The following is a 228,969-nucleotide window of genomic DNA, read 5'->3' as shown; positions in this document are numbered from 1 at the left end:
AGGGAGACAAGAGACAGGAAAAAATGAAAATCATATCAGATGAGATGACTTGAAAAGAGGGGGAGGAGGAGGTAGTGGAGGCAGGAGTCCTGATGGAGCGGTGGAGGCCGTGTGCTGCTCTGCTCTGAAACCTCTGGTCCATGTGGACGCTCAAGGTGAACGCGTCACTGATCAAACAGGATGAAGGAGCGGGAGGCAAACACTGTCCTTGGAGCGGCTTCGGACGTTATCACGCCATTCAATGGTCATTATCAGTGGTTATCAGCCCATACGTATGGGCCGGTAGGTGCCCATCTACCTGCTGGCAGCGGTGAATAGGTGCGGTAGATCGTTGTCAATGATTCGTAAGGTTGATCACGGCTCGGATGATTTAACCAGCAGAGTCAGTAGGGGCGCTGTTGAGCGGTTGTTGTTCCGACGGGAGGATCGAAGTTTTTGATTTTGATTTATTAGCAAGCATAACTTAGCAAGTAGCTAGCGGTATTGTGTTAGCTAACTGTAACCTGAACCCCCCACCCGTTATCCAGCCCTAACCCTAACCACAATAACCTCTAAAGCTGCTTAACATAGCAACTTAGCTAGCTGTTAGCTGTTCGCGAGGAGGCAGAGCAGGCACCTACTGGCCCGTACGAATGTGCTGATAAGTTCTGATCAGCCCATTCGTAATGGCTGATAACATCCGAAGCGGGTGGTCCTTGAGGGTCTGGGGCCCAGGGTAGAAGTAGATGGGGTTGTGTTGGCAGGAGGCGCTGATCCTGAGCATGGGGCTCCTCCCTCCTCCCTCTGCTCTAAGGATTGGGTTTTCTCTCCAACTGCATTCAAGCTGTTTCTAACAGAGGAAAGCAGATTGAGGGTTTCAGCTTATCATCATTACTTCTCCCACTTCACTGACCTGAACCCTGCTTTCTCTTCTTTATGTTAAATTATAAACTTTCAAACTGTCCTCAGTTTTCTGGAAGCAGCTCAAGGACATTTGAAGTGTTGATTACCACATTTTTGTATCAGATTGTCTCCTCGTCCCCAGAGACAACTCCTCCTCACACAGAGGAAGGAGGAGGACAGACTGACGTGCTTTAATAAAACCACTCAGACACGCGATGAGAAGCGAGGAGCTCATCTCCCACAGACCAACAGGAGCAGAGGAGCAGCCGCCAGGAGCTCGTTAAGACGAGAAGCTGAAATCGTCCACTTTAAACCACTCGTTGGTTACTTGACAGAGGAACGAGCTCTGAAGTTTCTGCTCGGCCACAGCTGATGCTCTGAGTCCGGCTCTGAGCCGCATCCTTCCGTCAGCTGTTTGCTCACTCACACCTGTCAGACGTGACCTTTGCCCCGTGCTGCAGTCTCAAACACCCTGATGTGAGCTGGTTGAGTTTGTTCTAATGAAGAGCACTGTGCTGTTGTAAAGTGATGGGTGAATGGAGGTTGTCACGGCAACGGGTCCGTGTGGGAAACAGAGTTAGATCAAAGCTGTGAGTAGTAAGATGTTTAATGCAGCATTTTATCTTTTTATCTGAGTATCGTCGAACCGCAGCTCCAGTCCAAAAGAACCAGGTGAGCACTTTGGTTTCTGTAGAACCTGAGCTGCTCTGTTGAATCACAGGTAACAGAATCGGAGCGGTCCTGACCCGAGTCCACGCCAAACGACAGATGAGAGGATGATTTTTGGTCTGAATAAGTCCGCGTGCACCGTTTCGTCCTCCAGGCGACTGGTCTGGATCGTGTGAAGGTGTGAGTCAGCCTGTTGCTCCCTGAAATAGCTTTTCCATATCGGTGGCCATCACTCACACGAGCTGGTGACCGTCGCTGCCTCCTCCACGCTGCGTCTCCCAGCAGCCTTTCATTCTGGACCTTTTCACATTCCTGTCATTTTGTTGGAGGGTTAAAATTAGCTCCGCACCCAGCGGCTCTTCAGTGAAAACGTATTCTGTCGCTGCAGCGCAGAGACACAGCGTGTGCGGAGCGTTTGGAATGAAAACGTCACAGGAGCCTGATTTAGGGAGCCGCGTTTACCCTCCTACAGAACCTGCTGATGACCGACCGGACCATGTCCTGCTGAAGGAAAAGTAACAAGTCAAACACTGGTTCATCCAGAAGATTGAGGCCACGAGGGTTTTTATTTATTTGTCAAACTAAAATGTCAAGAACAAAGTGATGACAATAAGTTTGGCATTTCACAATTGAAGTCGCTTTTGAAAAAGAATCAAACCACATCTGACATTTCAGCTTCACGCGTTTGGTCTCTGTAGCTTTACATTTGGCGAGATGCGTCCTGCTGGCACCACCCAGGAGGACGTTCAGCCTAACGTCTGAGAGGAGCTCAGGATGAAGGGCTGAGGCACAGAGCCACACTGAGCCCCGCTGTCAACACACGTTTTATTGGGTATTTTGAGTGTAGAGTTTATAACTCAACAGAACAAAGTGTGATTTCTGTCTAAATTTAGCCTCAGACAAAATACTTACTTTGCAACCGAATAAGCAGCAGCTGCAGAGTGCCCAGGGTTCTGGGCTCAAACTGGCTCCGTCGGTCATGAATCAGGACCGAATAGCAGAGACACGATCGGTACTGACCGACGTGGAGCCTGTAGAAACCAGGTCCAAGGAGTCCAGTGTAGCGGCACCACAGCCCCTCACCAGCGTGTTTGATGCTGCCGTGGTTACAGGCCGAGGTCCCGCCAGCCGTCAAAGAGGCTTCAGTGACCTTCACCAGAACCAGAACTATACATGTGATGTCAAACAGCTGCTTCATTTAGTAAAACCAAACACAACCTGTTGGTTTGTAAATGCTGGTGGAGCGGTGACGTCATCCCAGCAACAGACAGACTCCTTTGGAAGCAAGAACCCAGCGAGGCTGGTGCTGAGGTAATGCAGACGTCGCCATGACAACTCATTCCTGCACAAAGTGACGTGTATCTGCATAAGGTGTTTGTTTGTTTGTACCATCTCCAGTTGTGGTGCCAGCAGCCAGGCATCAGCACTGACCGTAGCGTGAGCCAAAAGTCATTCATAAACACATACACCCACGTACATACCTATGATCAGACGCCAGAGTCACAAGCCACGAGTCACTGAATACTTCATTGCTCCGTACTGCTTTATCTAAAACACGTTTTACTATTTCTGTGGTCCTTGTGGGCCTGGACTCTTCCTGTTGGCTGTTATAAAATTGAGTGTTGTAATGTAATGATGTTCAGGTTGTATCATTCACCAAGCGCTCTGGATGCAGCAGCTCTATCAGCCCGTTACCGTGGCGACCTGAAGCCCTTGCGTGCACAGGGATCTGGGTCTAAATCAAGGAGCTGCAGTAAAGGATTCAGTGGGGTCACATGACAAACAGCTGACACCAGCTCTATCTGGAGTCCTGACCTTTCCTGAAGGTCACACTGCAAACACAGACAGACAGAACCAACCCAAGTTCGTCCGCATGGTGACACTGATCTCACCTGATGCTCAGCCCAGCGCTGCTCAGTCTTCATCATCATCCTCACCTTCGCCTTTCTAATCGGCTGCTGAACCAAATGTCAGAGTCGTTGCTGCGAAGGGAAGAGTTAATGACATTAACAAAGGAAGCACAACGAAGGTAAAACGACCAATTAGGAAATGTCAGCAGAAGGTTATTACATTCAGCCTCTGTTAGCGCAGCTCACTGTGCGCTTGTGACCACACAAGATGTGTGGAACCGGCTCGTTAATGTGTCTGCTGAGGGGCAGAGGCTGACGACATTATGACAGGATGAATGATCTGCTCCGGCATCGTGCTGCTGACGAACCTACAGAGCTGCAGCCCCAACACGCACGTGGAACGGCTCAATGAATCTCAACACCTGGCTCTTTACGGGGTCACGGCACCGAGCAGGTAAACACATCCATCAGTGTGTCATCACATCCTCACAGCACAGACTCCTTACAAGGCAGGAGTGAAGTGAAGAAGTGAGCGGTGGGACGTGTGAGTCTGAGCCTCCAACCAGGAAGCGGACGATGCGAAGCGAAGCAGTTGGTGCTGGGTTTGAGATGAAACACACCAACGAGACCCAGCTGATTCCAGAGGACCCACTGTGAGTTTCCGTCCAGTGCAGGAAGCGATTCCAGCTCGTTTCATGGTTCCATCACGATCACTGCTTGCATGTGAAATCTTCAGCTGATCCGCCATTGTCCAGTGTCCATCATGGTCCCGGTCTGAACATCAACGTTTCTCCTCACACAGATTGAATGTAACTTTTTCCTTGTTGCTGGGGATTCTGGGTCCTGTGTCTTCGGAACCTTCCAGTGAGTCCAGGCCCGCAGCAAAATGACACCTAATGAAAGCATCTGCGTCTGACAGAGACCCAGACTCTACGGTTGAGTCTGAAACGATCCTCCTCCACTTCCAGCCTGTCCTCATCGGTTCTGGCAGGTGAGTGACAGATATTCCAGGCAGCAACTGAACAGTTTGTCCTCAAACCAAACGTCAGTCAGCTGACGCATCCTGAGCTGAAAACAGTGGACCGGAGGAACCTTTATCTTAGCACAATCAGGTCCCTCCCAACATACTGTATGTTCACATAACGAAGCTTCAAGGAGATTTAGGCTAATAAAACCACTTTAGCAGATTATGCTGTTATTTTACACCTATGTCAAATGGTTTGACATTTGCTGAAACCTGGAGAACCACATTAGGATAGCAGCTGAGATCTCAGTTTATTAATTATTCAAGGAGCATAAATATTTTACAGAGCAAGATCATCAGATTGGTTATTTACAAGACAAGCCACGTCTTTGAAACTGTGGCAGGATGGCAGCAATGAAACCAAAGAAAGGACAAATTAGAGAGATGAAGATGAACTACTGCAGCCCACAAGGTTTTCACTCTGTGGGTCGGCCTGCAGTCAGAATGAACCTCCTGCTTCACCTTACAGGACTGAGCAGGACCATGTGATTGTCAGAGAAGAATGCTCTCACACGAGAGGTACTTAATGTGTGAAATTATTCTGTAGAAATGAGCCTGGTCAACATGAACGTGATCACAACAACAGTCTCAAGGACAAAGCCCAACTCTCCAGACACGTCCGACCGTAACCGTGATGCTGCAGCAATGAGCCACTGATCAACGCAGGTGGGGCCCAGTCGAGCACAGGGGAGCCAGGAGCAGGAAGCTGAGACGTGTCAAACATCAGCTTGTTCTCACGCGTTTCAGAACAAAATCATCATCTCAAACATCTGTGGTGCAGCATTAAAAGTGTTCTGTTCCCTGCTTGGCTCAGCCCAGCCCAACGCGATGAAACACTTCAACAAAGTGGTGGAGGATCAAAACGACTCTTTTCATTTATTGAGTTACATTTCTAATTGGAGACAAGACACTGAAGGTGCTCATGCAAAGCTGTGAGTGTATTTCTGAAGCTGTCCAGACGCCGTCCTGCAGCCTCCTCAACTGAAAACAGGAACCATTCACTCTGGAAGCCAACAGAACAAAGACTCGGCTCATCTGCGAACAGACTGTGTCACCTTGAGCCTTCCTCTCAGAGTCCAGGGTCAGTGGAGGAGGGGAGGGGGAGGCTGGAGGTGGAGGTTTGTGCGTATTGACTCAAGTGCAACATAAGTTAGAGGAAACATGGAGGGTTGAGACGGGAAGCCAGCTATGTGAAACCTGCTGCTGCCATCGTGCCACAGTGAGAGACGTGTCAGTGGCTGTGACGGCATCGCCATCTATATGGGCAGCTGGAAGGTGATGTCCACCTGAGCTTCCTTTGCCAGGGAGACGATTTCAGAAAGCTTCACAACCTGAGGACGAGAGACCATGAGTGTAAAACTTCAAATAATCACAGTAAAACATTGTGTGTGCGTTTACCATCTTTGCGGCTTCGTCCAGGTCGTCACAGGCCAGGATTTTCAGTGGACTGGCAGCAATCAGAGCTTTAGCATCGTCTACTCTCGTCCCTAAAAGAAAAAAACAGTGACACTTAAAATCTAGACGTTGTCCTACCGGAACCTTGACGAATCAATGAGGCCTCCGATGAACAAGATCAGGACCTCAGCCGACCCAGAGCAGCCCTGCTCCACGGGGACGACAGTGAGGAGTCCTCAGATCCTTCTTTATGTTTCGTTTCCATCTCTTAAGTTTGAACCATATTGGAAGGAAGCCGTCGGAGCATCTGTGCTCACACCACAGCTGGACACGTGAAGCAGCTCGAGACCTGTGAGTCTCAACTTCCAACTCCGTAGGTGAACCTGCAAAAGGAGCATGTCTGAAAAGCCAGGGTGCCACTGTCCCAGACGGCCCGTCCTCGGCCAGATCCCTCTGGATGCGTGCGTCTTCCCCATGCGCACGTGAGTGTAACACATACACATAATGTTCATTGCTTTTGAAATTAAGGATTCTTTCTAATGTAGAGAGAGCAGCACAACCTGAACACACCAAGACACCACAGTGGGAATGTGAAGAAGTTGGTGACAGGACACTGTCGCCCAGAGGAAAACAAGCTTCAGCTCTGTTTAGTATCCACATGTAGCTGAGAAACACAACTGTGTGCTTACAATTATCAGCACTTCAATGAAGAAAACAATCACTTGTCTTGAGTCTATCAGAATGGATCAGGACGGTTCTACACAGAGCTGGTGTTTTAATGAAGGTTGTACCTTGTAACCGTACTACGATGGGGATCTTGAGGTCCAGGTCTCTCACAGCCATGATGATGCCCTGTGCGATGACATCACACCTCATGATGCCTCCAAAGATGTTGACCAGGATGGCCTGAACCTGCAACAGCACCATGACGCATGATTCTCACTCACAGGAAATTCACAGTTCACACATTCAATCCAGAGTTTATTAAAAGTGTGTGACCTTGGGACAGAGAGTAGTCTATAGTTGTACAGTTACGCTAACTGTGCTAATAACAGAAGGTGCTTTAATCAGGTCCAGTTGTGATTTTACCTTCCGGTCTGAGGTAATGAGTTTGAAGGCCTCCGTCACCTGATGAGCTGTGGCTCCTCCGCCGACGTCCAGGAAGTTAGCTGGTGTGCCGCCGTGAAGCTTGATGATGTCCATGGTGGCCATGGCCAGACCTGCTCCATTCACTGCAACAACAAAGAGTCTCCTGTAAATGAAGAAGGACCTGATCTGCGCACACAAGTCTAAATCACCGACATTAGGTCGAAGCTACAAACAACCAACAGCTGAAGAACGCTCATCAAACACACATTCACTTCGGCATCAGTGTTGCTCTGCACTGACCCAGGCAGCCGATGGTTCCATCCAGCCCAATGTAGTTGAGGTCGGCTTTGGCAGCCTGCCGGTCTCTGGGGTCTTCCTGGCTCCAGTCCCGCATCTCAAACACCTTGTTCTGGCGATACGCTGCATTGGAGTCAAAGTTGATCTTGGCATCCATGCACATGACTGTAGACAACAGACGAGAGACTCATCAACACAAAGAAGCTTCTGCTCTGTGGGTAAAACTGAAGAAATAATGACGAGTTCTGGACTCTCTTTCTCCCTTGACATTTAGCCGTTCACCCCAGAGCTACAGATCATACATTACATACTCCTTGATCTACTTAATAATTATAATCCACACCCTGTGTGTGCGCATGAGGTGGGCAGCAGTTCATAACAGCTGTTACAGCCACAGTGACCTCCTTTGATTGAAAACCTTTAAACACCTTTAATTAACTTCAACATTCACACAGATACAAACAAAGGCTCCATGTTTTTTTTTGAGTTATTTATGGAGGATACCACTACATCGCGTCACCTCCTCTAAGACCATATCTGCATATCTGTCTGCAGCTCTTCTTGTGTACGTTGTGTTGCCAGTCAGTCTGTCACTAAAGACCAGGTTCCAGAACATAAATCCAGCAGCTGCAGGTAAAGAATGTGATATTCGTGCTTTGTTCAGTGACGTGTGTCCTCTCGCATGCTAACATGCTACTATTAAACAGATTTAATATTCATATCCTGTTTTTTTGCTATAAATCTTTGGAGGAAACAATGTTATAGCGTCTTAGTGAGGCTTTTGAGTACTATCAGGGTTTGCTCAGGTCATACTCCTGTTTGGTGTGAATCTGGGTCTCCACAAGCGTCAACAGGGTAAGGTAAGGTAAAACAGGATACAGGTTTGAATTGAGTGAGCTTGCTGGGACGGTGCCACGTGCACGCACCGATGCCAGAGGAGTCCTCCACCATAGGGTTGATCTCCACCATGGAGGCGTCGTACTTGATGAACAAATTGTACAGTTTGATCATGTTCTCTGCTGCCTCGTTCACCAGCGCCGGTGGGAAGCCCATCCTCTGAGCTACCTGCAGCAACACCAAAGAGTCAGTTAAACACCTGACACTGTAATGTGTGATCACATGACACTGAGCTGCTACTTAATGATGCCCGTATCCTCGAGCTGATGCGTCAGTCGCTGTTTTCTAAAATACAAAGTCAGTGAAGCCGACTGAAACATTCTTCAGGTTTAGAATCAGTCTTTCACTTTTCTTATTTCTTAACTATGCACTTGCACCAGTTGAACTTTTCAGTCCGTCAGTTTACCTTTAGCTTTGTGTTGTGCCATTCTATACTACAATCAATCAGTCTGTTCTAGACTGAGAGGTTGATGACAGACTCTGTAGAAATAAGAGTCAATAGCTGCACAGTTTAAGTTTAGCTCCAGTTGAGAAATTACAAAATGAGGGAGTTACTTTATAAACTTTAAAGGACTGATTGTGTTGAATTACAGCAGAAAAGGTTTAGTAAAGCTGCACAGCATTCAGATGCATTTGTTGATCTCACACCATCACTGTTGTCAGCAAAACAGGTTCATAGGTGCTGGTACCATGTCACCATGAGGTTTGAGCTGCCATCCATCCATCCATTTTCATCCGCTTATCTGGGGCCGGGTCGCGGGGGCAGCAGTCTAAGCAGAGAGTTCCAGACTTCCCTCTCCCCGGACACTTCCTCCAGCTCTTCCGGTGGGACCCCAAGACGTTCCCAGGCCAGCCGAGAGACATACAGTAGTCTCTCCAGCGAGTCCTAGGTCTTCCTCGGGGCCTCCTACCGGTGGGACATGCCCGGAACACCTCCCCAGGGAGGCGTCCAGGAGGCATCCGGACTAGATGCCTGAGCCACCTCAGCTGGCTCCTCTCGATGTGGAGGAGCAGCGACTCTACTCCGAGCTCCTCCCGGGTGACAGAGCTCCTCACCTTATCTCTAAAGGAGCGCCCAGCCACCCTGCGGAGGAAGCTCATTTCAGCCGCTTGTATCCGTGACCTTGCCCTTTCGGTCATGACCCAAAGCTCATGACCATAGGTGAGGGTAGGAACGTAGATTGACCGGTAAATTGAGAGCTTTGCCTTTCGGCTCAGCTCCCTCTTCACCACGACGGACCGATACACCGACCGCATTACTGCAGCCGCCGCACCGATCCGTCTGTCAAACTCACGCTCCTTCCTTCCCTCACTCGTGAACAAGACCCCAAGATACTTAAACTCCTCCACTTGAGGCAGGAACTCTTCTCCAACCTGGAGAGAGCAAACCACCTTTTTCCGGTCGAGAACCATGGCCTCAGATTTGGAGGAACTGATTCTCATCCCAGCCGCTCCACACTCAGCTGCAAACCGCACCAGCGCACGCTGGAGGTCCTGGCCTGATGAAGCCAACAGGACAACATCATCTGCAAAAAGCAGAGATGCTATCCTGTGGTCCCCAAACCAGACCCCCTCCGGCCCCTGGCTGCGCCTAGAAATTCTGTCCATAAAAATAATGAACAGAACCGGTGACAAAGGGCAGCCCTGCCGAAGTCCAACATGCACCGGGAACAGGTCTGATTTATTGCTGGCAATGCGAACCAAGCTCCTGCTCCGGTTGTACAGAGACCGAACAGCCCTTAGCAAAGGGCCCTGGACTCCATACTCCCGGAGCACCCCCCACAGGATGTCACGAGGGACGCGGTCGAATGCCTTCTCCAGATCCACAAAGCACATGTAGACTGGTTGGGCAAACTCCCACAAACCCTCAAGCACCCTGCTGAGGGTATAAAGCTGGTCCAGCGTTCCACGACCAGGCCGAAAACCACATTGTTCCTCCTGTATCCGAGGTTCGACTATCGGCCGAATTCTCCTCTCCAGTACAGGTTTGAGCTGCATACTGATCAAATGGTGATTCCAGTGGTTTAAAGCAGAGCGACATGGAGACCCTGCAATTAGTTCCTCTGCTCCTGTTAAGTAAATCAAGCCTCTGCTCTCACTATGAAGACCAACGTGCAATATCTAGGAGGAACAGTGGAATCAGGACATAGAGCACAAAACGAATATCTACAGCACATCTGTAGCACATGCTACATCCATGGGTTCTGTTTGTCAGTGAATAAAGAACAACACACTATCAGGCCGATCCCACACAGCACCACTTTACAACTTAGAGTACAGTAGCAACACACAAGCTTTGTGTGTGACGAGTGTTTGCGTCAGGCAAACATCAGTTTGGACAGTCCTTGCTATGCTTAGTGATGTGACAGAATAAATGAGACGCGTTTAATAAAAACATTCTATTTGAATGTTCACATAAACAGGAAATCGAGTGTTTGTCACATCAGTCACTGCCTCTGAGCAGAGCTGCATTTCTGACTGTAATGAATGATTTAGACTGCAATGTCAGGGACAGGACTATCGTTTACACAGCAGTTGCAGGCAGCAGGAGACACAGGCTGTTTTCTATGAAGCCTGATAGAAAGCACCAGGAGGGAGGAATGAAGGTTTGCTTACACCTCAGACTTTCCTTTAGAGAAATTCACATCATCGCTGCGGCCTTATGCTTTTGATTGGACCATCTCAGCCTTTTCTGTCCACTACTGACTGTACCTTGACAACCTGCTCCAGCTTAATGCCCTCCACTATGTCGATGGGCTCCTTCACAATAGCATCTGGGGTTTCTGCTGCCACATCTTCAATGTTCACACCCCCCTGTGAGCTGCCAATCAGCACCGGGCCCTGTGGATATACATCAAAATGAAGAACCATGTTGATCTTCACAAAAAGATGAGAAAATATAATAATAATAATAATATGTATAAAATGAGAGTTGACACCTTATATAAACCTGAAATAATGATTGCTTCATTGGATCTATAAAATGTCAACAGAAAATCTTTACCTCACAATTCAGAAAGAGGAAGTGCAGTGACATTTAGTACAAGGTGATCAGTTATTGTAACACGTTTTAACATTCTGTGGCCTAATGACAGGAACTAGACTCCAAAAGACCGTCTCTCTGCAAACGGACCTGCGATCAAACGTCTGAGCGTCCACTGCCCCCTAGAGACGTAACGTAGCGCAGTACAGGCCACTGCAACAGCAGGTCTTATATCTGTGGCTTTAGTCCAAATACGCTGCCCGGCAAAAAAAAGTCGTCACCTGCATTGATAATCTGGATCTGCTGTAGTGATCCAGTGTAGAGTTGTCACGATACAAACATTTTGGTACCGGTACCAACAAGCATCTTGAAACTTTTTGATACTTTTTCAGATTAAAAAGAGAACGCTAAAAATGTCATTACTGACTTATTTTAAATTTTTAGTACAGTAACATATGAAAATAAAACTCAAAATACTAGGATTTTCTTATTGCACAACAATTTTAGAACAGTCAGTGTGAATAGTCAAATGTTGTCTACATCCAGACATGGGTGCCTGTAACATGGCGACGCCAGGTATCCAGTTAAACGTCTCTGGAGAACTTCCCGGTGCGCTTCTTGTTTTTTTTCTACCGTCGCCATTTTGTGTTGAATGTATTCCATGGATTACAAGTATGAGCAATAGATCAACAAACTCGTACGGATAACACTGCTGTCTGATTGTTGAAACGGGTTACGCTGGGGACAGTTCGCTGCTTGCTGCTCAAATGCCGGACTGGATTACAGTGGTAGGCTCCCTGACTGACGCTGAATGGTACTGAACACTTTCATGCCCATTTGTTTTTAGGTACTGCCATGTAGCACTTTGCGCCCCTGGTTCGTCCACAAGTTGCAGTGGTGACCGTGGTAGCGGCCATTCTCCTCTTCCGTGCACAAACCCCTCCCCTCCAAGCCTTCCTCCCGCTCCATCCACTCCACGCTGCTCACTCGCTGTTTCCTCCGGCTTGATTGTTTTCTGACCAAACTCCGACTTGCTCCTCATCCTCTCAGCTGTAGTTACAACGCGGTGACGTCACATGGCAACGTCACCGCATTGTTGCGATCGCTGCTGGTGGAGCTGCAGGTATCTGTCCTATCCAAATGCAGAATAGTACCGTTTTCAATGCCTCAGTACCGCGGTACCAAATTAATACCGGTATACTGTGCAACCCTATGCTGCAGTTGATAAGGTCCAGGTTCAGCAATAGTATGTGCTCAAAGAATGAGTTCAGCTGACTACCTGGATATACTGAACGACCAGGTTATTCCATCAATGGATTTTTTCTTTACTGACGGGCATAAAGATGACAATACCAGGATTCATCAGGCTCAAAATGTGGTTCAGGGAGCATGAGACATCATTTTCACACACAGATTGGCCACCAGAGTCCAGACATTAATCCCATTGAGAATCTTTTTGATTTGCTAGAGAAGCCTTGCCACAGCAGTCAGACTCTACCATCATCAATGCGGATCTTGGTGAAAAATTGATGCACTAGATGGAAATAAAGCTTGTGACATTGCAGAAGCTTATTAAAAAAATGCCACAGCAAATGTGTGCCGTAATCCAAACTAAAAGCTGCCCAATAATATATGTGAGAGCTTTTTGCCAGGCAGTGTATATTAGACCAGAAATCTCTCAAAAGTACATCAAGTAAATACTCATCATTGTTACTTTGCCGATTTCTATATCAGCATAATGAGCCCTGCTGCATCTCACCTGGTAGGACCTCTCCATGGTGATGGCAAAGTAGTACTCCCTGCGTGGGTACCTGCGCTCACAGATAAACACCTGGTTGCAGATGCGACCCGCCTCCCCGGTCTGCTTGGTGTACAGCTTACGACCAATCATCTGTGAGGAAATGTCACGAGCCTCCTCAGGGCTGGAGGGAAGGAAAGGGTCTGGAGTCATTTTCACATCACACAGACTCTTATTGTTGGATCAGCAGATCGTGTACTTTGAAAAAAATTTATTATTTAGAACATAATCATCAGGGTGTTCATAAAGTCAAAAGGACCATACAACAGTAATTCATAATGACACGGTTTGATCAAACTGACACTAGAGCAGAGCAGCTGATATTTGTAGTGTAGAAGCCGCAGGTGAAACAGTGTTAGAGAAATAAGACTGACCTGTTTGTCTACAGTAGAGTGCTACAGAGTGGTGGAAGGTTTCAGGTTTCTACTCAAACACTCAATTTAATCTATAGAACTACATCAGTCTGACAGATTAAATGGTCAAAAGCAAAACATCATAGAGGTTGTAACAAACCTATCTACTCAACAGTGGTAGAACTGAACAGTCCGTCTCCTCCTAGCAACAAAAACCACCACCAGTTCATTTTAATTTGGTGCAGAGTATTTCATCTAATTTGAAAACAGAATCGTAATAGAGCATCATTAAACATGAGTGAATTTAGTGTCAGTCTGAGTAAAAACAAAGAGAAAACGACATCTACGCATGCTGTCCTGACGCCTGCTGTCAGTAACAGTACATGATCACTATATACAAACGTGAAGCAGCAGATTTACTGTTAGCACTTTCATTTAACCAACAGGTCAGACTGCTTTTTCCACAACCGACTGCAGCTCAGAGGATAATATTTTTATAATATTTAGTTATTTCATAAATTAATGTTCTGGCTGCTTATTCCTGCTACACTGGTGACGTTCACCAAGGAGGCAACTTAAAATGTCAGTCTAAGCCAAGAATGCACTGCTGACGCCAGCTCACATATTTGTTATTTAGGAGACACAAGTACTGACAAGAACCAGCAGACACAAAACCTCTGTAACCTGAAGTTACTCAGATGTAGAGCACTAGTAGTGGTACTGACACACTGACGCATTACATGGGCCCACTGAAGAGTACATACAACACATTACACAGAGCATTAGAGGCTGTGATGTAACCTGCCTACTTTACTCTGCTCGTCTCCTGCAGCTGGTTCAGCGTCACGTGTTGTAATCAGAACAGTCTGGATTATTGTTATTTTGGCAACACAAGAACTAATATAAACCTAGTTCCATGTAAACATGGCAGAGAGGCTGGTGCTGTGCAGGAGAACTCCACATGCTGCCCTGGTTGTGTTTACAGCATCTGACGTGCTATTATAGATAAAGCATTGGCACAGCATCGGAATATTCTCAAGTGCACCGCTGCTACCATGGTAACCACAGGCGTCAGCACATCAGCTAGTCTCCAGGATGAAAACGGTTCTTTTCTAGGATTTTTCTTGGACACTTACGAGTAGACGATCCTCACTCCGCCCTTCAGTCCACCCTCGAACGTCCCCTTTCCTCTGCCACCAGCCAGAACCTGAGCTTTCACCACCAGGTCCTTCGAACCTAAAGCACACAAACAAAGTTTACATTGTTGAGAGTTTAGTTTGAGCTTGGACCTCTTGGAAATTTGAAACTACGAAAATAAAATTTAATTCTTTATTTTTACACTGCATTAATGTACAAACTAGTTTAAACTCAACCAGTATCCTATCATTTTCACACCGGTCTAACAGAGGTGGGGTATGCAGCAGTTGATCCTTCCTGCACCTCACTCACTCATCTAAACTTGAGACAACATTGGTAAAATACCACTTTCACTGTGTTTTATAGGATCCAGTAGATCAGATAGAGAACTTGCTGCAGGACTGTGTTCAGCAGGTCCATCTGTGCAGATCCAATGTGGCCCAAAGTCTCAAGATTTAGAGGTAGAGGCAGATTAAGGTGGAAGTTCAAGAATGGTGCCACAGGTGGATTCATGGTACAACGTCTTTCTAGCCTGGAATCTGAGTGTTAGCTGATACCACTAAGGCAGAAAGAAGCTATAATTAGACCGTTTGAACTCAGCTACGGCTATTTTAATCCTACATAGACACATGAAGGTCATGAGATGTCAGTAAAGAGCTCTGTGTTTTTCACTGAGGACTAGAGCTCAGCGTCAGAACAACTAAGAACCTCGTTCAACACATTTCTGGACAATGTCAAATCAGCTGCCTTTACCTGAAATTCACAAGTTATTCACTCAGTTTATTCACATTTCTATAATAATATTTGTTTTTCATTAATGCAATAATCAGAAGGAGCAAGTGTCCAGTATAGTAAAAATAAACAACTGCTCGGCTGAAAAGGCAAGCATCAGTTAATTGGTAAGTCCAGGCATGAAAAGTCGGCATCATCAATTGATACAATTTATAGTGAAGACAGTTTCATCACATTTATCAGTCACAAACATAAAGACATGATATTTTAGTCTGGGCCAAAGTCCTCAGCCACAGACTCCAGTCGTTCGCGTCACTGAAATTGATTTAACCTGTTTATCACAACTTCTCAGAATCTAGGCCTCATATCATATCAGTACAAAAGCAAATACAAAACAGTATCGTAAACACGAATAATTAAATATGGATTATTGATTAAGGCTGCAAGTTTAAAGTGAACACACGACTCCCTTCTGACACTGGCACTGCCTGATTTTCCTCACTCCGTGTATCTTACCGATCTGCTTGGCCACAGCGTAGGCCTCTTCTGAAGAACTGGCCACCATGCCAGCGGGCACAGAGATGCCAGCCTCTTTCAGCAGACCGATGCTCATGTACTCATGCAGGGAGAGGTTCCTCTGCTGCTGCTGCAGGTGAGGGGGCTGAGCTTGGGACACATGACCTCCAAACAGCCCTGAAGGAGCCCCGAGGACCTGGAGGAATGAGGGCAGTGGAAACAGTAACATGCTTAACGTGTCCACTTCGAACTGGCTTATCGCATCCTAAAAAGACAGAGACAGACTAAATGTGCTGGATTTTAAATTTAAAAGTGTTAAAGTGTCTGCAGTCAAGAAAATAAGTTGATGAGCAGTGATGGAAACTTGACTCGGGATACGAAACAAAGTGTGAAGCTCAGGCTGAGTCAGTTTTGAGGTGGATCAGACCTCAACATGTTTGGTTTGCAACGTTAATTTATTAGGCACATGTGAAATCTAAAGGAAACTTTACATTCATGCTAGCGACAATGATCACCACCTTTTTAAAACAGAACTCTTTATCAAGCACATTTTGGAGCCTCTGGTTCAGACCAGGTCCGTCTGATCGCTGTCACGCTTTAGCGACTAGTAACCTGAACGTTTAGCTCTGCTGAACGAAGAGGCTGCAGCGACTGTGCTTCTCTTCCTGCTCCTTGACAGGTGCGACGGCGCTGAGCTGCAGTGGAGGTCATGGAGCTGCGGCTCCACCTCTACAGCCCACAAACAACACGCAACCACGGGCCACAGCGTAAGCGGCTAACGCGCTACCTAGCTCCGCGCGGTGTTAGCGTGTTAGCACTTTAGCAAAAACAACGGAAACTCAATGAATGTCAAATCCGACCCTGTCAATTTTGAGGGGACAACGTATCCGTCAACAACGATCCGAGACCGTCGCACACACCTGCCTGATGCAGAGCCCTACGCTTCGGCGTGGACACACACTAACCTTTGAAACAGAGCTGATGCTGTTTCTGCCCCCTGAGTTCCTCAGGCTAGCCGTCAAACGGCCGCAGATCAGGGACGTCGCCATGTCTCCCTGTTCAGCGTAGAAAGTGGCGCGCATGCGTTCTGAACCACAAATTCCACCATGTTGCCTTCAAACGGTGGAAAAGTACAGAATTAATCGTTTCCAAACAATTGTACGGGAGGCGGAGCGGTGCAAAGTAACTAAGTACATCTGTTATTTAATGTGTACATACTGATTACAAACAACGTGCCTCCAACGATAAAAATTAAGTTGCCATATATGAGGGCGCACACACACACACACACACACACACACACACACACACACACACACACACACACACACACACACACACACACACACAGAAAGAAACAAGAAAATAATGTATGTATTTTTTATTTTATTTGTGTGTGTGTGTGTGTGTGTTTTTATTACCATTACCATTACAGCAGTTCTATTTACCTACTAAATAGAACTACTAAGACTTTAAAAGCGGGTCTTAGGGGAAGCATTGTTCGGCGTCATTGGCACTCGGAATTTACATACTGATGGTGAACGCATCACTGTTACCAACAGAAAGTTAAACAATCTACGGTCATTTACCCAAACACACTGTTAAAAATCTCGGTTGTTATTATCGGTAGTAACCTTTCTGTACACTACATGTCTAAAATTAAGAGTGAAAAGCCTATTATCTAGTAAGTTAGCACACGAAGTGTTTGCCTTGGTTATGTGGGCTATAGCATATAGCATTAGACAGTCACAGGTTTACAGCAACAGGTCTGTTCAAAAAGCTGTTTATTTAAAAGGCTACATATGTACAGAAGTATTTGGACACGGGTATTATATTATGCATTAAATGTTTGTCCATAATGTTACAACCAGTAAAACAACCATGTGACAATAAAGTCACACAAATAATGTACCGTTTGAAACAGGTCCCCACAGAGCAAGAGATGCCACAATTGGTTTGTCTTCCAGAAATCTTTGACAGGCTGAAACAGGAGCAGATGAAATGCTCCCAGTCTCATGCCATGACTAGAGACAGCAGCTGGTTAGTTCAGCAAAGAGACTGGAGACAAGCAATACTCCATAACTTTAAATGAGAACTTCATTCGGTCTGTTAAGCTGCAAGTATTGGACAAAAACGGGGTAGAGCAACAATTCAACAATGACATAAGAAATAATTATCAAACTGGTGATAAAATCTACAGCAGTAGCTTAGACACAACAGTCCAGTTAATTATTAGAAAAGAACAACGCATATTTATTAATGTGAAACTGCTCCTGTAAAACCTGATACAGGCTCTCTGCCAAACATGACCCCCCATGAGACTCTGTACATTCAGTACAAACAGACCTACTGGGAGAATTCCAGCACATATTTTGTGCAACAGAAATATTGGTTCAATTATTAACTGCTTGTGTTTCTGTGAATTTAGGTTGAAATAATTGAGACACTTTTAACCAGTTCTCCACCAACTAACAAAACAATAATACTTACTTAAAACAGTCACAAATAATGAACTATGATGATGTTTCTCACAAAAAATAAATAAGGTCATGGTGCAGTTTACGAAGGAGGACAGCTTAGGCACCACAATGATGTTGCATTGATCACAAGTGGACCTGTTAATAATCTATTTCTTTCCACCTGCTTGTCTATTTAGTCTTATGTGAATTTTTAATGACAGATGAAGAAACCAGACCTTGTGCTTCTCAGTGGTAACCTCCAACTTTAACCCCTTAGTCTTTCAGTCAGAGTCACTACTGCTGCTGGAGGAATCTGTTGACATAGCCTCCACATCATCCTCGTTCTCCTTGTTGTGTCCAGGAGGCTCCAGGCCGAAGTCGTTGCTGTGGTGAGGAGGAAGCATCCCCACAGAGATGTCCGAGGATTGCCAGGGGTAGTGTGGTGTCAGGACATCTAAAGAGGCAGAAGACAGAGCTTTCATTTACACACATTCTCTGTTTTGCTCTTAACATTTGTGTAAATGACAATTTCAACAAGCAAAGCAGAACAAAAGCCTGAAATGCTGATTTGAGGGATTACAGATTATGGTTTTGATCAGATCAGAAGATGGTATTTTATATTGAACCATTAGGCTGACCCTTTTAACCAGTGCATTTCTTTTGTATTTGTCTTTTGAAGGAGATGATATTGCTATAAGCTTTTAAAGAGAAAAAAATGCTTCATACAGTAGTGCCACGTTCCTGGACCTGGAAGTAATTTCTTTCACAGATTAATTTTTTTTTTCAATATTGGGGTTGTACAGATGGAAGCCAACAATAAAAACAAATCTCAAATTGCAGTGTAAAGTTAGACAATTCTCTACGAATGAAAGTGTTATTAAATTATAATATGCAATAACATGGTTTGATTCAGAACTACGCACATGACAAAAAGTCTTTGATTTGCTGAATTCGGAAATAAACTCACCTGGTAACCTTCCGGCAGCCAGAGCGTCACCTGGCAAGTGTCCGTTCACGCCGTTTGTGGGCAGGTTGGCCATGTGACCCAGTGTCCCACTGCGCATTTCCAGATCAGTAGGATAGGGTCGGCGTGGATCACCTAACATACATCAGCAATTAGTGATATATGACAAGAGCAAAGCAGCAGGGATGACGTGATTCCTACCTGGTACCCAGTTGAGAGGTGCGCACACAGCATTACTGGCACTGATCCTGTGAGCATACTTGATGATTTCCTCTGATGAAATACTCCCTGCGCAAAGTAGTCAAACAACCCTGGTTCAATGCGCAAACCATCAAAGACAAAACCACAACAGTCTCAGGATCCATCAGGGGTGTCAGTTTACCTTTCCTGGCTTTGTCAATAGATTTAAGTTTCTCTTTCGCTTGGTAAACAGCAGTAGCCTTGAAAAAAAATGACAGAAGAGGACTGGTTTTATATGAGGGTAGAATCTGCACCTTTGTCATAAATGCTGAGCTCTCATTGTGTGGCATGTAAGAGAGTCACATCATTACATTTTGTTCCTGATAAACAGTATGTTAACTCGACTTCGTCTTTCTGTCTCTTTGTAGTCGTTTTGTGTCTTTATCATCTTTTACTGCCTTTGTAGGGTTTTATAGGGCTCTGTAATCTGTCAGCTGAGATACGCGTTGCCAAAACATTTGCCTTCTGAATTTAAATTCCAATATAGCATGATGATTATCAGCTCTATCAGCTTGCTTTAGGGTGGTTCCTGATTGCACCCAAAAAATGATCCTAAGTATGACCACTGCAAACAAATAAATACATAGCACCAGATGCATGACCACAGACCCTGACATAGACTACTCGACATCCAAGTCATGCACCAACCCACCAGGACGTGTTCTGCCTCTTTCAGCTGCTTCTGGAGTTGCTGGATGTCGCTGTCTCTCTTCTCCACCTCTTTCTCCAGGAGCTGCATCTCCTGGTGCACTTTCCCCTGCTGCCGAGCCACCTCCATCAGGTCCTGGAACTCCCTGTCTCTCTGCACAAGCAGCTCCAGGATCTGGGGACAAACGCAACAGAGCATGAGAAAACAACGCTCGTCGGTTTTGGTCCTCGTCTAATGTTGCTGAGTTACCTGAACGTCCTCTCCAGGCTGGGGCAGTTTTTGACTCCGGGACAGAGCCAACATCTCGATCAGCTCCCTGTACCAGAAACACGGGAAGGATGAATATGAAAACAAGAGGAAGAGTAGAACGTAGCTATGGCGGCGAATTTAACCACAACAAACATAGTTTTGACAATTTGTTATACAGAAAATACAAATTAAACCAAAAAGTCTAACTCTACCGGGATAAAACCTCCAAGTCATCCAAAACAGAAAAAAGCCGCTCTTTCGTTGATCTCTCTGCAACCGCCGCCATAGTTGTCTTCCTGTCATCTGCGCAAGACAGGAAACGACGTCACTTTCTTCTTTTGCATCTTGCTGTTTATGCACGATTGGTAAAGCACGATGGTGCATTGGCGCCACCTAAGTTGGAGTTCGCCTATTACATTGGCTTTTGCAGGTTTAACCTCCTTCATCCAATGTGTGTATAAATGTGTCTATGTGCAGTCTGTATTGCTCCACAGCAGAATCTTAGAACTTGATATAATTTTTAAAACGTGTCCGAAATTTGTAACCACTAAAACCATTGTGTGTTCAGTCAGGGTCAGATTCTGTGTCTGCATTTGTTTTTTACGTGGATTTAATATACTTTTATAATTTACTTTTTTCTATCTTATTTATATAATTTATCTTTGTATTCGTGTGTTTGTTTTCACGTCAAACGTGGATTTTATTGCGAAACAGAACCGGAAGTTTGGCTGTGGTCCAGCTTGCGCCGCTCTTGTCGCTGGGGCAGATCTCCGAAGAAGAGTGAAGAGTGGCTGTTTTACGTTGGATCAGTTTCACTGTGTTTTTGGTTGTTTTTTTCGCCCTTGTCGTCTTATATTTTCTGGTTAAGATTTTGCCAACTCTTGTTCCAGGATGGTAAAAGTGTCTTTTAACACCGCCCTGGCACAGAAAGATGTGAAAAAGGACGCAGAGACTCTTATTCCCGAGGAGGACAAAGTGAGTATAGTCTCGCTAACAGCTAGCAGCTAACAGCTAGCAGCTAGCGGCTAACGCAGTTTCCGGGCCACAACGCGCAGTTTGGAGACGCGCAGTTAGTGAATATCGTCGGGTGTTTTTGATCTTTAAGGCACTTTTAAAGTTCAATTTATCCTGTGTCTATATACACATAGGCTTTTACAGCTGTGTTGACGTTAATTTGATACTTTTGTGTGATTTGATGAGTGGATGGTTTAGTACTCAATAAATGGGTTCAAAATTATATGTCGAATTTTTACGCTTTCTTATTGTTACAGGTTTGTCATGGCTAAATATGTTTTCGTCACAGTAGGGTTTGTTTGGGGAACTTATGCGCTACCTTGTTTGTGATCAGCAGAGCACGACGCCATTGTGTGCAGAGGGCAGTTATCTACGTGAACCCGTTTAATGTGATGGACATTTGTTCCCTGCTGCTTATTTCACAGTTGAATCGTTACAAATCATGCTGTCAGCATGTTTTCACGGGAACATGAGATACCAGTTTTCCAGCTTTCATTCGCTTCTTAGTTCTGCTAGTCACAAGTACAGGAAAATAGCTTTAACAATATGTAACTTACAGGTAAACGTTAGTGTACATTTCTGAACTGTTTCTCCCCTTGGCAAATACCTGAAATTCCTATTCTTATTATTGACACTAGTGAGTTTCTCAGTCTGCCAGCTGTATTGCTTTTGTTATTTTTTTAAGCACAATGTAGAAAGATATGTTGAAACTCTGCATATTGCCATTAAAGCTTAGGGAAAGGGTTTATTGTTGTGTGTAATGGTAGGGGTCACTTTTAAGTGTGAGGGATGTTGCTCAGTGTTTGGTTGTGAAGGTTCTACTCTCAACTAAACTTACCACAGTAGCTGTACTGATGCAGATGCGTCAGCAGCTGGAGGTTGTGACTAGACGCTTGTCCAACCTCCATCTAATGTTAACCTGTGACTGTTTGATGTTTGTCTTTGTGGTGCAACATCTCACTCTTGTCTTCCTGTGTGGTTGCTGTGCAGCCTGCTGCCTCAGTCTTTGCTGATTTCCATCTCCGGCTGTGACTTTTGCTCTGGCTCTTCTCTTGTTAATGTTTTCCTCCTGGAGTCTGAAGTTGGCACGAACACTACATTTATTTGTGTTGTTTCCCTGCTGAATGGGCAGCACACAGCCAGAGATGTGTCATGTTGGCAATGTTTTGTGAGAGATAAGATTCTGCTGTTGCAAAGTTGTCTGCATGTTACACATAGTCAGAGTGACTTGTAGAAATGTCAGAATATTGTGAAAATGTTTAAAGTAACTGAATAGAATGAAGACAGAAGTTATCTGTGAATGGTTGGTCTTTTATCTTGATTTAATGCTCGTAAACAGCTCCAATGAAATAAAGATCAAATTAGTTAGTTTCCGTTTCTGTTTGGTTTGACTTCTTTTTTTTGACAAACAAACGTTATGCCATGTGTGTTTTTCCCTAATTTCTTCATGTTGAGCATTTGAAATATTAATATGACTAATTCATACATATTTATTTCTACAAAATGAGCATAATTGGAAGTTTTTCTTTACACGAGAGGCCTGACTGGGGTTGGGGTTGAACATTATGGCGATGACACCCTGGGTTTTGTCCTCCTCTGCTTTCCCTTTCACTTGCTGGAGGTTTTATGGAAATTCCAAGTTTGGGGTTAACAATTGTCTACTGTGCTTTTCTTCTAATCTCTTGTTGTTGTTGTTGTTGTTGTTGTCAGTTTGTCTGCGAAACTCTCATCTTACAGTATCTTGTCTACCCACAGTTATAGTCACAAATATCAGTAGGGGTGTATATGTAGGTTAATCAAAGCCAGTTTAATTTAAACATTCAGGTTTCAAAATCCGAACCTAATTATTGATCTAGTTGACCTATCTGTCAACTAAATTCAGATAAATGCACTTTATTTTCTTAAATAATGAATAATTTAAATAATTACTTGTAAACTTTTTGTTTGTCTAAAACAATGTTTGCATGGGTTTTTACAGCCAGATTTAATTTTATGTAATGTATAAAATGGCAAATCTTACAGTTAAAAAACAACTGAAATTACACAAAACAAATCTGTTGAAAGAACTGATTTTAAGTTGTTTACTTGTTGGAGGCCAGAAAATGAGTCTGAAATATAAATTAAGACGCAGATTCAGCTGATCTGTGTGAAAACAAGTAGCTCTTGCTGACCTTAGGTCAGTTACTACCTAGTTACGACCTCGGCTTCTTTGGCCCTGGAAGTAAGCAGTTTTCCCAGTCTTATTTCTTCTTGCTAGTGATAAAATCACCATTTTCAGACAGAGGAGTTAAATTCTTTGCAGGTGAATCTGGTTTTGGTTAATTTGTGGTAACGACCCGTTAGTATACCTACATTAGCAGATTACAGCTTTAACCTTCCCCTCAGCTGCTTACATGTCCCCTAGTTGTCTTCTGACCCCTCAGTCTGCTTGAAAAGGATTATGGTCTATAATCAGTTGGTGAGAGACTCTGTCCGGGAGCATTAGCTGCCTCCTGCGGGGCCAACCACTAAAACCCAACAAGAGGAAAGATTAACCGTCCAGTCAGATGCACACGGAGGAGAGGACGACATTCACACATAGCAAATGTGCAGAACCAGGTCCGCCTGATGTAGGAAGGCTAAGGTCTATTCCCGAAACTGTTACTTGTCACGCTGGCAACATCTATTAGTCATCTTGTGGATCAAATGTGTGTATAATTGCAGCGGGTTGTTTTATACTTTATGTTGGCAAAGTCAACGTCTTTGGGTTTCGTACCGGAGCGTGACACAGGTGGATTTGGCCTTTAAGGACATTTGAGAGATTACATTTTGCTCCAGTGGTTCGTTTGCGTGTTTGCAGGATGAAGTTTCAAGAGATCCCACCAGGTGAGTGAAACCTGGCCTGGACACCGATAGTCACCTGTCTCCACAGAAACAGAAACACAAGCTGCACTGGTCAGTGATGCTCAGGATACTGCAGGCTCATCTGTGAGACACATGCACTGGACAATTAGATTGTTTTCTGATCGCTTTAGATACTGAGAAAGGATCATCTGTGATCTACAGTCATTACAGTGATCAGCCTGAACCCCTGTTTGAACAGATATAATGACCCTGGCCCTGATGAGTAATGCTCCTTTAACCACACCGTTAAATGGTTTGTTTGTTGTGGCGGGTGCTTCATCCCAATCACTCAAAGATGCTTTTTGATCTGTGTTGTAGCTCGACTGGGTGATGTGAACACAGCCCAAATAAATCACCGGCCGTCGTCCCACAGAGCTAGGATTTCTACAGCGTAATGCTGCTGAGAAGCCGCTTACAAACAAGGCTGAGTGTTCCTGTCACAGTAAAGGTTAAACAGCTGTGGAGGAAAACAAGCTGTGAGTAGACAAAGGCATGAATGACAAGAGTTTCTGAGGATCACAAAACATTGCACACAGATGAGCTTTACCTTCAACTGGGCTCAGCTCAGTGTGGAGCTGATTCCAAATGCAATAATGAACTTCTCGACTAATCAGATACTCAGACGACCAACATCAGACTTAGCACGTCTGTGTTTTAGTTAATCCGTTTGAGGTAAAGACGTTAATTGGCCTCTGGAAAGTTGTGGATTTTCGACCTGCTGTGTCGTTGTTTGATGATGAATCAGGAACCTGTTGTTTGAGTTGTTCTACGTCTGTACATGTTGCTGACGTATTTGCTGAGGGTGAGAGTTATGAAAGCATCGTCTTCCTGCCTGCTGGAGCTCGCTGGTGAAGCTGGGGGAATCATCACATGATTTAAAGCATTGGACCAAAGTGGCTGCTGCAAAGCGGTTAAATTTATACAGGCTCGTTAAAGCAGAGGAGTGAAGTGAAGAAGTGATTTATCCAGAAAGAACTGTGATATAAAGTGAATAGAAACAACTACGAGCAGAAGGTCTTTGTTAAAGTCAGCAGTTTGTTATTCTCGCTTGCTGGGCTTCTTCTTTTAGTTCCTCTTCTCTTCTTTCTTTAGTTTTTCTGAGCCTCTCACCAGTTTCGCAACCAGAACTTCTTTCATTTCCTCTTCTCTTGATGTTCCCTTTATCTAAATGAGTTTGTTGTTAAACTACCACCAATTGTGGTCTGTTACAGCCTCAGCTGTAACAACTGAAAATCCAAATAAGAAACCTAATCTATTTTTTTTGTCAAAGTCTCTTTAGAGATTAGACAGTTAAATTCAGGATTCTGAAATGTGAAGCACTAAGTCATCTTCAGCAGCGTTCCCAGCTCTGCCTGCATCTCTGCAGAGGATGTGTGGTCAGCATTTAGTCGGATAATGAAAACAGTAACAGCTGATCGTGTCCAGCTGAGGTTCTCTGGCGTTCACATAAAGCAGAACACAGGAAATTCATGCTTTTGTGCAGCTGGTTTGTTAAAACTGTAAAGAAATTTCAAAAATAGTTTGAGTCAATCAGTGGTAGCCGGACATCACTCGGTCAGACAGCCAGAAGTCAATTCTTTGAAACAAAATGTGTGTTGAATGTAAACTGAAAAATGCTTTTGTCTTTGTGTAATTGAAATCCCAGGTTTTGTTTTCAGAGTTAAAACAAAGCTGGTAGTGAAGAAAACCAGCAGCAGAGCAGCAGTACTATTGATTCCTGACTGTTTACCTTCGCGCCTCCCTCGCACTGGGGGGAAAGCTGGAGACGTGTCAGGGCTCGTTCTGACAGAAGCTCCGTCTTCGTGCTCCTGGCCAGAGTCTACCACTCAATGCTTGTCTGACGATAAGCCCCAGTTTCTCCTGCGCTGATGAATATTTGCCCACAATCCTCCTTTAGTCTGTTGGCTTAGCTCAGTCACTGATTTCCCTCAGAGGTGGGTTGGTTACACCACAGTGATGTGACACTGGGAACGTTTCCTATAATCGTAAAGTACAGGTTTTTACAGCAGCAGCAAATCAGCACAAGGTCCTGTAATATGCAGAACCTGAGGGAAGTCAACAAGTCTAGTCAAACAATGGAAAACAAGCTTTGCCTTTATTGTTTAATTAACTAATACACCACCGAGCTCGGAACAAGCACAACCATCATCACCTAGAGGTCATTTTTAACTCACTGGGTTTTTTTTTTTTAAAGACACAATCGTGTAGATTCAGGTTTGATGCTCCTCTTTCTGTGTGCAGGATGCAGAGGCGGCTCTGCCAGTCCGTCACCAGTCCTGTAACTGGTGCTGGTACCTGTGCCCCGCCCTCATGCTGGCTGCACTGGTGGTTGCAGGAGCCTACGTGTACCACTATCACATCCAGGAGGTGAGCAGCCATCATGACTGGGACTCTGAGGTAAAATGAAGATTTAATCAGCAACGATGTCAGCGAACTGGTCCTTGTTTTATTGCGTCATTAGGTTGATCCAATAGTCTGGTAACATGTTTGGAATATAAATCGCCTCCAAAATCAAAAATGCATTAAATCCCAACAGGAGAACCTGAAGTGACACGACCTGACAGGTCGGAGCAGGTAAGGTGCTGTGAGCCGTCTGTCGCGTCGGCTCCGCCCACTGTACCTGTGCAGGTTGAGTAAACAGATTTCCTTTGATAAAGGCAGCAGCTGATCTGTGGCTCAGAGTGGGCGTTTGTTTTTCAACCGTGTTTGAAAGCTGTGACATCTCAGCTGTCCGAGTCTGTTTTACCTGTAAAAAAACAAAGCTTGACGTAGAGTTGACGAGGCTCTGAACCACGGCTCCTGGAAACCAGTTTAAAAGGTGAACTCCAAAGGTTTGTGCAGCTTTAGGAGCCAGTGTAGATAAAACCCTGCAGTTTTCTCACCCCTGAGGTGCATTTATTGTTCAGCCAAACGCAGTTTAGGATGCTTTAGTGGTTTGTAACCATCATGTGTCCTGTAGACACACTGTCTAACTGACTGAGGGAATGGGTCCAGGAGTTGAATCAGTTAACAAACCTTTGGACTTAAAGCAAAATCAGATCCTAGTTTTCAGGCTAAAGGGCTTAGTTCCCTGAAAATTCAGCCCTTAAACAATAACAAACAACCAGAGTTACGTATCTGAACGTTTCAACGGCCCATTAATAAAGCTGACCTTTGTTGGTTATGTTTTATTGTTTTGTGTTAATTTGTGTTAACTGTATTTGCAGATGCTGTCCTCTGTCTTTGCTCATGTCTGTTGTTTTGTCCTGCAGGAGGGTCAGGTGTTCACGTGTGGGGTCGGGTACCTTGAGGAGAACTACATGATCCCAGAGGAAGAGGAGGTGCAAGAATATTATACATTTTATTTTATATATAGAAGTTGGTACTCCGTAGACTCACTTATGATTATTCAACTGAGTCAGCATTTAAAGGCGCAGACAGTTTGTTTTGCATCTTTGAATATGGTCTGTATCATATTAGACTATACATAAATAACAGGAGACGAGGAGTCGTGTGGTTTAAAGTGACGTACTTGGAGTACAGGTGGCTCATATTGTAATAATTAGAAACTTCAGTAATGGCATTTGTATACTTAGCACCACTGGCCTGACCATTTGACTCCTCAGACCTAGTGACCGGTTGATTAACTGGCTTTATTGGTTTGTAGGTGGAAGTTGAGCTGCCAAACCAGTTCCACCTGCGTCAGCTCGAAGAGACGATCCGGGTGCTGGAGACCGATCAGGTGGAGCTCATCAACGTCCCTGTGCCAGAGTTTGACGGCGGAGACCCCGCAGACATCGTCCATGACTTCCAGCGGGTGAGATGCCGCTTATAAGTTCATTTGAGTGTAGTTGTAGTGTTGATCAGTAGAAGAAGACCTAGAAAACATCACACGGCTTATGTTTAGACTGTTCTGCATTAATTAATGCTGTAGAGAGAAAAATCAAAAATAAGTGCAAACTTTAAACCTTTTTCTGAGTTTCTAAAGGATATTTTCTTGTTTCAGAGGTTGACCGCCTACCTGGATCTGAGTCTGAACAAGTGCTACGTCATCCCGCTCAACACCTCCATCGTCATGCCCCCTAGAGACCTTCTGGACCTGCTTGTCAATGTTAAGGTAACAGACTTCAGACTTCCTGTGATCAGCTTCACTGATCCAGAGAACCAGAGAACCTCAGTGATGTGCCCAAACCCAATTCATCGTTGACTGTCGCTGTTAGTTGAGTTTTATAATGATTTAGTTTTCTGGTTTAGGCCGGCACCTACCTGCCTCAGTCCTACCTGATCCATGAGGAGATGATAGTCACAGAGCGTCTTCAGCACGTAGAACAGCTTGGATACTTCATCTACAACCTCTGCCAAGGCAAAGACACCTACAAGCTGCAGCGCAGGGACAGAATCCTGGGTGAGGAAGCGCTGTCACGCTGTGTGATACTACCAAGCTTACTAATCCTAGCTCGGTTCTCATGCCTTGTACTTTCTTACAGGTATGCAGAAGCGTGAAGCTCAGAACTGCTTCAAGATTCGCCACTATGAGAAGTTTGTGGTGGAGACTAAGATCTGTGAGCCTTAGGACACCCGTGGCCACACACCTGCTCTTAAAGCCACTGGTGTGCAGTGAGGTTGTGTTTCTCTTCCTCACCTGTCTTCTCTTTCCACTGTCCTGCACTTCAGATAGATTGAGTGGGTGAGGGGAGCGAAATGTGAAGAGGATTGTTTGATTAAAAGGGGAGAGTTTTGTATTTTTTCACTTGCACGGTGGGGTTTTCTGGTATCTTTAATTACTGAAAATTGCTACGAGTCAGCTGAGCTTCAAAAAATAAATTATTTTAATCAAAATAACCAATAGCACAGACGTTTATTATAACGTAGATTAATATCAAGCCTTTTTCTGTCAGACTAAACATGTTGAAGGCAGCTTTTGTTCCACTCGTCCTGGTTCAAAAATCAGGGAAGCTTGGCTTTGGGGTGTGTTATGTCTGTCTATGCTGTAGCTGATCTTACACTTTCTCAACTGGAAAATGATTTTACAATAAAAGTGTGGATGTGTGTTTCTGTGGTTTAGCTTTAAAAACAAGTTTATACAGTACAGTTACAGGAAAACATTTTTTTTGAATGTGTAATTTTTTGGATAACTCTTTTTAACTAATTTGTGTATATAATCTCTAGAAACAGACCAACACAATAAATGACAAACCACAATTGGAGTAATGTCGCCTGATTTCATTTATTACCAAATCCAATGTGAGTACAGTGTGAGCTCAGTGTCAAACAAAGAACTGAGCTTTCTGGCAACTTCAATCCAAATACTGAGACATTATAACCTGGCAAATGTTGAATTAATGGCAAAGGGGTTAGCGCCTAATAAATAAATAAATAAATAATATAGGAATTTTTATATGAAAGACCATATGGAGAGCAGCTTCAGTAGCAGACTGATCCACCCTCGCTGTGTGAAGGAGAGATATCGTAGATCCTTCCTACCTGCTGCTGTCAGACTGTACAATCAGAACTGTTGACCACATCCCACCACAGTCACTCACCCACTGCATCAGTGGTTTATATAGCAACCTGCTCTGCACAATATTTGTGTAAATCTGTGAACAATCATTTATTTACTCCATATTTACACAATGTGTGAACAAATAACATAATTTTCTCCACAACATTTGTGCAAACCGGGACAAGACTTATATCCATTACTGTGCAATAACCCTGCAATGACCTCATACTCACTCCACCTGTACTGTACTGCTTTGTACTGTGCCAACACAAACAAATTTCCCCACTGCGGGACTATTAAAGGTTTTTCTTATCTTATCTCTTACCTATATAGATGACGTATGTTTTATCTAAAAGACAGTTGAAATTAAAAACGAAATCCAGACCTTAGTCTTTAAAAATGTTTAAGTCTTGGCTGTTAACTATTCATGGAGTCTGGATGTCTTCCAGATGCAGTGACTCGACTCGAGTCACCTTCAGACTTCAACATGTTACAGTTATTCTTCTTTATTCTAAATTCTGTCAAACCTGCATTGATAAACCCAATGTACACGTTTATATTTTGGACTGTGGATGGGTCCCTTTACTGAAGTGGAGTACACACATAGCTCCATAGAAGCGACATTGGATCAGCTGTCACAGCTGAGCCTGCTTTCATGTCATTCGATCACAGTGGAAATTTGTTCTTCATTAAAGGCTCTAATCAGAGGGAGCCACACAGGGGCATCATGGGAAACGGGCCAGGTGGAGGGTCACCCTGAGAAGGCTGCTTAGAACTGTTACACTCATAAATGTGTATATGTTAGATTCAATGGAAAGTGGAAAGCTCTGAAAGTATGTATCGTCTCGACGAAACAACAAAAGCGGCACAACTACAGCTCCCAGCATTCCATGCGGCTTCCTCTGCAGTTCGCTGCAGTTCAGTGTTCAGGCACTTTAGTGTCACCCTTTGCTCGTTAGTGTCGCTTTGTTTTACTATGTGCCTTTAACGCTTAAGAAGAAGATAACGCTGTGAAAGGTGAGTGAGGAGTCCTCTGGTTATTAAACGCACTAATGCTTTTTGTTAGACCCTAAAGGCAGAGCTAGTCGACTGTGTGTCCGTCTCCATGGTAACGGCAAAAATGGATTAAACTAAAAACAGTAAATTAACCTAAACTTGGGGATTAATAACCTCAAACATATATACCGGCTTTGATTGGAGTTGAAGAGGTTGATGCCGGTGAAGACTTAATAGTTCACGCTGCATTTGTGTAATGACATTAAAGCGGAATCTGATGAAATCTAATCTACTTTATGGTGCTTTATTGACTGCTAACAGCTAACTAAGCTACGTGGGCAGGTTAGCTAGCTAGCTGCGTTGCACCGGTCCACAGAAAAATACAATTTTATTATTTATATTATATTATAAATGACAATTATATTTAATTGTTCGTTTTTCTGTGAGCTGTCACTGCTTCTTTTTTATTATTTGTTTTGACAATATTAATTATGTTGTTAATAGTGGGGCTGCTGGTATTTTACTCCATTACTTTATATAATATACACATACAAATGATATTTAGTAGAAATTCTAGTAAATACTAGTTTTATTGTTTTGATAGTATTCTACTGTAGAATACTATTGAAACAAGAACAAAAAAACAGCTAGAATAAGTGTTACATGCACGTTTCTAGTAGCTCAGACGATGAGCAGACTGACTGGCAGCCCTTCCAGGTGTTATGAACAGCTATGAGGTTGTCCGTCAGATCGGAGAGGGTGCGTTTGGCAAAGCCTTCCTGGTCAGAGAAAGAGACGGCCATGGACACAGAGAGTGTGTGGTCAAAGAGATCAACCTGACAAAGGTACAGTAAAGAGCCGATCTCCAACGTGGTGTAGTCGTCACCCAGCTGCTCTACGCTATGGTTCATTAAGAGAGTTGAATGTGTTCACTGCACAGATGTCAGCAAAAGAAAAGGAAGCATCTAAAAAAGAGGTGACGCTGCTGTCGAAGATGAAACACCCGAATATCGTCACCTTTATCACGTCGTTCCAAGGTGCGCGTGCATGTTTGTGGATGGATATTAGCAAAGTTTAGTGGTCACAGATGTGTGTTTGTACAGAGAAGAGCAGCCTCTACATAGTCATGGAGTACTGTAATGGAGGAGATCTGCTGAAGAAGATCAACACGCAGAGAGGAGTCCACTTCTCTGAGGAGCAGGTGCATGCATGCACGCACACACACACACACGCACGCACGCACGCACGCACGCACGCACGCACGCACGCACGCACGCACGCACGCACACGCACGCACGCACGCACGCACGCACGCACGCACGCACGCACGCACACACGCACACACACACACACACACGCACGCACACACGCACACACACACACAGACACACACACATACACACACACACACACACACACACACACACACACACATGCACACACACACACACACACACACACACACACACACACACACACACACACACACACACACACACACACACACACTACACAGGAGGAGAATAACTGGGATACATGTTTCTCAGATCATTAGCTGGTTTGTGCAGATCTGCCTTGGCCTGAAACACATCCATGACAGGAAGATCCTCCACAGAGACATTAAATGTCAGGTATGTGTCCTGCACCACTGGAGCTTCATTAGTTTCTTAAATCTCTGGACCCTCTAATGTCTGGTTCCTTCTGATTGCACCCATCTTCAGCTAAAGTATTCACGTATAATAAAGGCTCCCTGAATTTTAGCAGAATATTTTATTGAAACAGTTCCAGTTAAGTGTCCACCTTTCCCCATTTTAAGGTATGTTCATAACTAAAGATAGAAACAGAAGTTAGTCAATGAATTGATGGTTTCATATAATTTGAGCCTGTAACCCTCAGACCGTACATCCCAACCTGAGCCACACTGCTCGAATGACATTCATCAAAATAAATAGAAAATGACATGATGGACATTTATATCCTATTAACATAAAGAAACATAAAACACACCTGACACTTATTTACTGTACGCATTCACATGTAGCATTGTGTAGTGCAACAAATACTTACAACTTAACCTCTGTTCACCGCCAGCATATCTGGTTACACACACAGACACTGTTTTTCTCTTGAATTGTAGACCTGCTCTCATCCCTGCTCTTCCCTGTGATCTAGAACATCTTCCTGACCAGCAGAGGGATGAAAGCAAAGCTTGGGGACTTTGGAATCGCAAGAATGTTGAATAAGTAAGGCGGTGTCATCCTTAGACACACAGTACTCGTAAACACATGGACGGCCTCCAGACAGTCATTGTCACTGCCCATATTGTCGACTAGGACAAGTAAACACATGTGCTTGTGAAAATAATTGGAGGTTCACTGAATAGGAACATGGTTGCTGACAGGCCTGGGATGGATCATGATAATGCTTGCAACACTGGGAGGTCTTAACATATAAACCTGGCCATGTTCTTAGCAGAGGCACTGAGTGTTTTTTAACTGTGCAGCACCATGGAGCTGGCCAGGACGTGTGTTGGGACGCCGTACTACCTCTCCCCAGAGATCTGTGAAAGCCGTCCATACAACAACAAGACGTATGTAAGGTCCCTGGTTCACATAGTCACACTTCTGGACAGAACACCCAGAGAAGAGCTTCTACACTACTCTGAGAAAACTGACACTGCTATAGCTGGAATTACACTCTCCAACCTTGAAATGCAATCTCTTTGCCCTGCACAGCAATGTTCCAGCCATCCAGGCTGGTGCCTGGGTGTGATTAGAAAACTTGCTGTAGTCAAAGCATCTCCGTCAGTTTATTTCACCCACATGTAAACATCTCAGAATGTGCACAGATCCCTGCTCTGTTCCTGCTCTGCTTTTGTTTTATACAGTGGAGCTACTTCCTCTGTCACACACACTCATAGTAAAGCTCCTAATTTCATGACCTTGTCTACACAATGTTCACAGCCTGAGTCCTTCTTTCAATCTAAGCCTGGTTCTGAAGTCTCACAGAGCCACCAGTCAGTCCTCAGCCACCAAATGTTTACATCTTGTGTTTCTAAGTGGAGCTCATGTTGAGCACTGGCAAATATGTCAGATTACACAACAACTATTGTTTATTGGTGACACAGTACAGTCCCGACCTGGAGGGATGTGATGTGATGTAATCCATTGCTCATGCAGATGTCTGTGTGTTCATGCTCTGCAGGGATATCTGGTCTCTGGGCTGTGTCCTGTATGAACTCTGCACGCTCAGACATCCAGTAAGCTGCACGACACACAGCTGCTAACACACTCCCACTAATGTTCACAGTTTAGGTTGTTGGATATTAATCAACATCTCCCTTTTGTCACCATCTAATATAGAAACCAGTGATATATATGGCAACAAAAACTACACACATTCATTCAATACTTTGCATCATTATTCACTAAAAGCCACAGGTTGATAGGAGACATATCAATAATGCCAGCACACTAGCTTGCAGTTCGCTGCAGCAGAGACCATTAGGACACTTCTGCCTTCTGCATGTGTGTGTTCACCTGCAGTTTGAGGGCAGCAATCTGCGGCAGCTGGTCATGAAAATCTGCAGGGGGCGCTACAGCCCAGTACCAAACCTCTACTCCCATGAACTCCGCCTGCTGCTCTCACACCTATTTAAGGTGAGACACGTTAAACTTGAGTTCACCCTAAAGTTGTGTAACTTGTGTAAGTAATGTCTTGTTCATATAATTCCTCTCGTGCTGGAGGAGCTCATACAGATATCAGATGCAGTACTGTATGTTTATAGAGTGAAATAATATTTAAATGTGTCAGATCAGAGTTGAACCTGTGTCCTGAGGATCCTGTTTTCCATCAGTGAAATGTTTTACATAAGTTTGCACATAAACATTTCCAGGTCAACCCTCGTGACCGTCCCTCCATCACGTCTGTCCTCAGACGTCCCTTCCTGGAAAAGTACGTCTGTAAACACCTAGAGCCACAGGTACCGGGCCAGTGACACCTAGTACTATCACCACTGTGCATCCCAGCCCCACCCTCTGTGGCCTGTACTAAATGAATGTCCGTGTGTGTATGTGTGTGCAGGTGATGCAGGAAGAGCTCAGTCCCATGGTGCTGCACCACAACAGGGCAGCACCACAGGCCACTAAAAGCAGAGCAGGAGCAAACACATCAGGTAGCAGTTGGTAACAGTTGTTCATGTGGCCTCTTTTCTCCCCATTTGGTTGCATTAGTTCCAAATGGATCCAGATCATGTTTTTGTGTTGTTTGTCGTGGGCTAAGCTTGTTGTGTGGCATGTGATGAAGCCTTTAGACTGATAAAGCTACTTACTGAGGTGCTGACAGACGTGGCTTTGAAATGAGCTGATGTACAGGTTTGTTGTACAGACAGGCTGTACTTACAACAGGCACATGTTATTTCTACTGTGGCGCCCCCTAGTTATTGTCTTTCTAGTCATGTTCAGCTGGAAGAGAAGAAGCTTTGTTACCAACTGACACACAAACACAAACCAGATTGAAAGTACCTGTATCAGTTTGTCCTAACAGATGTTCCTGTTTCTGTAGCTCCAGAGAAGGCACAGAAGTCCAGAGGATCAGTGAGGCCCGTGGCTGCTGTGAGGAGGCAGCCGGTCCCCAGCCCCGCTCTCTGCAAAGTAACAGTAAGCCAATAACAGGAGGCTGTCAGGGTTCTGTCAGTCATTCTGTCAGCGGTGAACTGTAAACTCTCGTGCATCTACAGGAACAACATGTAAGTCATGGTTTAGCAGAACTGCTTTGTTTCTCCTTACTGATTACAGCGTCTTTATCGAGGAGCACGACAACCAGCTGCACCTCCAGAAGCTGTAGCTCAGCAGAACCAACGGTGAGTAAAGAGTCTGCTCATATTCACATCACTCCCACATGATGTACATGTGATATGTGATGTGTGTATAACCATGTGTGTTTTTAGGTTTAATGTGCAGCAGCACGTCGGCCACTACCAGCACTATCACGCCCAGCTGGATGCCTTTGACGGAAGGAACAAGAGGGTTGTCCTTCCTCCTCCTCCTCCTCCCCCAGGGAGAGAGGAGCCATGTGATGACTGCCCTGCTCCTCCTGCAGAGCCATACCAGCTGTAAGTGAACGTTTGCCTTCCAAGACCTGTCTCATTATAGATTATGCTGCCGTTTGATTAATTATTTTTATTAGATATTTTAGATTGTGTCCATAATCAGAAGCAGGGTTATGGTCATGGTGAGTTGGTGTTATTTCAAGCACCAACCTTCAACTTTACATGGCAATATCATAAATACGACATATAAATATGTCAGGATCAGGTCAGAAAACACCTGACCTAGTCAAACTGAGTTACAAGCTTTGTGTCTGTGTGTGACAGTGTGGCAGCAGCTCGTAATGAGTACCTGCAGAGGAGACATGAGGCCAACCAATACAAGCTGAGAGCAGAGAAACAGCTGGTAGGAGCAAGCTGATGGAGGCTGGACCACCACTCTCAAATTCTTCTCCTTCATTCTTCTCTCAGTGGTTGTTGAAGAAAATCCAATTGAGTCTCTGGATTTGAATAGAGTCATGTTTGATGCCAGTTTAGCAACAGGAAGATGATTCAAACCTAAAACCCTCAGTGGTGCCCTATAGAACCGCAACAGGAAGGATGACATTCAGATGAAAAGACGGTGCCTACGTTTGGTAAACCTCTGTAAAAGCCATGTTCAACTGTACAGAATCTGACCATGACCTGTGGTCACAGGTCACAGATACCTGTGGCATCTGAACCTGGTTCACAGCCTGGTCAGGAGGTCTCCTCCCACCGCTCAAACATGTACAAAACATGTAAACATGGAGTCTAATAAAAAGTCCAATAGTTTCATCTAGACATCAGAGGAAACAGAAGGGTAACAGTAATTCTGCCTAATGTCTTTGTAATTATACAACTTAAATGTTTTATCTCCGGATAAAACCGGAGATATTATTGCCCTAGCCCTAACACAGACTCCCTGACCTTTGACCCCCAGGGTCTACGTCCATGCACAGCTGAGCGCTACAGGAGACCCAAAGGTGAGGAGCAGGAAGTGAGACAACCTGAGCACCAGCCCACTCCCCAGGACAGGAGGCAGAGGGGGCAGCAGGTTGGACATGCAGGAGGCCCAAGTGGGCTCACTGAACACTAGGCAGTGACAAATTGAGACATTTCTTCACTTTGTTACACAGCTGTATGAACATAACCTTCAAGCCGCTGCTTCCTGTGTGTTTAGGACTACCTGCATCAACTGGACCTCATCAGACAACAGTATCACCAGGAGATGAGACAGATCAGGCTGAATGCTCAGACTGAGGTGCTCCCACAAACTGTGATGATAGAAACTTTAGAATGAAACCTATAATGTACAAAAGTACTTTACTGCACATGTTATGTTTAGACTCAGCCACAAGAGAAATGTGAAGCAGAGCCTGAACCTTGTGCAGGTGGTACAGAGCAGCAGGAGGTTCCACCTAAACAGGTAAATGCAAACAAACCTAACTTCTGTCATATTACTCTGCACGTTTCTCATCATCACTCAGCATTACCATGATTTAGTTTCTACTCCACTCCAATTTCTGCTACCACAATATTTCCACATTTACATGTTTCTTTGTTCAGGGTGTTGAAGCAGCTCTGAGGCAGATCAGAGAGGACAACAGAGACCAGAGAAGGGTGCTGGAGAGAAAACACAAAGACAAGGTGACATCAGACACAAGAAACGCTCCACTCACTCACTGAAAACCTCCATATTCATCCTTTTGACTTTTTTTACCTCTTTTACAAGCAAAGTCATTGATTTAAGCAGAGCTCTGACTGGGACTCATGGTGTCCCCCTAAATTTATTTGTTTTTTAATCAGCCTCTTTGTCTCTAATCAGGTGTGAGGCCTCACCTTGCTCCTACCTTCATGTTTTTGTATTTACAGTATCAAAATGAGTATTTCATGATTGTTTGTATTTCCCACAGAAGGGAATCATGTTTGAAATCCTGTTAGATGACAAAGGTATGAAAGATGATGCAAAGAAAGAGGCGAAGCAGGAATCAGAGGAGGACAATGTAAGAAATAAAAAACAGTCAATGCCTCCTTTTCCTCATTCTCTCCCTAACTGTGTCCCCAATTCTCCCAACAGGACATGGACCCTCTGAACCAGACTCTGAGTCTCCAGGAGGGGGAGCAGTTGAAGCTCAGGGACTGGTCAGCGGTGAGGAAGGAGTGGACCCAGAGGACTCCTCAGACTGTGCTGAACGCTCTGGCCAACATGAACGTCAACTCCATATACAACACAGTGATGGAGGCTGAAACAGGTGCAGCAGAAAGTTCCGATGGGTATTTATGGCTTTGAACAAGTCGCCCATTAAAATGAAACTGGACCCAATTCTGTTGTGGTTTCCCCCCAGGTGACGAGGAGGCTGGTCGCAGAAAGTGGCTCCACCGCCGCCCCGACACGCTGCTGAACGCTCTAGCTCAGGCTCAACTCACTTCAACTCTGGACTCGGCAGCTTTGGGTCAGTGACGAACGCTGTGGTCTCTGCCAGCTGCAGAAAGAAGCAGCCAACGTTTGTTTGAGTCACTGACGCGCGTTCACTCTCTGTTGCAGAGCCAGAGGATGAAGCAGAGGAGGAAGACTCTGATGTGGAGACAGACCACAGATCAGAAGATGAAGACACGTAAGTTGATAATGTGTCTTTTACCTTTTGATGACTGTGGTTTGGTTGGACTACGGACCTCCGCGTTGGTGGTATGTTCAATGTCACTTAACTGTAGTTTCTGATAGTAGCAATGACATATTATGATCATATTGAAGTTCCTGTATATAGTGTATGGATGGTGAGAAGCAAACCAAAGATAACAAAGCTTCTCAGTCACAACCTTTGTGGTCATGTGGCTCCTGGGCCACTCGGCTTTTCTGATCAGGACTCGGCAGCGTCCTGGTTATGAGCTGCACATGTAAAACCACATCCTGGTTTCTGCAGCAACACCAGCATCGTGCTCTCTCTGACTCATAAATGCTCATTTTAATTCTGTATAGCTACATTTTTTTTTACTCATCAGGAACTTCGCGGAGTCAGAGGATGAGCTGAGAGAAGCGGTGGCAGACTCCATGAAAAACTTATTTGTGATGGAGGACAGCAGCTCAGATGAAGCAGAAAACACAGGTGACGGTTTGGTGAGTGCTGCAGACGCTCCACAGGTGGAGGATTCAGGCACAGGTGATGCAGGATCCACGGGGGTCAATTCCCATGAGGCTGAAGAGCGTGACTGTCCGAACGACTTGCAGACAGCATCGCACAACCCGTCGGCTCTCAAACAATAAAGTCTTATTCTGAGGCAGAGCTGAACTATCTGACTCTTCCTTCACATCGGTTTCTAAGAGGCATTTTTAAATATAAAAATCATGTTTTTCAACATGTTATAAATGAGCTATGAGCTCCACATTTGGCCCTCAAGGATTCTGGGAGCAGGATCTGCAGTATCAACCAGACAACGACAGAAAGTGTCCGATAATATTTTTAGTTCACCCAATAACACTGGCACGTTTAAATTAAAATTAATTAAATTAAAACCCCCTTAATTTACATATTATGATACTCTCTTGCCTGGACCACATCACAAACAGGAATGAGAATTGGCCAAAAACTGAAAGCATCATTTAACTCACCCCGACACATTCACAGCCCTTCACGTAAACTCAGGAACCAACACAAACTATGATCACATCAATGGAAGGACATATTAACTGCCTTCATCTGCGTTAGTGGTGCTAAGACAGGAAATGTCCTGTGTTGTTGACATCTTTAGGCCGTGCATGTTGTCCAGGAACCTGTCCTGACAATGTTCTCTTAAAGCAAAGCCCCTGGAAAGCTTCTAACATAACTCCTGGTTCCTGCTGCAGACTCATCGCTCCAGTTTAATCATCAGCGGCTCCATGGCTGCGAGGAAACACGCTTCAAACTCTTGATCAGAGAACCGCTCTACTGAGCGCCGTGCATTTCGCCGGATCTCCAGTCTGGCTGATGGAGACAGTGCCAGAATGTTTTCCATGGCAGCAGCGTAGCCGTCCTCGCTGTCGGCCAGGAAACCTGTCTGCCCACCGTCATACGGCACCACGATGTCCAGCTTCGGACCGCCGGACTTGTGGGCGAGAACAATGGTGCCTGCAGCCATACACTCGACCACACCTGGAACAGAGGGAAGACGGATGAGTTGGACACTGCAAAGGATTTTTATATACACATTTCCTTTAAGAATTACAGGTACAGTATATATTGTTTAGAACTTGGATTATATTTAATCTTAATAATCTTGTTTAACCCTTTTGTCCAGTGTTCACATCCTGTGACTGGACAGTGTATAATCCACGTGTTGTGCTCACCGATGCCAAAGTGTTCGTTCCACATGGTGTGAAGGCCTATGGTTGCGTTCACCAGCTCCCTCTTCAGCTCCTCAAAGGGGACGTTGATTTTGAAGTCGACTAAGTCCGACACGCCCTGGTCCTGACAAAGCCCCTGCAGCATCAGCACCCTCTCCTCATCCTCCCGGTTCCGGCATCCACCTATCAGCACGAGCCGCAGGGACTCCCTTCCCCCTGGCCCTTCTCCTTTCCTGTGCAGCAGGGTGCTGAAAGCCCGAATCTGGAGCGGGTGGTCCTTCTCAGGTCTGAACTGACCCACCGACACAATGGAGTGACACTTCCTGTCTCCTTTGTCCTCTTCACTCCCCAGCTCATGCCCTAGCTCCTCCCAGCCCTCGCCTTCATCCTCTTCCTCCTCCTCCTCCAGAGGGATGTCCAGGAACGCCCTGACGTCACAGGGCGGGTAGACGATGCTGGTGCGGCTTGGAGAGCGCCACAAAGCCAGGATGTGTCCCAGCGTCCAGGTGGAGTTCACCATGATGACATCGCTGCAAGAGCCGGCCAGGCCATACAGCAGAGCGAAGCAGCAGTAGTACACCACCTTCACTGCACTCAGCACCGGGTTTCTGGAGATGAAGTTAGCGTTGTTGAACCTGGAGGACAGAGCAGAGGACAGCTTCTTCCTATTATACTGAAGCCTCATCAGCATCCTTAGAGCCACACACGTTCCTGCCAGGTACCAGGTTATACTAGGAACCATCTGTATCCTGTTCAGCGTGGACACTAGTGTAAAACCAGCCTGACGCCAGTGCTTCACCCATGCGTGTTACCTGGGGTTCCTCTCTCTGACCACCGACAGCATGTCAGTGCTGACGGTGGGATAATGGACATAGCTCGCCACCTGGCATCCTCCCAGGTAGCGGAAGATGGGCAGAGTGAAGGCGTAGCCCATGGAGTCCACGTACAGGTCAGGAACGAAGGCCGTCAGGGCCTCCCAGCCTAAGACACAGACAGAGGTAGTCGCATCAGTCAGTGCAGCCTTTCTGCAGCTTCCTCCGTCTCTGGCATCCGTTACCGAGGAACATGGAGCCGGCGCTCTGGCCCAGCAGGGTGAAGTGAGGGTAGGAGGAGGCCTCCACAAGAACACGACGTCGCAGGAAGATGAAGGCGACCGGTCGAGGCAGGGTGATGTTGAATCGCTGCCGGGCTCCTTCCAGGATCTCCTCAGCGCTCACTCCCTGATCCCCCGTGTAAACCACAAAGGACACGTCTGGACGTCTAGGTGAGGAGGAAACAATAACACAGGTCAGATCAGCAACGCTTTACACATCAGAGCCTCAAGGATCACCGTGAGTTTCAGGATGAAGCGCTACTACTGGAGTAGCTTCCGGTTCCGCAGACTAAGTCGGGTACCGGTGCATGAGAGCCCGCAGGGAGCACCACAGGACCCGCTCTCCGCCTCCTCCGGCGTTGCAGTACGGGTGGAAGAAAGCCACGGCCGGACCTCCGTCCTGAGCTCGGCGGGCCCTACGGCGGCCCTGCAGCCACACGCGGAGCCCCAGCAGGAGCAGCAGGAGGAGCAGGGTCAGCAGGAGGCTGAGGTAGGCGCAGGGCGCGACCAGGGACCACAGCAGCCTGGGGACGGGAGACAGCGTTAGCTAGTCAGGCTAAAGCTAGCGACGCGGGACCAGAGGGAGAGAGGACGCGCTGTGAGGAGCCGTTACCTCATCAGATCACACAAACACGGAGACAAGTGCTGCTGGCGCTCGTGTCCTGCCATTTTGACAACTGCGTCATTGACGGAAGTCGAGGTCAGGTGACCCCCAGGCCGTGCCGTGATTGGCTGGATTATTGTTTATGTTTACGTCACGCGAGCTTTTCTTTTTGTATTAGTAAAGTTAAGGTATATTGGTGCGCTCTTGCTCCTTTGTGTGTTTGCGGTAAATGTTCTGTGCGTTTAGTAGAGACATTGCGGTAGGTTCTCTTGAAATGCACCTGTATTGTGTAGGTGCTGTTTATATGACTTGCTTGTGCGTCGACGGAGCAGGATTCTTCTTTTACATAAATAAGCGGCCAAGTTCGTGACCAAAGACTTTACCAATACGTTTATTCTTTTCACAAAGACCTCGCAGGAGTTGCTGCGCTCAACAATATCAGAAATCCAGAGTTAACGAAGTAAAAGTACACGAGTTAAATGTGCTTCAAAGTGTCAAGATAAGACAACAGGAAACTCCAGATATTACAATATTTATCTTAAAACCACAAATGCAACTCTGGGCATGTATCTGTCAAAGTACACTCAAGTTTTATTTATTTTTTTATATATTAATATCTGACTGGATAAGATACATAAAAACCAAGAACATAAGTACAGTATAAAAGGGCAGTGCACAGAACGGAGCCACAATGAAAGAGAAACCATCATCTGAGACGCGGTGGAGGATAGAGAGGTTGCAGAGTGGACACACTGGTTCCGTGGCTGCTGCTCACTGGGAACCATCAGCAGAAGAGCTGTTGCCTGTGAGCTGGACTCAGGTTGTAGTCAAAAATCAGTCGGATTACTCAGATGAACGTCTCACTGTGGAGGTTATTCACTTTTCAGTTTCATTTGGACTGTGTAAGTTCACGTGGTCAGAGTGAAGCTGCCTGGTTCCAGGTCCTCAGGTCCTCAGGGTCACATGCGAAGCAGTCCGGACCGGGTCCAATAGGTGCGATGGCCCCATGGCTCTGCTTGGAGGGATGAACACCCCTGATGTGAAACCCTGCTCCTCAGCGGTGCCTGTGGAGGCCGTCTCCTCCTGTTCACTCCCATTTGTCCCTGTTTGAAGTGATGCTGAACAGAAGACACAAGCGCAGCTGTCTGACAGGACGACAAAGTGATGGTAAACTCCCACTCACTCAGTTGCATGTGCTGGTACCTTCTCACTGCTGCGTGTCTTTTCTATGTAAAAATCTGCTTTTACACTGAACCCTAAACATTTACTGATGCTGTGTAACATCACAGCTGCTCCAGTTTAGGGCCACCACTGTTCACTCCCTTTGCGTCGACGTCCTTTGCTTTGGATCCGTACGCGTGTCTGGTTCACAGCTGTACCAGAACGTCTGTCTCCAGAGTCTCAACCCCAGCACTTCATCCTGCTGAAGGTCAGTACCAGGAGACCCCAGGTGTACTTTGGTCGAGTCCAGTGTGTTTCTCCTTTGACTTGTAGCATCTAATGCTGTGAAGCTATTGGTTTTCATCAGCACTGTGCTGAACAACGATAGATGACGTCTAGAACCTGTGAAACATGAGCGCATAAAGTGTGCGGTTCAGAGCCCAATTGTCATCCTTCTACCTCTACGTAAAACATGAGACGTGTCTGTGTGTGGGTGACGTTTCCATCTGCCCATCATGTGGCTTCACCTTGACTTGCCGCCAGCTCTCATTGCCTTATAAAGACAAAACTTTCATTCCTATTTCTGAAGTGTGTGTCACTTCCTTCTTCCTAGATTTGAATATGTGCGTTGCGTTGTGGCCCTGCGCTCAGTGTGACGCCCGTCGAGCTGTGAGCAGCAGCATAGAGACGACGATACTCCTCCAGGCCCAGACTTCACCTCACCTCAGGTAAAGAGCCACGAGTCCAGTTGTGCTGAGAACACAGCAGGTGTCTGCGAAGGCATCACTGTGGGAAGAAACACTGCAGAGACTGATTTGATTCATTCTTGTTTAGTTGACAACAAACTGAGAAAGGGTTGGAAACAGTCCGTAATTGTGTGGTTGCATATGTTACAGCACAAGCGATAGTACATCAAGTTAGATCGCTTGGTCTTCACCGTTGGTAGATTTGTCCAGAAACCTGCCTCGCTCACATCCTTCACTGCTGCATGTTGAAACGGGCAGTTTAAACCTGAGTGAGGCCTGCAAGGGAGGAGGAAGAAGAAGCTAAACCACTGCAGCGAGCTGAAAAGGAAGTTTGTGGTTAGCTTTACTTCAACTGCAAAAAATCCCTCTAAGGCGAGCGAGAGAAGCGCGAGGCCAGGACGGGTGTGAGCACACAGGGCCTCAGGCTCCGAGACGATGGCCGAAAGGTGAACGCTGAGCAGCAAGTAACGCACCAGGACATGACTGTGGTCACACCTTTGGGTACGACGAGAAAGTCGAATTTTACGATTCCAGATGAACAATACAAAAGAAGCTAATTGTGCCAGATTGAAGAATGACTAGTGAAGTTCGGGTCAGAACTTCTCCGTTCCCAGTGTCTGTGGTTCTGATGGTCACACAAGCCAACAACACGTTCAACCCTATGGTTTAACGAGGCCAGACTTTGACTGAGGGGCTGTGTTTGACCGGCCCACGCCAGGCAGCAACATTTACCCAGTGGTGAAGTGTCTGAGTCACTGAGTCGTTTGGACTAAACCAGAAGTGAGCTGAAGGTCGCTGACGGTTTCGCTTCTGCTTCTGTTGGAGCCGAGCTGCTGAAGCTATTTCACACTTGAGCCACATCTTGGTTGTGAGCTGCAAAGACGCGTGCGTCTTGAAAGAAGGTTTAGGAAACGATGATCCAGCTGAAACTGGATCTATACTCTAAACACACGGCTAGGACTAGGACTGGATATTATATTAGCAGATAGCTCAGTTCTTTATTTGAATCAACCTTCACACTCTGAACTAAATCTGTTTATGTAAGTGAAATCTAACGGAACAGATGTGACCATTTTCAGCTGCTGCTGCTGCTGCTGCTGCTGCTGATGGGGGTCGGGTGCGAGTCACTGGGGAACCAGCACACTGGACAGACAGGTTCTATAGTTTCAATTAATGCGGACATCAAGTCTGAAGCCAGTAGATCCAGTTTATTGGTCCACTTCCTTCTCTGCTACATCACCTTCCTGTTCACACCTCGCAACTAACAAGCGGGCGGGTCTGAAGTAGAAGCTGCTTAAAAGGATAGGATGAAAGCAGAAGCTCTGCTTCGACTCAGCTCGGCTCTGGCAGAGGATCCAAACACTGCAGCGTTACACACAGCTTTACGGAGGAGAGCCTGGAACTATGACATTACATCTGGTACAGTTCATGTGTTTGTGGCATGTTGGCGTTCATTTCCCTGAAATGTGGAATCTCTGCATAATCACAAATCCGTTATTCTGATGAGCCTGATGTCGCTCGTCTGCAGTTTAGTTGTGTTTTGGAACCAGGAGGCTGTGTGGATACGTCTGCTGTGTCGTAGTGGTAATTAGTGACCTGCATAACTGGTCACTTTATTCATTGTTGCACTTTATTAATCTGTACAACTGAGAATCACATTGGTGATAAGACGATGTCTGAGTCCTCACTCATCCATCATACTGTCGACTGTTGACAGGGCTTTATGTTCTCACCACCAGGCAGCCACAGTTTGAAGGCCTGGTGCAGACAAAGCTGTTGTCTGGTACCAGACGTTCAGTCCAGTCCAGTTCAGTAACGAACAAAGCAGCACTTTAAGATGGTGTCCTGAATCTTAAAAAACCTTTAAGGCGTTGTGTTTCTTTTTGTCAGTTTCAGGTCATGGCTGCCACTGCTTCCATCTCCACGGAGGAACTGGAGGAGCTTAGAGAAGCTTTTAACAAGATTGGTAAGAAACCAACAGTTACTGACTGGTGGTTTGAAGGTGTAGAACATGGTCAAAGTGAACCAGCTTCAGCGTCGTGTATAAAACCCGGAGACGATTATTGTGTCTCTGGTCTTTTACAGATGTGGACAACAATGGATTCATCAGCAAAGAGGAACTCAACGAGCTCTTCCGAGCCGCAAACCTGGCTCTGCCCGGGTACAAGATCCGAGAGATGGTCCAGGAGTTCACCAGGAGCAGCGACCAGCTCACCTTCGACGAGTTTACTCAGGTCAGTTCAAAGGTCACGTTGCTCCAGCCAACGGGCCGGTCAGACCTTATTCTTTGTCGCTGCTTGACCTTCAGATCGCTCACAGCCTGAAGAGCACAGAGGTTGCCAAGACTTTCAGAAAGGCCATCAACAAGAAGGAGGGAATCTGTAGCGTGGCAGGAACCTCGGAGCAGTCGGGGACCCAGCACTCGTACGCAGGTGAGACGACGTGTTGAGATCACATCAGTCCACACGTAGTAAATGTTCAACAAACCAGTGTGCAGCTTTTGGAAAATACTCTCTGAACATCATATTGTGTGTTTTGTTGTTGACTAAAACCCTGTCTTGTGTGTCCAGAGGAGGAGAAGGTGGCCTTCGTCAACTGGATCAACAAGGCTCTGGAGAAGGACGCAGACTGTAAACACCTGCTGCCCATGGATCCCGACACGGACGCCCTGTTCTCCGCTATGGGAGATGGAATCATTCTGTGGTGAGTGTGGATGTAAGAGCAGCAGAACGTGTGTCGCCAACATGTTCTGAGCATCCTGATGTTTGTGCCATTAGCAAGATGATCAACCTGTCTGTGCCCGACACCATCGATGAGAGAACCATCAACAAGAAGAAGCTCACACCCTTCACCATCCAGGTGGGACCGTGGCTTCTGCTTCAGTCGACCCAGCTTCCTGCAGCTTCCATTGTCTTTACACCCTGTATTGTGCCACTGGTCTTAACAGGAGAACCTGAACCTGTCTTTGAACTCGGCCTCGGCCATCGGCTGCCACGTTGTGAACATCGGCGCCGAGGACCTGAAGGAGGGCCGGCAGCACTTGGTCCTGGGTTTGCTGTGGCAGGTCATCAAGATTGGACTGTTTGCCGACATCGAGCTCAGCAGGAACGAAGGTTTGTCAGTTTAAAAGAGCAGCGAGTCACACGTTCAGATGGGTTCAGTACTGGGTCTGTACGTCCAGCTGCTGGTCACCATCAGTGCTTCACTGTGTGCAGCTCTGATCGCTCTGCTGCGCGACGGCGAGAGTCTAGAGGACCTGATGAAACTCTCCCCTGAGGAGCTGCTGCTGCGTTGGGCCAACTATCACCTGGAGCAGGCTGGATGTAGCAGGATCAACAACTTCAGCTCCGACATCAAGGTAGCGCCACCTTTTTCTACAGCTGAGGACCGAAGCATAACTACCATGTAGTAGGCGCTAACCTGGCTCTGCCCTAAACGACGCTTGCTGCTTCGTAGGACTCGAAGGCCTACTACAACCTCCTGGAGCAGGTTGCACCCAAAGGCGAGGAGGAGGGAATCCCCCCGATTGCAATCGACATGTCTGGGATTAGGGTAAGAGACTCCAAAGGCCTCTGCGTTCGTTCCATGGTTGGTTGCAGGTTCCTACATCCCGCATCTCCTCGCTCTCTGCAGGAGAAGGACGACCTGAAGCGAGCCGAGTGCATGCTGGAGCAGGCCGAGCGGCTCGGCTGCCGGCAGTTCGTCATGCCAGCAGACGTCGTCCGGGGAAATCCCAAACTCAACTTGGCTTTTGTAGCCAATCTCTTTAACAAGTATCCGGCTCTGAAGAAACCAGAGAACCAGGACATCGACTGGAGCTCTATCGAAGGTGGCTTTTAAAGACAGTGGACAATGTTTGTGCTGTTCAGTGGCAACTGAATTCACTTGAAGAACTGATGCTTCCTTCAGGTGAAACCAGGGAGGAGCGCACCTTCAGGAACTGGATGAACTCGTTGGGGGTCAACCCTCGTGTCAACCACCTCTACGGGTAGGACACAATGTCTTTTGGCCTTAGCTCCCAGATAAAGCCCTTACAATACAAGGCCCATTACCAGAGCAACAGAAGCCAGACCTGATTTGAAACCTTGCGTTGCAGAGACCTTGATGACGCCATCGTGATCTTTCAGTTGTACGAGAAGATCAAAGTACCTGTGGACTGGGATCGAGTCAACAAGCCTCCCTACCCGAAACTGGGCAGCAACATGAAGAAGGTACAACCTTCAAATGTGAAAACTGAGTCTGGATTTAAACGAAAGTCATTTATTCATTTGTGTTTCAGCTGGAGAACTGTAACTATGCAGTGGAGCTGGGAAAGAAGCAGGCCAAGTTCTCTCTGGTCGGCATTGCGGGTCAGGACCTGAACGAAGGGAACAGAACCCTCACCCTCGCTCTGCTCTGGCAGCTCATGCGGAGGTGACAAAGCTGCTTCGGGTTTCCTGCTCTAGTATTCATGCATTGAACTCTGACACCGGACGGCGACACGATGATGGCGAGAGCTGCACATGCAGCATCTCACATGTCTGGTCTTTGTCTTTGCATCACCAGTTGCTGACTTGAATAATACTTTATTTGCTAGCAGTAAAATCAGCGATATAGAACTAAGCCTGCAGCAGAAAGCAGCTAAGGTATTAAGGTGACACTGAACCATGCACTGAATTTGTATCTGTCCTCTCAGATACACCCTGAACATCCTTGAGGAATTGGGCGATGGGCAGAAAGTGACTGACGACACCATCGTGGCCTGGGTCAACAACTTGCTCACACAGGCCGGAAAACCCACCATCTCCAGCTTCAAGGTACTGGAATTCCGGTGAAAGAAGCAGTGAGGTTGGTCTGAGGTTAATTAAACCCCTGTTCTCTTGTACATTTAGGACAGCTCCATTAGCAGCAGCATGCCAGTTCTAGACCTGATCGATGCCATTCAGCCCGGATCCATCAGATATGACCTGCTAAAGACAGAGGACCTGACTGAGGAGGAAAAACTCAACAACGCAAAGTATGTACGGTTACAGTAGTGCAGTAATAAAAAAAATAAATAAAAATGTTCAAGCTCCCAAAACCGTAAACAAGAATCGAGAAGCACCAGGTGCTGCTCTGCCGTCCCACCACATGCTTCACGTTGTGTCTGACATTAGTTAGTTGAAAGTTCTATAATAAGAAGGACTTAAAACTCAGGTTTACAGTTTGTCAGACATGAATGATGATCTGAACCACAGTCCAGGAGCCTTATCTGTAGCGTGGGCACCTGAACCACTGTTTAAAAATGTCTGCTGTCATGATTTCAGAGTTTAAGTTTGAAGTCTTTGACCAAAGACATGTTTGCTCACGGTCACGTTTCCAGATACGCCATCTCCATGGCGAGAAAGATTGGCGCCAGAGTTTACGCGCTGCCCGAGGACCTGGTGGAGGTCAAACCCAAGATGGTGATGACGGTGTTCGCCTGCCTCATGGCGCGCGGCATGAAGAGAGCATGAAGAGCCCAGCGTGCCGGATGGAGCCGCAATCTGTGAACAGACTGAAATCCAAGGCAGACATTAGCTACAACCTGGATTTTGATTTTACAGATGTTGTTCATCCACAGCCACAGAACAAAACTGAAACTGGTTAAAGTTACATTTTCATTCTGTTTGGCACAATAAAACTTTTTTTTCAATAAATAAGCCACTCAACTTTTTTCTCTTTAGACTATCATAATAAAAGGGACCAGTAAAATGAAGATGATGATTAGTTAGTTTTAGCGCTGAGTTGCCTGTGACCAATGTTTCAGAGCTCTTGATGCCGATGTTATTTGGGTTGCTGCACAGTTAACTTTGCTGCAGGTTGTTTGGGCCACTGGACAGTAAACAGTTCTGACTCCTCTTTAGTGCACTACTGTTGTTTTTCAATTTCATCCCTTTTATGTTGTAGCTTTACAACAGAGCAACAAATAAACTGATTTGTATTAAAACCATTATTGGATTGTGTGAACTCTGTTTAGGATTCGAACACTTTTGTGATCCAGTGTTTCTACCAGAAAGCAAAGAATGTCATCAAATCAAGCCTAAAACTCATAATGCATCATAATGCAAACGACTTCAGATTGTCAGATTAAATATCTAGAATCATTAAAACTCTGAAGTGAATCATCAGGTAATGAAGGTTTTGAGTCTCACTCACCACAGCTGTTGCTGAGAACACCCAGCTGAGCTCAGCGCTGGGTGAAGGAGTTGTTCCGGATCTCCAGCATTTGCTGTTAAAATCAGGACAGAAACACTGACCCAATAAAATAACAACAGCACAACACAAGCTGAAAAGCAGTCCACGTGTTTAATTAGGGAAAAACCTGCAGGAGAGAACATGAGAGGCTGAATTGGGTCCAGTCAGTGACCTGTCAGCTCATTAATTCTCAACTAAGCAACTGTGTCCACGTACACGTAGAGTCCGGTTTCAAACAAAGACAAAAGTCACTGGACTGAAGCAGTCCTCATTTCTAGAGGTGGGTGTCTGAGAGCTGAGGCCACAGTTTCATTTGGCAGGTTTGGCCTCAGCTGGGTTTTCTCCAGTGTCCAGGGTCTTGAGGAGGCGGAAAAGACCAGCAGCTTCGCGGATGCGACTGAACTCGATGCAGAAAGCCTGGACCTCAATGAAGAGGTCCTGAACATTGATGATCTTGTTTCGGATCAGCGACTGGAGAAAGACGCAGACAAGACGAACCAGACGATTCTAGAAGAAATTGAGCAGAAAGCACATTCATTGTCAGCAAACAATGACCAGTCACATGTTTGTGTCCATCATTACGGTGAAAAACTGTACCTGCATGTATTTGTCTTTGATTTGCTCACAGGTGGAGATGCAATTGGAGATATAGAGATGGATGAACTCAGGGGGGAGGTCAACAGCTGTGGTCAACCTGAGGACCAGTACAAGAATCTAAAATCTGGCTGTAAAAACCTCAAAGTGCAACTGATCAAGTAGTTCTTTAACTCACTGGTTTGAGTCTGGTTTAAAATAATGATTTCATTGTGTGTCATTGTGTACAGAGAACTAACCTGTTGACCACCTCCATTGAGTGCAGCGACATGTCCATGTTAACCAGCACAGAGAAATACTCTGTGATCTGGCTGCTCTGCATCAGCTTCAGCAGCATCTCGATAGCCACCAGTGGGTTGTTCTCCACTAGGTCGGGCAGCTTCGCTGGGGACAGACCAATGTGATAAACCAGCTTTGGGTCTTTCTCCAGCTCGGCCAGCAGCTGCAGAAAGAGAAAGCGAGAGAGGAAGGGGGAGCTTAGCAACAACATCCACCCATCGTTTACAAGTCTGCCCCACAAACCAGGTTAGTTATGTAGAAAAAAAAACTGTAGCATTGCTGCAATGGCTGAATTAAAGGCCTGAATTCACCCACCTGTGACTGCTGCTGAGCTGACAGCGGACTCTTGAACGCCTTGGACATGATGCGTTTGATTTCCATGCCAGTGCTGTTCTTCACACACATGGAGCGGTCCCACTGAATGCTGTGATCCGGCTCGGTTGGGTTCAGCCATGCCAGCTCGTCCTCGCACACATGGAGAGGTGGCGAAGGCCGAATAAACTCGGGACGAAAGTGGCCTGAGGAAAAAAAACGTGACCGGCAGCTGTAATATGTGACCTCACAGTCAGGATGCGAACGGCTATTGCCCACTAATGTTTGCTTTACTATAGTAACATCACAAGCATTGACTAAATAATATTAAACACAGGTGTGTAGATGTTTTCAAGCTTATGCTCAGTCTACGCATTTAAAACCTGAAAACAGCTGTGTTTTACATGGAGGAAGTGACAGACGATAAGCAACAAAGGCCCCGCGATGGGAACCAGCTTGTGTTGAAAGATATCAGACACTCACTCACACAGTTTTACTCAACTTTTACTAATTTAACTGATTTGAGGCACCATAGTCGCTGCTCTCAGTGATCTAAAAGCATTGATTATGTAAAATTCTACAGACCACTAAGACACTGCACACTCATCGCTGTTATTACAATAACCATATTACCACCAATGTAGAAAAATCTCTCATTATCTACAGTGTGTAGTAATTATGATGTGCACCACCTCTTTGTGCAATACACCATGCATAAATGCTGTAAATATTCTGTTTTTGTATTTTTTTTAGTTTTACTCGAGTGCCTTGTGTTTTTGTTGTTTTGCTTGCACAATTTAATACTGTTTTTGTTCGTATCTTGTTTCTGCCTGTTGCTTTTGTTCAACGTTATACCACTGCTGCCAACGAAGGAATGTCTCCATCGTGGGATTAATAAACATACTCTCTAGTGGAGGCCGAGGTCCTGTCACCAGGGACTCTATGATCTGATTGGCCACTGAGCTGTCGAAGCCAGAGTTGGATGAATCCGGGTCTGGATCATTAAGGATGCTGGGGAAGCTGGCCTTGCTCTGAGTGGGCAGCTCCGACTGACGCTCTGAAATAGTAACGGAAAAATGAACCAAGACTGAGGAATCTACTGATACTCAAGAACACAACAACTGGTCTGATGATGATGATCCTCCACAACGAGGTGGATGTGACACACTGGGCCAGTGTTTACGGACCTGCTAAGGCCAGCTGCAGCCCGCTGATGTCTACAGACTGGGGCATGTTGCCGACGTCCATGCAAGACACCTGTCTGGGTGTCTTCTTGAACAAATCTCTGGGTGGCGCCAACATCAACTGAGACAGGAAGAACTTCTCTGGCTGGGTGATGGGAGGCAGGAAGCCTGGACAGATCAGAGACATGTAGGTGAGAGAAGTCCTTGTTTTTACTCGGACCCGGTTTCCATCCGAGTGACTTTCTTCAGAGACATTGTGCAGAAAGTGTTTCTACCACAGGCACCAAGTATGACATTTTTGGGTCATTGTTCTACTTTTCCCTAAAGTTCCTATAGTATCCAGAACATCAGAAATCAAACATCCACAACATAACTTCAAGATCTTTCTAGGTTCAATTGTAAAACTTGGTTCATGTTTTAAATAAACTCATTAGAAACAGACTAAAGCTTCATACAAAGCACTGGTACAGTACAGTCCAACAGTAACAAAGTGAATCAATCATACCGGACAGAACCTTCTCCTGCTCCTCGCCGGCAGGTGAAGGGTTCAGCAGGTGGGCGAACACGGCAGCGAACGGGTTGGCGGCCAGCGGCTCGGTTCGGTACATCTCCCACAGCAAGTACAAGGCGGTGAGGCGCTGCGGGGAGCTGGGCAGTAGGTCCGGCTGCTGAAGCAGCATAACCAGCACCGAACCCACCCTGAAGTGCTCCGCTTTGCCGAAGTAGTGATGGAAGTGGGTGGACAGTGTCTCGAAGGACAGGTTGGTGCAGGCGTCCTCCGTGAATATGTTCAGCAGGTTGGTCAGTTCCTTCGGAGCCAGAGTCATGTTGGTTCCGGTCTGTACGGATCAACGTTCTTATAAAACGGTGGCTCCACTTAATGCAGCGAATAAATCATGACTGCTGCAACGGACGCACAGTTCCACTGAAGAAGCGTCAGTTAGCTCACAGTTAGCTTAGCAGCGCTAACTGACAAAAACCAGCAGACATTACTAAAACGCCAAAAAGAGATCAACAGTGATCGCGAACCAGCGACATAATCTTTTTACAATGCCAACGTACATCAAAAATCTAAATATTGTAGTTTGTTTAAGCGAATGTTAAACACACGTCTAGCTCGTTAGGTGTTCATGTCGGATTTGAACCTTTAGTTGCACTGCATCATGGGTAATGCAGTCCCGCTATTTCAGACGAAAACAGAAGTCTGGGCTAATTCTTTAAACCATTTTAGTCAAATATTTACACGTATTTAGGTCAGAGACCACCAAAATAACAATTCTAACTGCAAAATATGAGAAATACTAATAACTATAAATAATAATAATAAACTATAAATAAATAATAACTTCGCCTGCCCGAATACTTTACCCACAACCCCTTGCTGTATGAGTGTTTTTTAAGCAACCTTTATTGAAAATAGAATCATACACGTACAAGTACAAAGAATTAAAAATGGACACAAATAAAAGATATTTAAACTGCAGAAAACACGTTTAAAAGTTTAAAGGTTACGTTTAATTACGCTTAACCTCCATTCTTAGCTCAAGTGTTATTTATAATTACAAAGTAATTTTAAAAGTTAAAGTTAAAAAAAATAATTATTTTTGCTATAAAGGCACAAGAAAAGAATAGGAAAACATAAGAGGGGCGATGTTAAGAAGGTGATGAGTGATCTTACTACTGGAAACGTTCACAACATGAATCTAAATAAAATATCTATTTATTCAAATCTAGTCTTTGTAGCATGGCCATGTGGCCTTATAGTTCAGTAGGTAGAGCATCCCCTCAGGGAATGGGTCAACATGCAGAAATTAATGGGGAGGTTAACCTCCCAATGTGGGATCAATAAAGTTCACTTATATTATAAACAGTTAGGGGTAGATAGATGAAATCATCCAATACACTGATTGCAGTTGAGATGTTCTGTTAATTGTGATACATTGTCTTTTTAGGATAAACAGTTGAATTACTTCATTCTCTGACAGCTGTAGGGGTGTTGTAGAAGCAGATACCCCAGCTGGTACAGTAAAACCGTTCTAAAAACAACACAGTATCACAGACATATTGTTAAAACATTTATTTATAATAGTCATTGTAACCTCACTGTTTTATTACTAAAGAGCTTTGTGCTTTGGAAAACAGAAAACTTCTCTGGACATCACGTTCTACCAGGAAGATGCTACAGGCCAACGTATTGGCTCGGTGAACAGACAAACCTGAAATTGTTGCCCGCAGGTGTGATCAATTGTCTGATGTCTCTATCCAGGTGAACCGTGACTCTTGTGCAAGCAAAGCTGCGATAGGCTTCACTTCCCCCATGACCCTTATGAAGAACAGGGGTTAGAATAGTAAACAGATAGAATGGAAAGTTGAAGTAACAATTACTGTTATTGTGTTTTTTTGGTGGAGCCTGTGCCACCCTGCTCACTAATACCACTTCTACACATCAACAGATGAGATAAGAAACCACCTAAGGCCGTTTCTTGATGTAGTGTGTGCAGAGAGCACGATGGAGCAGGTTCCTGGCAAAATCAGCCTCAGAGAAACAGTCTGTCCACACTGTTTAAAGGGATATTGCAGGCAAAGCAAAATCTAGAGAAGGTCAAACTGTTTAGGAGCCAGAACAGGTGCCGACCAGTTGACGTCCTCTGGTTTCTGAAGATCAAATGCCTCTGAAATAACTGCACAACAACAGGAACACTGTTCTCAGGTCCACAGTCACTTTAGTCCACAAAGGAGAGTTTGGTGCACACACACACAAAGAAACCAAATAAAACACACTGTAAACTTCAACAGTGGCACCAAGTGTTTGATGAGGGTTTGGTGCTAAAGATAAAGCATAAATATCACCTATATATAAATAAGTATAAATTAACCTCAAACTGTTTGAAGGGACAACCTGAAAGACTTTGCGTCAGTGAACTTCAGTTCGTTTATTTTGTGACGTTAAACATCTCAGTGTTTTTGTTTAGTTTCAGGACTGTGTCCTTATATTTGGCTCAGTCACTCAGAATATTCTTATATTAGGGATGGGGTTCTCAGGCTGCTGCACACACCACACTCATTCCTCCAGCACAGAATGATCCCTGTTAAATGAGATGTCGCCAACAACCCGAGCCAACAAAGACCCTTTAGAGTAAAGAGGGACATGGCTCAGAACATCACATCACATTTATGTTAGTATGTATATAAACAAACAAAAAACTAAAATGGACCAGAGTCCATTTTCTCTTCATGTTCAGATTCAAGACAGCACAGCTGTCCTCAGTCGGCGTAGTGCATTATAGACTCCACGTAGTTCCCAGGGAAGAGGCCGGTGGTGGCGTTCATCACGCCTTCAAACCAACCATCCTCGTTCTTCTTGATCACGTAGATGATGGCTCCTTCCTGAAACGACAGCTCGTCCTCTTTGTCGGCAGTGTAGTCGTAGATGGCCACCACTGGAGGGCGATACACACCACAACATTATTGCTGAGTAGCAGCAGAGGGTCATGATGGTCATGAACTACTTTGCATTGTGATGTTGTGTGTGTGACGGGGGCTGCTGTTATCCTGGAACCTACCTTTCTCCAAGTAGGTTCTGGGGGCCCAGGGTGGGTCCTCCTCAGCATACGGGTCACTGTACTCCACCACTGCCGAGTCCTCTTCATGTCCGTCCTCCTGTGGCTGAGGTGTGGGGAGGAGCTCCTCGGGTGCCGACTGGCTCTCAGCAGCTGGGTGAGGAGGAGAAATGGCGTCTGAGACTGCAGGAGGAGCAGAAAAGGGATGAGCAAGTCCATTTCATATTCATTTGACCATATGCAGCCAAGCATCAAGAACATGGTTGGACTCACTGGACTCCTGAACACGAGCAACAAAACCCATCAGAGGAAGCTGAGGAGAGAATTGGAGGAGGGAGGAGGGCGGGGGAGAGGCTGCAAACACACAAATCAGGCTAATTATCAACTGATTAGCTTCATTACATTTTACTGTTATAAGAGCAGTAGGTCCACCTTCACTACACATACCTGGGCTCTGGGTGTAGTAGGGACCGCCATTGACCTGGGTTGGGGCGGTGATGGGCTGATCAGTGACAGAGGGAGGGCGGCGGTAAGGCAGGGACCCCCCTACCTGAGGCGTCTGCTGTCGAGGCTGAGGCCGGTTCATACTGTAGAACTGAGGGACGATGGGACCTGATGCAGCAGAGGAAGGAAACAAACTTGAGGTGATGACTGGAAGACAAGGATCCTTCATTGTCTTCCAAGAGGTTTTTCCCTAACGCCTGCAGCCAGTGACCATACAATAAATGTAACACTTCTGTGTGATTAATTCCAGTCACAGCAAATGATGATGATTTGCAGCCGAAACTCACAAACAGACTATAAACATGAAGCAAAACCAAAGGCTGTCAGTATCATGGTTGGTAGTCCACCCAGACACGTGGACCGACACCTCTGGGTTTATCATACGTTTAATGATGATGTGTATGTGTAACCAGGTTTCTGCAACATCACATCCTATAGGTGAAAGAAGATGGTGGAGAAGAAGCATATGCCTGACGTGGTGCAAAGTGAATCTGAAAGTCCTGAATGTCTGAATAAAGACTCAGGAAGATTCAATCACACCTGCATTAAATCTAATGCATGATGACAAACACAGAAGAGGTCAACAACGGAGACTCTTCAGCAGCTGAAGAGAGAAAAAAAGGAAGGAGGAGTACAGACAGGAAGGTTGAAGGAACTCACCTTCAGCAGGAGATGAGGAGGAGGACAGGGGAGGAGGAGGGAGGACCAGCTGGACTTCGGGGGTGGGGTTACCAGATGGGGAGGTGCTGGGAGGCGTGTTAGGTTGGGGTGGTGAGGTGCTGTGTTGTATAGGGGAGTTTGGGGGCAAAGGAGCATTGGGCTGTGTTAGGGTTGTTGTGGAGGAGGAGGAAGAGGAGAAGGAGGAAGGGGTCGGGGAAGGGGAGGAGTTAGGAGCAGTGGAGGAAGAGCTAGCTGGTTCAGCAGTTGGGGAAACTTCAGGAAGGAAGAACAAGGAGTTAAGGTCAAAGCAAAGAGCGACCACATCCTCCAGTGCAGGGGTGCTCAGTCCTGGTCCTCGAGAGCTACCGTCCTGCTGGTTTTCCAAGTCTTCCGGCTGATTACGTAGATCAGGTGTGTCAGTAAGCTGCTGACTGGGTAAACACACCTGGTCAAGGTAATCAGTATTAGCTGTGGCGAGAGAGTTGGACACTAGCAGGACGGTAGCTCTCGAGGACCAGGATTGAGCACCCCTGCTCCAGTGTTTATCAGTGTGTTACAGCCTCTACCCGCAGAGAGAAAGACGGGGCCGATTGTCCTCCTTCTGCTCCTCACCTGGAGCCTCATGTACAAAGGGTAGAAACGTGTGCAGATCTCCGGTAGCTCGCTGGCTGACATGAATACTTTTCTACAGCTATTGATCCATTGGTGACACTAAGAGGTGAAACTGGTAAACTGTTAATCACGTAAAAACAATCATTAGTCACAACAGAGAAAAACGATAAACAATTAATATACAGCCATGTGTTTGCAATTAGATCATGTGATATAAAAATATGAACAGAACGGTGCAAACATATATTCTACAGCTCTGTTAGAGGATCTAATAGAGCAGGGGTGCTCAACCCTGGTCCTGGAGAGCCCCAGTCCTGCTGGTTCTCCAACTCTCCCTGCTGATCACCTTGATCAGGTGTGTCAGTTACCTGCTGATTGACTGAACACACCTGGTCGAGGTGATCAGTATGAGCTGGGACAGGGAGCGTTGGGAAACCAGCAGGACTGTGGTCCTGGAGGACCAGGGCATCCCTGTAATAGAGGATCTACAGTGAGAAAAATAAGTATTTGAAAACCGTGCTATTTTGTAAGTTCTCCCCCTTAGAAATCATGGAGGGGTCTGAAATTTTCATTGTATGCATGTTCACTGTGAGAGACATAATTCGAAAAGAGAAATCTGGAAATCACAATGTATGATTTTTTAACTATTTATTTGTATGATACAGCTGCAAATAAGTATTTGAACACCCGTCTATCAGCTAGAACCCAAGACCTGTTAGTCCGCCTTTAAAAAGTCTATCTCCACTCTATTTATTGTCCTAAATTAGATGCACCTGTTTGAGGTTGTTAGCTGCATAAAGACACCTGCCCACCCCATACAATCAGTAAGACTCCGACTACTAACATGGTCAAGACCAAAGAGCTGTCGAAAGACACCCGAGACAAAAGTGTACACCTCCACAGAACTACACGGGAGAAAAGAGCTGGGTCCACTGTTTCCAAGGTTACTGTTGGTAATACACTAAGACGTCATGGTTAAAAATCATGCATGGCACGGAAGGTTAAACCAGAGCATGTCAAGGCAGTCTTAAGTTTCCCAATGACCATTTGGATGATCCAGAGGAGACATGGGAGAAAGTCATGAGGTCAGATGAGACCTCATGACAAAACAGAACCATCGTCAATGCTCTAACATTTACGATGGGTCGAGACTGGGCCTTCCAACATGACAATGGCCCAAAGCCATGCATTGTTCAGTGACAGCACATAAACCTGACTGATCTGGAGAAGATCTGTGTGGAGGAGTGGGCCAAAATCCCTGTTGCAGTGTGCGCAAACCCGGTGAAAAACTATAGTAAATGAACGCTGTAATTGCAAACAAAGGCTACCAAATAATAACATTGATTTCTTCAGGTGTTAAATATTTATTTGCAGCTGTATCATACAAATAAATAGTTTAAAAAAATAATACATTGTGATTTCTGGGTTTCTCTCACAGTGAACAGACCCCTCCATAATTTTTAAGTGGGAGAACTTGCCAAATTACCAAATAGCATGGGGTTCAAATTTTCCTTACTGTTTTAAAATCTGCCCATTCTTGGATTGCTGCGCAGCGAGAAGCCGCGCGGATAACGACATCCAGCTGCTCACCTCATTAGGGTTCTAGCCACGCAGACCAGTCGGTATAGGCCATTGAACCCTGATCATCATTAAAACAGTGTTGCTGACTGTAGCTGCATTTGTGCATCACAGATCATTTGTACGTTGATGAAATAGAAATGTTTCCTGTTCAATCACGTTTCATCCTGTGACAGTGCTTTGATAGTGATGTGTCGATGAGTCTGTTTACATCAGGTAAACTGGCTCTCTATGCAAACTGTGCTTTAATGTTGCCCTGATCAATCATTGTATGGAAACTTGATGCGTCCCACACAGAACCCTGTAGTCAGCAGCTGGATGTGTGTTGGTTTCTCGTGCTCAAAGATCAGACACTTCCAACCGCACAGAAACCGGACTGTGGATGTCCTCTCATCTAATTGCTGTGGCTGTATATTAATTGTTAATTGTATATTAATTTCTCTCCATTGTGACTAACGACCATTTTCACGTGATTAACAGTTTCCCAGTTTCACCCCTTCGTGTCGCTAATTGACCAAACGCTGTAGAAAAGTACTTACGCTAGCCAGCGAGCTACTGTAGATCACATTTCTACGCCATGTAGTTATTGATACATCTGAATGTCGGCATAGATTTGTGTTTACACCAAGTTTTGTGCATAGGTACTCTTTGTACACGAGGGCCCAGAACACGTGGGCAGAGCATGGACACAAAGTGACTCTAGTACAATATGTATGAAGTGAATGACGGCAGACTTCTTGTGTTGGACAGTGTGTTACCTGGGAAGGTAGATGGTGGGGAGGGCGTCGGCACGGCGATGGGAACGCCCACACAGCTGCTGCCGCTGTTCTCCCTGCTGCTGCTGCGACTGCTGCTGCTAGGATGACTGCCTCCACTGCTGCCACTAAACACACACACATCATACAGGTAACCATGGAAACACAGGAATTCTGTCTCTGCTTAGATCCAGCAGCTTCGAGAACTAAAAAATTAATCAGAATGAGAAGAGTCTGGTAACAGAACTGCCACAAGGAGAAAAGGTGAGTTTTAAGCTTTGATTTAAAAACAGCCAGTGAACCTCAGAGGAAACATGGGACAGCAGCAGAAAGCGAAGCAGAAGCATGCAGCCTCCTCTCCTGGTGCCACGGTACGAGTCAAACCCACAGCTCACCCTGAGCTTGGAACCATTTGCCTTCACACAACTTTGTGCTAAGACCTGAAGTTCGGGTCTGAAATATTTACTTATGTTCAGTAATTTAATAAAATGTGGTGACATCAGCCAGAGGAGGATAGGAAACATCTAAAGCAAAACAGATTACAACAAGTCACTGAGTGACGTCTGGGAACATGCAGCTACTTTCCTAACCATGAGTATCACACTGACTCAAATAGAAGAAATTCTGTAGGCCCAGACCTGACCCAAAGACGTGCTGAGTCACACAAACGTGTTTTAGTAAAAACAGTCAAAGCAGCGTTAGCAGCCGTGCAGTCCAGATGTGGCAGCCATATCCGACCCGGCTACCTGTATGTTCTGGGCCGATGGTTGAGAGTGGCCGTGCGCACTGGACTTGAAAGTTGTGCACCAGTCATACTGTTTCTGGTGGGGCTGGAGACGTAATCGTTGGGCACCACAGGGGGGCGCACCGGCTCCAGCGTCCTGTAGGGGGAGCTCTTCCTGCACATGCAGAAAGACAATTAACAGAAGCAAGTCCTGTTTGTTGTCCTGGACCTTCAGAACCAGCAAACCCAAGGGTCTGCAGCAGAACAGTTCATTGTTTCACTATCTGCTGGCTTCACGTATTTCTGTCTTTTTTATGCTCATCTGGTGTCTGACCTACAATTGTTACACGCCAAGTTTGACCCTAGGCAATGTGTGAATGCTGTGCTTTTAAAGGTCAGGCCAGTCATACAGAATGGAGAAAAAGCCCTCCAGCTTTAGAATAATCAAAGACAATGAATACAAACAAGATGAAGCTTTTCACTAAAACCAACAGAACCACAGTCAGAAGTAGAAAACGAACACAACAGGAGGCAGAGTGTCTGTGTTCCTGAGAGGACGCTTGGTTCGATGCCAGCTCTCTGCTGTGCGTTTGTGCCTTGTTCCATTTGGAAGCGTTTTGGTTGTGTGACGACAGATGGATGGCGGCACTAAGCAAACAGCTCCTCCTTTCATCCTTCACCATCATCTTCAATTCTATATCAACGCAAACCTTCAGTACCTGATCAACAGGTTACATGAACCAGCAGTGACTCACCAGCTGGAAAGACCTCGTATGACATCATTGTAAAACTGAAACACACAGACGTTTTGGAAAATGTGCTTCTTATTTTGCTAAGATTGCACAGCTGAACATCCGCCTCACAGAGGACGTGTTTGATTTGTTCCGCCTCCAAGCTCTGTGCTCTTTGGTTGGAGCTACTCTCAACTTAGAACACACCAATAACAAGACACGAGGCAGCACAGCACATGACCTGTGTGCTGTGCTGTTTAGGACGATTCTAAGGATCACAAAGACCAGCTTTATCAATAAGAATAGGAATACGAATTGGCCCCACAGCAGGAAAATTGCACCTCACAACAGCAACAGTACAGAAAACAGAGAGAAACCATATCTACCAAACAAACACACATCCATAAACAGAGCAAATGCAGTGAACAGTTCTGACTGTAGAGTCTTAAAGCAGCAGGTAGGAAAGCTCTGCAATATCTCTCCTTCACACAGCGAGGGTGCATCAGTCTGCTACTGAAGCTGCTACAGAGCACAGTGAGTCCTCCAGTGGGTCAGAGTCCTGGTCCATGATGGATGTCAGTTTAGCCAGGACTTCTTGATGACCCTGTCCAGTCTCTTCCTGTCCCTCACTGTGATGCTGCTGCTCCAGCAGACCACACGTACAGGATGGCTGATGCCACCGCAGAGTCATAGTCTCCTTTCCCTGCATTGATCAGAAGGTTGTTCCGCTGACACCAGTCCACAGTGTCCTGAGTAAGTCCTCTGTAATCTGCATCTTCGTCATCGGTGATCAGTCCGACGATCGCAGAGTCATCAGAGAATTTCTGCAGAACCCAGCTGTCCGTGTTGTGTCTGAAGTCTGACGTGTAGAGGGTGAAGAGGAAGGGGGCCAGTACAGTCCCCTGTGGGGCCCCAACACTGCAGGTCAGGGTATCAGACACACAGTCCCTGGCTCTCACAAACTGAGGCCTGTTTGTGAGGTAGTCCATGATCCACTCCCTCAGATGGAAGTCCACACCAGCCTCCTCCAGTTTATGTTTAAGAAGCACCGGCTGGATGGTGTTAAAAGCACTGGAGAAATCAGAGAACATGGTCCTCACAAAGCTGCCAGGCTTCTCCAGGTGAGAAAGAGCTTGATGTAGCAGGAAGATAACGGCGTCGTCTACTCCTATGCCGTGAAGGACTGAGGGGTAGTCCAGTGTTCTGAGGCACTGGTGGTGTGGGGGGTTGGTCCAGGTGCCAGATAGTTTGAAAGCAGCTGCTGGGTGGGGTTTTATGTCCTCCCCATGTCCACACAGTGGTGTTAAAACAGTCTCTGAAAGCCTCCTTGCTCTCAGCTGTCCACCTCTTCACTTTACAGGCCAGCTGCCTGTGTACTACAGGTTTATACACATGCAGGAGATGCAGATGCATGTTATGGTCAGCTGTGCCCATGGGTGGGAGGGAGGATGCACTGTAGGCCTCTTTAGTGTTGGAGTAGAATAATTCCAGTATTTTATTGTTTCTGCTGAGGCAGGTCACATAGTGGGTGGTTGAAGTCCCCAGAAATCAGGAAGAGGGCCTGTGGATGCTGTGTTTGCAGCCTGCTGGTGAGTGAGAGCAGGGTCTCAAAAGCTGAGTCGGCGTTAGCGGAGGGTGGGACGTACACAATATAACGTGTAAACTCCCATGACAGGTAGAATGGCCTCATGCCCACCCCTAACAGCTCAATGTTTCTGTTACACAGCTTCATTTTAAGGATGTTGCAATGTCCTGGTTTGCTCCATCTCATTTTCACAAACACAGGAAGACCCCCCTCCCTTCCTCTTACCTCTGTTTCTGCTCTGTCCACTCACAGTAAATGAAAATTGTCAGTTGCAACAGTGTAAACCAGGACAGAGCAAGTAGTAGAGATGGGGAGTTCGATTCTTTTAACAAACTCTGATCTATAACTCTCAGCGAAGTGAACAAATCATTTCGAGTCATTACCTGTAGTTTACGGTTTTCTGGTCACGGTTCTCAAACACTATATACTGAAGACAACATGGTTTGCTTCAGCGGACAAATTATAATCACAAAATACTACAAGCAATTCAAACCATGTTAAAACCTAGCAAATACGCACCATGGTGTGTGTGTGTGTGTGTATATATATATATATATATATAGAGAGAGAGAGAGAGAGAGAGAGAGAGAGACAAAAAAGAAATGAGCGTCTTAAATGTAAAGTAGTTTATAACTGAACTTAAAGTTATTTATGTCTAAGCAAGAAGTAGAAAATTACAGCTGTTATGAATACAATGCCCTTTAGTCAAACATTCAGTCAACATCCACATGGATATTTTATTTGTTTTAATTATACTGTATTCTATGTATTACTGTATTGTAATGTTTAGCTCTAAATTTACTGGCATTTTTTGACAACTGACAAAGACCAAAAGCTTCCTCAGTCTGAGGGAAGTTCCATATTATCCTCCAGTTTGGCTTCACTACACACTTGCAAAGAACTGGCTCGTTACACAAACAAGCCATCAGAGTGGTGCCGAGCGAGGAGGCCCACCAGGGTTTTTACTCCCACTATTTTCTTGTCCCAAAGAAAGGGGGCACGTCATTGCGGCCCATTCTGGATCTTCGTGTGTTAAACAAACACTTACAAAAGTAAACGTTCAGAATGTTAACAAACAAAGTGCTGTGTCAAGCGATTCGCCCTACAGATTTGTTCGTTACGATCGATCTGTCAGACGCTTATTTTCACACCGCCACACAGGAAATATCTCAGGTTTGCGTATCGAGGCACTGCCTACGAGTATCAAACCATCCCGTTCGGCCTCTCGCTAGCCCTGAGTGTGTTCAGCAAATGTGTGGAGGCGGCATTAGCGCCGCTAAGAAACGTCGGGGTGAGGATTTTCTCATACGTCGACGATTATTTAATATGCTCCCACTCGCGAGAGCAAGCAATATGAGATTCCACCATGGTGCTATCTCATCTTTGCAATCTTGGTTTCAAGATAAACCAGGAGAAGAGCCGTCTTGTGCCGGCCCAACGCACAGAATATTTAGGGCTCAGCATAAACTCTCTGATTTACCGTGTTTCGCTAACCGAGGAAAGGATCGTTTCATTTATACAATGCCTCTCCCATTTTCAACTTGGCGGGGCGGTATTGTTCAGACTGTGCTTCGCCTTCTCACCAGGTCCATCCCACTTCGGAGGGACCTGCTGTCCAGGCCGGAGGGGAGATCTTCCACCCCCATCCAGACAGGGTGGCTCTCTGGGCTTGGCACGTGAGAGGTGGAATTTAGACGCAGCAGGTTTGCCACCTGGAGTTATTGATACTATTCAAAATGCAAGAGCTGCCTCCACCCGGCTTCCCTATGGTGGTAAATGGCGTATTTTTAAGGAATGGTGTGGCTTGAAGCACACTATTCTTTCTTAGTGCTCAGTCGCAGATATCCTGTGTTTCCTTCAGGATTTGTTGGAAAAAGGAAGGGCTTTTTCTACCATTAAGGTCTATCTGGCTGCAATATCAGCCTGTCATGTGGGATTTGGTGACAAATCGGCTGGTCAACATTCTTTTATTTGTCAGTTAATGAGGGGTGCGCGTCGCAAGTTCCCAGTCTCAAGGCCACTGGTTCCTATATGGGATCTGACAATTGTCTTAGACGCTCTTTCCCACCGTCCTTTTGAACCTATTGAAACAGTGAGTTTTAAGTTTCTCTCTCTTAAAACTGCGCTGCTCTTGGCACTAACCACAGCAAAGCGTGTTAGTGATTTGCAGGCATTTTCTATTAGCCCGTCCTGCCTACAGTGGAGTCCACGACATCTGTGCTACAGCAAGCTGGGCCACACCACATACGTTTGTGCGGTTTTACAGGCTGGATGTGGCTAGACCCTCACTCGCTCATGCAGTTTTGCGAGCTGAAGGATCAGACCGAGCAGGCCAAGATGATTTTTAGTTCATTTGTGGCTTCGGGAGATTTTGTGCAATACGGGAGTGGGCTATATCTCCCATAGTGAAACACAGAGCGAAGTTAGAAAAAGAACGTTGGGTTTTTTAACGTAAACCCTGGTTCTTTGATAACAGAGTGAGGTGTTTCTCAACACTCCCCTCCTTGCATGAGCACAGAAAGAAATCTACCTAAAATGATTTAGGAGGGGCGGTCGACCCTGTCATAAGGGGTGGAGGGAGCCCGAGCACGGCTCGACCTGTCTGTCTCTGACAGACGTTGTGTCATTGGAGCTTCCCTGGTTGGTCACGCAGAGGCGATTCCCATAGTGAAACACCTCACTCTGTTATCAAAGAACCAGGGTTTACGTTAAGTAACCCAACGTTTTAACAAAGCAGGAGAGAAGAAGGGGCCAGAATAACTTTCAAAATGTATTAAAATAAAAGTTTGTTTATTCACGGAGCCTCCTTGATGTATAATGTTAACGCTGCCGACACTCACAGCACATGCACATGTGCTGCTAGACAGCCAGGAAACACAATAAAAAATGTCCACACACAGTTTGGTTCTTGCATTATATTACAAGTTGTAGAACATGGGCTGCTACCGTTTCTCCTTCTCACTGCTGAAGCTAGCTGACAAATGGAGAAAATACGTGCAAGATGCGCTATTTGACGAGAGCGATAAGAGCGCTCACTCCAAGTACTTCCAAGATCCAAGTATGGAGCTCGCACTGACAGGTTTACGGAATCTAACTTTTAACATTTTTCCTCCTCAAGTCAATAGCAAAGGTTTTTTATTTTTATTGAAAATGGAATTTATGTAGTTTTGGCTGAATACTGATACGATATTGTATAACCAACTGCACCAACCAGGCAATGTTGAAAGTTATATAGTGGTGAGTACATTTAAATAATCTTTGGCTCCAACCACAAATATTCTTCACAGGGCCCATAAATGCCAGCGACGCCCCTGCCTTCAGGTCCAGAGTCTCTGAATGTAGTTTTTCTCCCACAGCAAAGGAATATGAGTAAATGTGAGTGAAGGGACACAGACAAGACAACAGTTTGAGTGTAACATACCCTAGGATGCCCTTTCCTGCCCTTGGGGGACTGGGAGGTTTCTGTGTGGGGGGGCTGGACCGGGACAGACACCCACCCAGCTTCATGTTCTGCTGACCGTTCACCTGTGGAGCCACACACACACACACAATTAGGAGGCTAAGGACCTCAACACAAAAGACCACCAGAACCTGGGCCCCACAGAGTCCAGGTCAGACAGATTCTGAGATCTCATGACGAAATAGTGAAACCGTTTGTTAATCAGAGGACACATTTATAAGCCTGTGTCTTACTCTGTTACAGATCAGAGTGTAGGTGTGCTGCACGCCCTTACCTTAAACCTCAATAACCACTTTACACGTCAAACAAGACGAAGAAAGAGAGAAGAACACAAAGGTTGTCTGAAGGTTAGTTTCAGAATAAAAGCATCAGACACTACATATGCAATGAAGAGGAGCTGAGCTCCAGACTCAGTCAATGCTGCTTGAAATTATCAAGAAGTACTTCAACAAAATTACATCTTATCCTGATTAATATATACTAGTGAAAAAAGCAGTGAGTAGACACAAAACATGCAGAACAGATCACATTGCTTAACGCTGGGTAGTTCTAACCCTTATCATGCTAATTTATCATGACTTCCACCTTAACTCCGTGTCCGATGTCATCCAGCACACTGTAGTCAATGGGCTTCCTGATGAAGCGCACCGGTCGCTCTGGATTAGCTGGAGCAACAATTTTATGTGAGTGGGACGTGTTTTTGTTGGTGGTCAAGATGCCGATCTCCCGTCTGGCCACCTTCTCTTTGTGAATGTCAACAGTCTAGAGAAAGAAAACAAGAAAAGCCTGTATAAAACAAACATTTAGAAATAGAAGTTCAGGGCCTGAACAGAGTGTAGGCCAGCTGTGGTGGGAGGCATTCAGGGCCTGAACAGAGTGTAGGCCAGTTGTGGCAGGAGGCGTTCAGGGCCTGAAAAGAGTGTAGGCCAGCTGTGGTGGGAGGCATTCAGGGCCTGAACAGAGTGTAGGCCAGTTGTGGCAGGAGGCGTTCAGGGCCTGAAAAGAGTGTAGGCCAGCTGTGGTGGGAGGCATTCAGGGCCTGAACAGAGTGTAGGCCAGTTGTGGCAGGAGGCGTTCAGGGCCTGAAAAGAGTGTAGGCCAGCTGTGGTGGGAGGCGTTCAGGGCCAGTGCGAGGCATTCAGGGCCTGAACAGAGTGTAGGCCAGCTGTGGTGAGAGGCGTTCAGGGCCAGTACAGAATGTAGGCCAGTTGTGGTGGGAGGCGTTCAGGGCCTGAACAGAGTGTAGGCCAGCTGTGGTGAGAGGCGTTCAGGGCCAGTACAGAATGTAGGCCAGTTGTGGTGGGAGGCGTTCAGGGCCTGAACAGAGTGTAGGCCAGTTGTGGCGGGAGGCGTTCAGGGCCTGAAAAGAGTGTAGGCCAGTTGTGGCGGGACGCGTTCAGGGCCTGAAAGGAGTGTAGGCCAGCTGTGGTGGGAGGCGTTCAGGGCCAGTGCGAGGCATTCAGGGCCTGAACAGAGTGTAGGCCAGCTGTGGTGAGAGGCGTTCAGGGCCTGAAAAGAGTGTAGGCCAGCTGTGGTGAGAGGCGTTCAGGGCCTGAAAAGAGTGTAGGCCAGCTGTGGTGAGAGGCGTTAAGGGCCTGAACAGAGTGTAGGACAGTTGTGGCGGGAGGCGTTCAGGGCCAGTGCGAGGCATTCAGGGCCTGAACAGAGTGTAGGCCAGCTGTGGTGAGAGGCGTTCAGGGCCAGTACAGAATGTAGGCCAGTTGTGGTGGGAGGCGTTCAGGGCCTGAACAGAGTGTAGGCCAGCTGTGGTGAGAGGCGTTCAGGGCCAGTACAGAGTGTAGGCCAGTTGTGGTGGGAAGCGTTCAGGGCCAGTGCGAGGCATTCAGGGCCTGAACAGAGTGTAGGCCAGCTGTGGTGAGAGGCGTTCAGGGCCAGTACAGAGTGTAGGCCAGTTGTGGCGGGAGGCGTTTAGGGCCTGAACAGAGTGTAGGCCAGCTGTGGTGAGAGGCGTTCAGGGCCAGTACAGAGTGTAGGCCAGCTGTGGTGAGAGGCGTTCAGGGCCAGTACAGAGTGTAGGCCAGTTGTGGCGGGAGGCGTTTAGGGCCTGAACAGAGTGTAGGCCAGCTGTGGTGAGAGGCGTTCAGGGCCAGTACAGAGTGTAGGCCAGTTGTGGCGGGAGGCGTTCAGGGCCTGAACAGAGTGTAGGCCAGTTGTGGTGGGAGGCGTTCAGGGCCTGAACAGAGTGTAGGCCAGTTGTGGTGGGAGGCGTTCAGGGCCTGAACAGAGTGTAGGCCAGTTGTGGTGGGAGGCGTTCAGGGCCTGAACAGAGTGTAGGCCAGTTGTGGTGGGAAGCGTTCAGGGCCAGTGCGAGGCATTCAGGGCCTGAACAGAGTGTAGGCCAGCTGTGGTGAGAGGCGTTCAGGGCCAGTACAGAGTGTAGGCCAGTTGTGGCGGGAGGCGTTCAGGGCCTGAACAGAGTGTAGGCCAGTTGTGGTGGGAGGCGTTCAGGGCCTGAACAGAGTGTAGGCCAGTTGTGGTGGGAGGCGTTCAGGGCCTGAACAGAGTGTAGGCCAGTTGTGGTGGGAGGCGTTCAGGGCCTGAACAGAGTGTAGGCCAGTTGTGGTGGGAGGCGTTCAGGGCCTGAACAGAGTGTAGGCCAGTTGTGGCAGGAGGCGTTCAGGGCCTGAAAAGAGTGTAGGCCAGCTGTGGTGAGAGGCGTTCAGGGCCAGTACAGAATGTAGGCCAGTTGTGGTGGGAGGCGTTCAGGGCCTGAACAGAGTGTAGGCCAGCTGTGGTGAGAGGCGTTCAGGGCCAGTACAGAGTGTAGGCCAGTTGTGGCGGGAGGCGTTCAGGGCCTGAAAAGAGTGTAGGCCAGTTGTGGCGGGACGCGTTCAGGGCCTGAAAGGAGTGTAGGCCAGCTGTGGTGAGAGGCGTTCAGGGCCTGAAAAGAGTGTAGGCCAGCTGTGGTGGGAGGCGTTCAGGGCCAGTGCGAGGCATTCAGGGCCTGAACAGAGTGTAGGCCAGCTGTGGTGAGAGGCGTTCAGGGCCTGAAAAGAGTGTAGGCCAGCTGTGGTGAGAGGCGTTCAGGGCCTGAACAGAGTGTAGGCCAGCTGTGGTGAGAGGCGTTCAGGGCCTGAAAAGAGTGTAGGCCAGTTGTGGCGGGAGGCGTTCAGGGCCTGAAAAGAGTGTAGGCCAGCTGTGGTGGGAGGCGTTCAGGGCCAGTGCGAGGCATTCAGGGCCTGAACAGAGTGTAGGCCAGCTGTGGTGAGAGGCGTTCAGGGCCAGTACAGAGTGTAGGCCAGCTGTGGTGAGAGGCGTTCAGGGCCAGTACAGAGTGTAGGCCAGTTGTGGCGGGAGGCGTTCAGGGCCTGAACAGAGTGTAGGCCAGTTGTGGTGGGAAGCGTTCAGGGCCAGTGCGAGGCATTCAGGGTCTGAACAGAGTGTAGGCCAGCTGTGGTGAGAGGCGTTCAGGGCCTGAAAAGAGTGTAGGCCAGTTGTGGCGGGAGGCGTTCAGGGCCAGTGCGAGGCATTCAGGGCTTGAACAGAGTGTAGGCCAGCTGTGGTGAGAGGCGTTCAGGGCCTGAAAAGAGTGTAGGCAGCTGTGGTGAGAGGCGTTAAGGGCCTGAACAGAGTGTAGGCCAGCTGTGGTGAGAGGCGTTCAGGGCCAGTACAGAATGTAGGCCAGTTGTGGTGGGAGGCGTTCAGGGCCTGAACAGAGTGTAGGCCAGCTGTGGTGAGAGGCGTTCAGGGCCAGTACAGAGTGTAGGCCAGCTGTGGTGAGAGGCGTTCAGGGCCAGTACAGAGTGTAGGCCAGTTGTGGCGGGAGGCGTTCAGGGCCTGAACAGAGTGTAGGCCAGCTGTGGTGAGAGGCGTTCAGGGCCTGAAAAGAGTGTAGGACAGTTGTGGCGGGAGGCGTTCAGGGCCAGTGCGAGGCATTCAGGGCCTGAACAGAGTGTAGGCCAGCTGTGGTGAGAGGCGTTCAGGGCCTGAAAAGAGTGTAGGCCAGCTGTGGTGAGAGGCGTTAAGGGCCTGAACAGAGTGTAGGCCAGCTGTGGCGGGAGGCGTTCAGGGCCTGAACAGAGTGTAGGCCAGCTGTGGTGGGAGGCGTTCAGGGCCAGTACAGAGTGTTGGCCAGTTGTGGTGGGAGGCGTTCAGGGCCAGTGCGAGGCATTCAGGGCCTGAACAGAGTGTAGGCCAGTTGTGGCGGGAGGCGTTCAGGGCCTGAACAGAGTGTAGGCCAGCTGTGGTGAGAGGCGTTCAGGGCCAGTACAGAGTGTAGGCCAGTTGTGGCGGGAGGCGTTCAGGGCCTGAACAGAGTGTAGGCCAGTTGTGGTGGGAAGCGTTCAGGGCCAGTGCGAGGCATTCAGGGCCTGAACAGAGTGTAGGCCAGCTGTGGTGAGAGGCGTTCAGGGCCAGTACAGAGTGTAGGCCAGTTGTGGCGGGAGGCGTTTAGGGCCTGAACAGAGTGTAGGCCAGCTGTGGTGAGAGGCGTTCAGGGCCAGTACAGAGTGTAGGCCAGCTGTGGTGAGAGGCGTTCAGGGCCAGTACAGAGTGTAGGCCAGTTGTGGCGGGAGGCGTTTAGGGCCTGAACAGAGTGTAGGCCAGCTGTGGTGAGAGGCGTTCAGGGCCAGTACAGAGTGTAGGCCAGTTGTGGCGGGAGGCGTTCAGGGCCTGAACAGAGTGTAGGCCAGTTGTGGTGGGAGGCGTTCAGGGCCTGAACAGAGTGTAGGCCAGTTGTGGTGGGAGGCGTTCAGGGCCTGAACAGAGTGTAGGCCAGTTGTGTTTTCAGACACATTCTGAGTCCCTGTGGAAAAGCAGCAGCCTTTTCAACAGCATGCAGAACCACCTCTTCCTGCTTCAGTCTTATTTTAAGTATAGCCTGTTTGGGTACTACCTGCTCTGATCCTCAGATCAAGCTGCATGTTTAAAACACAACTCTGACCCAGAGATGTAAGCAGGTGTGTTTTAAACCCCCTTCTAACTTTCCACACACTACACGCTGTGAGTGGATTGCAACAGAACCCTCGGTGCTGCCGGAGCCGTCTCCTGGACAGAAAGCAGTGACTGTGACGCACAGTCACAGGCCTGTTCTGACCACACAGAGCGTGGCGGCGAGTTTCAGATTCCACTGATTATTTCTCTCTGTGCCGTGGGCTTCAACTCTCCCTGAATAGAAAGCCCTGTGTTCTGGCGAGTCCCCTCTGAATATGAATGTGCTGCAGTGAGATGTGTGGGCACTCGGTGTTGCGTAAGCCGACTCGGGGGTCACACCTACAGCTGTCTTGTTCTGACTCCTGTGGTGCAGAATGCAGGTCGGCGCATGCATGATCTACAGACAGGCCCGGCCCAGCGTTTGACAGACTGACCCCTGACCCCGTCTCTCAGCATCCTCCAATATGTAACCCTGTAAGTTTGGAGTGAAGCGGTTCGGGTGGTCAGACATATCTTTACTGACTGAGGTCTCCTGACTTTGAGCCAACTAGAACCGAACCATTAGCTTGGTACAAACAGCTTTGTCTCATCTAACTGCTGCATTCACAGCTCCTTGTTGATCTATAGACAATATTCTGTTGACTTATTGCGCTCGCCACTGGGAACCAGTCTGATCTGATGGCCACAGGAGCACCCACCTGTGAGATGTGGTTGACGGAGCTCTCCATGCGGCGCAGCTGCGATGCCTGGATGTCCAGCATCTGCAGCACATTGTTGGCCAGTGTGTTGATGAGGTAGGCGACGCTGGCCAGCGATTGGGTGGTGTAGCTCTTAGTCTCCTCCAGCGCTCGTTCCTTGTCTGCAGACTATAGAACAGAGGAGAAAGTCAGGACAGGGAGTCAGGACAGAGGACAGGTCAGGACGGAGTCAGGACAGATAACTGGTCAGGACGGAGGACGAGTCAGGACGGAGGACGAGTCAGGGCGGAGTCAGGACAGAAGATGAGTCAGAACAAAGGACGAGTCAGGGCGGAGTCAGGACAGAAGATGGGTCAGAACAAAGGATGAGTCAGGGTGGAGTCAGGACGGAGGATGTGTCAGGACGGAGTCAGGACAGAGGACGAGTCAGGGCGGAGTCAGGACAGAAGGCGGAGTCAGGACAGAGGACGAGTCAGGGCGGAGTCAGGACAGAAGGCGGAGTCAGGACAGAAGGCGGAGTCAGAACAGAGGACGTGTCAGGACGGAGGACGTGTCAGGATAGAGTCAGGACAGAGGACGAGTCAGGGCGGAGTCAGGACAGAAGGCGGAGTCAGGACAGAGGACGAGTCAGGGCAGAGTCAGGACAGAAGGCGGAGTCAGGACAGAAGGCGGAGTCAGAACAGAGGACGTGTCAGGACGGAGGACGTGTCAGGATAGAGTCAGGACAGAAGACGAGTCAGGGCGGAGTCAGGACAGAAGGCGGAGTCAGGACAGAGGACGAGTCAGGGCGGAGTCAGGACAGAAGGCGGAGTCAGGACAGAGGACGTGTCAGGACGGAGGACGTGTCAGGATAGAGTCAGGACAGAGGACGAGTCAGGACAGAGGATGGGTAAGGACGGAGGATGAGTCAGGGCAGAGTCAGGACAGAAGGCGGAGTCAGGACAGAAGGCGGAGTCAGGACAGAAGGCGGAGTCAGGACAGAGGACGTGTCAGGACAGAGGATGGGTAAGGACGGAGGATGAGTCAGGATGGATCTTGATTATAAAAAGGAGCCACTGATGTCATGTGACACGGCTGCATATGTCACAGTTCATCCGCTCCTGTACTGGAGCATGTTGCAGCTTCGCTCCTGCAGCAGCGTGTTGAAGCAGGATGTAGGTCAGTGCAAACGCATTCGAGCCTGAGGCTGACGAGAACCTGACTGACACCCACAGCAGACGGGCCGCCGAGCATCTCTAAACCAGACCAGAGTCACCGCTACCACAGGTTCTCTCTTTACTGGGTCCAAATGGGAACCAGTTGCATCTTCAGGTAATGTTTAACATGTGGAACAAACAATCACTAAAGCAGGTCATAAATTAAAGGCTTCGCTGCAGCTCATCTCCATCTGACGGTTGGAACTGTTCACGGCTCTCCGTCTTGTCCTTCTCCCTCTGGGTTCGTCACACCACCCCCCAGCGTCTCCTCTTCCTCTGTGGGTTCGTCACACCACCCCCCAGCGTCTCCTCTTCCTCTGTGAGAAGGAAGCATCTCCTCTTCCTCTGTGGGTTCGTCACACCACCCACCCAGCGCCTCCTCTTCCTCTGTGAGGAGGAAGCGTCTCCTCTTCCTCTGTGGGTTCGTCACACCGCCCACCCAGCATCTCCTCTTCCTCGCTCAGCCATCTGATGTCCTGCTGGCGGTGACCTAGTTGGAGAGACAGCGTTCTGGCCTGAGGACAGAGCAGCTCACGCACACAGGCTCGTTCACGTGGATCAGATCGTAACTATGTGGAATCAGAAGCACGCTCTGATTCCTCTGGCCTCAGATTAGTCTCATTTCTTATTTTTCTGTCATCTAATGAAAATATTAAAACAAGATGACAGCATCAACATGGAAACAACTGAGGGAAAGAACACGGAGAAAATCAGCAAATCCTACAAGAGGAACGTCCACTGTGTAAAATGCAACAGCTCAAAAATCCATCATGCCTCAAATGAATTGTATTATTCGGACTAGAGTATGGAAAACCTAAACGAATGCAGCTAGAACAAATACAAAAGAAGAAAGCGGAGGCATTAAATCACGGGCTGAGGGAAGTGGTTCTGCTGAGGCCCACTCAGAACATTGGGTTGCAGGTTGCTGATCCACAGGAGCTGTTCCTGGCACCGGCGCTGGGACTCCTTCCAACAGAAGCCCAGTCACCATGGTTTCCAAACCTGGACCCGGTCCCCGTCCTGCCTCCCGCGGCGGTACCATGTGTTCCCACTGAGCACGGCTGGTTAAGTGCTACCAGCTGTGACGGAGCCACGGGCAACGAACAGGGTCTGCATCAGTCCTTCTTTCGGGCCGTGGGTGCCGTTATATCGGACGCGCCGCGCTCCTCCTCCCAGAGCATAAACTAGTTTCACCGGCCACGTTGAAACGCAGGCTCCTCTTTTGACCTTTAGCCACAGTCCCAGATGACGTCATCACACCTGGTTATTTCCAGACGTCTCCAGACGTCTAAGGTGGTGATGGGAAATCAACACATTTTCTGTTCTGAAGACAAACGGCGGAGGACGTCAGGTTTTGGTTGATTAAAAACAAAAACACCAGTTTTACAAAGCATCAGAAGAATGTGGGCTCTGACGGCTTCTTACAAGCTTGGAGTCAGGTTGTTTGTGTGAAATACGGAACAGAACCATGACGGAAAGGAGCCCGTGGAGCATCTAGAACGTGACACACACGCGTCTCCAGGCCATCGGGATCCTGGAGAGAAGCCTGGATCACCTGGACGACCCACCTGAGCGCTCCAGAACCAGGCCACGAGCAGGTCAACCAACCACCAGGCTTCTCTTCAGCTGACGAGGCCAAAGGTGATCCAGTTGGTTCTGTCGCTGGTGCAACCTGCACTGCTGTTACGGACTCAACTGCTCCAGTGAAGAGAAATGAGATGTAAGATTCATGTTCCCGCACGAGGACACGGTGGTAGTGAAGCTGAAGCCCCGTTAAAGTAAATGTAGGTGACTTTGTCTGTTTAACCCAGACTTAACAACCTGGGTTGAGACCACTGCAGAAGTCTTATCAGGATCCGGATTCCACGAACCAGGACTGACTGAGTGAACAGCCTCCAGTGTCAGACTCCCGTCAACGCGTTAAGCTTTTATGAATCCCTGTTTATCTGCAAATTTTACTGAACACGAAGATGTTATGAACATTGTTGCTGTAAACACGACTCGTGCTTTAATTCGGTGTGGATTTAACGAGGCAATAACTAACGTGAGCCAGTAAAATGCCATTTCAGACCAACTAAGTTAATGTGACGGCGCAGATTCAGTCAGTCACAAAAGTTACATTCCTATAAGAACAAACGTGTTGGTGTGAATATCAGAACGCCGAATTCACATGGAGCTTTTTACCTCATCAACCACAAAACCGGGTCGGAGTTCAACCGGAACTCAGCCTGAGTTCAGCGGTCACACTAAATCCGCCGGTCCCGTAACGAAGCCTGGTCCGTGGCAGCATCACCGCCCACTCCGCTAACACCCCGTGTCCCTCCGCTGTCGTACCGGCAGCGGGTACCGGTACCAGCGCCTACCTGAACATAGTTGCTCTCGCAGTACTCAGCCACCCGGTCCAGGTTGGTGAAGCTGTCCAGCAGCGCTTTTCGTCCGGCAGGAATCTCCTCGTCCAGCAGCATCTGCAACTCCGCCATCTTTCCCGCGGCGGCGCAGCGTTCAGGGGCCGTTGGATAACGCGCTACTGTCACATCCGACACACGAACCCGCCACAAAGCAGCTTCACAACAGTTTAGTAAAGTGAGAAATGTGCGCCACCTCTGTTCATTAACAGCTCAACGCTCTGCGTCATCTAGCGGACTGGTTTCATTAGGTTTATTCTCATTCCTCATCTTTACTTTTACCCAACTGCATTTATGTGTCAGACATACTGTAGGTACTGGTGGCTACTACGCATGTGCGAGACAACTCCAGCTCCTTCTGCCTTCTCGCATGGTCCAGTTAGGTGAACTGGACCTTGTGATGGTTCTGGACCGGCTCCTTGTGAGTCATGACGGAAGGTTTCGGCTGACCTGTTAACTTTAATGTTTATTATATCCTAAAGCTGGACCACGAGTTCTGATTCTTACTAGTTTTACCCGAGCCCACAGGCTTATCACACTAATACAATCATTAGGTACCAGTACCAGGGTTTTACAGGACATGATGATGAGTAACTACTGTTTAACGTCAGAAGCTGCTGGTTTGTTAGAGCAGCAGCGGCCCCTGGTGGCTGATCACTGTAATAAAACCCCAAACCTGCTACAGAACATACAGGTTTATTTATAAAACACGACTCAGAATAATGTGAAGAATAATAGTAAAAATAACATTAAATGCTACATATTAAAAGAAAAACCCATAAATCAACAGACACATGAAGACAAGCAGACAGGCTGAAGATTTTATGCTGGCATTTCTAGGCTCTCGTCTCCTCTCGGGTATCCTTCTACTTCCATCGTCATCAAAAACTCTGCAAAGAAAAATAAGCACACATTAGTTACCAGTTTATTAGGAACACAACAGCTCAGTCTGGGTCACTCATCAGTGAGCCTTCAGCAGAGTCAGGACTGTAGGTGTTACTAATAAACTGACGACTGGGTGCAAAACCTGACGTAGCCTTAAAACTGAAGCACTTTGACAGCATCTGGTGGCAGCAGACGGAAACACATTACTCTTCCTCATGAGCTTAATAATTCACATTATCTCCAAAAACCTTCTGTGTAGTCAATGTCCGGCCTTGTTGATACAATGGCCCAGGCCAGACCGACCAACAGCGCCACCACCAGGTTCACCACAATCCACGGTTGCAGGATCTGCTGCTCTGAGCCTGGAGGCCTGTATGCGGAGAAGGTGAAGACGGGGGTGGTTCTAGGTGAAACCCATAAAACACAGTAGAAGCAAGCAGAGTAGAGGCTCTCACCACAGGGTGCTGTTGGCTGTAGGGTAGAGGTTGATGCGATCGCTCGTCATTTGCTGACTCAGAGACAGAATCAAGGCTGTGAAATACACTGAGTCGCAAAAAGAAAAGGTGTCATAGCTCATCGTGATCACTATCACCATCATCATCATCTCCTGCCTTCGTCTCATCCCACTTACAAAAGGAGGCAAGAGCCGCGGGGTCCAGCGTGAGGAAGCCTCTCAGCGCCATGGAGGCTTTGGCTAGATTCACTCTGCAGGAAGCCGCATAAAAAGCAACAGGCTGCTTATTTACAGTATGGTTGTGTGTTGGTGCTTATTTGTCCGACATCAGTGCAAGCACAGCGCTCAGAGCAGACCTGTCAAATGCAGACACGGTGCTGACGGCCAGCAGCAGGTAGAGCAGGGACTGGGCCGGGTAGGCCAGTGGGTGGTACTGCTGCAGCAGGTTGGCCAGCGTGGTCATCTGTTCCCCCGCCAGCACGTACACGACGATGGTGTTCCACACGGCGTATCCAGCCAGGAACCCGTGGCAGAACAGGCCCATCACCCTGCAGAGGACACACAGATGAAGAGCGGCTCCAGCACGAAGCGCCAGCATAGCGAGGCCAAGTGAGACGCGTGTAGACCTGAAGCTGCTGTGGACCCTCATAGCTACGTCTCTGGTGGTCCAGAGCTGCCTGGGGTCCACGTAGTCGTCCATCAGCTCTGAGGGCCGGAGGAGCTCTGCCTGGAAACGCCCTGCAAGCACACACTGACCTCTTACTGTCTGTTGGGTGTGGAGGGCGTGTGTTCGCTCTTGTTCTGGTTGGTTTCGTGGTTCTGGTGGTTTTCTACAGAACTCTTTCTTGTAAGAAAAGAGTGAGCCGATGCAGTGAAACCTGGTTCAAACTCACTGTTCCGCTCCACAAAGACTTTCCCGGCCGTCTGGCTGTGTCCGTGGGGTGCGGAGAACAGGGAATGCTGGGGGATTGGCGACTGGGTGTCTGTGATGATGTCGTCATCTTCAGCTCCCAAGTCATTGCTGCACTGCTCCATCACCTTTGCTTTCCTGCCCGTGGATGTGAGAGACAGGTTTCAACCTGCAGAGACACTCGTGGTCCCCAGAGGGTGACTCCTCGAACCCTTGGCTCCGCTCACCTTTTCCTTTTGGTCCTTCTCGTAACAGCAACAGGTGTCTCATCGCCATCGTCTGCTGTTTCCGCCAGGTTACCGTTGGGCAGGTCGTCCTGCTCGGCTTCATGGTCTGAAGAAGCAGCGTAAACAAATCATCATCTCAGAACCGGACACCCGCTGGCTCTCGGTCAGACCGACTGGACACGTTTGGACGAGGAGCCGCCCAACTACTGGAGGATATTTTAGCTACCGACGGCCGACGCCTTTTTCTTCTTCCTCTTCTTCTGTGGTGCTGCTTCCTGAGGTTCTGGGGTTAAGGGGTCTCTGCTGTTAGAGCGGCTCCTACTGACGTGCTCCAACTCCACCTCCAACACCCCTGTAGGAGACACACAGCAGCAGAACCTAGTAGAACCCAGTGGAACCTAGCAGAACCCAGTGGAACCTAGCAGAACCCAGCACAATTGCGGCGGAGTGGCACTGCAGCCTCATTCGCCGGCTCTCACCTCCGCCCTGCTCCTCTCCATTGTTGACCTCCTTCTTCGGCTTCTTCTTCTTGCTCTTGACGGTCGGCATGGCGCCTCTGAGAGAATCAACAGGTCATTGTTTAGGGCCCAACACACCACAAATTAGGTCGTGGGTTTAGATGTAATGAGGATCTGGAGCTGCCTGTAGGGGATAAGTGGATCAACTTGTGTTGCGACAGGTGGCGGAAGGACCTGACTTTTACAAGCTTCCCTTCTGTTTTTAATCTTAAATTCATCTGAATGGTCCATCTGTTGATCTGTGAAGATGACTGATCAGTTCCCATTGCTGGTTCTGGGGCCCTTCACAGGTCCAGGAGCTCCAGGTCTGAAGACAGCGACCAATAACCAGCAGATTGATGATGCTACGAAGGCACAACTGCTGCCCTACTCTACTAACTGATGATGTGGTTCTAAAGGAGCCGGTGTCAGGATGAAGGAAGACTTATCAGAGGCAATGCTACGCCACCGCCACTATATTAATACAGGCTAAGCTGCCACAAACCCAAGCATCCAGTTCCCGACTCACAGGGCAAATCCTCCGTGGCTGCTTTGTGTAGGTAGAGGTAGCTTGTGGGTCTGTGCTCACCTGCTCACGGCACCTGTCTGCTGCAGCGATGAGGCGTCGACACTGCTTCACACTCTGTCAGCGCCGTCGCAGCTCAGGGTTCAGCAGCAGATGGTGTGAGTCGTGCTCCGTGGTTGGTCCCTCAGCTGTGATGTCAGAGGGCCGGGCTCCAGATTAAGAGGCCACATCCACTCAGCTCGTATGAGAAGCAGTTATGGGAATGCCTGCAGTGTGTGGTCCATGTTAGACTTCACGATCACAGGTCAAGAAATGCTCAGAAAAGAGGTCAACAGCTGCTCTCATTATACACAGCGTGTCTGACCTACAAAAACGTTTTTAACATGTGAGTGAGTGAGCGAGCGAGCGAGTGAGTGAGTGAGCGAGTGAGCGAGCGAGTGAGGACGATGACACTGAGACACTAATCCTCCGGTTAAATCTGCTGAGCTACATCTGCTCTGCGCCAGATTAACCTGACAAACACAGGGACGATGGGAGGGGTGATTTACAGTGACACTTGGAATGAGGAAGAAACTGCTAGACATGCTCAATTTTTGTGGTTGTTGTTTAATTAGCACACATGAGATTCAACAGTCCATGACATCATATTTGACATCATCTTCTCTGACTATGACGACATCATTCTCTAACTATGATGACATCATTTTCTGACTATGATGACATCATTCTCTGACTATGACGACATCATTCTCTGACTATGATGACATCATTTTCTGACTATGATGACATCATTCTCCGACTATGACGACATCATTCTTTGACTATGACGACATCATTCTCTGACTATGATGACACAGTCTCAGGTTGGCTCCCTGCTCTCTGTCTGTCCGTGCCTGTGTGAAATCCTTCTCTGTGGTTCTACTCCTCTGTTCGGCTCCAACTAATGGGGATCCACTGCGGCTCGTCCTGGGCCTGCTGGATGATGGAGCACAGCTGAATGCAGGAGTCCTGCACGTCGTCATTCACCAGCACGCTGTCAAAGAACTGCTTGTACTTGGCCTCAATGAGCCGAGACGCCTCCTCCAGCTCTGTGAAGTCGTCCTCCTGCAGAAGGAGAAACATTTGGCTGCTGAGCGGCTCCTTCTGAGTGATTCGAGTCAGACTGGGCTCATGCTTCAGATGTGCCTCTTACTGTGAAAGCTCTGTTGATGGAGTAGTTGGTGATAACTCGGGAGTCTCTGCGGGTCTGTCTGAGGCTGTCTGCACTCGGGGCTTTGATGAAAACCACGTAGGGCTTCAGCTTCTTCGTCCGCAGTGCTGGGACGCTCTGACAAAGAAACGTGACAGGTGAGTAGAGGGCGCCACGACTGGATCAGTCAAGGCTCCTGGAGCAACTCACATGTGCTTCTACGTCCACAACACACACTCGCCCTTGTTTGATCACGTCATGGATGGCGTCGGTGCTGGTTCCGTACAGGTGGCCCCTGTACTCCCCATACTCCACAAACCTGGACTCACATACGAGACGTCAGCAGAGCCTCAGCATCAAGTAAATACAGACGAGCAGGAGACAAAACCAACTTTTACTACTAGTAAACAGTAGAGGTCTAGTACACACAGCTGCTCCCACCCAGCGCCACCTGTGGTTGCAGGCCATGTACTCAAACAGCTCCTTGGTGATGAAGTGGTACTCTCTCCCCGTGTGCTCCTCGGCTCTGGCCGGACGCGTGGTGTCTGTGGGAGCAGGGCGACAGCTCATCAGTGCTGATCCAACCTAACAAAGGCATTTGTGGCACATCTCCACATCAGTGTTTGTGATTATGATACTGGTGAAGAGTTGTGTGTGGAGGAGACATACGGGGCACGGGTCCCTGGAAGGTGGACGGGTTCAGTTTGATGAGTCTCTTCCTTAACTCATTCACCCCAACGCCCGAAGCCCCTGAAAAAGCACAACCACATGTAAAAACGTCATGTGATGCAGCAACAAAGGGAACCACAGCCAAGCGGAAGCGCAGTTAACTCAGCTCAATGAAATATCCCCAAGGATATAAGTCTGTTGGAGGAATCAGACACCGGCAGAGATCACATTCTTAAATACCTTTTGATGACTCAGCTACTTCATTCCGTGAATTGAGACTAAATCAAGCCAGAACGGAGACTATTTTAACGGACTGATCATGTTCTCTCTGACCCACGAGGATGATGAGGCGGTGGTTCTCCTCTGGTGGACGCTGGTACAGAAGCACCTCCTCGTAGGGGGAGGACAGGGTGGCGTTGGGTGAGCAGGAAGTGCAGGACTGCCGCCTCCTCCCGTAGGACGACCTCCTCCACAGACGGAAACTTCGGCGGAAACCAGCTGGCAGACGGCACAGAGACAGTTTTACTCCCAGAAGAATGTGAACTCAGGCGGCTGAATACGGGCCGGTCAGAGCGCCTCACCCAGGTAGATGCCGTCAGTCACGTCAGACTCTGCCTGGTCTGAAGAAGGAAACAATGAACAATGAACACTCAGAACAGACTTTAGTTCTACTATGGAAGATATGAAGCAGATGAATATTCACCAGTCACACGACTAGCTTTGGAAAGCAAACAACAAAAGGTGAGCAGCTGTAAAGTGTGAAGGTTTGACCAATGACCAGAGAAGCAGAGTCGCACAGAACCCGGTGACAGAACCGGAGCCAGTCCAATGCCACAGGTGCCCGTGAGGCAGGCGGCAGTGGGAGGGGAGGAGGCAGGCGACACCTGGTGGCTGCAGGGGGAATGACAGAAACACCTCACCACAGTCGTCAGAACTGACTTACCTACCAAAATTTATCTCCTCCAGATCTGTGAGGGAGAAAAACAACCGTCACTTCCTGTGCACTGCTGGATGATGGGTGTGTAAGCTGATCATCTTGTGTTGTACCTTTCCCAGTGCATTTGTCTTGCATCTGCGGGAGATCATCGTCTGGACAGAAAAGTAAATTTGATGACAGAAAACAGAAAACAGGAGCACTGATCAGAGACCAGCCACAAAAGGCTGACACTGGTGTGTGTTGGGCTCACCGTGATCAGCTGGGGTCACTGAGGTCAGCGGGTTCAGAGAGAGAGCAAGCAGTTAGACTCACACCCAGCTGCACGGCTACAGTCGGCTCAGCCTTGTCCTTATAGGACAGGCCTGAGCCTCTGCCCCCCCCCCACACACACACACACAGAATAAGGCTGGAAATGAATGCTTCAGGCGCAGATATGCAGGACCAATCAAACAAAGCATGACTCGTAATAAAGCTGAATGCTCACAGGGTCGGATGCACGTGTGAATGTGGAGAGGCTGACACCACCACTGCTCCCGCTGTTTGCTGCAGAGAGATGGAGAGACGAGGCTTAAAAGCCTGAACCTGATTGTCGTTGTGTCCTAGTGAGAAGCTAACGGCACCTCTTCAACATGCTGGCAGAGGGAATGACAGCTGCGCAGGACGTGGTGCAGGGCAGCTTCCTGGCCTGCCACCACTGTCCGTCCGACTGGTCCACCACCTCCAGCAGGTCTCCTCTGCTGAAGGCCATGCCAGCGTCAGGACAGGGGATGGTCGGGTCCTTCTGGGGGCAGTAGTCCACCATGGCCCTCATGTATACCTGAAGGACATGAAGGCCATGGCGTTAGAAAAGGGTAGGAGGAGAGAAGAGGGGGAGGTTTTGGGTGCGTCCTACCGGTTTCTGGCTGCTGGGGATCTGGGCTGAATTTGGGATGACTTTAAACAAGATGGTTCCCTGAGAATTGATCTGACAGGAAGACAAACATTCCACACACAGTTGAGACCACTGTGACAACACAAAGTGAATCATTACATCCTGGCTTGTTTTCTTCAGGTGACCCACCAAGATCTGGATGACCTGCTCTGGCTCCAGACCCCCCACAGGGCTGCCGTTCACTTCCACCAACATGTCACCAGGATGGAGTAGCCCTGCGACATGGAAACGGCCCTTAAACCGGAACCTCCACATTTCACCACGCCTCATTTACAGTCACACACACTCACCACTGCGATCGGCCAGGCCTCCATGAATCACCCTGGCAACGTAGATCTCTCCTGTCTCCTCATTTCTCCTTATGGTGGCGCCCTGACACACAGCAGGAGGAGCACATATCAAACACACACCGAACATGAGCGAATGAGTAGCTGTGCAACAAGAAGCAGAAATACTAAAAGAAAGACGACGTTAAACAGATCAGATCAGATCAGATCAGATCAGATCAGATCAGATCAGATCAGATCGGATCAGATCAGATCAGATCTCTGTACCTGTAATATCTGGCTTTCCCTCCATGCAGTAAACCATCCAGGCACGTTAAGCATACTAAGGTAACAATGAGCTGGTCAGAATAAGTTAAATGTGGGTGTAACGTTCCATCAGTGTGGTTCTATGGGGTAAGAAGGTTCAAGCTGGAGGTATTTCATTGTCATTTTCACTGTCAGACACAGAAGCAGCTTCCTACTTGTTTTATTTGCTCCTTCTGCTTGTCAAGCAGCCTGCTCTGTTACAGTCTTGATGGTCCTCTGGAGGAGTGTTATGACATCCAGCCTTCTGGATAAACCCAAACGTTACCATGGTTCTCTGAGGGCCACCACTCCTTCGCTTTGGACTCCTTGAGGGTGCAAAGCCGCCCGCACAGGAGCTGACAGATGTGGATGAAGATGAGGAGGAGCAGGAGTTGGAGGAGGAGGCCGGCAGGTGGTAGGGGTAAGGCGCTGGAGCTCTGTGGGCCTTGGCAGAGACGGAGTAGGCGCCTGCGGCAGGAGCAGGGGGCTGGTTGAGCCTGGGTGGCAGCGACGACTCGGGATGTTGGTTGGCTACAATGAGGCCTTGGAGCTTGTCGACCACCTCAGCTAGCAGGCTGAGCGCCTGGGCGTTCTCCTCCATGCTGTCTGTGATCATCTCCGTTGCTGCCACCATCTTCTGGCCCAGATGGTGAACATCATGAGCGTGAGTTTCAATACTGCTGGTCGCTGCATGGACAGTGGACCTGAGCTCCTCCATGCTGCGCTGTCTGCTGAGGTCTGGATGCTGGCAATGCTGATTCAGGCTTCTACTGTGACGAGGAGCAGTGGAGCAGTGAGTAGACATAGAGTAGCTCCAAGAATCCTTGTGGAGCCTGGTAGAAGTTCTGGTTTGACTCCCATGATCTCTGCCAGGGGATGGGATGGTGCTCACCCCCTGCTCACGAGTGGAGCGCTGAGAGGAAGGACTAGAAGGTGCTGTTTGGGCCTCATAAGGACTCATTCCAGGACCAGCGGGGGTTCTGCCAGGTGTGGGAATGTTCCTTGAGTGCCCACCGGCACTCCCCTTTTTGTACAGGAGAGGAGAGTTAGGCAGACTGAGGCTGTAAGCTGGGACGGGTGGTGGAGGGTAGTCATAGTCGTCACTGTTGCCTCCAAAACAAGCCCTGTCAGGTTTGAGCCTCTCTGAACCTCCATGAAGGAAGAATGAAAAACAGAAAAAAAGACAGTTGGCTAAATGACAACCAACACAGGGACTGAAAGAGGGAACAGTGGAGGAATAAGGTTTGATGAAGATGAAAGAGCCACAAGTGATGATGGAAAAAAGGAAAAGCAGTTACAGAAATGATTGAAACTAAACGCTGTTCCTCCAGCGTGATGACGAGACAGGATGAGATCAGACCCCTGGTGATGGACTCCATGGACTGATAGCTCTCCTTACCACCGCAGGTAGCTGGACTGAAGACAGATGGAGCTGAACGATTGAGGCCTTGCTTCTGAAGCTCTGAGGACTGAGGAAACAAGCAGCAGCTTCCTGTTTGCTCATAGCAGGAGAGGGAGGGATCTTTGCCTTTAGTCAGCTCCTCGCCCGACCGCGCCCTCCTCGCAGGGACAATGCGATCCAGCTTGAGCTGGCGCAGGCTACTCCAATGATTACGAATCATCCCTACCCTTCCTCTGCACTCGCCTCCGTTCTTAGGAAAGATAACATAAATGACTTTATAACAACTAACTAATAACTATAACCACCCTTACACCTGCCTGATTGCTCCTTGAGGAAACCAAACAACTCCCAAAATATACAGGTGAGCTAACAAAGCTAACAGAAATCCTCATCTCACCAGCGGCTGGTTGTTCTTCACCAGACAGACGATCCTTATGGCCTCCTCATCCTCGGGTAACGCATCAGGCAGGGGTGGTAGAACAGGTCCATAGTCCGACCGTGCAATGCTGTCGTGAGACGACAGGAGGGCCTGAGAGAGAGGAAGAGGCATTAGACCCCAGGGGGTGGGGGGTGGAGGTTTGGGATGTGAACCCAAAGGAAGCCACAGACCTGGATGTGAGGTGAACTGAGGAGGTTGTAGAGCTCTCTGGCCTCAGCTGACGGGCGGTGGGGCTTCTGTAACTGAGACATGATCTGATGGACAACAGAGACACAGAACACGCAGTCACACACCTGAGACCCCACCCGGGTCCGCTTCTTTGGACTCAGACTGCATGTGAGTGGATGTGAAGGGGAACCTCCAGTGAGAGTCCTGAGGCATAAGGCAGTAGAGGGCCGGGCATCAATCTCTGAAACTCCATCAGACGCTCGTAAATCTGGGAAGAGAAAACAGGCTTGATGCGTCAACCTTGGGTCTGTCTGAGTTCCCAGCCCTCGAACCGGGTTGTACCTTCAGTAGGGCACGCAGCCACGGTGCACTCAGAAGCTCCTGCAGAATCTGAGCGCCGGTGACGTTTCTGTCAACGGCTTGGCCCACGTCCTGCACCACACTGGACAGAACCTCGTTGACAACTGAACACAGAGAGGAACCAAGACGTGCTGCTTAGTTATTCGGGCTTCTACGGGATTAACATGACGGAGGAGCCGAGGCCTCGGAGACACAAATAACGTGTGAAGTAGGTTTTAGCTACGATTAATTCAAATGGAACTTCAGGTCAGTGTTCATGGTTAAGACACATTGATGGAGGTTGGTTACGTAAGATTAAAAGAAGCTGAAGTGTGTGTGTGTCTCACCGTCCTCCATAGCTTGTTTCATGGAGATCACCCAGACTGACCAAAGAGGAAACAGGCTTATTCCCCTAAAACATAAATACAAATTAAGACCCAGACAAATCGAGGAACGGCAGCTGTCCGGGGAACCCGTCTCACACCTGGCCCGGGTTCTTCCTGTTATGGCAGCAGGTCAGTGAGCGCGAGCTAATTAAAGGTTCTTCAGCTTCTTATCCTGACTCAGCTTCCTCCTCCACTCACTGACCTCAGAGCTGTTACCAATCAGTCAGAAAGAAGCTGTGAACAGGCTGAGACGGTTTCTGTGGAACAACCTAAGTGAGAATAAATACTGTCAGCTCACTGAGACTCAGGACGTCCATGAACAGCCACAACATTAACTCTAACTTGTGGACGAGGGTCGGACTGATCTGACTGTTCTGACTTGTCGTCCCTGCATGAAGTTATCTTTGGTTTAGGACTAAATACAGACATTACACTTAGCTGTACACAAAACAATACACCACCTCATCATATCACGGTCATTGTCACATAAAGCTGCATCCTATCAGCCTGAACTCACCGTCTTTGTTGTCTTCCTCTGCTGCAGTTACGTTGAAGAGTGAGTCAGTGTGATTTTACTACCAAACCAAACACTAATCCTGGACCTAATCCTCCCCCCCCCCCCCCCCCCCCCCCTCTCTCTCTCTCTCTCTTTCTCCCCCCCTCTCTCTTTCTCTCTCTTCTAAAATATTTTCTTTCCTTCCTGTCACTCACTCCATCAGTTCCTCCTTATTCTTGTGTTTTTACCCTTGAACTCTTTTGTTCTGGATTCTGTCATGTTTTTGTGCTGGCTCTAAGTCCTTCAGCAGATCACAAAGCCTCTTAACTCTTTACTGCTTTTAGCCACACAAACACTGTGCTCTGATGCCATAAATCCCTCCAAACATCTGGATCTTCAAGATGTCTGCTGTGATTTCATCAGAGGCCAAAGGTCACAAGTGCCTTCCTCAGAGATTACCACTAATCCTTCACAGAGACAGATGTAAGAAAACAAGGCGGTCAGCAGAGCCATGATAAATAAAAATATGAAAATATATAAATATTAATTGAGTAATTATGCTGTTTAGTAATAGTATTTTCCGTATAAATGCAAATGATTCACATTGCACATGGATGTATGTACATTGTCATTGTTTTCTTATTTTTGTTGTGAACTCTCTGTTTGACATCATTTAAATTTACAACATTAAACTGATGATGAAATCTGAGTTTAGTGTCGATCAGTCATCATGTAGTTATGAAACAGGTGAGCCTGTGGAGGCTCATTTTCATCATTATGATTCTATATGTATTTTTGTTGCAGTAAAAGTTGCGCCACATGTTTAATTGCTCTCCAGGGAGAAGCACTTAATGACCTGTTGACCACTCCAGCATCATTACTGACATAATATCTCAGCTCCTCATTAGTAAAGCTCCACCACACACTGGCTCCTGAGGCCCCTCTGTTGTGAACGGCTGCGCTCAGGCCTGTCTCATGAGGCCTGGCCTGTTGTTCTCTGCTGCTCACCTGGGACGTGGCAGTAGTGGACACTAATGAGACAGGTTACAGTGACCTTACATCAGCCTCAAGGAGCCGTGTCAAAACAAACCTCATGCCAATGAGACCTAAGAGAGCCAAAGAGAACAAATTAGATGTTGAATAAACGTTTGTCAATCAGAGCAAACTGTATGACAGAAACAGACTCATGGATCCCTGGAGACCAAATAAAAGCATCCACAATGTAAAGCTAAAGAAAAATTAAGCCGAGTTACTGATTCAATCAGGGCACAAAGGTCACAAAGGTCGTCCAGCATCAGAGCAGCATCTAATGGATTCAGGCCTGTTCAGATGTTTGCTGTGGCTAATGTTACAGGATTGTGATGAGTGGTTTGTGATGATGTGGCTGCAGGTGGGCGGCACGGTTGTGCGGTGGGTAGCACTGTCGCCTCACAGCTAGACGGTCCTGGGTTTGATTCCTGGCGGGCCGGGTGCCTTTCTGTGTGGAGTTTGCATGTTCGTGTGGGTTCTCTCCGTGTTCTCCGGCTTCCTCGGTCCAAAAAAATGGTTGATTGGTCACTGGTATGAGTGTGGGTGTGAATGGTTGTTTGTATATGTGTGGCCCTGTGATGGACTGGCGCCCAAAGTCAGCCCCCTGAAACCCCACGTATCGGATTAAGCGGAAGAGAAGATGGATGGTTGCAGGTGCCTCTCGGAGCCAGGAAGGAGATCTCATTCTCCTTCCTGTTCTACTGTTCTGTGACTCTGTCATGTCACAGTTTGCTTCCATGTTCCTCTGGTCCCTCCACTCGTCACATTGCCAATCAGTCAATGTAAAGTAAATGTGCACTTTCATTTAGTGACACATAACCCACAGGCTGAGACCAGCTTTACAAGAGGTTGCAATGAACGGTTATCCTATTTTTATCCAATAGAATCACTGATATTTAATATGAATATTATATTTATCATAACTGATATAGACAAACAGTTAACAAGGTTATGTTATTATAATATTTCATTTTCAAAGTTTTATATTTCGGCTGCAGATTTACAAGCTTTTGTGTGAGGAGGCATTAAAAGAGTAAATCCAGAGCAGTTACACTCAATGTTGCCAAATGGGAAATAAAGAAATATCATAGTTTGACCAAAACTAATGCATGGACTAAAACAACTTTAGACATAACTACATTTCAAATCACAACTATTCTATATGCATGTAACCTAAAAAACAACACAGAGGTTCCGCCATTTGAATAAAGCAATTCATTTATTCATATTTGGAGGTAGAAACCTCACGTTTTGTGTTTGTTTCATTTAGTGTGGTTTTTAACACTGTAATGTTTGACACCACTTAACACCACAGCAGTGGCAAAAGGCTTTAGTCTCATTCAACACGGTGAGCCCTGAAACCTAGCATCCAACTGCCAGACAATAAAGCTGCTTTGTTCACTCACCAGCGGCGTCTTTTCTTTTAGTAGTTTGCTTTGATTCTGAACTCATGTTGCTTATTAACATTTTTTTTGCAATGATGGATTGTACCTTTGCAAGAAAACACAAGCAGCTGATTGAACAGGTCTATCAGAGAGGAGAAGGCAAAACTATTGTATATTGGGTCTAAGGTATCATATTGGGCCCAAAACTGTGGTATAGATAGTTACATCTGGCAACACTAGTCACACTGAATTGATTTGGCAGTTGTCACAGTGAGAAAAGTTCAACATCACTGGTGAACTAAGAGTTTGTGAAAATGTGTATTACAAACACAAACCTGCATGGACCTGGATGACCTAATGTAACTCCACATTAAACAACAGCTTCCGGAGGGGTTTAGAAATCTCCTTCATTTTCAGTCCGTAGATGATTGGGTTAAAGAGCGGGTAGTACACCATGAATTGTAAAGTCAATAATACATCAGTAAGTTTTGGGACGTCTACATTCAGCCGAACCTCAAGCGCGTCGTATAATCCTAAACATATTGTGCTGAACAGAACCAGCAGTTGAGGTAAGCAGGTGTAAGCAGCCTTGGTCCTGACTTCTTTACTGCTTCTGTGGCATATGAGGAGGATCCTGGTGTAGGAGAAAAAGGTGAAAAATGTAGGGATGAATGTAGATTTTACCAATATGGCCAAACCAAAATGACTTATTGGTAGCGAGTTCTCGCACTGAAGCTTGTAGAAGGAATTATTACAAAAGAGTCCTTTCAAAGTAAAGGTACAGGGTTTTAAGGTGGAATTAAAGGCCATAGACACTGCAAGCTCACACGAAGGCACCAGCCAGGCCAAGACCAGAAACACAGTCACTGTGGTTTTTCTCATAACGGTCGGATACTGCAGAGGTTTACAAATGGACACGTATCTGTCGTAGGCCATAACTGTCAGCAACAGGATCTCTGCAACTATCAGTGTGTAATATATAAATGCTTGAAAAAAACAGAGTGAAAATGAAATGAGCTGCTTTTCAGACAAAAGGTCCACCAGCAGTTTGGGGTAAAGGTTAGAGCTGTAAAGAACCGAGTTGATCAGTAGAGCTGCGATAAAGATGTACATGGGCTCATGGAGGCTTTGGTGAGTCACTATGAGACACACAATGGTGGAGTTAAAGCCGATGATCAGAACATACACTGTGAACATCACCACAAAACAAAGATACCTGTACTCATGCAGCACTACAAAGCCACCAAGAGTCAGATATGTTACATTGGACTTATCCTCCATCAAAGCTGTGACAAGTAGTAAATAGGAGCCCAGTGAGGTGCCGCAGGCAGTACAGTGGTTTTATCAAAGTTCCCTATTCTCCATGGATCTCATTAAACTTCACAATGACCTGTCATCAACCCTGTGCATCCTCCATGGATCTCATTAAACTTTTAAAAATTCAGGAAACTTCAGAGGTCATATCTTTGCTCTGGGGTCATAGAACAAACAAAAGCTGACTGGACAATGATTGAGGCTGCGTTGCAGAATGAGGGCCTAGAGGTGGAAGCCAACTGTGTCCTCACCCACTGGCCCCAGTAGAGAGGATCACCACACAGTTTTAACTACACTACACTACACAATAGACATCTAGGGCCAGGAGGCAATTAGGGGCGGCAATAGTGCAGTATGTAAGAAGGTCGTCCAACGTTGCAGATTGGTGGTTCCAGCCCTCGCCGTAGTCGATATGTCGAAGCATCCTTGAGCAAGACACTGAACCCCACATTGCCCCTGATCTTTCAAGCGAGTGCAAGTGCATGGCAGTCGCTGGCATCAGTGTGAGAATGTGAGTTTAAATAGTGAATCAAAATAGGTGAATCTAGTCGCTGCCAGCAGTCTCCTCCCAGAGAACCATTGAGGCGGGTGCCACAATGGTCGATGAAGAAGGCAGTGATAGAAACTGTGGAGCTTGAACCGTGGAAGTGCGAATGGGTGAATGTAGTGTAAAGCGCTTTGGATCCTGGAAGGGTGGGCTCTACCCCACTTTTAATGCATTCCAGTTCTACACACTCACATTCAAGCTAGGCTGCATGGCCCTGGGTGCCTGTCCTGCTGCCCCCTGCCTCTTTCTCGTTGGAGGTGCCGTGGGTCCCTCATGGATGGGTCCCCCACAGGCAGTGAGTCAGAGACCTACCTAAGAATAAGTAAATACTCTGGGTGTGAACATGTATGTGAGAATGCATGGGTTCACGTAAGATTAAGTAGATATTTGTGGAAGTGTATGTGGTAGTGTGTTTATGTGCGTTTGTGTGTCAATGGGGTCTGTGCTTGACTTGGGGTGCATGGTTCTGCTGCCTAGTTGGTCTCCTCTGTCGTCTCCACCAATTGCCAGCTTCCTGTTGGTGGCCCAACATGGTGCCAGGGGTTATGGTCAGACCACTAGGTTGGCCTTCACTTTGACTTTGTGGGGGTGGCTGTCAGGGTTCCTGGGCTGACTCTGTCAGCTGTTCTCTCTCTTGATACTACTACAACACATATGGGTTCTGTCCCACCGCCTTCCACAGTTCAAGCTTTACAGTTTCTATCACTGCCTGCTTCATCAACCATTGTGGCACCAGGTCTGTCTCAATGGTTCTCTGGGAGGAGACAGTGGGCAGCGACTAGATGGTGATGGAGGATGGTCACCTTTCCATTTTCCATTCAGCCTGTTCCTGGCAATCATGCTGCGACCACACCTCTCGGTCCAGCTCCAGCTTAATGTCCAGTTTCAGTTCCATAATGGTTCCTGTCACTGGTTGGAGGGAGGACCTCTTCTGTACCTGTCCCTCAGTGGTTCTGCCTCTGATGATGTCGGCCACCACGGTCCCTCGTGGTCCTCAGGTCCACAGAGGAACTGCTGCTACTTACAGCTGCTACTTACAATTATCACTATTAATAATGTTTCATAATTATTTTGTACAAATGTAAATGTATTATTTTAGTGTATGCACATGCCTTAATATCATTCATATTATTGTTATTAGTTTTAATTAGTATTTCATGTTTATTATCAGCTGCTGGTTATGCTATCTCTCCTAAACCATTAATCAAGAGGCGTATTTACAGTATTACTCATATACACCTCTTGAAAATGCTAAACTGTCCATCTCAATATGACATTCAGCCCATTACAATACAATGCTTCTTAAACTAGACAAAAACACGTGAGGACACTGACTTTAAATATGAATTTATTGGGAATGTTCTGATAAAGATGCTGAAGCTAAGCTGGGGGTCAAACACTACTCTACACGGTTTCAGCGTCATATCAACCAGCCATTGAAAGAAAATCTTTGACCCCACTCATTAACCTCTTTAGGTGCTTGGAGATTTCCTTCATCTTTAGTCCATATATAATTGGGTTAAAGAGAGGATGATACAAAATCATTTGCAAAGTCATTATGAAACGAATGACTTTAGTGAAGTCCAAGTCTAGACGCACGATGATGATGTCATAGGTTAAGAAACAGGAGTAGTTGATGAGAACCAGCAGGTGAGGCAAGCAGGTGTGGGTAGCCTTCGTCCGGACTGTCCTGCTGCTGCTGCTGTTGTAGGAAATGAGGAGGATCCTACTGTAGGTGAAGAGGATAAAGAGGAAAGGGAACAATGACATGTTCACCAACATGAAGATGCCGTAAACGGCCAGAGTCAGCGAGCGCACGCACTGCACTGTGTAGATGGAGTTGTTACAGAAAATGCCTTTCAGAGTGAAGCTACACGGCTTCATGTTAGCGTAGAGCACAGCCGACACTGCCAGCTCACACACGGGCAGCAGCCAGCACACAGCCAGCAGCAGCAGGACCGTGGGCCTCCTCATGATGCTCGGGTACTCCAGCGGTTTGCATATGGACACGTACCGGTCGTAGGCCATGGCTGCCAGCAGCAGGAACTCTGAGCTGGCCAGACTGTAACAAACAAAAGACTGGAAGAGACACAGCTTATAGGTTACAGTGGCTTCGGCAGATAAAGAGTCAGTCAGCAGCTTGGGGTAGATGTTGGTGCTGTAGAGCAGAGAGTTGATTAATAGAGCGGCAATGAAGACGTACATGGGCTCATGGAGGCTTTTGTGGATCCAGATGAGACACACGATGGTTGAGTTACACACAATTATTAGAACATACACTGTGAACATGATCAGAAAATAAACATATCTGAACTTATGCAGCTCCACAAACCCATCAAGAGTCAGATAAGTAACATTCAACCTGTCATCCATCAAGCTGCTGACAATGAAGTTGGACTCAGTTTAGTGAAAGCATCCTTTTCACAGGACAGGGGGACATCTTTTATCAGGCAGCTCACCCTCCATGGATCTCATTAATTTCCCCCGCATGTAAACAAGTCAGAAAACCCAGGAGTCTGCAGCTACAGTGGTGTCCGGACAGAGGTCACACTCATTAAAATCTCTAAACACACCTTCTTTCTGTGGCCGTAGTTCGTGCTCAGGAAACTGTAATTAATAAAGTAATGAAGCCTTGAAGGAGAAAAGAATGTAGCTTAAAGCAGGATGCGGGGACAGTTGTAGATGACTGACGTGATGCTAAGGCTAAGCTAACACTGGTGAGGTCACAGTCAGGTTGCAACAGCATTACCTGGAGTAAATGCACAGCATTTGCTGCATCTACGGGAGAAAGAGAGATGTTGGAGAAAATATATTTTCATCTATTATTCATCTCATTTATTATATTCATCTAATCGTTTATATGTATCATTTACCTTTTCACATTTTCCATTTATGGTTTGCATTTGCTGTGCCTTATAACCACATTGACAGGTGCACAGACCTCTAACCACAGGTTTCCAAGTATTGTCATGTACGAAGAACAATTTTGTCACATTTGCCATTTGCTCTGTGCTCCTACTCAGGCGTAGGTGTTCAAAACCACAAGAGGTTTTGGAGGAGTATTGCTATGCCTAATGTGTGTGTTTCCGCATGTTAACAAGTTCACCAATGATGTGATGATGAAGGCATGTACAAGGCGTGTAAAATGCTGTGCTTTGGGGAAGCTCGTTGGAGTTGGTGGTCTCTGAGTGAAGCGCTTACAACGCTAAGATCTTGACCCTTGGCCAAGTAAAAACTGGTTAGCTCTCAGTTGTGCTATATTGTTCTCGTCTCTGTGTGTATCAGTGCTGTTGTGGTATTTTCAGACCCAACAAGAAGTAATAATAGAAATAGGTTTTCTCATTGTTAAAACATATTTTATTTATGAGCCTGTAAGAACCGACATGTAACGTCATCTTTCATCCTCCATGACATCACTTCCACCACGTCTGCACTGCTGGTCACAGTTAAACACAGACTGATACTTGTGTGACTTCCTAATGTTAAAGAACATTTTCAGGTGTTTCTTGATTTCCCTTATTCGTCAGTGCATAAATGAAGCGGTTGAACAGAGCATGATATGCAATCATCTGTAGTGTCATTACTGAACAGACATTTTAGGAATATCGACATGACAACATCATACGGTATGCGACAAAGCAGGACAAGCTGATGAGTGTGAGCCGGTGAGGCAGACAGGTGTGGGCTGCCTTCCAGCACACTGCTCTGCGGCCCCTGTAGGACACGACGCGATAAGGATCCTGAAGTAGGTGGAGAGGAAAAAGAGCAGAGGTAGCAAGACACCTTTCACCAGGATGAACACACTCTACAGCGACACAGCTGAGGAGCGCACACACTGCAGAGTGTAAAGGGTGTAAAGTGTTGCAGAAAATCCTTTTTAAGATAAAGCTACAGAGCCGCAAATTAGCATAATTTAACGCCCACACGCTGAGCTCACAAACAGGTGCCAGCCAAGCCAACACCAGAGCTAACGCCATGGTGGACAGCAGCAGGAACTCTGAGTCCACCGTGGTGTAATAGTGGAAGGGCTGGAGGAGACACAGTGGGTACATGATAAGCTGCTCCAGCAGCAGCTTCAGGTAGGTGCAGCAGAGCTGCGATGAAGACGTACATGGGCAGCTGAAAATTCTCATGAAGCTTATGAGCAGCACAATTGTAGAATTACAACCAAGGATCAGCAAATACACTGTGATGAGCTCAGGCTACAGGCTGCCCTGACATAAGACTCCACCCACCAGTACAGACAAGGCCGTGCAATGATGACAACATATCCCTGACCTACCACGTCAAACATTAAAGACAACTTGCTTCTTTGCTGAAGTCTGTGTGTAAAGGGAAACTACAGCATTGCTTCCATTGTTTCCAGTGGCTGCCACTGATTGGTGGATGGCCCCGGCTGAGGGGCCCACGTCTGGGCACAGAGTGGCAAGTACCAGTGACAGAACGCGCCTCTGACATCTCTGCCTTCGTGACTCCTGATTGGTTCTTGGAATACACAGTCATGGCATCCTGCAACTTTTCAGCACTTGGTAGACATAGTGCTAGCCGATGTCCCAAACTGCATTGCATATTTAGACAACCTTGTGATTTACACCGCCATCATCACCTGGACAGGTAACAACTAGTGTTCTCTAAGATAGCTGGCGCTAACTAACTAAAACTAGCCAGATGCGAGTTTGGTAAGGCAACCGTTACCTACGTAGGGTAGACAGTAGGACAGTGAATGGCAAAGCTAGTCAACAGGAAGATCACAGTCATTCTGCAAAAACGTTTCCCTCGTGGTACAGCCGCTGACCTCATTACCTAGTCCCACGGTGGAATTTAGCTGAGCCCCAGATTATGAACCCTCGGCGTAAAAGCTGTGCTTTGCCATGCTCCATGCTCCTGATTTGGCACACCCTCTTGAACTAGAAATAGATGCAAGGGCTGTAGGGGCTGGTGCAGTACTCCTACAGGAGGATGTTCAAGGTGTCAATCACCCTGTTGTTTACTTCTTCCGAAAGCTTAATAGATACCAGTCAAATTGTTCTGCTATTAAAAAAGGAAGCTCTGGCCCTATTGTTAGCCTTGTAACACATTTTCTTCATGCATGTACAATCACAGCCAGCGTCTCATGAGGTGGGCCGTGTTGGTGCAAGATTTTCGACTGGACATTCGCCATAAGAAAGGTACTGTACTGGGAATGTAAGAGCTGATGCCTTGTCCAGAGTGGTTTGCTTTTAGGGGGAGGGATCTTATACGATTAGGTTTGTGTTAGTCTGTGCGCGTGTGTGTGTGTGTGTGTCCTTGCGGGGCCTTATGGTCACTTGGCCTTTGGCTGGGCCCCACAACTTTAAAAGCCTTTTGGAGGGTTAAGATGTGATTTTAGGGCTGAGTTTAGAATTGAGGTTTGTTTAGGATTAGAGCAAAGGTTAGACGTCTGCCTTTATTTGTGATGGTTAGGGTAAGGGTAAGGGGCTAGGGAAGGCATTATGTCAATGGTGGGGCACCACTTTTATAGCACCGCAAGGCTGTGTGTGTGTGTCCTTGTTTTTTCAGTGGTTGGTGAATGTTTACTGGTATACTGGGGCTGTGCCAAAGCCCGACTCTGATTAGTGGCTGGTAGAAATGCGGCATGGGAAGACCCCGCCTTCATCACCCATTTGGATGTTCCTCCACACGTCCACCAATTGTCATGTGACTGGCAGCGAGGGAGCTGTGAAAGGCCCTGCTCCGTGGCCAGTCGTGTGGCTGCCTCAGTAGTGAGCAGTTCACTTTTCTGCACTGATGCTGTATGCCCAGTTTGTGATTGAGCTACCTAAGGGAGGAACCTGGAGGTGCACAGACACCAACATTTGCTCACAGACATCCATACACCCTCTCTAACATATTCACCCTTGCTACACAAGGCCAGCGGGGGTGCTAGTGGTGCATTTATGTTTGGGCAGCCAGTGGAGTTGGAGCAGGTTTTATGTTGTGTTATTTTTCCATGTTAGATCAGATAGTGGTAGATTACAGCTGTGAAATTCAATCTTGTTTATTTGTTGATTTCTAATAGCATCCCCCTTCCTGAGTTCCCTTCCTTATTATTTTGTTATAAGTTCGGACGTACAATAAACTGATTTCCATTCGTGTCCCCCACATGACGAGCAGAGGGTGTAACAAGCATAAAAAGAAAAAGTTCCATGTGCCTTTGTGTGTGTAGACAAGCAAACGATGAACCTTGCTAATGTCTGTAATAATCAGCTTTATGTAGTTATGCTGCACAGTTGAAGCTTTGATGCTGCTTGTAGCTGCTATAGGTAAAGAGGAAGGAAACAGAACCACAGGGGAGACGGAACCTAATAGTTAGACCACCCAAAAAAACACACAGACCGTTTGGCTGAAATTGTTTAATGAAGCATCTGAGTTCAACAGAGCGTTAGCAGTTTCCGTGCCAGACGGTTCCAGCTGGTCTATGGACCTAAAAGGTTTGAGTCTTGAACAAAAGCAGAATGATCTGAACTGGCAGGTAGATTATTAAAACAGCTGTTTGGATTCTGTGGTCGTGTGTTCTACTCCTTAATGAGGGGCATGTGAATGTTCCTCTCTGTAATGGTTTCAGGCCGTTACTTTACATTCCTGAAATGTTTTAACTGATACAATATTTTTCTGAGGTGCTTAAAAATTTCTTTCATCTTTAGTCCGTATATCATTGGATTAAACAGAGGATGATACAATATTACTTGTAATGTCATTATCAAACGAGCACTTTTTGGAAAGTTAGTTTCTAGTTTCACAATTATAATGTCATAAACAAAAAAGCAGGAGAAACTGATGAGAACCAACAGGTGAGGTAAGCAGGTGTGGGCAGCTCTTCTCCTCACGTCTGCACCGCTGCGGTAGCAGACCATCACAATCCTGCTGTAGCTGAACAGGATGAAGAGCACGGGGAGCAGCGACAGGTTGAGCAGCATGAACACACCATACACCGTCAGCGCTGCTGAGCTCGCACACTGAATTCTGTAGATTGAGTTATTACAGAAGATCCCATTCAGGCTGCAGCTGCAGAGCTTGATGTTAGCGTTCAGTGCAACTGAGACGGCGACTTCACAGGCAGGCAGAGTCCAGGCTGCAGCCACACACACGTTCACTGTGGCCTTCCTCATAATGCTGGGGTACAGCAGAGGTTTGCAGATGGACACGTACCTGTCGTAGGCCATGGCCGCCAGCAGCAGGAACTCTGCTGTGGCCAGAGTGTAATAAACAAAAGCCTGCACCAAACACAGTTGAAAAGAAATTACCTGCTTTTCAGACAGTAAGTCCAGCAGCAGCTTGGGGTAGATGTTGGTGCTGTAGAGCAGAGAGTTAAATAACAGAGCAGCGATGAAGACGTACATGGGCTCATGGAGGCTCCTGTGAACCCAGATCAGACACACAATGGTCGCGTTACAGCAGATGATTAGAACATAAACACCGAACATGATGATGAAGTACAGATGTCTGTATGCGTTCAACTCCACAAACCCGTCCAGACAGACATACGTTACATTTGACTTTGCATCCATTACGACTGCAGATGCAAACAGCTCGGCTGCACAGGCTTTTATCTGGCTCCCTGATGCTCTGCGGACCTCATTACACTAAGGCCCAGCAGCACATCAACAAGATCCAACTCTGGAGACGTCACTTTTCTGATGCTCCATCAAAAAACATCAACAAAATTTATTACAGGTGTGTGTGGGCAAACACAAGCAACACAGCTGACAGAGAAGGTCTGAATCTAGAGCTGCAGCAACTTTGTCAACATAAAACTTACACGTCAGTACAATCATACAGCAGAAAGGTCTGTTTTACATGTGCAGTCTCACATCAGCCCTATACACAAAGACGAGACTGAATCAACAGAACAAGCCACTGAATTGGTGTCACAGAAGAATCCTTTGGATTGAGACTGAGATAGATGGATGAAGTTAGAGGTCAGTCAGAAAACAGTCGTTTGATGGAAAACATTTACACCCTAGTTTTTTATGAAGAGGATGTCTGGATGGATGGACGAAGGGATGGGTGGATAAATAGGTGGATTGATGATAGACAGGTGGAAGGATGGATAATGGATAGAAGGATATTAAGACCTTCTCACTAGGACTTACCAAGTTTTCCTGCGTGTTTGACTAGCTACTGTGCTGCCAGGTGAGAAGGACTTTATTAATCTGAATAAATCTAGTTGTTGCAACACTTGCAGCAGGAAACAAACATGTGTCCACAAGGAGTCAAATGGGTCCAGCAGAGCTCAGAGAGTTGTTTACTACTCATGGCTGAAATCAGGTCCCAGAGGTCAGAGAATCACATAAAGCTCCAGAGTGTGATGAAATCGTCGTCTGGTTTGAGGAGGCTGAAATCAGTTCAGTACAGGTGCAGTTTGTCAGTGATTCTTGGTTTCTTTATGTCTGTAAATGACACATCAACGTATATTACCCTCGACGGGTACGTGGAGTTGTCTAAGTACAGGTGTCTCTACTTCCTGCTGCTGTTCACTGCCTATGTTCTGATTCTGTGCAGTAACTCCACCATCGTGTGTCTCATAGTGATTCACAGGAGCCTCCATGAGCCCATGTACGTGTTCATTGCCGCTCTGTTGACCAACTCTCTTCTTTTCAGCTCCGCTCTTTATCCAAAGCTGCTGCTGGACGTTTTATCAGAGACACCGGTGGTGTCGTACCCAGTCTGCCTCTTCCAGTGGTTCATGTACTACACGTTGGGTGGCTCAGAGTTCCTGCTGCTGGCGGCCATGGCCTACGACAGATACGTGTCCATCTGTCGACCTCTGTTGTATCCCAGCATCATGAGGAAGGCCAACGTCTGTGTCTGCCTGCTTCTGGCCTGGCTGCTGCCTGTTTGTCAGTTTACTGTGTCCACTGTGCTAAACGCAAACGCTAAACTGTGTAACATGACTTTCAGCGGCATCATTTGTAACAGTAACGTCTTCAAGCTTCACTGTTTCCCTTCCAGAGCGCTCAACATTTATGGCATATGTCGTTTGGTAAATCTGGTGTTTCTTCCATTGCTTTTCATCTTGTTCACCTACGTCAGGATTCTGATCATTTCCTACCGCAGTGGCAGAGACGTGAGGAGGAAAGCTGCTAACACCTGCTTACCTCACCTGCTGGTTCTCATCAGCTTCTCCTGTTTGGCTGCTTATGATGTGCTTCTGGCTCAGATAGAATCCGATTTTCCAAAAACCGTGCGTTTTATAATGTCTTTGCAAGTCATTTTATATCATCCTCTGTTCAATCCCATTATATACGGCATGAAAATGAAGGAAATATATAAGCACATCACAAAACTGTTCTGTCCCATCTTCAAATGAGGTTCATTGAGCACATGAAGGCTACTACTATGTTAACCATAGGTATGACACATATTTGGTTCCAGTTAACCACAGTAAATAGGAACCCCGGTACCAGTACAGAACAGACCTCGAAGTTGATGTATGTGGAATCACAGCTGTGAATTGAGACTCAATAAAGCATTAACTGGCTTCTGTCAGGTGAATTTTCCTTCTACGTTATGCCTGCCTTTTGTGTGTGTTCACAGCTGCCGCCGGTTGTTGAGCTCAGCGTCCTGGACGTCAAACTGGACTCAGACACAAATAAAAACTCATTATGCTTCATTTTGAGAAGGAGGAATAAAGACACCGAAAATTGCTGTGAATAATTTATTATCACATAAATATAGAAAATTAAGTAGTAGGAGAATTTAAAATTTTCCTACTCACCTACAAAGTAGTAAAGAGAACCAAGCAGAACCCAACAGAACACAGCAGCAAAGCTGAACCGGTCACATGAACCTGGAGCCCGTCCGACGATTGCACGATAGGGCAGTAACTGCAGAGACCTCCCGGCAGGCATTTCAACGTTGAGACAACGTTGAGGCAACATTATAATTATGGCTGAATAACCATTGGATTATATTTAGATTTTGAAAGGTGAATCAATGTTGATGGGGCAACGTTATTTCAATTTTGCATTATGCTCAATCATCAACGTTACATTTATGCTGATTTATGGTCGTTCATTAACGTTACATGTACGTTAATTTATGGTTGTTTTTCAACGTTGCGTCAACGTTGATTTATGTTTTTTTATCAACCTCAACATGGCTGTGTACCAAACTGTAAGTGAGCAGACTCAGACCCAGAGACTAGTGGCAAGAGGACAGGAGCTGCCAGGAGTCCGGGTCAGGTGTAGGAGCCAATGGAGAGGGGGGAGATGTCGTCAGGGCTTTAATCCGTAAACGGCTGCAGGTGGATGTAAACGAGGAATGAGATGGAATTAGTAACTGAGTAATCATCAAATTAAAGCCTATAGTGTTGATACTGACTGGACAGGAAGCATGATGATGTGGACGCTCTAGTGTCCACATGCCGCCTGGTTGCTGCTTATTTTCTTTTGTCATCCACCAAAATCCACCAATGTCCACCGTCAAACTACAACATATACGTACAGTATACACAGCATTTATTATGAAAAAAAACAAGTACATAAATTAATGACAGGAACGACAGGAAACAAATGTATAATAATCATACCTTAATGGCTGCACACACATAAGCGAAAATGGAAACGTCAAATACATCAAATCATACAATGTGTAACTTTAGCATCTTGTCTTAGACATTTCTTTCACATGCTTAACTTTGTGTACCTATAAAATATGCTCAGACAGAACACATTAAATTTTGTTCCAGACCAGCATTGAACATTAAATAAATACAGACACAATAAATATGCAAATAAAAAATGTAAAGATAACATTTAAGTCAGCTAAATACAGCATCATCAATATGCAACTCACACTGTCATTGACATTGAAACTGATAATAAGGAAACATGAATCAAACTAACTTACCAAACTCATACCGCATGTAAAACAAGTTACCTCTATTACAAACAAGAACTAAACCTGAAAATCACATGATACCACTAATGAACAAACAGAGCAAACACTGGATGAAACAGCGTCATCTGTCTGCTGGAAGACAAAGTAGAACAGAAACACTTAAAAGTTCAATCTTTGTTCCACCGCCACCTGACAACTCTGTGTACAGTATACTGTATGTGTTCATTGTCTTCCATATATTTAATAATGTAGTATCATACAGTAAGTTGTGATGACAGCATCTAAGGACAAAAATCAAAACACATGTTTAGATAATTTTCATAAACTCATACTTTATTATGCATATTTAAACATTTAAAAAATGTAATAAAATTTCGTTCAAGTTCAAAAATGATAATTTAAATAGGTATTTACATGTACAGTAAATAAAGTCTCATTAATAGCATATGTTAAAGACAATCTGTCATTTTAACGTTAATATTTTTTTAACTTCATGTAAGGGCTTTTTTTTTGCCTTTTTACAACCTTTAGGTATTTTGTCAACCTTTTTACAACCGTCAGCATCAAACGTTGTTTCAATGTTCCTCAATGCCACAGAAACAACTGACATTATTTCAACCCTATGTCAACATTGATTTATCAGCATTTTGTCAACCTTTTTACAACAGTTCGCATTAAATGTTGTTTAAATGTTACATCAATGTTACAAACATAACTGACAGTATTTTAACCAAAGTCAATGTTGATTTATCAGTATTTGTCACCCTTTTTACAACCGTTAGAATTAACGCTGTTTCAATGTTACATCAACGTCACATTAATGACTGACATTGTTTGAACCATATTTTAACGTTGAAGGTCAGTTGTGTGCCCGCTGGGTAGCATCTGTGTTTTACAAAGCACTCGACTGGACCTAATGATAGACTTTAGAACAGAACAGTTTGATGACGTGTTTATATATTTCCTTCATTTTCACTCCATATATGATAGGATTAAACAGAGGATGATATAAAATGACCTGTAATGACATTATTAAAAGCATAGTGTTTGAAAAATCAGTTTTGATCTGAGCCAGAAGCACATCATAGATACCCAAACAGGAGAAGCTGATGAGAACCAGCAGGTGAGGTAAGCAGGTGTTAGCAGCTTTCCTCCTCACGTCTCTGCCGCTGCGATAAGAAATGATCAGAATCCTGATGTAGGTGAACAAGATGAAGAGCAACGGGAGCAGCAAGATGTTCACCAGAACCAGAAGCCCATAGGTATTTAGCTGAACCACTGAACTGCAGACAAGTTTAAGGATGATGCTATTACATATAATTCCTTTTAAAGTAAAGTTACACAGTTTCTCATTTGAAATCCTTGCAATCGGCACTGAGACGTAGCAGAAAGGGAGTATCCAGGCCAGAAGCAGGCAGACACAGACGTTGGCCTTCCTCATGATGCTGGGATACAACAGAGGTCGACAGATGGACACGTATCTGTCGTAGGCCATGGCCGCCAGCAGCAGGAACTCTGAGCCACCCAACGTGTAGTACATGAACCACTGGAAGAGGCAGACTGGGTACGACACCACCGGTGTCTCTGATAAAACGTCCAGCAGCAGCTTTGGATAAAGAGCAGAGCTGAAAAGAAGAGAGTTGGTCAACAGAGCGGCAATGAACACGTACATGGGTTCATGGAGGCTCCTGTGAAGCACTATGAGACACACGATGGTGGAGTTACTGCACAGAATCAGAACATAGGCAGTGAACAGCAGCAGGAAGTAGAGACACCTGTACTTAGACAACTCCACGTACCCGTCGCGGGTGATATACGTTACATTTACCAACTTATTACCCATTAAGACACAGATACGAGTCAGTGCTAAGATGTGGCTGTGCAGATAGATGGTGGCTGAACTCAGCTACTGACTGGCTGGTGCTTTAAGTTGCTCCGTGATGCTCTGCGGATCTCATTAATGCTAATCAAATGTTGCGGCCCAATCATTTTCTTTGACGTTCAGCATTGGTAAACTATGTTCTACAACCTTAGGCTGACGGAAAGTTAGACAGTTTCTGAGAGTGGAATGTGAAACAGAGTGGACTGAGCAGACTAGGGTCAGGACCACGCTCAATGTTATTTTGTTACTATAAACCTAATAGGTGACATGGTTAGTTAAAGGTTAGCATATGTAGCAGTATAGGCAGGGGTTAGGCAATTGGCAGTCAGTCGAGCGGCTTCAGACGTTATCACGCTATTCAATGATTCATCATCAGTGGATATCAGTCCATACATATGGGCCGCTAGGTACCTACTTTACCTACTGGCAGTTGTGAGTAGGAGCAGTAGGTCGTCATCATCTATTCGTAAGGTTACGTTTAAACCAACTAAGTCAGTATGGGCGCTGTCGAGTGGTTGTTGTTCAGTGGTTGTTGTGGGAGAATCAACTGTTTTTTTATTATATTAGCGAGCATAACTTAACAACGAACCTACTGTAACCTGAACGTTACAAATTAGCTAGCTGCTACAGTATCTGTTAGTTAGAGTAGGTACCTACTAGCCCATACGTATGGGATGATAACTACTAATAATGGCCATTGAATGGCGTGATAACATCCGAAGCGGGTGGTCAGTCTCCAGCAGTGGTCCAAACACCAGAACAGAGGGAGCAAGCAAGATCAAAACAAAATCAAGGTTCAGTTCACAGGCGAGACTTACGAGGTATGAATGCTATTGGTCAGTATCAGATCTTATGATCATGTAACAATGAAATTGGTCTTTAAAGTGGGCTCTCATTCAAAGCGCCTGGGGAATACAAACAGGAACTAGACTGGAAATAACAAAATTAAAAAGAAAACCAGAACAAGGTAGGTAACAGCACAGAAAAAATGGTGGTCAGAGGCAGGTTAAAGTCAACTTACTCAGCCAGACAGATATTGCAGGAACAAGGTGACAAGATCAGGGCGGGGAAGAAGGCTAACAGGAGGAAATTGAAACATAGACTTCAGAACATAGACAGAACTACCAGAAGGCAAGATAACAGATGTGGAGAATAGCTACAAATACCTTGGAATCACGCACGAAAATAGTGAACACGAAGAGGCCGCAAGGAAAACAGCAACCACTAAGTACCTCCAAAGGGTAAGACAAGTCCTGAGAAGACAGCTGAATGGGAAGAACGAGGTCCGGGCGATCAACACCTATGCCCTCCCGGTCATAGTAAGCTGGTAAGAGAAGATGGAGGCCACTGACATCAAGACAAGGAAGTTCCTTACAATGCATGGAGGGTTTCACCCCAAATCCTACCAAGTTTCAAAGTGTCAAACTCTTGAAATAATGTGTGACTTGACTTTCAGCAGTAAAAGTATCATCTTCATCCTCAAAGGAAAAGAAATCATGCTATGGCTGAGCCTCGGCAAAGGTGGCACATTGGTGTTAATGTTGTAAATGTTGTAATGTTGTAAAGTGTAAAGTTTTCGGTACTCCCCCAGCAGACTTGCCTTGGCCTTTTCCTTCCTGTCCTGTGTCCGAAGCCAACGTAGTTTGAACTTGGGTAGGGTCACAGCAGCCTGTTTATTAAATAAATTACCAAACTGAGTTTGGTCTCCGGCTGTGCATCTGTGTCCTGCATCATGTCAGCGTCCTGACGGTCTGTGACATGTTTTTTCTTCTGAAGTACTGTAGGAGGATGTTATAATATACTGTAAATGGTATTCTGTTGTAACCACCGATGGGCAGTAGTTGTCAGACTTGGGGCAGGCGTCGGACCCACATGCACAGCACAGAGGCAAGGTGATGATTAATACAGGTTTTATTTCGTAATGCAGAGTCAGACGGTCCAGGTCATACACAAGGCTTGGTAACGAGGTACAGAATGGAGCAGGCAGTCTCGAGTCCAGCAAGCAGGCAAGGTTCGGTACACAGAGTATCTCGGTGACGGTACAGGCAAGGGCTAAGTAAACTCACGGTCAGTTGTTCAGGCAAAGTTCTTCTCCAGGCAGCGGTAGCAAACAAGGTTCAGGCAGGATGCGGTAGTCAAGGGACGTCAAGGTCAAAACACGAGAGACAAGAAGCTAAGAGCTGGATAGAAGAAGAAGCCTTCCACAGCGCCCACGGAAGCCCCCCCCCCCCCCCCCCCAAACCAGGGCGGGCGGAGGGTGGTCTCAGGAGGAGGGACCGAACCCCTACCCCTCAAGGCAAACGAGCAGGGCGGGTGGAGGGAGGACCGGAGGAGGGTCAAAGCAAGAGTCCACAAGACAGAAACCAAGTCCACGACCAGAAAAAACACAGAGTCCAGGAATTCCCTCACTGAGGGTGGAGACGGGGCGAGATCCTACTCAGCCGCCGCTGAGGCAGGGTGGCACCTTTAGTGCCCTTGAGCTGGGCCAACGTCCACGGGGACCACCCCGAATGGCGATGTCCTCCAGGCGGACGCTGATCCAGGAGGCTGAGGAGTCGAGGCGGACGTCGCCGCAAGAGGCAGCGCCATCCAAACAGCTGGATGCGCCGAGGGCGAGGCCACCAGTCCGGCAGCAGAGACAGAGACAAGGCAGGAACCAATGCAGATGCGGCCGGGCCGCCAGGAACCAAAGCAGATGCGGCCGGAGCCGAGCCGCCAGGAACCGATGCAGGTGCGGCCGGAGCCGAGCCGCCAGGAACCGCAGCGGGAGCTGCGACAGGAACAGCCTCCCCCTGGAGGTCAGCAGGAAGATTAGAGAAGGTTTTGACCTACATAATAATGAACATTTCACTAATCTACAATTCTGATTGCAGTACCTTTTGTTTTGATGAGGTGATGGTGAGGACAGCCACAGCTTCCATCTGGTAGAGGACTGCTTCCGCTCAGTCTTTCAAATAGTGATGAGAACAAGGATCACCACATCTCCCTGTTTACCCTACTTTCATGCATTTCGTCTGCAAGGCCCTGCAAAAGCTTCTGTCCTCAAACCCCCAGACTTCTTAATTCTTAATTAACTCAGTAACCTATACATTGCACATTGGAGTGTGAAGGTTGTGTGAAGGTTTGTTCTAGCTTTGGAGTAGTGGTGTATTTTTTTGGTTTACAATAAAGTTGGCTTTAACTATTATGTATTTCACTAAACTCTGTTTCTGAAGGTAAAACACTTTTATTTAGGAAATCATAGTATTGAAATTACATGTCTTTCTCTTTCTAATATGGTAAGCTATAAAGTTGAAGCGGCCATAAATAAAAAGCATATAAATTATATATAAATAAAATAAAAACATTCTAAATGAGTGTTGCACTCACAAAAAACACATTTTTACTCAAATGGTAAAGGAGTTATTCCACAGGTGGTCTACATCCATCATACAATGAGTGTTTTAGTGTTTTATCCATCAAGAAACTCTGCCTTCGTCAACAATCCAAGCATGAAGATATGGCAACTCAGATTCTTCACCCCAGGAATCCTCAGCACCAGCTCACTAGCCTCTGTAGACTAGATACCTGTAACAACTTCAGATACAGAGACATATTACTCAGATCCTCTACTCAGATTTATCAAGAATGACAAAAAACGTAATTAAAAGCAGTAAAAATACGTTAGGTCAATATATAATTTGAACCAATGCTTTTTGTTCCCAGGAAGGTCATGCAGTGATTGCTCTAAATATTAATGCACATTTTTTAAATAAAATTGTCAGAGCAGCAGCACAAGTAAGACAAAAACAGTGAAATGTGTAAATGTAAAATGTATTTATATTATTTCAGCTATGCTCTCAAACTTTTATTATAAGCTAAAGTAGTGTTCTCTATTAACCAGAGTTTTCCAGGTAAGTCGTGTTGTGAATATTGAAGCTGCACACGCCATTTAGCATTCGCATTAGCAACCGCCAGTCGCTTTGCAAATTACATAAATCAATTAAATTAAAGTAAATGCGACATTACGCATGAGACACATCTTGCATCAGCCGAAATGTGGTGACTTCAACAGCCTCCTCTTCAGCTTCAGGGTCAGATTCGGGATCGTAGACGTATGGTTCTACTACGCTACGAATCAGCTGGTTAATGTTGTGCAGTCCTGTAGTGGGTCTTCTTCTGTGGAGGATTGCGGTGGATTGCATTCTCAATGTCGCACTACTGCCACCTATTGTATCCTAACCGTGCGGTGGCTCGTATCCATGGAGCCAATTTAAAAAAAACAACAACAACAACAAAAAAGGTATGCGCTTCCGCACAGAGGTGTGGCGAGCAGCTTCGCTTGCGACACGCCCAGAAAACACAGCGTTTGCTGATGGGGAGTGAAAACCACACATTGACAGGGGCAGTGTGAACGATCTAAAGGGTTTTATGGGATGAAAATTTACAGAGACCTTACTGAGACATTAAAGTCTAATATTTTTTAGAATGAAAAGTATGATATGACTCCTTTAATGGTTCCAAATTAAAACTGGCACTCTGAGTGGAAACAGGATACTTAGTTTTCTGTTTATCCCTCTTTATTGCTATGAGGTACTTGGGGTCATATTGGGACACAAGTACTCTGACCAATAGGGCTTAGACCTATGGCAGTTAGCTGCAAAGCTAGCTAATCTAGCGGGACTGTCTGCCCCCAGGTCGTCAGAGTATAAACAATATTATGCCATATACAGAACCTGCCGTGGCACATTAAGGCTTTTAATGGCATATCTACATGTGCTGGTTATATAAATATAATTATAATTTCCATCGTTGTTATGGTTATAAGTCAGGCATCTCTAGGGTCAGCTAAGGGGTCAAAGACAACGGTTGCCATAAGGATGTAATGTTATGAGTTTGACTGACCGTTGGATCTGCGTTCATGACGAAAGTAGGTGGACGATCCGATAGTCAACATTTGTCATTTGGATTGGTTTGCATACATTTACTGCAATGGTTACATTTGTTGTTTACACGATTTATATGTACACATACGTAACAATTTGACACGTTAGCTGGTAGTTGGTTAGGCTAAGCTATTACTACTGTATTTATCATTGTACTGTTTTTCACAGAATACAAGACCAAACAAACAAAATAAAGGTCCTTCCCTCTTTAATGGGAGTGGGAGTGGTGCACTGGTAGCTTTGGGAGTTTGTGCAGGTGCCAGGTCCTGTTGCAGATTGAAAGCTGCATCTCCTTAAAGCTTGTCAGCAGCAGGATGCACTTTGTCCTGGTGTATGGCTGCTTTGACCTTTGACCTCAGAAAACACAGTGGACCAACACCAACAGATGACATGGCACTCGGAACCATCGCTGACTGTGGAAACTTTACACTAGACATCAAGCTACGTGGATTCTGTGCCTCTCCACTCTTCCTCCAGACTCTGGAAGCCTGAGAACATAACTCTGGAGCATTCAGCAGCAGTCCAAGTCCTTTTTATCTGGTGAGACGCTTCTGACACTGTTTTTTCAGAGTGGCTTGACACAAGGAATGCAACAGCTGAAATGCATGTCTTCATACATCTGTGGTTCATACATAGTGGTTCTTGAAGCACTGGCTCCAGCTGCAGTCCACTCTTGGTGAATCTCCCCCAACATTTTTAAATGGCTTTTGTTTCACAGTCCTCTCCAGGGTTTACTGAAGATGCTGAATTTAGGGTTTATTACAGTAGTTGTCAGTTGTAATCATCACAATTAAAACACACAAGTAAACATTTGAATAGCAGTCTGTGTTAGGAATGATTATAATATACAAATTTCACTTTCTGAATGGAATCAGTGAAATAAATGAACTTTTTTATGAGTCAGGATACAGATGGAGGTCGGTACACGTAGGCAGATTGGTACAACAGCAACAGAGCTCCTGTTCCGTTAGTTTCATTACCTATTTTTGCCTATTCCCTGTCGGTACCTCTGCTTGTGTTTTTGGATCTTCTGTTTTGACCATTGCCCGCCTGACCCTAGAGATGGTGAAATCAAACCTCATTAATTACTGAGCAACTATGACACAGTTGGGTTGAAATCGACCCATTGCTTGACACCAGGACATCTGCTGGTTGTGTGTGAGAACTGCATCAGAGCAAACTGACCATTAAACCCTCGCATTGTTCAGGATCACAGTCCAGGTTTTATTCTCAAATAAAAATGATTTGATCAAAGGTGTGTAATTGTGTTTTTCTGTGGATAATAATAATATATCAGTAGCCTTGATATGGCAAACATGTTTGATAGTCAGATGTTATTAGAGCTGCATTTGGTGCTTCTACAAGTTTGTTAATTATTACATTAAGGAGATGTTTGTCATAGTTAAGTTAAATCAAAGATTTTTATTTAAAATCCACAGAACATGACTTTAATCTCGCTACCTCTCCAGCTTTGGAGAAGAGCCGTTTGCACGGCACTGATGTCTGACTAATAAATATATTTTTATTGGAATTGTGACTTGTGTAGAGAATGTAGTTGTAGTCTTTAATTACATACTTTTGGACTTGTCATGAATACATTACAGACATCTGTAATGTGAAACCTGTTATAACTTATAGATCATCTATCATCTTATAGGTCATCTCCGGTCCCCTTGTCTTTTTATAAAACTTTGACATATTAAAAGAACCACTCTGTTCAAACTGCAGATAAGCCGCTCCACAGTCACACCACGTATCGACGCCTCTTGCTCTCATTGGTCACGTGATTTGGAACACGCTGGAGAGTCTGACAGTAATGAGGTCCATTTCATTCAGTTTACAGTTAGGAATACTGAGGTTATGTTATCACTGCTGAGACACCAGCATTTATAATCATAAATGAGCTCATGAGCTTGAAATGAGTTTCAGCAGCAAAAGCATCATCATTAAGTTAAACCTAATAGGACCACAGTCACATACCTTCATATAAACAACCAGCACATGTCAGTGTTTGGCAGCACAGATAAGCTTCCGGAGCCGTGTCGATATCTCCTTCATTTTGACCCCGTATACGACAGGATTAAACAAAGGATGATACAGGACTATTTGTAAGGTCATTATAAAACGTGCAGGTGCTGGTAAATGTGATTCCACCCGAGCTGCAATGATATCATAGATACTGAGACAGAAGAAGCTGCTCAGGACCAGCAGGTGAGGTAAACAGGTGTCTGCAGCTTTTCTCTTGATGTCCCTGCTGCTGCCAAAGACCACCAGAAGAATCCTGGTGTAGCTGAAGACGATGAAGAGCACAGGCAGAATGATGATGTCCACTAAAGCCACTACACCAAACACAGCAATGGCTCTGGACTCCACACACTGAAGCCCATATATGACGTTATTACAGAATATTCCTGTTACACTGTAGCTACACAGGGGACTGTTTGAGCTGAGGATCGCTGGCACTGCGACATGAGACGCAGCCACAAACCAGGTTGAGACCAGTAACACACTCACCCTGCTTCTCCTCATGATGCTGGGATACAGCAGAGGCCGACAGATGGACACGTATCTGTCGTAGGCCATGGCCGCCAGCAGCAGGAACTCTGAGCCACCCAGAGAATAAAATAGGAAAAACTGGAGCAGACAGGCCTGGTGAGAGATGACCTGTGTGTCTGACAGAAAGTCCAGCAGCAGCTTTGGGTAGATGTTGGTGCTGAAAAGAACAGAGTTGAGTAACAGAGCAGCGATGAACACGTACATGGGCTCATGGAGGCTCCTGTGAACCCAAATAATACAAACAATGGTGATATTGAAGCAGATGATTAGGAAATAAACTGTAACCATGATGACAAAATAAAAATATCTGTACATGTGCACATTGACAAAGCCATGAAACGTGATTTCTGTTGCGTTGTCATCCATCGCTGTGTCCTCAGTGATGGTTTGTGAAGCTAAGATTCCTCCCAGAGCTGACTTTATAAACCATCTGCAGAATGAAGAAACCGTTTGAGGGTGTGGGAGGTTCACCACTCATTGACTTCTCCTTCCAAGTTGGATTTGTTGGATTTTCAAAACACGTGAGTTACAAGTTTCTGATGATGTCAGTATGAGCTTCTAGTCATCCATGGGGACTGGGATCACCGGCGCCTGCATTTGGATGCTTCAGTTCAGGCAGTTTAATCGGTATAGGATCATTTCAGCTGGAGCTTGGTTTACCTGAGCTCAGGATCAGCTCCTTAGATCAGTACCTGCAAACCAAAGATGGAAACCAACGAGGAATCTCCACACATTCATCAGCTGACGCTTTGTGTTCAGCATGGTAAAACCCAGACAGAGACAGAACCGAACTCCCACAGTCATTACAGTGCATGTGTACAGGGGAGGGGAGAAGCCAAATACCAGGGAAAACAGTGGAACCGGTGCATTAAAAGGTGCTTCTAATATGAATGAGGAGGTTGAAGACCAGATCCAGCAGAACCACAAGTGCTTCTTTAGGTTCATGTAGCTGTGAGACATTAACAAATATCCATCTTAAAACCATGGGCCTCCTCCAATTAAAACAATCCAATGAACTAGGTTCTCTAGTCATCGTCACCTTCAAACCATCCGCACACTATTGGAAGAAGAAATTATTAGTAAGTGTGATGATGAATAATCAAAATGTGTCAGGTTTTGGCAGAGATCGGACCCACATGCACAGCACGAGACGTCAGACAGATGGTAGAATTTTAAGGGTTTAATACAGTTCTCTTCACAACAGTTGGTCCAGGTCATACACAATGATTCTCAGGTTTCAGTACAGAGGGAGCAGGCTGAATCAGGTCCAAGGGCAGGCAAGGGTTCGACAACAGGATTGGCAAGGTTACAGTACCGGTAAGGAGCAGGCTATCTCGAGGTCAGGCGGTCAGGTCGGTATTACAAGTTCTTTTCCAGGCGACAGTACCATTCAGGAGCAGACAGGAATCGGGAGTCAGGAACACGAAGCAGGATCAAGAAACAAACGGGCAGGACGATGAAACGCTGAAAAGTAATGACTGGCATACAACGATCTGGCAACGGGCTATAGGAACTGGAGGTGGTTAAGTATGCAGGTGAGTGATTACTGATTCTAGGCAGGTGTGAGTAATGAGAACCGGAAGTAAGACTGGAGCTAATGAGATGCGACAGGAAACCGGAACTGCTATGCAATAAAACAGGATGTGACTTCAAGAACATGACAAAATGTTCACTCAGCTACTAATCTTCTTCAGGTGTTTAGTGGTTGGTACAGTATACAGTATGAGGATTGAACATAAAATGTAGAGGCAGGTAAATCTGACCCCAGGTCAGCTATAGTGACATTGAACGCACACAGACAGGAGAAGCTGAGCAGAACCACCAGGTGAGAGCAGCTTTCGTCCTGACGCGTGTACCCCTGGAGATACAATATGACCAGGATCAGCCTTATTCAGCGTCTTCATGAGTATATTCACAGTAACGTTGCCATTAGATTACTGAGCGTGTGGTTGTAGGAAGATCACGCAGGACCACCAGGTTCTACTGTGGCTGACTCAAAACGTCTTCCCATGCAACTGTAATGTGACCTGCAACGACTCTGGACCTTTGGATCACTATGAGGCTCTGACCACAAAGCATCATGTCTGTGCCTCTGGAGGCTGATGCTGAAATCAGTTGCTCATGGAGGAAGGCTGATGATGTCCGGGAAGCTGAGGCAGGCACATAAAAACGTGCAACAGCCTCAAAACCTTCTCTGTGCAGCACCTGCTGATGAACATGTAGGTTAATGGTCACTTAGTGAGAGTAAGAGAATCTAAGGCAGGAACAAGAAGCTTCCAGCTTTTTCCTCAGTAAGTAATGGAGGAGGAACCCAATAGAACATACATCATTCTCAGTGCACACGCGGATCTTCACAAGTACAGATTCTGTTTCAGACTGGTTCTCACAGTGTATGTCCTGATTCTGTGCAGTAACTGTACTGTAGTTTACCTGATCTGGAAACAGCCAGACCTCCATGAGCCCATGTACGTGTTCATCGCTGCTCTGTTACTCAACTCTGTTCTTCTCAGCACCAACATCTACCCAAAGCTGCTGCTGGACTTTCTGTCAGACACACAGGTCATCTCTCACCAGGCCTGTCTGCTCCAGTTTCTGCTGTTTTATTCATTTGGCTATTCAGAGTTCCTGCTGCTGGCGGCCATGGCCTACGACAGATACGTGTCCATCTGTCGGCCTCTGCTGTATCCCAGCATCATGAGGAGAAGCACTGTCTCTGCCCTGCTGCTGGCAGCTTGGTTGGCTCCTGCTGCTCAGTTTGTGGGATTGACAGTAATGATTTCTAATCAAAAGCTCAGCAGTTTCACTCTGAGGCTCATCATTTGTAACGACTCCATCTATAAACTGTTGTCCGTGCGATTTCATTCTTGTTGTGTGTGTGTGTGTCGTGTGTTCACTTTGCTCAGTAATGCAGTTCTCACTATGATCTTCATTGTGTTCACCTACACCAGGATCCTTCTCATTTGTTACAGCAGCAGTGCAGACGTGAGGAGGAAAGCTGCTCACACCTGTATACCTCACCTGCTGGTTCTCAGCAACTTTTTGTTTTTGGGAACATTTGATGTTATTACAGCTAGACTGGATGCAGATTTTCTAACTGCACATTTAATAATGATTTTAGACCTATTTAACCCTCTGTTTAATCCAATTATTTATGGACTAAAAATGACAGAAATTCATAAATACATCAAGAAGTCCATACGATAAAATGGACTAATGTCATGAACATTATACAGTATATTTGTAAATATATGTGACAAAATGTATCTGCCTGCCTGGCTAATAGTAATTTTGTACTTTGTATATTTTTTAAACCTAAACAAATAAGAAAAAACATTTAAATTTATTAGCTTATTGTAAAACAAACATTGGTTGTCAAAGAACAAATCATAAGGAAATTTAGTACATATGGTCCAAACCGAGTCCAACTGCAAAAGCAGACAGAATTTTATTATAGAAACAATCACAGCAAAAAGGCTGAAAATATAAATGTGCAGAAATTAAAAACTAAGCAAAGATCAAAGCAGCAGGAGAAGGAAAGCATTAACAATCTGCACACAGCAGGAAGCTCACAATGATTTAAACCCACTGACTGAACTAAACTGAATCCAAGACACCGAAGCTCGAGGCCACATACAAGTCTGTGCCTCAGTGGCTGGAGGACTGAATACAACAGTCTTTGTGTTGCTGCTTGTGTATTCAGGCTCGACACTGATCTCCGTCGCCTTGCAAAACTTGTGCATTTAGCCAAACCTTACATAAAGTCAGAGTCGCTGCCCATTTAACAAATTTGCATTTGGATTTTTCTTGATTAGACATGTTATTTACTGCACGGTGATAACGAGACATGTCAGCAGACGAGGATGTTCAAAGCAGGTTCAACCAGCAAAGGTTGAGGTTGGACACAGCTGCTCTTTAACACATCCATCTTCCAAGCCGCTAATTTCCATATGTGAGGTCACGGGGGGCTGGAGCCTAACCCAGCTGGCTATTGGCGAGAGGCAGGGTACACCTTGGATGGGTCCATCGCAGGACAACACAGAGACAGACTCACTCACACACTATGGGCAATGGAGAGAGGCCAATTAACCTAACCAGTCTTTGGACTGTGGGAGGAAGCCGGAGAACCCGGAGAGAACGTGCAAACTCCACACAGAAAGGCACCAGGGCCTCCTCCGGGAATCGAAACCAGAACCTTCTTGCTGTAAGGCGACGGTGCTACCGCACCACTGTACTGCCCTCATCAACACATCAGTACTTTAAATAAAAGCCACATTGACTCTGATGCTGTACAGGAGACAAACCACAGGGAACATGCAGTTTAAATGCAAACTATAGAAAGAGGCTTGATGCCCATGAGGCTAACGCTTACACTACTTATCTCCTTGACACCCGTAGCTGAGTCATCCAGCTGCCCTTGGCAAAATAATATATACTCAAAGTTTATTTGACAAAGTATGCTGAAGTATATTTAAAAAATAATGTATTTTAAACATTGAAACATTGTTGGAATTTATTTTGCTGATCTGCTGAAACATCGTTAGCTGTCCTATGGCTTTGAAGTTTTCTCCCTTCTGCTCCGCAAGAAATAGGGACTACCAGTGTGTAGCATCCAGTGCTTGCTTTGAGCAGAAAATATTTCTCCACGTAATGTGTGGCTATGCACCTGTGTAGTGGAATATATATCATGAGCTGAATTCTTGTCTTTTTTTCAGTGAGAGGAAGTTGCCTTTGCAGTAAACTGCTCACTCCTTGCAGGTAAAACCCTGAAGAAGGTCTCACCTGATTGTGTCTCTTTTATTTAAGATTTACAAAGGGAATCTGAGCAGTCTGAGCAGAGAGTTTCAGACTTCCTTCTCCCTGGAAACTTCCTTCAGTTCTTCCGCAGAAGCTCATTTCAGCTGCTTGTATCCGTGACCTTGCTCTTTCATGACTCATCAAATAAATTGAGAGCTTTGCCTTTCGGCTCAGCTCCCTTTTCACCACGAGGGACCGATACACCGACCGCATTACTGCTGCCGCCGCACCGATCCGTCTGTCAATCTCATGTTCCTTTCTTCCCTCACTCGTGAACAAGACCCCAAGATACTTGAACTCCTCCACTTGGGGCAGGAACTCTCCTCCAACCTGGAGAGAGCAAACCACCTTTTTCCGGTCGAGAACCATGGCCTCAGATTAGGAGGAACTGATTCTTATCCCAGCCCCTCCACACTCAGCTGCAAACCGCACCAGCGCACGCTGGAGGTCCTGGCCCGATGAAGCCAACAGAACGACATCATCTGCAAAAAGCAGAGATGCTATCCTGTGGTCCCCAAACCAGACCCCCTTCGGCCCCTGGCTGCGCCTAGAAATTCTGTCCATTAAATAATGAACAGAACCGGTGACAAAGGGCAGCCCTGCCAAAGACCAACATGCACCGGGAACAGGTCTGACTTACTGCTGGCAATGCAAACCAAGCTCCTGCTCCGGTTGTACAGAGACCGAACCGCCCTTAGCAAAGAACCTTGGACTCCATACTCCCAAGGCACCCCCACAAGATGTCACGAGGGACACAGTCGAATGCCTTCTCCAGGTCCACAAAACACATGTAGACTGGTTGGGCAAACTCCCACAAACCCTCAAGCACCTTGTTGAGGGTATAAATCTGGTCCAGCGTTCCACAACCAGGCCGAACCAGGAGGGAGGGCAGGAGGAACCACATTGTTCCTCCTGCATCCGAGGTTCGACTATCGGTCAAATTCTCCTCTCCAGTACCCTGGCATAGACTTTCCCGGGGAGGCTGAGAAGGGTGATCCCCTATAGTTGGAACACACTCTCCTGTCACCCTTTTTGTGAATAGGGACAACCACCCCGGTTGTCCAGTCCAGAGGAACTGTCCCCTTCATCCACGCGATGTTGCAGAGGCGTGTCACCCAAGACAGCCCCTCAACATCCAGAGAATTGAGGTACTCAGGATGTATCTCATCCACCCCCGCTGCCCTGCCACCGAGGAGCTTACAAACTACCTTGGTGACCTCAGCCTGGGTGATGGGCAAGTCCACCTCTGAGTCCCCTGCCTTTGCTTCCTCAGCAGAAGGCATGTTGAGGTTGAGGAGATCCTCAAAGTAGCCTCCTCCACTGAAAACAGAGTTGCTAAAGGACTGCTTTCCCCTCCTGAGGCATCGAACGGTTTGCCAGAATCTCTTTGAGGCTGAGCGGTAATCCTCCTCCATGGCCTCCCCAAACTCCTCCCAGGCCAGAGTTTTTGAGGTATGCCAATGCCCCCATGCTTCCAATGCTCCCTCCAGAGACCCCAAGAAAGCCGGGTACTCCACACTACCGTTTGGCCCGTAAGCACAAATGACAGACAGTGACCTATCCAGCTTATTTACAGTTAGGTTTAGAAAGCCTGTTTGTCAGCTCAAGTTTTGAGTGTCCCACTACAAGATTAGTAAAGCTGTAGCTTAACATTGTTCACCCAAAGGGTGAGGCAGACGTTGGTGCATGAGCGTACTGGCTCAGCATAGCATTTATGTTGTGTTGTACCTAATCAATTTGTAGTTGTGACATCAGGTGTTTCTTGCAAATATTAGAGAACTGTGCTACTGTACTAGTTGTTTTGGCATTAGTTTTGATGTTGGGTTTCGCAGCATCCATAGTTCCCACATTCTCTGCATGTAGCCCCACTCACTAGGGTTACTGCTGTAGTAGCATTTCAATAGTTCCCTGTTCTCATCTTTTGTCTATGATTTCTTATTCTTGTTCCAGTACTCCATCTGACATGGACCTTGTTGACCCAGGCGACGTCCGGTGTGACTTGAGGTAGGATAGCATTAAGGAAGATGGCATTAAGCATTACCTTGCCCAGACTGGATTTTCGCTCACTCCAACCGCGATTCTAGCGAGGTTAGTGACAGTAACACTCGCACTGTACTATCCTGTATCCTCCCAGCAACCCAGATGAACAAGCTACTAATGGATGGAGAACACCCTAAATAGTTAACCGAAGGCTAAACAGTCCTGATCCTGAAGGATCCCCAGAAGGGAACAGTCCCACCCAACTACAGCCCAATAACCTGTCACAATGGCACAATGGTGGAAGGACCCAAATGCACAGCGAGGCTTGAGTAAATGAGTGTTTTAATAAGAACGTAGTCAGGCAGGCAATGGTCATACACAGGTGGGCAAAAACAAGATCCGACAAGGAGTAGGCAAAGACGTGGTCAAAAAACAGGCAGAGGTCAAACACACTAGACTGGACTATCAGAGACTGGGCAAGAACCAAAATGGTATTACCAAACTGGATCATGCACGGTGTCACAATCTGGGTATTTGCTTCTCGTTGTGTTTCTTGTTTCTGGCATTTACTTTGAAGGACTCTGTTTTCACTCAGCATGTTTTAGTTTCCTGTTTTGTTTTGGTAGTACTTCCGGTTTCTGTTTTCATCTGGTTAGCTCCCGTTTCACGTCCCGGTCTCATTACACACACCTGTCTGTCATTAGTAATCACCTGTGTATTTAAACCACCACCAGTCACCATAGTCTTTGCCAGATGACTTCACCTTCCAGCATTGTCTCGTTCAGCTTACTCCGTTGCCGACCTGTTTCCGTGTTCCTGACTACCGCTTATCGCCTGATCCTGACTGTTACCGTATGTTTTAGATCCTGTTACCGAACCTTGCCTGTTTACTGGAAGTGACTAAGCCTTATCCCTCTGTGCCTCAATCTTAGTGCCTACAAGTGTGTTACCTGGACTGTCTGGAACCACGTTTTTGTATTAAAGCCCTTTAATTATACCATCTGTCTGCTGCATTTGCACTGCGCATTTGGGTCCTCTCTCTGCCGTTCCGTGACACACGGGAACTGGAGACTCGACGACGCTGGAATGCTGGTCATGGAATGAACGCAGACAATCTGGCAAGGTGCTGGGGTGAGAGGTGGTGCTTAAGTACTGAACTACTGATTACTGATAATGTGTAGGTGGGGTTAACAAGGGTGGGAAGTAAAGATGCTCTGACTGAATATGGGAGTTAAACAGGAAGTGGTGACAAAATAAACCCGGAAATGACTAAGACAGTGAAGTAGTTGACTGAGGTCGTGACATAACCCGAGACTATAAGACCAGACATACCAACCTAAGCACTGCCTGGATTGACTAAAAGAAAGCCTAAGCCTACACATGGATCATGGAATGCTTGAAACTATACTAGATCAACAGGACTCTAAGAACCTTCATCCAGAACTCAATGGGAAAGTGGAAAACATCCCTAGAAGCCAACTTCAAGCCGACTGCCCAAGTCAACATCAAGCATATACCAAGGAGATGCTCTGTCCCCACTGCTGTTTTGCATAGGCTTAAACCATCTCAGCCAGATCATCACCAAGACTGGTTACAGGTATGAACTACTACTTAACACAACCATCAGCCACCTTCTCTATATGAATGACATCAAGCTGTATGCCAACAGTGAGCGAGATATCGACTCGCTGAGACATAGCAGCAGGATATACAGCCAAGACATCGGAATGTTATTTGGACATTCGGACAAGTGTGGTCGAATGGTAGCAGGGGGAAGAAAGGTAGTCAGAACCGAGGAGACAGAACTACTGTAATGGAAAAATTGTACTTTAATGCTTTTGTGTTCATTTCTGACTCTGTATAGTGACCATGCATTCTGTACTTGTTGATTAGACCCAGAACTGAACATTCTCAGACAGACAATCTATCTCCCTCTCAAGGTGACCGATTGTTCATGGCCTGAGTCTGCCTTTTAACCCTGGGCTCTGGCTCCTTTTTGTCTGATGCCTCACCAGACCCAAGGCTGTAGCCTTGTTTATTCCCTGTGTAATATGAACATCTTCACCCACAGTGTGATAAGGAGATTCCACCAGGTCCAGGGAAAAAGGTTAAAAGGAAGAAGCAACTTGAGGATCGTGGGCTCTTTGCATTATACCTCCGTGGTGTGTGCACTGATCTCCCCAGCTGGTTTTTGGTTTGTTGATGTGCACGATCAACATCCATGCTTTTTATTTGCTTTCCCCATTATTTTTATTTTATCCTTTCTTTATTATTTCAATAAATCGCACAAAAGGACAACTCTCTCATCTGCTTCTTTATGGAAAAATTTCCACCACAGAAATTGGCGTCTACGAACAGGATCCCGCTGCAGGTCGTCTGGACGGTGTGATCAGGGACGGCGGTCCTGAGGACTAGGGTCGCTCAGCCTCCAAACCTCTACAGCTGTTCTGAGTGGGAGGACTGCTCACCCGTCTGGATCGCCTCTGACGAGATCCAACGAACTCAAAATCCAATGAACACAAAATCCAACCTCTACTCGGCCCGGTGAGAGAGATTCCGTTTTGTTGCGACTTGTTGAAGAAAAAAAAAAAAAAAGAAACGGGTTTGAAATTGGTTTCAGTTATTCGGGGTTTACTTGGCTCTGATCATTTGGCTTAGGGAAAGTAAGGCAAATACAGTAACAATTGATTCTAAAACATCCCCAACTAGACTAAAACAAACAACGACAAAAGAAAAATATAACTAGGACTAGAGATAATAATATTTCTAAAACGATTATTTGGCTGAAAACATCCAAAAATAATATATATTTTTTTTAATTTTAAATTTAATATTCGGGTAAAATTAATTAGGTCAAAGTCTGCCCTGGTGGCCGAGACGGTGGTTGCTAAGGGTTGGCTCGTGGGACCGAGCTTGTTTTGTCTGTACTGAGGATACAGACCAGTGTGCAGATCTGAGCGCAGTCCAAAGGGAGTGGACAAGAAATAAAAGACGGCTTCTGTAAGACGGAGCGCGTTTGCAGGGGGAAGTGTTTTTGAGATACGAGGGACCCGGGTCTTAGAGGGGCCTGACGGTGAGGGAGCACTTCCGAGAACCCTGTCGCTGATCTGAACGGTTCCCTTTCTACGGAGACGTCCGTGGAAGAGAAATTTCGAAAAAAGGTTCCGGCCGGAACACATAAAAATCTAAGGCAGGAAACCGCCGGGACTCTGAAAGATGGATTCGGGGCGATCTAAGTCTCCACCACCAGACTGCAGCATTACAAAATTAATGAGACGTAAATATGGTGATGAGTGCGTGTCATGTCTTCACGACTGGACAAAACATTATGGGTTTCAAGAAGGTGGATCACTCAGTGTGAAGGACATACGCGCTTTAAAAGAAAAATTAGAAGAGGAGAAACAGCTCCGTAAAAGTAGAACGATCAAAGTTAAAACCTTAGAAGAAATTGAATTAAACAACAGATGCCTTGAGATTTGGGTTAAAGAATCAGAACGCAGGGAAAGACTGAAATGCCAAAAAGAGTTAGGAGGGAGAAAGGACGAGAGTGGTGACGTAGCTGGCAGAAAAGATAACAACTCTGTGGAAGCTCGCACACCGCCACTATACACACATACACACACACAACATGATGAGAAACAGAGCGCTCCCACTGTTTCTGCTTTGTATCCTTTTGCAGAGCTGAGCGCGATCAAGGTGAATCCCGACCTGGACTCCTTCTACGTAAGCAGGAGGGCCGGGCAGGGTGGACAGCAGGACCAACAGCCTGACCAACAACAACAGCCTGATCCACAGCAACAGCCTGCCCCATATCAGCCTGCCCCACTGCAGCAGCCTGGCCCACACCAACAGCCTGGCCAACCTCTGTCATCAGGAGCTGCAACATCGGCTGCAGAGCAGTCAGAGCATGTGGAGGACAGTGTAAATGCCACACCAACTCCTGGAATGGATGTAGAGACGTTCTGGGCTAATTCACCTGTCGGCTTCATTCCTACATCATCCACTGCCACAAGCTGTGCTCATGCACCAACTGCCACTACGAGTGCTGCCTCTGCAACTACCAGCGTTCGTACCCTAAGGAGCAACACACTAGTAGCTCCAGAAATCAGCTTGCCCATGGTGGAAGTGGCCGGCCCTGAAGGAAGCATGTTAGTGCACAGACCATGGACTAGCGCTGACATAGCTGACTTTGCTCAAAATCTCCCAGACATCACTGTATCGGGAAAGACATTCGGTGCCAACCTTCTGGCTTTCTGCCAGGAGTACAGACCCACTGGAGCTGAGATCCGTCGCATCCTGGCCAAACGTCTTGCACCTTGTGAATAATAAAAGCTGGCTTGACAATTGCCTGATGTGACACTTGCTCTCAAACACAAAGACTGGACAAACAACTTAAATGATGGATTCGTTACCGCAGTGAGGACGCTTGTTGCCCACCTCGAAACTGCGTTCCCTGATAAAGTCTGTATGATTAAAGTCACCACATGCAAACAACAACCAGAGGAATCAGTTGATGACTTTGTTCACCGCCTCACCAACGCATACAACACACATGATGGAGTTCATCCTCCCCCTGAAGGAGTGAGAGGACTCGTTTGTTCAACATACGAGAGTCACCTGTGTGAACTGGTGATGAAAGGCTTACTCCCTGAAGTTTTTGACGCCGTGAAGCAGTCATACATCGAATGGAAAGAAGAAGCGCGTCTGTCTGACCTCACAAGACACGCACGCCATGCTTATGACACTCTCCAGCAGAAGAAGATGGCAAAGAAGGAAAAACAACAGAGCGAATTGTATCTGCCATCCTTGGAGATGTTCTCTGCGATGCATAACAACAACAGAGGAGCGGGCAGGTTTCGCGGGCGAGGACGAGGAAGAGACTTCAGACGGAATTGGCCCAACAGAGACACAGGAGGCGCATCTGGAGATCCAGGAAACGCTTGCCACATCTGCGGCGAGATGGGACACTGGAAGAAGCACTGCCCCTGGCTACGTCAGGTTCCACCCTCCCGGGCACTCTCGTCAGACTGACTAGAGGAGGAGCCCAGCGAAGGTTTCCGTTCACATGATGACGTAGACGGTACCGCACAGACAAACACACACTCGCTCACACTTGATACATGCTCAATAGATTCAAATTCATGCTTGCCTGCTTGCAATGAAGAATCGCTTTCTGCTCAAAATATCCCACAGAGTGATTTTGAAAAGAATAACAAACAGCTAAATGACAACTGCTGCATGACTTTACAGTCAAATGGTTTCAAACAATTTCCCGAGTTTGCTCTGACGGTTCAAGGTGAACGTATGATGTTTTTAGTAGACTCAGGAGCAACAAATTCGGTAATAAAATCTTCCATGTTTTCCAATCCACCTAAAATGAGTGGACGATTTGTGCACACTATAGGTTCGTCTGGCCAGACAATAAAAGAAAAACTTACTGTTCCTCTGTCTTGCACAACATCAGACGGCAAGACACTCAAACATTCATTTTTGCTTTCAAACTTATGCCCAGTTAATCTATTAGGAAGAGATCTCATGTGTAGTTTAGGTATTTCACTGATTTCCACTCCGGAGGGAGTGCAGGTCACAACCACGGACAATGTGAATAATTATTCCTTTGTTTGTGTTAATTTCAGCTCAGAGCCGCTGCTCTACTCTTATCAGTGGCTGCTGAAGGGAGAGGCTGTAACTGAGGCCCTCATACAGGCTGCTCGACAGCTTGTTTCCTCGCAGAATACGACCTTTAGAGACGCATCTGAACTGTCTTGTACAGCACATGTGTCCACTGGTCCTGATGAGGAGTTTGAAAAATCATGGTTACGCACACATGCGGACAAACTGACCTCAACCTCTCTTTTTTGGGATGAACATAGGTCTGCGCTTGCGATTTCTCTCACTAACGAACAAGAGAGATTTGTTGATGCTTATTCTACAGATCCACATGTCCTTCTGTCAAAACATGACGGAGACAGATGGCAGGACTTGGGTCCTTTCGTGGACAGATGTCAACGGGAAGGAGACTGGCAAACGACTTCCGACCCGAATGTGATTTATTCACCTACTTTGCATGCTTACAAAAAACTTTTTCAGTCTAACTTTCATGCGCAGCGTACAGTGCACTTGGTACCTCAACATTCCACACACACTCCACACCACGTGTTTTTGTCAGAGGACGCTCTGACGCAGTATCCAGCCTTACAGGAAGTTCCAACTTCCCTGTGGGCCACACACAAATATGATGTAGGTTTGATCAAAGGATGTGACCCAGTGGTCATCACGCCAAAATCTGACTACAGACCATGCAAACAGCAATACCCTTTAAAGAGAGAAGCAATTGAAGGAATAACACCGGTGTTTAACTCTCTGTTGAAAGCAGGAGTCATCGTCCCATGTGACAACTCTCCAGTGAGGACTCCACTCTTCCCAGTTAAGAAAATCAGAGACAAAGGACAGCCAACAGAATGGAGGTTTGTCCAGGATCTGCAAGCAGTAAATGCGGCGGTCCAACCACGCGCACCTACGGTACCGAACCCCTACACCATTCTTTCTCAGGTTCCGCCCAAGGCTAAATTTTTTTCAGTAATTGATTTGGCCAATGCTTTTTTCAGCGTGCCCGTCCACAAAGACAGTCAATTCTGGTTTGCTTTTGAATTCAACGGAAAGTCATACACCTTTACCAGACTGTGCCAGGGGTATTCAGAAAGCCCTACCATCTACAATATGGCACTAAAAGACAGCCTGGATGATCTTGTCTTGTCCCCAGGCACCGCCCTGCTGCAGTACGTTGACGACTTAATGATCTGCACTGAGGATCAGGAAACTTGCAAAGCAGATACGATCAAGCTGCTGCGAGCGGGGTGGACGAGTGCTATACCCTTTATGGGCCCCATAATAGAGGTTAACAAGAATTTGGCCTGGATCAACTACCTTTATTGCAATCAACAGCGTTTCATCAACAAAACTGCGGGCGGTATGAGAGGCATGTCTGGGCAGCTGGCTCCCACGTCTCAGATGACTTGGCAGAATAGAATGGCCCTGGACATGTTGCTAGCGGAGAAAGGAGGTGTCTGCGGAGAAAGGAGGTATGTTTGGAGAAGCGTGCTGTACTTTTATCCCCAACAACACTGATTCTAATGGTACTGTGACAAAGGCTATCGAGGGCCTTGAGAGTCTTAGAGACGAATGGGCTAGAAACTCCGGCGTAGATCCGTCCCCTTGGCGCTGGCTAGACCAAACTTTTGGAAAATGGAAATCAGTTTTTATGTCGGCAATAGTCTCGCTTATCATCTTCATGGCCGTGATCATGTTGCTTGGTTGTTGTGTTATTCCTCTAATTAGGGGTCTCATCATGTGCGCGATATCAGCGGTGCTTTCGTACCAAATGACACAATGCACTACATTCAGGTATCCAGATACCGATTCACTCATTGGTTCTGATGCTGACTCTGTAGAGGATGATGTTGACGTTGATAACGAGTACCACAAAGATGACTCAGATGATGATGGTAGTGACACGGAGACTGACGCCACAATAGTTTAAATCCACATATAACCCTCTTCCTATTTTTGCTTGACTGAACGTGATCTGATTGATTATAGGCTTATGTCCCTGTCTTTCCAAAGCTCATACACAAGGGTTATTCTAGTATAACTACCCACAAAAACAGCTCACAATCTTTTATCCCTACGCCATTTACATCTTTATAAGCAATATATTTAACGAATCATTTTTAAAGAATGCTTTATTACTACAAAATGAATGCCACGATTGACAATTTTTATTCTTTTAATGTTTGATTAATGTGTAATCAAAAGGGGGGAAATGTAATGGAAAAATTGTACTTTAATGCTTTTGTGTTCATTTCTGACTCTGTATAGTGACCATGCATTCTGTACTTGTTGATTAGACCCAGAACTGAACATTCTCAGACAGACAATCTATCTCCCTCTCCAGGTGACCGATTGTTCATGGCCTTAGTCTGCCTTTTAACCCTGGGCTCTGGCTCCTTTCTGTCTGATGCCTCACCAGACCCAAGGCTGTAGCCTTGTTTATTCCCTGTGTAATATGAACATCTTCACCCACAGTGTGATAAGCAGATTCCACCAGGTCCAGGGAAAAAGGTTAAAAGGCAGAAGCAACTTGAGGATCGTGGGCTCTTTGCATTATACCTCCGTGGTGTGTGCACTGATCTCCCCAGCTGGTTTTTGGTTTGTTGATGTGCACGGTCAACATCCATGCTTTTTATTTGCTTTCCCCATTATTTTTATTTTATCCTTTCTTTATTATTTCAGTAAATCGCACAAAAGGACAACTCTCTCATCTGCTTCTTTATGGAAAAATTTCCACCACAACTACCAAAAAGGAAAGCAGATGTGGAGGATAGCTACACATACCTTGGAATCCCACAGGCGAACGGTAACCACAAAGAGGCTCCAAGGACCACTAAGTACCTCCAAAGGGTAAGGCAAGTTCTGAGAAGTCAGCTGAATGATAAGAACAAAGTCCGGGTAATCCACACGTACGCCCTCCTGGTCATCAGATATCCGGCCGGCATAATAAGATGGCCAAAGGAGGAGATGGAAGCCACTGACCTCAAGACAATTGATCTTGCTGGAATGTGTTGGTGAAGGAACTAGTGTGGGGCAAGTCCATTTAAAACCTTAAAAACAAAGATCAACAGCTTAAAATCAATTCTAAAATTAATTGGAAACCAGTACAGAGGGGCGAGAACTGGTGTTATATGGTTAAACCTTCTAATATTCAAGCATTTTGAACCATCTGAAGACGACCAAGACATGTCTCATTAACTTCAGCATGCAGGGGCTTACAGTAGTAATGTGTGGAACTAATAAAAGAATGAATTAGGATTTTGGGCTGCACAGTGGTTCAGTGGGTAGCACTGTCTCTTCACAGCAAGAGTGTGGGTTGTTATGCCCGTGTTCGTGTGGGTTCTCACTGGGGTTCACTGGCTTCCTCCCAGAGTCTACAGACATGCTATTAGGTTAATTGGTTACTCTACATTGCCTGTAGGTGTCAGTGTGTGCGCAAATGGTTGTTCGTCTCTTTGTGTGGCCCTGGGATGGACTGGCGACCTGTCCAGGGTGTACCCTGCCTCTAGTCGGGATAGGCTCCAGCCCCCTCCATGACTCCCCCATGGGAATAAGCAGTAGCAGATGGATGGATGGAATTAGAATTTTAAAATCATTAAAAGAAAGGAATGACTTGACCTTGCTTAAAATCTCACCACTCGTTACTCCCGAGTCATGTAAAATATTAGTTCAATTTGAAAGAATCATTCACGAACATCACTATCAGTGAACTGGAACTGAATAGAAAAAGGTGTTTTACGTGGACATTATCAATTTAAATCTCCTCCAAATGGCAGAGTTCATAGTACCAAGTCATTTATGGCAAAGCTGTATCCGAATCAGCTGAATCACCATAGTACTTTGAGTCTGAAGGATCACTTAAATGCGTTTACTATGCGTTATTCCATGATAGCATTCCTGCCTTATACTGTACATTCTGTTAACTCATAACTCATTCACCTAACATATTCAGACATTTCTCTATACTTGTCATTTTAAGTCAAGTATTAGACGAAAAACATTTACTTACTATACTTGTAAAAAGAAACCAAGTATACTTGATCACTTAAATATACTTTGGTTTGGTAAATCTTAGTATATATGTGCATAAAAGTGAACTTAAACTTTTTCCTTTTTAGTTTACTGAGAACAATGGGAGTAAGCAGCATCAAAACATCGGAAGAGGAATCTAAAACTTAAATAGCATCTATCTAGCATCAGTACTCTCATTGTATAAATGATTTACTTATACCTAAATATCAGTTCACTGTGACTCGATACAACAGCTTCTCCAGCTGTTTAGAGATTTCTTTCATCTTCAGTCCATAAATGATTGGATTCAACAGAGGATTATATAGAATAACTTGTAAACTCATGACCAAATGTGCAGCTTTAGGTAAATCTGCCCCCAGTCGAGCTATAGTAACATCAAAGACAGACAGACAGGAGAAGCTGAGCAGAACCAGCAGATGGGGAAAACAGGTGTGAGCAGCTTTCCTCCTGATGTTTCTACCGCTGTTGTACAATATCATCAGGATCCTGCTGTAGGTGAAGACGATGAAGAGCAGAGGGAGAAGAGCCGTGAGCGTCAGACCGAGCAACCCATAAACAGACCGAACTGTGGAGCTCACACAGTCAAGACTGTAGATGGAGTTGTTACAATAAACCGCATCTAAAGAGAAACGACACAGCTGGATGTCAGCGCTCAGCGACACAGGGACTGCCACGCTGCAGACGGGCAGCAGCCAAGCCAACACCAGCAGAATGCTGACGGTCGACTTCCTCATGATGGTCGGATACAGCAGAGGCCGACAGATGGACACATACCGGTCGTAGGACATGGCCGCCAGCAGCAGAAACTCTGAGCCGGCTGAGGCATAATATACATGAAACTGAAAGAGACAGAGCGAATAAGAGATGACCTGTGTGTCTGACAGAAAGTCCAGCAGCAGCTTTGGGTAGATGTTGGTACTGAAAACAAGCGAGTTGAGCAGCAGAGCAGCGATGAAGACGTACATGGGCTCATGGAGACTTTTATGAACACAGATCAGACACACGATGGAGACGTTGAAGCAGATGATGAGGACATACGCTGTGAACATGACCAGGAAATAAAGATATCTGAACGTGTGCAGCTCCAGGTGTCCACCCAGAGTTATGTACGTGGTGTTATGTTCATCTTCCATTGCAGTTGTTGATTATTGTTCAGTGGTACAACAAACAACAAAGCGTTTATAATAAGAAGAACATCCAAGCAGCTGTAACCCACAGACACAACCATCAACTTTCCATCTCTGTGGAGCTCTTTAAAGTGTCCGCCGGAGACTGTCCTCAAACGCTACACGTCCAAAATTCCATCTGACTTCTGAGCTGAGACTTACAACGTTCACATGGTGATAAGGTGTGAGGTTTTAGAAATGGGTCAGCGTCTTTCACACAACCACACAGAGAACATTCGTTGTGAACCAGCGAAGAAAAGCCTGTGCTAGTGGTGGAGAGGCGAGGAGAAAAAACAGCAGGGGCTTCACAACCGTGTGACTCACAACGAGTGACAAGCTGCTTTATGACTTTGACAGACGTGACTTTTCTCCAACAGCCCAGTTGGATCCAGGCCTCCAGAGTTTAGTTAGGCAGCTCTTCCCTCGTTAGCCTTAATAAGGCCCATGGAGGCTGCCCACCTTGTAAATACGCGTCAGTTCAACGGTTCTCCTCGCAGAGGTGGACACAAACATGCTCCTGAACCTCAGAGCCACATTGATGGAAATGAAATTGAATCACATCCTTCTCACATTTGTCTGGTTTATGTCCATTACTCAGCGGGTAACACTATTAATGGAGGGAGAACTAAACGTTTCTTATTTCATTCTTGACAGACACGTGGAGCATCACAGGTTCAGGTACCTCTACTTCACGGTGGTTCTCACAGTGTACGTCCTGATTCTGTGCAGTAACTGTACTGTAGTTTACCTGATCTGCAAACAGCCAGACCTCCATGAGCCCATGTGCGTGTTCATCGCTGCTCTGTTACTCAACTCTGTTGTTTTCAGCACCAACATCTACCCAAAGCTGTTGCTGGACTTTCTGTCAGACACACAGGTCATCTCTCACAAGGCCTGTCTGCTCCGGTTTTTCCTTTTTTACACTTCCGGTAACTCAGAGTTCCTGCTGCTGGCGGCCATGGCCTATGACAGATACGTGTCCATCTGTCGGCCGCTGCACTACCCCAGCATCATGAGGAGAAGCACTGTTAGCGTGTTGGTGGCTTCAACCTGGTTCGTACCTGCCTGTCAGGTTGTGGCAACAACAGCAACGATTTCCAGTCAGAGCTTGTGCAGCTTCAGGCTCAGAGGAATCTTCTGTAACAGCTCGGTTTACTCACTTCTCTGTGTGACATCACGAGTATCTGTTTTTGGTGTGTTCACTTTGTTGAACTCTGTTGTTCTCTCTGTGATCTTCATCGTGTTCACCTACACTAGGATCCTTCTCATTTGTTATTGCAGCAGTGCAGATGTGAGAAGGAAAGCTGCTCACACCTGTTTACCTCACCTGCTGGTTCTCATCAACCTCTTTTTTTTGGTAACATATGACGTTGTCACAGTTCGAGTGAATCCAGACCTTCCTAAAACAGCTTTTTTAATCATGACTCTGGAATTGGTTTCGTATAATCCTCTTTCTAATCCACTTATCTACGGATTAAAAATGAAAGAGATTCAAAAAAACCTGAAGAAGTTATTCTGTGCACATGAAAACAGCTGATGAATGTGTTATAATGCAGAGATGTGGGTATTTCTAAGTGAATCAGCAACGACATGTGACTGACATGGTTTAAACTAGTTCAGTCTTGTGATGGACACAAAGCTAGGTTACAAGGTGTCATGTTGCTCTAATTTCAACCGACACATAAAGTAGATAAAATACACACATTCACTGTGTGTTAGAAAGCTGACGTCATGATAGCATCTTTTAGGGGTCTGTCTATTGTGTTTACAGTAATAAGTAATAAATTGTGCTTTTGTTTTCACTATGAGTGTCATAATAAACAAACCCTTCATTACAGCAGCTCTCTGTCTCTACACTTAAAAAATTAAGGCCTTAAACTTGGACTTTATGTAATTTACTTACTTAAATAAATCTAAATGTTCGATGTAAATTTATCACATAAATACCAGGTAAGAAGTGACATTCAACAAGAAGTCTTTCAGTCAGCTTGGGTTTATGCCTTCAAATTACATAATTTAAGAATACAATCAGTATAACACAGAGTATGTGTGTGGGTTTGAGTGTAGCACTACATGGGGCGAGCATGGGCATACTTGAGCGAGAGAATGGGTAAGTGTGAAAGAAGGGTGAGGATGGCTCTGGCTGTGCTGTGTGTGGCGCCTGGGCAGTAGTACTGCGGTCCCTGGGTCTCGGCTGTCCCTTCCTGGCTGGGGGCTGTGGGAGGCGGTGGGATGGGTAGCAGAGCCAGTCGGGAACCTGGCTCTGCGGACCCTGGTGCTCTGCTTCCCAACTACATTTCTCCACATTCATCCACTTAGGTCTGCAAGGGGCGTCCTGCTGATGGAGGGACCGGGGCTACCGGGAAGTGGTTCCGTCCCTTCCAAGTGGGATGCTCTGCAGTTTTAATTGCATTAGTCATACACACTTGTCCAGGAATCTGGGGGCTCCTTCCGGATGGCTCTGTCTGCTGGACCCCTCGGAGAATTGACAATCTCCCAAAGTTCCTCATACTTAGCCACATACACATACATTTAGGGCCGGGGGTGGGCTCCTTCACTGGGGCCTGGGGCTGAGGCCAGTTGTGGCCTCGCCCACTGGCCCTGGTGGAGAGATCTCCACCCAGTTTTAACTGCGAAAAGACATTTAGGGTGAGGGGGGGCACTGTCCGGGGGACACACCGTCAGTCAGCGGTTGTGCCCCTGGAGGTGTCACCCACCTTCAGTGCACTTTAGTTCCACACACTCACATCCAAGCTGGGTTGCAGGGTTCTGGGGTACCTTTTCTGCTGCCCTCTGCCTCCCCCGGGTTGGGGGGTTTGGGCGGGGCTCGAGAGGAGCTGCGGTCCCTGCCTGGGGCCACATGGACGGCAGGCCGGAGACCTACCTGTCACGGAACGGCAGATGAACGGACCCACATGCACAGCGACGAGACGTGAGGCGAGGCGATGCGATAAAGTGGTATTTAATTCCAGAACTCAGGTCACAACGGTCCGGGATCATACACAGGTGACAGTAGGTAATCCAGACAGACGTGGCAGGCAGGGATAAGGCAGGCTCAGAGTCAACGAACAAACAGGATACACGGGTTACAGCGGGGCTAGGTCAGCGAACGGGACTATGACAGGAGCACACAAAACACGGCCGGACAGGATCAACAAACTGGAACAACGGTAACACACAAACAACGATCTGGCAAATGATGACTGTGACAGGTGGTGCTTAAATGTCCGGGGAGTGATGATGAATGAACAACAGGTGCGTGAACTGAAAACCGGAAGTAAGGTTAGCGTGAGTGTGATGGACTGGTAAACCGGAAACTATCAAACTAAAACAGGAAGCGGAAACTGGAACCCAAAACATGATGATGAGACAGAACAACAAGGTGCCTTCAAGATAAAACTAAAAACAGAGCCGGAACCTGACACTACCCTCCCCACGAATGTGATCGAGCGAATGGTGTGGGAGCGAGAATGTATCTGGGAATGCATTGGTTCACGTATGATTGACTAGTTTGTTGTGAAAGAGTTTATGGTGTGTGTGTGTGTTGATGTGATGATGTGTGTTGCACATGTGGGTGGGTGTATGCGTCTGTGTTTGTGTGAGTTGGTATGCGTGTGGTGCGGTTGGAGTGTGAGGGGTCCGGTTTTCCGCCCGGGGTACGATGATCGTCTGCCTGGGTGGTCTCTTTCCTGCTGACCCCCACCAATTGCTGGCCTTGTGCTGTAGGCCGGTGTGGTGCCAGGTGATGAGGTCGGGCAGATGGGGTAGGCCCCGCTCCGCTCATGTGGGGGTGGTGGACTGGGGGCAGGTCCCACTCTGGGCGCGGGGGCATCTTCTGGTGGGCTCCTCTTTCAGGCCGACCCTCCCGCTGGGGGGAGTGTTTGCCCCTGGTTCTCATGGGGCGGACAGCGTTGACCCACGGTGGCCCACTCTGACCTGGGGTGCTGTCTCGGTGGCTGCTGCAGCTCTGCCGGGGGGGCTCTGTGTGGGCGGCTTGGGTCGCAACACCTGCCCTCCTGGAACTGAAGGTGTGTGGGCTCCCTGGCTGCTAGGATTCCTTCCTCTGCTTGTTGGATGGGCATAGTGGCCGAGCCCCTCCATCACCCTGGCTTTCACAAGTGGCATTGTTCATGCACCAACGTCTGCCTCACCTTTTGGGTGAATAATGTTAAGCTACAGCCTTACTAACCTTGTAGTGGGACACTTTCCAAATCCAACTGTAAGTATTACTGATACTTATCACTACCAATATCAATAATGTGTAAATATGGAATTTGTGGTGTTGTATGTCATGACTTGACATGAAGTAGTATGGGATATGTATAACAATGCACATATGTATGTATATGATATGTATATGTTTGTATGAGTATGTGCACATACCTTAACACTATTATTGTATAGAGCCAGGACCTGACAGTACCCCTCCCCCAAGGGCGGATTCCAGACGACCAAAAAAGAAAAGGAAAAACGAGCAGGGCGGGCGGAGGGAGGACCGGCGGAGGGCAAGAACCAAAAACAACCCGCATGGAACACCAACAGGGCGGGCGGAGGGCGGACTGGGGGAGGGCAAAACGGGAACCCCCATCAAAACAAAACTCACGCCCGAACTCGACAGACCAGAGGATCTACCAGAAAAACAAAACAAGAACGGGTCTCATAATCAGTAAACCAACATGAATGTCCACAAGACAGAAACAGGTCCACGACCAGAAAAAACACAGAGTCCAGGATTCCCTCACGGCGGTTGGAGACGCGGTGAGATCCTGCCCAGCCGCCGCTGAGGCAGGGGGGCACACCCAGTGCCCTTGGGCTGGGCCAGTGGCCACGGGAACCCCCCCGAACGGCGATGTCCTCCAGGCGGACGCTGATCCTGGAGACTGAGGGGTCGAGGCGGACGTCGCTGCAGGAGGCAGCGCCATCCAGGCAGCAGGAGGCGCCGAGGCGCCCCCTCCTGGAGGTCGGCAGGAACTACGACGGGCGCGACCCCCTCCTGGAGGTCGGCAGGAACTACGACGGGCGCGACCCCCTCCTGGAGGTCGGCAGGAACTACGACGGGCGCGACCCCCTCCTGGAGGTCGGCAGGAACTACGACGGGCGCGACCCCCTCCTGGAGGTCGGCAGGAACTACGACGGGCGCGACCCCCTCCTGGAGGTTGGCAGGAACTACGACGGGCGCGACCTCCTCCTGGAGGTGCGCAGGGACCGCAGCGACAAATCCAGCTGGCGCGACCTCCTCCTCCTGGAGGTCGGCGGGAATTGCCACTCCGAGACTGACAGGAACAGGGGCTAGAACGACCTCTACGTGGCCGACAGGAACGGGGGCTAGAACGACCTCTACGTGGCCGACAGGAATAGGGACTGGAACGGCAGCTACAGGACCGACAGAAACAGGGACTGGAACGGCAGCTACAGGGCCGACAGAAACAGGGACTGGAACGGCAGCTACAGGGCCGACAGAAACAGGGACTGGAACGGCAGCTACAGGGCCGACAGAAACAGGGACTGGAACGGCAGCTACAGGGCCGACAGAAACAGGGACTGGAACGGCAGCTACAGGGCCAACAGAAACAGGGACTGGAACGGCAGCTACAGGGCCGACAGAAACAGGGACTGGAACGGCAGCTACAGGGCCGACAGAAACAGGGACTGGAACGGCAGCTACAGGGCCGACAGAAACAGGGACTGGAACGGCAGCTACAGGGCCGACAGAAACAGGGGCTGGAACGGCCGCTGCTTGACCGACAGAAACAGGGGCTGGAACGGCCAGTGTTGACCGACAGAAACAGGGGCTGGAACGGCCGCTGCTTGACCGACAGGAACTACGGGACCGACAGGAACAGGAACTGGAACGGCCGCTGCTTGACTGACAGGAACTACGGGACCGACAGGAACAGGAAGTGGAACGGCCGCTGCTTGACCGACAGGAACTACGGGACCGACAGGAACAGGAACAGGAGCTGGAACGGCCGCAACATGGCCGACCGGGACAGGAACGGCCGCAACTTGGCCGGCCGGGACAGGAACGGCCGCAACATGGCCGGCCGGGACAGGAACGGCCTCAACATGGCCGACAGGAACGGCCTCAACATGGCCGACAGGAACGGCCTCAACATGGCCGACCGGGACAGGAACGGCCTCAACATGGCCGACAGGAACAGGAGCGACCTCAACATGGCCGACAGGAACAGGAGCGACCTCAACATGGCCGAGAGGGACAGGAACGACCTCAACCTGGCCGACAGGGACAGGAACGGCCTCAACCTGGCCGACAGGGACAGGAACGGCCTCAACCTGGCCGACAGGAACAGGAACGACCTCAACATGGCCTACAGGAACAGGAACGACCTCAACATGGCCGACAGGAACAGGAACGACCTCAACATGGCCGACAGGGACAGGAACGGCCTCAACCTGGCCGACAGGGACAGGAACGGCCTCAACCTGGCCGACAGGGACAGGAACGGCCTCAACCTGGCCGACAGGGACAGGAACGGCCTCAACCTGGCCGACAGGGACAGGAACGGCCTCTACTTGGCCGACAGGAACAGGAACGGCCTCTACTTGGCCGACAGGAACAGGAACGGCCTCAACATGGCCGACAAGGACAGGAGCGGCGTCCTTACTAGAGCCGGCGCGCTGCTCTCAGGCTCCCCACAGGAGCCGGCGGCGCTGCTCTCAGGCTTCCCACAGGAGCCGGCGGCGCTGCTCTCAGGCTCCTCACTAGAGCCGGCGGCGCTGCTCCCAGGCTCCTCACTAGAGCCGGCGGCGCTGCTCCCAGGCTCCTCACTAGAGCCGGCAGCGACTGAGACGGCGTCTACTCTGGAGCCGGCTTGGCTGCTTGCAACCGCCGAGCTCGACGGAGCAGACGTCGGGCCTGATCGGGTGTGCATAGCACCTGTTCGACAGGTGGTGTCCTCTGGCTGGGACAAGACCTGCGCGTGACTGGACTGAACTGGGACAGGAGCGTGACTGGACTGGACTGGGACAGGAGCGTGACTGGACTGTACTGGGACAGGACTCGACTGAACTGGGGCGTGGACGTGACTCGACTGGGCTGGAACGTGGACTGGGTTCGACGGGACGGGAACCTGGACTAGACTCGACGGGACGGGAACCTGGACTGGGCTCGACGGGACGGGAACCTGGACTGGGCTTGAATGGGCTGGAACCTGGACTGGGCTCGACTGGACTGGAACCTGGACTGGGCTCGACTGGACTGGAACCTGGACTGGGCTCGAATGGGCTGGAACCTGGACTGGGCTCGAATGGGCTGGAACCTGGACTGGGTTCGACCGGACTGGGACGGGACTCGACTGGACGGGAACCTGGACTGGGCTCGACCGGACTGGGACGGGGCTCGACTGGACTGGGACGGGGCTCGACTGGACTGGGACGGGGCTCGACTGGACTGGGACGGGGCTCGACTGGACTGGGACGGGGCTCGACTGGACTCTGGATGTAACGAGACTGAGCTGGAGACTGGACGGAACACGGCTGAGCTGGAGACTGGACGGAACACGGCTGAGCTGGAGACTGAACGGAACACGGCTGAGCTGGAGACTGAACGGAACACGGCTGAGCTGGAGACTGAACGGAACACGGCTGAGCTGGAGACTGAACGGAACCGCATGAGTGCAGGGAGTCCTCCCAGTGGAGCAAACATGGAGCTGGGCAGGTGGGTGCAGGCACGACGGTCCGACGGGGCTGGGGGGAGGAAACCGAAACCATCGACGGTGCGACCGAGGCTGGCGTGGTGCGGAGCGCGCTGTCCAACTCGCCGAGTCGCGCGCGCAATCGCTCGTAGAGGCGACGGACACTGGGGCGCTCTAGCACGCTATCCTCGTCCTCCAAGGTCCACATTGCCACCTCCATGGCGCATCGCTGGGTTTTCGGATGGGACGCCCTTCGGTAATCCTCCGCGAGGATCGAAAAATAATCGCGTAGGTCGCTGGGTAGCTTGACGTATGTAAACTCCATTCTTCCCGTGGTTGACTGAAACTCGCAGCCAAAAAGCAATAAACAAAAACAGTCACTGACCTAGACGGAGGCTGAATGCTGGCTGGGTCTAAGTCTGGCCAGATCGTTCTGTCAGGGACGCTCGGATGAGGACCCAAATGCACAGCGTAACACAGGTTGACAGTGATCAAAGGGTGGTTTATTCCGGGTTGGGCAGAGACAGCGTCAGGGACAGGCAAGGTTCATACACGAAAGCCAGGTATACAGTACCAAGTCGTCAGGCGGAGAATCGTGGTCAGGCAGGCAAACAAGGTCGGTAACGTGCAGAGCAGAAAACAGGGTACACAAAACACGGCCGGACAGGATCAACGAACTGGGAACGACGGTAACACTCAAACAACGATCTGGCAGTTTGCTAGAGTGAGAGGTGGTGCTTAAATATACTGAGCTGATTACTGATCGCGTGCAGGTGTGGGTAATGACCGAGTGAAGCAGGGACAGCTGTGACAAGACGTAAACCGGGAGTGAAGCTAGAACAGAAACAGAAACCAGGGGACTACCAAAATAAAACAGGATGATATGGCCAATGAGCAAAGTCCTTTTCAAAATAAAACTGAGCACAGAGCCAGGACCTGACAATTATTGGTATTAGTATTAATCTGCAAGGTAAACCACAGTACAAAAGTTGCTTAGTTATGAATGTGTTAGCTCCGATTGTTTACTTAACAAATTTGCTTGGTTTCAGCAGCTGGTTGCACCCCTTACGCCCCCAATATATATTCTATATATACTCCTCTTGTTAAAGCAAAGCTGTCCATCACAATATGGCATTCAGCGCAAGATATGCTGCTTGCTAAACTGCTGGACAGAACAAAAAAAAAAAAAAGAATACAATCAGTATTATACACTATTATTCTTTTGATGTTGTGACATTCAGCCTCTGCGCTGCTAGAGGCGCTCCTGGGACTTTTGGTGTGGGTCTGTGTTTGAGTTTTCATTTCCTGTGTAATTAGTTGACCCACCTGTTTTGGTTGTATTTAGGGGGATGTCTTTTGTTTCACACACTTGCTGATGTGTACGCGGTTGTAGCTGGATGCTACACCAAGTTACGTTTAAAGAGAGGAGAGTAAGGAGTGGAGTTTCTGTGTTTTGATTTGATGTCCTGTCACCACGTAAGGTTTGAGTGTCTTGTGTTTTATGTTTCATGTTTAGGATTTTCCCCATGTTACGGAGCATGTTTTCTTTAGCCTGTTAGACAGGGCTGTGTTTTTGATTTTAGTTGTCCTGTGTTATTTATTGTGTTATATGTGTAGGTTTCTGCCGGTAGTGTACGTAGCATTAGTATTGATTCTGAGTCTAGGTTGTTAAATGTTTACCTGCATTGCAGTGACTTTTAGTTTTTCCCTTTTGTGTTGAACTGAGTCCTGCTGTGCAGAGAGTTTATGTTGTATTGAAATAAACCCTTTTATGTTAACTGTGAAGACACTGTGTTGGGTCGTGCATTTGGGGTCTCCCCCCTCTCCTGTGTTCCCTGCGACCTGGTCTGCCGGTTGCGGCCAGGTGTCTGTTGAGGGATTACACAGAGAGCTATGTGCTGGAAGCACGTCGGCTGTGGTGCCTGAAGCCTCCGCTCAGTGTGAGCGCATTCTCCTCCCGGCTCTGTGAGAGCCGTAGTTCTCCCCGCTTGGAGTGGGTGCAGTCATTGCTCCTCTCCACCGCATCCCCTCTCCTGCCCCAGGGTTCGGAACCGACGGGGCGAGTTCGTAACAGATGTTGTATTCTCGTTTGGCCTTCACCTTACTGAACATACTCGGTGAGCTACTCTGAAGTGACTTACTCAAGGACCTAGTGGGATCTACTGGGCTTGAAACATCAACCTTCTGCTTCCCAACCCAATGCTATACCCACTGCGCCACCAAAAGATGCCTTCTACCTCATTAGAATTTTAAAAATTTATATTTAACTTTTTACATACAGTATATAAGTAATTATAACTGTTATTGATGAACCCTGACATATGATATAAAAATAATATAAAATTATACAATTTGTGCTTTATTGCCTTTTTGGTACAAACCCCTTCAGGAGTTCTATAGGGACTGCTCTGGTGGCTCAGTCAGTTACAGCATTACCTGTGAAGTTCCAACACAGCTGATCCTCCTGATTCACGTCTTACGTTAGTAGATATTATCTTGTAGATATTTTACATAACCATCAACTGATGAAATAGTTAACATGCAATTAAATTACATAAAGTTTAGGTTGTAGGTATGATTACTGTTAAAGTTATCTGATGTTTTTGCATACACTATATGTTTGAGCACATTATCTTTATGTTTATTAAAAAAACTAACATTTAAAATCTTTTTCTTTTTCATGTCACTGTAATACTTAAAAATTATAAATATGTTTTATTAGGGGGAAGAATCTTTTTTTTTACACTGTGTGTGAGTTCATGTCCAGGAAAGAAAAAGAGGGTCACAGGAAGCAGCTGGGTTGTGCAGCCTGGAGGAGAAAAGCAGCAGCTTCACTTGAATGTCAGATCAAACGTACACTAGCAGTTGGATCTGAACCAGCAGTGTCTGATGGACAGAACAGTGTGTCTGACTCCTACAGTAGCTTTCAGGCAGCAAAACCTGGTTAACCATTACATTGTGTCACTACTGAGACGGGTTTCACTGCCCAAACCTCAGGAGCCATCATGGCTCGTCAGAGGACACTCTGATGTATGTTTAGGCCTCATGCATAAAGGCTGTTGGACCCAGTGTGTGATAAAAACAGGCGAATGACAGGCGATACAAGACACGATGCAGGGTTCAACAATACCAGTGCTAACTGAATCAGATCCAACTTTATTAGTTGATTCCTACAAGGTAGGAATTCAATTAAGAATAATAAATACAGAATACAAGAACTGAAAACCCTTGAAAGCTGTGGATCGTCACACTAGTAGCTAAAGGAAATACAAAAGGTTCTCAGTGACAGGATGAAAGTATGCCAACATTGTAAAGATTAATTACAGCTTCATTGTGTGTCTGCAATGTTACGTTGAAACAACAACTTCTTCAGGTGCTTAGAAATCTCCTTCATTTTAAGTCCGTAGATAACAGGATTAAACAGAGGATTGTACACAACAAACTGCAGCGTCATGATTAAACGTGGAATATGTGGAATATCAGCTTCCAGTCGAACTGTAATGACATCAAATGTTATGAGAAAAAAGTAGTTGCTGAGAACCAGCAGGTGAGGTAAACAGGTGTGAGCAGCTTTCCTCCTCACGTCTGCACTGCTGCGGTAACAAATGAGAAGGATCCTGGTGTAGGTGAACACGATGAAGATCACAGGACACAAACTGAGATTGATCAAGACAAACACGCCGTAAAAGGAAACAGCAGCTGAAGTCTCACAGAACAGTTTGTACATGGAGTTGTTACAGAAGATGACTTTCAGAGAGAATCTGCAGAGCTTCTGATTGACCCTCATAGCTGCTAATCCAGCAAATTGACAGGCAGGAAGGAGCCACGATAAAGCTAGGAGGATGCCCACCACATTCCTTCTCATGATGGACTGGTAATGCAAGGGCCGACAGATGGACACGTATCTGTCGTAGGCCATGGCCGCCAGCAGCAGGAACTCTGAGTCCACCAGCGAATATAGAGTAACAAACTGAAAGAGGCAGGCTGAGAATGAAATGATCTGTGTGTCTGACAGAAAGTCCAGCAGCAGCTTTGGGTAGATGTTGGTGCTGAGAAGAACAGAGTTGAGTAACAGAGCAGCGATGAACACGTACATGGGCTCATGGAGGTCTGGCTGTTTCCAGATGAGGTAAACTACAGTACAATTACTGCAGAGAATCAGGACATACACAATCAGAACAAGAACAAAGTAAAGGTACCTGAACTCATGAACCCCCACATGTCCATCCAGAGCTAAATACGTCACATTCAGTCCCTGCTCCATGAAATGTTGACTAATAAACCCTAGAAGGAAGACATAGGAAAGATTCACCTGCTCAATGTTTTTATAGGAAGATTCCTCCTCTACGGATCTCATTAACAGCATCATTAAACTCTGGAGGCCTGGCTGTTTGGGACAGTTTAACCTCAAACTCATCTTCATCAGACCACTGGTGAACTCATTGGAGTTGAGATGTGAGATAAAACACAGATTACAAAGATACAACCACTAAGACAAAAACAAGCAGGACCAGAATGTAACTGAGAGCATTAGGCAAATGCAGAGATGCAGGACCGTCTGGTCCACAAGTTTAAGGTTTAAGCTCAGTAGGACAGGATTCGTTCACGGCTCACTCGACTGAGCGTCCTTCCTCAGGTATTTGTTTGTCACATGACAGCCAGGCCACTCAGGCTCTGTGGCGGGCAGCAAGCTCCAGTTGGAAGTTTGGCTCAGCCACGGGGCTGTGTGGACTGATAAACAAGGAAATGAATGATGTCTGACTTCTGACGTTCATTTATTTGTTACCTGAAACCTGACATACATTATTTATTTGTCAGGTTTTCGTTCTCAGTTTATTTTGAAAGGACTTTTCTGTTTTACCTTGTCAGGTTTTGGTTCCAGTTTCCGGTTTTATTTTGTAAGCACTTCCGTCTCTGGTCACACCGCAGCAGTTCCCGCTTTACTCCCGGTCCTCATTACACACACCTGTTTTAAATCAGTAATCAACCTCTTGTATTTAACCACCACCTGTTTCCTTAGTTCTCTGGCAGATCGTTGTACTCCTAACGTCACCTTCCAGCATTCTACTGATAGTTTACTTCGTCTTTGACTCCTGATTCTCGTCTGATCCTGATCTGGTATTGTACACTGTGAACTCTGTTACCGACCTGTGCCTGTCCTCTGGAAGTGTCCTAGCCTGCTCCTTTTGTGCCTATGCCTTCACGTTTTCATTTGCATGACCCGGACTGTTTTGAGACTACGATTTCCGCATTAAAACCCTTTTACTCAATCCCTCTGTCTGCTGCGTCTGCACTGAGCATTTGGGTCCTCTCTCTGCCGTTCCGTGACATTATTAATGGAGTCATAGTTAGGGGCGGCACGGTGCAGTCAGTAGCACTCCTGCCTCACAGCGAGAAGGTCCTGGATTTGATTCCTGGGTGCCGTTTGGTGTGGAGTTTGCATGTTCTCCAAAAACATGACTTAGGTTTATTAGTCATGCTAGATTGACTGTGTGCGTTGCCCTGCGATGGGCTGGCAACCTGTCCAGGTACCCTGCTGCAACCCTGCATGGGACTAAGTGTAGAAAATGAATAGAATTAAATCAAATGTGACCTTTGATTCTTGTAGATGTGTGTGTGTATATAATGGAAAGTGTCTTTGTAAATCAATACTTTTGAACATTATATCAACATGTTGATTTTGTGGTTTGTTCACCTCCAGTCGAACTGAAATATTATTGTGTGAGATCATTGAGAACTCTTGTGAACTGTGAGAACCTGTGAGAAGTAGAGGTACTGGAAGCTCCATGTAACCATCCAGAATTTCTGGTCCATTCCAGAGAAATGATGACATGAAACAAAAAATCAGAACACAGGTTCTTTGCTTGATTCTCTTTATCGTCCACAGATTCCACACCTCAACACAAACCTGGTGAAATGCTTTTATTGCACCATTTCAGAAACATAGTTGGAGTTTAATAACCAACAATCTCTAGAAAAGCATGTTTATTATCAGAAAATGCAAGTTGGCTACAAAAAAGATGAACACAATGCAGGGTTGACACTGCAACATGAAGTAATCGACACACCATCTACTGGCTCGAATGCTTAGAGAACAGTGAATGAGGAAAGTGTTAGGGCGGCAGCTAATGAAAGCTGATGAAAGACGTCTTGTGCTCACAGCCCTGAGCATTTTGTTAAAATCCAATTAGAATCCAAAGAAATGTGGACATTACTGCTTAGGTTATGTCTTACCTGGTTCTAGCAGCAAACAGCTTCTTCAGGTGTTTTGAGATTTCCTTCATCTTTAGTCCGTACATTATTGGATTAAACAGAGGGTTATATAAAATTAACTGTAATGTCAGAATTAAACGAGCCATTTTTGGAATATTAGCTTCCAGTCGAACTGTAATGACATCAAACGTTACCAAGAAAAACATGTTGCCTAAGACCAGCAGGTGAGGTAAACAGGTGTGAGCAGCTTTTCTCCTGACCTCTCCACAGCTGTGGTAACAAATGAGAAGGATCCTAGCGTAGGTGAACAGGATGAAGAGCACAGGACAAGCTACCATGTTTAGCAATATGAAGATACCATAAAAAGAAACTGCTGCTGAAGTCTCACAGAACAGTTTGTAGATGGAGTTGTTACAGAAAATCACCTGCAGAGTGAAGCCACAGAGCCTCTGCTTGGCTCTGACTGCTGCCATGGCCACAAATTCAGCCGCCGGCAGGAGCCAAGCTAGAGTCAAGAAGATACTGATTGTCCTTCTGGTCATAATAGACTGATAGTGCAGAGGTTTGCAGATGGACACGTATCTGTCGTAGGCCATGGCCGCCAGCAGCAGGAACTCTGAGTCGATCAACGAATATAAAGCTGCAAACTGAAAGAGGCAGGCTGAGAATGAAATGACCTGTGTGTCTGACAGAAAGTCCAGAAGCAGCTTTGGGTAGATGTTGGTGCTGAGAAGAACAGAGTTGAGTAACAGAGCAGCGATGAACACGTACATGGGCTCATGGAGGGTTGGCTGTTTCCAGATCAGGTAAACTACAGTACAGTTACTGCACAAAATCAGGACGTACACTGTGAGAACCACCGTAAAGTAGAGGTACCTGAACCTGTGAAGCTCCATGTGTCCGTCAAGAGTTAAATATGTCACATTAAATTCCTGGTCCATTGAGAAATTATGAAGTGAAACATCAGACAGGAGAATATGAATAACAGCTGAGAGACAGAGTTTTGGTTTATAAACTGTAGTGAATCTTCTCCTGTGTTGGTTTATCTTGATCATAACATCACATTCCTGTTACTTGACCCTGAAACCTAAAAGTGTCCATCAAAGAAAGTCACTGAGAAGCATTTGCATAGTCACGGTGCTTTTATGACACTGCTCCCCTCTCTGTGGATCCCATTAGAGCTGGACCAGCATTAGACTCAGGAGGCATTCAGGCTGATCGCTCCGTCTCTTCCTGGTTGTTTGCCATAGTTTTCCTGTCTAATAAATGATGCAATGCATTTTGTATATGTTCATGTGTATTCCAACATGAGCAGAAGGTCAGCTGGTGAATCTAAAGAACTCATGATTGTGATTAGTTAAGAAAAATCAGTTACATCAAGTGAAACCAGAGACCAGGTGTTCCAGCTGCTCCAACACAGGTTTGACAAGACAAGTTTTATTATCCCACAGTGGGGAAATGTAATTACCAAAGCAGCCACAAAGAAACAGCGAGATACAGAAACAGTTGGAAACAGAAAATGGGCTTTTGTGTTCTGTGTTGACAGCTACAGTTTCCCACAGTTGATATAAACTGTTGTATGGCGCCAAAGGTTAACAGACCATTGGGCACATAGTTTCTTATATGACACATCGTCTCTGGGTGAATGTCTGTAGATATGAAATCTGGTTCTCTATTCTTTCAGGAGTCAATTTTAGCACAATTCACTTAGCGCTGACATAGAACATACCTCAAACCTGTGCAAAAAATACATGTGAAACCAGGCCAGACCAGGTTTAACGAAGGCATTTACATGTAGGTCACTGGTGGTGGGGATGTAATGAATTCCACAGAGGAGATAGATAAATCAGATAAATCAATTCGACAGAGTCCTTCAATTCCCAGCATTTCCATCAGTTACAGTAGTTTCCTCTCAGTGAGCGCATTCCTGGTCTATGACTGTTACAAAACTGGTGTACTAACTAAACTATTGCTGCTTCTCTGAGCATGGCTTCTGCAGCAACCTAAACAGCGTCTTGCCTTACAAAATAACAAAATCCCCCTACTGAGAAAATTCTAGGTAGAGTGTCAGAATCCGCCACACATGATGCTGCCATTCGGACCGAGGCAGAGCCAGGAGAGCAGGTGTATAATATTAAAGTTACTTTAATTAACCAAAAACACTTCTAAATAAACATGTAAACTAAATGAACAGGAGGCACAAAAGGACTGGTAAACATAACCAAACAAAGCTAACACATGGAGCTCAGGTAAAGCTAACATCGTGGCTAAGGCATGGCATGAACGAACGTGGATACGCCGAAGGCAAGAGGTGCCACTGCACGTCTTGCATGCAGCGCAACGCATGACTAACGTGGGCAACCTGGGCATGAACAAACTGAGAGCTAGCAACATGGCATGAACAAAAGAAGCTACTGCAAAGTATGAACCACGTCTGTGGTTCATACTTTGCAGTAGCCTTGCACATCTTATATGCCGAGTGACGCGTGACTAACCAGCGACAGTATACTGTACATCAATAGTCCCTGACCTGACATGAGCAGCATGGAGGGATGAAGTGACAATGACCCAGCGCCGAGTGAAGGGCTGCGGAAGTCTTTGAAGGGAGGCAGAGGGGAAGCACAGGTGTGGTGGATTGGACTGATTGCCAGGAGTTCACGGAGGGAAGGAGAGGGAGTGGGCATGGTCCAAAGCAGAGGCGTGGCATGGTGAGGGAAACAGAATGGCTCTTGAAGCCAGCCCAGGAACATGACATAGAGGCACCTACTCAGGTAGGTGATGTTGTATGAACTGAGTGATTCTCTTTCTAAGAGATTGGATCATAAACTATCTGCAGTTGAAGACAGCGTTACAACCTGTCAGCATCTAAGTTGCGTTTTCTGAAGCTGGAAGGTTGAGAGTGCAGACAGCCAGCGGTAAACTGTTGCATCTAAGCAGGCTGTAGTCAGAAGGTATGTTATTGGGTTACTACGGTAAACGGCCCTCCATATAGGTAGCCGCAAAGCTTTTCTGTTACAGCCCACTTAAGAGCCAGAAACTCAATGTGCGAGCTGGATAGTAAGCTTTGCTTTTTGAAAGTCCTCAACTGGCAAATGCAATTACTCTAATCTGCCCCTGATGGAGTGCTGCTCCTAGTCCGGTGGTATTGCATCTATATGCAGTATATATGCATCAAAAGGTTTTTTTGACTAAAAATACTGGCAACTATCCTTTTTGAATCTAGTACTTTTCCTTAATGGTGCCTATCATGGTGCCAGCAATGGGATCATTTAATGGTTTCACAATTTTTTGAGAAATCCTGAATAAACCTCCGGTAGTAGCCGGCAAATCCCAAGATAGAATGCAGTTCCTTGAGATTTGTGGGACTTAGCCAGGTTTTTATAGCTCTGAATTTTACTGGGTCTGTTTCAACCCCATTATGGGATACAATATGACCCAAGTATCTCACTGATGTCTGAAAAAAAACTTACATTTCTTAGGAGAGTTTCAACCCATGTTCCTCTAGATGGCTGAGCATATGAAGTAGACAACTCTCATGCTCCTCCAGAGTTTCTGAAAAAAACAATGAGATCATCCAGAAACACAAGGAAGCATTTCTCACATACTGAGGCATCCTATTAAACTCCTAGAATCCAAGAGGGCAAACAAATCCACTCTGATTGTCCCATTAGGACTGCTTCTCTTTTAGCATCTATTAGTGATGGTTTAGAATAATTTGAACATGCTGAAACGATATAACCATCCTCACCCCACTGGAAACAGTACCATGGTTTCGGCCTGCCACTAGGCTTTTGGTTTACTACAGGGGAACGCACAGCACTGCCTTTGCCTTTGACTTGTCTCTATCCGGGACTGCTGGTGTCTGGTGGTTTTAGATTCATGAGCTGGTCCTGGACTTCAGTGATAACTCAGGTCATCTTGGGTAGATGCTCTTGGCGCCAGCCATTGCACACTTAAATGTGTTGGTTGGCTTTTCAACTCTGAAACTTGCTCCCTCATCTCAGAAATGTCACTCCTCCAAAAAGGGTCATACTCAGCAGAACTTGTGAACATGTGAACTTATTTTTCTTGTGCCCTCCCGCCATTAGGTGGGGCTGTCAAGCCCTGAATTCAGTTTGAACTTACTCGTCCTTGCATTAATCTCCTGTAGCCTACTTAGAGTAGTGATTATGTGTTGCTTAGTCCTGTTTGTTAATTTGTATAGTGGTTAGCTTTCTCTCCTGTCTGGCAGTGGCCTTTGTTCTTATTTTATGTTTGATAGCTTTTTCCCCTGCTTAGCAGTGATTTTTCATTTGCCTAGACAGTCAGAACTTTTGAGCGGCAAATAATCACTGTCTCGCTTTCATCTGGTTTCCTGGCTCTCTGCTTTTGGGTCCAATCCTTGATTTTAGCCTGTTGCAAGTTACAACAATTTTCTGTTTTGCTGCACTAAGATGTTTCTTCATTCTGATTTGTTTTGCAGCATTCTTGTCTTCCTCTACTCGTAATGGCAGTAACAAGTTTGGAAAAGAACGGGGCCAGCTGGAGGTCTGCAATAAGCACATTGTCCCAACACCCACAACAAAACTAATGTAGAAGGTGTCTGTCTGTATCACTGTCTCTTTTGTGCTTTGGTTAGAGCGGCTTGTAACCTGTGCAGGTAATGGGATGCCATGATCATCAGGCTGGTGAATCAAGGCTATCTAGGGGTGTGCGCAATCATGCACTCTCGGCAATTACAATATACATCTCTACACCTTGATAAGTGTGAAGAGAACCTTAACGATGTCGGCCAGAAATACACACTAAACTGTAAATACCGTGCTTCTGGGCTTTTGACTCTGCCTAAAATAGTGGAATATTTATTCCATGTTTTATGACAAAAATCGAAAGAAGTTATGCTGTTCTGGAGTATACATGATTGAGTAATGAATGTTTCAATTTTTCCAACAGAAATGCTGCAACTTCCAAAATCACACAACAGGCCGAGGTCGATACACGGGAAGGCAATCAGCGTAGGTACAGAGGGATAAGCAAAACGGCGGTTAGACAGGCTGGGTCAAAACAGGTTACTCACGGCGGCATTACAGGTAGGACAAGGCAAGCGGATAAACAAGGACAGTCGACAGTCGTATAAACAGGCTGACTTCATGAATAACAAATGCTGGAAAGAGGAGAAACACTCGCAACAATCTGGCAAGGGAGTGAGGCGAGTCCCAGAGCCTATATTCCATAGTTGATTGCTAATAGGAGTCAGCTGCCAGGTCATGTGAGCGAGAGGGACACTGGAACCAAAACAGTGAGGTAGATGACCAGAACGGTCCACAAAAAAACAGGAAGCACAAAAGCCCCAGGAGCCGTAACAGTGGGTCTGTACATTTTCTTAAGACACGACTGCTATTAAAAGACACAAAAAAAGGGAGGGAGGAGAATGAAAACATGTTTTGCTGCTTTAGCGCAGATCTATCTTAAGCTAGGCAGAGCAATTATGACTTTATTATAACTGAACAGAAAACTAAAAAAAATAAAAAAATCAAACTCATGCAACCAAAACTAGAATCACTCATTTTAACCACTGGACCATTGGTCAGCTCTGCTGAAAATCCATACATACAAACACAAAACTACTTTCATGGGTGCACCATTCTGTCAATCACATACAAGGATTGATATTAGGGGGCCAGCAAGTGTGGTGGTACAGGTACACAGACAGGGAGCCGGATTTTAAGTGTATTGTGAAAAAGTTAAAGACCTAAAGGTTTGACCTTGTCACTGCTTTGTCCATCTTCCCAAAACTGCTGCTGGACTTCCTGTTAGACAGAAAGGTCGGACGGAAAAAACAAACTCAATGAACCAAATAATGAACAAACAAAGCAAATTAGGAAGAACTAGCAAAACCGTGATTAACCGGCAACAGTACCCATCGATAGTCTATGTCTGTAGTGGCGCGCAATGGAGGCAGTGGAGCCCATACCTTGGCTTGAACAACATGGAGTGGTGACAATGACCCAGTACAGAATGAAGGGCTGGGGAGGTATATGAAGGGAGCAGAGGGCAGGCACAGGTGTGGTGAATTGGACTGATTGCCAGGAGTTCACTGAGGGAAGGAGTGGGAGTGGGCATGGTCAAAAGCAGAGGCGTGGCCTGGTAAGAGAAACAGAATGACTGGTGGAGCCAGGCCAGGATCATAACAGATACACAAAAAACAAAAATATCTAATAACAGTTGGAAATATAGCCTATAATCCAACCATCCTGTGTCCAGTCCCTGGTCCAACCATCCTGTGTCCAGTCTCTGGTCCAACCATCCTTTGTCCAGTCTCTGGTCCACCCATCCTGCCAGTGTCCAATCCCTGGTCCAACCATCCTGCCTGTGTCCAGTCTCTGGTCCAACCATCCTGTGTCTAGTCCCCCTGATCCAACCATCTTGCCTGTGTCCAGTCTCTGGTCCAACCATCCTGCCTGTGTCCAGTCTCTGGTCCAACCATCCTGCCTGTGTGCAGTCTCTGGTCCAACCATCCTGCCTGTGTGCAGTCTCTGGTCCAACCATCCTGTGTCCAGTCCCTGGTCCAACCATCCTGCCTGTGTCCAGTCCCTGGTCCAACCATCCTGTGTCCAGTCCCTGGTCCAACCGTCCTGCCTGTGTCCACTCTCTGGTCCAACCATCCTGCCTGTGTCCACTCTCTGGTCCAACCATCCTGCCTCTGTCCAGTCCCTGGTCCAACCATCCTGTCTGTGTACAGTCCCTGGACACAGACAAGGACATTCTGCTGGAGGTTTCTTCCTCGTTAGAGAGGGAGTTTTTCCTCACCACTGTTGCTGTCAAATGCTTGCTGTATGTGGGATTTGTTGGGTTTAGTAGTGTAAGGTCTTAAACCTTACCTTGTAAAGTGCCTTGAGATAACTTTTTTGTGATTTTGCACCATATAAATAAAATTGAATTGAGTTAAATTGAATGAGCTTTAAAGTAGGAGCTTGTGGTATATCACAGTGTCACATACGTAGTACATTAACATAATGGATAAAGCAGGTCACAAACTCGAATAAACATCCAAAGATTAAGGTCTCTAGAGTTCCATTAGGTTAATGAGATCCATGGAGTCTCCAGCATTTTGAAAAAGGAATCAGGGAAAAGGCTGAGACTGTTTCTGGATTACAGATGAATCAGGTGGTTCATAAAGGAGAAAAGAAAATGTTGATTATGAAGGAAATAGTTTCAGTATGTTTCTTTTAACATGATAAGAACATCTACAGTATATGTTTAAATAACCTTAGTCACAATGGAGGAAAACTTGAATGTAACATATTTAACTCTAGATGGTCATGTGGAAGTTTCTAAGTACAGGTACCTCTACTTCATGACTTTCTTGTTGGTGTACGTCCTGATTCTGTGCAGTAACTGTACTGTAGTTTACCTGATCTGGAAAAAAACAGACCTCCATGAGCCCATGTACGTCTTCATAGCTGCTCTGTTACTCAACTCTGTTCTTCTCAGTACCAACATCTACCCAAAGCTGCTGCTGGACTTTCTGTCAGACACACAGGTCATCTCTCATCAGGCCTGTCTGCTCCAGTATTCTCTGATCTACTTGTTGGGTAGCTCAGAGTTCCTGCTGCTGGCGGCCATGGCCTACGACAGATATGTGTCCATCTGCAAACCTCTGCACTATCAGTCCATCATGAGGAGGACGACCGTCTGTGTGTTTCTGGCTGCAGCTTGGCTCTTGCCTGCCTGTCAACAGGCTGGATTATCCATTCTAAGCGCTCAGCAGAAGCTGTGCAGCTTCACTCTGAAATTCATTTTCTGTAATAACTCAATCTACAAACTGTTCTGTGTAACATCTAGAGCCATAACTGTGTTTGGTGTGTTCATAATGTCAAACACAGTTGTTGGCCCTGTGATCTTCATCGTGTTCACCTACACCAGGATCCTTCTCATTTGTTACCACAGCAGTGCAGACGTGAGGAGGAAAGCTGCTCACACCTGTTTACCTCACCTGCTGGTTCTCAGCAACTACTTCTGCCTGTTCATGTATGAAGTTATCACGGTTCGTCTGGATTACGATTTTCCAAAAGCTGCTCGTTTAATCATGAGTTTACAGGTGGTTCTGTATAATCCTCTGTTCAATCCATTTATCTACGGACTGAAAATGAAGGAGATTCGCAAACATCTGAAGATGTTCTTATGTCTAGATGTAACAAAGCATAGTTAAAACAGTTATTTGTGTCTGAGGGAGACATAATTTTATTTGTTGTTTTATCTAGGGTGTGTAACTGTTATTAGGCTAGCTTTGTTCATAAGTGCCAACATACAGTTCTTAGATTCAAAGTGACTGATTATTATTAATATAATAATAGATTTTGCTTTTAACACAGTTTTCATTCGCAGAATTTCAGAGTGCTATCAATTTAAAACAAAGACAAAAAGGAATAAAACAATCATTTAAAATAAAAAAAATGACTAACAGCAATTAGCAATTATATATTTTCCTGAATAAAAAAGTCTGGACAGAAACTGTGGTGCATTTGAACAGGTCACCCATGGTACAGGTGACTGGGACTTTGAGGAACATGCTTGCTGGTAAACTAAGCGGACAGTTGAAAAGTTGTAGACTGATCATCTCTTGAATATATGATGCCAGATTTCTGGGTTCACAGCAGGATTTTGTATAAAATCTGGGATGAGACAGGAAACCACTGCAATAATTGGAGGATGGGAATGATATGTTCAAATTTTCTATTGTAATGTATTGTAATGTTCTTACAAAAGGTCCATTACAGTAGTCCAGCCTTGAGGAGATAAAGGCATGGACAAGTTTCTCTGCATCTAGGAGGGTTAGGATGGAGTGAAGTTTTGGAGATATTTCACAGATGGTAGAATGATGACTTACTGAGGAGGAGTGTGATGGCCAGAAGTAAACTGGGATATGGGAGAGGATCTGATGGGTGGAGTGTCTTAGCTGAAGAAAGTTGTTGTTCATTCATGCCTTTATCTCCACAAGGCATGCAATGTGTGACATTCAGTCTTCACGCCACTAGGGGCACTCCTGGGTGTTTTGCGTGGGTCACGTCAGAGTTCATTTCCTGTGTGCAGTAATTAGTTGATCCACCTGTTAGTTTAGTATTTAAGTTATGCCTTTTTGTTCACCCAGTGTTGGTGTGTACGCGGTTGTAGCTTGGAAGCTACGCCAAGTTACTTTAGTCAAAGAGTGGAGTTAATTTGATATCTGATGTTCTGTCTTCTGTGAAGGTTTGTGAGTGTCTTGTGTTTTTATGTTTCAGGTTTAGGTGGTTCTGTCTGTACAGAGCGTATTTAGTTTAGCCAGTCAGGAGACAGCGCTGTGTGGGTTAATCATGAAGTCGTCCAGTCTGATTGTCTTGTGTTAGTGTATGTTGCCTGTAGTGAACGAAGCGTGTTAGACTGTAGTGGTTAGTTATTGTTTCCTGCGTCAGCAGTGATTTTTAGTTCAGTTAGGTTCTGAGTTTTTGTCCTGCTACGCAGTGAATTTATATTTAATCCTTACTCGTTATTCTATTATTCCTTTCGAGACAGTGAGGTCCTTTTTGTGTTTAATAAATATCTGTTAATCTCAGTTACTGATGTTGGGTCGTGCAATTGGGGTCTTTCCCTCTTCCCTTTCTCCTGTGACATGGTCAGCGGATGTGGCCAGGTGAGTGTTAAGGTTCAGCATAGAACTGTAGGTTTTACAGTAGGTAGCGCGACCTGATCACAGCTGTGTGCAAGGTTGCATGTAGGCTGTAGCGCCGCAGGTCTAAGCTCTGTCACAAGTGTCCTCCAAGCTCCGTGAGAGCTGTAGCTCCCCGCTCTGAGCGGCCATTAATTCCGCCCTCCATGCCACTGCATCTCCTCTCCTGTCCCCAGTTCCCTGTTAAGCCCCGCCGGTTTTGAACCGACGGAGGGAGTTTGTCGTAGGGTCCTCTCAAGCCCTGACGATTCGGCCAACATCCTTCTGTCCGCCACCTCCATGGACTCCAGTGTGCAGCTCAGGACAGAGACGGCTTTCTGAACCAGCTTGTTGAGTCTCTTCCTGTCTCTGCCTGTACTGCCATGCACACAACTCCATACAGGAGCACTGAAGCCACCACAGTGTCCTGTGCAGTCCTTAGCAGCTGTCTGAACACACCAAAGGATCTTAGTCTCCTCAGCAGGTGAAGGCCACTCTGGCCCTTCTCATACAGAGCGTCCATGTTGTTAGACAAGTCCAGTTTATTGTTTAGGTGAACAACCAGGTATTTAAATGTCTCCACATATGCGTGTAGTGTGGTTGGTTTGTTGGGGGTCTCGTTTTCTGCCCGGGGTACGTGGATCCACTGCCTGGGTGGTCTCTTTTCTGCCGGTCCCCACCAATTGAGCCCTTGTGCTGCGGGCCTGATGTGGTAGGCCCCGCTCTGCTTTTGTGGGGGTGGCGGTATTGAGCCCCTGGGCGCAGGGGCATCTCGTGGTGGGCTCCCTGGGCTCGGGCTCCACTCTCTCAGGCTGACCACCTCTCACCGGGGTGTTTGCCCCTGGTTCTCATGGGGCGGACAGCGTTTCAAACCCTCTATTTTTAAACAGTCTCATAAGCAACGTAAACGTTGGGGGTTCAATAGCATTGCTAACTCAATTTTGGGATTTACTGGATGAAAGTTTAGGGATGGGTGGTGCTGAGAGAGCTGCCCCTCTAATGGAAAAGACCTACAGTACGTCATCCAGCACTGCCAGCTTAATAGTGTGCCAATAGTGTTGACCAATGTTTCCATACTCTCATTTGCGAGAGGCATTGGACAACAAATACATGACAATTCTGAAGTTCTTCCAAGCAACCAAACCAAGCCATCCAGGGGTGAAAGATTTCCTGACTACCTTTGAGCCAGAGGCCAAAGACAAGGTTGCATGCATTCTTTTGCTTGTGATGGGATACTTCAAACAGCCCAAGGATGCCATGGTGATTGTTGCTGATGTAAGTACTGTATATTCATGCTCACAGACCAAGAACTGTGAGTGACTCTGTGTGTGTGTGTGTACTACTATGTGTGCGTCCTAATCTAAGTAGAATGTGCAAGGAAAACACTGCAACAAGTAATACTGGAGATACAGTGTGTAATAGTTGAGTCTTCTTTTGCAGACGTGTGCCACAACTACAGATGTTGAATGGACAGTGAGGTTACCAAAAACGCCAAGCTTGGTTGTCCAAGGTAATGTTTCATGTTCTCATTTTTATGTTATACTGCATGTAGGTTGCATGAGAGTTCTAAATCTTATGCAGGCAACTACATAATATGTATAAGAAAACTGGCCTTCCCCCCTTAGGTGAGGTGTGAGGAAAGGCAAATTTGGTGGAGTGTGACTGTGTGGTGAAAGAGGGTTAAGGTGAAGCACAGCAAAAGAATGGGAAGTATAGGGAAATAAAAAATTAGGTGTCTCTTTACAAAGTTAACTATAATAACACTAACAACAGATAAAATATCCACCTTACCAGAATAGCAAAACTTTGTTTAGTTTCTCACTTTCTACAGTTATTTATACATTATTTAAAAAACAAAACAATCTAAATCAGCAAAAGAGAAATAAGATAAGATAATCAGCTACCTTGGAAACTGACAAACAGTTTTCAAACAGCACTTGAGTTTCTCATTTGATGTTTGTCCTGTAAACTGTAAAACATTACTACACATGTCTTAATGTATGCCACAATGCGGGTTTTTCTCATTTGTTTAAGGTGACATATATTTGAGCCAAAAGCATGTATGCTGTCTGTTGAGGGGCAGGTGGTCATGGCTCCCATGACCAGTGGCTTAGCAATGCTCTTTGCCAGCAACTACAATTTCAACATGCAATATGCTGATGATGCTTCCTGTACCCTGGAATTAATCCAAAAGGTCCATCCATCCATTTTCCATACCGTTTAATCCCAAATGCAGGGTCGTGGGGGTGCTGGAGCCCATCCCAGCTGTCTGTGGGCGAGAGGCGGGGTACACCCTGGACAGGTCGCCAGCCCATCGCAGGGCAACACAGAGACCAACAACCATTCACACAGCACTCACAGCTACGGGCAATGGACTTAGTCAATCAACCTAATGCATGTCTTTCGACTGTGGGAGGAAGCTGGGGAACCCAGAGAGAACCCACGTGAACATGCAAACTTTACACAGAAAGGCACGCAGGGCCGCCAGCGGGAATCGAACCCAGGACTGTGAGGCAACCATGCCGCCCCGTGCCGCCCTTCATCCAAAGGTCACGTTTATTAAAAAATAAAAAATAAGCTCATCTTCATATTTTTAGTTTCTAACCATAACACTTTTGTTTTTGATCTTGTTTTTACAGGTGCTTCTTGGGCATAAATCCTGAGAAAGGATCAAAATCGAAGAGGCAGCAGGAACCCGTTAATCAAAAAGTCTGCACTTTCATTCGAAAAATAATTGACTTTGAATGGCGGTCATAGACACCTGTTCATTAGGTCACCAGGTTAAGTGTTGCAAAAAGTTGTGCCATAAAATACAAATCTGAAAGTCACAGAAATTGTGTTTTTTTTTCTTTATATTACCATACAGTATATCATGTCACATATATCATTAGTAATTAAAATTTTATTGTGGTTAATTTTGTTTTAGATTTGTAATGCCTTGTTAGAGCCTAAGCTAAATCAAATTTGAAATATTGCTGTAAGTTTACAGTTAATTACTGGCTACTAGTTGCATTACATTTATATTATTGCATACTGTAACCTCACAGTCATAAAACAATTACTGTAAATTCACAATTTAATATATTATTTGTACTACAATATGCTGTAACGTCACAGCAATCTCACAAAACCTTTACTGTAATATTACAGTTAAATATAAACATTTTACAAAAGCATACTGTCACAGTAAAATTATGTCCATTTACTGTAAAATCACAGTAAAATACTCTTAACTCACAGTAATTTAGTGTCCTGTCTTACTGTGAAGTCACAGTAAATAACTGTAAATTTGCAAGCAGTAAAATACTGTTAAAGTCATGCAATTAGTAGCCAGTAATTTACTGTAAATTTACACCAAAATATTTAACAGTGTGAATAGTCCAGGGTGTATCAACAGGAAGTGGTGAGATGATAGTGGAATGTCCAAATGTCAGCACGATTGCGTGTGCACTCGCTCTCGGCGGCTAATCAGCTGATGCGGCAAATCCAGGTTGTGTGCATGTGTATGTGTGCGTACAGTCCAGAGCCGCTGCTCTGTCAGTGGGGGACAAACCGGCGGTTTGTCACACAACTAAAACACTGGCCGTGAATATCGTTACAGGTGGATGCGTAGTTTGTGGACGTCATGGCTGCAGGAGGGAAGGATCTTCCGACTTGCGCAGAGAAGCTGTTAATCAGCAAGAGGGTGATGTAACTCCTCAGCCTGAAAGAGTGGTGCAGAAGCGTATTCTTTCTGAAACTGTCTCTGGTCCAAGTTCACACCACAACAGTCCATCGTTAAGGAGACCAGATGGTAATGCTACTGCTAATACGGGTGTTCTGTAACAACTTACAACCATGTTAATTGGTGACCAGCTTCAGAATGCCGCACTGGTTGCTCCTGTTTGTAGTAGGAAGCTGTCCTTGCCGATGCCTTGACAATGTTTTATTATCTTGACTATGCATGATCTACACAAATCGAGTAAAAAACAAAGACAAAAGTCTGCTCCTAAATTGCTGCAATCTGCTTTCAATAAGGTGCTAATGTCAAAGCTCTGTTTTGTCTTCGGAGCCTGGATTAAGCTGAACAAGAATCATTTTAAAAGTATTCTCAAAAACTTTCAATTGTGTTCCGTTCATTTTAGATATATATACAACCATTTCCTGGTTTTTGTGTCTGTGAGCATTAACTATTTAGTGGCAAAGACAGGATGAGAATTTAAATATCGAAGCGCAGCAACGAGGACACAGGTTACACAGAAAAGGCGCATCGTAAACAATCTGTCTGTGACAGCACCAGAGCCATTGAATGTGAAAGCCCCGTTTATAACAGACATTTTTGTCCATACGATAACAAACAATACGGTAAATCATTTGCATAAAAACACTGCAGGCGACCGCCTAGTTCACCTATGCCCAGAGCATAGCTGATAACACACGATATATTAGATGTGGTTTCAATTGAATGTGTTTGGCTAATGAAACAATGTCAGCCAGTATATTGTCCAGTCAAGAAAATCACAGCTTTACTGAAGGTCTGATGTTTTTTTATTCCTTCATTGTCCTCAAACCAACGTTAGACCTAGATGGATAAACTAACACAGACTGCACAACCTAATAAAAACACATTGGACCGTATATGCGCTGTATCAAGTAGTTAGAATAATACATTAACACAGTTAACCAGGTAATTAAGCAGAACATACTGTAGCTCTACGATGTCTATAACCTATGGGGTGCTGAATGTAAAAGGAGCACCTATAACTAGTTTTCTCACATTTAACTAAATGACACAACATGTTTTCTCACATTTATTTAAATGTGCATAAATGTAAATTTTAAATATAAATTTAAATGTAAATGTTAAATGATAAATGTAAATGTAAACGTTAAATGTAAGTGTTAAATGATCGCCGGGTGTAAAACTGAATATTTAAGTAGACTCCACCCCTATGGTCCTAGATCAGTGACACAGACTCAAACACGTCAAACAGTACGCATAGCTCTGCCCACACCTGACTCTGGATCGGTGGACGACAATACTTGCAAGAAACCTGAAGTCGAAGCCATCATGGCCGCCAGCTCCGACTCCCTCCCGTTAGTGGAGATTGAATCCTGCTGTAACGGCAGGTGTGCGGGCTGAGGCTCCGCTTCAAACTGCTTTTCTGTCGTAAACACCATTAATGAGGAGTTAAGTAGGTTTAAATAAAATATTTCTGTGGCGCTGGTGGAGAATTAGAATTACCCGGACCACCAGGAGCTCTAGGAGCAGTCCCTTAGCTGGTGTCCCCAAAGCCCGTAACCTCTTCCTGGAGGTCGTCGGAAACCGAAGCTGAAACTGTAACGACCTCCTCCTGGAAGCCAGTGGAAACCGAAGCTGAAACTGGAATGACCTCCTCCTAGAGGCCGACAGGAACCGGAGATGGAACAACCTCCTCCTGAAGGCCGACAGGAACCGGAGCGGGAACGACCTCCTCCTGGAGGTCGGCGGGAATCGAAGCTGAAACTGGAACGACCTCCTCCTGGAGGCCGACAGGAACCAGAGCGGGAACGACCTCCTCCTGGAGGTCGGCGGGACCCGCGGCAGAAGCGACCCCCTCCTGGAGGTCGTCAAGAACAGGAACGGCGTCCTTAGTGGAGCCGGCGGGAACTAGAACGGCGTCCTCAGTGGAGCCGACAGGAACTAGAATGACCTCTTCAGTGCCGACGGGAACTGGAACGACCTCTTCAGGGCCGACGGGAACTGGAACGACCTCTTCAGGGCCGACGGGAAATGGAGCGGCGTCCTCACTGGAGCCGACGGGAACGGGAGCGGCATCCTCACTGTAGCCGACGGGAACGGGAGCGGCCTCCTTACTGGAGCCGACGGGAACGGGAGCGGCCTACTCTCTGGAGCCGACAGTGCTGCTCGCGGCCGTCTGGCTCAGGTGGGGAACCGGGTCTGACCGGGCAAGAACTGACGTGACTGATCTGAAACCTGAACGCGACTCGACTGGGCTGTTTCCTTCTACCTCCTCTGTCCAATAACCTCCCATCATTGTCCCATGTTTAACTAACCTTGTCTCTTTCTCTCCAGTAGTTGTGCTTCTTCCCCCCCCCCCCCCAAACTCTCTCTCCCTCTCTGTCCTCACCTACAGGTATCATAGGACTCAAAGTTTGGTGTCTGTGATGGGCAGCTGCGGATCCAACCATCCTGCCTGTATCCAGTCCCTGGTCCAACCATCCTGCCTGTGCTCTGTTGTTGCTTGTTGTTGCTTGTTGTTGTTGTTGTTGCTGTGATTTTCTTTCTCTCCGCCCACATCCAGTCTGGTTCTGCTGGAGGTTTCTTCCTCGTTAGAGAGGGAGTTTTTCCACTCCACTGTTGCTGTCAAATTAAATGCTTGCTGTATGTGGGATTTGTTGGGTTTAGTTGTGTGAGGTTTTAAACCTTACTTTGTAAAGTGCCTTGAAATAACTTTGTTGTGATTTGGCGCTATATAAATAAAATTGAATTGAATTGAAACCCCTCACAGGTGTCTAGGAAAACGAATCAATGTGCAGAAATCAGCCAATGGGCGTGCAGGTCCCACTCACCAACACTGCTTGACAGACAAAGTCATTCTGGTGTAACACGGCATTATGAAATAAATACGGCACTGGGGAAAAGCGCATTGTGCAATAAAAGCTGACTTTGAAAAAAAGACATTTTAAAAATAAAAACTTCTGGTTTTAAATAAAAGCAGATGTAATATTTTCTATTATTATGACAATAATCATTATGACATATATTTTTCATAATAATCAGCAGATTCCTCCTTGAACCGCCGCCTTATCATGGTGGAGGACTCTGTGTGCCCGAATGACCCTGGCTTTTTCGCCAGGTCACCCTTGTAAATGAGATATTGGTTGCAACAGGTCATTAAACTAATGTTAAACAAAGAAAAAGAACAAGTTTACCACATGATGCAGATCAAACAGCTTAGTGATGTGACATCCACAGACTGACACAGTGTTGCTGTGGTCAGGTCTCCAGAGCTTCCAAAGGTCATTCGCAGGCGTTTAATGAGCTCCATGGAGGGTGATGCAGTCTGATAAAAGGCAGCTGTTCACTTGCTCAAGCTTCCGAAGATCTCAGGTGGAGAAGCCACAATCATGCAAGAGTCTTTAAAGTGAAACGTTCGCTTGGTTTAAGTATTTTCTGTCTGTTTTAATAGTTGCTAAGATTTGACCTTCTGAATGGACGAAGAGCTGAATGTAACATATTTAACTCTAGATGGTCATGTGGAAGTTTCTAAGTACAGGTACCTCTACTTCATGACTTTCTTGTTGGTGTACGTCCTGATTCTGTGCAGTAACTGTACTGTAGTTTACCTGATCTGGAAAAAAACAGACCTCCATGAGCCCATGTACGTCTTCATAGCTGCTCTGTTACTCAACTCTGTTCTTCTCAGTACCAACATCTACCCAAAGCTGCTGCTGGACTTTCTGTCAGACACACAGGTCATCTCTCATCAGGCCTGTCTGCTCCAGTATTCTCTGATCTACTTGTTGGGTAGCTCAGAGTTCTTGCTGCTGGCGACCATGGCCTACGACAGATACGTGTCCATCTGCAAACCTCTGCACTATCAGTCCATCATGAGGAGGACGACCGTCTGTGTGTTTCTGGCTGCAGCTTGGCTCTTGCCTGCCTGTCAACAGGCTGGATTATCCACTCTAAGCGCTCAGCAGAAGCTGTGCAGCTTCACTCTGAAATTCATTTTCTGTAATAACTCAATCTACCAACTGTTCTGTGTAACATCTAGAGCCATAACTGTTGTCGGTTTGTTTATTCTGTTAAATGTTGTCATTGTCCCTGTGATCTTCATCGTGTTCACCTACACCAGGATCCTTCTCATTTGTTACCGCAGCAGTGCAGACGTGAGGAGGAAAGCTGCTCACACCTGTTTACCTCACCTGCTGGTTCTCAGCAACTACTTCTGCCTGTTTATGTATGAAGTCATCACAGTTCGTCTGAATTACGAGTTTCCAAAAACTGCTCGTTTGATCATGAGTTTACAATTGGTTCTGTATAATCCTCTGTTCAATCCATTTATCTACGGACTGAAAATGAAAAAGATTCACAAACATCTGAAGAGACTGTTCTGCCAAGATAAAGTGACCCGATGTTAGTGAAATAAACATTGTCCTGTAACTCAGACATATCTTTGTATTTTATCTATCCAGCCATCCATTTTCTACCGTTTATTCTCATTGGGGGCCGTGGCAGTGCTGGATCCCATTCAAGCTAACTGAGGGCGAGAGGCAGGGCAGATGAGAATCTAGCGTCAAAGAAGTGTTTGGATTCTTCCTAACATGTGTAACATCATTATTTCCAGGTGAACTGAGAGTTTCTAATGGCTACACAGGTAGTGTGTGAGGCTGCTGTGGTAGTGGTAGCAGGAGGGTTAATTAGATCCATGGAGGCTGCATCAGTCCAATATAAACCAGAGGGGCTGGCAAATTGGCCTCTTTGTCTGGATGCATGTGCATTTTAAAAGAAAAGTAAATAGGAGGAAGAACAAAGAAGAACAAACAACTGTAGAGAAACTGCTGCTGCAACAGTCAGCATGAAATCATCGGTTCCTGTGATATTTTCTAAGTAACTGGTGACGATCATCATGGCGGAAGAGCTGAATGTGACATATATAACTCTAGGTGGACACATAGAACTTCAGAAGTACAGCTACCTTTACTTTGTGACTTTCTTGTTGGTGTACATCCTGATTCTGTGCAGTAACTGTACTGTAGTTTACCTGATCTGGAAACAGCCAGACCTCCATGAGCCCATGTACGTGTTCATCGCTGCTCTGTTACTCAACTCTGTTCTTTTCAGCACCAACATCTACCCAAAGCTGCTGCTGGACTTTCTGTCAGACACACAGGTCATCTCTCACCAGGCCTGTCTGCTCCAGTTTCTGCTGTTTTATTCATTTGGCTATTCAGAGTTCTTGCTGCTGGCGGCCATGGCCTACGACAGATACGTGTCTATCTGCAAACCTCTGCACTATCAGTCCATCATGAGGAGGACGACCGTCTGTGTGTTTCTGGCTGCAGCTTGGCTCCTGCCTTTGTGTCAGATCGTGGCTTTAATTATCATGATATCTAATCAAAACCTCTGCAGCTTCACTCTGAAGCAAACTTTTTGCAACAACACAATTTACAAACTTTTCTGTGCAGCTTCAAGAACAATATCAGTTTATGGTGCGTTAATTTTACTAGACTCTGTTGGTTTTTCTGTGATCTTCATCGTGTTCACCTACACCAGGATCCTTCTCATTTGTTACCGCAGCAGTGCAGACGTGAGGAGGAAAGCTGCTCACACCTGTTTACCTCACCTGCTGGTTCTCAGCAACTACTTCTGCCTGTTCATGTATGAAGTCATTGCAGTTCGTCTGAATTACGAGTTTCCAAAAATTACTCGTTTAATCATGAGTTTACAGTTGGTTCTGTATAATCCTCTGTTCAATCCATTTATCTACGGACTGAAAATGAAGGAGATTCACAAACATCTGAAGAGACTGTTTTGTTGAATGTGTAATGTTAAGGGTACAGATGTGAGATTTGTAGAATGATTGTTTAAAGGTTTTTGCATTATGACTCAGGATGCAAATAGGTGAAACTTTATCAAAGGCTTACAAGTCTGTGAGCTACTTAAATTATATGTTTCAACCTGGAGGTTCTTTTAATTAATAAAGAACACAGGAGGATTTTACAGAAGATGAGTAACGAGGTCAATGACAACTCAAGCAGCAATAAATGCTCCTGACAAGGTTTAAGTCATTGCCCGGATTTATTCTTGTGCTTTACAACCCTACTGAATCCACCAGCGGCAATGTTTAAAGGCCACATGCACCTTCCTTGGTGCTTCCCGCTGACAACGTCTACAAGGAGACAGACGCCCAGTGTTGCTGCAGAATCTCTCAAGATGTCACCAATACCAAAGACACGGGCAGAAATCACAGTCTGCGCCCATCACTGAACCACAGTCTGCGCCCGTCACTGAACCACAGTCTGTCCCAGGGCTCATGCCTCAGTCCGCCACAAACGCTGTTTCCCTATCCCGGTGGTCCTCGGCTGCACAGGTTCCCAAGCCACACCTGAACACCGCGGCTCTTGTCACCTGGCAGGCTCCAGTGCACCAATCGTGCCCAGTTGAAGCCCCTGTGCAGTCATCTTGCTCCAGTCCTGCTACAGTTCAACCTCCACAGTCGGCTCAAGCACCAGTCTGGCATCCACATCTGTTTCCAGATTTCTAGCCCTGTTGCAGTAGTCAGTTGCCCGGTCACACCAAATTTCAGCCCTGTCGTGTGCAACTCCTGTTCAGGCTTTAGCCCAGTCTGCACGTTTTGCTCAAGCTCCAGCTCCGCCACAGTAGAAGCCAAGGAGGCCGTTGTTGTCCATGTTGGCCCAGAAGAGGTTTCTGGTGGTTCGGCGTTGACCACGTCTGCCTCAGTTCCTGGTGGTTTGGCGCTTACCATGTCTGTCCTGGCTCCGGATAACCCTGCGAAGACCATGTCCGCTCATGCTCCACGTCTGGGTTAGTCTCTGGTTCTGGCTCCGGCGTCTCATTTGTCTTCATCCCCGGCTTGTCTCTTTGGCTCTGGTGTCTTGTCTGGTTCCCGTTCTTCATCACCTCTCGTCTCTGGCTCTGGTTCCGGCTCCACGTCTGTCCTCGTCTCTGGCTCGTCAGCTGTGGGACGGCGCTGACCCCCCAGTGCTCACCGTATGGCCCAGCGGCTGCTGAGCTGAGACTCTCCTCGCCACCACTCCTGAGTGGGTGGTTTGGACTGTGTGTTGCTCATGTTTGGACCTTGTTTGGGACTCTCTCTATGGATTTGGTTATGGACTTACCTCAGGAACTTGTAGTTAGGTTCATGTCTTGCCTTGTTTTTTTTTGTTTTTTTTGAGCCCTCCTCCTGTCCTCCCTTCGCCCACCCTGTTTCTGTCTGTTCTGTCACAGTCTGGACTTTTGTGTGCCATTTTTGACATTTCCTCTTTTGTTTCTGCTGTTTTTGTGGAATTACTCCCCATTAAACTGACATTCAAGCTAGTTTTGTCTCCGACTGTGCATGTGGGTCCTGCACCACGCTCGCTTCCTGACATACTCAAATATTTATCTGTACAGATAACACAGCTGATAGATTCCTACATGCATTCTGGTCATGTTCACCTGTTCAGAAATTTTGGCAAAGAGTATGTGAACCCTTGTCAACCCGGTTAAGGTGTCCAATCCCAGGGGCCCCTGCACTTTGTCTTCTAGCAGATCTAAGTGGGCTTGACCTAGAGACAAACTCATCACACACACTTTATTCTGCCCTCTGTGTCGCAAAGAAAGTCATCCTTATGAACTGGAAAACTAAAAAAAATTAAGAATTATTCAGTACCTGAACAGCTTGTTATATTACACCACCTTAGACACATTATCTGCTTCGTCAAATCAATAACCAAAACTATACTCTGATCGATTCCATTTCCAGGTAGGGATGTGTGGAGCTCGGAAGCTGCGTCATGTCTGGCACAGTGGTGGGGGGGGTGACTGGTGGTTGGGAGTGCCTGCCTACGTAAGGAACCAGGACAACGGGGCTGGTGGATTCTGGGCTGGCCGCATGGGTCCCCTGCAGTGGGGGTGTGGGGGCTGCTGAGACCAGCGGTCCTGTGCCGGAGTAGGGCCATTTTGAGGGTTGGCGTGTGTCTGTCTCAGGGAGCGGAGGCGGGCCTCCCTGCCGGTGTGCGGGGGCGGACCTGGGGGTGGAGACCTGGGTGACCTGTGTCTCCCCTGGGGCGCTGCCCCTGCTCAGGTGGGACGCTGCCTGCCCTAGCGGTCCGACGCCCTCTGGTAACTGCTCGGGCCTGTTGCGATGGGGGTTGGCGGACTACTTGGACTGCGACCTTCATTGGGCCCTGGGCGGAGGTTGGCCATCAATGCACAACCGCAGAGTATGTGTGTAGGTTTGAGTGTAGCACTACATGGGGCGAGCATGGGCATACTTGAGCGAGAGAATGGGTAAGTGTGAAAGAAGAGTGAGGATGGCTCTGGCTGTGCTGCATGTGGTTCCTGGGCAGTAGTACTGCGGTCTGTCTCTTCCTGGCTAGAGGTTGTGGGGGGCGGTGGGATGGGTAGCAGAGCTAGTCGGGAACCTTGGACAGAGCGGACAGAGCCTTCACATTGATGGCTCTGTCTGCTGGACCCCTCGGAGGAACTGTCAATCTCCCTAAGTTCCTCATACTTAGCCACATGCACATACATTTAGGGCCGGGGGTGGGCTCTTTCACTGGGGCTTGGGGTGAGGCCATTTGTGGCCTCGCCCACTGGTCCTGGTGGAGAGATCACCGCCCAGTTTTAACTGCAAAAAGACATTTAGGGTAAGGGGGGGCACTGTCCGGGGATCACACCGTCAGCCAGCGGTCGTGCTCCTGGAGGTGTCACCCACTTTCAGTGCACTGTAGTTCCACACACTCACGTTCAAGTTGGGTTGCAGGGTTCTGGGGTGCCTTTTCCGCTGCCCTCTGCTTCTCCCGGGTTGGCAGAGTTGGGCGGGGCTCGGGAGGAGCTGCGGTCCCTGCCTGGGCCACATGGACGGCAGGCCAGATACCTAGGGCTCCACCCTCCCACTGGGGGGAGTGTTTGCCCCTGGTTCTCATGGGGTGGACAGCGTTGACCCATGGTGTAGAATGGGAGGCGGAGCCTTTAGCTACCAAGCTCCTCTCCTGTGGAACCAGCTCCTTGTTTACTGGCAATGGTTGTTAGTCACAGGAACCATCTCTTACTTACTAAGCTGCAATAGACATACAGTAGACTGCTTGGGGACTTTATTTATACAAAGAGTTCCTCTGTTTCCTTTTATCTCTTCTATCCAATAACCTTCTATCATTGTTCCATGTTTAACTAACCTTCTCTTTTTCTCTCCAGTAGTTGTGCTTCTCCCCTGCTCCCCCCCCCCCCACTCTGTCCTCTCCTACAGGTATCATTGGACTCTATGTGTCTGTGATGGGCAGCTGCAGATTCAACCATCCTGCCTGTGCTCTGTTGTTGCTTGTTGTTGTTGCTGTTGCTTCTCTCTCTCTCTCCCCTCACCCCAACCGGTCAAGGCAGATGACCGCCCACATCCAGCCTGGTTCTGCTGGAGGTTTCTTCCTCATTAGAGAGGGTGTTTTTCCTCTCCACTGTTGCTGTCAAAGTTGCTGTCAAAGTGTAATTAAAGTATGTGGAATCTTTTGGGTTTAGCTATGTAAGGTCTTAAACCTTACCTTTACCCTACCTACAAGATAACCTTGTTCTGATTTTGAATAAATAAAATTGAATTGAATTGAATTAAATTGAACCTGTTCAGCTGGCTTCTAAAACACCTGAGAAATATGTTCCTGGTCACACAGTCACATGGATGCACAGCATCTTTGAGAACAAACACAGAACCCCTGGTCCAAAATACATACAAGAAACAGCCAACGGGAAACTAAACATAATGCACTGAGGAACAGCTGAGCCTAATGTAGCCTAGCAAACAAGATCACTGCAACATGGCAAGGCATTACAACAGGTTATGAGTAGTTCAGACACTGTCAGACACCTGGCAAATAGGGGAGTAGCAACAGGAACAACATGTAATACTTCAATGATCCTGCAGGATGAAGCTGAGCAGGAGATTTTTAAACAATATATAATGAAGGCTGGGAGGCTGCCCCTAAGTCATAGCCGTGTTTACCTGTTATGGCTTTTTGTTAGAGACCCATGGAGGCTGAATCAGCTGTATAAACAACATCTCTCTATACAGACTAAGGGAAATGAGCACAAGCAACATCAGGCAGGTCAGACAAACTCAGTCATTACTTGAAAGTGAAACCTCTGCTTCTATATGATTTAGGTCATGCAAATTTATCAATGGAGGAAGAACTGAACTCAACTTATATAATAATAATTCTTGACGGACATGTGGAGCTTCACAGGTTCAGGTACCTCTACTTCATGGTGGTTCTCACAGTGTACATCCTGATTCTGTGCAGTAACTGTACTGTAGTTTACCTGATCTGGAAACAGCCAACCCTCCATGAGCCCACGTACGTGTTTATTGCTGCTCTTTTACTCAACTCTGTTCTTCTCAGTACCAACATCTACCCAAAGCTGTTGCTGGACTTTCTGTCAGACACACAGGTCATCTCTCATCAGACCTGTCTGCTCCAGTTTTTCCTGTTTTATACTTTGGGCTGGCTCAGAGTTCCTGCTGCTGACGACCATGGCCTACGACAGATATGTGTCCATCTACAAACCTCTGCTCTACCAGTTTATCATGAGGAAACAAGGTATCATCACTATCCTGGCGTTAGCTTGGATTCTGCCTGCCTGCCATCTCGTCGACCTTGTTATCATCAGCGCTCAGCAGAAACTTTGCAAGTTCAGGCTTAGAGTCATTTTCTGTAATAACTCAATCTACAAACTGTTCTGTGTGGCTTCAAGAACAACAACCATCTATGGCCAGTGGTTTTGCTAAATATCGTTGTTCTCCCTGTGATCTTCATTGTGTTCACCTACACCAGGATCCTTCTCATTTGTTACCACAGCAGTGCAGACGTGAGAAGGAAAGCTGCTCACACCTGTTTACCTCACCTGCTGGTTCTCAACAACTACTTCTTCTTGGTAATGTATGATGTTATTACAGTTTGACTGGAATCAGATTTTCCTAAAAGTGCTTGTTTGATCATGACTTTGCAGTTGGTTCTGTATAATCCTTTGTTCAACCCCATAATATATAGTTAAAAAATGAAGGGAATTCCTAGACACCTTAAGAGGTTGTTCTGTGCAGAACAAATAAAACTAGATAAAACAATTCCATAGGAAACTGCACAGTGAATGCTGCCATTGTCAAGAACACACGGATGAGGACCCAAATGCACAGCGCAACACAGCTTGACGGTGGTAAAAGGATAGTTTATTCCAGGTTACAGGGTCCAGATCAGGCAGAGTCAAACACGGGAGGTTATACGAGATTAACAAGGTCAGGCAGAGACGGCGTCAGGGACAGGCAAGGTTCGTACACGAGAGACTGATTTACCATACCAAATCGTCAGGCATAGAATCATGGTCAGGCAGGCAGACAAGGTCGGTAACAGGCAGAGCAGAAGACCAGGACAGACAAGGCAGGCAGGGGCTAGGCAGACTCGGAATCAGAGGTCAAAAACAAGATACACGGTGCACGACAAGACTAGATCACTGAACGCTGGAAAGTGGTGATAACACGCAACAATCTGGCAAGTTACAAGAGTGAGAGGTGGAGCTTAAATACGAGGCGGGCTGATAGCAGATGAGGTGCAGGTGTGGATAACGAGAACCGATACTGACAGGGAACAGCTGATGATGTGACGTTAGCAGGAAGTCCTTTCAACATAAAAACGGATATAAAGCCAGGACGTGACAGCCATGCTGAATGTATTCATGGAGAATTGCTGAAATGAGCTTAAACATTTAAGACAGCTGAAAATAGCTGATGCATGTAAAGCACAGATAAATGTATTTGAAGAGAATGAGTTTTTTAAACAGAGCTTAATGTTTGCAGAAGAATGTGAAGCAGCTGAATTTCAAATTGAGGAAGGTTGAAACAGATTTGCTAAAATTGAAGAACTGCTGAAAATACAGGAACACACAATATACCTAAATGTAACAAACATCTAAATCTCATAAATAAAGTTTTAAGTTAAAGAGATAAAAGAATAGCTTAAAGGCATGGAAACATTTAATACACCAGAGAGAGATAGCTGCAGAGGAAAAAGTTGGAGCTTTAGAGGAAACGTGTGTCGGTAATTGCTAAACAGTAAAAGAGTCTTAACTAGTCATAATAAACCAGATGAAAGCAGAAATACTGCTAAGGATTTGGATTGGTGATTTCATTTTGAAAGTATATGGAGGAAGACGGTGTGGGTAATTGCTAAATTGGATAATAGACTCATTAACTACTCACAATAAACCAGCTAAAAGCAGAAATATTGCTACAGTATATGTAGCTAAAGATTTAGATTGGTGCTCTTATTTTGAAAGGATATGGACAGAACGTGCAGGTAATTACTGAACTATAAAGTAGTCTTATTAAGTAGCCCTATTTAACCAGTCCAAACCAAAAAAACTTTTATTTTGAAAAAGGTGTGTGAACAGTTGCTAAACTGTAAAACAGTCTGTTTAATTAGCAGTCATTACCCACTCAGAGGCATAAAAATGACTTAAAAAGCTGATAAATTAAATTTCCATCCATCCATCCATCCATCCATCCATCCATCCATCCATCCATCCATCCATCCATCCATCCATCCATCCATCCATCCATCCATCCATCCATTTTCATCCGCTTATCCGGGGCCGGGTCGCGGGGGCAGCAGTCAAAGCAGAGAGTTCCAGACTTCCTTCTCCTTGGACAGTTCCTCCAGCTCTTCCGGTGGGACCCCAAGACGTTCCCAGGCCAGCCGAAAGACATAGTCTCTCCAGCGTGTCCTGGGTCCTTCTCTGGGCCTCCTACCGGTGGGACATGCCCGGAACACCTCCCCAGGAAGGCGTCCAGGAGGCATCCGAATCAGATGCCCGAGCCACCTCAACTGGCTCCTCTTGTGGAGGACTCTACTCCGAGCTCCTCCCGGCTGACAGATCTCCTCACCTTATGCCCAGGGAGCTTAGGGGAGCGCCCAGCCACTCTGCGGAGGAAGCTCATTTCACCCGCTTGTATCTGTGACCTTGCCCTTTTGGTCATGACCATGGCTGAGGGTAGGAACGTAGATTGACCGGTAAATTGAGAGCTTTGCCTTTCGGCTCAGGTCCCACTTCACCATGATGGACCGATACACCGACCGCATTACTGCAGCCGCCACACCAATCCTTCTGTCAAACTCACGCTCCTTCCTTCCCTCACTCGTGAACAAGACCCCAAGATACTTAAACTCCTCCACTTGGGGCAGGAACTCTCCTCCAACCTGGAGAGAGCAAACCACCTTTTTCCGGTCGAGAACCATGGCCTCAGATTTGGAGGAACTGATTCTCATCCCAGCCGCTTCATACTCAGCTGCAAACTTTACCAGCGCAGGCTGGAGGTCCTGGCCTGATGAAGCCAACAGGACAACATCATCTGCAAAAAGCAGAGATGCTATCCTGTGGTCCCCAAACCAGACCCCCTTCGCCCTCTGGCTGCGCCTAGAAATTCTGTCCATTAAATAATGAACAGAACCTGTGACAAAGGGCAGCCCTGCCGAAGTCCAACATGCACCGGGAACAGGTCTGACTTACTGCTGGCAATGCAAACCAAGCTCCTGCTCCAGTTGTACATAGACCGAACAGCACTTAGCAAAGAGCCCTGGACTCCATACTCCCGGAGCACCCCCCACAGGATGTCACGAGGGACGCGTCGAATGCCTTCTCCAGATCCACAAAGACTGAGAAGTGTGATCCCCCTATAGTTGGAACACACTGTTCTGTCCTCCTTTTTGTGAAGAGGGACAACCACCCCAGTTGTCCAGTCCAGAGGAACTGTCCCCCTCGTCCACGCGATGTTGCAGAGGCGTGTCACCCAAGACAGCTCCACAACATCCAGAGACTTGAGGTACTCAGGACAGATCTCATCCACCCTCACTGCTCTGCCACCGAGGAGCTTACTAACTACCTCGGTTACCTTAGCCTGGGTGATGGGCAAGTCCGCTGCCTCTGTTTCCTCAGCAGAAGGCATGTCAAAGGGGTTGAGGAGATCCTCAAAGTACTCCTTCCACCGTCCAATAACATCCCCAGTTGAGGTCAACAGCTCCCCACCTCCACTGAAAACAGAGTTGGTAAAGAACTGCTTTCCCCTCCTGAGGCGCCGAACAGTTTGCAAGAATCTCTTTGAGGACGAGCGACAGTCCTCCTCCTTGGCCTCCCCGAACTCCTCCCAGGCACGAGTTTTCGGCGTCCACCACCGGGTTCGGGGATTACCACCACAAGAGGCACCGGATACCCTGCGTCCACAGCTCCAAACGGCCGCGTTGACGATGGAGACGGAGAACATGGTCCACTCGGACTTTATGTCTCCAACCTCCCTCGGAATCTGGTCGAAGCTCTCCTGGAGGTGTGAGTTAAAGGTCCGTCTGACAGAGTGTTCAGCCAGACGTTTCCAACAGACACTCATGATACATTTGGGCCTGCCAAGTTGTTCCAGCCTCCTTCCCTGTCAGCGGATCCCACTCACCACCAGGTGGTGATCAGTTGACAGCGTAGTTGACAGCCACCCGAAGGCGCAGGGAAGCGACCCTCTCGTCCACCGGGGAAAACTCCATCACATGGCGACTAAGCTGGGAAGCTATGAGCAAGCCCACACCAGCCCGCCGCCTCTCACCGCAGGCAACTCCAGAGTAGAAGACGGTCCAGCCCCTCTCAAGGAGTTGGGTTCCAGAGCCAGGCTGTGTGTGGAGGTAAGCCCTACTGTTTCTAGCTGGTACCGCTCGACCTCCTGCACAAGCTCAGGTTATATCCCAATAGCCAGATTGGTAATTGTTTTAATATGGGGTTGAAATTGATAATTTAGTAGACCTTCCCCAAAACCTTCTGTTATCTGACCATTTTTAATAACTTTTGAATTTACCATAAATAACCTTGCAGCAGCTGAGAAGAAATCTTACTATAGCAGATGTTTATCAGACGATGCTGTTACCAGATTCAAGCAGATGATTCCATCATCTTTTGCCTCATTTTCTTGTTGCTGCATCCTTCCACTCACCTGTGCCTTTTCCTCTGCACCTGCTGAGATACTCCAACTCATCCACTCATCCTTTGCTAGTCTGTTGACGTTACCAGGCAGTGCTACAATACTTTTTCAGTGTCACCAGGTCTTGTATTCTTTGTTGTTTGGTCTGCTTTGTTTAGTTTTGAGCTCTGATTTCCTTATGTCATATGTTTTTAGCCTTGCATTCTGTTGTACTCTGAGTTCTTAGTGCTTTTACTCCTGGTTGCAGAGTTACTATTGTTTAATGGGGTGTTTGGTTGAGCTTTTACCGAGTACCTTTTATTAAACTCTCTCTGTGAGCTAACTCTGGGTGTCCTTGGGTCTGTAACTTCATTCAAAGAGGGTTAGGGTAAGCTAAACTACGGTCTGCCATTTTGTGGTAGACTATAGTTTACCTCAAGATTTTCTGCCAGTTGCAGGAGTCCGGTCCCTCCCACTGACCAGGTCTCACTTGAGTTGAATAAGATGGTGAGTGAAGCCAGGCCTAGATTCTTCCCCGATCTTTACCTAGTTGGCTTCAGATGCCTAAGTTAACAGAATCCAGCCCAGTCTATCACAGCTTTAGGAGCCAGACGACTCATTGGGCTGCATCACAGGAGTAACATGTCTTCTTTGAGATTTATGATTTATTGATTTGACACATTCTACTGTGTCAAATATAATATAGCAGAGGAGGTGAGGCCTCCAGAGTCTGGTCCAGGTGTTTACATGTGGCTCAGCCAGGCAGAAGCTTTAATGAGCCCCATGGAGGGACGACATGTATAAAACCAGTTAAAAGTCTGCATCAAGGTCCAGTCGGTTGCCCTGAAATGTTGTTCAAAGGAATGGAATCCATATTTTCCTGTTTTGGAATCTGCTGCTTTGAATGGTCAACCTTTCATTGTTGTAATGGAAGAGTTTAATACAACATATTTAACTTTGGATGGACACGTGGAGCTTCACAGGTTCAGGTACCTCTACTTCTCGGTGGTTCTCACAGTGTACGTCCTGATTCTGTGCAGTAACTGCACTGTAGTTTACCTAATCTGCAAACAGCCAGACCTCCATGAGCCCATGTACGTGTTCATCGCTGCTCTGTTACTCAACTCTGTTCTTCTCAGTACCAACATCTACCCAAAGCTGCTAATGGACTTTCTGTCAGACACACAGGTCATCTCTCACCAGGCCTGTCTGCTCCAGTTTTTCCTGTTTTATGCCTTAGCTGGCTCAGAGTTCCTGCTGCTGGCAGCCATGGCCTACGACAGATACGTGTCCATCTGCAAACCTCTGCACTATCAATCCATCATGAGGAGGACGACCGTCTGTGTGGTTCTGGCTGCAGCTTGGCTCCTGCCTGCCTGCCATCTTGCAGCATTAGCAATAATGAGCTCCAGGCAGAAGCTGTGCAGCTTCACTCTGAATGTGATTTTTTGTAACAACACAATCTACAAACTGTTCTGTGCAGCTTCAACAGCAATAATATTTTTTGGTGTCTTCTTTTTACTAAATGTAGCAGTTCTCCCTGTGATTTTCATCATCTTCACCTACACCAGGATCCTTCTCATTTGTTACCGCAGCAGTGCAGACGTGAGGAGGAAAGCTGCTCACACCTGTTTACCTCACCTACTGGTTCTCAGCAACTATTTCTTCTTGTTAACATATGATGTTATTACCGTTCGACTGGAATCAGATTTTCCTAAAACTGCTCGTTTGATCATGACTTTGCAGTTGGTTCTGTATAATCCTCTGTTCAATCCCTTAATATATGGTTTAAAACTGAAGGGAATCTCCAAACACCTGAAGACGTTGTTCTGTTTACGGAACCTGAGCTAATGCTGCTGCTAATATCCTAATGGGATTTGCTCGAACAGCCTCTTCATTTTTGTTTTTGCTTCACGTGAATCGTGACTCTGGGAAATTTTTTGTCCTGTTGTTGAGTATGTGTCACTGCATCTGACCCATTTTAGTTGTTTTCTGTTTGTGAAAGCAGGTCGTGAACAGGAGAATCTTCATGTTTGTTTTTGTTGTTTTAAAATTGTTCCTCACAATTTCAGAATGAGAGGCAGTGCTGCTCCCTTATGTGTGGGCTCAAAACTAGAGTAGCTGAGTAAAGTCAGCTGCTGAGGTCGAGTGAGGCAGGTAGTCAGAAGCCGGATCTGAACTGTCAGCAGAGACAGAAGGCTCCAAAGCTGCTCCAGGATGGTCCTAATACGGGCCACATGCCCCATTCACACCACCCATCCCTGCCTCATACATTCAAGGATTATGAAGACACCTGAATTCATTGTAGACTCAGGAACTGTAACCTGGTGGCCTGGTGTAACCTGGTGAGAGTTGTACATGTGAAGTCAACGTGAAAACAACAGATTCATGAAATGTGACCTTTCACCTGGACTAGAACCGAAGCGTTAACAGGACCAGCTCCTGTGTTATGGGTTCAGGCCATTTGTTGTCAAGTTGTTGTGGCCTGGATATGGTTCGTCCTCCTCCCACTCTGCTGCTGCTCTGGTGGTTGCATCACCTACAGTAACTGGCCTCTAGAGTTAAATGAGAGCAAAGCAAGATAATAAAAAACAGCTTCCTCTGAGCTGGAGACAGTTTGTAAATACAGAGCTGCAAGATAAGGTAACAGATGCTTGGAGGATAGATATGACTTGATGTACATACTTTACAGCTTATATTACAGATGTAATATAAGCTGATATGTCCACAGTTTGTGTAAGAACCTTCAATGGATAATGTAAGCTATATAAGTCTTGATGGATACATAGAAATGAACAAATACAGGTGTTTCTACTTCCTGCTGCTGTTCACTGCCTATGTTCTGATTCTGTGCAGTAACTCCACCATCGTGTGTCTCATAGTGATTCACAGGAGCCTTCATGAACCCATGTACGTGTTCATCGCCGCTCTGTTGACCAACTCTCTTCTTTTCAGCTCTGCTCTTTATCCAAAGCTGCTGCTGGACGTTTTATCAGAGACACCGGTGGTGTCGTACCCAGTCTGCCTCTTGCAATGGTTCATCAGTTATTCTCTGTGTGGCTCAGAGTTTTTGCTCTTGTGTTTCATGGCCTACGACAGATACGTGTCCATCTGTCGACCTCTGCAGTACCCGACCCTGATGAGACAGAGGATGATCTGGGTTTTCCTGAGCGTGGCCTGGCTGCTGCCGGCCTGTCAGGTGGCGGTGCCGGTCAGACTCAGTGCTGAGGCCAGACTCTGTAATTATTCCTACAGAGGGATCATCTGCAGCAGCGCAGTTTACAGGCTGCACTGCGTCAGCTCTCCAGCGCTGCTGCTCTACGGACTGGTCGTCCTGGTGAACGTAATCGTGCTCCCTGTGATTTTCATCCTGTTCACTTATGTCAGGATTCTGATCATTTCCTACCGCAGCGGCAGAGACGTGAGGAGGAAAGCTGCTAACACCTGTTTACCTCACCTGCTGGTTCTAATCAACTACACTGCTTTGAGTGTGTGCAATGTTCTTCTGGCTCGAACAGAAGCTGTTTTTTCAAAAACTCTACTTTTCATATTGGCGTTACAAGTCATTTTAAACCACCCACTGTTGAATCCCATTGTATATGGAGTGAAAATGAAGGAAATACATAAACACCTCAGGAGGCTGTTGTTTCCAGATAAACGGCTTTAGTTTGGTTTGGTGTGATGTTAAAATGTACAAACTGTATCTGTGTTAGAAATAAATGACATATAATCATTCTCTGATGTTCTTCAGATGTTTTTCTTCTCATCGTGGTGCAATACATTGATTGTTTGGTTACTGGGTTTATGAGATGCACTGGAATAAAAGCTGTGAAATCTAAAGCTGAAGCCTGTGGGCTGAAGGAATGTGTTGGTGAATCCTCCACTTCTGCATCTCACTCCAGCTACATGTACAGTACATATGTAAATACTGGATAGAAACACCTTAACAGAAAAAAAAAACTGTGTTAGTAATCTGGGGAATGAGTGAGGTCATAATGAGCGAACAGCTGTGTCAGCAACAAAGCAAAGGGTCAGAGGTGAGAAAAATCCAAACATGCACAACGAGCACAGTTGTGGGAGCTTGGTAAGATCACTTGGCTCAGCACCGAAACAACTCTCTGTCCACGGGTCTGATGCTGCTTAGTCTTACTCCCAGCTTCGGTGTCCAGCCTCTAGAGGTTCAGTCTAATGAGATCCACAGTGAATAAATCAGCCAGGTACTGATCCACTGGACACTGTAGCTCAGCGGTAAACATACTCTAGACTCAGTTCATCAGCATTAAATGGATCTGAACAGCACGTACATCACCCTCGACGGGTACGTGGAGTTGTCTAAGTACAGGTGTCTCTACTTCCTGCTGCTGTTCACTGCCTATATTCTGATTCTGTGCAGTAACTCCACCATCATGTGTCTCATAGTGATTCACAGGAGCCTCCATGAGCCCATGTACGTGTTCATTGCCGCTCTGTTGACCAACTCACTTCTTTTCAGCTCCGCTCTTTATCCAAAGCTGCTGCTGGACGTTTTATCAGAGACACCGGTGGTGTCGTACCCAGTCTGCCTCTTCCAGTGGTTCATGTACTACACGTTGGGTGGCTCAGAGTTCCTGCTGCTGGCGGCCATGGCCTACGACAGATACGTGTCCATCTGTCGACCTCTGTTGTATCCCAGCATCATGAGGAAGGCCAATGTCTGTGTCTGCCTGCTTCTGGCCTGGCTGCTGCCTGTTTGTCATACAACAGCTGTAATTATAAGAAATGCACATGAGAAACTGTGTAGGTTCACTTTCACTGGGATCATATGTAACAGCACTGTTTACAAACTTCATTGTTTGACTTCAGTGGTGCTAAATATCTACGGGTTTGTAGTTCTGGTGAACATCTTGCTGCTCCCGTTGCTCTTCATCCTGTTCACCTACGTCAGGATTCTGATCATTTCCTACCGCAGCGGCAGAGACGTGAGGAGGAAAGCTGCTAACACCTGCTTACCTCACCTGCTGGTTCTCATCAGCTTCTCCTGTTTGGGTATCTATGATGTGCTTCTGGCTCGAATCGAGACTGATTTACCAAAAGTTTTGCGGTTAATTCTTTCTTTACAAGTCATTTTATATCATCCTCTGTTTAATCCTATCATATATGGAGTGAAAATGAAGGAAATATATAAACACATCATGAAGCTGTTCTGTTCAGACAGAAGGTTAAAATGTGCTAAAGTCCATCATTAGGTCCAGTCGAGTGCTTTGTAAGACACAGATGTTAGTCTTTAATAAAGCCTGATGCTGCCAGCGTCACTTCCATCTCTGTTTGGTTTGTGAACTATAGAAAAGCATGAAATGATCATGTTTGTGTGTTAAACAGGCCTCAGAGTAACAGCACGTGTTTGTGTGGAAGAACCTGCTAGAGTCCTTGGCTGAGTTGGTAAATTGGTTTGTTTGTTGGTTCCTGTCTTCTTTGAGACTCCCTCAGGTCTGACCGGTGGCTAGTGGTTTTTGCTGCTGCTGAGTCGTACAGTGGGCTGTGGCCTCATGAGGCTGCTCAGCCGGTCAACGGTAAAGAATGTTAAGAGGGGATTTGTATAAGACCCAGACCCAGTTTTGTTTAGGAGGTTTATTCAATGTACAGATATTAGTACAGATATTAGTAGGCACAACAAAGTCTATGGAAGAGAGAGAGCAAGGTGGGACCAGGAATATTAGTATTTACATGTAAACAGTTCAAACCCATCCATCCATCCATCCATTTTCCAAGCCACTTATTCCCATATGCGGTGTCGCGGGGGTGCTGGAGCCTAACCCAGCTGGCTATGGGCGAGAGGCAGGGTACACCCTGGACGGGTCGCCAGTCCATCGCAGGGCAACACAGAGACAGACAACCATTCACACACACTTACACCTACGGGCAATGGAGAGAAGCCAATCAACCTAATGCACGTCTTTGGACTGTGGGAGGAAGCCGGAGAACCCGGAGAGAACCCACGCAAGCACGGGGACAACATGCAAACTCCGCACAGAAAGGCACCAGGGCCGCCTCTCGGAACCGTCTTGCTGTGAGGCGACGGTGCTACCCACCGCACCACCGTGCCGCCCTAGTTCAAACCCTTGAAATTTAAAACTTACTTTAGTGGATCAGACCATAACAACATACAGTGATGTAAAAAAGTGTTTGCCCCCGTAATTTCTTATTTTTTTGCATGTTTGTCATACTTTAATGTGTCTGATCATCAAACAAATGTAATTATTAGTCAAAGGTAACACAAGGAAACAGGTTTTTATTATTAATTCAATTCAATTTAATTTAATTATATAGCGCCAAATCACAACAAACTTATCTCAAGGCACTTTACAAAGTAAGGTTTAAGACCTCACACAACTAAACCCAACAAATCCCACACACAGCAAGCATTTAATTTGACAGCAACAGTGGAGAGGAAAACCTCCCTCTCTAACAAGGAAGAAACCTCCAGCAGAACCAGGCTGGATGTGGGCGGCATTTGCCTCGACCGGTTGGGGTGAGGGGAGAGAGAGAGAGAAAAGCACAGCAACAACAACAAGCAACAACAAAGCACAGGCAGGACGGTTGGACCAGGGACTGGATACAGGCAGAATGGTTGGATCCGCAGCTGCCCATCACAGACAACCAAACTTTGAGTCCAATGACACCTGTAGGTGAGGACAGAGTGGAGGAGAGAGAGAGAGAGAGAGAGAGAGAGAGAGAGAGGGAGAGGGAGAGAAGCACAACTACTGGAGAAAAAGAGACAAGGTTAGTTAAACATGGGACAATGATGGGAGGTTATTGGACAGAAGAGGTAGAAGGAAACAGAGGAGCTCAGTGTATAAATTAAGTCCCCCAGCAGTCTATGTCTATTGCAGCTTAACTAAGAGATGGTTCCTGTGACTAACAATCACTGCCAGTGACCTGAACCATCTCTAACTATAAGCTTTATCAAAAAGGAAAGTTTTCAGCCTGATCTTAAAGGTGGAGAGTGTGTCAGCTTCTCGAACCTGAAGAGGGAGCTGGTTCCAGAGGAGAGGAGCTTGGTAGCTAAAAGCTCTGCCTCCCGTTCTACATTTAAAGACTCTAGGAACCACAAGTGGCCCAGCGCTCTGAGAACGAAGTGTTCTGCTGGGAGCATAAGGAACTATGAGGAGCTTTATCATTGAGTACTTTGTAGGTGAGTAGGAGATTTTTAAATTCTATCCTACATTTTACAGGCAGCCAGTGCAGAGAAGCTAATGTAGGAGAAATGTGATCTCTCTTTCTAAGTCCTGTCAGAACTTTGGCTGCAGAATTTTAAATAAGCTGTAGGCTTTTTAAGGAGCTGTTAGGACATCCTATGAGTAAGGAGTTACAGTAGTCCAGTCTAGAACGAACAAATGTATGAATAAGTTTCTCTGCATCACTCTGAGAGAGGATGCGTCTGATTTAAGCTATATTTCTAAGATGAAAGTTTCACGATCTGGGTTTTTGTTTCTTGTTTTATTTTGAAGGACTTTTCTGTTTAACCTGGTCAGGCTTTGGTTCCAGTTTCCTGTTTTATTTTGTAAGCACCTCCGTTTCTGGTCATACCACAGCAGTTCCCGCTTTACTCCTGGTCCTCATTACACAGACCTGTCTCAGATCAGTAATCAGCCACCCGGATTTAAGCACCAGTAGTCACCACAGTTATCCGTCAGATCGTCGCATGCATGTCGTCACCTTCCAGCAATCCTTGTTCAGTTTACCTCGTCTTCGACCCTGTTCCGAGTTCCCGACCGCTGTTTCTCGCCTGATCCTGACTGGTACCGTACTCTGTTTATTCCGTTGCTGAACCCTGCCTGTTAACTGGACCTGATTAAGCCTGCTCCCTCTGTGCCTCAATCTTTGTGCCTACACGTGTATGACCTGGACTGTCTTTGACTACGATTCCTGTATTAAAGCCTTTTACGCATATGCACTGTGCATTTGGGTCCTCTCTCTGCTGTTCCGTGACAGAAAATAGGAGGTTCTGGAGATTTGTTTAATGTATGATGTAAAAGAGAGATCCTGGTCAAAGATGACACCAAGGTTCCTCACAGTAGAATCTGAAGCTAATGTTATGCCATCCAGGGTGGCTATCTGACTCAATAGTGTCTCTCTCAGATTTTTAGGCCTAACAAAAAGAATTTCAGTTTTATCTGAATTTAGTTGAAGGTAGTTTTGGGACATCCAGGATTTGATGTCTTTTAAACAACCCCGAATTTTGACTAGTTGGTCTGTTTCATTTGGTTCCAAGGACATATATAGCTGAGTATCATCTGCGTAATAATGAAAATTAATAGAATGTTTTCTAATAATCTCACCTAGAGGAGACATGTATAGGCTAAACAGAATTGGACCCAGCACAGAACCCTGTGGTACTCCATAGCTAATCCTTGTGCATGGGGAGAATTTCTCATTAACATGAACAAACTGGAATCTGTTCAACAAATAGGATTTAAACCATCCCAATGCTGTTCCTTTAATCCCGATTCTATGTTCTAGTGTCTGTAATAGAATGTTATGATCAATTGTATCAAATGCAGCACTAAGATCTAACAGGACAAGGACAGAAACTAGACCATTGTCCGAAGCTAATAGAAGATCATTAGTGACTCTAACCAGAGCTGTTTCTGTGCTATGATTTTTTTCTAAATCCTGACTGAAAATCGTCGTACAGGTTATTCCCACTAAGGTGGTAAGATAATTGTTTAGCCACGATTTTTTCCAGAATCTTGGAAATAAAGGGTAAATTTGAAATGGGCCTATAGTTGGCTAGTTGTCCAGGGTCCAGGGTTGTTTTTTTCAATAGAGGTTTGACCACAGCCACCTTAAAAGCCTGTGGTACATAGCCTAAATGTAAAGATTGGTTGATTTGATTTAATATGGACGAGATGATTAAAGGTAGAACTTCTTTGAGTAATCTGGTTGCGATTGGATCTAAAAGACAAGTGGACGACTTGGAAGAGTTGATTATTGAGGTTAATATTTAGAATTGATGGATCTAGACAGTGCTTTCTGTCATTTGGAAGAGGTCACTGTTGAATGTTTTTTCTAATGGCAATAATTTTATTAGTAAAGTAGTTCATAAAGTCATTGCTGCTGAGATTTAAGGGGATAGTAGACTCAACACAGCTATGACTCTTTGTCAGCCTGGCTACAGTGCTGAAAAGAAACCTGGGGTTGTTTTTGTTTTCCTCAATTAGGGAGGAATAATATGTTTTTCTAGCAGCACAAAGTGCTTTTTTATATTTGATCAGACTGTCCTTCCATGCAATGCAGTTTACATTTATTTTGTTGGACACCACTGCCTTTCTAGTTGTCTGGTCCTGTGCTTTACGCTGCGGATCTCTGAGTTATACCACGGAGCTAACCTCATCTGATTCACTGTCTTCTTCTTCAGAGGAGCCACTGTGTCTAACATTGTAGAGAAGCTGCAGCATCATCTACAAGACAGTCAACCTGTTCATAAGCATTAAGGTGACTGTTCTCTGTGTATCTACAAGACATTGAGGCAAAAGATGATAGAATCATCTGCTTGAATCTGGCAACAGCGTTGTCAGATAAACATCTGCTATAGTAACATTTCTTTCCAGCTATTGTAGGGTCAATTGTGCTAAATTCAAAAGTTAATAAGAAATGGTCAGATAACAGAGGGCTTTGGGGAAGAACTATTAAATTATCAATTTCAACCCCAAATGTCAGGACAAGATCGAGGGTATGGTTAAAACGATGAGTGGGTTCATTTACATGCTGAGTAAAACGAATAGTGTCTATTAAGGAGTTAAAAGCAGTGCGGAGACAGTTATTGTCAACATCTACATGAATGTTAAAGTCTCCCACTACAATGACTTTCTCTGTGCTAAGAACTAAGTCAGATAAGAATTCAGAGAATTCAGTTAAGAACTCCGAATATGGAGCAGGAGGACGGTAAACAATACAAAACACAACTGGCTTCTGAGTTTTAGAGTTTGGGTGAGAAAGGCTCAGAGTGAGGCTCTCAAATGAGTTATAACTATGTTTAGGTTTAGGAGTAATTAATAAATCTAATTTATAAACTGCTGCTACTCCTCCACCTCTACCTGTACTTCTTGGAACATGATAGTTGATGTGACTCTTTGGAATCGACTCATTTAAAGTAACATATTCATTCTGCTGCAGCCAGGTTTCAGTGAGACAGAACAGATCTATGTAATGGTCACTTATCAAGTCATTGATTAACAAGGATTTAGATGAGAGAGATCTGATATTTAATAAACCACACTTTATTAACTTACTGTTACTTTGTTTTGTAAGAAGAACTGTTTTGATGTTTATTAAATTCTGGTAAGTCTCTCCTGTTTGATTTGTGTGTGACTTGTATAGTTTAGGTGGTCGAGAAGCAGACACAGTCTCTATGCAATAACTAAGACTAAGAGTGGGTGGCGGCTGTAGAGAACGTGCAGAGAGGCGTGTAAGACTGCGACTCTGCGTCCTGGGCTCCACTCTGAGTTGTCACTGAGTGGGGAGACTAAGCAACATGGCCATGTTCCTAGAGAGCAGAGAGGCTCCGTTCAACGTGGGATGGATGCCATCTCTTCTAATCAGCCCAGGTTTTCCCCAAAAAGTGCTCCAATTAGCCACAAAGCCCACATCATTTGCAGGACACCACCTAGACAACCAGCGGTGGAGCGATGACAGCCGGCTATACATGTCATCGCTGGTCACATTGGGGAGGGGTCCAGAGAAAACTACGGAGTCCGACATTGTTTTGGCGAACACACCGACTCAATGTTAGTTTTAGTGACTTCCGATTGGTGTAACCAGGCGTCATTAGCTCCTGCGTGTATTACGATCTTAGCGTACTTACGCTTATCCTTAGACAGGAGCTTAAGATAAGATTCAATGTCGCCGCTCTGGCCCCAGGCAAACACCTAACTGTGACCGCTCTATTCTCTAACTTCACGTTTCGGACTATGGAGTCACCAATGATCAGAGTGGGTTTCTCAGCGGGTGTGTCGCTGAGTGGGGAAAATCTGTTTGAAACGTGAAGCGGTTGGTGGTGAACCGTGGGCGCCTGCCTAAAGCTACGTTTCTTACGAGCCGTGACCCAGTCATTACCCAGCTGCCTGGGACCTGCCGGGGGACTGGTAGCAGCTAAGCTAGGAGGCTCCGCACCGGCGAAAGGGACCTGGCTAGCTGGCCTGTTTTCTAATGTGCAAAGCCGAGACTCTAAGTCTAACAACCTCGCCTCCAACCCTGCAACTAGCGTACACCTATTACAGATATCATTACCATCACTAAAGGAGGCGGAGGATAAGCTAAACATAAGACACACAGAGCACCGAACAGAGCGAGAGGGAGAGGAAAAGGGGGAAGCCACAGCAGGAAAGTAAGCTAGGAGCTACGCTAGCGGAGAAAACACTTAGATAACAGTGAAAATTAGCAGGACGTTTAATGAAAGGAAAGGATGCTTGAGTGTTACGAGCTTGTTTTGCTTTTAGCAGTCGCTACCAGATATAGAACAATAATATTTAGAAAATAGTGGAGAGTAACGCCGTACACACAGCAGCAGCAAACCTCAGTAACCGGAAGTGACGCAATACGCTTAACGTCAGTCAGCCAATCCAACTCCAGCCAAGGGTGAAAATAAATCAAAAACTACATTGCCCTGTGTGAAAAAGTGTTTGCTCCCTAAAAACCTAATTACTGGTTGAGTCATCCTTAGCAGTAACAACTGCACTCAAGCATTTTCGATAACTTGCAATGAATCTGTTACAGCGCTGTGGTGTAGCGCTGCCACTCATCTTTGCAGAATCCTTGTAATTCAGGCACATTGGAGGGTTCGAGCATGAACCACCTTTTTAAGGTCCCAACACAGAGACAGACAACCATTCACACACTCACACACCTTTGGGCATTGGAGAGAGTCCAATCAACCTAATGCACGTCTTTGGACTGTGGGACCCAAAGAGAACCCACGCAAACACGAGGAGAACATGCAAACTCCACACAGAAAGGCACCAGCTCAGAAGTGCACCGTGCCGCCCTCATTGTCCCATTGTCCACCTATTTTGGTAGACAGCAGAATTCATGGTTCACTTTATCACAGCAAGTCTTCCAGGTGCTGATGCAGCAAAACAGCCCCAAACCATAGTAGTACTACCATAGTAGTATTTTACTGTTCGTATGACTTTTTCTGAAATGCAGTGTTACTTTTATGTAACATAATAATGGGACACACACATTCCAAAAAGCTCAACGTTTGACACGTTAGTCCACAGAGTATGTTCCCAAAATGTTTCCAAAAACTGAGACGAGTCGTTTTGTTCTTTTTGCTCAGCAGTTTTTGTTTTAGACCTCTGCTATGCAAACCATTTTTGCCCAGTTTCTTTCTTATGGTGGAGTCATGGACACTCACTTTAATTGAGGCAAGTGAGGTTCTTTGGATGTTGTTGTGGGGTCTTCGTCGCTGGGGCAATTTTGGTCAGCCGAACATTTTTGGGAAGGTTTACCACTGTTTATGTTTTTTCCATCCATCCATTTTTCCATCCATCCATCCATTTTCTTAACCGCTTACTCGGGGGTGCTGGAGCCCAACCCATCGCAGGGCAACACATAGACAGACAACCATTCACTCACACACACACGCACACCTACGGGCAATGGAGAGAAGCCAATCAACCTAATGTCTTTGGACTGTGGGAGGAAGCCGGAGAACCCGGAGAGAACCCACGCAAGCACGGGGACAACATGCAAACTCCGCACAGAAAGGCACCAGGGCCACCTCCGGGAATCGAACCCAGAACCTTCTTGCTGTGAGGCGACAGTGCTACCCACCGCACCACCTATGTTTTTTCCATTTTTTGATAAAGCTCTCACTGCTGCTGAAGTCCCAAAGTTGTTCTTTGACTATTAATTAAATTTGTTTGATGATTAGACAAATTAAAGTGTGACAAGTACGTAGATCAATATCAAAAATAAAAACTGCTACACACAATTATACCTGAGGTTTTACTACAACGTTGACCTTTATTATCCAATTTCTGATCTCCAAGGGAGACTTTCACTTTTTTCACGAGTCTGTCCTTTCCGCCGTGAGATTCCACCCTTCTTACCAGCCTCCATTCTTCTTTAGGTAACAGTTCATCCACATCTAACACAACATCACCCACCTCTAAGTTTCTTTTTGGTGAGTGCTATTTTTGCCTTGCAATGATGTTGTGAACATACTCTCCTCTCCAACGGCGCCAGAACTGTTCTGCCAGAAACTGTACCATCATGCCATCTCCTTTTCCCATACAGATCTTCCTTTGGGAATGAGCCCGGCAGAGGCAGCACTGTGCTGGTTTTCATATGAAACTAGTTGTTGGGAGTCAGAGGTTCTAAACCAGTGGTGTAAAACTGATGCCATTGAGGGCCGCTGCCCTGCTGGTTTTCCACCTCTCTCTGCCCCAGCTTCCACTGATTACCATGACCAGGTGTGTTCAGTCAATGACAAGCTGGAAAAGCCAACTGACACACCTGATCAAGGTAATCAGCAGAAAGAGGTGGAAAACTAACAGGAACAGTGACTCTCGAGGACCAGAGCTTGACACGTGTTCTATACTGATCATTTAAGTTATCCATCGTTAGAGGTCTGCTGTTTACCATAGCCATGGCTTCATAGAATAGAGATCTTAAGGAAGCATCATTGAGTTTATCATGAGCAAGTGATAACGTGATATTCAACACACTTCTAACAGTCTTTATCTGATGCTCCCACACTTATCCTGCATGACTGGAGTGGGGTGCATTCATCACAAAGTCACATTGGTTTTGAGAAAAATGTACATGTAGTCTCTATGTGCGTAGTTCCTTTACAGCTGATTTAAACTCATTTTGAGCACCCACAGAGTTTGTTTCCTGGTTGCATTGTATTTGGGGAACTGCACCTCCGATTGCAAAGAAACACCTTAAAGCATTGATTAACAGTGGACAAATCATTCAACAGCTCTAGGTGATTAGCATGGGAACAAAAACATAAACAAAAGCCCATACTGTTTGTGTTGCTTCCTTCCTTCTATGGTTACAAATGGCCCAAAACAGTCTATACCACAGTATGTAAAGGGGGGAAATGACTCTAGGCGTTCTGGTGGTAAGTTAGTCATTGGCCTTCTGGAGTTTTGCACAGCCTACGGCACACTGACGTGACCATTCTAATCTCTCAACCTGATTCATTTCTGGAGAATCCTCTTCCTTGGTGATTTACTTCGTCATGACAATGCGACACTGAGTTTGGTTACATTATGCTCCTTTGTGATGACTATAGGATGTTTGATCATTGTCACACTTTAGACTCATTCATTGACTTTTGCCGTTTTCCTGTTTTATTTTGACGCTCTTCCGGTTACCACTGCTCCAGGTCTAACCTGAGCTTCACATATGGTCACATGACTGACTCCATTGCTGAGTGCTCGTACTTTGTTTGATCCTTTGAATCGGTCCAGAAATACTTTTTCGCTGAAGGATAACTGAGTTCTTCTCTCAACTACTGAGACCACAGCAGCTGTTAGTTCAAGCTTAGGAATCGTGGTCAGTTTAATGGGAGAAACAAGGGCCTTTGCGATTATCAAGGAGCAATGAATCTCATCCTTAGAATTTCTGAATCTCAAATCTCACTGTCCAAACCCACTTAAATTTGCATCTGAGAAATGATGCAACTCAACTTCCTTAACGGCTCCAAATTCTTTAGGAAAGCAACAGCGAGTTATCATCCCAACGAAGCCCGTGTTGGCACACTTCTTGCAGGATTAATTTCCCATTCAGCACATATGGTGCCAGGAATCCCAGTGAGTAATGAATTGATGTCACAGTGGACAGAATCCCTCAACATGTTTGTGGTTGACTCTTTAACGTATTGTCAAAAGTAAAACAATTCTTCTCAATGTTCCATCGAATGCCTTGTGCTCTTTCTTGTGGCGTGTCTGTAAAGGTCAGGTCTTTAGTGCTTATGTTAACAGCACATACCGATGAAGGGATACTTTGCAAAACAGTAGTGCTATTGGAGATAAACTTGTGTAGACGAAGACACCCTGCAGATCTTTCTGGTCTCCTGTGCCAGCTTAATTTGCTGGTTTATGGCATATAGTCCCTTTTATAGTTCTCATCTTTAAGTGTTTGAGTGGGATTTCTGCAAGCCTTTTATTGTCTAATAAGAATGCTCGTGGTTTAAATGGTTAAAGGCATCTCACAGTGTTCTTGTTTGTTTTTCCTTCTTCTTTTCTTTAGCTTATCCATAAAGAAAAATTAGATCCTCCTGTGAGACTGTTCCGTTACTTACTTTCTCTCCTCCTTTTGGCTTATACCATCAGAGGTCACTACAGCGAATGAATTGCATGGTTGAATTGACATATTTTTACGCCGGATGCCCTTCCTGATGCACCCCCTCTCTGAGGGGATTGAACTCGCGACCTGAGAGCCAGGGGCCTGTTCTGTCACTTACTTTAATTTAATCTGACTCCAGAGCATGTATCACATCAATAGGTGTAATGAAAGGAAGTTCCTTTACCATGAGTCTGTGACAGAGGCTTGTTTCAGTTTCCATAAGGCCTGGTGTAGTGCCACCAACGATGCTGAATGACCTGGTCGCTCTCGCCATCTAGGTTGACCGATCGCTTGGCCACAACAAGCGCGAAACATTCATTGGCGGCTAACGAATGGGACCGATAGACAGACGCAGCGGAGGAACATTTCGTCAGCCAGAGTTCTCCCGGGACCATGGTGAGGCGAGGGGCGGCTGCGCCCTCCCAGTCTTCCTCAAGCCCCACTGTGATAGATGGGTGTCGCCTGTGGAAGGTTACTCGTTATACAGCACATGATCCTTGCCTACTGGCTAAAGAAGCTCACTACAATCCATGAGCACCTGGCAGCACAAATGAACCAGCTGTTAAGGGATCGGACTCACCCTGAATGGCTAACCGAAGGGGGCAAACAATCCTGATAATGAAGGATCCCTCAAAGGGTACAGTCCCATCCAACTACCGGCAAATAGCCTTTCAGCAGGAGCTGTACAACATCAATAGAACTCTAAGGGCCTTCATTGCAAACTCAATGAGGTTGTGGAGAACCACCCTTGAAGCCAATGGGAAGCCATTATAGCCAGTATACAAAAAAACAAGACTGGCTACGGATACCGCCTCCGGTCACCTCCTCTACATGGATACAAGGTAATCCACACAGAAGGGGTCTCACTCCCAGAAGGAACAATAGCAGACATTGAGGACAATTACAAGTACCTTGGAATACCACAGGCAAACGGCAACCTTGAACAGGCAACAAGGAATGCAGCAACAGCCAAATACCTCCAACGAGTAAGGCAAGTCCTAAGAAGCCAGCTCAATGGCAAGAACAAATCCTAGGCAATAAACAGCTACGCCCTGCCAGTGATCAGATACCCTGCAGGAATAATAAGGTGGCCAAAGGAAGAGATACAGATCACAGATGTTAAGACACGAAAGCTCCTCACCATGCATGGAGGGTTCCACCCCAAATCCAGCACCCTGAGACTGTACGCTTGTTGTGACTCGGCTTCCACGCCACCAGGGGCAGCCTGGTTTCACCCTTTTGGTTTTGTGTCCTTGTTTCCTGTCTTGTGTTTCCTGTATTAGTTTGATTGGGTTCACCTGTCTTGTCTGGTATTTAAGGTCTCAGTTTGTGCACAGTCTTTGTTGGTGCATTACTCGTTACTCGTTACTCGTTACTCGTTACCGTGCCATCGTGCCATCGTGCCCTGTCCAGGTTTGTGTGTTTGTTTGCTGATTGTGTTAGATACTGTTGTTTACATGTTTTGTGTTTTAGGATAGTTATTTAGTTTCCTGCTCTGCAGCGACCTTTAGTTTACCTGTGAGTTTTATGTGTTAGTTTGCATGTTTTGTTTTCTGGTTTATCCTGCATATGCAGCGTCCTTAGTTCGTGTTGTCCTCTGTCTACATGTTTAACATATTAAATCATTATTTGTCAGTCCTGTCTATGGGTCGTGCATTTGGATCTTACCCCCAGTTTGTAGGTCATTGTAGTCTGTCTCCCCGCTCTAGGAGCGTGGTTTAGAATACCTCTCAGTTCAGTTCGACGCTCGTTTTAACCGTTCAGTCTAGTTTGACCCCCTCGCCAGTAACAGAATGCACCAACCACAAGGACCCAGTCGGCCCGTTTAGTGTAGCTCAGTGTGTTTTATTGTAGTTAAGTGTCTGTCTGCGATCGTCTTGTGCTTGTGACTGTTTGTTTTGTTTGTTGGAGCAACGATGGCACCGCCGTCATTCACCGCCCAAATTAATAGCCCCGTCTGCGTTGGAACGCCGGTACGAGACGCTTCGTCCGTGCCGGAAACTAGACTGTCGTCGGAGGAGGCGCGACAGATCTGGCAGGAGCTGAAACACCATGGTTCACCTGAGCCATGGCCGGGCTCTATTAGCTGTGGCGTTATGGCAATTCACACCGCGAGAAGCCGGCGCTCTAAAAAGAGAGCGCGATTCGCGGGAAGTCAGCTGGGGAACACAGCGGACTTTATCCTCCCTGCCCGGTGCTTCGCAGACGAAGTGCTGGAGTCCTCAAGTGAACGGGTGGTGCCCGTTCCGGCGGAGACGGGCTCGCGGTTCTCCCCGAGGGAGGTGCCGAGCCCGAAGTCGCAGCGTGTGGTGAACGCTGCTCCACGGGGTGATGAGGACCAAGCGTCGGAGTCCGCCTGTCAGCCGAAGGCCAGCGCTGCAGGGGACAGAACGACCTCGCGCTCCAGGAGACGGGAGCGCGCCTCGTCGTCGCAGAGGATAGTCACCTCTGCGTCCAGGTCAGTGTCACGGTGCTTTGGGGCGGAAGCACCGTGCGGCGTTCTGCTGCAGTCCACCCCTGCCATTCACAGTCCTCTACAACGACGTCTATGGGAGGAGGCGTCGGATACGGAGGGGCAGCAGCCGATCACGGCCGCGTCACAATCCCGGCCCGTTGGTAGCGCTACGGCCGAGCGCGCAGTGGGTCCCGCCCAGTTGGTCGAGGAGGGATCAGCTGTTCCTGAAATTAACCCTTGCTGGGTGGATTTATTCTATGAACTGTTGGACAGGATTGGTACGGGTGTGAATCCGTTGGTCAGACTGGTAGCGCTGAATAAGCTGGAGGATCTAATTAAAATCGTTCCTGAATTCCTCCTTGTTCCAGAGGTACCGGAGGCTGTAACCAGGTTTCCTGTTTTAAGGGAGAAGCTGGCCTTTGAGCTCGCGGCGTGTAGTCCGCAGCGTTTGGAGCTCGCTTCTGGTAAGGCAGTAAACTCCCAGAGCGCTGCAGTTGCCCCTGATCACCGCATCAAGGTTGAGGAACCGCAGTTTGTGCCGGATGGTGACAGCAGGGAAGCAGCTCAGCTCACCACAACGGGTCTTGAGTGCAGTCCAGCGGATGAAGGCAGGTTAAGTTTGGTACCCATTCCGGGGGTCTGCATTGCAGAACTGGTTCCCGTTCCTGTGGTCTGCATCGCTGAACCGGTCCATGTTCCTGTGCTCCGCATTGCGGAGCCGATACCTTGTGATTACCCTGTTTTGCCTGAACTGAGTTTGGACACTGACATGAGGGCGATTTCCCCTATGGTTTGGGTTCGTTTGAGTGAGCTGGTCATGGAAGTTACTGACAGTCAAAACATGCAGACCAAGCGGAGGGCTTGTCTAGAAGCTATGGACCTAATCTTGGAGACTCCTGGGCTCATTTCAATCCCGGGTATGGGGTGTTTGTTTGTGGAGTTGGATTCTTTTTGCTGGCCCTGCCGAGACGCCCACTTCTGAGACTTTGTTTGCAGTGGAGGACTCGCTGCCTGGCGCAGCTACACCTTCTAGCCCTGCGGCTCTCCACTCTTCTGGTTCGTCGTTGGGAGCGGCGGCTCTTCAGCCTCCCAGCCCAATCGATCTGCTTGATACGGCTTCACTCCTGGTTCCGGTTCTGGCTCCACGTCTGGTTTCGTCTCTGGTTCCGGCTCCACGTCTGGTTCCGTCTCTGGTTCCGGCTTCACGTCTGGTTTCGTCTCTGGTTCCGGCTCCACGTCTGGTTTCGTCTCTGGTTCCGGCTCCACGTCTGGTTTCGTCTCTGGTTCCGGCTTCACGTCTGGTTTCGTCTCTGGTTCCGGCTCCACGTCTGGTTTCGTCTCTGGTTCCGGCTCCACGTCTGGTTTCGTCTCTGGCTCCGGTTCCGGCTCCACGTTTGCCCTCCAAGAAGGGCGCTTCTCTGAGGGTGGGGCTGCTTCTTGTTTCCCCGAGGGCAGCACCACGTAAGGTTCCTGTCGCCAAGCCACGTTTGACCCTTGAGGTTCCTGGTGGTCCAGTGGAGGCCACGTTTCGTCGCGGTGGTCCAAGGAGGACGCCGCTGGTTCCCGTTCGTCGTCGCTGTGGTCCAAGGAGGACGCCGCTGGTTCCCGTTCGTCGTCGCGGTGGTCCAAGGAGGACGCCGCTGGTTCCCGTTCGTCGTCGCGGTGGTCCAAGGAGGACGCCGCTGGTTCCCGTTTGTCGTCGCGGTGGTCCATGGAAGGCGCCGCTGGTTCCCGTTCGTCGTCGCGGTGGTCCAAGGAGGACGCCGCTGGTTCCCGTTCGTCGTCGCGGTGGTCCAAGGAGGACGCCGCTGGTTCCCGTTCGTCATCGCGGTGGTCCAAGGAGGACGCCGCTGGTTCCCGTTCGTCGTCGCGGTGGTCCAAGGAGGACGCCGCTGGTTCCCGTTCGTCGTCGCGGTGGTCCAAGGAGGACGCCGCTGGTTCCCGTTCGTTGTCGCGGTGGTCCAAGGAGGACGCCGCTGGTTCCCGTTCGTCGTCGCGGTGGTCCACGAGTGGCCTTGGGCCTCATGGGGGCTAGGCCATCAGACTGGTCGCCTTGCCGCCATAACTTCCCGCTGCTATGCTGGCCCTGCCTCTACCGTCGGCGCCCTCCCAGAGAGCTGGGCTCATGTTTGGAGGCACCAGGAGTGCCAGTTAACTTCCAGCGACTGCTGAGTCAAACCCTGCCTCGTTGGCACCCACCATGAAACTGGGAAGGACCTAATATTCATGGACAACCTTAATTGGTTTTGGACCTGATCAAAACTTATGTTTGATCATCATCAGGATCGTACAAGTGTTTGTGATGTTATGGGTTAATCTTGTTTGGAGTGTTTACTGTCTGGTTGTCATGTTGGGTTCTCGTTTCTGTCTGTGTTTTTGTCTTTTCGTTTGGCCCTCCTCCTCGCCTCCCTCCGCCCGCCCGGCTCTTCTAGTTCGTGCAGGTTCGCCGTCTGGGAGCCGGCTTTGAGGGGGGGGCTCTGTTGTGACTCGGCTTCCACGCCACCAGGGGCAGCCTGGTTTCACCCTTTTGGTTTTGTGTCCTTGTTTCCTGTCTTGTGTTTCCTGTATTAGTTTGATTGGGTTCACCTGTCTTGTCTGGTATTTAAGGTCTCAGTTTGTGCACAGTCTTTGTTGGTGCATTACTCGTTACTCGTTACTCGTTACTCGTTACCGTGCCATCGTGCCATCGTGCCCTGTCCAGGTATGTGTGTTTGTTTGCTGATTGTGTTAGATACTGTTGTTTACATGTTTTGTGTTTTAGGATAGTTATTTAGTTTCCTGCTCTGCAGCAACCTTTAGTTTACCTGTGAGTTTTATGTGTTAGTTTGCATGTTTTGTTTTCTGGTTTATCCTGCATACGCAGCGTCCTTAGTTCGTGTTGTCCTCTGTCTACATGTTTAATATATTAAATCATTATTTGTCAGTCCTGTCTATGGGTCGTGCATTTGGGTCCTACCCCCAGTTTGTAGGTCATTGTAGTCTGTCTCCCCGCTCTAGGAGCGTGGTTTAGAATACCTCTCAGTTCAGTTCGACGCTCGTTTTAACCGTTCAGTCTAGTTTGACCCCCTCGCCAGTAACAACGCTAGCCGCAAGGAAGGAGGCTATACTACTATATATATATATATATATATCATGGGAGGACAAGCCCTTGCACAGGATGTACCACCGGAACATAACTGAAGTGGCTGATCTCAACAAATCCTACCAATGGCTTGAAAGGGCTGGGCTGAAGGACAGCACAGAGGCACTCATCCTGGCTGCACAGGAGCAGGCCCTGAGCACCAGAGCCAAAGAGGCCCAGATCTACCACACCAGACAAGACCCAAGGTGTAGACTGTGCAAAGAGGCCCCAGAGACGGTCCAGCACATAACTGCAGGGTGTAAGATGCTGGCAGGCAAAGCATACATGGAACGCCATAACCAAGTGGCTGGCATAGTATACAGGAAAATCTGCGCAGAGTATGGACTGGAAACCCCAAGGTCAAAGTGGGAAACACCTCCCAAGGTGGTAGAGAACGAGCGAGCCAAGATCCTGTGGGACTTCCAGATCCAGACTGACAGAATGGTAATGGCGAACCAACCAGACATTGTGGTGGTGGATAAAGAGCAGAGGAAAGCCGTAGTGGTGGATGTGGCAATACCAAGCGATGGCAACATCAGGAAAAAGGAACATGAGAAACTAGACAAATACCAAGGGCTCAGAGAAGAACTGGAGAAGGCTTGGAAGGTGAAGGCCACAGTGGTGCCTGTGGTGATCGGAGCACTAGGGGCTGTGACCCCCAAACTGGAGGAGTGACTACAACAGATCCCTGGAAAAACATCCAACATCTCAGTCCAGAAAAGTGCAGTCCTAGGAACAGCAAGGATACTGCGCAGAACCCTCAAGCTCCCTGGCCTCTGGTAGAGGACCCGAGCTTGGAAAGTGGATGAGACCACCCGCGGAGGGTGAGAATAGAGTGTATATAAATATACTATTTCTAATGTTTCAGAAATTATACTATTTCTAATGTTTCAGAAATTCGGAATGGGCATAATATCAGTCCCACATTAGTAAAGTAAACAGTCTGAGCCTGTGTGAAGTGTTCATTCTGTTACCTCTGCCTCTCTGGGTCTCATTAAGTTTTCCATTACTACAGACTCTAAATGAGCCCTGGAGGTCTGAGGTTGCAGCATCATTACACCAGGCTCCATCGCTATGACGACCTGAGGGAAAGACACACAGCTTCAGCAGTGTGTGTCCACGTTTCCTCTTCTCTTTATGGAGCATTGTCATTCTGTGCTGCTCCAGTGCTTCACCTTTATTTACAACATCTTAATTCTTCCACATTTACATCCTCTACATTTGTTTTCCAGTAGCATAAGATGAGAATACTGGTCACTTTAGCTGCTCACTTTCTTCATATTCACAAACAACCCAGGTTTCATTTCCTCACCATTTCAGCAACAGTGAAATAAGCAATGACACAAATTGCGTCTCTTTCTCTGTCTGCTGGTTGTCTACCTTACACATGTAATCTTTTGATACATTTAAAAATAAATAAATATAATTAGTCCTATTACATCGCAAAATATTTCTATTTCACATTGGCATTAACATTTAGATAAATCATGCTGAATTCAACATCACTATTACTGTTTAGCAGAAAACTCTCTTCAGGTGTTTGGAGATTTCTTTCATCTTGACACCATATATTACTGGATTGAATATGGGATGATATAACATAGTTTGTAAAGTCATGACCAAATGTGCCGCTTTAGGCAAATCTGACCCCAGTCGAGCTATAGTGACATCGAACACACACAGACAGGAGAAGCTGAGCAGAACCAGCAAGTGGGGAAAACAGGTGTGAGCAGCTTTCCTCCTGACGATTCTACCGCTGTGGTACGATATGACCAGGATCCTGGTGTAGGTGAAGAGGATGAAGAGCAGAGGGAGAATAGCCGTGAGCGTCAGCGCAACTACTCCAAGAATAGACCGAGCTGTGGAGCTCACACAGTAAAGACTGTAGATGGAATTATTACAGAAAATGCCATTTAAAGTGAAGTTGCACAGTTTCATATTAGCACTCAGTGTTGTCAGAACAACGATCTGACAGGCAGGTAGAAGCCAAGCCAACACAAGAAACATGCTAACGGTGCTTCTCTTCATGATGCTGGGATACAGCAGAGGCCGACAGATGGACACGTATCTGTCGTAGGCCATGGCTGCCAGAAGCAGGAACTCTGAGCCACCCAGAGAGTAGTTAATAAAAAATTGGAAAAGACACATTGAATAAGAAATGATCTGCTTGCTAGATAGAAAGTCCAGGAGCAGCTTTGGATAGACGGTGCTGCTGTAGAGAACTGAGTTGAAAAGCAGAGCAGCAATGAAGACGTACATGGGATCATGGAGACTTTTATGAACCCAGATGAGAGACACGATGGAGACGTTGAAGCAGATAATCAAGGCATACTCTGTGAAGATGAGTGAAAAATAAAGATATCTGTATGTGCTCATGTCTACAAACCCATCCAGAGTTATATATGTAACATTATGTTGACGGTCCATTAATTGCTTTCACAATAAATAATATGTAAATCATATATAAAGTATTTTACAGTTATTGAACATGTCTAATCTGCTCACAGACATTGTGCAGGTTCTAGTGTGTTGTGGGCTTTTATTACATCGTTTCACTCTCTTCAAGTCTCATTAATCAAATTTTTAAAGAACTACATCAAATCTCAGAGGCCTGAAGTTCCTCCGCCTCAGCACACGCCCCATTACTCTTTAGTCCATCCATTACACCATAAGGTTACCACTGTAATGTTCTTCTGCTCAGGACAAAGTGATTCTGTGCCAAATGCTTACTTTCAGTCCAGGTTTCTGAAGTTTTATTTTTGTTCTGCACTGACACAGAGGCTAAATGGTGCATAACTGTCACGGATCCTGCTCTTTAGCGCTGGTCTTGTTTAGTTTCCTGTTTTATTTTGACCACTTCCTGTCTAGCTCCTGACTGTGTAGTTATGTCTTGCTTTACATTTCACATTTGGCGCAATTGTTTCAGTGCTCTAGACGAGATCGTGATTTTGCGCCTTTCTCCTCCACGCCGAGCGTGTTTACGCACATGTTTTTCTGAAGGCTTCGACCGCCTAGTTCACCTATGCCCAGAGCCAGCAATGCCTGTGTCTACTCTCCAGCGTTCATGCCAGAGTAAGTCTTTCTGTGTAGCAGTCCTGGATCTCATTTTGACTTTGCCTTGCCTGCTCCTTCGGTTCGGGTTGTGGACTATGTCTAGTTTTGCTGAACCCTGTCTGGAGATTGACTCCCTATTTGCCTGTTCCCTGCCTGCACTACTGCACCTGCCAAACCTGTGTACCGACCTTTGCGTGTCCTACCACCGAGCATTCATTAAAATCTACTAAACCTTAGTCATTGTCTGTGTGTTTCACAGCAGCAAAAACAAGACAAAACAAAAAGTATGGAAGTGGAGGAATGACCTGAGGTAGCTCTTTCCTGCACGGTGGCTGTAACAGTGTGGTGCTAAAGGAGCTGCTCAGAGCCTCAGAGTGGTGCAGGGGTGGAGGGGTTCTCCATGATGGATGTTAGTTAACCAGCAACCAGCATCCCCCGTCCATGGACTCCAGTGTGCAGACCAGGACAGAGCCAGCTTTCTGAAGCAGCTTGTTGAGTTTCTTCCTGTCTCTGCCTGTACTGCCCCCCCAACACACAACTCCATACAGGACTACTGAGGCCACCACAGAGTCATAGAAAGTCTTTATTAGCTGTCTGCACACACCACAGGACCACAGTCTCCTCAGCAACTGGAGGCCACTCTGGCTATTCTTATACAGAGCCTTTGTATTGTTAGACCAGTGCAGTTTATTGTTAAGGTGAACACTAGTTCTAGTATTTAACACCAGGATGCCCAGCATTTTTCCCAGCATTTTTCAGTGTCCACAGTCTCAATATCTAGACTCTGGATATTCACCGCGGTATGTGGTGGAGGGGGCCTCCTAAAGTCAAGTACTAACTCCTTTGCTTTGCTGGTGTTTAGGATCAGGTAGTTATCCTCACACCAGCTCAGAAAGTCAGAGACGACCCCCCTATACTCCTGCTTGCCCCCCCATACACACCTCACAATAACGGTGTCATTGGAAAACCTCAGTGGGTGACAGTTGTGGGAGTTGTATTTGAAGTCCGATGTGTATAGTGTGAAGCAGTGTAATACCACGCTACTGTAACTCCTTGACCTTTGACATGCTAGGGTCTATTTAAATGAAGGATTAATAAGCTCCACAGAGGATGACGTACAGAACCATAAACACTTCACAGCTTCGAACAGCCACCCAACAGTAGCTGCTTGTGCATGATTAGGGTAGCTACAGGTTGGATTTTGATAAAATGGTGAGAACTGCTTTGATTTTACTTGTATAATCTGCATCTATATAAAACCTTGATGGATAATGAGTCTGATGTTACGTATATAATTCTTGATGGGTATGTGGAGGACCACAAATACAGATATGTTTATTTTGTGATCTTGATTACAGCTTATGCTCTGATACTCTGCAGTAATTCCACTATTGTGGGTCTGATCTGGACTCACAGGAGCCTCCATGAGCCCATGTACATCTTCATTGCAGCTTTGTTAATCAACTCTGTTCTGTTCAGTTCTACCATCTACCCAAAGCTTCTGAAGGACATTTTGTCTGAGACGCAGGTTGTATTGTTACCAACCTGCCTCTTGCAGTTTTTTATCATTTACTTTTTGGCCAGCTCAGAGTTCCTGCTGCTGGCAGCCATGGCCTATGACCGATACGTGTCCATCTGTCAACCAATGCTGTATCCGACCATCATGAAGAGAAGCACGGTGAGTGTTTTATTGGGTTTGACCTGGTTTGTGTCAGCCTGTCACAGCGCTGTACCAGCAATAATGAGCGCTGAAACTAAACTGTGCAATTTCACGATGAGAGGAATATTTTGTAACAATGCAATCTATGAACTTCTATGTGTACACTCAAGCGTGATTACTGTTTACGGTGTAGTGGCGTTGGTAGATCTCGCAGTACTGCCTGTGCTCTTCATATTCTTCACGTACACAAAGATTCTCATCATAGCCTTCAACAGCAGCAGAGAAGTCAGGAGAAAAGCTGCCGAGACCTGTTTACCTCACCTGCTGGTTCTGATCAGCTTCTCCTGTCTGTGTGCTTATGACATCAGTGCAGCTCGAATGGAATCTAGTTTATCAAAAACTGTGCGGTTCTTAATGACATTACAAACTATTTTGTACCATCCTTTGTTTAATCCTCTCATATACGGCCTCAAAATGAAAGAAATATCTAAACACCTGAAAAGGCTGTTCTGTGCAGCCAAACTGATGTAAATTCCTGACAATCAGTCCAATAATGTGTTTGTTTCAACAGTGTCTCTTTTTCCAGTTTCTGATTAAATGAAATCACAGATTTGTTTACAATAAGATTAAATGGTTGTGTTGTCAGATATTTCTTTTTTGTACGGTACATAGACAGTTACTGTACTTTGAGCCTAGTGCTGTCACTAAAACTAACTGGACAGCACATAATGAACTAAACAGGATAAATGTAGGCTTAATATTGACTGGAAACTGGACAGCACCATTTATTCCCTTTGACTGTTGTTGCTTGTTGTGACATTTTCTAACATCAGATATCTAACAATGGGATGCACAACTTTCAAATTTACAATGGCTTATGTGATGTTAAATAAATTTAGTGGTGCAACTGCAACGTTGGCCAGATGACAATGTGACCACTTCTCATGTGGCCTTAAAATGCAGCACTAAGAATAGTGCGTATTGTGCAACTGTGCCTATGGGTGTGCACGCACAGTGGTGTGAATGGGCCCAAACCTGTCTTCACCCAAGCTGGAGCTGTGGATTGAGTGAAACAAGCTCATCCGCAACTGCTGTGTGGCGGTTGTTACAGAGACCTGGGTACAGTACATCCACTTGTTCCAAACATGGCAGTGGAGATAACTAACCGCACAATGCACCGCTTTGAAAGAACCGGCAGCTCTGGTAAGAGCAAAGGTGGAGGACTCTGCATTTAGAGAGAGAACACCTTAAATCACGTGTACACAACCTAAAACAGGCATATGGAACAATAGTATTCCCTTAGGTATGTCTGACCATCTTTCTCTGTAGTTAATCCCAGCATACACTCCTCTCAGAAGAAGAATCAGACCCCTTAAGAACTGTTAAATCTTGACCAAAGGGAGCACTCTGCCAGTTACAGGACTCTTTTGAAACCACTGACTGGAGTATATTTGAACATCTGGAGCTGTAAATGATGCCATAGTGGATAACTGCATCAGGGTTTACAGCAACTTGGATATCATCAGAAATAGAGTACAGACACTCTTGAGAGCCAGAAACTCTGCAGGGCCAATACAGTGGGACCAGGGAAAAGTAAGTAGTAAAGTAAAGTAAAGTAAAGTAAAGTAAAGTAAAGTAAAGTAAAGTAAAGTAAAGTAAAGTAAAGTAAAGTAAAGTAAAGTAAAGTAAACTAAAGTAAGTACATTAGTAAGGTGGCCAAGAAGGTTTACAAACAAAGAGTGGAGAACCATAAGATAAGATAAGAAAATCTTTAATAGTCCAACAGTACGGAAATTGCATCACAACAGCACAAACACGCAATACAGAGAAGACAATTAAAAATACAGCAGAATTAAAGTGAAACAGTACAACAATATACAGGTGGGTAGATTGAGCATATAGTAATGGGCAGTGTTACTGCATATTATATAAGTATATAAATATTGCACAGAGTTTGCACAAATATTACACATAGTTTTTCTACATAACCACTGATGAAGTGGGTGAGTTTGTGGACTGAGAGGTAGTTAGCAGTTCTGATTCTGGAGTCTGAGAGCAGCAGGGAGGAAAGATTTACAGAATCGCTCCTTCACACAGCGAGGGTGCATCAGTCTGTTACTGAAGCTGCTCTCCAGAGCAGACAATGAGTCCTCCAGTGGGTGAGAGTCCTGGTCCGGGATGGGTGTGGGTTTAGCCAGGACCCTTCTCTCACCACCTCCTGCACTGTTTCCAGAGTGCAGCCCAGGACAGAGCTAGACTTGATGACCCTGTCCAGTCTCTTCCTGTCATGACTGTGATGCTGTTGCTCCAGCAGACCACACCGTACAGGACGGCTGATGCCACCACAGAGTCATAGAAGGTCTTCAGGAGTGGCCCTCTCACTCCAAAAGACTAAGCAGATAGAGTCTGCTCTGACCCTTCCTGTACAGTGCATCTGTGTTATGAGTCCAGTCCAGTTTATTGTTCAGATGCACACCCAGGTACTTGTAAGAGTCCACTCTCTCAATGTCCAGATGACAGCTGACAGCTGACTGCTGTCTGCGAAAATCCACTACTATGTCCTTTGTTTACCCTGCATTGATCAGTAGGTGGTTCTGCTGGCACCAGTCCACAAAGTCCTGAGTGAGTTCTCTGTACTCTGCATCGTCGTCATTGGTGATAACTCCAATGTTCACAGAGTCATCAGAGAACTTCTGCAGAACACAGCTGTCTTTGTTGTGTCTGAAGTCTGACGTATAGAGGGTGAAGAGGAAGGGGGCCAGTACAGTCCCCTGTGGGGCCCCTAAACTGCAGGTCAGAGTGTCAGACACACAGTCCCTGGCTCTCACAAACTGAGGCCTGTTTATGAGGTAGTTCATGATCCACACCGTCAGATGGAAGTCCACACCAGTCTCCTCCAGTTTGTTTTTAAGAAGCACCGGCTGGATGGTGCTGAAGGCACTAGAAAAGTCAATAAACATTCTTTTGTATTTTAGTGCATTTATTCACCTTTAAATTTGTATATACATTGCTGTTTGTTAAATCCAAGTGTTTACTTTTTTGTGTGGCCTTTTTTATGATATTTTTGGTAAACATTACGGAGGTCCTTAGCCTGCTCTACTGGCTAACTCTGGGGCCTGTCCTCAAGGCTTATTAGTTTGGAACTGTGAAAACAGTATGGAAAGGGTCATCTACGTGGAGATTTATTTCCTGCTGCTATACAACACTAAGGTATGTGTTGTTTTCCGCAACTTATCTACGCCAATCAAGCCCTTTGCAGTTTCCTGGAACTATCTACACCATATTAATGTTTGTTTGACAGAATCTACAGTGCACCATATTAAAAGGTTTGTGTTGCTTACTGAAGCCACCTACACAACACTGAGGCCCGTGCTAAGTGTACAAGCTCTTTTCACCATTTTTGAAGCCTGTGCTGTTTATGGAAGCTTGAATATATATTCATTCAATGTTCGTTCAAAGAGTTGAGAGTTTGCAAAAAAAGGCATTTTTTAATATTATTATTATTATCAGGGCGCAGGGGCAAGCAATAGTTCTTGGTTGAGTAAAACTAAAACTGCGCTATGCGCTGCATAGTTACAGTGTATGTCATGTTATGGGAAAGATATTGCTCATGTCAAAAGTCAGATTTTATACAACATGTCACAAGGCAGAGATTGTTGATTATCTTATTATTATTATTATCCGGAAATGTGGAACTTGAACCTGGTCCAGAGTTGCAGAGTATCCATACACCATCTGATTTTAAATCCTTGTCTGGTCTTAAAATTGTTCATTTAAATGTGTGCAGCTTGATATCAAAGCTGGATATGTTAAAGGTTTGGGTCAAATGAATGCAGACATTGTTGTTATTTCTGAAACCTGAAGACATAAACATAACTGGATACAATGTTTATTGCACTGATAGACTAAAAAAGATGGTGGAGTTGCTATTCATATTAAATCAAGATTTGATACTTCAATAATTATATCTGAAACTATATGTAAACAACTCAAATTGTTAGCATTGAATGTGGAAATTCCTAAAGGCCTTTACACACCTTTTTTGCGTGTTATCTGACCATTTCTTATTAACTTTTGAATTTACCATAATTGACCTTGCAGCAGCTGGAAAGAAATTTTGCTATAGATATTTATCAGACGATGCTCTTGCCAGATTCAAGCAAATGATTCCATCATCTTTTGCCTCATTGTCATGTAATTACACAGAGGAGAACAGTCATCCCAATCTGTAGATTGCACTGGAGCTTGATGTGGGCTAGGCAGCTGTGCCGGGCCCTGAATGGGTGCTGGACTGGGCTGGGCTGGGGACAGAGCTTGGAACTGAAGCGGCTGGGCTCGAACTGGGAGGGATGGCTGTTGTGCCACCCCATGGCCTCACAAAGTGCAGAATTTCTAAGGGTGAGTGGCACCGGTTCTCAGAGGAGGCGCTCTATGGGACACTGGTAGGACGGCGGTGTTCAGAAAGTGTGCCAGAAGGAACACGACTGGGAGAGTGCATTGGAGACGGATCCATTGGAAGATGCTGTCCGGATTGCCTGCGATGAAGGTGGGGGTGTCGTCTGGAGGACAGGAGAGATCCTCTCCGGCGGAGAGGGAAGCTTGGTCGCAGAGGCCGAGACCTCTGGGTCCTGGACTTTGGGTCTGGGGCTTCGCCGACGTCATCCGGTTATACACCGATAGCGTTGACTTCCCATTGTCCCAGCTCATGTCATTTAGCTACTGCAATCACTCATATCCAGTTTTATTTTGTACCACTTCCTGTTCAGTGCCCAGGTTTTCAGTTCCAGCTTTACTTCCGGTTTTAGTTGACTCACCTGTTCCCTGCCAGATTGTCTACGTTGATTACGCACTAGCATTCCAGCATTTCTTGTACTCGTGCCTTGTGTTTTGACCTGGCTTGCCACCGACTCTGCCTCTAGCCCAGCCTCTGACAATCCAGTGCTGTAAGTCTGACCATTGCCTGTGTTTTTGATCTCGCCTTCGCCAGCTCCTTGTCGGATCCTGTCTGCCACCACAACGTGTATGACCTCCGCCTGCCTGACCATGATTATTAAAACTCTTATCTTAACCAAGCCAACGCTGTGCATTTGGGTCCGTCCTCCATTGCCAGTTTGTGACACCCATATTGGAAAAACTATGGAAAAGATGATTAATTAAAAACCTACTCTATCATAAGCCAAGCTTGGACCCAGCCGTCGCCCTGTTTTTCCTGCTTGAGGTTAGTGATTTTTTTTGTATACTCGTGAAAACAAAAGTGGAAGCAATGGCGTTTTCCTGCCCGGGCATGCCGGGGGGACCTCCGCTGGTGCTTCGCGGAGCTCGCCAAGCAGTACGCAGAGGCATCCAGCCCAAGCGGTTGGCTCCGTACCGTAAAGATGTCGATCGCTATCCTGGAGGAGGAGTTCTGGTGGCGTGATTACCCCGGGGTACAGGCGCTTTTCGACGGGCTCAAGTCAGTACGGAAGGATCTGGTACACGCGACAGAGGCGGGTGCGCGCGCCAGCCGCCTCTGTTCAGGCAGATCCAGCGCCTGTTCCAGACACCATCTCATCGGCCCAAGTCCAAGCCCACGCTACCACCATAGTTCTCCAGTCCAATTCAGTCCATACCTTGGCCCCAGCTCCTGTTTCAGCCCCGGCGGTTGAGGAGATGAAGTCCACATCTAGTCGTCGGCGGCCCAGACGGCGTCGACGACAGCCGGGTTCCCCTGTCCAGGCTAGCGATCAGGCTATCCTCTCCTCCAGCAGAGGGCATCCTCAGTCCACCAGACGACATCCCCACCTCCCTATGTGCACCTCCAGTTCTGTTCCTGTTCGCCCACTACTTAAACTCTGCCGAGGCAACGCCCGACCCAGACATCAAAGACAACCTCTTCCGTAAAGCAACTGCGCTCCCCATCAGGCGACCTGCACTGCGTGAGGCTGTGACAAACCGCCAGTTTGTTTCCCACTGAGCAGCCCCGGACTGTGCGCACACACAAACACACACACACGCACCAGCTGATTGGCCGCAGAGAGCGGGTGCACACGCAATCGTGCGGCCATTTGGGACATTTCACCACCATTACATCTTGTTACGCCGTTAGACTAACCACATACACTTGTCACTTTTGTTGGTTTTGGTTTCTTGTGTCAGTACTTACGTGTCGGGAGTAGTCGGACTCCCGCGTCGCGCCGGCAAAACCGGACAGCTGGGCGACGCTCACTTTTGACGTCATTGCAGTGTCGCCTCGGCGCGAGGCGCGGGTCCGACGAAACCACTTTTGTTTGTTGTTATTATTTGGTCCTAGTCATTATTTGTGGGGTATTCTGGTGTTATGAATCTGAGAATTATTGTGGGAATATGGGTGATTGATTTATACTTGTTTAAAGGTGAATATTGGGATTATAAATGTTTAGTTTCCAGAACGTTCTGGAGAATGGTTCCACCCAGTTGAAGGGGGCGGGGCCAGGCCTTTAAGAAGAGTGGCCAAACTCCCTTGTGGGGGAGAGTGGACTGGACGGAGAGCGAGTTGGTTGGTGAGAGAGTGTTGACGAAGAGAAAAGACATTCCTTTTATTTGAGCAGGTTTTTTTTTCCAGGTTGATTTCCTCATCCATAGTTGTCCTTATCATTCTGTTTTTCTTTTTTTTTGTCTGTTGCACCCACGGGGTTTTTGGAGCAACTGTAAATACTGCACCTGATTCTTTTCTGCACTATACTTTTGGACTGAATAAACTCACCATCTGCGAGCAAGCCATCTTTTTTTTGGTTGTTTTTTGCATGGCGTTCCACGTCTCGAGTGAGCAGCAGAGCTCACTCACCACAGTTGGTGTCAGAAGTGGGATGGCTACTCGCAAGACAGCACCGAAAGGCAGAAAACATGGACCTAGGCTGCGGTCGCAGGGGAAGGTGACAGCTGTGATGATGAGGACTGGAAGTCGGACGAGAGTGCAGAGTCGGTGATTCCCGGTGCCAAACCTGAGGAGGGAATGGTCTCTTTGATGCAACACTTCTTGAACGCACAGCAGCGCAGAGAAGAGCGGTTTCTGCTGGAGCTCCGGGGCCTACGGGAGTCCATTGTGGAGGCAGCTAGGCCGGACTCAGATGGAGAGAGTCCACGTTTGGAGCTGCCAACGCCAGCTGCTTCGAGGGTAGCTAGTCAGCGCAGAGCGGGCTACCACAGAGACTCCCCAGGTGTGCCAGTGCTGAGAGGGCCGCCCCAGCGGATGGAGCCAACGATGCCATCTCTCCAACCTGGCGATGACATCGAGAACTACCTTCGACGGTTTGAGCGCCTAGCCAGGACCTGGAGGTGGCCTGAGGAGGAGTGGAGTTGTCGGCTAGTTCCACTGCTAACAGGACGAGCATTGGAGGCTTACCTGGCGATGGACAAGGAGCAGGCAAAGGTGTACGATGAGCTGAAGAAGGCTTTACTTGAGAAGTACGACATTTCACCTGAGACGTACCGACAGAGGTTCCGGTCAGCCACAGTTCCGGCAGGGGAATCGCCGACGGAGACCTACCACCGCCTGAAGAACCTGTACGAGCGTTGGGTTCGACCGAGGGAACACTCCAAGGAGGAGATTGGAGAGGCCATAATCCTGGAGCAGCTCCTAAGGGTTCTTCCGGTTGAGACACGCACCTGGGTTCGCGAGCATGAGCCAACGGCAGGAGTGGCGGCAGCAAAACTGGCTCAACAGTACCTGAACGCTCATCGCGGGACTCTTCGCACTCAACCACCATCAGGTACTGGGCGCACCCACCCGGGGGTGGAACGGAGAGGTGCGATGCCAGCAGACTCTGCACCAGGCTGGAATCCGCCAGGAGGAAGGCCCAAAGAACTGGTGTGCTTTTACTGTCAGCAGACAGGGCATAAAGCATCTGTGTGTCCAGCGCGCAAAGCTAAACTGTCGGGGTACTGCTATGTCCCAAGAGAAGGGGATGTCAAGCTGCGCAGGGGCCGTGAGAGTCTCTCAGCATGTCATGTGACTGTGAATGGATGCTGCCTACAGGCTTTATTGGACACGGGGAGTGCATTATCAATGGTCCAATCAGGTTTTGGGTCAAATGTAGACTATGTGAATACAGTTGGGGTGCAGTGTGTTTACGGGGATGTGAAGCGGTATCCGCAGGCCGAAGTACTATTAGAAGTACAAGGGCAGACATACCTGCTAATGGTGGCTGTAGTGGCTAGTCTACCGACAGACATGATTTTGGGCCGTGATTTGCCAGTGTTGTGTGACTTATTACAAAGCACAGAGAGGAGCACGGGAAATGTTGACTCTGTGTTACCAGGTCATCTGTCATGTCCGGCCTTTACGCGGGCACAAGCCAGGGCAGGACTCCAACCTCTACCAGACATGGATGAAAGTCTGTTGCAGGGTGGAGACAGAGGCCCAAAAAAATCGCGCAGACTGAAACGTCTGGAGAAGTACCTGGGCACACCAACCTCGGAGGTTGCTGCAGAGCACCCGGAGGGTATTGGTTGGCAAGAACCAGAAAATATAGCGGAGCTACAGAAAGGGGATGTGACGTTAAAAGCTATGTTTGAAAAAGCGATGTCTGATCAACCCTCTAACCTGTGTGAAGAAAAATGTGTGGTTAAGAATGACATTTTGTATGTACAAGCTGGGGATAAATCTCGCCTTGTTGTCCCGGCTAGCTGCCGCCCACTCGTCTTACACCTAGCACACTCTGTCCCGTGGGCTGGTCACCTGGGCCAACAGAAAACATTTGCACGTGTTAGCTCTCGGTTTCATTGGCCAACATTCCGCTCCTGGCTCCTGGCTCCTTTGTGTGCAGGTGCAGCTCCTAGCGGTCGGGTCCCGACCACATCTGCGTCAGGTCCTGGTGGCCCGGATCCAGCTACGTCTGTCCCAGCTCCTGGTGGTCCGGCACCGACCACACCCGCAGTGATTCCTGGTGGCCCAGCCCCGGCCACACCTACCTCAGTTCCTGATGGTCCAGCACCAACGGTGTCCGCCTAGGCCCCCCATCTGGGATCGTCTCTGGCCCTGGCGCCTCATCTGGTTCTGTCGTCTCGTCTGTCCTCGTCTCTGGTTGTGGCTTCGACGCCTCATCTGCCCTCGTCACTGACTCTGTCCTGCTCCTTGGTTCCGGCATCCCGCGGACTTATGTCTCGTCTGCCCGATGGGTGTTCTCGCGCTGCACGCATCAGGAGGCAGGGATGGCACTGCCTCCCATGTCATCGGCCACCTCGGCGGTCCGGGTCAGGAGGCGACTTCCGGTCCAAAGGTTGCCGTTTCCTGCCACGGCGATGGCGCGGCCTCTGCCGTCGCCGACCACTGCGCCTCCCCAGTCTACTGGAGCGTTGCCTGCCCGGAAAGCACCAACGCGTGCGTTGGGCCACTGGGGGCGTCTTGTTCAGGCGGCCGAGACTCTCCTTGCCACCACCCTCCGTGAAGGAATACCTGGACTTTGCATCCTTGTTATGGACTCCCTCACATGGACTTGATTCTGTTACCTGCAACTCATTTCTGCGTTTTGACTCTCTAGTGTTTTGTTCTGGCCCGTCACCCATCTTGCTTTGTTGAGTTTTTTTTTTTTTCTTTGTCTTGTCTTGATCTTCTTTTTTTGGTCGTCTAGGAATCCGCCCTAAACGGGAGGGTTCTGTCACAGCTCATGTCATTTAGCCACTGCAATCACTCATTTACGGTTTTATTTTTGTACCACTTCCTGTTCAGTGCCCAGGTTTTCAGTTTCAGCTTTACTTCCGGTTTTAGTTGACTCACCTGTGTCCTGTTAGCAATTAATCATTTAGAATTTAAGCACCACCTCTTGCCATAGTTCCCCGCAAGATTGTCTACGTTGATTACTCACTAGCATTCCAGCATTTCTTGTACTCGTGCCTTGTGTTTTGACCTTGCTTGCCACCGACTCTGCCTCTAGCCCAGCCTCCGACAATCCAGTGCTGTAAGTCTGACCATTGCCTGTATTTTAGATCTCGCCGTCGCCTGCTCCTTGTCGGATCCTGTCTGCCACCACCACGTGTATGACCTCTGCCTGCCTGACCGTGATTATTAAAACTCTGATCTTAACCAAGCCAACACTGTGCATTTGGGTCCTTCCTCCATTGCCAGTTCGTGACACCCATATTGGAAAAACTATGGAAAAGATGATAAATGAAAAACGATAGAACAAGTCAATAGTTTTAAATATCTTGGGCTGTGGTTTGATAAAGGTTTATCCTGGAGAGAACATGTAAAGAAAATTGTAGCGAAAAGTAAGAGTATATTGAACATAATGAGATATTTGAGGGGACGGAAATGGGGAGCAGACAGAAATATTTTAAGAATAATATATAATGGATTATGTAATGGATTATGGATGTGTTATATACTCTTCAGGCTTGAAAACGGTGCTAGAAAAATTGAAGTTCTTAGATTATACAGTGGAGCAATGAGAACAACATCCTTTCTACAGGTGGAGAAGACAACAGTTAATAGCCACCTACTGGGCGACTCTAAGAGGTCATAGTCAGAACCATCCTACAAAAAGTTTTTTATTACCATGTCAAGAAAAGAATAAAGGAATGAAGAAAATAAGTCAGGAGTTTTGGGTGGATCAGAGACAAATGAATCACTGGATTAGATATAGGAAGTGGGAAATAGGACCAACAATGTCATATTCTGGAATACCTCCATGGTTATGGGAGGAGGCAGAAGTGGATTTGAGCCTGATGAAGAGGCGGAAAGAGGAATATAGTGGGGATGATGGAGTTATAAGATATATAGGGTTAAAGTATAGTGAATATATTGAAATTAATTTGGATGCATCAAGAATAATAGGTGGCAAAATAGGTTTTGCTTTTGTTTTTCCAGAACGAAATTATGTGACATATAAAAGAATTACAGACAACTTGAATTTTTTTACATACAGGTGGTACAGGTGAAAGGGGAAATAACGAAATAAACGGAATATAAAAACGGAAACGCTTTCAAGCCTTTTCTGTTTATATTTTTAATTGCACATTTGTTGAAACTATATGGGTGTACTGTCGTCTTTTCTGTAATTTTTGGTAACGTTACAGTGCAAACAACTTTTGAGCTTTATTTAGTTTTTTTCGTAAATAAGCAGAGCAGCAAAACTGTCTTATTGTATTGTTGATGTTTTTTATTGCTTCCTTCGGTGCTTCCTTCCTTAATAGACTCATAGGAACATGAGTAGGAATCCTGCTCTGCCTTGCAGGCAGCAGCAGGGTCAGCGAGCCCATGCATCCCACCCCACAGAGTGCGTCGGTGATGGCCCTCTTTACGTAACATAACGGCTCTTGGCAGGGTGCCAGCTGGAGCTAATATACCAGTTAAAGCGGCTGCTGTTATGGCAGGTAAACTGGAAAATGTGTTCGTTAACATACCTATTTGACATCAACTAAAAAAACAATTTAGAACTATGTCTATGCCAAATTACTCTGCATTTGGCCGACATCTATCCTTGACCTTGACTTTCACCCACTGCAGGACACACTTTCCGATCTGGGAGCAGCTTCAGTGACAGACTGATCCACCCTTGCTGTGGGAAGAAGATCTTTGCTCTTTGCTGCAATTAGACTGTTCAATAAGCACCTACCTGTACATCACACACACTCACTAGAATCAGTTGTAAACCTAGCAATTATAACTAGCTATTAGATTTTATTATTAGTGTTAGTGTTAGGGAAATTGTTAGTTCCCTTTGTAAATATTAAATAAAGTAGACACAATCAGTTGAGACCTTCTTCAGAATTTTATTTGCAAGGAGTGAACAGTTTACTGCAAAGGCAACTTCCTCTCACTGAAGAGAAGATAACCTGGTCCTGCAGATGCCAAGGCAGTGGGATGTGTTTGACAGTGGTGAACTCTCGCAGAACGGCTCTTCCGCCTTTAAGCACAGCATCGTTGGCTCTTCCCATCAGCAGCCAGGTTGCCCGGCGCTAGTCCGACAGTGGAAGCAATTGCAGTACAAACAATAAAAAACACACATATATACAGTGGCACACAGTACAAGTGGAAGTGTGTGTGTATATATAATTTTGATCCTGCTCTTGTTTTTTGGGACTAATAAACAACTATCTTGTCTATGTTATTTCAATTCAATTTTTAAATTTTATTTATATAGCGCCAAATCACAACAAAATTATCTCAAGGCACTTTACAAAGTAAGGTTTAAGACCTCACACAACTAAACCCAACAAATCCCACATACAGCAAGCATTAAATTTGACAGCAACAGTGGAGAGGAAAAACTCCCTCTCTAACGAGGAAGAAACCTCCAGCAGAACTAGGCTGGATGTGGGCGGCCATCTGCCTCGACCTGTTGGGGTGAGGGGAGAGAGAGAGAGAAAAGCACAGCAACAACCCCAAGTTGCTCCTGGTGTTTCGAGCGAGCGCCTTGCATGGCAACTGCTGGCATCAGTGTGTGAATGTATACAGGATACACACCCGCATACACACCCTAAAGCAGAAACTTAACCTGTCCACCAACACAGCAACATCACACATATTTGGGATTGAGAAAAAAAAGAAAAAAAAAAGAAAAGGAATCGCTGGGAAGGAGCATCCGGATATTTAGGTCAGCTTCCCAATTCAACTCAATCAGCTTTAAGACATTTAAAGAACACAGCATGAACTGAAGATGAAGCTGCTGGAGTCAACATGGTTGTGCTCAGGACGAAACCCTGGCACTACAATGCTCTGGTGCTGCTGAGGATCGTCACATCAAAGCCACAGCTTCTATTGGCTGGGTCTGCTTTTGGTCAGATCATCATCTCGTTTCCTGGCTCAAAGCTCCGAGGCTGCAAGAACAGTGACCTTTGATGCAACGATCATCACCAAAGTTACAACCCCCGGTATAAAACAACATAAGAACACAGAACCACCCTCGCTCCCCAATAAAAACAGGACCACAGAAGTGGACTACTAAAAAAATATATAATATAATTTCAATAAGAAAAGAGAAAGAAGATCTTTGGTACAAAATAGACAGTGTAGGCAATGGTAAAGTGGCCGTGGCATTGTTCACTGTGAGTGCAGTCCGGTCCAGAGTTCAGTTTCCTGACAGGCTGATGAAAATTATTGTGTCCTGGTCTAAACTAGAGGCTGTGTTTGCCGGGTGACAAAGTCTTATTGATGTGAACGTTTGGTTCTGTTAGCTCTAGATGAAGGTTCCGACCTGTGTGGGGCTTTATCCACAGTGCCGTCATTTCTGTGTTTCCACTACACAAAAAAAAGAAATAAAACTTGCATCAGCCTAAAATAATTGCTGTTAATTTATTGCTTTTCCCCAGAACACATTTTTTATTTGTACTTTGATTCATACACTAATTATATCAGTTCGGAAAACCCTCAACTTTATTGGGTACAGTATGATGTGTTTTATTATTGTGTTTTTCTTTTTCTTCTTATCTCTCATCACAAACAACCAGATTACAGCTTTTCACTACACAACACACACATTTCACCACACTGAACAACAGCATATAGTACAGGACTCATCTCTGAAGCATCAAACCCCAGGGCACCGAGGTGCAGTGGATAAAAGCTGGGCTCCGCCTCGCTTTGGACCAGATGGAGATGCTGGTGACATGCACTGGGAAGCGTCACCGCGCTCTTCTCTTTGGTTTAGCTGTTAGAAATGTGCAGCGTCCATGTTGCTGTGCTGTGTTTGCTGCTGAAGTGCAGGTTAAACAGGAAAACACGGAGCATCACTCGCTTTTTTAACCTTGTTCTTTCACAGCTACATTTTCTGCTCCTCCTTTGTTTCTGCTGTCGATCAGACATGAAGACCAACTCCAGCGTGGCCCCGTCCTCCTTTGAGTTCACTGTGTTCTCAGACCTTGGCTCCCTCAGATATCTCTTCTTCTGTCTGTGTCTGTTGCTCTTCATGACCATCATCTCTGCTAATGTCGTCATCATTCTGAGCGTCTGTCTGGAGAAGTCTCTGCATCAGCCCATGTACATTTTCATCTGCTGTCTGTCTCTAAACTCTGTGTACGGCTCCGTCGGCTTCTTCCCCAGGTTCCTGATGGACCTGCTGTCTGACGCTCATCTCATCTCGCGTCCGTTCTGCTTCCTACAGATTTATGTGATCTATACGTATGCGTCGTGTGAGCTGACTCTCCTCAGCATCATGGCCTTTGACCGGTTTGTGGCCATCTGCCAGCCTCTGCTCTACCACAGCAGGATGACGCTGGGGGCCGTCCTCAGACTCTGGCTCTTTGCTGTGCTCTACCCTGCTTGTGCTTGTGGCTTTGGTCTGTACCTCACTGCCCATCTTCCCTTGTGTGGGAACCAGCTTCCCAGGCTTTTCTGCTCCAACTGGCCTGTGGTTCGTCTCTCCTGCGTGGACACGGCTCTGAACAACATAGTGACTCGGTTTGTGATGATAACAACCATCTTCATTCCCCTGTTCTTGGTGCTCTACTCCTACCTGCGTATTCTGCTCGTCTGCAGGAGAAGCTCAGCTGAGTTCAGAGGGAAGGCGCTGCAAACCTGTCTGCCCCACATTCTGACCTTTGTGACCTATACGTTCTGTGTCTTCTGTGAACTGTCTCTCACTCGGTTAGATGCTGACACACTCAATCCAATTATCACGGGTGTTTTGTCTTTCGAGTATTTGATCATTCCCCCCATCAATAACCCTCTAGTTTACGGTTTGAGAATGCATCAGATCAGAGGAGCCAGTTTTAGACTCTTTAGGATCCACAAAATGTAAGGTTCTGTTAAAAAGCCAGTCTGTGATACGTCTTTCTGTGAAGGCTGCAAAATCATCTGGACACACATCACGTTCATCCATTAACTGATTCAGAAGTTTTAAGTTTGTGTTGACATCCGTCAGTTGAACAGTTTCTTTTTAAATAATAACTCTGGTAATAAAGGAAATGAATTAACACGCTTAGAATGTGACTTTCACTATTAACACAAACTGCTTCACCGAACTGATTCACTGACTTTTCCTTCAATAGTAATGAAACATTTGGGGGGGCGGATGATGTCACACAATCAAGTGAGCCAACACTGTTGGGAGCTGGAGATGTTTACAGCAGCTCACTGAGTGTGTGTCCCACAGGAGTCCAAGGTCACCAGGGTCGAGGCTTCGTGGCTCCTGACTGTCCCTCAGCGCTGAGGAGCACGGATGGACAAACTCTTTATTTCAAGTTCTTGTGGTAGTTAATGGAAATGTCGAACTTCAGACACTAAGCATGAAAACCAACAGTGACATGAAGCTCAACACAGTTTCTTCACTGACCACAGTCCCACAGTAACGTCATGAACTGCTCATTGCTCAGAGGTCAGTCTGACACAGAGTCGCCTTCGGCTGAACCTTCCTGACTCTGGAGCGCATGTGGAAACACGAGCAGTCATTACGTCTGCAGGTGTGACAGGTCCATCATTGTCACAGGGACACAAGCTCTGAGGCCATGACGCTGATGAAACCAACACATTAATCACAGTGGTTTTAGCTTTGGGGCACCTACGTCCTAGACTTATGAAGATTAATTAGTGCTCAGGTGTATCACAGCCTCAACTCAGTCGGAATAATGTGAAATGTGTCATTTTAGGGAGCCTGTGGATTAACTGGACTCCACAGCCTTTTTTTACACAGCAGTTATTGATAAACCAACTAACCTCAGTCCACGCTCACATTTTTTGTGTGACTCATCTTGAAACTTCATTCACACAAAAGCTTGACTGCATCTTGCCACACAGTCAGACGTAACGCGCTGAGACTCAAATTCCAATCAAATTCAACAACAACACAAAGACAATGATGTCAATTAACTATAAAAAATGAAAACACACCTTCCTTTGGGGCCATTCTGAATTCAGCTGTGCAAGTGGAACAAACAGCATAAAAGGCATTGGTGGCTCAAGTTTGTTGGCACTTGGACAATGCGGCGAGCAGACATTAAAAGACTCGGGAGCTGAATCGTACACATCCGGGAATTTTTACCACGTTTTTTTTTTGCATCTGACGTTTACACCATTGTGTGCAAATATTTTGTTGGTTTTGTTGAAATTTGAAAGGCACAAGTTTATCTTGCTCATAGTGAAATGGTTTACTATTTAACCACCCTCTCCTTGTGCAGCCATGAGCAACTCCAGCGTGGCCCCGTCCTCCTTTGAGTTCACTGTGTTCTCAGACCTTGGCTCCCTCAGATATCTCTTCTTCTGTCTGTGTCTGTTGCTCTTCATGACCATCATCTCTGCTAATGTCGTCATCATTCTGAGCGTCTGTCTGGAGAAGTCTCTGCATCAGCCCATGTACATTTTCATCTGCTGTCTGTCTCTAAACTCTGTGTACGGCTCCGTCGGCTTCTTCCCCAGGTTCCTGATGGACCTGCTGTCTGACGCTCATCTCATCTCGCGTCCATTCTGCTTCACTCAGATGTATGTTATTTACACATATGTAGGACATGAGGTGTCTCTGCTTACTGTCATGGCCTATGACAGGCTGGTAGCTATCTGTCAGCCTTTACACTACCACAGTAAGATGACGTTTTGGGCAGTGCTGAGTCTCCTGGTTTTTACTGTGCTCTACCCTGTATTTATACTTTCCTACTTTTTCTATCTGTCTATTAGTTTGTCTTTGTGTGGAAATGCACTGAAGCATATTTACTGCACCAACTGGTCAATACTTCTTCTCTCCTGTGTGGACAAAGTCGTAAACAACATCACAGGACAGTGTCTTGCTGTGGCATCAGTTTTCATCCCCCTGTTCTTCATCCTCTACTCCTACCTGCGTATTCTGCTCGTCTGCAGGAGAAGCTCAGCTGAGTTCAGAGGGAAGGCGCTGCAGACCTGTCTGCCCCACATTCTGACCTTTATGAACTTTTGTATCTCAGTTTTTATTGAAATTTCCCTGAGTCTTTATAAGGTTGATGATGTGAATCCTATCGATGTCATAGTTTTATCTCTGGAGTTTCTGATTATTCCTCCTATCAGTAATCCACTGGTTTACGGCCTTAATCTGCCTCAGATCAGAACAGCACACAGACACTTCAGAAATAATAAAGAATTGTGTGTTTACATGCGGTGCAGTTAATTTGGGACATGGTGTTTGCTGAATAACAGACAGCGGCTAATGTGTACGTGTTGATTATTGTTGTGATTTTATGATTTTCCTTCAGTGAGCCGGGTTTCATTGATGTACAGTAACAAGATGAAGATGAAGATGAAGCTTTCAATTTTCTGTCTCAAACATGTGGATGATGCGAAACTGGAGAACAAAAAGAAAAGGTCTCAGCTCAATTGTGTATCTTTTTACACATGTTAAAGAAAGTTAACCAATATTGTGAAAACAAACAAATTAAATTTATATTATGAACTGTGAAAATAAGTCACCTAAGACTGCATTTCCACAAAAACCTGTAAGCTTTAACACTAGCAAGCCTAGATTTTTCTTTCCCTCGTCAAAAACTCACAGGGCAGTCAACTGTCTGTGTACCTGACATCCTAACTCAGGTGTGATGTAAAGGGACCAGAGTGGATGACCCACCTCACCAAAACCTGTGTGAACCTCTCTTTCACTTTGCCATCTTAGGGAGACGTCAACGCACATGAGGTCTGTCACGAACGCACGGATGAGGACCCACATGCACAGCGCAACACAGCGTTGATGGTGATAATAGGACAGTTTATTCCAGGTTCAGAATCCAATTCAGGCAGCGTCATACACAGAAGATCATACGGGGTTTAAACAGGCTCAGGCGGAGACGGCGTCAGGGACAGGCAAAGTCATACACGAGAGGTGGGTTACAATACCAAATCGTCGGGCATCGGATCGTGGTCAGGCAGGCAAGGTCGGCAACAGGCAGCAATAGATAACCAAGGCAGACAAAACAGGCAGGGATAAGGCAGGCTCGGAATCAACGAACAAAACAGGGTACACGATATACGGCAGGGCTAGAAACAGGGACAAGGACACAGGTGGTGGTTAAATACAAAGTGACTTGATTACTGATAAAGTGCAGGTGTGGATAATGACCAGGTGAAGCAGGGACAGCTGTGACAAGACATAAACCTGAAGTGAAGCTCGAGCAGAAACAGAAACCAGGAGACTACCAAAATAAAACAGGAAACAACTAGAAACAAAAACCCAGATCGTGACAAGGTCTTTCTTTTGGGAGATTTATTGATTAAAAAAACATTTTTACACAAATGCAAATAATAAGCATGTGACACATAAAATCAGGGAAATGTTCCAAAGCAGAAAAAAGTTGGAAATATTTAAAGGAGCACAAAAGCAAAGATGAAGTGAAAAATACATCAAAATCCTCACTCAAATACACACAATCCCCTCAGAGAGGAGTTGCATCAGAAAGGGCATCCGGTTTAAAAGCTTGCCAAATCTACTATGCGAATCATTTGCTGTGGCTAACCCTGACAGGATAAGCAGAAAGTTACCTGTTCACTCATTTGTAAACACATGAAACACTATAAACAAAAAATGAAAGGAAATAATAATAATCCATCCATCCATTTTCTGCTGCAGGTGGTGCTGGAGCCCATCCCAGCTGTCTGTGGGTGACGTTCTCACGCCATTCAGTGGTCATTATCAGTGGTTATCAGCCCATACGTATGGGCCGGTAGGTGCCCATCTACCTGCTGGCAGCGGTGAATAGGTGCAGTAGATCGTCGTCATTTATCCGTAAGGTTGATCACGGCTCAGATGATTTAACCAGCAGGGTCAGTAGGGGGCGCTGTTGAGCGGTTGTTGTCCCGACGGGAGGATCGAAGTTTTGGATTTTGATTTATTAGCGAGCATAACTTAGCAAGTAGCTAGCGGTATTGTGTTAGCTAACTGTAACCTGAACCCCCACCCTTTATCCAGCCCTAACCACAATAACCTCTAAAGCTGCTGAACGTAGCATCTTAGCTAGCTGCTAGCTGTTAGCGAGTAGGCAGAGCAGGCCCCTACTGGCCCGTACGAATGCGAAGTTCTGATCAGCCCATTCGTTATGGCTGATAACATCCGAAGCGGGTGTCCTGGACAGGTTGCCAGTTCATCGCAGGGCAGCACACAGAAAGACAACCATTCACACACACACTCACACCTTCGGGCAATTCAGAGTAATTAATCTACCTAACGCGTGTTTTTTTTTGGACCGTGGGAAAAAAGCCGCAGAACCCGGAGGAAACCCACGCAAACACGGGAGGAACACGCAAACTTCACACAGAAAGGCTCGAAGAATCGAAGCCAGGACCTTCTCGCTGTGAGGTGACAGTTTTACCCACTGTACCACACATAATAATAAAGTACAATATCCAAATCAATTCATTTGTTTTTTGTCATGCAGTTTAGATGATTCATCGGCTACAAAAACACTTTGATAATAATGTTAATTACAAATAATTAAAGAAATGATGTTTTTGTTTTTTTATTATCAAGGCCACGGTGGGAGCTGGAGTTGTATTAAGAAGTGGTTATAATGGGGAGGGGCTTTATACAATGCACAGCAATAAAAGTCAATATTTGAACTCACACATTCCCTTTCCTGCATCAGAAAAGAGGAGAATAAAAAATCAGCTCAATTTTGTTTCATTTGTATAGAGCTTCTTTCAGGCAGTGACAGTTGTCATTGAGTGGAGACTTCTTCCCTCAAGACGTGATGCACGTGATACTGAAAGGCAGAATAAAAGTTGATAAGTCTGGACTAGACCAGAGGCGGTGCTGCATATGTAGGTGTAATTTTACACCTACCTACGTAATTTAGTTTGGTTTAAACTGGTATGTTTTTTGTATTATAATGTTTCTGAAATTGTATTATGCTCAATAATCATATTAATCCAGGTTTGTGTTGCTGAGGTTATCAGATGTGCTGGTCCTCCTTTACTCTCATTTCTCTTTTTCCAGCACTGTTGTGCTTTGGCCATGAGCATCTCCAGCCTGATCCCGTCCTCCTTCAAGACAAGACGGTAAGACAGAGCGATGGAAGTGTGTTGCAGTAAGGCCTGCACACTGGTAGGAAGTTTCATCTTTGCATCTCAAAGTGTGTGGAGTTGTTACAGCAGGTATCTGCTGCCCAATAGAAAATGTGAACTCACTGGCAACGACGTCTCTGAGATGACACATCTCAGCAAAACAAAACATGGATGAACCTGTGCAGCAGCCGCCTCCATGGGGATTAGATCAGGGGAGGCGTCTGTGATTTGATAGGAACTGAGACATGACTCTCAAAGGCTGCATAAGATCACAGCACCTAAAGTAAAGGCAGCAGTTAGTCGTTGTTACACAGCACAAGTTTGGTGGTGCCTTCAGGGACAGTTTAGCTTCAGTATTACCTGATTCTCTGTTTCCATCTGGATCATTTCTTTTCCCATTATTTTTTATTTCTCTGCAGCCATGACCAACTCCAGCGTGGCCCCGTCCTCCTTTGAGTTCACTGTGTTCTCAGACCTTGGCTCCCTCAGATATCTCTTCTTCTGTCTGTGTCTGTTGCTCTTCATGACCATCATCTCTGCTAATGTCGTCATCATTCATGAGTGTCTGTCTGGAGAAGTCTCTGCATCAGCCCATGTACATTTTCATCTGCTGTCTGTCTCTAAACTCTGTGTACGGCTCCGTCGGCTTCTTCCCCAGGTTCCTGATGGACCTGCTGTCTGACGCTCATCTCATCTCGCGTCCGTTCTGCTTCCTACAGATTTATGTTATTCACACATATAAAACACATGAGATCAATATCCTCACTGTCATGGCCTATGACAGGCTGCTGGCTATCTGTCAGCCTCTACACTACCACAGTAAGATGTCCTGTAAGAGGGTGCAGCATGTTTTATCTGTTGCAGTGCTTTATCCATTATGTCTGCTAAGCTACTTTCTCTATGAAGCTAGCAGTATGACTTTGTGTGGAAACAAACTGGACAGTGTGTTTTGCACGAGCTGGTCTGTGATTCATCTCTTCTGCGTGGATACAACCCAAAACAGCATAACAGGACAGTTCATTGCTGTGACCACTATCTTCCTGCCGCTGGTTTTCGTCCTCTACTCCTACCTGCGTATTCTGCTTGTTTGTAGACGAAGTGTGTCTGAGTTCAGAGGGAAGGCGCTGCAGACCTGTCTGCCCCACATTGTGACCTTCATAAACTTTTGCATCTCGATATTCTGTGAAGTTTTATTGAGTCAATATAAGGTTAATGAAGTAAATCCATTTGTCAATGTCGTTTTATCTTTAGAGTTTCTGATAATTCCTCCCATCAGTAATCCCATAGTTTATGGCCTGAATTTGCCTCAGATCAGAGAAGTGATTGTAAGATTTAAGATGGAATTATTCCCAAACAATTTTAAAAAGCACAAAGCAACAAGTAAATGGAAACCATAATAAAGGATTTATTGTGTGTTTGCATGATACAGGAAACCAAAATCCCACACTCATACTTCGTTATCCTACCTTTGTTGAGAACCAGTCCAAACATACGAACGGTGATTATGCTTCAGTATCCTGAATCATGTCTGGTAAGTCATCCCATAAGCAAAAACGGGAGGAAATCACACTGGTGCAGAAATGGCCTTTAATGGCATTTATATTTTAAAGTGAGCAAAGTGAGTTCATCTGTATGATAGATGTACTGGCTGACTTCAACTTTTATTACTCCAAGGTTGTTATGTACAACAATTAGACTGTAATCTGCTTGGATGTTCATTAATATTAAAATAATAAAGGCAACTGGCCATTAAACATGCCATGATGTCAAGCGTCAGCTCCACAGCTGCACACTCTTTCCCTTACAGTTTATCTTGATTGCTACGCCACACTTTTTGACAACAGTAAACACAAATCCATAACATCTCAACACATTCTCCAAACACTTGAACTCCAAACCTTTTCCAGATCAAAAAGAATTTTTTTTTTTTTAAGCAAAACCATTCACTTTGGCTTCAACGCCAAACGTTGACAATACACACAAGCCCTCGAACATACAAGTACAAGCAGCACCATGTGTCACATAACACACTGATGCTCAACATTTAAAGCAAATTAAGTCTCCCCTGCCATAAACTTTGTCACATTAACCAAAAAAGCGTCATTTATTACTCATGTCCTACACAGCACAGCTGTTGAAAGACAAAAATCCACCTCAGTGTGCCGTCTTTGGTCTGGGTTAGGTCAGAGACTCCACATGGTCCACATCAGTCTATTTTAGCTCTAACAGGGGCCTCATCCATCCCTGGTATCTTTAGATTTGTCTCCACAGCTTCTCCCATGGCTCGAAGGAGGTGAACACGGATATGAGGTTCCACCACCATGACGAGTATGCAAAAAGAACAGTCGACAGTGGCTTTGACCTGTTTTGCATAACTAGGTTTCACTTATTTTCATTATCACTATTCCAGCAGACCATCAGACACATGTAGCAAATGTGTGAACCCGTTCTCATTGGATTGACACATTTTCTCCTCCCTTTTACAAAACAGTTAACACTGACGTCATTCAAACAGACCAAATTCCATTGTTTTAGCTTTGTGACCAAAGAGAAACCATCTGTTCCTAACTATTAGAAACCAGTAAGACCAGTATGAGCTCACCATAGCACCTGTTTGACACTCCTCCACAAAAATCTTCAATTAGTATTTGACTTCAGGCCATAAAAAAGGTTCCAGGTCTGTGTTGTTCTTTGCCAGGAGGGATAGAGGAGGTCTAAGCCAAAGAGGATCAATAGTGGCTGTAGGCTTGACTTTATAGTTCTCCTCCCTGAAGGTTCTGATAATGGATAATGTGAAGTCACTCAAATATGGCTGCACTTGTGTCACCACAGCCCAGGACATGGTCAACTACAGGACAACTACAGTGGCTCCAATTTTCCCCCACACTGCTTGTCTCCTTATCCTTCCTCGTTTTTCTCTTCCTCCACCACCCCTTCCTCTTAGACCTGTTCTTTCATTTCTCAGTGGATGCATTGTACCATAAATGAATGATCTGTTTAGGCTCTTTTTGTCACAATCCAGGGTTTTGGTTCTGCATGTTACTTCCTGTTTTATTTTGTAGTCATTTCCGGTTTCTGTTTCACCATGTTTTCATCTCGCTTACTCCCGGTCACGTGATCAGTTCAGCTACTGTCAATCTGGTAATCACAGGCTTTGTATTTAATCACCAGTACTCGCCTTAGTTCTCTGCCAGATTGTTGAGTCCTACCACCACGTACCAGCGTTCTTGCATTACTTACCAATTATTAGTCTTTGTTGATAACTCGTAGCCATAGTTTTCGGTTTTGATAATAGCCTAATCCCCACCTACTGCCTGTGATTTTGACCACGTTTTTGCCTGCCACCTTTGTACTGCTGCCATTCTGCTCCTGTGTTTTGACAATTGCCTGTATTCCGACGGCGTTGGTATTAACCTCCTTCAACTTACCTTTAAGCCTCCCGAGCTGTGCATGTGGGTCTGTTACTTTTAGACCGCAGTGACACTTTTATTTATGTGCTAAAGAATCTGGTTGATGTGTGTTAAGTTTTATGTAAGTTAAGTTTAACGTAACTAGGTTTCACTTATTTTCATCACTATTACAGCAGACACATGTAGCAAAGGTGTAAAACCGTTCTCATTAGATTGACACATTTTCCTTAAAAATGGTGCCAGGTCTGTGCTGTACTTTACCAGCGTGGTCTCACACTCTGGGTTTTTTTTGTCGCGCATTTCCTGTTTTATTTTGTAGTTACTTCCGGTTTCTGTTCAGTCATGCCATTTTACCGCTTTACATTTCAGTCACATGATTACGCAGCTGTTCACAATCCTGTCATTTACTTCTTACTTAAACACTAGCGTTTACCCTAGTTCCCTGCCAGATCGTGAGTTTTGTAATCCGTTCCCGCATTCCTCGTTTCTTCCCTGCCTGTTAACGACCATGTGAGATTCTGGATCATCCCTACTGGTACTGTAGCCTTGCCTGAACATATTTTGACCTGATTACCTGTTTGACCATCTGCTTGCCTGCCTCTTGTGTACCTCTGCCATTCTGCCTATCTGGTTTTGACCTGGGTAAATAATATGGACGGAGGCCCGCAGTTCGATGTCAGGGTTCGATGTTAACAAAAACGCATACCCCCTCATTGCTTTGTCCTGGTCCCCACTCGGTCTCAAAGCGCACGATGCTGAACCCCTCAATGTCAACGCTGACGTCATGCAGAGCAAAGATTCTCTCCTCTCTAACTAGAGCTGTCGGTTTGTCCATTTTATTGTCCAGTGACCTTACGTTGTCCACAATCAGCGAAGGTAGACGCGGCTTGAATCTTCTCACTCTTTGCGCAGCGTCGTAGAACGTTTAATCTTTGCATCTCAAAGTGTGTGGAGTTGTTACAGCAGGTATCTGCTGCCCAATAGAAAATGTGAACTCACTGGCAACGACGTCTCTGAGATGACACATCTCAGCAAAACAAAACATGGATGAACCTGTACAGCAGCCGCCTCCATGGGGATTAGATCAGGGGAGGCGTCTGTGATTTGATAGGAACTGAGACATGACTCTCAAAGGCTGCATAAGATCACAGCACCTAAAGTAAAGGCAGCAGTTAGTCGTTGTTACACAGCACAAGTTTGGTGGTGCCTTCAGGGACAGTTTAGCTTCAGTATTACCTGATTCTCTGTTTCCATCTGGATCATTTCTTTTCCCATTATTTTTTATTTCTCTGCAGACATGAGCAACTCCAGCGTGGCCCCGTCCTCCTTTGAGTTCACTGTGTTCTCAGACCTTGGCTCCCTCAGATATCTCTTCTTCTGTCTGTGTCTGTTGCTCTTCATGACCATCATCTCTGCTAATGTCGTCATCATTCTGAGCGTCTGTCTGGAGAAGTCTCTGCATCAGCCCATGTACATTTTCATCTGCTGTCTGTCTCTAAACTCTGTGTACGGCTCCGTCGGCTTCTTCCCCAGGTTCCTGATGGACCTGCTGTCTGACGCTCATCTCATCTCCCGTCCGTTCTGCTTCCTACAGATTTATGTTATTCACACTTATAAAGGCTATGAGCTGAATATCCTTACTGTCATGGCCTATGACAGGCTGCTGGCTATCTGTCAGCCTCTACACTACCACAGTAAGATGTCATTCAGGATGATACTGTATCTGCTGCTTGTTGCTGTGTTGTACCCCGTGTGTATGTTAGGCCACCTGTTCTATCGGCTCAGTTATTTGCCTTTATGTGGCTATAAACTGAGCAGGATCTTTTGCACCAGCTGGTCTGTCATGCAGCTCTCCTGTGAGGACACATCTGAGCTCAGCCTTTCAGGCCAGTTTGTTGGGGCAGCGTTTATCTTCCTGCCGCTGGTCTTTGTCCTCTACTCCTACCTTCGTATTCTCCTGGTTTGCAGAAAAAGCTTGTCTGAGTTTAGAGGGAAGGCTCTGCAGACCTGTCTGCCCCACGTCATCACATTTCTAAACTTTTGCATCTCTGTGTTTTGTGAAGTCTCACTGAGTCTTTATAGGGTTGATGAAGTGAATACATTTGTTATTGTGGCTGTGTCTCTGGAGTTTCTGATCATTCCCCCCATCAGTAATCCTCTCGTTTATGGCTTGAATCTGCCTCAAATCAGAGGAGTCATTTCTGCATTAATGAAGATGTACAAACCAAACTAGTGCCTACATAATTTATAGCAATCACAAGGAGATATTGTCCCATTTGACTGTGCATGTGTGTGTGCGTGTGTATATATATATATATATATATATATACTTACTTACTTACTTTGTACAAAATCAGTATCATCATGTATCTAAATACAACACAAATACAAATAAAACACTGATTTATTAATTATGTCTCTGTTATAAGTATAGCAAACGTTCCTTCATTTTCCCTGTTCATATTGGCATTTGAACCAAACATAAATCTGTGCAGCAGCTTATGATTATCGTTCTATGTGACCGGCCTGGGCGGCAGTTTGACATGATTAAAGCTTGTGATATTGGTCACATGTTCCTAGGTGTGTGTGTGTGTGTGTGTGTGTGTGTGTGTGTGTGTGTGTGTGTGTGTGTGTGTGTGTGTGTGTGTGTGTGTGTGTGTGTGTGTGTGTGTGTGTGTGTGTGTGTGTGTGTTGAATGATCTAAATGTAGCAGCAAAACTGGATGAAGTCAAGCACCTCACTTCATTTAGAGTAGGTCAGGACAAGGTGCTGGCTGACTTTCAAAGACAATAGAATTTGAACTATTTAAGGTTACTTATGACTGAGATTGTAATATTTTTTTAGTTCATAGTTTTGATGTGGAAAGTTTTTCTGATTTGTAATTATTCAGTTGGTGTAGGGTTTCAATGCAGGCTATTTTTTAAGAAGATTTTGATTAAAAGGTTTTGCTTCCCTGTCAGTCTGAGCTCTGCTGTTCTGCAGCCATGAGCAACTCCAGCGTGGCCCCATCCTCCTTTGAGTTCACTGTGTTCTCAGACCTTGGCTCCCTCAGATATCTCTTCTTCTGTCTCTGTCTGTTGCTCTTCATGACCATCATCTCTGCTAATGTCGTCATCATTCTGAGCGTCTGTCTGGAGAAGTCTCTGCATCAGCCCATGTACATTTTCATTTCCTTCCTGTGTTTTAACTCTCTGTACGGGACGTCAGGCTTCTTCCCCAGGTTCCTGATGGATCTGCTGTCTGACACTCATCTCATCTCGCGTCCGTTCTGCTTCCTACAGTTGTATGTTATTCACACATACAAAGCTCATGATGTGAACATTCTCAGCATCATGGCCTATGATAGATTTGTTGCTATCTGCCATCCTTTACACTATCACAGCAAAATCACATTGAGAAAAGCTCAGTACCTTTTGGTCTTTGCTGTGATCTATCCTGTATGTATGTTTGGAGGCTTCTTCACATTTTATCTGTCCAGCAGTTTTCCTTTATGTGGCTATAGGCTGAGCAGGATCTTTTGCACCAACTGGTCTGTCATTGAACTTTCCTGTTTGGACACCACTGTGATTAAAACAGCCGGTCAGTGTCTTGCTGTGGCATCAGTTTTCATCCCCCTGTTCTTGGTGCTCTACTCCTACCTGCGTATTCTGCTTGTTTGCAGGAGAAGCTCGTCTGAGTTCAGAGGGAAAGCGCTGCAGACCTGTCTGCCCCACATTCTGACCTTTGTGAACTTTTGCATCTCAGTTTTTATTGAGGTTTCACTGAGTCAATACAACATGGATAAGTTAAATACATTTGTCATTGCTGCTTTATCTTTGGAGTTTTTGATCATTCCTCCCATCAACAACCCTCTAGTTTACGGTCTGAATTTGCCTCATATCAGAGGAGTCATTTCGGACTTTCTAAAGATTTGCACAGTGGTTAATACTTTGTAACCAACAAGCACACGTGTTTCAGCTGTAAGGCATGAGCACAGAATGTGCTTCCCGAACTGCTTAACATAATTTGTATCCACAGCTTTGATTGTTCTCTAGGAAAAATATGAATCAGTGCAAATAAAGAGAAACATATTAATGAAGTAAATGACCTCTGTAGTATATTCACTAATGTTGTATCATAACGGACATTTTTGCTTTATCAAGAAGATAATATTAACAATATGCACTCCTCCTATTTTCTGATCTGTGCAAATTTCTGACATCAGCTTTGGAGTTTGTGGACAGGAGTGTGTGTGTGGGGGGGAGGTTGGGGTCGAGAGCAAGGATACAGCTAATACAACCAACAGCGGGAAAGAAAAGTTAAATTGTAAATGAATAAACATAAATAATTAAAGGCACACCACACAGGCACAAATGAGAGTATTAATTAATACATTAACACATTATTAAGTAGTCAACTAGTATATTTGTTAGTACAGTATACAGGACTAAATTAAGATGTCTGTTTTTTAGTCCAGGTGTAGTGTCCCACCAGAAAGTCAAGGCAGGCATTGGTGCATGAACAGTGCCAGTTATGAAAGCCAGGGAGATGAGAGGAGCCTGGCACTACACCCAGTCAAGCAGTAAGAAGAAACCCAGTGGACAGTGTACCCACTCCTTCAGTTTCAGGAGTACAGGGGCCATGAGCTGAGTTGACCACGCTGAACCTCCCAGGCAGAGCTGTAGCTGGGGCCAGACCGGGCCACTGATGGGTCAATGCCTGCCGACCCTGGGAGAACCAGAAGCAAATCTTCCCCCCCAGTAAGTGGGTCAGCCCCAGAGGTTGGAGCCCAAGCACTCACTCCATAGCCTGTAGGTATCCCACCAGGAGAAGCCCTTGTGACCAGAGGAACCTACCCCCAGTCTGCCACACCCACAAGAGCTAAGTAGGGCCACCACAACAGTCCAACCATTGCCCTTGGCACCATGTTGGGCCTGCAACACAAGGCTGGCAGTTGGTGGAGTCTGCAAAAGAGACCACCCAGGCAGGGTAACCATGCACCCCGGACTGAAACCAGACCTCCCATGCACCCACCATATCACGCAGGCACACACACACACATGCATACACACACACACCAAATAACACATACATTCATACATTCACCCAATCATACAGTATGTAAACCCGTGCGCCCTCACATACATGCTCACGCCCATACTATTCAGTTATTCTCACTCATGGGGAGGGACCTACCGCCCCTGTGACCCCAGGCAGGTCCCGCAGCACCCCTAGAGCCATTGCCTCCCTGCCCCAGCAAGACAGGCACCCCAGGGCCACGCAGCCCAGCTTGAATGTGAGTGTTGAAACTGAAGTGTATGAAAATTGTGGCGGAATTCCAGAAGCACAACAACTGCTCTTGGTTTGAACCTAGAACCTCCGGCCCTTGCTCTACTGAGCTAACAGGCCACAGTGTGGTTGTCTCTACCAGGGCCTTACGAAGTAAGGGATCACCCCCCGGCCCCAAATGTACGTGTATGTGCTTAAGTATGAAGAACATTGGAAGACTGCCAGTTCCCTCAGGAGTCCAGTAGACAGAGCCATCAAAGAGTGGACTCAATCTACTGGTGCCCCAGGGAGGCAGCTTCTAAAGCCCTGGATCGGTGCCTCTGTCTAAAGCAGTTAAAAAAAAGTGAGAAGCATTTTACTCTGAGAAGGACATTCTGTAGGCCCCCACTACAGTCTCTTCATTAGTAGGACACCCCTCGCAGACCTACTGGAAGTGAATGCGTGAGGAGTAATGTAGTTGGGGAACAAGAACCAGGGGTCCACAGAGCTACTGTAGGTTCCAGATTAACTCCACTACCACTAATTCAGGAAGAGCTAAGCTAGAGCCAGGGGCCAAGGTACTACCACCTGGAACCTCACAAGTAGCACAGTTAGAATCACCCTACCTCCTCTAGGGCAAATACACATGTCATGCTCACCCCTGTGCAGTCCTCTCGTCATACATAGACATACTGTATGTCTATGTATGAAGGATAGGTCACTGTTGTTTGCCTGTGGGCTGCACTACACTGTGGATTACCCATCCTTCCTTGGGTCCCTGGAGGGAGTGTTGAAAATTGCTCCAACTGGGGACTCATCATTTTGCTGGGGGAATTTAACACCCATGTGGGTAATGACAGTGACACCTGAAGAGGTGGGATTGGAAGGAACAGCCTTCCCTTCCCAAGTGAAGTTATGTTATTGGACTGACTGTCCTAGGCATATTTTGGCTATAACAAACACCATGTTCAAACATAAGGAACATTAGTGCATGTGGCACCAGGACACCCTAGAATGGAGGTCAATGATAGACTTTGTAGTTATGTCATCTCACCTTTGACCATATGTTTTGGACACTCGGGTGAAGAGAAGGGCTGAGCTGTCAACTGATCACCACCTGATAGTGAGTAGTATCCGCTGGCAGAGGAGGATACAACTATGCTGGAAAGACTTGGCAGGCCCAAAAGTATTGTGAGGGTCTGTTGGGTCTGTTGAGATCTTCACGCCTCAGGGATCTGATCTAGAGTCTTGCTCAAGAGTCTCAATCAGACTCTCCTCCAGAGTGAGGCTGGAAAGTTAAAAATTATGTTCTCCACCTCTATTGTCAACACAAATCGATCAACCAAGCGTGCTGCAGCCCGGGCTGTTGTGGAGGCAAAAGCTCAGGCCTGGGAGGTCATGGAGGAGGACTAATGTTCTGCATCAAAACGATTCTGGCAAGCTGCACGCAGCCTCAGGAGGGGGAAACAGTATTTTACTAACACTGTTTTCAACACACTGTCTTACTGTGACTTTCACTACACCCAGCAGTGATAACTACTAAAAAACAGCAGCTTGTCACAAATTCTGCCTCTTAGCCCTGTTCTGTTTAGTTTCCTGTTTTATTTTGAATACTTACAGTTGGTTCCTGTTTGACTAGTTCTGTGTAGATGTCATGTCTTGTACAGTACCTCTTGTCATAGACTGTTGCCAGATTGTTAAGCCTTGTGCCTACTTTCCAGCATTTGTGTCTAGTAAGTTTTGCTCGTGTGCCATATCTTGTTCTTGTTTTTGACTCTGCTTTGCCCTGTCCTTTTGGACTCTGTTTGCTGTGTTCTCAATTTTCGCCTGAACCTGACTACGGTTTGTTTTACCCCTGCCTCTACTATCAACGCTGCCAACTTGTGTACGGTCTACTGCCTGTCAGACCATCATGTTCTTCTTAAAATCTTGTAAACTGTCATCTGCCTCGCACTGTGCTTTTTGGACCTACACCTTGCACGCCCTAACAGAGCTAATGGACATGTACTGTACTGGAAAGGGGGCAGCATGGTGGTGCAGTGTACCACAGTACCACTGTCGCCTCACAGCAAGAAGGCCCTGTGTTCGATGGGGGTGTTCTCCCCGTGTTTGTGTGTGTTCTCTCCGGGTTCTCCAGCTTCCTCCCACGGTCCAAAAATATGCATTAGGTTTATTGGTCACTCTGAAATGCCCGTACTGTAGGTGTGAGTGTGTGTCCCCAGCTTAGCCGCCATGTGTTGGAGTTTTCCCCGGTGGACGAGAGGGTCGCTTCCCTGCGCCTTCGGGTGGGGGATAGGTCACTCACTGTCGTTTGTGCTTACGGGCAAAACGGTAGTGTGGATTACCCAGCCTTCTTGGGGTCTCCAGAGGGAGCATTGGAAAGTGCTCCAACTGGGGACGCCATCGTTCTTCTGGGAGATTTCAATGCCCATGTGTGCAACGGCAGTGAAACCTGGAGGGGCGTGATTGGGAGGAACGGCCTCCCTGATCTGAACCCGAATGGTGTTATGTTATTGGACTTCTGTGCTAGGCAGAGTTTGACCATAACAAACACCATGTTCGAACATAAAGGTGTCCATTGGTGCACATGGCACCAGGACACCCTAGGCCAGAGGTCAATGATAGACTTTGTAGTCGTTTCACCTGACCTTCGGCCATATGTTTTGGACACTCGGGTGAAGAGAAGGGCTGAGCTGTCAACTGATCACCACCTGGTGGTGAGTAGGATCCGTTGGTAGGGAAGGAGGCTGGAATGACTTGGCAAGTCCAAACGTATTGTGAGGGTCTGTTGGGAACGTCTGGCTGAACCCTCTGTCAGACAGACCTTTAACTCACACCTCCAGGAGAGCTTTGACCAGATTCCGAGGGAGGTGGGAGACATAGAGTCCAAGTGGACTATGTTCTCCGTCTCCATTGTCAACGCGGCCGTTCGGAGGTTTGGACGTAGGGTCTCCGGTGCCTGTCTTGGTGGTAATCCCCGAACCCGTGGGTGGACGCCGTAGGTAAGAGAATAGAATGCCTTTATTAGTCCCACAGCGGGGAAATTCCCATCAGCAGCCAGGTTACCCGGCGCAAGTCCGACAGTGGAAGCACATAACACAAAACACGCACATACAGTGGCACACAGTACAAGTGGAAACCTTGCTGGATTTTTTTCCTGGGTTCATCAGGACAGATAGATAAGGTCGGAGAGCAGACAGTGAGACTGTAAGGTGGTGTGGGAGGGGGTGTATCTGCATCAGTGTAGTGAGGTGTTGTTTATAGAAGTAAGGCCGACCAAGATGTTTACGGGTCAGTCCAACATTTGTCCTTAAAGGGAGTCACAACAGGGGAAGAGGATAGATAGAGGCACAGCTGGTGAGCTAGATTGGAGGGAGGGGTGAGGGAGAAGGGACAGAGTAATACACAGCCAATTCTAATACATTTTAACAATCCATGACTAATTTGTCTAGATCAATACTCCAATCGGTCAGAACTCAGGGCTTCATCGCCTCTTGTGGGACCATGGGTCACCCGTGACATCTCCTCAAGCCTGTCAGACAAGGCTGTAACCATAGCAACCAAGTGTTCAGTCTGTCTGCAGATGTTATCCCTCAGTCTCTTGTCTTCCTCCGAACGGGGTGAGATCTTATTAGTCAGTCCTGCAATCCGGGCATCCGAACGAGCTGAGATGTTACTGATCAGTCCCTCAATCCGGGTCATCCTCTGATGCAAATCATCTGAACGAGCTGAGATGTTACTTGTCAGTCCTTCAATCTGGGCCATCTTCTCGTGTAATTCCGTCAGCCGAGTAACCATGGCCCCCGTCGGCGTTTGTAGCTCCCCGGCCGGAGTGACCAGTTGATTAGCTCCATGTTAAAAAATGTTATTCAAGAATAGCAGATCAGGGTGCTCATAAAAGGGACGCCATCAAGCTGAAGAAGGAGTCCTACCAGGTCTGGTTGACCTGTGGGACTCCTGAGGCAGCTGATGGGTACCGGCAGGCCAA

General features: G+C 46.4%; 34 protein-coding genes and 2 pseudogenes across 56 annotated transcripts; 20 read left to right on the top strand and 16 right to left on the bottom strand.

Moving 5' to 3' along the window:
- Positions 1 to 4,657: 4,657 nt before the first annotated feature.
- Positions 4,658 to 16,746, bottom strand: sucla2 (succinate-CoA ligase ADP-forming subunit beta). Of its 2 annotated transcripts, none has more exons than XM_029137216.3 (11): positions 16,588 to 16,745; positions 15,623 to 15,818; positions 14,374 to 14,473; positions 12,846 to 13,008; positions 10,816 to 10,944; positions 8,133 to 8,271; positions 7,210 to 7,371; positions 6,910 to 7,052; positions 6,612 to 6,732; positions 5,824 to 5,912; positions 4,658 to 5,756 (listed from the first exon to the last, which is right to left on the bottom strand). In XM_029137216.3, exons 1-11 carry the CDS (start codon positions 16,702 to 16,704, stop codon positions 5,682 to 5,684), a joined length of 1,434 nt encoding a protein of 477 aa, XP_028993049.1. In that variant the 5' UTR covers positions 16,705 to 16,745; the 3' UTR covers positions 4,658 to 5,681. The 2 variants fall into 2 exon arrangements, with proteins under 2 accessions (XP_028993049.1, XP_055360988.1); XM_055505013.1 differs by lacking the exon at positions 4,658 to 5,756 and adding an exon at positions 6,006 to 6,203 and having other exon boundaries at positions 5,818 to 5,912; positions 16,588 to 16,746.
- A 277-nt stretch (positions 16,747 to 17,023) lies between these two features.
- On the bottom strand, positions 17,024 to 20,551 carry med4 (mediator complex subunit 4). Its single transcript, XM_029135721.3, has 7 exons — positions 20,396 to 20,551; positions 20,184 to 20,250; positions 19,938 to 20,108; positions 19,428 to 19,485; positions 19,247 to 19,333; positions 19,049 to 19,180; positions 17,024 to 18,535 (listed from the first exon to the last, which is right to left on the bottom strand). Exons 1-7 carry the CDS (start codon positions 20,467 to 20,469, stop codon positions 18,363 to 18,365), a joined length of 762 nt encoding a protein of 253 aa, XP_028991554.1. The 5' UTR covers positions 20,470 to 20,551; the 3' UTR covers positions 17,024 to 18,362.
- Positions 20,552 to 20,936: 385 nt separating this feature from the next.
- itm2bb (integral membrane protein 2Bb) lies at positions 20,937 to 29,266 on the top strand. Of its 2 annotated transcripts, none has more exons than XM_029135719.3 (7): positions 20,937 to 21,158; positions 26,322 to 26,477; positions 27,332 to 27,400; positions 27,727 to 27,876; positions 28,066 to 28,176; positions 28,314 to 28,464; positions 28,547 to 29,266. In XM_029135719.3, the coding sequence occupies exons 1-7, from the start codon at positions 21,075 to 21,077 to the stop codon at positions 28,630 to 28,632; spliced, it is 807 nt and encodes a 268-aa protein (XP_028991552.1). In that variant the 5' UTR covers positions 20,937 to 21,074; the 3' UTR covers positions 28,633 to 29,266. The 2 variants fall into 2 exon arrangements, with proteins under 2 accessions (XP_028991552.1, XP_028991553.1); XM_029135720.2 differs by having other exon boundaries at positions 20,938 to 21,158; positions 26,322 to 26,447.
- A 142-nt stretch (positions 29,267 to 29,408) lies between these two features.
- LOC114846716 (serine/threonine-protein kinase Nek5-like) lies at positions 29,409 to 38,907 on the top strand. 6 transcript variants are annotated; one of them, XM_029135714.3, is made up of 24 exons: positions 29,409 to 30,579; positions 31,276 to 31,403; positions 31,499 to 31,595; positions 31,662 to 31,759; positions 32,106 to 32,189; positions 32,731 to 32,801; positions 33,062 to 33,148; positions 33,763 to 33,817; positions 34,104 to 34,217; positions 34,454 to 34,540; positions 34,642 to 34,732; positions 35,122 to 35,216; positions 35,355 to 35,419; positions 35,507 to 35,671; positions 35,933 to 36,011; positions 36,567 to 36,680; positions 36,807 to 36,887; positions 36,972 to 37,052; positions 37,193 to 37,273; positions 37,540 to 37,629; positions 37,704 to 37,878; positions 37,972 to 38,079; positions 38,172 to 38,241; positions 38,627 to 38,907. In XM_029135714.3, the coding sequence occupies exons 2-24, from the start codon at positions 31,281 to 31,283 to the stop codon at positions 38,886 to 38,888; spliced, it is 2,373 nt and encodes a 790-aa protein (XP_028991547.1). In that variant the 5' UTR covers positions 29,409 to 30,579; positions 31,276 to 31,280; the 3' UTR covers positions 38,889 to 38,907. The 6 variants fall into 6 exon arrangements, with proteins under 6 accessions (XP_028991547.1, XP_028991549.1, XP_028991548.1 ...); XM_029135716.3 differs by having other exon boundaries at positions 31,267 to 31,403; positions 32,127 to 32,189; XM_029135715.3 differs by having other exon boundaries at positions 31,267 to 31,403; positions 37,543 to 37,629.
- Positions 38,908 to 39,069: 162 nt separating this feature from the next.
- On the bottom strand, positions 39,070 to 41,737 carry LOC114846718 (GDP-Man:Man(3)GlcNAc(2)-PP-Dol alpha-1,2-mannosyltransferase-like). Its single transcript, XM_029135718.2, has 6 exons — positions 41,651 to 41,737; positions 41,340 to 41,561; positions 41,002 to 41,204; positions 40,757 to 40,925; positions 39,948 to 40,579; positions 39,070 to 39,753 (listed from the first exon to the last, which is right to left on the bottom strand). The coding sequence occupies exons 1-6, from the start codon at positions 41,704 to 41,706 to the stop codon at positions 39,470 to 39,472; spliced, it is 1,566 nt and encodes a 521-aa protein (XP_028991551.1). The 5' UTR covers positions 41,707 to 41,737; the 3' UTR covers positions 39,070 to 39,469.
- Positions 41,738 to 41,830: 93 nt separating this feature from the next.
- Positions 41,831 to 49,498, top strand: lcp1 (lymphocyte cytosolic protein 1 (L-plastin)). Its single transcript, XM_029135717.3, has 18 exons — positions 41,831 to 42,808; positions 42,931 to 43,070; positions 43,416 to 43,530; positions 45,439 to 45,514; positions 45,634 to 45,782; positions 45,857 to 45,980; positions 46,119 to 46,251; positions 46,326 to 46,407; positions 46,496 to 46,661; positions 46,764 to 46,906; positions 47,005 to 47,100; positions 47,182 to 47,377; positions 47,458 to 47,536; positions 47,645 to 47,759; positions 47,828 to 47,961; positions 48,224 to 48,344; positions 48,420 to 48,544; positions 48,890 to 49,498. The coding sequence occupies exons 4-18, from the start codon at positions 45,448 to 45,450 to the stop codon at positions 49,020 to 49,022; spliced, it is 1,863 nt and encodes a 620-aa protein (XP_028991550.1). The 5' UTR covers positions 41,831 to 42,808; positions 42,931 to 43,070; positions 43,416 to 43,530; positions 45,439 to 45,447; the 3' UTR covers positions 49,023 to 49,498.
- A 337-nt stretch (positions 49,499 to 49,835) lies between these two features.
- On the bottom strand, positions 49,836 to 53,285 carry cnot11 (CCR4-NOT transcription complex, subunit 11). The gene is made up of 7 exons (XM_029136357.3): positions 52,618 to 53,285; positions 52,116 to 52,280; positions 51,833 to 51,985; positions 50,932 to 51,134; positions 50,577 to 50,779; positions 50,341 to 50,437; positions 49,836 to 50,250 (listed from the first exon to the last, which is right to left on the bottom strand). The coding sequence occupies exons 1-7, from the start codon at positions 52,937 to 52,939 to the stop codon at positions 50,053 to 50,055; spliced, it is 1,341 nt and encodes a 446-aa protein (XP_028992190.1). The 5' UTR covers positions 52,940 to 53,285; the 3' UTR covers positions 49,836 to 50,052.
- An 889-nt stretch (positions 53,286 to 54,174) lies between these two features.
- LOC114847055 (abl interactor 2-like) lies at positions 54,175 to 75,719 on the bottom strand. 7 transcript variants are annotated; one of them, XM_029136351.3, is made up of 12 exons: positions 75,432 to 75,719; positions 71,873 to 72,040; positions 66,867 to 67,043; positions 66,556 to 66,573; positions 66,243 to 66,346; positions 60,528 to 60,680; positions 59,785 to 59,909; positions 56,837 to 57,109; positions 56,120 to 56,284; positions 55,946 to 56,026; positions 55,676 to 55,855; positions 54,175 to 55,552 (listed from the first exon to the last, which is right to left on the bottom strand). In XM_029136351.3, exons 1-12 carry the CDS (start codon positions 75,546 to 75,548, stop codon positions 55,377 to 55,379), a joined length of 1,737 nt encoding a protein of 578 aa, XP_028992184.1. In that variant the 5' UTR covers positions 75,549 to 75,719; the 3' UTR covers positions 54,175 to 55,376. The 7 variants fall into 7 exon arrangements, with proteins under 7 accessions (XP_028992184.1, XP_028992188.1, XP_028992186.1 ...); XM_029136355.3 differs by lacking the exon at positions 56,837 to 57,109; XM_029136353.3 differs by lacking the exon at positions 60,528 to 60,680.
- Positions 75,720 to 75,884: 165 nt separating this feature from the next.
- Positions 75,885 to 79,331, bottom strand: LOC114847057 (transmembrane protein 237A-like). Of its 3 annotated transcripts, XM_029136358.3 has the most exons (11): positions 79,036 to 79,326; positions 78,429 to 78,505; positions 78,176 to 78,301; positions 77,950 to 78,055; positions 77,706 to 77,860; positions 77,439 to 77,550; positions 77,169 to 77,360; positions 76,990 to 77,063; positions 76,814 to 76,901; positions 76,607 to 76,728; positions 75,885 to 76,363 (listed from the first exon to the last, which is right to left on the bottom strand). In XM_029136358.3, exons 2-11 carry the CDS (start codon positions 78,496 to 78,498, stop codon positions 76,296 to 76,298), a joined length of 1,113 nt encoding a protein of 370 aa, XP_028992191.1. In that variant the 5' UTR covers positions 78,499 to 78,505; positions 79,036 to 79,326; the 3' UTR covers positions 75,885 to 76,295. The 3 variants fall into 3 exon arrangements, with proteins under 3 accessions (XP_028992191.1, XP_055361283.1, XP_040924835.1); XM_055505308.1 differs by having other exon boundaries at positions 77,169 to 77,550; positions 78,976 to 79,331; XM_041068901.2 differs by having other exon boundaries at positions 77,169 to 77,550; positions 79,036 to 79,330.
- Positions 79,332 to 79,558: 227 nt separating this feature from the next.
- Positions 79,559 to 86,606, bottom strand: LOC114847054 (MAGUK p55 subfamily member 4-like). 4 transcript variants are annotated; one of them, XM_055505281.1, is made up of 22 exons: positions 86,522 to 86,603; positions 86,103 to 86,273; positions 85,966 to 86,030; positions 85,622 to 85,743; positions 85,470 to 85,547; positions 85,282 to 85,365; positions 85,070 to 85,201; positions 82,989 to 83,070; positions 82,828 to 82,913; positions 82,660 to 82,731; positions 82,388 to 82,584; positions 82,252 to 82,310; positions 82,018 to 82,035; positions 81,878 to 81,919; positions 81,778 to 81,798; positions 81,412 to 81,450; positions 81,164 to 81,328; positions 80,831 to 80,911; positions 80,613 to 80,706; positions 80,372 to 80,480; positions 80,165 to 80,299; positions 79,559 to 80,076 (listed from the first exon to the last, which is right to left on the bottom strand). In XM_055505281.1, the coding sequence occupies exons 3-22, from the start codon at positions 85,985 to 85,987 to the stop codon at positions 79,891 to 79,893; spliced, it is 1,824 nt and encodes a 607-aa protein (XP_055361256.1). In that variant the 5' UTR covers positions 85,988 to 86,030; positions 86,103 to 86,273; positions 86,522 to 86,603; the 3' UTR covers positions 79,559 to 79,890. The 4 variants fall into 4 exon arrangements, with proteins under 4 accessions (XP_055361256.1, XP_055361255.1, XP_055361257.1 ...); XM_055505280.1 differs by lacking the exon at positions 86,103 to 86,273 and having other exon boundaries at positions 86,522 to 86,606; XM_055505282.1 differs by lacking the exons at positions 79,559 to 80,076; positions 86,103 to 86,273 and having other exon boundaries at positions 80,591 to 80,706; positions 86,522 to 86,606.
- Positions 86,607 to 89,268: 2,662 nt separating this feature from the next.
- Positions 89,269 to 90,195, bottom strand: LOC114847345 (olfactory receptor 4A15-like). Its single transcript, XM_029136958.1, has one exon. It carries the CDS (start codon positions 90,193 to 90,195, stop codon positions 89,269 to 89,271), a length of 927 nt encoding a protein of 308 aa, XP_028992791.1.
- Positions 90,196 to 92,200: 2,005 nt separating this feature from the next.
- Positions 92,201 to 93,148, bottom strand: LOC114846944 (olfactory receptor 11A1-like). The gene has a single exon (XM_029136225.1). The coding sequence runs from the start codon at positions 93,146 to 93,148 to the stop codon at positions 92,201 to 92,203; it is 948 nt and encodes a 315-aa protein (XP_028992058.1).
- Positions 93,149 to 96,995: 3,847 nt separating this feature from the next.
- LOC114846943 (olfactory receptor 11A1-like) lies at positions 96,996 to 99,296 on the bottom strand. Its single transcript, XM_029136224.3, has one exon. The coding sequence runs from the start codon at positions 98,299 to 98,301 to the stop codon at positions 97,363 to 97,365; it is 939 nt and encodes a 312-aa protein (XP_028992057.2). The 5' UTR covers positions 98,302 to 99,296; the 3' UTR covers positions 96,996 to 97,362.
- Positions 99,180 to 100,521, top strand: LOC114846942 (olfactory receptor 11A1-like). Its single transcript, XM_029136223.3, has one exon. The coding sequence runs from the start codon at positions 99,180 to 99,182 to the stop codon at positions 100,101 to 100,103; it is 924 nt and encodes a 307-aa protein (XP_028992056.2). The 3' UTR covers positions 100,104 to 100,521.
- Positions 100,522 to 101,956: 1,435 nt separating this feature from the next.
- Positions 101,957 to 108,001, bottom strand: LOC114846941 (olfactory receptor 11A1-like). 5 transcript variants are annotated; one of them, XR_008693469.1, is made up of 5 exons: positions 107,526 to 108,001; positions 106,394 to 107,093; positions 104,684 to 106,309; positions 104,539 to 104,593; positions 103,190 to 103,260 (listed from the first exon to the last, which is right to left on the bottom strand). XR_008693469.1 is itself a non-coding variant. In XM_041069012.2 (4 exons), exon 4 carries the CDS (start codon positions 103,476 to 103,478, stop codon positions 102,549 to 102,551), a length of 930 nt encoding a protein of 309 aa, XP_040924946.1. In that variant the 5' UTR covers positions 103,479 to 104,593; positions 104,684 to 106,309; positions 106,394 to 107,093; positions 107,526 to 108,001; the 3' UTR covers positions 101,957 to 102,548. The 5 variants fall into 5 exon arrangements, 3 of the variants coding, with proteins under 3 accessions (XP_040924946.1, XP_055361199.1, XP_055361198.1); XM_041069012.2 differs by having other exon boundaries at positions 101,957 to 104,593; XM_055505224.1 differs by having other exon boundaries at positions 101,957 to 106,309; positions 106,394 to 106,464; positions 106,887 to 107,093.
- A 2,445-nt stretch (positions 108,002 to 110,446) lies between these two features.
- On the bottom strand, positions 110,447 to 111,364 carry LOC114846940 (olfactory receptor 11A1-like). The gene has a single exon (XM_029136221.1). It carries the CDS (start codon positions 111,362 to 111,364, stop codon positions 110,447 to 110,449), a length of 918 nt encoding a protein of 305 aa, XP_028992054.1.
- Positions 111,365 to 113,296: 1,932 nt separating this feature from the next.
- On the top strand, positions 113,297 to 114,202 carry LOC114847275 (olfactory receptor 6N2-like). Its single transcript, XM_029136821.1, has one exon. The coding sequence runs from the start codon at positions 113,297 to 113,299 to the stop codon at positions 114,200 to 114,202; it is 906 nt and encodes a 301-aa protein (XP_028992654.1).
- Positions 114,203 to 127,620: 13,418 nt separating this feature from the next.
- LOC114846939 (olfactory receptor 11A1-like) lies at positions 127,621 to 128,547 on the bottom strand. The gene has a single exon (XM_029136220.1). It carries the CDS (start codon positions 128,545 to 128,547, stop codon positions 127,621 to 127,623), a length of 927 nt encoding a protein of 308 aa, XP_028992053.1.
- A 643-nt stretch (positions 128,548 to 129,190) lies between these two features.
- Positions 129,191 to 130,117, top strand: LOC114847284 (olfactory receptor 11G2-like). Its single transcript, XM_029136837.1, has one exon. The coding sequence runs from the start codon at positions 129,194 to 129,196 to the stop codon at positions 130,115 to 130,117; it is 924 nt and encodes a 307-aa protein (XP_028992670.1). The 5' UTR covers positions 129,191 to 129,193.
- Positions 130,118 to 139,563: 9,446 nt separating this feature from the next.
- LOC114846938 (olfactory receptor 5H6-like) lies at positions 139,564 to 140,499 on the bottom strand. Its single transcript, XM_029136219.1, has one exon. It carries the CDS (start codon positions 140,497 to 140,499, stop codon positions 139,564 to 139,566), a length of 936 nt encoding a protein of 311 aa, XP_028992052.1.
- A 1,966-nt stretch (positions 140,500 to 142,465) lies between these two features.
- Positions 142,466 to 143,404, bottom strand: LOC114847293 (olfactory receptor 2M5-like). Its single transcript, XM_029136855.1, has one exon. It carries the CDS (start codon positions 143,387 to 143,389, stop codon positions 142,466 to 142,468), a length of 924 nt encoding a protein of 307 aa, XP_028992688.1. The 5' UTR covers positions 143,390 to 143,404.
- Positions 143,405 to 149,706: 6,302 nt separating this feature from the next.
- On the top strand, positions 149,707 to 150,639 carry LOC114846936 (olfactory receptor 6N2-like). The gene has a single exon (XM_029136180.1). It carries the CDS (start codon positions 149,707 to 149,709, stop codon positions 150,637 to 150,639), a length of 933 nt encoding a protein of 310 aa, XP_028992013.1.
- Positions 150,640 to 159,306: 8,667 nt separating this feature from the next.
- Positions 159,307 to 160,239, top strand: LOC114846935 (olfactory receptor 11A1-like). The gene has a single exon (XM_029136179.1). The coding sequence runs from the start codon at positions 159,307 to 159,309 to the stop codon at positions 160,237 to 160,239; it is 933 nt and encodes a 310-aa protein (XP_028992012.1).
- A 488-nt stretch (positions 160,240 to 160,727) lies between these two features.
- On the top strand, positions 160,728 to 161,639 carry LOC114847272 (olfactory receptor 11A1-like). Its single transcript, XM_029136817.1, has one exon. It carries the CDS (start codon positions 160,728 to 160,730, stop codon positions 161,637 to 161,639), a length of 912 nt encoding a protein of 303 aa, XP_028992650.1.
- A 4,346-nt stretch (positions 161,640 to 165,985) lies between these two features.
- Positions 165,986 to 166,939, top strand: LOC114846934 (olfactory receptor 5AC2-like; annotated as a pseudogene).
- A 4,777-nt stretch (positions 166,940 to 171,716) lies between these two features.
- On the top strand, positions 171,717 to 172,643 carry LOC114847271 (olfactory receptor 2T27-like). The gene has a single exon (XM_029136816.1). The coding sequence runs from the start codon at positions 171,720 to 171,722 to the stop codon at positions 172,641 to 172,643; it is 924 nt and encodes a 307-aa protein (XP_028992649.1). The 5' UTR covers positions 171,717 to 171,719.
- An 898-nt stretch (positions 172,644 to 173,541) lies between these two features.
- Positions 173,542 to 174,459, top strand: LOC114846933 (olfactory receptor 6N2-like). Its single transcript, XM_029136178.1, has one exon. The coding sequence runs from the start codon at positions 173,542 to 173,544 to the stop codon at positions 174,457 to 174,459; it is 918 nt and encodes a 305-aa protein (XP_028992011.1).
- A 616-nt stretch (positions 174,460 to 175,075) lies between these two features.
- On the top strand, positions 175,076 to 176,017 carry LOC114846932 (olfactory receptor 52A1-like). Its single transcript, XM_029136177.1, has one exon. The coding sequence runs from the start codon at positions 175,076 to 175,078 to the stop codon at positions 176,015 to 176,017; it is 942 nt and encodes a 313-aa protein (XP_028992010.1).
- Positions 176,018 to 193,222: 17,205 nt separating this feature from the next.
- Positions 193,223 to 194,134, bottom strand: LOC114847291 (olfactory receptor 11H1-like). Its single transcript, XM_029136852.1, has one exon. It carries the CDS (start codon positions 194,132 to 194,134, stop codon positions 193,223 to 193,225), a length of 912 nt encoding a protein of 303 aa, XP_028992685.1.
- Positions 194,135 to 196,025: 1,891 nt separating this feature from the next.
- Positions 196,026 to 196,952, top strand: LOC114847290 (olfactory receptor 142-like). Its single transcript, XM_029136851.1, has one exon. It carries the CDS (start codon positions 196,026 to 196,028, stop codon positions 196,950 to 196,952), a length of 927 nt encoding a protein of 308 aa, XP_028992684.1.
- Positions 196,953 to 201,796: 4,844 nt separating this feature from the next.
- LOC114846931 (uncharacterized) lies at positions 201,797 to 205,389 on the top strand. Its single transcript, XM_041068827.1, has 3 exons — positions 201,797 to 201,911; positions 202,166 to 202,297; positions 203,306 to 205,389. Exons 1-3 carry the CDS (start codon positions 201,797 to 201,799, stop codon positions 205,387 to 205,389), a joined length of 2,331 nt encoding a protein of 776 aa, XP_040924761.1.
- A 4,789-nt stretch (positions 205,390 to 210,178) lies between these two features.
- Positions 210,179 to 211,114, top strand: LOC114847357 (olfactory receptor 10J5-like). The gene has a single exon (XM_029136980.1). The coding sequence runs from the start codon at positions 210,179 to 210,181 to the stop codon at positions 211,112 to 211,114; it is 936 nt and encodes a 311-aa protein (XP_028992813.1).
- A 1,191-nt stretch (positions 211,115 to 212,305) lies between these two features.
- LOC114846930 (olfactory receptor 51L1-like) lies at positions 212,306 to 213,445 on the top strand. Its single transcript, XM_029136174.2, has one exon. It carries the CDS (start codon positions 212,492 to 212,494, stop codon positions 213,443 to 213,445), a length of 954 nt encoding a protein of 317 aa, XP_028992007.1. The 5' UTR covers positions 212,306 to 212,491.
- Positions 213,446 to 216,228: 2,783 nt separating this feature from the next.
- Positions 216,229 to 218,612, top strand: LOC114846929 (olfactory receptor 51L1-like; annotated as a pseudogene).
- Positions 218,613 to 220,842: 2,230 nt separating this feature from the next.
- On the top strand, positions 220,843 to 222,001 carry LOC114846928 (olfactory receptor 6K3-like). Its single transcript, XM_029136173.3, has one exon. It carries the CDS (start codon positions 221,032 to 221,034, stop codon positions 221,965 to 221,967), a length of 936 nt encoding a protein of 311 aa, XP_028992006.1. The 5' UTR covers positions 220,843 to 221,031; the 3' UTR covers positions 221,968 to 222,001.
- Positions 222,002 to 222,605: 604 nt separating this feature from the next.
- LOC114846926 (olfactory receptor 6N1-like) lies at positions 222,606 to 223,669 on the top strand. The gene has a single exon (XM_029136172.3). It carries the CDS (start codon positions 222,719 to 222,721, stop codon positions 223,667 to 223,669), a length of 951 nt encoding a protein of 316 aa, XP_028992005.1. The 5' UTR covers positions 222,606 to 222,718.
- The last annotated feature ends 5,300 nt before the right edge of the window (positions 223,670 to 228,969 follow it).

The sequence above is a fragment of the Betta splendens genome, chromosome 21, assembly GCF_900634795.4.
Source record: "Betta splendens chromosome 21, fBetSpl5.4, whole genome shotgun sequence".
Taxonomy (NCBI): domain Eukaryota; kingdom Metazoa; phylum Chordata; class Actinopteri; order Anabantiformes; family Osphronemidae; genus Betta; species Betta splendens.
Note: the sequence above shows the minus strand (reverse complement) of the source record. Positions and strands in the feature narration are given on the sequence as shown.

What these genes read in the sequence shown, in the direction of transcription:
- sucla2 (XM_055505013.1), bottom strand. Translation starts at nt 16,704, where the DNA reads ATGCGCGCCACTTTCTACGCTGAACAGGGAGACATGGCGACGTCCCTG. An exon ending in CGCTGTGGCCAAGCAGATCG is followed by an intron (nt 14,474 to 15,622) that starts GTAAGATACACG and finishes TGTGTGCTTTAG; the next exon opens with GTTCGAAGGACCTGGTGGTG. An exon ending in CCATGGAGAGGTCCTACCAG is followed by an intron (nt 10,945 to 12,845) that starts GTGAGATGCAGC and finishes GTATATCCACAG; the next exon opens with GGCCCGGTGCTGATTGGCAG.
- med4 (XM_029135721.3), bottom strand. Translation starts at nt 20,469, where the DNA reads ATGGCGGCGGTTGCAGAGAGATCAACGAAAGAGCGGCTTTTTTCTGTT. An exon ending in AGCCTGGAGAGGACGTTCAG is followed by an intron (nt 20,109 to 20,183) that starts GTAACTCAGCAA and finishes GTTTGTCCCCAG; the next exon opens with ATCCTGGAGCTGCTTGTGCA. An exon ending in AAGAGGCAGAACACGTCCTG is followed by an intron (nt 19,486 to 19,937) that starts GTGGGTTGGTGC and finishes TTTTTTTTCAAG; the next exon opens with GCTACTGCTGTTTACCAAGC.
- itm2bb (XM_029135719.3), top strand. Translation starts at nt 21,075, where the DNA reads ATGGTAAAAGTGTCTTTTAACACCGCCCTGGCACAGAAAGATGTGAAA. An exon ending in TCGTCCATGACTTCCAGCGG is followed by an intron (nt 27,877 to 28,065) that starts GTGAGATGCCGC and finishes TTCTTGTTTCAG; the next exon opens with AGGTTGACCGCCTACCTGGA. An exon ending in ACCTGCTTGTCAATGTTAAG is followed by an intron (nt 28,177 to 28,313) that starts GTAACAGACTTC and finishes TTTCTGGTTTAG; the next exon opens with GCCGGCACCTACCTGCCTCA.
- LOC114846716 (XM_029135714.3), top strand. Translation starts at nt 31,281, where the DNA reads ATGAACAGCTATGAGGTTGTCCGTCAGATCGGAGAGGGTGCGTTTGGC. An exon ending in TGCTCTCACACCTATTTAAG is followed by an intron (nt 34,218 to 34,453) that starts GTGAGACACGTT and finishes AAACATTTCCAG; the next exon opens with GTCAACCCTCGTGACCGTCC. An exon ending in CCGCTCTCTGCAAAGTAACA is followed by an intron (nt 35,217 to 35,354) that starts GTAAGCCAATAA and finishes TACTGATTACAG; the next exon opens with CGTCTTTATCGAGGAGCACG.
- LOC114846718 (XM_029135718.2), bottom strand. Translation starts at nt 41,706, where the DNA reads ATGGCAGGACACGAGCGCCAGCAGCACTTGTCTCCGTGTTTGTGTGAT. An exon ending in CGCCGGCTCCATGTTCCTCG is followed by an intron (nt 40,926 to 41,001) that starts GTAACGGATGCC and finishes TCTGTGTCTTAG; the next exon opens with GCTGGGAGGCCCTGACGGCC. An exon ending in GTCAGAGAGAGGAACCCCAG is followed by an intron (nt 40,580 to 40,756) that starts GTAACACGCATG and finishes TCTGTCCTCCAG; the next exon opens with GTTCAACAACGCTAACTTCA.
- lcp1 (XM_029135717.3), top strand. Translation starts at nt 45,448, where the DNA reads ATGGCTGCCACTGCTTCCATCTCCACGGAGGAACTGGAGGAGCTTAGA. An exon ending in CGACTGGAGCTCTATCGAAG is followed by an intron (nt 47,378 to 47,457) that starts GTGGCTTTTAAA and finishes TGCTTCCTTCAG; the next exon opens with GTGAAACCAGGGAGGAGCGC. An exon ending in TGGGCAGCAACATGAAGAAG is followed by an intron (nt 47,760 to 47,827) that starts GTACAACCTTCA and finishes TTTGTGTTTCAG; the next exon opens with CTGGAGAACTGTAACTATGC.
- cnot11 (XM_029136357.3), bottom strand. Translation starts at nt 52,939, where the DNA reads ATGACTCTGGCTCCGAAGGAACTGACCAACCTGCTGAACATATTCACG. An exon ending in TCAATGGAGGTGGTCAACAG is followed by an intron (nt 50,438 to 50,576) that starts GTTAGTTCTCTG and finishes ACTGGTCCTCAG; the next exon opens with GTTGACCACAGCTGTTGACC. An exon ending in TCAAAGACAAATACATGCAG is followed by an intron (nt 50,251 to 50,340) that starts GTACAGTTTTTC and finishes AATTTCTTCTAG; the next exon opens with AATCGTCTGGTTCGTCTTGT.
- LOC114847055 (XM_029136351.3), bottom strand. Translation starts at nt 75,548, where the DNA reads ATGGCGGAGTTGCAGATGCTGCTGGACGAGGAGATTCCTGCCGGACGA. An exon ending in GCAGGAAAGGGCATCCTAGG is followed by an intron (nt 60,681 to 66,242) that starts GTATGTTACACT and finishes CTGCATGTGCAG; the next exon opens with GAAGAGCTCCCCCTACAGGA. An exon ending in CCCACCATCTACCTTCCCAG is followed by an intron (nt 57,110 to 59,784) that starts GTAACACACTGT and finishes TCCTTCCTGAAG; the next exon opens with TTTCCCCAACTGCTGAACCA.
- LOC114847057 (XM_055505308.1), bottom strand. Translation starts at nt 78,498, where the DNA reads ATGCCGACCGTCAAGAGCAAGAAGAAGAAGCCGAAGAAGGAGGTCAAC. An exon ending in AGAAGGACCAAAAGGAAAAG is followed by an intron (nt 77,861 to 77,949) that starts GTGAGCGGAGCC and finishes ATCCACGGGCAG; the next exon opens with GAAAGCAAAGGTGATGGAGC. An exon ending in GGACATTGACTACACAGAAG is followed by an intron (nt 76,364 to 76,606) that starts GTTTTTGGAGAT and finishes TTTTCTTTGCAG; the next exon opens with AGTTTTTGATGACGATGGAA.
- LOC114847054 (XM_055505280.1), bottom strand. Translation starts at nt 85,987, where the DNA reads ATGAAACAAGCTATGGAGGACG. An exon ending in GAAACAAGCTATGGAGGACG is followed by an intron (nt 85,744 to 85,965) that starts GTGAGACACACA and finishes CTCTGTGTTCAG; the next exon opens with TTGTCAACGAGGTTCTGTCC. An exon ending in TCTGCCAGCATGTTGAAGAG is followed by an intron (nt 82,311 to 82,387) that starts GTGCCGTTAGCT and finishes ATCTCTCTGCAG; the next exon opens with CAAACAGCGGGAGCAGTGGT.
- LOC114847345 (XM_029136958.1), bottom strand. Translation starts at nt 90,195, where the DNA reads ATGGAGGATAAGTCCAATGTAACATATCTGACTCTTGGTGGCTTTGTA.
- LOC114846944 (XM_029136225.1), bottom strand. Translation starts at nt 93,148, where the DNA reads ATGGATGACAGGTTGAATGTTACTTATCTGACTCTTGATGGGTTTGTG.
- LOC114846943 (XM_029136224.3), bottom strand. Translation starts at nt 98,301, where the DNA reads ATGGATGCAAAGTCAAATGTAACGTATGTCTGTCTGGACGGGTTTGTG.
- LOC114846942 (XM_029136223.3), top strand. Translation starts at nt 99,180, where the DNA reads ATGTCTGTAAATGACACATCAACGTATATTACCCTCGACGGGTACGTG.
- LOC114846941 (XM_055505223.1), bottom strand. Translation starts at nt 103,478, where the DNA reads ATGGGTAATAAGTTGGTAAATGTAACGTATATCACCCGCGACGGGTAC.
- LOC114846940 (XM_029136221.1), bottom strand. Translation starts at nt 111,364, where the DNA reads ATGGATGACAACGCAACAGAAATCACGTTTCATGGCTTTGTCAATGTG.
- LOC114847275 (XM_029136821.1), top strand. Translation starts at nt 113,297, where the DNA reads ATGGAGGAGGAACCCAATAGAACATACATCATTCTCAGTGCACACGCG.
- LOC114846939 (XM_029136220.1), bottom strand. Translation starts at nt 128,547, where the DNA reads ATGGAAGATGAACATAACACCACGTACATAACTCTGGGTGGACACCTG.
- LOC114847284 (XM_029136837.1), top strand. Translation starts at nt 129,194, where the DNA reads ATGGAGGGAGAACTAAACGTTTCTTATTTCATTCTTGACAGACACGTG.
- LOC114846938 (XM_029136219.1), bottom strand. Translation starts at nt 140,499, where the DNA reads ATGGAGCAGGGACTGAATGTGACGTATTTAGCTCTGGATGGACATGTG.
- LOC114847293 (XM_029136855.1), bottom strand. Translation starts at nt 143,389, where the DNA reads ATGGACCAGGAATTTAATGTGACATATTTAACTCTTGACGGACACATG.
- LOC114846936 (XM_029136180.1), top strand. Translation starts at nt 149,707, where the DNA reads ATGGAGGAAAACTTGAATGTAACATATTTAACTCTAGATGGTCATGTG.
- LOC114846935 (XM_029136179.1), top strand. Translation starts at nt 159,307, where the DNA reads ATGGACGAAGAGCTGAATGTAACATATTTAACTCTAGATGGTCATGTG.
- LOC114847272 (XM_029136817.1), top strand. Translation starts at nt 160,728, where the DNA reads ATGGCGGAAGAGCTGAATGTGACATATATAACTCTAGGTGGACACATA.
- LOC114847271 (XM_029136816.1), top strand. Translation starts at nt 171,720, where the DNA reads ATGGAAGAGTTTAATACAACATATTTAACTTTGGATGGACACGTGGAG.
- LOC114846933 (XM_029136178.1), top strand. Translation starts at nt 173,542, where the DNA reads ATGGATAATGTAAGCTATATAAGTCTTGATGGATACATAGAAATGAAC.
- LOC114846932 (XM_029136177.1), top strand. Translation starts at nt 175,076, where the DNA reads ATGGATCTGAACAGCACGTACATCACCCTCGACGGGTACGTGGAGTTG.
- LOC114847291 (XM_029136852.1), bottom strand. Translation starts at nt 194,134, where the DNA reads ATGGACCGTCAACATAATGTTACATATATAACTCTGGATGGGTTTGTA.
- LOC114847290 (XM_029136851.1), top strand. Translation starts at nt 196,026, where the DNA reads ATGGATAATGAGTCTGATGTTACGTATATAATTCTTGATGGGTATGTG.
- LOC114846931 (XM_041068827.1), top strand. Translation starts at nt 201,797, where the DNA reads ATGTCGATCGCTATCCTGGAGGAGGAGTTCTGGTGGCGTGATTACCCC. An exon ending in GGTACACGCGACAGAGGCGG is followed by an intron (nt 201,912 to 202,165) that starts GTGCGCGCGCCA and finishes CCTCTCCTCCAG; the next exon opens with CAGAGGGCATCCTCAGTCCA. An exon ending in CATCAAAGACAACCTCTTCC is followed by an intron (nt 202,298 to 203,305) that starts GTAAAGCAACTG and finishes CTGCGGTCGCAG; the next exon opens with GGGAAGGTGACAGCTGTGAT.
- LOC114847357 (XM_029136980.1), top strand. Translation starts at nt 210,179, where the DNA reads ATGAAGACCAACTCCAGCGTGGCCCCGTCCTCCTTTGAGTTCACTGTG.
- LOC114846930 (XM_029136174.2), top strand. Translation starts at nt 212,492, where the DNA reads ATGAGCAACTCCAGCGTGGCCCCGTCCTCCTTTGAGTTCACTGTGTTC.
- LOC114846928 (XM_029136173.3), top strand. Translation starts at nt 221,032, where the DNA reads ATGAGCAACTCCAGCGTGGCCCCGTCCTCCTTTGAGTTCACTGTGTTC.
- LOC114846926 (XM_029136172.3), top strand. Translation starts at nt 222,719, where the DNA reads ATGAGCAACTCCAGCGTGGCCCCATCCTCCTTTGAGTTCACTGTGTTC.